This window comes from Mytilus trossulus, chromosome 11 (genome assembly GCF_036588685.1).
Source record: "Mytilus trossulus isolate FHL-02 chromosome 11, PNRI_Mtr1.1.1.hap1, whole genome shotgun sequence".
In the NCBI taxonomy this organism is placed as follows: Eukaryota; Metazoa; Mollusca; class Bivalvia; order Mytilida; family Mytilidae; genus Mytilus; species Mytilus trossulus.
In genome coordinates, this window is record NC_086383.1 from 55,791,716 (window position 1) to 56,080,073 (window position 288,358).

Sequence of the window (288,358 nt, forward strand, 5' to 3'; positions counted from 1 at the left end):
TACCGTGTTTTTTTGTTCATTTTTTGTTTTGCTTCATACTCATAGCAACAGTTTTATAAGTGTGCAAATCAGAGTTATCTAAAATTTGATACCAATCGTTTTTTATGCGTATTGTTATTTGATTTTGCCGTGTTATTATGGACTTTCCGAATTGATTTTCCTCTAAGTTCAGTATTTTTGTGTTTTACTTTTTTGTTCGTCTAAATAAGTCTCATCAGTGACGCTCATTTCAAAATATTTATAAAGCCAAGGAAATACAAAGTTGAAGAGCATTTAACCTGATCTGTTATCAAATATATATAAACATGGAGAATATGGATTATGTTCAATTTCACTGGTTATACAACGAATTTAGACGTACCAGGTGTTTGAATTGCTTTGTTAATGGTTTTTTAATAAATACATGTTGGTTATTTTTATACGTAAAGCTGTGCATTTTAGGTAAAAATTTTGAACTAAACACACCAGGTTTCTATGTTTGACTTTTAACTGGGACATTTTGTAAGATTTTGTCGATAGGGAAATGACTTGTCCCATGAAGCAGGATCTGCCTACCGTTCCGGAGATTACCCTCAGTTTTTGTTGGGGTTCGTCTTGCAAAGTCTTTATTTTCTTATTAGTTTTTTGTATACTATTGTTTGTGTTTGTCTTTTTCATTTTAAGCCATGGCATTGTCATTTTATTTGTTTTTTTGTTGATATCTTTCGCCTCTCATTTCTTGTCAAATATACATTAGAATATAATCAGAGTAGACAAATTACAAAAGAAATTGTTCCTTCAACTTCCAATGATTTTTAATAATTTGTTAGGCCGTGAATATTAACGTACATTTAGATTGCCTTATGATGAATTTAAAAATGGAAAAAAAATATATAAATATGCTTCATTTTTAATTCAATCAAATTCAGTCTAATGGAAATAATAATATATTATCTTACGATACATTAAGTGTTAAAATCAACTTATATTCTTTTATGAAACACACTTCCTGAAAGAATCCAGCTTGAAAATTTGCGTGAAAGGTGCATAGTTTGTCTTCTAAAAACATATCAGTCAAGATCGAATTTAAAAACCTAAGATAAAAAGCTGCAAAGCATTGATCACCTGCCCTACCTCCGTGACAAATATATTGTTGTCCCGCTGATGTACCCTATATTAAACTGCTTACCCTTCCGGAGCACCTGAGATCACCCCTAGTTTTTGGTGGGGTTTGTGTTGTTTATTCTTTGGTTTACTATTGTTTGTCTGTTTGTCTTTTTCATTTTTAGCCATGGTGTTCTCAGTTTGTTTTAGATTTATGAGTTTGACTGCCCCTTTGGTATCTTTCGTCCCTCTTTTATATCGTTTATGTGAATACCATATTACATACATCGTTTGATTGCGACATTAGGTATTGCAAACTCGAATGGAAACTCAACATATGAAACTTACAAAACAGTAGATCCTGAAGAATCATAGATTTATCATATGTTCCTACGATTTCTACCAAAGACATGTTAATATTACTTTAATGTTTTTATCGTAAGATTCTAGCGAGATTTATGTAGATTTTTATGTATATCCGGTACACCAGACGTCGACTCTACACGATTATAATCATTCAAAGTTTCGATTGACCATCTTATATGTTAATACTGTTTGCATTTTATAATCTTTTATAATTACACAAAAAGGCAAAAATATTCTCAATATTTTATTTATAAGCCTTTTCTTTCTAGTATTGAGATCGATAATAATGTTTAGAGCAATTGGTTTTAAATTTCAGCCTTCGTTTTGTCCTGAAACCCATGATTCTTGCAGGACTTCCGCTCCCGTCCAATATCTTCAGAAGGTTTACGAATAGCAAAGCACCGTTTGGTGGCAATGCATCTAAGTTGGCCACATTTTCTACGCCGACAATATTGTTTTTAGCCATCAAAACGTGGACAGGAAAATCTGTTGAAGGTCCGTAGTCATTGGAGGGTGTATCCACGCCAATTACATTAACTCGACGATTCCTTATCAACCAACTTACAGTGGCTTGGTGCCAGCTTGGAAAATGGAAAGTAGATCCGTCATTTGGTGTTTGCGTATTGAAAACCTGTCTAAAATCCGGATATCTGATGTCCCAACCGGAATTCATTAGAACTACTGATCCATCTGGTATTCTGCCGTTTTTCCGCTCCCATTCATAAACATCGGATAATGTCACGCGATAATCGGGGTTATTTTGTACTTTATTTTTTACGTTGATTATAACTCCATTCCCTACAAGGTGGTCAACAGGTATCTGGTGTGCTCGCCATGAACCGTCAGCGAAATGGGCTGGTGCATCAACATGTGTTCCAATGTGTTCCGTCGTACGAAACGAATTGATTTCAAACCTACAATAACAAGACATCCATTATCATAATTGTGTGTGTTTTTCTTTTATGTTCCTATAAAAACAGTGTATTGTATATATAAACTCATGACAAAAATAACTACATGCACCTGCAACCTTGTATTGCTGTAATCAATATTAAAAATGTATTGATGCATTCAACATGAAGTAAACGCTGAATATATTACCTTGCTAATTGTGCCATGCAAGATTTATTTTTCGTATGGAAAGCAAAAGCTTGTTTAACTCCATCGTTGCAATTCTTTACAATGCAATTCGACAATGGCATGTTTGGGAATTGCAATTCGAAATTTACAACTCTGTAATTATGTATTAAAATTAACAAATTTTAATGTTCCATACATGATACATAGTATAGTTTTGATATATTATTTTGTAAATAGTCGTTTGTATTTTTTAATTCGAATTTTTAATATTTCTGTTGCTTGAAAAATATACTATTCAGTTGTTTACTTGCAAATCGACATTTATCTATGTCGACGTATATAACATGTATTAACCTGGAACCTTTGTATATCGATCGTTATGTTACACACGATTATAACAAATTATGCATTTTATGTTGAAATTGGTACCTGCTTTTATGGAATTGTTGACAAAAATTCTCCAATTTTTCCATACTTGGTACATGTAACTTAGTGATTTTTCCTGACAAATTTTTCAAAAGATGGTAGCATTTTTAGTACAATCTAATTCTAACAGGTAACCTTAATTAACATTAATATAGTACTAAGATAGTGAAAAACTATCAAAATACTCAATTTAACGTATGGTTTGTTTGTTTCTTTATCTATATTATCATGATTATTGTCATGTTATTTTCGACTTATTTCTTTGAAATCCATTTGGCCATTTTAGAGTATCAAAAAGGAAAATCAACATTTTGTTTTTCAATGTAGATATGTCAATTCGTCCCATACTGAATAATACTGATTTCCCTTTATTATTCTTAACACAGTAATCTGTGTATTTTAGTTTCAAAAACACATTCTTATCTGAACTGGCTAGAATTGAATTTTTCGTCATATTGAATCGTTTCAACTGGATTTTTGCAGTTAGGTTACAAATAGTATCATGGCATAAAGATTTCCTTTTATATATGCTTCTACCACAAAATTTATCAGAAATAAGTATTCTGAATTAGGACATGTGCAAAAACACACAAACAAATATTCCTACTAGTGCTTTCGACCTTTTTGAAAAACAACCAAAAATGTGTAATATTAAATATACCATAAGCATAAAATGCAACGATGCATCAACACCACTTTGACGACGTTGCATGGACATATAACGTTAAATCCCCATGCAGAGTTATTGGTCCTTGAGCAGGGACCGACAAGTCTGCCTGAGAGATTGATAAAGTTCAAGTGTGTGAAGAAAAGAAAATTAATCAAGATTACATGTTTTAACCAAGACCTTACTCTTAATTTATCATAAAAATAAACAATTGAATATTTTCAATTTTTTGTAATTTCGAGAGCAAAATAACAAACTCTCTTCTTATAACCCAATTTAACCATGAAAAAGAAAGATGCGGTATCTCTCGGTACGTACCAATTGTCAGATCCGAAAGGTCCTCTGAAGTCAATCTGTAGTTCAAATGGGGTATTTCCCGGGTAACGGATAGACGCATTACTGAGAGTATGTGTTAAATCGACAACATCGTAACATAGACTAAGTGCTGTTGTAAAAGTCAAAAATACAATGTAGACTTTTAAGTTAATCATTTCCTGGTTTTACTCTTCTAAGAGAAATTTCAAATTGATCTTGTTCTTGATTCTGAAATCAAAATGTGTATATACATGGAACGTTTGAATTTGTATGTTCAACATCACTGGTTATACAACGAATTAGACGTACCAGGTGTTTGCATTGCTTCCTTAAAACAACTACGTGTTTGGATTTTTTTTTTTTTTTTGCAATCGTTAACGCTGAGCAAATAAGTATTTAAGGTAATCTATTTCAAACTAAATATACAAGATTTTTATGTTTATCGTTTACCTAGGACATTTTGTTACATTTAATCGATAGGGAATGACTTGTTCGTTTGTTTTTTTTAAACTACATGTTGGGTTTTTTTTCAAACGTAAAAGCAGTGCATATTAGTCATTTAAGATTAAAAAAAAAACTCAATATACAAGATTTTTATGTTTGGCTTTTAGTGAGATCATTTTAAAACCTTTTTTTTTCGACTGGAAAAAAATTATCCTTCAGTAGAAAAAATACATAAGTCACGTGACATTGTATATGGTCGCCTTAATTTCAGCTCATAGAAAATAAGTTTGTTTATACTGAAAAACGAAGCAAAGTAAACTAAATGTGTGTGAACTAGAACTTTAAAAGTATCGGTTAGATTTATACAGATACCAGTGTGGACAAAATTCTGAAATGCAAGATAATATGGCACAATATGTTCATTATTCAATGTGTGATGTAAATGGTGGAAGCCAATATGTAGGACATGCTAATGATCAGCTGTTGTGTGAACATCCTGTCAGTACTGAACACTTGAGACCCCAATCAATGAGAAAAAGACAAGCATCTGATGAAAACAATCACAGTTTAAGGGGAACACAATCACAAAACAACGAACATAAGAAATCTAAACAATGCGATAGTAACAACATGTCGAGTGCACCTTATGATAATGATAGAGGTAAAATCAGACATAGAAATAATGCAAGCTAGAATCGGGGATTTGGAGAAATCATTGGCAGAGGCAAACAGCTCAAAGGGTGAAAAGTCAATAATTAACCATAACTAGAGGCTCTAAAGAACCTGTGTCGCTCACCTTGGTCTATGTGAATATTAAACAAAGGACGCAAATGGATTCATGACAAAACTGTGTTTTGATGATGATGATGTGTTTGTACATCTTACTTTACTGAACATTCTTGCTGCTTACAATTATTTCTATCCATAATGAACTTGGACCAATAGTTTCAGTGGAAATGATAGTAAAAATTTACAAATTTTATGATTGACCATTTTGGTCATGTTGACTTATTTTCAGGTCTTACTTTGCTGTACATTATTGCTGTTTGCAGTTTATCTCTATCTATAATAATATTCAAGATAATAACCAAAAACAGCAAAATTTCCCTAAAATTACCAATTCAGGGACAGCTTTTTGTTTTTGTGTTATAAGCCAAAAACGTCATTTTACCACTGTGTTCTATTTTTAGCCTTGGTGGCCCTCTTGATCGGTGTGCCGGGTCACGCCTCACAATTTTTTAACAAGATACTCCAAAGATGATTGTGGCCAAGTTTGGATTAATTTGACCTAGTAGTTTCAGAGAAGATTTTTGTAAAAGATTACTAAGATTTACGAAAAATGGTTAAAAATTTACTTTAAAGGGCAATAACTCCTAAAGGGATCAACTGACCATTTTGGTCATGTTGACTTATTTGTAAATCTTACTTTGCTGAACATTATTGCTGTTTACAGTTTATCTCTATCTATAATAATATTCAAGATCATAACCAAAAACAGCAAAATTTCCCAAAAATTACCAATTCAGGGTCAGCAACCCAACAAAAGGTTGTCAGATTCATCTAAAAATTTCAGGGCAGATAGATCTTGACCTGATAAACAATTTAAGCCCATGGTTATAAGCCAAAAACTGCATTTTACCCCTATGTTCTATTTTTAGCCATGGCGGCCATCTTGGTTGGTTCAGCGGGTCACGCTACACATTTTTTAAACTAGATACCTCAAAGATGATTGTGGCCAAGTTTGGATTAATTTGGCCCAGTAGTTTCAGACGAGAAGATGTTTGTAAAAGATATACAAAATTTACGAAAAAATGGTTAAAAATTTACTTTAAAGGGCAATAAATCCTAAAGGGGTCAACTGACCATGTTGGTCATGTTGACCTATTTGTAAATCTTACTTTGCTGAACATTATTGCTGTTTACAGTTTATCTCTATCTATAATAATATTCAAGATAATACTGTGGATTCATTTATTTTCGTGGGTATCAATTTTCGTGGATAAAAAAAAAAGACGTTTCGTGGTATACGTAAATTCGTTGATCGCTGTTTACAAAAAAAAATAAAAAAAATCAGATACGTAATTCGTGAATTTCTTTTTGATTTAGGAGATCATATAACCTCCTTGGTTTGACCAATAATAAAACAAACAAAAAAGAAGGAATCCATTGAAAATGTTTTGAATTGTCAAAATCCTCGCTTGGTCATTTTAGGTTAAAGTGTTCATTGAAAACTTCGATAGCAATAATGAACAAAGACAACTAATTATTTGTTTGTTTTACAATTTATAAATGCTTGTCGGAATTATATAGGGCAATCAAAACTTTATGATTGAAAGCTCATTTCCCTAATCACGATATAATTAACAGTCCTATAAGTAAAAGGTGTGAAAATGAATGTTCCTGTCATAAACAATACTAGAACACACCCGCGAAATCGCGGGCATTCAGAGCGCAGTTTAAAGTATGTAAAGTGTTGTTGGATGAATTTTGTAATATATTGAATGACTGGAGAATTTCAGCAAAAGTATCATAAGTCATAGGTTATTGGGGACAGGAAAATGCTTTTTTTATCCCTCCTCCTTTATTTCCAATATTTCCATTTTTATACGCCCGTCAAAATTTTGACGGGACGTATTATGGTATACACATGTCCGGTGTCCGTCCGTCTGTCTGTCCGTCTGTCCGGCGTAAACATATCGCGACGTAACTTGAGAACGACTTATCCAAATTTCATGAAACTTTATATAGTTGTTTCTTATGATGGTAAAATGATCTGTTTACTTTTTGGTGAAAATTAGATTTAAACTTTATGATTTACGGCACTTTGTAACTAAAACAGGGGGGTGTTTTTTTCACATGTCGCACTGTATCTCAAAAACAATTCTTGATTATGGCTTAAAACTTTAAACACTTCTTAGTTATATTAATCTTAATATCTGTATACTTTTTGATGATGATTCAAAATTTCATTTTTGAGTTATTGAGTATTTTGTAAAAAAGGGGGAGGTTTTTTTTACATGTCGCGCCATATCTCAAAATCGATTTATGATTATTGCTTCAAATTTTACACATGTCTTTGTTATATTAATCTTAAGATCTGTATACTTTTTGATGATGATTCAAAATTTCATTTTTGAGTGATTGAGTATTTTGTAAAAAAGGGGGAGGGTTTTTTACATGTTGTGCCGTATCTATATAACAATTTTTGATTATTGCTTAAAACTTTACACACTTCTTTGTTATATTGATCTAAAGATCTGTATACTTTTTGGTGATGATTCAACATTTTATTTTTGAGTTATTGAGTATTTTGTTAAACAGGGGAGTCTTTTTTACATGTCGCGCCGTATCTCGAAAATAATTTATGATTATTGCTTAAAACTTTACACACTTCTTTGTTATATTAATCTAAAGATCTGTATACTTCTTGGTTTTGATTCAAAATTTTATTTTAGTGACATTTAGTTTTTTGTAATAAAAAAAAAACCAGGGTGGGGGGTTTCCCGTCGTGTCTCAAATACTATTTATGATTATTGCATATAACTTCCACATAAGATGTCGGGCGTATCATGCGCTCATGGCGCAGCTGTTTATTTGGTTTTCTATCAACTTCAAAATGAACATACATTTAGTATGTTATGAACATTCAAGTAAGGAGCCTGTAATTCAGTGGTTGTTGTTTGTTTATGTGTTACAAAATTGTTTTTTGTTCATTTTTTTGTACATAAATATGGCTCTAGTTTTATGGTTTGAATTGTTTACATTGTCAGTTCGGGGCCTTTTAAAGCTGAGTATGCGGTATGGGCTTTGCTCGTTGTTGAAGGTCGTACGGTAACCTATAGTTGTTAATATCTGCGTCAAATTGGTCTCTTGTGGAGAGTTGTCTCAACATGGCAATCATACCACATCTTCTTTTTTTTGTAATCAATGAATTTTGTAAAAGATTTAATGACTGGAGAATTTCAGAAAAGGTATCAAAAGTTCACATGAATATTTTTAGCGCTTATCTGTATATTATGAACATTCATTACTTTATAAATATAGTGTATTTACTTTCAATTCTAAGTTTTGATATAGTATACAGACCCTCTCTATTTAATAAACTCTGTGACTGGCCCGGATAGTAAACTTGAAAATGATAGCAGATAGAATTCTAAAAATACACTTTATTCTTTGTATATGTATGTTCAAAGTTTACAGAAAAACGCAAACCGGAAGTCTAATCTGACTTATAATTTCGTCCAATGACGGGACAATATCCGGATGCCTTTTTTCTCGTTTTTCTCCAAAAATAACTCAATCTGAATAATCATATGAATGGATGACAAATGGCACTGTACCTATAGGACACAGAGGCGTGTTGATCAATTTATTGTGGAAAGAAGAGAAGCGACACCCAAAATGAGGTCTTCTCGTTTAATAGTATAGATTACCTACGGGCAATATCCCCGTACTTAATCCTATTGATTTTCAATCACTAGTAAACCAAACTATGACACGGTAATTAACAACTTGCAGTTATTTTCCATGAACAGTTTTAATTAATTTTAAAAAGTAAAGTATCACTGATATTCGATATATTTATTATTGATTTAATTGAAATACTTGTATCTTCTTTCAATAAAAAACACGTGTTATGTTACAATGTTCATCGCTATTCAACACTATACTAGAACTGCATAACATGACCGGAAATAAACATCCGACTCCATACATATTTATCGGGATTATACTTTGTTGAAGTCTTAAATTCGTGGTTCGCTGTGACCCACGAAACCGACGAAAATTGGTATACCACGAATAAAAATGAATCCACAGTAACCAAAAACAGCAAAATTTCCCTAAAATTTCCAATTCAAGGGCAGCAACCCAACAGCGGGTTGTCCGATTCATCTGAAAATTTCAGGGCAGAGAGATCTTCACCTAATAAACAATTTTACCCCATGTCAGATTTGCTCTAAATGCTTTGGTTTTTGAGTAATAAGACAAAAACTGCATTTTACCCCTATGTTCTATTTTTAGCCATGGCGGTCATCTTGGTTGGTTTGGCGGATCACGCCACAAATTTTTTAAAGTAGATACCCCAATGATAATTGTGGCCAAGTTTGGTTTAGTTTAGCCCAGTAGTTTCAGAGGAGAAGATTTTTGTAAAAGTTAACGACGACGGACGACGACGACGACGGACGACGGACGACGGACGCCAAGTGATGAGAAAAGCTCACTTGGTCCTTTGGGCCAGGTGACCTAAAAATAGATTTGTAATAAAAAACTTACAATCATAAGAAAATGAAAACAAAGAAGGCACAACACACAAAGTCCAAGCCCTTTTGAAAGATGGTCTCGCCCTATCACATATCTCTCTTAAGTCAGTAGAAAGAAAAGAAGCTTATGGTAAATCGACAGGACTGGTCATAGTAGAGGTTGGAGACTTTGAACACAAAAAACACATTATGAAACATAAGAAAAACCTAAAAAAAAAGTGAAAAGTATAACAAGGTGTATGTAGAACATGATCTACCAATTGAAACACGTAACTTCCAAGCCACAGTTAGAACTGTTCTTAAAGAAATCGGAAGTCAAAATAATTATATGTTTGCCGGTAATCGCATAGTGAAAAAGCAATAAGACATGTTGCGGCTTGGTGTCTGAAATTGTAGGGGTGGTCTCTCAAGGATAATGACAATGCAAAATGTAGAAAGTGTCTGCTTGAATATTCTGAGTGTGATGTTTTGGCATTAACTCAAACTTGTTTACGTGGTGGTGACAGATTGAGTATTCCTGGCTACACCTTCTTTGGTCAAAATCGAAAACATTTACATAGAAATGCTACCGGGGGATCTGCGGGGGTTGGAGTTCTTGTGAAAAAAAGACGTCCTCCATTCATTTAATGTACTACTTTTAGATACGGAAATTGAGGGAATAATGTGGATAATTTAAATCAAAATTCTGTGATATATCGATTATTGTGGCTGTATGTTGCTTGCCGCCAGCAGAGTCAAGTAGGCCGCTAGATTTGGATATGTATTTTCAAAATCTGTTACAATAAGTTTATGAATACTAAAATTTAGGCCGAATAATAATCTGTGGAGATTTGAATTCAAGAGTTGGTCAAAACAGTGATTACGTTGAAGGCGTCGATATTATACGACCACGAAATGTAGTAGATTTTTGTGAAAACCATCTAGGTGATAAATTCATAAATTTTCTATGTGACATAAATTTCGTAATGTTGAATGGCCGCTTCAATGACCACGAATTCACATATATTGCGCCCGAGGGACGCTCTGTCGTTGATTATATGTGTGTACCAAACGAGGATTTAGAATGTGTACATAGTTTTAGTGTTTTAACGATGTCCAAAAGTATAAATGAAATTAATTACATGCCTGAAAAAATCCCAGATCATTCACTGTTACTTTGTGATTTAATCATCGGATGTAAATATGACTCTACGACAAATTACAATATTAACTCGGATGATCAAATTAAGAAATTTAAAGTGACAAATCTACCAAACGATTTTATGAATAGAGATGAAATAGTTACAAAAGTCAATGAAGTTATCATGAATATTGAAAATTTAATTCGAATTACTGAAAATGTTCAAACTGCGTATGATTAATTTTAAAGGTTGACACACGGGGAAATGGAAAAAAAATTACCCAAGAAAACTTTTAATAACGGAATAAGTAAACGTAAAAAAAAACAAAAACCTTATTGGAATGCTGATTTAACGAATCATTGGAACAAGGCTTGTGGAGCTGAAAAGAGATGGTTAAAATGTCAAGGTTCAAATAGTGTTAAAAAGAAGTACAAAACAGAATTTTGTGATGCTCGAAAAAATTTTGATAGAATAAATCGGAAATATAAACGGAAATATGCGAAAGACGAACAATACAAACTTGAACAGAAACTAGAATCGTTTAATAAAGATGAATTTTGGAAGTCCATCGACAAAACCGGAATAGTAAATGAACGGAAAACATGCGTGCCATGGGCAGTCGTTGATGAAAATGAAAACGTGAAAACGGACAAAGAAGGCGTTCTGAACAAATGAAAAAACGATTTTCATACATTATTTACAAGTGAATCTACAGAAAACCAACGAGCAAATGTCACTTTTGATTCAAATTTAGATGTTACAAAGTTAAATGAGGCAATTACACGAGAGGAAGTTTTACTCGCCGTTGCGCATGCGAAAAACAAGAAAGCTGCGGGGATTGATAGTATACCAGTCGAAGTTTTAAAGAATGATGCCGCTATTGAATTGCTGTACAAAATTATTTAGGGTTGTTTTGAACTCGGACAGGTACCAAATGAGTGGACAAGTGGGATTATAAATCCTATTTTAAAACCTTGAGCAAGCGATGACAGATGTTCTCTTAATTATCGTGGCATAACTTTAATATCCGTACCGTGCCAAATATACTGTACAGTACTTAATAATCGTCTAAGCAAATGGCTAGAAGAAAATGACTGTCTCTGTGATGAGCAGAATGGCTTTAAGCGTTGACGCAGTTGTGAAGAACACATTTTCGCATTATATTCAATTCTAAATGACAGAAACATCAGCCGTAAATCAACATACGTATGTTTCGTTGATATGAAAAAAAGCGTTCGATACTGTAAGGCGGGATTTGCTTTGGTACAAGCTTCAAGTTATGGGAATTCGTGGCCAATTTTTAAATGCAATAAAATCATTATATGAAGATGTTCAGTGCATGGTTCGAGTGAATAATATGCTAACACCGTGGTTTGATGTGTCATCTGGAGTTAAACAGGGATGTATTCTCTCGCCTACATTATTCTCTGTTTATATAAACGACTTAGCCGACCGTATCAACAGTCTTGACTGTGGAGTGTCTTTAAGTGAAAGAACATTAAGCATTTTGCTTTATGCTGATGACATTGCCTTTATCGCTACGGACAATCAAAGTTTACACCGCATGCTTAATGTCCTGACAGACTGGTGCTCATCTTGGAAGTTGTCTATAAACCCAGAAAAGACTAAAGTTGTTCACTTTAGACCGCAATCGTTTGATATTTCAGACTTTAATTTTACATGCAGTAATTATGATTTAACAATAACGGATTCTTATAAATACCTTGTGATCTGGCTTGACGAACACCTTACATTTACAAAAAATACCAAGGAACTAGCAAATTCAGCAAGCCGAGCTTTAGGTGCCGTTTTTGGACGTTTTATTTCATCCGGTGGTATGTCATATAAAGTTTATACAAAATTGTACAACTCAATGGGGGAGCCTATCTTAATGTACGGAAGTGGAATTTGGGGAACAAAATCGTTTAGCGTAATAAACTGTGTGCAAAATAAAGCCTGTAAGTAATTTTTATCATTTGGTAGAAATACGTCTTATATTTCTACTATGGGCGACTTAGGATGGACATCATGTTTGAATAAGCAGCGCGTTTCATGCTTTTGGGGCCCTTTATAGCTTGTTGTTCGGTGTGAGCCAAGGCTCCGTGTTGAAGGCCGTACTTTAACCTATAATGGTTTACTTTTTAAATTGTTATTTGGATGGAGAGTTGTCTCATTGGCACTCACACCACATCTTCCTATATCTATATATTCGGCTTCTGTGTAAACTAACACGAATGGATCAAAGTAGAATTGTATGATGTTATGATATTTGGAGTTGGATATCACGTCGACGGAAAGGCTGGAATACGGAGGTGAACAAGATGGTGAACTTATTGGAAATTAGGAACATTTAGTGATGTGTCATTAAGTACAAAAGTAGCCATGAAAAAAGTCACTGGACATGTTAACATCTTAAATAATACAGAATGACAAAGAGAAGTCTTTAACGGTCGCGGAAAGTATAATGGAAATAAACTTAGAAAATACAGGCAATACAAAAGCAACTGTTCCGTGGAACCGTATGCGTCAAAAATTACTCCCCGGTCGTACCGACGTGTAATGGCCTTGTTTTGTACAGGCTCGCTCCCGTTAGCCATCGAGACTGGAAGATACACAAAGCCGTCAATACCTGTTGAAGACCGTTTATGTGTTTATTGCTTTGACAATAGTGTTGAAACTGAGAAACATTTTTTATTGAACTGTTGTCTATATAATGACTTAAGATTTGACCTTTACTCAGAATGTTCAAAACATATATAATTTACTAGTTTCGAAAATTTGAATGACGATTTAAAATTTATACAAAATTAGTCATGAATTGCTCCGAGATTCAGCATTTTTTTATGTAAAAGTGTTCATAAGTTTTTTATGCGACGTAAATTATTTACATAATTTTTAACTATTTTCATACGGCATAAATTGTTTACTTAAATTTTTAACCGTGGAAAATTATTTTAATTTATTCAGTTTATTTAAATTATGCATATGAGTTGATTTTTTTTCCCTGCAATATATTAATGTAAATATTTTCACATATATGTGTGAAGTTTTAGATGTATGTAAAGTAAATATTTTTTACGGAACATTTTCAAATATTTTTTGAATCATGTTGAAAATACTCTTAAATCATAGTTATTTGTTTTAAAATTACAGTATTTCAAAGTATCATTGGATTTTTAAGAACATGTATATATATATGTATATATATAAGATCTAACATTGTTGGGTTGATGTTTAGACGAGTTGTATATACATTATGTACACAGCCATCATGATGTATCACCATCATTGATGGCGATCCGATGGATACATCTGTTGTAGGGTTGTCACTGACTCAGACGTACTTATGAATATAATTATTTTCTGTGACTGTATCTTACATTAATTTGTAGGATCCTTTAATATAGATAACTTAGCTGATCTGTAACAATAACATCTTCATGCCTTATATATCATGTACTGTAGTACGCCGCTAGATTAAAACTGACGTGGAAAGGTAACATATGGCCACCGAAAGCTCTTTTTTTGAGAGCCCAGGTGGTCGTGTGGTCTAGCGGGACGGCTGCAGTGCAGGCGATTTGGTGTCACGATATCACAGTAGCATGGGTTCGAATCCCGGCGAGGGAAGAAACAAAAATTTGCGAAAGCAAATTTACAGATCTAACATTGTTGGGTTGATGTTTAGACGAGTTGTATATATATATATATATAAGTACGTCTGAGTTAGTGACAACTCTACAACAGATGTATCCATCGGATCGCCATCAATGATGGTGATACATGGCTGTGTACATAATATATATACAACTGGTCTAAACATCAACCCAACAATGTTAGATCTGTAAATTTGCTTTAGCAAATTTTTGGTTCTTCCCTCGCCGGGATTCGAACTGCCCCAGGTGGTCGTGTGGTCTAGCGGGACGGCTGCAGTGCAGGCGATTTGGTGTCACGATAGCACAGTAGCATGCGTTCGAATCCCGGCGAGGGAAGAACCAAATATTTGCGAAAGCAAATTTTTACAGATCTAACATTGTTGGGTTGCTCAACCCAACAATGTTAGATCTGTAAATTTGCTATTTGTGCAGTGTGTTTCATAAGCCAAATGATATGGCTGGGTATTGATTGTTCTATATATGTTTTAATATTGTTGTATGATATGTATGTCAATCAATATGTGACACAATAATAAAATAGATTATAAAAAGGAAAACATGTCATCTTGTTAACAATTTGCTGGTTAAGAATCTAATTCATTTTAAGTAATACTTTCAAAATCGTTGTGATTGATTAAGATTTAAAACGTTCCAAACAATCAACTTAACAAATGAAGTAACGTTGTTTTAATTTTAGTACACGGATAATAAAATTACCCATAGTTTAAATCCTGAAAAGACGAATGTGTTCGTTTATTTATAATATTGCAGTAATCTTTAAAATATGAACATTGTAAGCAGCAAGAATAAAGAAACGAGCTGAAACATTACATATAAGATTGAGTTAATTCTGCCAATTGATATTTTATATTGTGTTTTTCTATCTTGTGATGTTATGCTATTGTTCAGAAAAAGGGAGCAGGTTTGGATCCATTAAAACGTTTGATCCCGCTGCAAATGTTTGCACCTGCCCTAAGTCAGGAATCTGATGTACAATAGTTATCGTTTGTTTATGTAATATATACGTTTTTCTCGTTTCTCGTTTTTTTATATAGATTAAACAGTTGGTTTTCCCGTTTAAATGGTTTTACACTAGTAGTTTTGGAGTCCGTTATAGCTTGTTGTTTGGTGTGAGCCAAGGCTCCGTGTTGAAGGCCGTACATTGACCTATAATGGTTTACTTTATTTTAAACTGTTAGTTGGATGAAGAGTTGTCTCATTGGCACTCACACCACATCTTACTTTATCTATTTGTACAAAAAAAGATTGATCAAAACAAGGGAATATCAATTTTGAAATAGTTAACCTTAAAAGACCTATATGCACAGCTCTTACGTTTGTTAAAAAACATGTATTTTTTTTAGAAACATGAACAAAGAAATTCAAACACCTGCTACATCTAAATTCGTTATACAACCAGTGAAATTGAACATATAAATCAATATTTAATATGGAAAGCCAACGGGGTCAAAATTCTTAATTCGTAACTTGTCAATTCGTACAAATTAACAATTTACGAATTAACAATTAAGAAATTACACGGTTACAAGTTACGAATTGACAAGTTACGAATTAAGAATTTTGACCCCGTTGGCTTTCCATAATTTCATGCATAAACAAATTTTGATTACTGAATAAAACTCTATTTAAAATGTCTTTCAGAAGAGAAAACCATGGCCAGAAAATGTTAAATATAAAATGTGTCATCGTATTCTTTTTACGTTTACAGCAGGTAAAGTCTTTGTTACGATATTTGTAGGATTAACGCATAATCATATGCGTCGATTCTTTCCTCGGAAATACCCTAGACTGTCATGATGATAATATTTGTATATAGAAAGAAGATGATATGGTATGATTGTCAATGAGACAACTCTCCATCCAAGTCACAATTTGTAAAAGTAAACCATTACGGGTAAATCGGCGCGAGACGTTTGCGCTTTTTATTTTGGACACTTGCGCTTCAAATCATAAGACATTTGCGCTTTTAAAAAAAGGACATTTGCGCTTTTGCAATATTTGGTTTTTATGACTTCCCTCCTCCTTTTTACGGGCTTGGGACCGACAGGTTTGACCTGGCAGAGTTAAAGTCATAATTTTTTAGTATATGGTTAAAAGTTTAAAATCTTTTCATACTATAGTAGTACATTTCATAGCACATTCAGGGCATATAGCACATTAATATGTTTAAAAAGTTAATATACAGCTAAACGGAAACATTCTAAAGACATAAAGCATGTAGTCATCACAGGTCAGTTTTCGCTTGATATCTGCTTGGTGCCTGTTTATCAATTTAACGAATCTTAATGTAATTCACATATTTTTGTTCAATGATACTCTCCAAAAAGATAAAAATAGCAGGATGAGTCATATAAAACTGTTCATTATAGTGGGCATGGAAGGATTCTGGACCATTTGTTGTATGCTTACTGTGTGATGGCTGGAAATCGTGATTCAATTGTCACATAATTTTCTGCCAGGTAGTCTGCAAATTTGGAATATCTAGGTTCACTTATATATAGGTAAAAAGCGCAAATGTCCGATCACTTTAATACAGGTGAATCGAAATCTAAAGCGCAAATGTCCATAGTATCGGAAGCGCAAATGTCCTATCGTTTTACAGGTAAAAAAGCGCAAACGTCCTGTGTAAATTTACGGTCTTCAACACGAAATCTTCGCTCACGTCGAACAGCAAGCTATAAAAGATTAGCATAGATAACTAGTGCAAACCAATGCAAACAATGACTCCAAAAGTTTATTCTATATAGTTAAGGGGCATGCATTAGCTGTCAAATACATGTTCACCGCTTTGACTGAAATTCTCATATTTATTCTATAAAAATGTCAAACGTTATTCTAAACTATCAACAGTCTAAACAATTTACAAGGTATGGTATCAATAACATGTACAGCTTCGTTTCGTGTGTATTTTATTCTAGACGCCATCTAATTCACTATGAATTTGACCTAATATGACCATATAAAGAAAGTAAGTAAGTAAGTAAATTGTTTATTATAGTGACATGTGTAAATCAGCATAAATATATAAATTTGTACAAAATATAATTACATATATAATACACCCGGCCCAATAAGTCACTTTTACTTTTAGAACAATATAAATGTTCTAATATCACGTGTCAATTGCCAATTTGAATTTAAATACAGATAATTATAGATTAAGAATTAACGATTGTAAAAGTTCATATATTATTCATCTTTAATTTGTGAAAAAGTTGAAGAATGTTAACTAGAGTAAACTGTTTTTTTTTCTGCGGAAAAGGGACGCTGCTAAGTATTTAGCTATTTTCCTTGGATGGTTCACCATTAGAAATGTTATATAAAAAAGAAGATGTGGTATGATTGCCAATGAGACAACTATCCACAAAAGACCAAAATGACACAGACATTAACAACTATAGGTCACCGTACGGCCTTCAACGATGAGCATCTCTCCATATATCACTGTAATAAGTTCGTATAATTTGTTCAAAATTTTTTTTATCCACCATTGTTCTACTTCCGTAATAATGTAACATATTAAGTTCAGTGAAAATATCTTTAGTGTCACTACACCAATTGTTTGTGCAACGATCATAATCCATATTGAACACCACTTTCGTTAATCGGTCGTCTTCAAACGATAATAGCCTATTCCAGTAGCGAATAATGTTTACCCAATGCCGAAACTGACTTGGTATCCATCCAGTATCCCCATACAGTGCTAGAATTGGTGCAAATCTGTGAACGCCTTAGTATTATCGAATTGATCTGTTCTGTACGTTGTCTATTGATTGAAACCTCCTATTTCCCAATATTCCAGATGCGTAGTCGAGGATTTGGAGTAACACACGAATTAAAAAGTTTTTCATAAGACTGAAAACCAAAATCCTTTAAACTATTGATTTTCGAGTAGTTTTACCTAACTAAAGGCTCTTCCTGCACCTTTAGCTACCTAAAGTTACCTTTACAGTTAAAAGTTACACCTAAGTATTTGTAATCGTCCACTGTTTTTAACGCATTATTGCCGATTGAAAAGTTAAATTCACTCTGCTTTTTACGTCCTTTACGAAAGTGCACGCACTTAGATTTGTCCGTGTTGATCAGAACCCTCCAACGTTTACACCAGCTATGAATCACATTTAACATTTGTTGAAGTTCATCCTTACTTTTTGCGAACATAACAAAAACATCAGCGTAAAGTAGAAGTGAAATCCGTCTTCCATTAATATCAAATCCTAAATTCAAATCATTAACTTCTTTAACCAGATCGTTGATGAAGATAGAGAAAAATGTCGGAGAAACGTTATCCCCTTGTTTTACGCCGGATTTACAGTCAACCCAATTCTTCAGCTTATTGTTGATACGCACACAGGAGCTTGTATGCTGATAAATGCTTTTATTTAAATTGTAAATTTTGCCGTCTATATTATGAGTGATGTAAACATAAATATCGAAAAATTAAGCAACTCGTGCAATAAGATTTTTATAGGTCTGTTTAATTTTATATTATAGATTAAAAATATTTGTCAATCATCATTTTCACCTGTGTAACAAAGATGTTTGTGGATCGAATCAGTCAATCAAAATGATTACAAAAATTGCTACAACAAGTTTTCCCTACAAAACCTTCTACCGTGTGTTTGTTCTTTTATTATTATTTGTGTGTTTAAGTGAAAATTGTATAGTCCCAACAATATCCAGACAACTGTAGTAACAAATCTAAAGGGAAATCAGTATTATTCAGCATGTGACGATTACCATAGGGACGAATAAACATATCTTAATTAAAAACGGAACGTTAGTCTACCTTTCGAATTTTTCTAAATGCCTCGGTCATCGGACGCTCAGTAGCTGAATTGAATGTTTTGACAGTCTGTCTTTATCTCGAGGTTCTATCTTTGTGTTGATGTGTGTTGTCTGTAAGCATTAGAAACCATCTTAAGAAATGTTTTGGCAGAAACAGTAAGTACCCAAGTCTGAAAAATTTGGTGAAAAAAATCAACAATGCCATAATAGCAGATACTCAACTATTTACAACATATAAGTCAAATAATGCACAATTTGCTATAAATATGATGTGTAACAGAACGATCGATATAACAAAGGTTGCCTTTTTATATACATGTTCGTCAACTCAGTGAAATATCGATTTACAAGTAAACTACTAAAATATACATTTTTTCAAGCAAAGCGAATTATAATAAAAATCGAATTACTAAAAACAGATTGCCTATTCACAATATATCACAAATATACTGTGCAGTAAGAACGGAAAATCAAATTGATTTTTTAATACACAGTTGCAAATTCGAACAGGAATTCTCAATCGTTCAATTGTTGTGTAGCATTGTTTTAAGAACTGAATTAAAGGGAAACTTCGCAAAAAAATCAAAAATTGATATTATGTCCATTCTGTATAAAAAGGCTCAAATTTATAGATCTTTAAGTTTTATTCCGCTAGATAAGAGATCAACATCGATTTTAAATTTTGAGTATCAATTTTCTACGCTCCGCCATTTTGTCACCTTCTACGATTATAATCACGATATGTCTATAAAACACAAAGGACCAAAACTACAGTAACCGATGTAGTCGTAATTGCGTGTCGATATCTTGTCAATCGAACTGCTAGCTAACTATAGACTGAGTTACGTACATACAATTTTAGAATTGCAACGTTGATATTATTACAGGTTTTAAAAGTCATGCGAAAGATGCTTCGTGCCACAAATAGAAAACTTTTCAAAAGTTCGCTATGTATATGGCCAATTAAAACGTTTAATCCCGCTGCAAATGTTTGCACCTGTCCTAAGTCAGGAATCTGATGTACAGTAGTTGTCGTTTGTTTATGTAATATTTACGTGTTTCTCGTTTCTCGTTTTGTTTATATAGATTAGACCGTTGGTTTTCCCGTTTGAATGGTTTTACACTAGTAATTTTGGGGCCCTTTATAGCTTGTTGTTCGGTGTGAGCCAAGGCTCCGTGTTGAAGGCCGTACTTTAACATATAATGGTTTAATTTTTAAATTGTTATTTGGATGGAGAGTTGTCTCATTGGCACTCACACCACATCTTCCTATATCTATCTACAAGTGTTATTTTGCGATTCAAAAAATGGAACTTAAGCCATTGTCTTGGCAATGCATTTAGGTATAGCACAATTAAAACAAAAATACTGAACTGAAAGGTAAATAAAAAAAAAAAAAAAAGTCCATAACCACTGACAAAATCGATTGTTATCAACCAACATAATGAATAAAACAACTGTCATATTCCTGACCTGACATAAAAATTGTCGGTTTATAGAAATAAGATGATGGTGTATGAATGCAAATGAGACAACTCTCCATCCAAGTGTACATACATATAACCAACAAAAAGTACGGACTTAAAGACGGAGCATTTGCTTATCCCTAACAGCAAGCTACAATAAACTAAAAAAAATGACAAGTATAAAAACAATTCAAACAGGAAAATCAACGATCTTTTCCATATAAAAAAATTAGAAACGTCGAGAAACACTGATAACTCACAACATCAAACAACAACCACTATTTTAAATCATTTATCTATACTCTGCTCACTATTCGAATGCCCATAGGAGAAGTCATTTCTCAATCGAAAAAAAAGGTTTCAAAGTGTTCTCGCTAAAAATAAAACACAAAAATCTAGTAGTATGTTTCAATCCCTTTTGACATTGGAGTAACAGTTACTTTCGTCACGTTCAACAAGTTAATACTAATGTCATTTACAAGACCACTTATATTATACTATTCGTATTGCCCTCGTTAGGGCAAATATCTACGTTTGAAATAAAATCAAATATAGTTTTCTAATAAATTTTGAACATGAACGTGTAGAAAGATTTGAGTTATCTCTCTTTTGTCATTCAAATCAAACGTCTGACACATCGAACGGATTTACCAAATTTCTTTTACCAAATATATATATATATATATATACACAGTGGGAAAGATCAGGATTTTAATGAAAAAACACATCACGAGTCATGTTCAGGGTGTATAAATACACATGCATTCACATATATAATATGACTCCAGTTATAACAGCATACTACTGTCGTATTTGTCGGTGGATGCTTTTTCGCACGCAGATAAAACTTTTATTTAATGACCGTTTTTTTATGGAACGCCAACACTGTCTTATTATGCCCATTTTTCATTATATGTGGTGCATTTACCTTTATATGATGTGCATTTACCTTTATATGATGTGCATTTACCTTTATATGATGTGCAATTGTCATCATATGATGTGCAAACACCTTTATATGATGTGCAAATATCCTTATATGATGTGCAAACATACTTATATGATGTGCAAACACCTTTATATGATGTGCAAATATCCTTATATGATGTGCAAACATACTTATATGATGCGCATATATACTTATATGATGTGCAAATATACTTATATGATGTGCAAATATACTTATATGATGTGCAAACATTCTTATATGATGTGAAAATATACTTATATTATGTTGAAAGATCCTTATATGATGTGCAAATATACTTATATGCTGTGCAAATATACTTATATGATATGTACATATCATTATATGATGTGCAGTTTCCATTATATTATGTGCAAACATCTGTATATGATGTGCAAACATCTGTATATGATGTGCAAACATCTGTATATGATGTGCTTGTGTCATTATATCATGTGGTTGTAATCTTATATTATGTGGTTTAATTTACTTTATTATATGATGTCGAAACGTCATTATATGGTGTGCTTTCATCGTCGTTATGGTCAATGAACATGATTACGATTAGAATGATTACTGTCTACGTCATAACTGATTCCGATCTGCCTCTGTGGAGTAACCGTTACTACTAATTAGGATTAAATCTGTAGCTACCGTTTAGAAAATTGTTGAGACTTGAGATAAATCTGCCATTTTAGTACCTCGTTTTAAGATGCAAAAAATCACATCTGATATTGTTGGAAAATTGTAAAAATATATATGAAGTTTTGTTTAAATCGACGGGTCTTTGATAATAAACATATTCATACGAAGTCTACAATACGGTTAAGGTTATTAAATTTAATAAATAATTCTTTTGTGTCATGCTCTATGAATGTTTTAACGAGGGAAGGCATTATATTTGTCAATATCAGTATACCTAACGTTAGCATTTTTTCTATATTTTTAGAAGATAATACACGAAGTTTAGTATTGTCATTTATGTAAATATTGCCTTTCTGATCATTTTAGCTGTTGGAGTGACTCTTTGTATATTCTCAAGATAGACACAAATAATTGGGAAAAAAACGGACTCTGTTAGAGTAGTGGTTTATATAAGGAACCGGTCATTTGAAACCAAAAAAAAAAAGAAGGGATAGGAAAAAATAAAGGGGGCCTTTCAGTTTATCATTTTTGGAATGGAAAAGTGACATTCAATTTTATATAGTTAAAAATTTGCCGCGGTATAATGTTATGGCGAATTCTTCGTCAACCGTTGGCATCAATCTTAACGCCTCGTTTCGCTCAGCTGAATTGTTAAAACCTGAAAATTTAGTTTCAACAATTTCTTCTAGCAGAGAATTTTTCATCTGTAGCTATTATTGAATGAAGGCGTGGTAAAAATTAATGAAACCACAAACGGCGAATCCAAACTCAGTTCCCTGAAGTCGCAAACAACTTTCATACTTCAATACCTTGATTATATATGTTCTTGTCTATACCTTGCAAGAAAAGGTTTCTCTATTATTAGTTATCAAGATAATAGCCAATAAGACAACAAAACTCTGAAAAGCTAAAATTGCCCAAAAAGAACCTTTACTATTGAGTATAATTCAGACGCAAAATCTATTATGTTTCCAGGATAAACGCAAAATATTAAAAGCCGCTGCCGTAAATCTTCACTTTGAAAAATTCAAAACACCACTCTCTATCTGTAAGAGAACAACAAGTCTCAGTAAAAAATAAATAAATGCAGTGTTTTAAGTTCATTTAGACACCAGATTAAAAACGCTCAATTCTCCGGTTTTGTTGGATTGATACACACCTTCAAAAATTTGAAGGCTGAAATTTCATTGGCTGATGTAGTATATACAAGGACAGAAAATAAAATGACGTGTTGTCAGATCTCTGTATCCAAAGCTTAAACAGACGATCTGTACATTATATATTAATAAATAAATGTGTTAGACACCGACTCTAGTTTGAGGGAAGGAGCACGTGTATTCCTTGTTCGGAATTAATATAAAAAAAACACAAAAAAAACATGGTTCATTTTTTTTTTTAAGTTTCATCATTATTTTATTTTTTCCTCATTTCAAATGGAAACAAACTATTTCGCCTCCCTTCTGAAATAGATAAAATCTCTTTCAAGAAATTTAGAATCAAACATTTACAAAACAACTTGCCCCCCCTTTCGTCGTAGCATGTTCGCCTTGAGTGAGAGGGGTCGTGGGTTCGAACCCCGGCCGGTCAAAACCAAAGACTTTAAAATTCATATTTACATGCTGCTTCCCAGCTTATTATATAAGCACGCGGGATTAAGTATTAAGAGCAAAAGCTGGTCGGCTCGGAATCAGAAAAATGTGTCCGGGTAAGGTGATATAATGTCTTCCTTCGGAATGCTACCTTTTGAACTAGCATGTTAAAAAATCCGGCTCAGTGTGTCGGTCTAGTACAAAACAGAGTTAATATTCATATCACATTTACATGTTCTTGTACGAATATGCATATATCAATTTGCCGCTGGACCTCAGAAATCCACCCATAATCTTCTATAGTTGAAACTGTGAAATATATGCACAAAAACATGATAAAAAGCTGCACGTAAATGTAATGCACCGAGTTCAGCTTCATTTCATATCTCCCTTTAATCCATTTCGGGTGAAAGTGATGGGCGCTCGGTGGTCGAGTGGTTACATTGTCATTTCGGGGCCTTTTAAAGCTGAATATGCGGTATAGGCTTTGATCATTGTTGAAGGCCGTACGGTGACCTATAATTGTTAATTTCTGTGTCCTTTTGACCTCTTGTGGAGAGTTGTCTCTTTAGCAGTCAAACCACATCTTCTTTTTTATAAGTAGTCGAACTGCTGTATCACTAGCATATCAACACTAAGGTGTGCGATTTCAAATTCCGCACGTGGCAGGTAAGCTCGATTCCAATCTTAATTGACCAGAACTGTGTGTTTTCCAAACGAAGGTCAGGGGGTCTCTCCGGGCACTTCGGCTTTCTCCACCAATATAAACTCACCGCCACGAAATAGCATGAAAGTGTTGAAAGTGACGCTAAATAACAGTCAATCAATAATCCATACCAGTATACTTATGGCCTCTAAATCTATATATTTGGTATCACAAAGTCAATGTATGACATCAGTATACAGAGATAAAAATAATAACTATGTACAGTATATACAAAACAAGAGAGAGAGGTTTCAAAATTACTAAGACAGTTGGAGGACAAACGCACGTGTTTATATATTTTTTTAATAAACGAACAAGCTGAAGTTGACATTTTACAGAAATCTTATACATCCTTCCTCTTTTCAAGTTTTCGTACATGGCTTAAAGCCTTATCGGATAAATGTTTTTGTCATATTAAAATTTCCCGTTTTAGTAACAACAATTCCCAAATAGTTATATTGTTTTCTCTAATTCTATGGAAATTTATCCCTTTTCGAACCCATTGTATAAAAAAATTTAATCAACGTGTGGTTGCTGGTGATCTCAGAAGATCATTGGATGATTTTAAGGGTCATGACCTTTTTGGCTGACTGGATGAACCAAAATATGATAACAGGTGTTAATGAAATTGACAACTTCGTGCAATGTGAAAGGCACTCGAAGGGGATTTTCGGTAAACAAAAAAAGAAAATGTCTTTTTAATCATTAGAGAAACAGATTCTTACATAGTTACTCGTGGATTATCGGATTTATCCAATCTCGATAGTTAAATTATTAATTTTAAAGTACTCGCCGAGGCGGCTCGAACTTTAAAATTGATAATTTAACTATCTCGATTGGATAAATCCGATAATCCACTGGTATCAATGTAAGAATCTATATTTATTATCTTAATGTTAGTATCATTGTTAGAAAATCGGAGATTTTTTGGCTTCCGTCCAAAAAAAACTTTCCTTTCAAGTTCCAAGTCTTACAATAATCATGGAAAGCATTGAGTTGAGTCTGCAGGTCCTGTGCTGTTTCAGCCAACAACACCGTGTCATCTGCAAACACTATAACAAAACACTCAAGATATATTTCTAATTCTCTTTCCAGATCTTCTGGTATAGTTCTGTTAGTCCTGTAATATTTGTATTCACTAAGAAATGAATTTAGTCAATCAAAAGTAAATAAAATAGGAAAGGTGGTAAGTTTTCTCCTTGTCGAACACCATTGTCACAAGCAAGCAAAGTATTCCGAATTATAATTACTATCGTGTATCGTCGGTACAGCGGATATAGCTTTATAGGTACTTCGAAGCGTGAAAAACTATATACCGTACATTCATTTAACTATGCACCGTACAGAAGTCAGCTATACACAACGCTTCTTGTCGGAATAAAATATCGAAAAATAACTTCTGTACAAAATATTTCAATGCCAATTATTGAAACAGCTATACTTATTACGCACAAACAGTGGCCTTCTATCAGAAAAAGAGTTGCAGTGAATATCGAATCATATCGGATGAGACGAGCGCCAACTTCTTTAACAAGTATTTGCACATGTTTTTAGTAAGGGTTCTTGTTTTGGGCAAATAGTGAGACTTCTCTAATCACCACCCTACGACCAAATCATTTATTTAAACAACAAATTGGTTTAGATTGAAGTACACATTGATATAATGTAAACAAAACAAAAAATTTCGTACTGTGTCAGACGAAAAATCGATCACGGCCCCTTAGTTAGTACCTATATCCGCTGTACCGATGATACACGGAGATGTCAGCGAGTGGGCAAGTGATGAAACAAAGAGTGATGACACAGTTATAAGGTAAACACAGTAATGACAAAGTTAATCCTTTTTATTCTTTTTTTTAAAGGAGACGATAAAGAGGAACAAAATGCAAAAGACGGGCGTCATCCCATTCATCTCGGTTGGAAAATAAAAATATTAAATACCCTAAATTGGAAAAAAGTGTAGCAAAGTGTGATTTTCAGTGGGTTTTTTTCCCTTTTAACTCAATGACTGTACGTCTACGTAAAATCCGTTGCCATTACCACAATGGGGAAAATCCAATGTAATCGGACGAAAAATTAAATCTAAAACACTTCATCAGGAATCAACCCCTTGTATCTCAGAAATCGTTGACGCTACTCCAAATCTTTTGACATACTAGTACTCATGTTTCAGAATTTTATTAGCAATTAAAAAAATCTCCATTAAAATAAGTTGAAAATAAACAATCTGTATATGCCAATATGTGCTCATTGTTGAAGACCGTATGGTGACCTATAGTTATTAATTTCTGTGTCATTTGGTCTGTTGTGGAGAGTTGTCTCATTAGCAAAGATACCACTTTTTCTTTTTTTATAATTACCCACATAGCCATTTCGCATTTCGCGGGCACTACGTCGACTAAGCTTGCAATCTTCGAAATTGGGTATTTTTCTTCCATAATTGGCGTTTTCTGTGGAAAAAAGATTGGTTCAAAGACAAATTAAAAGTAAAAAACACTACATTTAAACGTCATATGCACAAATATTTCCGACTTGGTATGGTTTAGAGGAGTTGCGGCTCAATGGAATCGGTCTCTTCCTTAAGTGGCATAGATTATATGATATCCTAGATTTAATATCATTGTACATATCAATACTACATTATACATCTTACCATTTACAGATTAATATTATTCAATAACATTTTATAAAACAAACCATCTCGCCATATTATGCATCAGTAGATAATTTTATAGCTATTGTTATGAAATATTTTTGAAACAAACTGTGATTTCAATGGTGTCTTTTGCAATGAATAGAAATAAGCAGATGTGGTATGATAGCCACTGAGACAACTCTCAATCCAAGTCATAATTTGTAAGAGGAAACAATTACATGTATATACCTGTACCAAGTTAGGAATATGACAGTTGTTATCCATTCGTTTGATGTGTTTGGACTTTTGATTTTGCCTTTTGATTTTGGACTTTCCTTTTTGAATTTTCCTCGGAGTTCAGTATTTTTGTGTTTTTACTTTTTATAGGTCATAGTACGACCTTCAACGCGGAGCCTATGCTTAAACCGAATAGCAAGGCTATAAAAGGCTCTTACATTTTTTATCATTTTCTCCACAGTCGGGAATTTCTTCAACTAGCTCCTATATTAACTGATCCTAATCTTCAACCGAAATGTTTGAAACGTTGATTTTGTTAAATTGCTTTGTCTCATTTTCCCTATAAATTGCGCTTTCGCTAACTTTTTTTAAAAATGTAAATATAGTGTTGCTGTGTTACGATTGTTAATTTATTCTTCGTGTATACATTATTTTTATTTTTTTGGTGGTGGAACTGTTCGACATACGAAATTATGGTTACCCTATAAAGGGTGTAAAGATCCAGAGCAGAAGAAGCTAGCGATAGATACATATTTGAACCGGGTTAATAGTTTACAGAAGCAGATCGGAATCTGTTATGACGTAGACAGTAGTCATTCTAATCGTAATCATGTTCATTGACCATAACGACGATGAAAGCACATCATATAATGACGTTTCGACATCATATAATGAAGTAAACCTAACCACATAATATAAGATTAAAAGCACATAATACAATGACACATGCAACCACATCATATAAAGATGTTTGCACGTAATATAAAGAAAACTGCACATCATATAAGGATATGTACACACCATATAATGATCTTTGCACATTATATAAGGATCTTTGCACATAATATAAGTACATTTGCACATCATATAATAATGTTTGCACATCATATAAGAATGTGTGCACATCATAGAAGTATACTTGCACATCATATAAGTATATATGCACATCATATGAGTATGTTTGCACATAATATAATGATATTTGCAGATCATATAAGGATATTTGCACATCATATAAGGATATTTGCACATCATATAAAGATATTTGCACATCATATAAAGGTGTTTGCACATCATATAATGACAAGTGCACATCATAGAAAGGTAAAAGCACAGCATATAAAGGTTAATGCACATCATATAAAGGTAAATGCACATCATATAATGAAAATGGTCATAACAAGACACTGTTGGCGTTCCATAGTTTTTGCTTTTTAAAAATGTCTGTTCAAAGTCAGAACTATGACCATGGTGCTACTATAAGGTTCGTTGTAAGCTATTGTCGTAAGGGGACAACAATTTGAAGGTGGAATATAACATGTATTAAGAAAATGAATATCCTGGCAGGGTTAGAACTCATACTAAATGACGAATAATAAGACAGAATGGAAATGAACAGGAAATAAAAAAATACAAAAAGTAATTGTGTACGAAAATGGAAAGAAATTATCGCGGAAAATAATACGAATTCGAAGAGCAACAGATGAAAATGGAGTCAATCCGCCCCCATTCCTTTCCCACCAACCACAAACGTTTATATACGATTCCCTCGATCAGCGATGTTTGAAGTAATGGTATCGTAGCAGTTAATTCGCCTCCTCCCCTTCAAGTTCCACCAACCACAAAAGTCTTGATATACGGTTCCCTCGATCAGCTATGTTGGAAGTAATGGTACCCTAGCCTTAATACTCCCCCTCCCCTTCCCGTCCCACCAATCACAAATGTCTTGATATACGGTTCCCTCGATCAGCTATGTTGGAAGTAATGGTACCCTAGCCTTAATACTCCCCCTCCCCTTCCCGTCCCACCAATCACAAATGTCTTGATATACGGTTCCCTCAATCAGCTATGTTGGAAGTAATGGTACCCTAGCCTTAATACTCTCCCTCCCCTTCCCGTCCCACCAATCACAAATGTCTTGATATACGGTTCCCTTGATCAGCTATGTTGGAAGTAATGGTACCCTAGCCTTAATACTCCCCCTCCCCTTCCCGTCCCACCAATCACAAATGTCTTTATATACGGTTCCCTCGATCAGCGATGTTGGAAGTAATGGTACCCTGGTAGTTGCCAATAGATCTTTGTATTTACTTGAACGTGAAGAGAACAGATGTTTTTGAACTTTTTCTAATTTGTTTGAAATTTATCTGCTCAGAAACCCCTTACAAAAAATAATCCGATGAAGTATAAAAACAGAATGAAATCATTGATTGTGTGAATTAACAAGAAAAGATATTAAAACAAACTATTACCTTGGCAATCAGTGTACTGGTCCTGATTTATACAGTGCATGTTTATAGGATTCAAACCTGACAAATTTTGCAAAAGAGAGGCGAGGGATACCATTGGGACATTTTTACTCATGAGTCAATAATAAACTGACAAAGCCATGGTTTAAAAAGACCAATAGACAAACAATTGTACGTAAAAAAAAACCATAGAAAAATAATGGTTGTGCAACACGAACTTGGCAATCATGTTGTACAGCAGTTTTTCCTTTTTAGGATGAGGGTCCTGGTTGGAGTCTACAAAATAAAAAATAGTGTGTAAGAAGTGCAGAAAAAAAGGGCAAAAACATCAAGAATAATGAATTATGGGGATCTAAAATATAAATAAAGAATAAGTGTAGACAACGGTTTCAAACGTTCGAGAGGAAAGAAATGAAGGATCCCCATCAAATATTTAAATATAAAAAGAGAAGATGTGGTATGTTGCCAATGAGACAACTCTACACAAGAGACCAAGTGACACCGATATTACCTTCAACGATGAGCAAAGCCCACACCGCAAAGACGTATATTATCAACTTTATATTATTAACCCTGAGTGTTAAAGTAACACATCGAAAAAAAATCCGACTTTTTAATGAATAAAAACTCATTCACAATCTTGACAAATCCATAACGGAAACGGAAGTAGTGTATTGACGTCTGCTCTTAAAGTACATCCACTTGTTATAAATAAAGGAAACACTTATTAACGAACTAGGGAGCGTTGCATTAAAAATGCTTAAATGTCCTTGCTTCTTTTTAAAAAAAAAGCTTTCCTTAAATTTAGTGTTTGTGGTTGATGCGATAAGCTGATTGGCAAACAGACCAACCCTTGTTCTACGCGTTGGTACGCACCGGCTTCCGTACATTGGCAATGTGGGGTGTACCAATACGAGATCGTATCAGAAGTATTAAATTAAAGTTGCGTGTGAAGGATCAATAAATGGATAAAAAATTCCGTATAGAGTTATAATTTAAAAATCTTTTGTTCTTGAATTCCCTAATAATTAATACACATATTTGTATCCGCATTTTCGTAAGGACATCTTATTCAGTATAACAAATACATAATATAGCCATTGACATGAAAATTTCAGCACTTTTATCTGACCAAGAATTGCACACGTGGGAATCAATAACTGACGGAAATTCAGAAATGTATCTCCTTCATACAAAGATGGGCCGAGTTCAATATCGTAGCTGCTACGAAGATTTTAACTATTGAACGTGTAGCTATAGACTAACTGCTACATAGATATTGATAGTAGCTACGTAGCCGCTACGTAGCTGCTACGATATTGAACTCAACCCTGATATATATCATCGAAACCAAAACAATCTTGAAAGCAGGACGTCGTGCTTATTGTTTGGCATGTGTGTCCGAATATATGTCCTTGTCCGATTAAAATATTGACTTTTTTGTCTTTTCTATCAAGTACATGTACTCTTTCGCTTAGCATAACACTATCTTTTAAATTATCTCTTTTATATTGTTCTTTTCCACCTTATGATATTGGTGATTATAATCAAGAACAAGTTTCTATCCACTTCGGACCAATTATTTAGTAAATTGTAAAAATGCTTTGTTTAATAACTAATTTCGTTTCAAACAATAAAAAAAAATGTGTACAAAGGTTTAAGGTCACGGTTTAAAGCAATTTTTTTTTATAATAAACGTAACAAGACAAGTGTGTCAAGGTGAACTAAACACGTTACAATAGCCTGAATCTAATGAAAGAAACAATACGAATAACTTAAATCCTTAAAATTCTAGATACGGTTTGTTACTCAGAATATTAGTGTTTCCATTTGACGTAATGATATTTATCTTAAAAATCCAGATTTATTTAAGTTCACCTTAATAAGGACCCCGGTAGAATATTTTTATTTTCACGTGTTTTGTAGATTTTTTTATTTTCAATACAAAAATGCAAAGAAAAAAGGGGGTCAACATGCTCGTTTCTCCCTCAAAATGAAGCGAAATGTGCGATTTTACCCAATTTAAACATTTCCACCCATTTAACAATAACAACTTAATCAAATTCAAAGATCTAAAGAACCAATTCAGTATGATTAGTATGTTAAAAAAAAACACATTTTTGAACGTTTCCCTTTGTTATTTTAGACTTTAACTTGTTTAGTAATTGGCAAATTGAAATTCTATGTATATGTGTAACTTTTAAGTTTTAGAATTTCATTGCCGAGTCCAAATTAAAACTACTAGACGAGTCATACTGACGTTTATTCTACAAATTAAATATTATATTTAATCAAAATAATTGTATTCTCTTTTCTTCTGTATTGTTGTTCTTTCAATCAGTGAAGGGGTTTCGGTGGTCAAGTGTTCTAAGAAGTTCATCTCCAAACCAATAGCTTGTGAGGGCTGAGGTTATGGGTTCCAAACCCGCTCGTCTATCTTTATCAGTTAGCCAGTTTTGCATACCGATGGTATGTGGTTTGATATTTCCGGTTTCAATCAATTAAAATTGATCCCTGCGATCTTAAGATCCCTAGATACCAGAGATATTTCTGATGGCCGTATTTGTTTCTTACTGAAGCACGTTAAATGCTACAAAGTGTCGGGGTAAATGTCGTATCTAATCCAAAATAGCGGTTATTTGCATTTGTACTTTTTTGTTTGCCACTTCAGTAAGGACAGTAAGGGCTTTCCGTTTAGAAATCTCCTTGAAGTTCTGTATTTTTGTTATTTTACATCTTTCACTTTGTGTTGGAGGATCCAGGGAGAGTGTGGTGGTGCCGGGAGTTGGAACCACTTTTTTTTTTTGGGGGGGGGGGGGACGATCAAAGCACTTGAATGGGAGCATATATTTGGAACACCCCATCCCTTTGCTCTGGGTAAGGAACCCCCACCCTCTTTTTAAAATGGCTGGATCCGACCCTGGTTGGGTTGTTGTTTCATTGATAGATTTTAATATACATTTTTCTAAGAGATCGATGGAAAAAAAGTCCTACATTGTACTAGCCATAATTTGGGGAAAGGGAACAGGAAACACACCTATAACATGCTTTGCCTTTTTTGAATAATTTTAACTTATATGATTCAATATGAAGTCACTTTTTTAATTTTAAGTAGATTTCAACGCATTTAATTAATTTTGAACATAACATAATGTTAATTGAACATATGTTGTCCATATGTTAACTTTGAAAAAACGAAGATTGTGCATTTTAGAAATCCCTCTGTACAACCAACAAATGTAATATTTTTACTTGGTGAAAAACAATTGTGTATTGTATCAAAATATCAATATCTTGGTCTATTGTTGACTGAATTTCTTGATTATAATGAAATGGCAAAATCTGTAGCCAGATCAGCAGGGAGAGCATTAAGTTTACTGATTGTAAAGAGTAAAGCACATGGAGGTTTCCACTTTAATACATATACAAAACTTTTTGATAGCTTAGTCTGGTCAGTCATAAGTTATGGTGCAGCCATTTGGGGCACCAGAGATTTTTCTTGTATAAATGCTGTTCAGCACAGAGCTATCCGGTTTTTTATGGGTCTTGGTAAATATACACCTAGTGGTGCCATTAATGGGGATATGGGTTGGAAACCTCCATGTGTGAAGCAGTGGAGTTGTGGTTTTAGACATTGGGCTAGATGTAATGTTATGTCAACAGATAGGGTGAATTATAAAGTATTTCAATGGGCAGTTAGAAATGCCATTGATAAAAAGAAAAATTGGTGTTATAGAATTATGTCAAAATTTAGAGAATATAATGTAGATTTATACACTAGTTTGGATAATGTGTTACATAAAAATGTTATTACACAGTTAGAATATTTTTTATTTGAAAACTATAAGATAAATTGGCATATTAGAATATTGTCTCAAAATGCTGGAAAAAAATTACGTACTTATAAATTATTTAAAGAAATTTTTGGAACAGAGATGTATTTGAAGGAAAACATTTCAATACGATATAGAAGTGCATTTGCTAAATTTAGGTGTGGCGTTGCCCCCTTGCGAATAGAAACAGGTCGTTATGAAAACAAAACTGTAAATGAAAGAGTTTGCTTTGTGTGCAATGATAAAGTTGAAGATGAGAAACATGTTATTTTAGATTGTCCTTTATATGCAGATTTACGAGAAAGTTTATTTTATGAAGTTAAAAGAAGTAATGGTGATTTTAATATTTTATCTAATGATGAGAAGTTTATATACCTTTTTAAAAGTTCTGATTGTTTTGATATGGTTGCCAAGACCTGCTTTAATATTTTATGTAGAAGAAATAGTTTTTTATATGCTTAATTGATAACTATGTTTTTACAGACCTGAAATATTTTATAGACATGATAAATGTTGTTTCATAGTTTTACATAATGAAAATGTTTTATAGACATGATAAATATATAGTTAATAATTTATATTGATTTCTATAGTCTCTCATAATTCTTTATAGAATGGCACTTGTATTTTAATTTATAAAATTACTGTTTTATTCAATGTATATATTATGATGATTGTATTATATGTATTGCAAGTGGTGAGACTCTAATAAAATATTGAATCTGTCCAAATTCTACAGTAATTTGTTTTGTTTAATTGACATAATTGGTTTCTGCTTTTCAGACGTCGCTGGGCTACCATGGTCATTACATTTTATCTATAATTAATTACGTTGATTACAATTTTGTTAACTATTTGAATAAGGTATGGTTAAATTTTAAAATTTAAATTAAATTTGAAATATTAATTGTACTTGATTTCTTATGAGAAAGGCGACAGACAGTACAAAATCTCATTCCAAACTTTTACACGAGAATATAAAAATAAATCTCAAAATGTTACTACGAAAAAGAATTGTGTGCGTTAAAAAGACTGTGCAGATACATGTATACTCATCCTAGATACCAGGATTGCAATTTTGTATTTGCACCAAACGCACGTTTCGTCTCCAAGACTCATCACTGACGCTCAAATCATAAGCATTAATTCAGAGAGTTGATAAAGTTAGTCCTTCTGGTTAAGGGACATTTCCTGCATTTCATTTTAAATTCGATTTTGTTTATGTATTGTATATTTTGTATAAATCAACTACATGTACATGTATCATTTAAGGCATTGTATGTGGAATGTGTTATGTTCCGTCCTGAATGTGCATGAACTATTTGTCACTGAACGTTAAGCAACAAAGCAATCAATAAATCATGTGTTATATTTCCTTCTGCTTACCTTTGTCAATTAGTTATAGAGATAAAATATATAGTATAATAAGTATAAAATTATAATCATATGGACTTTATTCATTTGTGTTTTTACATTTTTTATTGAGTTATGCCATTCCAAATGATATTTCATAGCGTGTCTTTCTATGTTGTGATGTAACACTGTTATTTCAGATAAGGGAGAAGGTTTGGTATACCATTTAAACGTTTAATCCCGCTGCAATTGATTGTACCTTTCCTATATCCGGAATATGATGTTCAGCAGTTATCGTTTTTGATGTGGTTCTTAAGTGTTCCTCGTTTTTTTATATAAATTAGACCGTTGGTTTTCCCGTTTGAATGGTTTTACATTAGTAATTGTTTGGGCCCTTTATAGCTTGTTGTTCGGTGTGAGCCAAGGCTCCATGTTGAAGACCGTACCTTGACCTATTACGGTTTCCTTGTATAAATTGTGACTTGAATGGAGATATGTCTTATTGGCACTTATACCACATCTCCCTATATATATTTATTCCTAGGTGACACTGTCATGGTAAAAATCAAAAAAATCAAACAGTATATGTTAATTATATTTTTAATATAAATATCAAAATAGACAAAGCTGCATAACACATATCTATCACAGAATGTTTGATCTTATAAAATACAAGATAATGTAATGGAAGACTGAACATGATTCAAAATGGTCAGATAGACGTAAGTAATAATCGGCAATAATCGGGTGAGTCCGCTGAAAGTACGGAATTTGCCGAGTTGCGACGAATGACACAAGTAAAAAAGGCACGAAAAATATACTGAATAGAACGAATTCAGCAACAAATACTTTTGATTTTTATCAGGGACATTTACACTGTAAATACATACACGTATAGGTTGATGATTTTATAATTTAAAAATAAAACTTTATTTTCTAACAACCATAACAAGTAAATAGTTATCATGGTTATTGTTGTAACGAACAAAATTAACCATCTGGTGTAATTTTTACTCGACAGAAAATATATTATAAAAATAATAATTTTTCATTATAAGATTTTGAATAAAAATATATGTTGCTAAACTTTGTTACTCAGTATAAGAAAAGTTTGTAGTTTGACATGATGTCGGTTTCTATTCAATGAAAATTAAATAGCAACACACTTTTTATAGCTATAAACCACGAATAAAGTGGGTTTTTTTCAAATTTGGTTTCATATTGTCTTGAAATATCATATAAACTCGCATAAAAAGCGATCACATAAATATTGAAAACGAACTTAGGGTTTTCCTTCGTACTTGAGATTATAACTAACTTTGATTAAATCGAAGCATCTCGCAGTTCTTCTGATCAAAAGGTCATGGATTTTTTTCTAGTCAGACACAGTTCAAAATGGCGAAACGAAATTTGAGAAGGTCAATAGTGCTATTTTCATTTCCGGTCATCTTATCTTGCACATTTTTACAAAACAATGAAAATATAAATGTTTATAAATAAGCGATTTCTGATCTTTTATCTCAGTCAGAAAGTGGATTTTCAACGGTGTATTCACACTGTTGTGAATATCATTTTATCACTTTGTGTTTGTTGGATTCAAAACATTAGAAAAATTGATTGACCAATTAGATTTAACTATTGGCAATACTGGTTCGTGTTTTCAAAAGTGGTTTAAGTCAATTGTATATTAAAGATTCAAATGACACTAAAAAAAATCTATAAATACAACATTGTCAAAATATTTTTAAATCTCCCTGAGAGCATATATGATTGTTAATTGATAAACACATGTAAAATCTCGACAGTTTACTCAAAAACAACAAGTTGACAAGGAAACGACATAGAAACTTAAACAAACATGACACAATTGGTTGATTAAAACACATTAAAGATCTAATTCTAAATCATTACATAAAAAATGGAACCTGAACACTTAAAAAAACATAGTTTTGTACGGAATGGCAATATTTGCTTTTTTAAATGTACATAGTTAGAGCCATTTAAATTGTTGGCACAGTTATACATTTCGGTTTAAAAGAATTGTGTATTTAAATTTAACGCCGACTGGGTCTTTTGTTGAAAAATGTTGAATAAGAGAAAAAATAAAGCCAGGAAAACTTCTCTTGGTTATGCACGAATGTTGACAAGCGATTACTTTGTATATAGGAAGCATAGTTTAAAAATTGATTAAATAGCATTGTTTGTCCAGTTGGTTACTATAAATGTATTGTTCGGCCTCAAACTGTTTGATATTTTATTAAATGTATTGCGTTTAAAGTTGTTTGAAATGGCATTGTAATTCCTATTACTATTATTCGGTCTCAACCTTTATAATTTAGTAAATTAAAATATTGTATCATCGTTTTGCAAGGAGAACAAAAACAGAACAGAAACGAGACAAAATAAGATAGCATACATCATTGAAAATAAAGACAAATTTTGGTTTATTTGGTTATGACGACACCATATTGGTATTTAGAAGATTGTAAATATAATTGCATGAATAATAAAGATCGTGTTTAACTGCATCTTCAAATAAAATAGTCACAATGATTGTCATAGTTGTACATACTTAAACAAGTTACATACGCTGCTTCAAATGTATTGTAAGTCGTATAAAAAGTTCAAAAACACATTCCATACGTATATATAGCACATAGCACATGTATATATATATATATTGAGATTCAGACACAACGCACACATACTGTCCACACTCATGATACATAACACTCACACATATTGTTAACTTTTGGAATTAAACATGACAATTTCCTGGATATAATTAGAAAGTTGTCAAAATATTTTACCCCTCCCTCCCCCCCAAAAAAAATCAGGAAGCTCTTCCTAAATATCAATTCTCCAAAAAAAAAATATCTTTACACCGCGTTTTAAAATATCATTGAAAATTATTTTCCTCGTTAGGTATGAGATAACTAACTTTTAAAGACATTTCTTAAAAAGATTGCACTTTGAGAAACATAAAATTATAACACTTAAGGTAAAAGGGTTGATTGCAGACGATAATCTTTGTTTGTAGATGTCTGTCTTTATTTACTTTCACACTATGTCGTACTTCTCCATTCAATAAACATGTTCACTTCACTTGAAAATAAATATACTATGCTATGTTTGCAATGCTAGCTAAAAGATAACCGCTTCCCTGAACATGTAAATGGTAATATAATACGTAAAGGATTAGCCGTTGATCTAGTCACGCGAGATTTTGAAAAGTCTTCCTCACATTGACTCATATCAGCGCCTGCTCGTTTCAGTGTTTTTACAGCAAGCGTATTGCTAGCACGTGATGCATAATAAACAGCTGTCCTGTCAGAAGAGTCTAGTTGATTAATATTGGCGCCATTTTGTATCAAAACGTCAATAATACTAACGTCACCACGATGGGCGGCTAAATGAAGAGCAGTGCAATTTCCCGGCACACCTTCTGGTGCTCCCATTTGTAAGTTAACGTCAACACCTGCCTTTAAAGCTAATTTAACAAGTTTACGACATCCTCTAAGAGCAAATGCATGGAATGGTGTCCAGTTTTCGACATTTATACTGAAAACTGATTTTGCATAATTTCTCCTACTTTTCACAAGAAATTTCGCATGCTCTTCTAATTTTTCTTCGTCTGACTTCAACAAGCCTATCATAGCCGTTGCGTCAGATGCTAAATCGTCTTCATCCATCAATTCTTGTATTTGCTTTTTCTGCTTCCGCTTCCGGCCGGTTGCTATGGAAATGAAACTGATCATATGTGAATCCGTATCCTAAAAGAAAAACAAGAGTATAATAAGAGTAAAATTTCAGTTGCACGCCATTGTTTGATGTCTTGTCATATGTTAAAAGGAAACTCCAACTATGCGTTATAGTGTTTGCTTATTATTGAAGGCCGTACGGTGACATATTGTTGTTAATTTCTTTGTTATTTGGAATCTTGTGAAGAATTGTGTCATTGGCAATCATACTGCATATTTTTATAAGAGATTGTGAACTAACATTTTACATGTTTGAAAGCATGTCTCAAAGATATATTCGTCCATATAGTTGTTGCATCATTTATTTCTTTTAAAGGGGCATTGACATGAAAGCCACGTACAACTGAAGTTCTTGTTGTAAGTTATCATAATTTTATTTTCGATGCATTTGTACTATATATTGATGTTTGAATATGCTGCAACATCCGATGACGTAGAAGACGCTCCAACCCTCAATCTCCCATGCAGAGTTATCAGTCCCTTCTCTCTCTAAAGGACCGATAACTCTTCATACAAGATTGTCCAACTCAAGGGACGGACGCGAATCAAGAACTTCAAAAGCTGAGTTCAAACGTTGCCGGTATAGATCTCAAGACATTTGTATAATATACAGTATACCTTATAAATGTAGTTATATAAACACTCGAATTTATAAAACATGTTTACTTATTATAAAAATAAAATGGATTTATAAATCACTTGTAATAACTGCTTAGTATATCAAACATGTGCAACAAATCTATAATGCCTACTTAAAATGAAATATGATCTTTGTCAAGTTTTACTTTACAGATTAAAGTGATATATAAATAAAATAAAACGCATTGGATACACGTAGATCACGATATCTCATAGATTTTTTTCTGTCGAATGTTCCATAATATATTAGAATTTTTTGTTTATGCAATATAGTTAAATTTACATTCGAAATAGATTTTATTGATTTAAAAACCGGTCTCAACTTAAATATTTGAAGTGCTTAAATTTTTCAACAATTGAAAACGGTTAAAATTTAGAACATGTGTCAATAAGCATGGCCTATTTGTGTGTGACGCTATACCTTTTGAATAGAATATATGTGAAAAAAATATTGGAAAATTGTATACGGCTTATTTCACCTGTATTCAGTCGATAGGCATAAAGGCAATTTATAAAAAAGGTATTAAATCTTGACTTATATCGTACTATCGTGAATATGCCTTAAAGATACTGGTAATATTGTGTCTAATGCATGAAGATTAAGCAAATAATAAATGCTCCAAGATGACAAACAGAGAATTCATGTAAAATAATGTTTATAAAAAAACTTTTGAAAACAATGGACGCTTTAAATTAAAACAACAAAAGTTTTTAATATGTGCTAATGTTTCGTTTTTCACACTCATTGATATAAACTCTCTTCAATAAAATTTTCTACTAAAAGATGCAGGGGCGATTCCAGTCATTTTAAAAAGGGGGGTTACAGTTACATGCCCCATTCAAATGCATTTATCGTCCAAACAAAGGGGGATCCAACCCGCGACACCCCCCTGGATCCGCCACTGAGATGCATATTTGCTAATTTTATCACCATTGCACGGAAATGACAGTTTTCCAAATTCGGTGGTTTTCTCTGGGAACTCCGGCTTCCTCAACAAACACACGTCACGTGACGTCACGAAATAACAAAGGTGTTACACAGTCCATTTTTCAAATAAATCAAGCAAATAGAATAATCCAGCTATTGGACCATACAAATATGGTAATTTTTTTCTTAATTTTTTTTTCTTTATTGTTGTTGAAATTCTTAGTTTTCCTGAGGCTGTTTTTATCACCATTCGTATTATTGCCACTAAAATGTTAATTGTTTGCATGGCAAAAAGAAATATTAGTTGTTTTTGGTTTGATAATGACCCAACACATTCCAGAGTGTCTAAAATATCTAAGCTAAACAAAAATGAAATGCTAATTTTTATCATACATGCAATATGAAGTTGCAAACACGTGTATCTTTAATCGTTTCAAGGTTAGTGAAAGTGATGTACAGTAAAGTACTGCAATATTTTCGAGTTTGAATTTTTCAAGGTTTTCCGGGTTAAAAAAAACGTGTATTTGAGTACATAAACCCCTTGCATTTTTAACAATTATTTGCCACCGAGTGTTTTTAAATATATAGCATTATTGCATTGACTTTGTGATTAAAATAAAATAGGAGAAGGTAACCTGATCCTATTGTCATGGCGTTTCTCAGTGATGTTTCAAGAGTTCGCTTCAGGTCCACAAAGGCGGATTAAGGGGGGCAAGGGGGGGGGGGGCGGATTCCCCCTTTTTGGGAAAAATTTTGGTTGCTTACATAGGGAATCACTGAAGCATGACTGGAGCGGGCCCCCTCTTAGGCAGTCAGTGGGCCCCCATTTGCCCACTTATGAAAATTTCTAGATCCGCGAGTGGTCCACACCCTCCAAAAACAACTGAAAACTTAAACTCAAATATAATGTTTAATTTTTTTAATATTATAATTGTATTCGGGTTTAAAATAGTGACGCTAATCTCAATGCAAGATATATGCATTTCTTGACATTTTTTTCTTTGAGACAGCAAATACATTAAATATTTTAATTAACATTTTTACAAAGCATTACTGAAAACGTAACAAGGCAAGTCGTTGTCGAGTGCGATACGCTGCCGGGTAACAGAAGGTGTTATAAATTATGTCGGTGGCGGTCACTAAAAGAGAGACCCGGGACAAAGCGTTTGTAACCAAACTACTTTAGCAGTAATAAAAACAAAAACTGAGCTCAAAATGGTAAATCCACAAAAAATATCAACATCTGATATACATGATATAGGAAAAAAACAAGGTCATGTTTGATAGGATCAAGGAAGAAGATTTGAACAACAAATCCTCTTGAGGAAAAGAAAAAGAAGAAAAACTTTACCTGCATGCGAATCAACTAGTAAACATTATAAGAATTAAAACTAAATTTAAGCAAGAATTTGTGACTTCAGATATGACAAGAAAATACCTAAAATTTTTTACTATCTCAAGATTTTACTTATTTAAACGTGTAACTAACTTTAAATGACAGGTGTGTATGAAAACGAAATCGTCCTAGATGTTGAACCTTACCTTTTCACTCTTTTGTTTAAAATCCCAGATATTATAATATTGCTAGAATCAAATACTTCCTCTTATATAAATCTCAGCTTTGCAACTTTTTTACAAGTCCTGAAAATAAAACTCCATGTTAACAAGTTGCTTGTCACTTTATAGGTAATTCCAAACGGATTTTGAAATATCTCTCTATTATGACGTTTTTCAGTCCATTGATCGTAATGTCACATGATCACTACAGTTATATTGCGGTTAATAAAGAAAAAAATCAATTTAAATCCCCGTGTAAAAATACAGGTATGCATATAGTTTTTAACCTTGACAATAATACACGGATTTAGGAGGGTTTAGAATTACGTTGCGTAATTAGGGTTAATTGTTTGTAATCTGATTTGAGTGTCCGTTGCAAACCAACGTAACATGTTGAAACGAAATAAAATATAAGTGTTACAAACAGGACTGAATTTTATACCGTTATATTAAAATCCTGTAGTTTACGATATAGGCCTCATTGATATAAATTAACGATTGAGTCACTATCCAAAAGACATAAAAAAAAAAGTTATTAAATTGTCAATGATAATGTACTTATCTCCAACAAAAACAACTTGCGCATATATTCTTATTTTGAACAAACCACAAATGCTTGACTAATTGAAAGCTTAGTGTAGGCCTCATGAAAAGTGCAATATTTATTTAAAATTATTGAGGTTTTATAATAAAAAAAAAAATCCGTCTATAATTCTTCAAGTTAGGGGAAAAAACATGGGTTACTAATTATGATATCTCAATCAAAAACAAATACAAAACAGATTGATGCTCATATTCAGAGGCGGATTTAGGGGGGGGGGGGGGGGGGGGCTTTTGGTTGCTTATATAGGGAATCAATGAAGCGTGACTGAAGCGGGCCCCCTGTTAGGCCAGTCAGTGGGCCCCTACTTATGACAATTCCTGGATCCGCCACTGATATTTTCATTTTAAACCAAACCCAATTCTTGACTTACGTATAGACATTATTATGCCTCGTTCACACGAACATTTAATTCGAATTGAATCCGAATCGAACGCGAATCGAATTCGATTACCGCGTACACACACTCTTCCTTTTTAATTCGAATTGATTCGAATTGGGTAATTCGAATTATCCATTTAGAAATACGCTAATGTTAATACGAATCAAAAGTTAACGTCGTTTGGACAGAAAGCGAATTTGACGCATATTGCAATTCGAATTAGAATTGACGTTGGGATGTGAAACGTTTCGAATGTGAATTAAACTAATTCGAATTAGTGAATGCGGATCGAATTCGAATTACATGTGAACTCAGCATTAACTAGAACGGTGTTTCTATGTGAAACATAAAGGTCATGAAATAGGCCTCATTGATAATTTAAAAGTATTTAATTAATGATAAAGTCATCATCCAAAAGATTTATAAATTATGAATGAGTTTTCATTGATAACAAATTATATGAATAAAGAATAATATGAAATAATATAATATAAAACAATTGTATGCAGTCTACTGTTTGCCCATGATAATTCAACTTTGAATGAATCCCATTGCTTCAAAATATAGGCTATAGACATTAAACGAGGGCGGTTGTGATATTGGAGCCTAGACGAGATCAGGATATGTAGGCCTCTTCGATAAAAAGGTATTTTATACAAATATTGAGTAATTATCCAAAAGTCTCATGTTTCTTGTAATCATTGTATGCATTATATCAATAAAAAACAAAAAAAAACCTGTTTGTATCTCAATGATTGTCTAAGGAACACCAATTATCAGAGTATGGTTCGAGTTCAAGACCCATGCTTGCTGCATACACAAATATTCAGTCATTTTACAACCCCTTTTTATTTGCTTATTTCATGAATAAAGGGGTTTTAAATAAAACTCTTTCCATATACGCTTGTCCTTATATTTGACATCAGTAAGTTTAAAATGCATAATATATTGTTGCCGTATCATAGACGTGTACGTCATTAATAATTTTAATTATGCATAAATAATATGCAGATTATCATGTATTTTAATCGAATTAGTTAAGTCAAGGAATTGTATACAAATCCTTGGTTAAGTAATTCGGATCAGACTTAGTCAAATAACAAGACGTTATAAAAAACAACGAAGGTCAATCATAAGGAGCATACCATTTATCTTTTTCTTTATATCCAAATGCACTTTTCGTTCAATGCATAGACGTAAAAAAAAATACATAAATCGTACTAGAAATTCCTGCCTTCAGTCTTAGTGATTTTCAAAACACCCTCATTTAGAAAATCCCCCCTTCAACGGAGCACTACGCACAATGTCGAATAAAACTGTTTATAAAACCTTTAAAGACATACAAGGTTCGCTTCGTGGGTTGAGTGTTGGTTATTATCAAAGACCCTTACATTTGCTTGGCCATAGTCCTTTGGTTATACTCAGTTCGTTGTCCGTGTAGAGCAAAGCAGAGCATCTTGTTTATTTCAGTATATAGAACCTGTTTTAGTTTATCGCGCATGTCTTGTATAATTGTATTTACTAAAAAATGTCGATCATTAGAAATATTTTCAATTAAAATGTTTCTCAATTGATTATTTACCGTATAATATTGCACTGTTTAAAATGTAATGAACTACCCATCCCCTCCCCTCCCCATTTCATTTCTTTTTGCTGCATTTCATAATTGTGTCGTGCCTATGGTTTTTTTTTAACCAACATCCGGTTTTCATGTTAGAGGCTGTATTTATCATGCGAATAATAATGAATGAAGTTATCAGAGTGTATAATTTATCATTGACAAGATGTAAATAAACAACAGGATATAAATAAAGTATAGGAACTCCATAATTTGCATAATGATACAAAACATACGAAGTCACGTAAATATTAGTTAAAGTAAACAATGCACGAAAAAGGACGAGAACGCGACCCATCCCTTATCATCCCCTTTATTCAAATCGTAAAATCATATATTACATAGAAAAACGTGATCCATCAAAGAAATATATATTACAAATTGCAATAAATGTGTGCTTTGTTTTCTCCTCTCTAACACGTCTCTTCAGTTATTGCGATATTTATGTGACTAACGAGGCATTATAATATATAGATTATATATACGTATATAAATATATTTTATAAAAATGAAATTGAATCACCTGCCAACGCTTTTAAAAATTCAAATGTAGGTTAAAAACATCGTTAAAAAGACAGCACCGTAACGTTCTGTGCTTTTTTAAACCGTAAATTCCACAAGTAATTAAGCCTCCTTTCTTCATTGTTCTTTGAATCCTGGGTTTGTCCTAAATTTAATAACTCGAACCTGTAGTTGAAGCCACTTATTACAAAGACAAGCTGAAACCGATTGATCATTGTCCATTTAAAAAGGAAGGAAAATATCAAGCATTGCCAGTTCAAGGAAAAAACTGTGGGTATGCTCACGTTCTCCGGAAGGATCGTGTAATTGTCAATAGAGCTAGCTATTAATATAATATCGTTCCGATTTCTTATTTTTAAAGCCGGAGAACAGTTTTTCACGACATTCGACACACATCGGCATGTATATATAGCTATAGCAATCTAGGTTAGCAGAATCTGTCGATTGGCGGACAAAAAGTTTACAAACATATTCGACTTTTGATGATTCTTTCGTCAGATAAATGTAAAGTATCTTCTGTCAAATGTATTTTTAAACGTGGTGTTGTACGTATATATATTACATTACGTATAAATTTTCATTAGATTTTCAAACTGTGCAATTTTATGCATATTTTTTCATACAATAATACTAAATGAGAGGGGAAAATCGATGGAAACTATGAATCTCTTTCTAAAAAAAAGTACAAAATACAATTAATAATGATTAATTATTTATACTGACCTTTCAATATATTAACCTTGTCAATTATGTTACAGCCACGTTTTGAACAAATATCATTAATAATTTTACATACTATACAAATCTAATGTTATATAAACAATTTTAATACTTTTCGTTGTTATCGGAAAATCATTGACGCAAGGGACATTAATTGTTGAGGAAATCTTTTTAAAGGAAAGTCTTTTTACGCAAATAAAATACAAAAATAATAGTAAAAATCTTATGTAAATCTTTTCTTGGAATATGTTTATAAGTTTGACGTACATTTTGTGTAGATGATACAGACATGGGCATGTATTTGTGGTCACTTGCTTTTAAAGCTATGAATCTATATCATGTATATTGTCATTCTCAATATAGATTTTCATGATTTCAATATAATTTTATTAGGTAACGCGGTTTTCTTTTTATTTATGAAACTTTTCCTTTTTAAAGGTTTTTAAAAGAGTACTTTGACAATTTTTGAAGAAACAAATTACGTATAAACATCCTTTTTTTTCCCTGTGGCAGTCAAATTTATCAAAAAAAACCTATATATTCACGTCAAGACATGCAAGGCGTTTGCAGCCTATATAATATCATGCATTCGTTGACTGAGGGCATGTATCTTTATTCTGTTATTATCTCCATACTTTATAGTCTTATAAATCATGTATATATATATATATATATATAGTGTTAAATATAAAAAAAAGAAATGTTTGATTAATACCGTTGTGAATTTAGATTAAAAAAAAATCTGATTCCGACAAAAAAATATATACCCCTCCCCCTTTTTGATCCATAAAAAAACTATTATATTGTATACACATGCAAATGAAGAATGGTTTTTAACCTTGAGAAAAAAACCCAGGCCACTTGATATCGTTTTCGACTGTAAATTTAATTTTTGAAAAAAAAACCTATTTATTTTTTTAAGAAATATTTAGCATTTAATAATATATTATTCAAAACTTACTGAGAAGTCTTCCTTCAAAATTTCTTTACGGGTTTATCCTTCAGAATATCTTTATATTACTATCATACAAACTTAACATGATTTCATTGTTTACATCGTGGTACGGTATTTAAATATCACACCATACTCTTACGATTCCCATTTGACCTAGTTGTTGCTAAACACGCTAGCTATTTATAGACATGACCCCGTTTGCCTCTACCTTGATAAGTTGATGCATACAGAAATCAAAATCCCGCCTTTCACCAAAAAATCTTTCATTATATATTACTCATAAGTCTTGAACATTTTAGTATAAAACTGCGTAATGCAATGGTATTTTTAAACGTAAGATTATCCGAGAAAAACGCCACTTTATCAATGCATCATGCTGATCGAGGCATCATGTGCCGTGGAGATGATCGTATATTTTGGAAACTTTAGCAGCGACTGGGTTACTCGCCTGATAGCGCCAGATAGCCGTCAAAATCGTGTGACGCTGTTAATTTTTTTAAATAGTTTTATTATTACGAATATTTATGTGTGCAAGAAAATGAGGTGAAATGGTATTTTTGGGGTTTTATTTTGCGGGGGAGGGACATAATTACAAAGTGAAATCATATTCATACGAATTCAACAGAATATGCACTGTTATTAAAGATTATAGACATTTTCCCCCGTATACTCTGTGTGTACAAATACGATAACAACCGATAACATTATTGATTTGTGGGTTGTTGTTTTTTTTTTTTTTTGGGGGGGGGGGGGGGGTACGACATTCATTTACGAAACCACAACCCACTAACTAAATCAACTAAGAGTCTTGGACGAGATGCTTAAAGTTTCCGGATATTTTTCGGAAAATGCTGGTATAACTATGACAGTATTTCACTCGTTCAGTTTTTTTTTAATAACGTACATGGTTTTGAAAGATTAAATGTATTTCTTATGTTTAAAGTTACCGAGGAGTTCAGTATTTTTTGTTATTACTTTTGTATCAATACGTATAGTTTATAAGTTGTATTATTGGTATAATTCTTTGTTTGTATATATATACACGGTAACACCTTCTTTGGTTACAAACAAATAGCCATTCCAATGAGTAACAATTTACAAACAATAACATACAAAATCATAGTGATAAAATAAATGTATTTATTTACCTGAATTCTAGGTCACGTGCTATTTTATAAAGGTAAGCGGTCAGTTATTTAAATCATTCGATGAATCACACCTTAGGGCAGACTGACCACCACATTTAAATTCTAATATTTATCAATAAAATACAAATGATTAATTTGTATCGACAACTGGACCACTTTTATCTGTTTAAAACTAAGAAATTTTGAGGAATTGTGTTCTTTCTATCTCTATTCCATATAAAAAAATTTCAGCCATTTTTATGCTGTTGGTTTTTTTGCCAATTATTAGCAATTTGTTGGGTTTTTTGTCTATCTTTCTTCATTTTTTACCTTTCGTCAATTCTTCTCTATTCTTTATACTTTTTCTCCCATTTTTTTCTATTCCCCTTTGTTTTTCGCCAATCATTTTACATTTATAAACCCATACCTCCGATACAATATGTTGAAATTCGTAGAAAAATAACAAAACTATAGATTGACATAAAAAAAAAACGTAACACATTAGGCCATGCGCGGATCCAGTCAGGTTTACTAATGGGGGTCTTAAGAATTATCATGAATATTGACGAAAAGGATTCAAGGCTGCATGGCGGTACGTAGACGCGGTGTGCTCCATTTCGAATCCGCATCTGTAATTTGGTGAAATATGTCCTAGTCTGTATTATTACATTTAATGATTTATTTATAAAATTCCGATTAAACATAAAAATGACAGGCTAGGCAATAAAAAATTGCATGAAACTTAAATATCCGGATAAACCAAAATAATGTCGTAGTCACCATGGCAAGATCCGGTTCTAATAACCACATCAAAGTAAATATACACAAGACAAACAAATAATAAATTTCGAAGTAAATTGTACCTTCAAAATATTATAAAAAATAAGGATAGGTTAAAAATGACGAAAATATATTTCGAAATTACTTAAGAATTAGTTATGACAGCTAACATATTATGGTCTCCTCTTTTTTAAATTTATTTTTAGTTTAAACAATATTTTATTCAAATGAAAAGGTTTACAATAACTTCATTCGGAAGCTGTCAAAAGATTTCAAGATCCCCTGAACATAATTTTGTCCATATTTTGAGTTAGAGCTGTATGATGAAGTTTTCTATATAATTTTGATATAATTTGTTCTAAAAGTAGTACACCACACTGTAAAAATATTATTGAGAAAGCGCAGATGTTTTTTTTTTTATTTCCATTTATTGTCTAAATCAATGCACTTCGAAATAACTACATGTATGTACTCGTACCATGTTGGCGTATATCAGAGGTTTCCAGATTTGCTACGTATCAGGTACGGTTGGTACGTAACACAACCGTTGGTGTTGTTTGGGAGGTTTCGTTGAATGCATGAGATTATTGTATGTATCATAATGAAAATAAAGAAACGAAATTGCTTATCAGTGATAAAAACCTTAATTTTTTTATTTCATTACGATTTCTCTGCTTCTAGAAAACCTTGCACGTGATTTTATACGATAGAATTTATTTTGTGCACAAGAGAATGAATCAAACAGTCCTTACTGGAACTGAGTTGCTTCGACCTTTATATTCTAAAAATAGATTTGCGTTTCTGTATTGCTATGTTTTTGTTTTCTGTATATATTAAGAAAAGGATAAGAATAAAGAATGTTTTCTAATACTCAAATATAAATTGGAATAATTAGAAATTACTTATTAATAATATCTTACTTGTACCTTAGTGGTGTCGTTAATGACTACATAGACGGCTCCAGGGGGAGGGGGCTTGGGCCAGCCCCCCCCCCCCCTTTTCGTGGCAAAAATGTGGTTGACTATATAGGGAATCACTGAAGCATGGTTGGAACCCCCCCCCCCCCCTTTTTATGAAAAGTTGTGGATGCGTCACTAAACTAGTACACGTACTTTAATGGCAAAATTGATTTCAAAATTGTGTTGATTTCTCATTAAAATATTTGTTTATTAATTAAGCTTTCCAATCTTTTCGATCATTGGAGCAACATTTTTTCATAAAACGCAACACACATTGTAAAACCATCGATCTATCTTTTTCCTTATATTTTGTCACTGAACTTTTAAAAAAAATTGTTGATTACATTAATGATCATTAATTACTTAGAGAATAAATATAAATTTTATGACACTAACGAAAACCATTTTTGGAGTCGAGATATTAATTTATCGTCACGATGTTACCTCATCGTGTTCGCTTATTATTATTATTTCACTAGATATTGTTATTACATTAATATTTGTAAACATTGTCGCGAGTAAAATTGTGTATTGCACGTGTCTGGGAGTAGTATAATATAATCTACGAGGGGTAATGTTAAACCAACATCCATCCATTAATCCTTTTGTCGTACAGCATTCATTTGCCAAAAAAACTTCATACAACACAGCGTATTTTGTTCACTGATAACGACAATAATTTGACGCTATATTTACACTTAGTCTAATGCAATATGAATATGTCTTTCTAACTCTTCGTAATGTTGCACGGAAAATACTATGTTGCTATATAATGTCTTTTGCACCATTTACAACTGATTTATGGACTAAAAATTAAGGATCATTTTCATCGGTTTGTAAATGTTTCAATGTAGTTTGTTCAGGGTTAATTGTACTAGTATCATGAATACGATACTACTTAAAATAGTTAACTCCAGTTTTTCTGAGTTTTCTCTCTCGGCTTACTGCGAAAAAGATATATGAGCAGTTGTGTTAATAAAAAGGGCATGTTTCTAAACTTTATAGAGCATATTGATTTTATGAGGGTTTTTTTATGAAGAAAAACTTTAAGCCCGACGGTGAAGATAATTGTCCGAAAAGGAAAGATGTCAAGTAAATACGATATCAGCCATATCTCTATGCATAATTGTTCAAATTGAAGATGTAAACAACCTTGTATTTTTTTCCTGACGTCTGATTTTTTTTTTAATCTTTATTTTAATTCTTCAACATATATATACAACAGATATAAGTACATATAACACAAAATTATCACAAGGCAATGTTGTTTAAAAGTATAATGACATACATAATCAGTACAATAATTAGAAATCAAACGTTTTGACACCTTCGGTTTTTTGTAACAGAGTATTAATTTTTATATAGTATGTCTCCCTGGACTTTTTTGTATTTTGATTGAATGCCCATCGACAAGGGTTTTAAATCACACGCGTACAGCCTGAACAACGATTTGGTTTTATATTAGTTTTGTCATTTTTCTTTTGTTATTAAGGTCAATTTATTTTGTTCAAATTCATTTTATTTGATCATGTTTTCTAAAAACTTACCAAAATAAATACAAAACTTTAACATTTTACAATGATACATAAAGTTATTACAACCCAAATTTATAAAATTTTAAATTTGTTTTGTAATTTAGCTTCTTTGTATCTATGTAGTTTCACGGGGAAATAACTCTTAATTATAAACCTTTCGTACCAACGGTTACTTGCAACGGTTGGTTGAAAGCATAATCGAGTGCACACACTATTGTTTCCTACGAATACAAGAAGAAACCACATGAAATTAGTCCCAACTTACAGCTAAAAATTCTCAAAACTGTTCTGCATATGATTCCTAAAACATGTGTTGATATCAAGCGTTTGCATCAATAATTTTCAAAAGTTAAATGACGGCTCCCACTTCGTACTACGGTTGGTACGGTAGCAAATCTGGAAACCTCTGATATCAGGCGTTTGTCTTACGTACATGTAGATGAAATGCACCCTGCGAAGGAAATACGTCCCTTGAACGTTTTTAAGACGCGTCCCGGGCGTACCCAAGACGAGTATTAGTACTTTCGGGGTGCTTGAGACATGCTATTATATGGGGTGTTTCACTGAACTAGTAAAAGTGCGGGATTTTCTCGCTGCAATGGAGACCCATTGGTGGCCTTCGGGCGTACTCTGCTCTTTGGTCGGGTTGTTGTCTCTTTGACATATTCCCCATTACATTTCTCAATGTTATTGTTTGTACAAATTCTTGAAACACATGGTTTTGTAAATTCACAAACATATGACACTATATAAATTTCAGTGCAAATTTCGTTTAATGTCATAATACGTTTTTTATACGCCACGTGTGCGTTTTGTACGTTCACGGAGCGCTGAAATACATCAGGTGTATGTAACAAACACGCATGTAGTTTATGGAAAGCCAACGGGTCAAAATTCTTACTTCGTAACTTGTCAATGTGTAACTTGTAACTGTGTGATTTGTCAATTTGTATATTGATGTTTTGTAACTTGTCGATTCGTAAATTGTCAATTTATATATTGATGTTTTGTTACTTGTCGATTCGTTAAATGTCGATTTGCAAATTGTCCGTTTGTATATTGATGTTTTGTAACTTGTCGATTCGTAAATTGTCAATTTGTATATTGATTTTTTGTTACTTGTCGATTCGTTAAATGTCGATTTGCAAATTGTCAATTTGCATATTGATGTTTGCCGATTTGTAAATTGCATATTGATGTTTTGTAACTTGTCGATTCGTAAATTGTCAATTTCTATATTGTTGTTTTTTAACTTGCCGATTTGTAACTTGTTAATGTGTATATTGATGATTTGTAAATTGTCGATTCGTGAAATGTCAATGTGTGAAATGTCATCTTTGTATTATGCTAACGATCAGTATGACGACAGATGGCGCTCGGTCAAGTTATTCTTCGGTGTATAAGCCTCCTGTAAGTAGGAGCACCTCCATATGAAATATAAACCTAAGTAATTTTAATTTATTAATTACAGCAAATGCCTCTAAAAGAAAACAATACAAAAATTGCATGTTTACAGGATCCCAGTTTTATTTTTGTTAACTGAGTCAGACGTGGACTTTCGTTCGAGAACGGATTAAACTTTATAAAAATGCATCCGGAATAGTTTAGTCCCTCGACGTTATCGATCTATCCAAATTGCGAGTTTAGTTGAAATAGTCGTTGGTCAGTGGAATACAACGACTGGATTTTTCAGGTAAATACATAAGGAGATGTGGTAATAAACCGTATGATTGCCAATGAGACGAATATTCACCAATGCGAAGTTCAGATAAAGACGATTTAAGCAAACATAGGCAATTTTCGGCCTTCAACAATGAGAATACCATATAGTCGGCTGTAAAAGGCAGTATCATTACTGGAAAAAAGGTACTAGTAATAAACGATTTCTATTAATCAAAAAATGCTTTTATCGGACCATTTTTATTCTGACTGGAGGGGAAAGGGCTAACATAGTATACATGCCTACTGAATAGTTCTGGTCAAAAAGCTTGAAAATTGCTGCTATATTTCCATTCTATAAAAATTTACAACCAAAAAGACCAAATTAACACATGGCATGAATCTGGGTAGGTGTGCATTAACTACCTCATATATACTGCACAGTTCAAATCTATTTTTACCTTTTAGGGGCGGTTCCTAGGTTTTGAAGGGGCGTTATTTTATCAAATTAAAAAAAGATATCGCCGAGTGTAGCGAGACTAGAACAATATTGACTACTTTAACTACAACACGATACTTTGTCCAATACTAGGGTGACGACATGTTAGCACCCCCCCCCCCCCCCCCCCCGAATCATCCATCTGCCTTGAAATTACGACTAAGTTGAACTTTGTACAAACATCGTAGTGATTTCAAAATAGGAAAAATGAAAGGTTTCTATTTTTTTTTCATTTTAGCTTGAAGTTGAACATAAAATGTATTATCATATTTTGTGTACAAGATAAATCTTAACTCAGTGTTTAAAAAGTGTTCAGAAAGATGGTTAAACTGTTTTTTTTTTGTAATTTCTGCCAAAAAAGAAATGTATCTAAGAATAAAAGAATTCTGATTTGGATTATTTTTAGACTTAATGGAAATTATAACGACTTTTTGAATATCTATTACCCATATTTTTGGATCGAATTTAACGGTTTCTTTTAAAACAGGGAGATTACCTGGAGATCAAACAGACTTCATTTAGATGGACGTGTTTTAAAAAAAAATACAGTAGATATAAAGCAATGTTGGGGAGGGGGAGTAAACGATTGGAAAGAGAAACGTATTAATCTTCCTCGGTTTATCTTTCTCTTTTAAAGCATATCATTGAGAGAAAGAAATTCAAAAGCTCAATAATCCTTTCAGTTATGTTTTTTTCATACAACAATTTGAAAGTACACAATTTGTCAAAGTCTAAATCGTCACTTATTAAATAAAAAATGGGAATAGATTTAACAGAAACATTTAAAAAAAAAATCAACCATTAAATCGCAATTTTACAGTAAGTCTAAACCAAAAAAAAATTATCAATTTAAAACTTACCCCAGTCGTATTTTTCCCCTTTCTTTACCCTACAAGCCTACAAGGAACTTTCATAGGATCCGTGGATTGCGGAACATCGTCAACATCGAAAACGTTCTCGTAAATTAATGACGTCATGTGTTAAAACAGTTATTGGCCAATCAAATCGGTATGTAGAGGTTAATCTGCACGCTCAGGGTGACCCTCTAACCCGAACTCCTTCGTCGTTCGGGTTAATAAGGGTCACCTGAGCTGTGCAGATTAACTTCTATATACCGACTTGCTTGGTCAATAACTATAACATATTCACTAGTCCCTCGATCTCAATAGCTGCTTAACGCCCAGTCCTCCCGATATGAACCCCACCCGGTGCCACACCTCCATATAGCCCGGCAACCTTACCAACTCTTATATTTTGTCGATCGGGATGGTTAAATAACCGAAATGATTCACGATGTTTATCAATAAAGCTATTTGTTATGAAATTTGTAAGAAATAAATCATTTGCAATGAATTTGTAACAATATAATCATAATATCTAATTCACAAACCATGTTGTATTCCGCTTGCCTCTTCTGTCGAGCAGTCATTCAGGATCCCTGGCTACCATTTTACTCTAAAAATTACTCAATATACCACAGGGCCAAACCCCAAATCATGTGCAAATATTTTCATGGATAAATAAAATTAGTGTAAGCATATTTGAGATAATTGCCTCTGTCATGCAAATGGCGAGATGGCGAGATCTTTTCTCTGACAAGTCAAATGGATAGGGCGCCACTTTGGTTAAAAGTGGGTGTACAAAAAGGGGGGGGGGCGGTTGAGATCTAAAAAAAATGTTTAACCCCTCAGCCGTATTTTTGCGTCTGTCCCAAGTCAGGAGCCACTGGCCTTTTTAAGTCTTGTATGATTTTTAATTGTAGTTTCTTGTGTATAATTCGGAGTTTAATATGACGTCCGTTATCACTGAACTACTAGTATTCAAGTTTGTTTAGGGGCCAGTTGAAGGACTCCTCCAGGTGCGGGAGTTTCTCGCTGCATTAAAGACCCATATTGGTGGCCTTCGGTTGTTGTCTGCTCTATGGTCGGGTTGTTGTCTCTTTGACACATTCTCAATTTTATGATAATTGTTAAATCGGGCCCTTGCCAGCAATAAGTGTTCTTTTTGAACTAGCTTTTTTTTTAATTGTCTGGTTCTATAACACTGAGAAACCAGCTCCTGGACCACCTCGTACAGAAATATTAGTTTCTGGTTTGAGCGTGTTGTCTGTTTGTCTTGTAGTTTCAGTTTGGTGAGCGTGTTTGAGACGCAACCAACTTCTGTGGATTTGTCTCTTGTTATTAATCTCGCAGGTTGTCGCTGTATTCTTTCAAGCTTATTTATGTTTGTGGTCCCATACTATTGACCATATGATATCCCATTATTGACCTGACCATTGAAATATATGCGGTTTTCTTGCATTCCGATAAACAATATCTCAAATTTCTTATCAGGAATCCTAGTGTTAATTTGCCTTCTTGGCTACGTTGGAAATATTGGTAGTCCATTTAAGGTCCTCGTTTAGTTTTCTGGTGCCTTCAGATTTTATTTCAAAATAGTGCATATTCATTACAGTTTTGATATATAGTATACATTAACTAAGTGATTCATTTAAAATAATTGTTCACTTCAGTTTGTACAAATATGATATGCGGATAAAACATTGTTTATCTTCATTACTCATGCAGGAGCCAAATATATAAAGATTGATCTTCCATTTACTTCTTGTATTAAAAGATCATTAGATAATTACATTCTTTTCTGAAATTTTCATATTGAGATTATAATATTAAGGAATAATGGGTGCCAAACCATTTCTCCCACTATACATTTAGTCCAAAATTTGCGGCCCAGGATAATATTAGTATAAATTTTGAATTTCAAGCCCCGTCTTATATTTCATGTATTTAGTCTTACTTTGACCCGGTTAAATATTAAGTAGAAATTTCCTACCAAGTGACAGTAATATATTTGCGAAGTTGATAAGGAAGCCCGTTCCAGCGACACATCTATGTATACCTTAATACAGGAAGTGACAAACCCCATGCCAGGTTTGGTGACCAGTACATTAGTAAACAAACATGCTTATTTGAGGTCACATCTATATAAAACCGAGTCCCTGGTATACATGCCATGTAAAACAAACAAATGCATTTATCTATTTGTTTCTTTTATATGTATGTGGTGGTGCACATAACTGATTTAAACTACTTTGGTATATATATTCCATATGTCGGTGCACATACTTACAGGAGGCTAAGATACACATAAGAAGAGACTGAGCGCCATCTGTCGTCATAATGATCGTTAGCTATAATACAACGATGACATTTCACACATTGACATTTCACGAATCGACAAGTTACAAATCATCAATATACCAATTAACAATTTACGAATCGACAAGTACAAAACATCAATACATATGGCACGCGGGAACCACATAAATGAGATAATCACAATTTATCGGGGATAATGATAGATTATCGGTCGACTATTATAGATGTACGGCGTAAAGTATACTTTACGGTTGTAAATGCATTTACGGAATTATCGTCGACAATCTATCATTATCGATCATAAATGCATTAACAGTCGACAATCTATAATAAAGGAACGCGGGAACCACATTATTGGATAGGAACAGTTTAACGGGCGATTCATAAATGCATTTACGCCCTGTTTTCGATAGCAATTCATATGTACCCAATCACAATAGGTTATCGACAATGCTAATTAATTTCTTCCAATCATATCCATCGATTCAAATGACAACACATTTAAGTCAAATTGATCGTCTAGCTAGATCTCAACAACCGAGAATTAATAGTATTTTAAAAGATTTGAATACTGTTAATCTGTAAAAATTGAGACGAAATTAATTACATGCAAGTTTGCAGTTATTATTTTTTTTACGTTTGCAACAGAGATCAACAGACAGGAATCCTGGGAATATAATTTATTATACTTATAATAATTTTACAAAGTTAATAAGTTATAACTGGCACTAGTTTCATATACATGGCAAGTCATTGTAGAATAATTTACTTTCTATTTAGCAATATAAATGCATCATTTATCACTTTAAATATAACAAAATATTTTTTTTTATATCAAATATTTAATACTAAAGAAGCAATTTTTTTTTATATTAACAGAGACATAAATATATATGTACCGTGACATATATTGTTTTTTCCGAATGGAATAACATAGTATTCCCCAGTGCTTCTGTTTAAATAAAGTAATTTGTTTAGCATTTGTTTAGTTGTAAAAACAATTACTAAGTGATAATCCATTTAGAACTTCACCTCCAGCTTAATTTCAGGCGGATTCAGGTGATTGGAGGGCAATAAATTGCGCAATCGCACACCTGTAAATCCAGTCACAACTCGGGCTACAGAACTAATTATTTGAAAATCGGACACATACAATTTCACTGTGAACTAACACCTGCACCTAAGTAGCAAACCTTAGCAAAAAAATACGGTACAGAAAAGTTTCTTGCAATATCAACTGATCATTACAAGGTTTTAATTTTTAAATTAAAAGAAATGCCGAGAAAGTAGCTTTTTATTTGTTTGGTGTATAAAAGGACCACAAATCCTCTTATTCATGGTATGGGATCAATATTTCTGACCTGACACTACGTACTTTTTATTGCTTTATTCTTTAGAAATTAATATGCAATGTTTCGGGTTCTTTCAGGAATTTCCCCAGGTAAACCCTCATCAGAGGCCGACAGGTACTGTCTAGTGAATATCTAATTGTACATAATTAAATCAAGAGAAAAAAATTAGATCAATTCATGTACACGATGAAACACTTTTAAAGAAAGTAAGTCTCACAACTTAAACTCGAAAGAATCAAACTATTTTGATTTGGCAGAATTATAACCAATGAATATCTGTAGACAGAATATATCCAAAAACAAATTTTGTACGTGTTGCTTTTGTTTCTAATAATTCTCGTAATGAGTAAAGGAATGAAATTCAAATAGTTGTACATTTTGTTCACCGTCTTCTTTGAATATATTAAATCCATCATTTCTCGTTCTTTTTTGCAATTTGATATTATTTTTGTAAGATATTGCTTTATTTCATTGTTTATTATTATGGTCATTGTCAAATATAGCAACATCAGATATTTGCAGGGAGGCAACTTCACCCATTAAAACGTCAACGATCTGTTGTATTATAAGAGCATTATTTCCATAGGTAGCTCATTGACAATCATATTATTTGTAATCAGGTTGCATGTTAGCTTCTAAGGTTTGATACGATTGGCGAAGAATTAAATATTGTTGGTTGCTTAAATCCCAGTGGCAAGTATCTCATTTATGTGTAGGATGATGATAAAGTAATGATCTAAGGTTGTTTGCTATTATAGTAGTATAACGTCTATAGTTCACTGACAATCATATTAGTTTCCATGTTACCTTCAATGGTTTAAAATAGTGATGAAATATTGATTGTTGGTTGCTTAACGTTCAGTGGAACATATTTCATGTATGTTTAGGACGATGATATAGCTATATATATAGTGATGACCTAAGGTTATTTGCTAGTATAATAGTATAACATCTATATTTCATCGACAATCATATTAGTTTGTATTTATTTTCCATGTTTCCAACTAAGGTTTGACTTAAAATAACGATGAATTATTGATTGTGATTGAAAAAATAACAAATTAACTAATTATAGCTTCAGACTTTGCAGCTCTCATGATGCGGTCAGCAGTCCTTTGCGCCAATTACTGTTTTTTAGGGCTATCATTTGCGCCAAATTTTGTTTTCCAAAATGTATCAATTGCGCCAATATTCGGAACTCATTTGCGCCAATTTACCCGTACAGATATCTACCATAAATATTAATGACTAATATTTATTTTTATTTTTGGCTTAAAAGTGTCATATGTTCGGAGATATGCAGATGAGCATCTGGAAATAATGAAATGACTTGAAATGAATTAGACAGTCCATGTACAGACAGCGAAAAAAACTTTTTGCTTTGCTGAATATTTATTACAAGATATGCCAAAAGAAAAGGAAAAAGAAGCTTTTGCTGATTATATTTTATCCACATATGTTGACACAGTGCTTTGTTCCCACCATCCGTATGGGCTGAAACTTTATCTACAGCAAGACGTAGCAGTAACGAAGCAGAAGCATAACACAGGGATTATTATGATCTGTTTTATGCATTTCATCCTTCAATGTTTGTACAAATGTATGTTTCAGAAAAAGGAGGAGGAAAGTCATTTTTCTTCTAATTGGCGAAAATGATACCATGCAATTTTGAAAACAGGTGGCGCAAAGGTAGCATTGGAGAAAAATATTGTGGCGCAAAAGGACGTATTTTTGGCGCAAACGGATCTCTCCCCATGATGCGTACATGCAATTTATCCTTGTAAATCATCCTATGCCCACAACTACCCATCTACCAACCTTTTTTTTTTTTTTTAAATCCAATTTCTATTTCATTAAAAAAAATGCAAATCTTTTTTTATTTTATGAATAAATTTCTTTCTGAAATACAACCCTATTCCTGCAAAATATAATCTGCTCCAAATCATGTACATGTAAGCACATTCAAATAAGAGAATTGATGAATATTCTGTAGTCAAAGCAGGTACTTGATGAATATCCTATAGTCAAAGCAGGTACTTGATGAATATCCTGTAGTCAAAGCAGTAACTTGATGAATATCCTATAGTCAAAGTTCGTACTTGATGAATATCCAATAGTCAAAGCAGGTACTTGGTGAATATCCTATAGTCAAAGCAGGTACTTGATGAATATCCTATAGTCAACGCAGGAACTTCATGAATATCCTGTAGTCAAAGCAGGTACTTGATGAATATCCTATAGTCAAAGCAGTGACTTGGTGAATATCCTATTGTCAAAGCAGGAACTTCATGAATATCCTATAGTCAAAGCAGGTACTTGATGAATATCCTAAAGTGAAAGCAGTAACTTGATTAATATCCTATTGTCAAAGCAGGTACTTGATGAATATCCTATAGTCAAAGCAGGTACTTCATGACTATCCTGTAGTCAAAGCAGGTACTTCATGAATATCTTATAGTCAAAGCAGGTACTTGATGAATATCATGTAGTCAAAGCAGTAACTTGAAGAATATCCTATAGTCAAAGCAGGTACTTGATGAATATCCAATAGTCAAAGCAGGTACTTGATGAATGTCCTATAGTCAAAGCAGATACTTGATGAATATCCTGTAGTCAAAGCAGGAACTTGATGAATATCCTGTAGTCAAAGCAGATACTTGATGAATGTCCTATAGTCAAAGCAGATACTTGATGAATATCCTGTAGTCAAAGCAGGTACTTTGTGAATAATCTGTAGTCAAAGCAGTAACTTGATGAATATCCTATAGTCAAAGCGGGAACTTCATGAATATCCTATAGTCAAAGCAGGGACTTGATGAATATCCTATAGTCAAAGCAGTAACTTGATAAATATCCTATAGTCAAAGCAGGTACTTGATGAATATCCTGTAGTCAAAGCAGTAACTTGAGAAATATCCTATAGTCAAAGCAGGTACTTGATGAATATCCTGTAGTCAAAGCAGTAACTTGAGAAATATCCTATAGTCAACGCAGGTACTTGATGAATATCCTATAGTCAAAGCAGTAACTTGATAAATATCATATAGTCAAAGCAGGTACTTGATGAATATCCTATAGTCAAAGCAGGAACTTGATGAATATCCTGTAGTCAAAGCAGGTACTTGATGAATATCCTATAGTCAAAGCAGTCACTTGATGAATATCCTATAGTCAAAGCAGTAACTTGATAAATATCCTATAGTCAAAGCAGGTACTTGATGAACATCCTATAGTCAAAGCAGGTACTTGATGAATATCCTGTAGTCAAAGCAGGTACTTGATGAATATCCTATAGTCAAAGCAGTAATTTGATGAATATCCTATAGTCAAAGCAGGTACTTGATGAATATCCTGTAGTCAAAGCAGTAACTTGAGAAATATCCTATAGTCAACGCAGGTACTTGATGAATATCCTATAGTCAAAGCAGTAACTTGATAAATATCATATAGTCAAAGCAGGTACTTGATGAATATCCTGTAGTCAAAGCAGGTACTTGATGAATATCCTATAGTCAAAGCAGTGACTTGGTGAATATCCTATTGTCAAAGCAGGAACTTCATGAATATCCTATAGTCAAAGCAGGTACTTGATGAATATCCTAAAGTGAAAGCAGTAACTTGATTAATATCCTATTGTCAAAGCAGGTACTTGATGAATATCCTATAGTCAAAGCAGGTACTTCATGACTATCCTGTAGTCAAAGCAGGTACTTCATGAATATCTTATAGTCAAAGCAGGTACTTGATGAATATCATGTAGTCAAAGCAGTAACTTGAAGAATATCCTATAGTCAAAACAGGTACTTGATGAATATCCAATAGTCAAAGCAGGTACTTGATGAATGTCCTATAGTCAAAGCAGATACTTGATGAATATCCTGTAGTCAAAGCAGGAACTTGATGAATATCCTGTAGTCAAAGCAGATACTTGATGAATGTCCTATAGTCAAAGCAGATACTTGATGAATATCCTGTAGTCAAAGCAGGTACTTTGTGAATAATCTGTAGTCAAAGCAGTAACTTGATGAATATCCTATAGTCAAAGCGGGAACTTCATGAATATCCTATAGTCAAAGCAGGGACTTGATGAATATCCTATAGTCAAAGCAGTAACTTGATAAATATCCTATAGTCAAAGCAGGTACTTGATGAATATCCTGTAGTCAAAGCAGTAACTTGAGAAATATCCTATAGTCAAAGCAGGTACTTGATGAATATCCTGTAGTCAAAGCAGTAACTTGAGAAATATCCTATAGTCAACGCAGGTACTTGATGAATATCCTATAGTCAAAGCAGTAACTTGATAAATATCATATAGTCAAAGCAGGTACTTGATGAATATCCTATAGTCAAAGCAGGAACTTGATGAATATCCTGTAGTCAAAGCAGGTACTTGATGAATATCCTATAGTCAAAGCAGTCACTTGATGAATATCCTATAGTCAAAGCAGTAACTTGATAAATATCCTATAGTCAAAGCAGGTACTTGATGAACATCCTATAGTCAAAGCAGGTACTTGATGAATATCCTGTAGTCAAAGCAGGTACTTGATGAATATCCTATAGTCAAAGCAGTAATTTGATGAATATCCTATAGTCAAAGCAGATACTTGATGAATATCCTATAGTCAACGCAGGTACTTGATGAATATCCTATAGTCAAAGCAGTAACTTGATGAAGGTCCTATAGTCAAAGCAGGAACTTGATGAATATCTTGAAGTCAAAGCAGGAACTTGATGAATATCCAATAGTCAAAGCAGTAACTTGATAAATAACCTATAGTCAAAGCAGGTACTTCATGACTATCCTGTAGTCAAAGCAGGTACTTGATGAATATCCTATAGTCAAAGCAGGTACCTGATAAATATCCTGTAGTCAAAGCAAGTACTTGATGAATATCCTATAGTCAAAGCAGGTACTTGATGAATATATTATAGTCAAAGCAGGTACTTGATGAATATCCTATAGTCAGAGCAGATACTTGATGAACTTGATGGATATCCTGTAATCAAAGCAGGTACTTGATGAATATCCTATAGTCAAAGCAGTAACTTGATGAATATTCTATAGTCAAAGCAGGTACTTCATGACTATCCTGTAGTCAAAGCAGGTACTTGATGAATATCCAATAGTCAAAGCAGTAACTTGATAAATAACCTATAGTCAAAGCAGGTACTTAATGGATATCCTATAGTCAAAGCAGATACTTGATGAATATCCTGTAGTCAAAGTTGGTACTTGATGAATATCTTATAGTCAAAGCAGTAACTTGATGAATGTCCTATAATCAAAGCAGGTACTTGATGAATATCCTATAGTCAAAGCAGTAACTTGATGAATATCCTATAGTCAAAGCAGGTACTTCATGACTATCCTGTAGTCAAAGCAGGTACTTGATGAATATCCTATAGTCAAAGCAGGTACTTGATAAATATCCTGTAGTCAAAGCAAGTACTTGATGAATATCCTATAGTCAAAGCAGGTACTTGATGAATATATTATAGTCAAAGCAGGTACTTGATGAATATCCTATAGTCAGAGCAGATACTTGATGAATATCTTATAGTCAAAGCAGGTACTTGATGAATATCCTATAGTCAAAGCAGGTACTTGATGAATATCCTATAGTCAAAGCAGGTACTTGATGAATATCCTTTAGTCAAAGCAGGTACTTGATGAATATCCTATAGTAAAAGCAGTTACTTGATGAATATCCTATAGTCAAAGCAGGTACTTGATGAATATCCTATAGTCAAAGCAGTAACTTGATGAATGTCCTATAGTCAAAGCAGGAACTTGATGAATATCATGTAGTCAAAGCAGGTACTTCATGACTATCCTGTAGTCAAAGCAGGTACTTGATGAATATCCTATAGTCAAAGCAGGTACTTGATGAATATCTTATAGTCAAAGCAGGTACTTGATGAATATCCTATAGTCAGAGCAGATACTTGATGAATATCTTATAGTCAAAGCAGGTACTTCATGACTATCATGTAGTCAAAGCAGGTACTTGATGAATATCCTATAGTCAAATCAGTAACTTGATGAATATCCTATAGTCAAAGCAGGTACTTGATGAATATCCTATAGTCAAAGCAGGTACTTGATTAATATCCTATAGTCAAAGCAGGTACTTGATGAATATCCTATAGTAAAAGCAGATACTTGATGAATATCCTATAGTCAAAGCAGGTACTTGATGAATATCCTATAGTCAAAGCAGTAACTTGATGAATGTCCTATAGTCAAAGCAGGAACTTGATGAATATCCTGTAGTCAAAGCAGGTACTTGATGAATATCCTATAGTCAAAGCAGTCACTTGATAAATATCCTATAGTCAAAGCAGGTACTTGATGAATATTTGCAAGAAAACAATTGAAAATCATGTTCAAAAAGGGGCAACGTATAACAAACATATGAGACGCGAATAAGAAACGAATAAGTAACAGGGTAACAGTCAAGCGCTGAACGGGTACATACGCGCATATAGGGTTAAATCACCCCTTAGAGCCAAAATTTAACACCAGTGACAAGAAAACAATTGAAAATCATTTTTTAAATGTGCAACGTACAATACACGTATTAGACGCGAATAAGGAACGAATAAGTAACAGGGTATCAGTCGAGTTGGTTATTGGGCAGGGTTATCGGTACCTTTTTAAAAACTAAATACTCTAAGGATGATTGTGGACGTATTTGCTTTAATTTTGCCATTAGTTTCAAATTTTCTGAAAATTAACGACGACGACGGATGCCGAGTGATGAGAAAAGCTCATTTAACCCTCTGGTCCAGGTGAGCTAAAAGGCGAAACGGACAAAAAGCAACGGACAAAAAGCAAAAGTTTCGGACAAAAAGCAAAATTATCGGACAAAAAGCAAAAGCGGACAAAAAGCGAATTGCGGACAAAAAGCACCGTATCAAACGTATAATACGAGTGTTTTAAACAAGGTATTAGTCAAGTTCCGAAACGATGTACACCCCGCTATTAACATGTTTTATAGCTGACCATGCGGTATGGGCTTTGCTAATTGTTGAAGGCCGTTTCGTTACCTATAGTTGTTAATGTGTCATTTTGGTCTATTGTGTCATTGACGATCATAACACATCTTCATTTTTATACAAGCGCTAAAATGTGATTTCACCTCTTCGAATCACGAACCAGATCTTCAAACATACCAATATAAAACATTTAAAAGGTAGAACGTATAAAAATAAAATAAGAAACAAAAAAGTATCTAACATAAAGCAACAGGGTCGGTTGAGCACAAACACATATAAATAGGTCATAAAAAGGTAATTTTACCTCAACAAATTTAGAACTATTACCAGATATAAGAATATAAACAATTAAAAAGGGGGAAGGATATCAAAATTCGAATAAGTAACGAATAAGAAACAAGTAATAAGTAACGAATAGATAACGAATAGGTGATAATGAATAAGTAACGAATAGGTGATAATGAATAAGTAACGAATAGGTAATAATGAATAAGTAACGAATAGGTGATAATGAATAAGTAACGAATAGGTAATAATGAATAAGTAACGAATAGGTAATAATGAATAAGTAACGAATAGGTAATAATGAATAAGTAACGAATAGGTAATGAATAGGGAATAAGTAACAAATAGGTAATGAATAGGGAATAGGGAATAAGTAACGAATAGGGAATAAGTCACGAATAGGTAACGAATAGGGAATAGGGAATAAGTAACGAATAGGTAAAGAATAGGGAATAGGGAATAAGTAACGAATACGTAACGAATAGGGAATAAGTAACGAATAGGTAACGAATAGGGAATAGGGAATAAGTAACGAATAGGGAATAGGGAATAAGTAACCAACTTGACGTCCATGATCAAAACCGTATGTGTTGATTTGGAGCAAAATATGTAATTCTGTCAGAAAAATATATGACGTATCAATTCTAATAGCTTAGAAAATATCCTTTTGCAAAATGATGAGAGCATTTTAATTTTGTTAAACCAAGGATTTGTATAGTATATTATACAAATCCTTGGTTAAACCTAATAATTTCTGAAACTACTTCTCGTCTAGAATATGCATGCAATGTTTGCCACTGGACGTAAAGCCACCAACAATCGATCAAATGTTGCTTTAACAATGAATTAAATAATAAAAGCCTGTTTGTATAGTAAACATTTACTGAATTCGTTTTTGTTCACTGAGAATATATTCCTAAGACGAGTTCAAGTATGTCAATTAATTTATAGAGTATCATGTGGTAGTTGAAATTATCCATTGCAATCACTTTGTGTCCAACGGTGTCTTTAAACATAGAAAATGTTGTATCCACTGTCTGCTGTTCCATAGTCTGTTAGGTCGCAGTTTTTTTTTAAACGTTAGCCTCCCACTTCGGCAATACCAAATCATAGAGGGGGGAAGGGGCGGTTACTCGGGACAAACTTTTTTTTTTGTCAATTCATAAAAATATCGTTATAAGTACATGTAACACCTTTCTGTATTCTCAGATCTGCTGTGACATCACAACATTGAATTCACCAAGGTTTCCTTAAGCTTTTATCTATTGATGTCTTATTAAATATAATAATCACGGAATCTCAAAGTATTTTCTATGGTAAACATATATAATGTCTGAGATATTTTCTTATTCAAATATTTAAAAAAAAAATTTTTTTTAAGAGAATAGAGTAATTAGATATGTTATTTGACCCATGTCTTGCGGTTCATCGATTTTCGGTAAAATCATAGAAAAACCGGCACGTTTAACATTGTTAAATACTTCATTTTAAATATTTTTATTCTGTTTATTTTATTATTTTGAGTTTATGCATTAAATATTAATCTCTTACATAACACGATATTTTTTTACATGTAATAGTACTCCTTCTTGTCAAGAGTGTCATAGTATAAGTCCTTAGTGCACTTAGGAGTCCTAATCAGTGTTAAGGCACACTAACTTCATAAAATATTATATGAAATAATACATAGATTTCGATAAATAAGAAAAACCCAAATAATTACACACACAAAAAAGAACCATAGAGCATCTTTAAAGATTTCTTGTTTATGAATGTTGAAAATTTGTTTCTTACTGTTGAACAGTCACGAATTAATTACTGATTATAACATTCTTAAAAAAAACCTTTTATTTCTTTTCCCCTGATATGTCAACGTTTATTGGGGCCAGTTGTTATAGAAATTTAACTTCTGACACGTTTTAGCAATATAACTGGTAAACCTGTGATAATCTAGACACCTGTAATATGCATTTACCTGTACAAATCAAACCTTTTAGAGAAAAAATACAAATATACATGTATATGATAATAAAAGGTATTTTACTTTGTAAACGATAGAGAAAACAAAACTTGTTTAAGTGTGGAACTTTTAAATTTTACAATTTATTCTTCAAAAAGCTTCAATATTCGTGGATTGAAAATTGGAAAATATGTTTCTCTTGTGTCCATTTTGTTGCACGAATAGTCCGATGCACTTTACCATCATAGTCAATACAAGGATGTCTCAATTTGTCCGAAATTTATTATTTTTAAACACCTGTTGAACATGTTTTAGAAAGGGTAACTTTTGCTTTCAGGAATTAACTTCAAGGAATAACTTCCAAAGAAAAAGGTGGACCGCCAATCAAAATCGATTTTACAATTGGCTAGCAATTCCGATTTTATCTAAAATTATCAAATTTACGACTTGTGTTTTAATTCACTTGGTCGAGGTTAACTATCATTGTCGAAACAATTCACCTTATCGACTGTTAATGCATTATCAAAGAAGTAACTATCATTGTCTGTGCGCGAGTCACATTAATTAGACCATCTATGATGTTCGACCGTAAAGTATACTTTACGCCGTACATCTATAATGGTCGACCGATAATCTATCATTGTCGCCGATAAACTGTGATTATCTATTAATGTGCTTCCCGCGTTCCATAAATACACAAATTGACAATTTACGAATCGACATGTTACAAAACATCAATATACAAATAGACAATTTACAAATCGACATTTAACGAATCGACAAGTAACAAAACAGCAATATATAAATTGACAAATTACACAGTTACAAAAACAAGTTCGGTGACACCATGTTTTCTTTTTATTTTCTTAAAACATATTATGAAACCTATCTTCTCACAATTAATTTCAGAATTCTATCTCATAGACTTTTTTGTATGCACTCTAATGTGTTTTTTTATGAAAAAACTAACCAAAATTTGGCAATTTTCAACGACTCATAGCTTGAAAAATAGCACGGTGACCCATTCGTTTTATTATATTTTTGAAAAAAACATAGTAAAATCTTCATTTTGGCAAATTTTAAGAAAAATCTGTCTCAAAAAACATTTACTTATGATCTACCTTAACTCAAGGAAATTTGGATCGTGTGTTTGCATGGTTTGTTGAAATTTACATTACGCATTCACATCATTCGATCTATATAAACGAGAGAATGTTGAAAGACTATTTAAAGGCTGGTTTGTTGCTGCAAGGAACTATGCCCGCTATACCTAACGTATACCATTTTTAACATTGACAGACTCGTCAACTTATTTGAAATGTCAGTAAGTAATCTGTTTAAAGGTCTGATGTCTCCCCATATATATTCCCTATCCCTTCACTTTTCTAATCACTAAACACTATACGTGTGCCAAAAGTGGTGCAGTATCTGCTTGCCATTACGGAACACCTGATATATATCATCCCCGGTTTTCATTTTTATTCGGAGTTTGTGTTGCGCAGTCTTTAATATTTTATTTTGTAATTTGTTGTTTTGTCATTCTTCTGTTTTTATTTTGTTTTGCATGGCAATGTTAGTTCGTATTCGAAATAATTCTTTGATTATCCCGTTTGTCTCTTGTGAAGCTTTAATAAAGTTCTTATATACGATACATAATGTTCGCTAAACAATGTAGCTATAGTTGTTAGTATACTCGGATTTTTAATTTCGCGATTTTCTGATTTACTTGATGAAGTTTAATAAAGAAAGCTCCAAGTTTTATATATTCGCGACGATTTATATTCGCGTTATTTTTCTACTCGCGAAAGTCGCGAAAATAAGTTGGTATACAGTTCTTTTTGCGTCAATATAATTTTATTTTTTGATTATTTTTATTTTAACTAACGTTCTTCGTCTTTACATGTCTAATTATAGTTATATCCAATAGCTGACTCGAATTTATATTAAAAGGTTGTATTTTTTCAACAACCTTACATAATTAAAATTTATTTATATAATTATTTTTGTTAATAAGAAAGTTACTGTTTTAATTGGGGGTTTTCCCTGTGATTACACGATTGAAAGACATCCCAGGGGAAAGGATCTGAAATTTATAATGAAAACGTGTAAAATGAATGAAAATCAATACATTATTGTTCTTTAAACTAAGGGGACGAACATTAATCTTCAAGGGGTTTGCGGTGGGGATGTGTTTTTTTCCTAAAAAAATATTCTGACCCCCATTTTTTTTCAGATTTTGGTCATGCTGATGAAGAAAAAAAATCTGAATCCAGATTTTTCCAATTCCTCATAGTGTTAAATTTTGAAAATAATAATTTGATTGTTGGCGCCTAAAACAAAATACAGCTTGAATCAGAAAAAAAACTTACCTCTCCACCCTTTTTGAAGTTAAACGGTTGCGCCATATATTTTGTAACTATATGAAAAACAACTCTGACTCGAACCTCAATCCTAATTTGATTTGCTGTTTTGTACATGTAGCATGTTGCTGCAGCTCTCTGATTTTATTTATTGGAAATTGAATTTAACATTTAAACAGTTATCAAATTTACTTAAAAGATTAACTATCTCAATAAAATCAAAAAGTAAATCCCATTCATCCCTTTTGTTTGCAAAATACACGTAGTAACCGTATCACCCCTTTTGTTTACCAACAAATACATGTAGGTTCCGTATTCACCCCTTTTGTTTACCAACAAATACATGTACATGTACATATAGCAACTGTACACTGTTTACAAACTCGTTCTAGTTATTACCTTAAAGCCAGATAACGCATATTTATTTGTTTTTATTTTTGTTGATTTAATCTGTCACAAATAGCAACATCCGTTACCGTGAAGGCCATTACAAATGTATTCCGATCAATCAATTTGATTTATTTGTTTCTTTAACAATATTATCAATATTAAGTTTTGTAGTTGTATTTGTAAGAAAATAAAGAGATGAAAAGCTGGGATGCGAGGCATTTGTAATTTGTTCATTTAAGGAAGGAAAAATATTTTATTTGTGAATGAATAGAGTACAAAATGTGTTACACGCTCAATAACCCGCGTATTAATTTCCGCCTATTATTTCCAATAGACTGAAAAATATTAAGTTATTCCTTATAATTTATTTCTTTTTCCAATTTTTAAAAGAGATAAATCGTGAAAAAAAACGTTGATGACGGCACCATGGTCACATGACATTTCTTAAATGATATTATCGATATTTAGTCTTGTGATTGTATGTGTAAGAGATGAAAATCTGGGATGAGAAACACGTGATATGTTTGTTTCAGAATCAATGGTAATGATTTTTTTCTGTGTATTAAGGGAGCTACCATTTGATTTTTTCTGTGTATTAAGGGAGCTACCATTTGATTTTTAGGGGGGGGGGGGGGGGGCTAGGATGAAAAATTAAGGAATAAATCTTGAAAACGTTCGTTGATGACGTCAAACAGTCACATGACAAAAAAATGTCTATAAGTTGTTAAGACAAAAAACTTTCAGCTAATCAATTGCAAAAGACCTGTTAGATCCAAAATACTAAATAGAGTTAACCTGCTATACATAAAATGATAGCATGAAAAATCGAACAGTGCAGCAGTGCATATCAATCAACAGCACCGACTGTAAATAAAAAAGATATACAAGAGGGTGTGTCTAGTCGTACAACTATTCAAGGAGATATAACTCTCAGGGTCGATTCCAGGTAGAACTGTCTAAATCCGTTCTAGGTAGAAAAAAGAGGGACGAAAGATACCAAAGGGACAGTCAAACTCATAAACAAAATAAAACTGAAAACGCCATGGCACTGTCAGGGTCAGTTCTAGGTAGAACTGTCTAAAAGGTGCCAGGATGATAGTTCTACATACTGTCCTAGAACAGTTCTCCTGACAGATTCTGACAGATTTGATGAGAGGTTAGATGCGATCTCCACTGTACGTGCTGGTTCCTAGTCAGGACCCTGTGATTCAGTGGTTGGTGTTTGTTGTTTGTTGTATATATTCTGTTTATTTTTCTTTAGTGTTTTGTACAGTAGTCAGGCCAATTGTTTTCTCGTTTGATTTTGTCATTTGGGGACCTTTACAGCTTACTATGGGGTGATGGTTTTGATCATTGTTGAATCTCGTAGGCTAGGAGTTTTACGCAATTTGGTCACTGGTTATCTGTCTCATCAGCAATCATACCACATCTTATTAATTTTGGTGGGATTTTGTCTGATGCTCGGTCCGTTTCTGTGTGTGTTACATTTTAGTGTTATGTCGTTGTTCTCCTCTTATATTTAATGCGTTTCCCTCGGTTTTAGTTTGTTACCCCGATTTTGCTTTTTATCCATGGATTTATGAGTTTTGAACAGCGGTATACTACTGTTGCCTTTATTTACCTCAATGTGAAGAAAAGCTAGCTCGATATCTTAAATTTCATAATCAAATTGAATACCTTAATGAATGTGGGTTTTTTAATTTGATACTAGTAGATGCTTTTAGGGCTTTTCTGATAAAATATTTGTTTGTTTTGAAATTGTGATACAGTGATGACTACTGTACCCATATTATGACAATGTTACCTATTATGTCTGTTTTGTACACTCATCGTTGTAAATATAATGTAATTTGATGCAACTGTCATACAAATGAGAGGTTTGACGCTATAAAACCAGGACTGGTTCAATCCAGCGTTTTCTACATAAGGAAATGCCTGTACCAAGTCAAGAATATGACAGTTGTTGTCATGCAATTCGTTTGATGTGTTTGAACTTTTGATTTTGCCATTTATTATGACTTATAAATAGAAATTGACTACTAGTATTAGGGTCGGTTGAAAACCAAAGTTTACGACGAAAGAGATGATTTCAGCTTCCCAATTGTGACCTTTTCATTTTTAAACCAAGAGTTCTAAATGGTGAAGTTGAAATCATCACTTCGTAAATTTTATGGACGCTATCATGAGTTGGTTGACCATTATGGAATATGCGTATATACATATAATATCGGGTATGTTCTTTATGTCGTATAAACTACAATACAAATGTATGTACCGTTCCCTTTACCGAATGTGACCTACCGAATTAGACTATTAACCGGCTTTGTACTAGCATGAGCAACACAACAGGTTCTAAATGTGGAGTAGAATCTTATTACCCTTCCGGAGCACATAAAATCATCCCAAGTTTTTAATGGGGTTGTGTTGAATTGTACCCTTATTTTTTACATTTTGTTCCCGCATCATTGTCAATATAATGAAATTTGATGCGACCGTCGTACAAGTGGGAGGTTAAGCGCTATAAAACCAATTCAATTTATTTGAATGGAATATTGTTTAAACTTAAACTTAACTTTCCGTTTTTGAATTTACCTCGGAGTATTTTTGTTATCTTACTTTCTATTCATTTAAATATTCTGGGACTAATTTTGCGTACTTGGTAATTAGACCGGTGGTAATTAGACCGAAATATTAAATCTCGACCGGAGAATACGTTAGAATTTTAGTAATCGTCATAATTTTAGGACGATCTATTCACTTATTAATCTTGGAATTTTTACATACATAGTTGAAAATATAGGATGAATTTTTAATTTATACTGTAAATGAAGAAACGGTTATTTGACCGAAATTGTTAATGTATTAATGTTGTTCCGTTGTTTTCCTCAGAATAGTCAGTGATGTGCTTTCTTTGTGTTTTTTTTTCTTTTTTTTTCTTTCGGATTTGTATGTGCCTGTTGCAAGCCAGGACCCTGTCATTCAGTGGTTGATGTGTGTTGTATATAATATATTGGTTTTTCTTTATTTAGTGTTTTGAAGTCAGGTCAATTGTTTATGAACATTTGTCAATTTGGGATCTTTAAAGCTTACAATGGAGTCAGAGCTCTGCTATGGGGTAAGGATATTGCTCATTGTTAAAGGTCGTACGAGCTCTTACGTCATTTGGTCTGTGGTCATCTGTCTCAATTAGCAATTATACCACATCTTCTTAATTTTACATTAATGCGAAGAAAAACACGCTCTATATCTTAAACTACATTCATCAAATCAAATATCTTAATCAATAATTATTCATTGAACTATTCTGGCACTATTTTTTTTGTACTTAGTAATTAGACACAGAAATAAATCTTGACCACAGTAGGCGTCATAATTTAGAATATTAGTAACCGTCATAAGCGCTTTAATAGAACGGTTTATTTAACTACATAACCATAATATATATATATGTTAATCTTGGAACTTTTACAGGAACATATATAGTTGAAAATATAGAACAGAACCATCCTGATACATATACAGCATGTGATTGACAGATGTCAGGGAATTCGTGGGGGTCGTCTGTTTCTTTCCTGCATGTTTTGTGTTTTGACGAACTTGACGTCAGAAATCATGTGACATTATAGAGATTGATGCTGATTGATTGGTCTTTGGTGTTTTACGTCATTTTTGGAGTTCGAACTAACAACCTCATTCTTGATATGCTACAACAGCTTAGATAATTTGGTCATCGATGTCCCTATTATTGGGAAGGCTATTCAAAACGGTTTTGGACGTACTAATCGGCCCAAATAAAACGTCAGATGCGAATCGAGGAAGCCGAGGCTGTACGGTATATGAAGAGGAAACTGTCATATTCCACTGTCATTCAGCTAATAAAATTAATACTTTATAAATTGATGCAAACGATGCGCTGTTTTTATTATTCATCGTTTTCAGAATCCTCTGGTTTTATTCATTTGAATGCCTTAATAATTTTGCCATTGACCCCTTTTTATAAATCTTTTACATGTTTAATTATAAGACATCTGTTAAAGTCTTATAAAATCTTTGTTATTTTTTAATAGTTTTTGAGAACTTAAGCTTGTCAATAATAAGCTATGAAAAGTTAGGAGAAAACATTTTCCCGCTAAAATTTCGATAGTTAACATCTCGAAAACAAGCACATTGGCCTATATTTTTTTTTGCTCTTTTTGCTTTTTTATTAATCCCCTATCAATACATTTGTATATACTATAGTGTTATGAAAAGCTTGTTAATTTGAAACCGTTTAGCGAATTTCCTTAATAACGATAGATAGATAGATACTATATTCTCTAAAAACTAGATACAAGTTTACAGAGAAACATACAATATAAATACAGACACAATAGTTAAGGTAAACAAATACAGTAATTATGATGACATACATGTTAAGGAACATGTAGAATTAATGATATAAACGATCAAAGCTCTAAATGTCAAAGACACATAAGAGTACCCGAGGAGCAAGAAAAATTGTGCATACGAAGCGCTTTTAACCTGGATTCATTTTTATCAGAAACGCTAAACTGTCTGAATATATCTTCATTAAGAACACTCAACCCCGTTATTTTGAAAGTCAAGGATTTTATTCAAAACTCTAACAGCTTTTTGATAAAAGTGTTTCATTTGCAATGATACCCGATTTCCTTTTTTATATATATATAGAAAGAATATCCACTGTCATTATAGGTTAGCTTTGTCTGTGATATGACCCTTATTTATAACTAATATATATCTAAGTACAAAAATTTAGAAAATTTGGGCTATAAATAATGTCAATGTAATAGCATTTGAGACTTGAGTAGCGATTCCTTTGAACTTTAAACTATCTATTGCGCCAGGACCCGTATCAAGCCTGTGACATGTCCAGTGTTAGATCATAAATTAAAACTAAATAAGTGTATTGCGTTCTAAAACCCTTTTCTTGATTTATTATCTACAAATAGTTATATTCTGTTAATAATATACACAAGTGATAAAGGGAATCTCTAGAAATACCAAACAATACAACAGACCTCTTCAAACACCAACACACGATAAAAGACAAATAAACAACGACAAACAATAACGAACGACAAAGTACAAGATTGCTAACAGTTTGCTCAACGTTTAGTGACAAATATTTCAGGATGATACCATGATTCGGTGCATGTTTGAAAGGAAAAAAAGAATAAAGAAAAGGAATTTCCTTGTATTCTTTTTTCCCTTTCAAACCTTTTAAATGGAAACGGGGTAGTCGTCAAACAACACAGGACGAAGTATGCACTGCTATCGACAAACCACTGCCTTGCATCTAACGAAAGATCTACCAAGGTGTACCGAATGTTTTACACTAGTTTGAAGTTGAATCGGGGACTCAATTATTTGCCTCATTACTTCCAAGCAGTTTTATCATAATTAAGTTCAGATATTTTATTCCATTTATTAGACTTCATCATTTCAATTACTTTATCATACTAGTACACCACTATTTGTTTTTTAGGGAATTTTTTATGGCCATGACCAACATTCAAGAAAGCAATACTGTTTTAAGTTTTAATAGGGTAATTTTGGTAACTTAATTCCTGGTGAAATCTGACATAAAATATTGACTATTTACTTACATTGCTAATAGATATAGGAAGATGTGGTGTGAGTGCCAATGAGACAACTCTCCATCCAAATAACAATTTAAAAAGTAAGCCATTATAGGTTAAAGTACGGCCTTCAACACGGAGCCTTGGCTCACACCGAACAACAAGCTATAAAGGGCTAAGACTATCTTCCACCCTATACATTTCAGAATCACGTAAAATTTAACAGAAGTTGACAGGTAAATATTAACCTGGACTTGTATTCTGTAGCTGGCATGGGATCCTGTTCCAGATTTGTTCTGCTTTAGAACCTTGAAAGTGATCATGGCATTTGTACGCATTGTTAGACCTTGACGTTTTACCATACTAAGTCTAAGAGAAACTGAATTTGATATCTTTAGTTTTGGAAATCTTTGTTCGAAATGCTAAAGATTGTATAACCCCATGAATATTGCAAATTGGCTGCATTTAGCAAAACCGTTCGGAAATGTTTCAGCTTCGTATTTGATTTGGTCGTATACCTTTGTTATTCGAGCGTTACTTGTGAGTTTTGATAGACGAAACATGCGACCAAAGAACAATATTATCAGAATTATCGGTATGATAAATTTAATTCCTTATTGAGGTTCGTGTTGCTTAAATTTGTTTCTATCAATACATTTTTTTTGTCTATTCGTCCTTCTTTCTGTTTTGTTTTGATTTGATTTGTTTTGTTTTGTTAGTTTTGTTTTGATTTTTTTTGTTTTGTTAGTTTTGTTATGGTTTTTTTTTCTGGGAAAAGGAGGTGCTTCTCTTTTTATTTTGTCATGGCGTCCATTTTCCTTTTTTTTTATTATTTTATTGCTCTTTTTGCGTCCTATAATAAAAAAAAAAGCGTTGTAACGATCAATATCCTATATTTTACACTGTTAACAATCAATTTAATTACATTGTTTTATTTAATCTTATTCGATCGTTCCGTTAAATCACCATTTTTGTTCCATATTTTAGCTGTATGATTTTTCAAATCGTCATTGTTTATATTAGCAAAGTGGACTAGTCAGCTATAAACAGTTCTGTAAATTCAAATATCGACTTACTCTCTCTAAAAACTATGCATGACACAAATCAACTCAATTAGCAATTGATTGAATGAATGTGTTCTAGCTGTAAATTCTGTAAACCAACTTATTAACTTAGTAACTAGCAGAGGCGGATTTAGGGGGCGGGAGCCGGGGGGCCCGCCCCCCCCCCTTTTTGGGAAAAAAATTGGTTGCTTATATAAAGAATCATTGAAGCGTGACTGAAGTGGGACCCCTCTTAGTTCAGTCAGTGGGCCCCCCACTTATGAAAATTCATGGATCCGCCACTGACTAGTGACAAAAACATGCTACTTTTGAGAAAAATTACTGTAGAGATTTTACCTATATCTGCCGTCGCCATATTGGGATGATCGTAATTGCAGTTACGATTATCTCTTTAATACAATTGATAAAATAAAGGGAAAGTGTCCAATCAAACTTGTGTGGTGATATAACGGAAGTATAATATATTTCTTCACTTACAAGATCAACACTTAAACATAGACCCAGCTTTAAGAAAGTGAAAATATAGGACGGAACTTTGACTTGTTTATAGCATTTCATTTAAAGCTGTTTATATAAACAAACAAATACCAATGTGAAACGCGCGATCTCTAATTGATACATTTATTGAATAAGACTTTAAATTTAAAATTTGATAAGACGTTCATGTATTTAATTAAAGTATATGTCTATGAATAAAGTGTGAAACACGAATGGCATTCAAACGTCAATAAGATCAGTAAATCTTTTCACAAAATATCTTTAGAGTGATTATACTCGTAAGTTTAACATTTCATTTCAGAAGAACTTACGATCATTTTTAATCGTAGATATTTCGTTGAAAAGAGTCGCAGTAGCGCAGTTTGAACTTTATTTCTAGTGAGGCATATGATTTAAATCATGACAGATAAGCTTCAACATTGTTTAAAGACCACAATATCGATAGGGACTGGACGATTCATAGAAAATTAGAATTACAAATGCCCCAAAAAAACGAATTTTAAAAAGTTTTTTGTATTGTACCCTTTCTACAATTGATTGAACGTTCCTCTTCCGACTGGACGCGGCAGTGTATTTTATACACCCTGGACAAACATACGGATGATTCTTGTAATAAAATTAACGGTACCAATTTTCTTGCACCAGATGCGCATTTCGACAATACATGTCTCTTCAGTGATGCTCGTGGCCAAAATATTTGTAAAGTATATCCCCGCTGTGCTGACCCAACCACCCTACCCCAAAGGAAAGAAAGTGGTAGGTGACCATACTCTTGATTTATAGAACATTACAATAATCATGTCCTTGAAAAAAAGAGATTGATGGAACTGTATCATGAAATTGTTGCACATCAGATCAATACATTTCAAAATATCTACTTCATAAAAGTTTAATTCTCAGTATTCAAAACATAACTAATTGACAGGATCATATGTATGTCATCCTCTAAATGTTTTTGTACAGAATTAATACTAGTAATCTTAAATTTTAAATACACTGTCTTGAACATTTTAAATGAAGGACGTAATGTAGAGAATTATGATAACTTGGTCACCTATGGCAGACACTTATTATGTCTAGTTGGAATGTGAACCGAATTATGTATCCCATTACGTAAATGCAATATTATCAAAATTGAGGGATAGATTTTTTTATTCCCTATATTAAACTTTCAAGTACTTTATGATACTAATAGCCCACTCCTGGTTTTTAGGGAATTCCGTAAGGTCATGACCGACTTTTAAGAGAGCAATACTGTTTTGCGCATTGATATGGTAATTTTGGTAACTTCCTTGTTAAAATAGTAAACACAATTTACACTATTTACTTAGACTAGCTTCCACTCTTTACATTTTAGAATCTTGTAAAATGTAACAGAAGTTGACAGGTCAATGATTACCTGGACTAGTATCCTTAAAATGGGATCTTATTTGGGGTTTGTTCTGTTTTTTTTCTTCTTGGAGAGGCTTCTTTTTTCCTTTTGTCATGGTGTCCGTTGTTCTTTTTATTATAATTTTATTGCTCTAATTGCGTCCTATAATTTTGAAAAAAAGCGTTGTAAACGAACAATATCCTATATTTTACACTGCAAACAATCTATTTAATTGCATTGTTTTATTTAATCTTTAATAACTATTCGATCGATTCGTTAAATCACCATTTTTGTTCCATATTTTAGCTGTATGACTTTTAAAATCGTCATTGTTTATATTAGCAAAGTGGACTAGTCAGCTATAAACAGTTCTGTAAATTCAAATATCGACTTAAATCTCTAAAAACTATGCATGATACAAATCAGCTCAATTAGCAATTGATTGAATGAATGTTTTCTAGCTGTAAATAATGTAAACTTATTTTCGCGGATACTTTATTTCGCATTTAGCCCAATCTAGTCCATTTCGCGGCTATTAAATTTCGCGATTTTCTAATTTACTAGAGGTATTTAAATAAGGTACAATCCAAGGTATGCAGATTTGCGACGATTTAAATCGCGTCATTTTTCTATTCACGAAAGTCGCGAAAATAAATCGCTCGCGAAATTAAGTTGGTTTACAGTAATCATTTTAAGTCATATTTACTACATATTGTGTAGCTGTCGCATACTCTCTAGACCAAACGCTTTGTGCTAAACAAATTTGAAGACCAAATGTAAAACAGATCAAAGTCAGGAACAGTTTTGCAGAGAACATCTCCAGTAAATGCGCTGACCATAACAGGTTTGATATAGCCAAAGATTTAAAAGCTTTGAAGAACTATCGTTAAAAGTGAATTTGGCACAAAAGGGGGCATGCGAAACAGTTTATTATATTCGAAATAAATCAAAATGAAGGATGTGTGTACACTCATGAGTAAAATTATAGACTTTTCTTACTCCAAAATAAACAGTTAAATTAACTACACATTCCTTTAGTATACATGAAAGAAGGGAGAAAGATACTAAAGGAACAGTCAAACTCACAGATTGAAAATAAACTGACAACGCCATTGCTAATACACAAAACACCACATAGAAAAAACTTAAGATTAAGCAACACGAACCCCACCAAAAACTAGGGGTAATATCAGGTGGTTCGGAAGGGTTTAAGCAGATTATATCTTAGTTATCTCTCCTTATGTTGCTAAGACCTCCAAAAAGTTCAATACGCGTTTTTACAGTTGACTTTTTAAGAAAAATCTTATAATTTTCCTATTTTTCAAATACATTTCATGACTTTCTAACAATTTGCATATTTTCTGCTTTTACAATCTTAAATTGCATAATTCCACTGTTCAACCGTAAGTGATATGAAAATATTTAGTTATGAGGAACTAACAAATTACATCTGGCTTAAAATCTAAATTGCGTTCCATCATTCAAGATACACATTGTAAGTGTGTTGGTTCGTATAGTGACCTATAGTTGTTTGGTAACAGTACCTAAATTACACTTTGGTGTATAAACTAGTTTTATATATACATTGCAAACATACAAAATCAATGTTCCTGAGAAAATAAAGGGAAAGTTTTCAATGAAACTTGTGTGATGATATAACGGAAGTATAAATATTCTTCTTAACTTTCAAGATCAACACTTAAACGTAGACCCAGCTTAACGAAAGTGAAAATATAGGACGGCACTTTAACTTGTTTATGGCATTTTTTTAAAGCTGTTTATAGAAACAAACAAATACCAAATGTGAAACGCGCGATCTTTAAATTGATACATTTATTGAATAAGACGTTCATGTATTTAATTAAAGTACATTTCTATGAATAAAAGGTGAAGCATGTACATGGTAAACGTCAATAATGATCAGTAAATCTTTTTACAAAATTCTCGTATAAGTCATACATATTTCAGTTGAACTGACGATCAATTTTAATCGAAAGACTTTTGTAGGTGAAAAAAGTCGCAGTAGTATAGGCTTGAATTTTATTTGTAAGGATTTGAATCTTGGTAGGAAAAGCCTCTACATGGGTTTCAGAACACAATGTAGATATATACACACAAATAATATACACATATCTGTTCTGCAATTAGCCAACAATCGTACAAATAACAGGTATACAAATATATTGTTTGGCTTTATTTGAAGTCCCCTGTTACCCCCCTTGAATGTTGAGCCATCGGTAATATGAATATTTCTGTTTCCTAACCATATAAAAAAGAAGATGTGGTATAATTGCCAATGAGACAACTATCCACAAAAGACCAAAATGACACAAACATTAACAACTATAGGTCACCGTACGGCCTTCTACAATGAGCAAAGCCCATACCGCATAGTCAGCTATAAAAGGCCCCGATAAGACAATGTAAAACAATTCAAACGAGAAAACTAACGGCCTTATTTATGTAAAATAATGAACGAAAAACAAAAATGTAACACATAAACAAACGACAACTACTGAATTGCAGGCTCCTGACTTGGGACAGGCACATACATAAATAATGTGGCGGGGTAAGACATGTTAGCGGGATCCGGACCCTCCCCTAACCTAAGACAGTGGTATAACAGTACAACATAAGAACGAACTATAAAAATCAGTTGAAAAAGGCTTAACTCATCAGATAGACAAAAAATACAATTGGACGTGGCCGGGTACTTATACATCCCGACACAAAAAGACACAATTAACAGATATGAGAATACTCGCAGTTATCTGACAGCTAGTTCAAAGCCTAGTTCAAAGCCACTAACAACTAATAAAAAAATCATGCCTCTAAGACTAAACAATCAATCCGTACACATCCAAAATACAATGGATTTAGTGTTAAGACGTCATAAACAGCCAGAGAAAAACATGACCTTGTGCATTTAACCCCAGTTAATTTTGGGGTCATCTTCGCAGTCCGCGTTTCAACTATTCCGATTTCTTTGTGAAATTATCTACACAATGATTTAGATTTTATTATCAAAAATTTCAAGTGTTGAGAGTAATTTCATGATATTTTACGCAATATATGTACATTGTTGGAAAATACACGAAACTCGCTACGAGTAGCCTCGATTTTCTGTCTGTTTATAAAACTCATACAAACATCAGTAATTTCATATGTTGATGTTTATTTGTTATTCTTTTATTCCTAATACCAAACTGATATACAGTGAATATTGTGGGTTTTTTATTATTTTTTCTTTATACAAACGAAACGAAGCCCCATTCTGTCAAATGCTAAAAGGCCATAGATCTATCAAACTGAACAATGCTTTAAAAGGTTTTGATCTTTTTTTCGTGATATCTAGTATTTACAGATTGTTATATATCTAACCCATTAGTATATGATATTGTTATTAAAATCCAATTTGATGGACTAGGGTATCAGTTTACATATTTAATTATATTGTTACCATTGACAACGACTATAAAAAGAACATAACCCAAGGTTAACAACTTGAACAAATATAACCGATTTTTAAAGATCTATCAATACAAAAATAAGACGATATAGTATACATGTCATTGACAATGAGACAACTTTCCACGAGAGACTAAATGACATAGAAGTGAAAAACTGTTGGTCATCGTACGGCCTTCGACAATGCACATAACCCATCAGCATACAAACATACATACTGTGTTGTATATTTAATTCATTCTTTTCTAATGATGTTTTTACATTCGTAATTTTGAATTAAGTGCAGCTCCTTTGACATGACAAAAGTACAACGACTACACATTAAACTAGGTTAATCATATTTAAACTATGCAAATACCGATTTTATTTGATATATAAAGTATATGATTTAACATACGGGATTATCATGAATTTATTTTCCAAAACTTCGGATTCGTTTATTTTCGTGGTTAATAATTTCGTGGATAGCTGAAAACTTGCATATTCCTGGATATTTACTGTCTATTAAAAATATGATATTCCGTGAACTTTTGAATTTTTGGTTCACCTGTACCCACGAAACCCAAAGAAAATTGGTAATAAACGAGTTTAATATAATGAATCCACAGTATTCAAATATTTAGCCTTTTTTAAAAGTTATTTTTACAAGTTTACGTCCGACGATTGTGTGGTACAGAGGTTGTTGGTGCCCGGATGTTGGTATCCAGTATCAGTCCATATCAAACGCAGCAGCATCAGTAATGCAAACATACATGAATGGACAAAATAGATAAAGAATAGAGAAACATGGTTTAAATAATTTAAGAATATGGACAAATGGAGATCCCCGATTCAGACCATTGTCAAGGAATGGGCAATACGGACTCTTCTTTCAGTATAAACCTTGCTTATGTCAGCAGCAACTTCTTGCCAGCATATCAATTTTAATTCATATACGAATCGTGTTTGCTGAATGCCACTCTCTTAACGTAAAATATCTAACGGGAATGAATCCCTGAGGGATCTGGCATTGTCCGGTTGCAAGCCAAACGCAACTAGACCCTTACTCTCATACTCACATTTCCAGTGGAAGTACAAATGTCACAATCCTCTGATATATTCGTAAAATTACAAACAATATATTGTTGCGATAGTCTTCGCCATTCACCTCAAAAACTAACTAAACCTAAACTTAAACAGAATTATTCAGAAGGGATATGTAATACTGTTGTCAGGTTATTAAAGATGCATACTTGAAACTAATATCGATTCAAACACAGGATCTTTTGCGTCCGAAAAAAAATCATTTATTCTAAAACCAGTTGTTTTATGATACGGATTATGTTCTTCTCGTATTTTTTAGTAGCAATAAACAAAAAAACTATGTTAATTGGACATGCTTTGATACTATATATGCCCTTGAATTTTTACTAGATAACATTTTTGTTCGCTTTGGGGGTTCCGTATATCGTCAGATTATCGTAATTCCAATGGGGACTAACTGTGCACCACTTATTGCGGACCTGTTTTTGTATTGTTATGAGTTACAATTTATGGCAAAAATAAGCAAAGCCCCATCGAAACAACATCTGATAAACAAATTTAATAATACTTTTAGATATTTGGATGATATTTTGGCACTCAATAATGACGACTTCAGTATGTATATTAATGAAATTTATCCTGTTGAACTTACTTTAAATAAAGCTAATACTAACAATGACCACTGTCATTTTCTCGATCTTGATATCTATATCACTAACGGAAAGCTGAATACTAAAATTTATGATAAAAGGGATGATTTTTCATTTCCTATCGTTAATTATCCGTTTTTAGATGGTGACGTTCCCTTGTCACCATCTTACGGTGTTTATATATCTCAACTTCTACGATTCGCTCGTGTATGTAACAATGTTTTAGATTTTAACGAGAGAAATTTATGTATTACTGAAAAATTATTACACCAGGGTTTTCGATATCACAAACTAGTCAAAACATTTACTAAATTTTATCATCGGTATAAAGACATCATTCGTAACTATAGCTCAACATGCAGACATCTAATACGTTCAGGTATTTCACATCTAATTTTGTATGGAAATATTCTTTATAAAGCACAAAGGTGTCAGTATTCACCTCAGAAACTTACAAAACCTTTGAATAGACTTATTTAGAAGGGATATAATTACGATACTGTTGTCAAGTCATTAAAGATTGCATATTTTGGCGCTAATATTGAGTCACTGATAAGGTCTTTGCATCGGAACTAAACACATTTATTCTAAAACAGTTGTTGGCATGACACGGGTTATGTTCTTCTCATATATGTTATGATGGTATGATACTAAACCCCTAACGGGAAGGATTGTGCATGATGTTCATATGATGCAATCATAATCTTTCAGTCAGTTTAATTGAAGTCTGGAGCTGGCATGTCAGTTAACTGCTAGTAGTCTGTTGTTATTTATGTATTATTGTCATTTTGTTTATTTTCTTTGGTTACATCTTCTGACATCAGACTCGGACTTCTCTTGAACTGAATTTTAATGTGCGTATTGTTATGTGTTTCCTTTTCTACGTTGGTTAGAGGTATAGGGGGAGGGTTGAGATCTCACAAACATGTTTAACCACGCCGCATTTTTGCGCCTGTCCCAAGTCAGGAGCCTCGGGCCTTTGTTAGTCTTGTATTATTTTAATTTTAGTTTGTTGTGTACAATTTGGAAATTAGTATGACGTTCATTATCACTGGACTAGTATATATTTGTTTATGGGCCAGTTGAAGGACGCCTCCGGGTGCGGGAATTTTTCGCTACATTGAAGACCTGTTGGTGACCTTCTTCTGTTGTTTTTTATTTGGTCGGGTTGTTGTCTCTTTGACACATTACCCATTTCCATTCTCAATTTTATGATATTAAACCCCTTACGAGATGGATTGTGTTTGGTTTTTATATGATGAAGACATAGTCTGTCAATCAGTTTGAGATTTCGAGCTGACATGTTAGTAACTGCCAGTAGTCCTTTGTTCATTCATGTTCATCATTGTCACTTTACTTAGTTTCTTCTATTACCTACAATGTTTTATAACATTTGACTCGAATTTCTTTTAAACTGTGCGTATTGCTGTATGTTTGTTTATTCCACAGTGGCTAGCAGTAATGGTGGGGGGTTTGAGATCTCACAATACATGTTTAACCCCACCGTATTTTGTCGACTGTCCCAACCCAAATCTGGAACTGTTACCTCTGGCTTTTATTGGTCTTATTTGTTGTTTTGTCTTTATTTTGGTGTATGTATATGTTTCGGAGTGACGTCCATTTTAAATGAACTTTTTTGCATTATTTTGTAGGGGGGCTTTCTGGAGCCGCCTTCGGAAGCGGAATGTTCTCGATGTTTTGAAGACCATTTGGTGGATTCAGATTGTTTGTTGCTCTTTACTGAGTTGTTGTCTATTTGACACATTCCCCGTTTCCATTGATTCTCAATTATATCTTTTAGGGTTTTGCTCTAGTGGTATATGCGTTTTTTCTCATCTATACTATGTATTGTAAAAGTAAAACGCACAAAAAAAAATCCTGCGTATTCCAAAAAAAAACAGGATAAACTCTTACAAGAATTTGTTTTAAGACACATATATATATTATATAAGGATTAAATATGAATTATACATACATTTTTTCCGTTTGACAATGAATTTTAATAAAAAAAAAAAAAGAGGAGATTTCTTTTAAAAGAATTTTAATTTGTTATCATAGAACTCCAAATATGTCAAATCCATTCGCCCACACTGCTAAAGAAACATTCATTCATTCATTATTAAAGAATTACAAAAGCACACAGATGTATTACACTCATTGACGATATTGGAATATAATAGACCAAAAGATCTGTGCTATTAACTTGCTATTGAAATGTAATGACACACACAATACAATATATACATATATAACATATCATTTGTTAAATGTTAGATATTAGAACTTCATACTGGCAATAATATGTGACAAATCTATTTTTATCAGAGTTAATTGTGGTTTGCTGTTTTACCGTGGGGATATATGAACCGTATGATACGGCATTTAGATTATCAGGTTTTATTCATATCAAGTTTCGTACATACTAACTGTTACGCTTGTGTACCAAACAAAGGCTCATGCATATGCCGACCGACTTACTAGGTTTATTTTTCGAAAATCTATATTCTGAAAAACTGATGACCTCATTTAAGTGCTACCATTGTCAAAAATCGATTTTTTCAAAGTGTCATATAGTCGAGTCAGCATTTAAAAAAAACAATTTTTTTTTTATTATCTTAGCTTTAAAAACTTGATTCTCAAGCCTACATAATAAACTAATTCGGTATGTACGAAAACATAAATCATCTTAGATTCAATGCTTAAAATGTGTACGTCAGGTGCGCGTTCTGTCTATTTATAAGACTCTAGCTTACGTTCGAATTAAAAAAAAAAAAGTATCATTTTTTTTCTATTAGTGCTCTATGATACCAGCTCGTGCAGATTTTTCAAAATATCGTAAAATATGAATTCGAAAACTTAAACGGTTAGAATTGTCAAAACATTTTAACTTATCCTGTTTGAAACCAGGCTTAAAACTTAAAACAAAAGGATATCGCCCATCCCAGGGTCTGTATGCATAAATCCACTTAAGTTTAGAAACCCATTTATAGTACTTATTTATCGTTGCACAAGTAGAAAAGTCTGTCAGTTCGGAAAAAATCTTAACTTAAGCAGTTTTATGCATACGGACCAAGGTCTCTCATCTTTTTTGCTTCCCATGGGTTTTGTTAGTTTCCTTGGTTTGTATCTTTGATTTTTGAGTTTGAACTTTACGGCTGACTTCCGTTGTCCAACTGTATGCGCACATGTACATGTAATACAAATACATGTTGTAGCAATTTTACCTGACCATATCGGGAAATAGGTATTTAGTCGGATCTTAACACGTACTTGTGATTTGTTTAAACCGGTTTTCGATAAAAAAAAAAATATACGAAGAAATGTCAAAATGTTTAGGACTTAATTAAATCCGTAATTCGGTAAGATTGTGCAAGCATACGATTTTTATTGCGTCTTACACTTTGAGAAGCGAATAATCTGTAACTACTTTATTCAAATATTCTGTAAAAACGTTAATTTTGAGCTATGAAAGTCAAGTGGCTCGATACTTTTTCTGAGGAAATTTTAAAAAAGTGCAAAGAAATATTTTTACAGTGGGTTAGCTTCATTAGTCTTCACTATCTATAGATTAACAACTTTTGGTTATATTTATAATTCAGAATCATCATTGAAGGTGGAGTACGATTGCACAGTTAATTAATTATATGGATGTGCCATTTGTATGATGAGTGACATTCCGTGGTATTATGTGCCAATTCGAAAAAGTTATACGATAATTGTCTCCCCTTAACAGGTTCATTTTTTTTTTATAATTATGTTTAGGTTTCTGATGTAATTTTGAATAATTACAAAATGAATCAATGCAATATATTTCAGTTTTTGTTATTGTTGTATCAAAACAATTGATGTACGAATATAATTTCATAAATTTGAAACGTTTAAAATTTGTACATACCAATATAAAGAACTTTTTATCCTTTTTGAAATAGACTATGAATGAAAATAGAATTTAATTACTTCCCTTCATGATAGAATGGTTGGGAAATGAGCCAGTGTTATCTATTTGTGATCACAGAGAGGGACTAGCAAGCATATTTTAATTGTAGCTAATTCATTCATTAAACAATTTTTCACTATAAATGAATGTTACTACATTTGTATATACAAATATAAGGACTTTGTTAGCTAAATCTACTAATTTTATTTGAAATTATGAATTTTTATTGCAATAGATTAATATGCTACATGTTGAATGTTTGTTAAACAGAGGATTTACAATTAACATTAACTTGAGTTTTCACAAGTGTTCAGAATTAACACACTCAAAGAGAGAGAGACACACCCAGCTTATTAAAAAACAATGAAGACATCAAATAACCTTAAAAAAGGAGACATTCATGGTAAGCCTCATCTGCTATGTCGGCACCAATCACCACGAAAATCCTTACTCAGTAAAACAAAACAACAAGCGGAAGTAGGACGTAATCGGTAAAATTGTACATCAGACAACTATTCTGGTACCTTAATATCTAAGATGTTCGACCGCGCACACATCTTTCCAAGGAGTTGAGTCATAGACGCATCATACAAGTCAACAAATTTGCACTAGCAATAGGAAAACTAATATGGTGTCCGCATGTAGGGTATACAAAATGTCATAGGCAAATGTTAAACAATGCAAACGAAAATATAACGCACTGACTATGTGTGAAACAAACAACCAGAAAAACAAAAATGATAAACAACAATATCGTCAACTGCATAGCACAGTAATCAAACACGGTTTTATTTATTTTATTACCGCACTAAAATAACTCATATACAGCGACTATTTTATATATATATATATATGATACAAACGAAAGGAAGTCCCATTCTCGCAAGTGCTATTGCGCCATAGATCTATCAAACTGAACAATTCTTTGAAAGGTTTTGATCTTTTTTTCGTGATATCTAGTATTTACAGATTGTTATATATCTAACCCATTAGTATATGATATTGTTATTAAAATCATATTTGATGGACTAGGGTATCAGTTTACATATTTTATGTTATTGTTACCATTGACAACGACTATAAAAAGAACATAACCCAAGGTTAACAGGTTGAACAAATATAACCGATTTTTAAAGATCTATCAATCCAAAAATAAGAAGATATGGTATACATGTCATTGACAATGAGACAACTTTCCACGAGAGACTAAATGACATAGAAGTGAAAAACTCTTGGTCATCGTCCGGCCTTCGACAATGCACATAACCCATACCGCATGCAGCTACAAAATGCCCTAAAGTATGATTATATATCAATATTGTGTTATTATTAATGAGTCTGTTGGTGTCCTGTTACATGACAAACGCAAACGGCCGCATAATAACTTTCATTTCCAGTCGCAGACCACTTATCATAATTATAAAAAAAAACTTTCGTACTGGTGTATTTACTTGGTACATACACACAATGTGAAAGGAAGTCATTTGATCTAAAACTGTCCTGTACCAAGTCAGGAATATGACAGCTGTTGTCAAATAGTTCTTTTGTTGGCGTTTTTTTCTGTTGAATTTTAAGTGTTCCTGTTGTTCATCTGTTTTTCTCTAATAGTTGAAGTGTTCCCCTCCGTTTTAGTTTGTAACACGAATTTGTTTTCTTTCAGTCGAGATATGACTTTTGAATAACAGTATACTACTGCTGTCTCTATTCCAACTAGTCCCAAGTATGCATGTGCGATTTTCCTCTCCGTCTGTATATTGTAAAAGGAAACAATAAGTAAAAAACCTGCATTTTCCAACTAAAAACAAGATTACCCCGTACAATAATTTATTTTATGACACATATATTACCATTTTACTATTATATTGGGATTCAAGTTGAACTCTAAATATTAGTATTAATTTTCTTTTGAACCATGACGTTTTAGAATGAAGAAGCCGATCTTTAAAAAAAACATTTTGGTATTTAAGAACTCCTAATATGTCAAATCCTTTCGCCCACGCTGCAAAAATACATTCATTCATTCATCATTAAAGAATTACAAAAGCACACAGATGTACTACACTTAATGTCGATCTTGGAATTTAATAGAACAAAAGATCTGTGCTTATAACTTACTATTGAAATGCGAAGACACATAATACAATATATACATACATATCATATCATTTTTTAAATGTTAGATATTAGAACTTGATATTGGCGATAATATGTGACAAATCTACTTTTATAAGTAAGAGCTAATTGTGTTTTGCTGTTTTCACCGTGGAGATATGGGAACCGTAGGGTACGGCATTTAGATTGTCAGGTTTTGTTCATATCTCGTATATACTAACTGTTAACTGTGTACCAAACAAAGGCTCATGCATGAATGGCGACCGACTTACTAGGTTTATTTTTCGAAAATCTATATTCTGAAAAACTGATGACCTGATTTAAGTGCTACCATTGTCAAAAATCGATCAAGGCAAGTCAGCATTTAAAAAAAAAAAATTTTTTTTTTATTATCTTAGCTTTAAAAACTTGATTCTCAAGCCTACATAATAAACTAATTCGGTATGTACGAAAACATAACTCATCTTAGATTCAATGCTTAAAATGTGTACGCCAGGTGCGCGTTCCGTCTATATATAAGACTCATAAGTTACGTTCGAATTAAAAACAAAAGTATATTTTTTGTTTCTATTAATGCTCTATGATACCAGCTCGTGCAGATTTTTCAAAATACCGTGAAATGTGAATTCGAAAACTTAAACGATTAGAATTGTTAATACATTTTAAGTTATTATCCTGTTTGCACCCAGGTTTTTCATCTTTTTTGCTTCATGTGATTCCCATGGGTTTTGTTAGTTTCCTTGGTTTGTATCTTTGATTTGTGAGTTTGAACTTTACGACTGACTACCGTTGCCCAACTATATGCGCACATGTACATGTAATACAAATACATGTTGAATGTTTGTTAAACAGAGGATTTACAATTAACATTAAAATATTGAAAACAACACGTTATTAATTTCTTGCGTCCGCAGCGCTTTTCTCGATTTACCTTCTTCAGGAACGCTCAAAGCCAAACATTTGAAATCCGAAGATGTATTAATACCGAAACCGTTGAAGAGCTGTATGTCAAAAATACCTAAAATAAATAGCCAAATTCATCTAAAGCCAACTTTGCCTTTGGGAGTTGAAACCTTAGTTTCTTAATAATTTATAAATTTATAAACGGACAAATTTTAGTAAAGTTTGTTAAATCATGCCAGTACCGAAATACTGACTACTGAGCTGATGATACCCTCGGGGACTGATAGTCCACCAGCAGAGGTATAAAATGAGTTTTCACAAGTGTTCAATATTGACACACTCAAAGAGAGAGAGAGACACACCCAGCTTATTAAAAAACAATGTAGACATCAAGTAAACTTTAAAAAGAAAACATGCATGGTAAGCCTCATCTGCTTTGTCGGCACCAATCACCACGAGAATCCTTACTCAGTAAAACAAAAACACAAGCGGGAATAGGACGCAATCGGTAGAATTGCAGATCAGACAACTATTCTAGTACCTTAATATCTAAGATGTTCGACCGCGGGGAATTGAGTCATAGACGCATCGTATAGGTCAACAAATTTGTAATAGCAATAGGAAAACTAATATAGTGTCCGTTTCAGTTTCTGAAACTCGTAAATACTCTGGACCAATTCCCTGTAAGGAACATATTACCTTTATGAAATCCTTTTAGTGATATAATGAACGACCGCAAATATAGAATCAAACATAAAAAGACTATAGACAATCGGCCTACTGGTGATAACAGCAAAAATGCCGCATTGGTCATAGTCTCGATCACCTAGACGCTTTATGAATATAGCGGGTCTGGATTGTTGTATCTTTGGATAGCGTCCCTAGATGGCGTCTCAAAATTTGGTAATGACCTTGACCACGTATGACCGGAAGATCAACACATCAGGAATATGGACATCACATGTGGCAGTGGTTAACCATAGTTTCAGTCTAAATTGAGACGTTTAAGACAAACATGGAAACTAGACAATTATCTAATCAGGATACAGAAGGCTCATGTTTACTAATGTCTCTATTAGGGATTGGAATAGGGAAAAGGGAGTTATTTTTACTTACAATTTAAGTCCATTTATTGACTATTGTAGCATGTAGGGTATACAAAAAGTCGTAGGCAAATGTGAAGCAATGCAAACGAAAATATGACGCACTGAGTATGTGTGAAAAAAAAACCCCCGAAAAAACGCATAGCACAGTAATCAAACACGGTTTTATTTCTTTTATTGCAATACTGAAATAACTCATATACAGCGACTATTGATTTTTTATATATATATATATAATACAAACGAAAGGAAGCCCCATTCTCGCAAGTGCTAATATATCACTATCAAACTGTATAATTCGTTAAAAGATTTTGATCTTTTGTAAGTGTCATGATATCTAGTATTTATATCTAACCTATTAGTATTTGATATTATTATCAAAATCCACATTAGATGGATAGGGTAACAGTTTACGTATTTGTGTTACTGTTACCATTGACAACGACTATAAATAGAACATAACCCAAGGTTAACAAGAAGAACACATATAACAGATTTTTAAAGATATGTGAATACAAAAATAAAAAGATTATACTATAAATAATTGCCAATGAGACAAATCTACACCAAGGACCAAATGACATAGAAGTTAACAACTCTAGGTCACCGTAAAGCTTTCAACAATGAGCAAAACCTATACCACACCGTCAGCTATAACAGACCCTGACGCATGATGGTCATTCCCGAAGCGCTTTTCTTGTAGTATAAATCGTGCTTAGGTCAGTAGCAATGTCTTGTCAGAATATTACAGTTAAGTCATCTTGAGTCAGATACGTCTTTCCTTGTCAGAATATTACAGTTAAGTCAGATACGTCTTGTCAGAATATTACAGTTAAGTCATCTTGAGTCAGATACGTCTTGTCAGAATATTACAGTTAAGTCAGATACGTCTTGTCAGAATATTACAGTTAAGTCATCTTGAGTCAGATACGTCTTGTCAGAATATTAAAGTTAAGTCATCTTGAGTCAGATGCGTCTTGTCAGAACATTAAAGTAAAGTCATCTTGAATCAGATACGTCTTGTCAGAATATTAAAGTTAAGTCATCTTGAGTCAGATATGTCTTGTCAGAATATTAAAGTTAAGTCATCTTGAGTCAGATACGTCTTGTCAGAATATTACGGTTAAGTAATCTTCAGTCAGATACGTCTTGTCAGAATATTACAGTTAAGTCATCATGAGTCAGATACGTCTTGTCAGAATATTAAAGTTAAGTCATCTTCAGTCAGATACGTTTTGTCAGAATATTAAAGTTAAGTCATCTTGAGTCAGATACGTCTTGTCAGAATATTAAAGTTAAGTCATCTTGAGTCCGATACGTCTTGTCATAATATTAAAGTTAAGTCATCTTGAGTCAGATAAGTCTTGTCATAATATTAAAGTTAAGTCATCTTGAGTCCGATACGTCTTGTCAGAATATTACAGTTACTTCATCATGAGTCAGATGTTTCTTGTCAGAATATTAAAGTTAAGTCATCTTGAGTCAGATACGTCTTGTCAGAATATTACAGTTAAGTCATCTTGAGTCAGATACGTCTTGTCAGAATATTACAGTTAAGTCATCTTGAATCAGATACGTCTTGTCAGAATATTAAAGTTAAGTCATCTTGAGTCAGATACGTCTTGTCATAATATTAAAGTTAAGTCATCTTGAGTCCGATACGTCTTGTCAGAATATTAAAGATAAGTCATCTTGAGTCCGATACGTCTTGTCAGAATATTAAAGTTAAGTCATCTTGAGTCAGATACGTCTTGTCAGAATATTACAGTTAATTCATCATGAGTTAGATGCTTCTTGTCAGAATATTAAAGTTAAGTCATCTTGAGTCAGATACGTCTTGTTAGAATATTAGAGTTAAGTCATCTTGAGTCAGATACGTCTTGTTAGAATATTACAGTTAAGACATCTTGAGTCAGATACGTCTTGTTAGAATATTAAAGTTAAGTCATCTTGAGTCAGATAAGTCTTGTCATAATATTAAAGTTAAGTCATCTTGAGTCCGATACGTCTTGTCAGAATATTAAAGTTAAGTCATCTTGAGTCAGATACGTCTTGTCAGAATATTACAGTTACTTCATCATGAGTCAGATGTTTCTTGTCAGAATATTAAAGTTAAGTCATCTTGAGTCAGATACGTCTTGTCAGAATATTACAGTTAAGTCATCTTGAGTCAGATATGTCTTGTCAGAATATTACAGTTAATTCATCATGAGTTAGATGCTTCTTGTCAGAATATTAAAGTTAAGTCATCTTCAGTCAGATACGTCTTGTTAGAATATTAGAGTTAAGTCATCTTGAGTCCGATACGTCTTGTCAGAATATTACAGTTAAGTCATCTTGAGTCAGATACGTCTTGTCAGAATATTACAGTTAATTCATCATGAGTTAGATGCTTCTTGTCAGAATATTAAAGTTAAGTCATCTTGAGTCAGATACGTCTTGTTAGAATATTAGAGTTAAGTCATCTTGAGTCAGATACGTCTTGTTAGAATATTACAGTTAAGACATCTTGAGTCAGATACGTCTTGTTAGAATATTAAAGTTAAGTCATCTTGAGTCAGATAAGTCTTGTCATAATATTAAAGTTAAGTCATCTTGAGTCCGATACGTCTTGTCAGAATATTAAAGTTAAGTCATCTTGAGTCAGATACGTCTTGTCAGAATATTACAGTTACTTCATCATGAGTCAGATGTTTCTTGTCATAATATTAAAGTTAAGTCATCTTGAGTCCGATACGTCTTGTCAGAATATTACAGTTAAGTCATCTTGAGTCAGATACGTCTTGTCAGAATATTACAGTTACTTCATCATGAGTCAGATGTTTCTTGTCAGAATATTAAAGTTAAGTCATCTTGAGTCAGATACGTCTTGTCAGAATATTACAGTTAAGTCATCTTGAGTCAGATATGTCTTGTCAGAATATTACAGTTAAGTCATCTTGAATCAGATACGTCTTGTCAGAATATTAAAGTTAAGTCATCTTGAGTCAGATACGTCTTGTCATAATATTAAAGTTAAGTCATCTTGAGTCCGATACGTCTTGTCAGAATATTAAAGATAAGTCATCTTGAGTCCGATACGTCTTGTCAGAATATTAAAGTTAAGTCATCTTGAGTCAGATACGTCTTGTCAGAATATTACAGTTAATTCATCATGAGTTAGATGCTTCTTGTCAGAATATTAAAGTTAAGTCATCTTGAGTCAGATACGTCTTGTTAGAATATTAGAGTTAAGTCATCTTGAGTCAGATACGTCTTGTTAGAATATTACAGTTAAGACATCTTGAGTCAGATACGTCTTGTTAGAATATTATAGTTAAGTCATCTTGAGTCAGATACGTCTTGTCAGAATATTAAAGTTAAGTCATCTTGAGTCCGATACGTCTTGTCATAATATTAAAGTTAAGTCATCTTGAGTCAGATAAGTCTTGTCATAATATTAAAGTTAAGTCATCTTGAGTCCGATACGTCTTGTCAGAATATTAAAGTTAAGTCATCTTGAGTCAGATACGTCTTGTCAGAATATTACAGTTACTTCATCATGAGTCAGATGTTTCTTGTCAGAATATTAAAGTTAAGTCATCTTGAGTCAGATACGTCTTGTCAGAATATTACAGTTAAGTCATCTTGAGTCAGATACGTCTTGTCAGAATATTACAATTAAGTCATCTTGAATCAGATACGTCTTGTCAGAATATTAAAGTTAAGTCATCTTGAGTCAGATACGTCTTGTCATAATATTAAAGTTAAGTCATCTTGAGTCCGATACGTCTTGTCAGAATATTAAAGATAAGTCATCTTGAGTCCGATACGTCTTGTCAGAATATTAAAGTTAAGTCATCTTGAGTCAGATACGTCTTGTCAGAATATTACAGTTAATTCATCATGAGTTAGATGCTTCTTGTCAGAATATTAAAGTTAAGTCATCTTGAGTCAGATACGTCTTGTTAGAATATTAGAGTTAAGTCATCTTGAGTCAGATACGTCTTGTTAGAATATTACAGTTAAGACATCTTGAGTCAGATACGTCTTGTTAGAATATTAAAGTTAAGTCATCTTGAGTCAGATAAGTCTTGTCATAATATTAAAGTTAAGTCATCTTGAGTCCGATACGTCTTGTCAGAATATTAAAGTTAAGTCATCTTGAGTCAGATACGTCTTGTCAGAATATTACAGTTACTTCATCATGAGTCAGATGTTTCTTGTCAGAATATTAAAGTTAAGTCATCTTGAGTCAGATACGTCTTGTCAGAATATTACAGTTAAGTCATCTTGAGTCAGATACGTCTTGTCAGAATAGTACAGTTAAGTCATCTTGAATCAGATACGTCTTGTCAGAATATTAAAGTTAAGTCATCTTGAGTCAGATACGTCTTGTCATAATATTAAAGTTAAGTCATCTTGAGTCCGATACGTCTTGTCAGAATATTAAAGATAAGTCATCTTGAGTCCGATACGTCTTGTCAGAATATTAAAGTTAAGTCATCTTGAGTCAGATACGTCTTGTCAGAATATTACAGTTAATTCATCATGAGTTAGATGCTTCTTGTCAGAATATTAAAGTTAAGTCATCTTGAGTCAGATACGTCTTGTTAGAATATTAGAGTTAAGTCATCTTGAGTCAGATACGTCTTGTTAGAATATTACAGTTAAGACATCTTGAGTCAGATACGTCTTGTTAGAATATTATAGTTAAGTCATCTTGAGTCAGATACGTCTTGTCAGAATATTAAAGTTAAGTCATCTTGAGTCAGATACGTCTTGTCAGAATATTAAAGTTAAGTTATCTTGAGTCAGATACGTCTTTTCAGAATATTAAAGTTAAGTCATCTTGCGTCAGATACGTCTTGTTTGGTGTATACCTCTCTTTTACGTTAAATAACAACCGGAACTACTTTCTGGAGGGTCCGGTATTATCTTGTTGCAAGACAAACGCAAACTGTCACTATCTTACATACCCTTATTTCCTGTGGCAACCAACTATCTCAATCTTTCGACAAATTCGAAAAAATGGAAACAACTAACAACATATCGTTCTGATGGTCTTATTTGGTAGCGACACACATTGTGAAGGGAACTACTTAAGAAAATAATTGATTCAAGCTATACTTTTTGTAGTTTCAACATGGGTGGGCATTATATTCGTGATTATTTGTGCCTGAGCGATAGTGATAGCGATAGCAATGTGATTTTTTTAGAAGGAGGAGTTTTGAACAGCCAGCATGAACGGTTGTCGTATCTTGGTGAAATATGTCAATTTCGAATTGCAACAAATAATACATGAATTATTAATAACATGTGCATCATTTAAGAGTTTGGAGGTGTTATATGTTAATGAATTTTATAAATTGAATGCCAATTTTATTAAATTCACTATTCTGCAGTAGTCAATATACGCATGTGCAAACAAATTTTATAGGTTTTATAGCATGGGTTTATTCACAAATCGAAAGAAGCACGTCATATTAGAATCCAGTTTTATGCGCGCTTTTGCCTATCTATACTTATATATACTAATATTAAATACTACAAATAAAACAGCCCTAATACTACAAAAACAGCATGTGTTATACTGGGGACGTCGTCTTGGTCATATAAATCACGTGATCTATATTGCTTTTCGGCCCGGTCCAATATTTCCAAATCGGACTGATAAATCATTCTGAATTACATGTTAACATATATTGTGCATGTAATTCAGGATTCATTGCCAGTCCGTATTGGAAATATTGGCCCTATATTCACATTTAATGTATTTTATACAGCATTCAGAACAAGTCTGTATGGAAAAAACTGGATTATTTAATAAAAGTGTTATGAACTGGCTGTTTCTGTATTGAGACTGGTACAGATTCTCGGTCAGCTGTATTGGCCCTCGACCCTATGGGTCTCGAGAACAATACAGCAAACGTTGAATATATACCAGTGCCAATACAGAAACACTCAGGTAATAACACTGTAACATTAACTTTCCGTTTAACAAAAACCTTTTAGTATGAAGAAGAGCTTTTAAAACTTAGATAAATTAAAAAATCCAAATAAGTTATATTCATTTGCCTATGCTGCAAAAAAAATTTTTTTTTTATAATCTAAGAATTCCAACGCACACATATGAATTACACCTAATGACGCTATTGGAATTGAATAGACTAAAATGATCTGTGTCATCGATATTGACTTGTGTTTAAAACAAAAGGCTATAAGCCGACCAACTTACTTAGTTAATTTTTCGAAAATCTATATTCTGAAAAAACCAAGATAACCTGATTTAACTGCTTCTATAGTCAAAAGTATATTTGTTTCAAAGTGTCATAACGTCGGGTTTGCATTGTTTAAACCAGATACAATATTTCTGTTTAAACCCATTGTGTTCATAATACACAATGGGTTTGTTTTATTTATTTATTTATTTATTTACAAGTTTGATCGTTTATATCAATATACAATGTTATTTCCATTGTTTTATGCAATGAAGGTCTACATATAATAGTAATCCTGCAGTTGTTTTTATAAGTTTATGTAAATAAATTGAAAAAAAAACTTCGGTTTCTTTATAGTACAATCTGAATAAAATTTGGATCTATCATAATTTTCATTCGTATAGTTCTTGACAAAATATTCAATTTCATGATGTTTGATGTATAGGGAAAACGGTAGTATTACATTTTCCCAGCATTAGGTTGGCTTTTTGTGTACCCAAGACAGGGCGTAGGAAGTCAACTTAAGAACGCTGTGATTGGATGTATTAAAGGGTACAAGTTATTTTTTTTATTTATCTATTAATAACTGCAGTGTGTATATTTACAATATAAATTTTAGAACCTATTGAAATATTTTCTAGAGAATTATTCGAAAATGTTGCATAATTAGTAAAGGTTGAATCAAGTGCATTTGGTTACTATGCAATTATTCTAAAAATAGTAAAATCACGTGAAGGCCGCGTGGAGTCTGCATGCACAAAGCGTGATAGATATTGTTCGGAACCAAATTGCGTTCTGAAATTCTCTTGACTTTTTATTACTTTAGCGTATTCTCAATCATTTATTTATTTAGTATATTGATATATAATTTACAAGTTTGATCGTTTATATCAATATACAATGTTATTTCCATTGTTTTATGCAATGAAGGTCTACATATAATAGTAATGCTGCAGCTGATTTAATAAGTTTATGTAAATAAATCGAAAAAAAAAACTTCGGTTTCTTTATAGTACAATCTGAATAAAATTTGGATCTATTATAATTGTCATTCGTATAGTTCTGGACATAATATTCAATTTCATGATGCTTGATGTATAGGGAAAACGGAAGTATTACATTTTCCCAGCATTAGGTTGGCCTTTTGTGTACCCAAGACAGGGCGAAGGAGGTCAACTTAAGAACGCTGTGATTGGATGTATTAAAGGGTACAAGTTATTTTTTTATTTATCTATTAATAACTGCAGTGTGTATATTTACAATATAAATTTTAGAATCTATTGAAATATTTTCTAGTGAATTATTCGAAAATGTTGCATAATTAGTAAAGGTTGAATCAAGTGCATTTGGTTACTATGCAATTATTCTAAAAATAGTAAAATCACGTGAAGGCCGCGTGGAGTCTGCATGCACAAAACGTGATAGATATTGTTCGGAACCAAATTGCGTTCTGAAATTCTCTTGACTTTTTATTACTTTAACATATTCCCAATCATTTATTTATTTAGTATATTGATATATAATAAAGCCTGACGAAAGTTCATTCTGTTGTTTCGGGATTGTTCTTAAATACTCGGATACATCGGGATTTTTCAATCTCTAAATTCTGAAAATCAAGTGAAGGCTGCTTGGAGTTTGCATGCAGCAAAAAAAGTGAAACCTTTGGGGGAACAACGTAAAAGTAGCATGTTCTGACAGAATATTAGACTTAAGTGAAATGTTTTTGACATCTCTTTTGAAAAAGGTCAAAATGGCTGCCGTTGATATGGACACAGCAAAATTTGAAAAGTGAACCATTTACGGCCTTCAACAATGAGAAAATCAAATGCATTATATTTAGTTAGAATTTGTTGAAAAAATATGAAAAGTGAAGCATTTACGGGCTTCAACAATGAGCGAAACCAAATGCATTATATTTAGAAGTTGCTTTAAAAAATATGTAAAATGAAGCATTTTCGACCTTCACCAATGAGCTAATAGCAACTGTTGCCTAAAGAGTGTTTCAATGGAAGTCGCGAATTTCTGTATTCTTCCCATTATGATGTCATTGGTCTATATTCTTTATTTTTGTTTAATTATTTTGTTAAAGTTTCTTTATACTTTACCACCCTATTAGCCTTTATTTTTTATATTGGGGTATAAAAGCGTATAGTATGCATTTACAGTTTAAGATGCCATAAATAAATTAATATAATTTCTGACACTATAAATTCTGTTAATAAGATATTTACTTAGGCACTCCATATAAATAACATGATAAGAATCAATCAAGTTCATATGGACAGGTTACTCGGACATTTTTCTATAAATAGAGAATCAGGTGAAAGCTGCATGGGATCTTATTATAGGACATTAATCACGACCAGGTCAAAAATGTTGCATAATTAGTAAAGGTTGAATCAAGTGCATTTGGTTACTATGCAATTATTCTAAAAATAGTAAAATCACGTGAAGGCCGCGTGGAGTCTGCATGCACAAAACGTGATAGATATTGTTCGGAACCAAATTGCGTTCTGAAATTCTCTTGACTTTTTATTACTTTAACATATTCCCAATCATTTATTTATTTAGTATATTGATATATAATTTATTTATTTATTTCTTTATTTATTTTATTTTTTTTTGGGGGGGGGGGGGGTTCTCTCAATTATTTGTTAGTTGAGCTATTCACACTTGTTTCTCAAGCTACTAAATAAACTTATCTTTTACATCGTAGATTCCAGGCTTCAAATATGTACGCCAGGTTCGCGTTTCGTCTACATAAATCATCAGTGACACTCGGAAAAAAACGGTATTATACCTTTTGTTAATTAATATGGGATCAGTATTGATTCCTTTCTTATTTTTGACTTATTGAAATGACTTGTCTCTTTTCCAGTTCGTTAATCTTAGTCTGTTCTTAAAGTGAAATGGCAAATCCTTTGGGAGATGTAAATCTTAAAAACCTCTGTTAGTGCTGTAAGATACCAATTTGAGCAGATTTTTCAAAATAGCGTGAACTTGACTCGAAGCCTTAGATGGTAAAAATTGTCAAAACATTTTAGATTATCCTGTCTCGCTTTTTTAAGGGTTCATACAATTTCATCGCTTTTTGTTTGTTTCCTTGGTTGTTCGTATCTTTGATTTGTGAGTTTGTCCGGCTGACTACCGTTACGTACATTTAAAAACAAATGTTGAGTGCTTGTTAAACAGACGATTTACAATTAACATGAAAAGGAGATTTCACAATCGTTCAGAGAAAACGCACTAAAAAAAGAGAGATCATTCAAACTGCATGTAGACGTTAAATTAACTCCCAAAGGAGACATATCGAATGCGTAGCCATTGTAATCGTCTCTTGCTATGTCTTACTAGAATCAGTATTATTAATCGGCTCAACTCGGCCGATTCCTTACTATCATCTAATGAGAGTAACGGATTCTACCGAGGATTGCCGAATGTCCTTACGTAATAAAAAAAACACAAGCGGAAATAGGTCGTAATCGGTAAATTTGCAGATCAGACAAATATTCTAGTACCTAAATATCTAAGATGTTAGACCGCGCACATATCTTTCGAGGGAGTTGAGTCATAGACTCAGTGTATCGGTCAATAAATTTGTAATAGCAATCGGAAAAACTATATGGTGTCGGCTTCAGTTGCTCGTTCTCGTAATATGTTGGAGCAATTCTTTTTAAGGATCATACCCTTGTTTCTAAAGTCCTTGCAGTGAAATCATGATCGACTGCATTTATGCAGAGTCATACATTAAAATACTATAATAGACAAATGGCCAATTTGCGATAACAGTTGAAAGGCCGCATTGTTCCATTAGATAACTATGCTTAATTAATTCCGGTTGCAAATGTTTTACACCTCATCCAACTGTGGACGTTTTTCAATTCGTGCTATACATTTCAATCAATTTTGTTTTCACTTAAAATAACAGGATAAAGATAAAATATGTTCCGTGTTGAAAGATTTAAAGAGAAAGTTCCAAGGCCGTTTCGTGTTACTTTTTCTTTTATCATCAATTCTCATTCCAAGAACGCAGACTTAAAGAACAAAAGTGATAAAAGATGATCAATGATCTGATAAGAGTTATTATCATTTCCTCATGAAAGAGTTGCATAAAGCAATATGACAAGCACAATTTAGTCAATATTTAAGCAAAGCTGCCACGTTACTTCGAATAGATACATTCACAAATGAATTCCTATATTTGAATAACGGTAAGTGATTTTTGTTATCTTGGAAATTTTATTGATATGTTATGAATTTGCTGTTTATGTTTTGACCCTGCTGTGAATATTATGAATCTGGTCTAATACAATCAACTACTTCAGAAACTCAGGTTTCAACTTCTCCAGTCAAGTTTGAGTTGCACTTCAGGTTTTGCTCATTGTTGAAGACCGTACGGTGATCTATAGTTGTTTATTTCTGTGTTATTTGAGCTCTTTTGGACGGTTGTCTTATTGACATTTATGCAATTTCCCTTTTTATATGTACCACTTTAACTATGGACCTTCTGCTGTTGGTTTTTCTATGGTCGGGTTGTTGCCCTTTGACACATTCCCAATTTCCATTCTCCATTTTATGAAGTTTTGAAAAAAAAAAATCCTAGAATGGAAAGTTCGTATGAACTACTATTTTTTCAAAGGTCAAAGTATAGATCTGTGCGGCATATTTTCAAAATGTTAATGCCACGAACTTCTACGAGTTTGAACTTACACTAAAATCCTTTACTACCCCTTTTAAACTTGACTTTAGGGTTCCTACAGATTTCAATTTAACCAAAATGCATATGCATATTTACTGATTATATTATGTCTCTACGACATGACCCATAGAGATCATATCTTGGAACCATTAGGTAAACATAATTAATTATCTATGAATATTATATATCCTCCCCAAAAGAGGCTTGGTTTGAGAAACAGCTGTATTTACAAAGTGCAACATATAAGACAACAATTCCACGACTATAGATCGAGTTTACAGGTAATCAAATATTTTCAAAACAATGTTGACCCCAAAACGTCATACAAAAAAGAGCTTATATACATCTTTATATGCAATATACATTTATCTGTTCTGTTTTATTCATTTTATTGTTTTAATTATCTTGAATTTAAACAATTGTTGTATATAGCCTTGATGACATGTACAAGGTGTTCGATTGCACAAATTAAATGCATGGTTTTATTACTTCAAAAGATTCAAATTGTTTGCATTTGTCTTAAAACAGATATATTTCAGATTAAAAACAATAAAATTGTATATTCTATTCAATTATTAGGAAAGATAACCAAAGCATTTGAAGTGGTTGTTTTATAGCCGTCAGATATTTGCAAAACGTTGGATTTAGACAGATAAAAGGTATATTAAAGTTACAATAACGTTTTTATTTTGTAAACTCTGAATACTAACCATTAGTTTTTTTGGGTGGTTTTGTAATGTTTACATTTTTAATGAAGAAATAGTGATCAACACAAAGTAATGAAAAGAAAATTGAAAATGATTTAAGCGTTCGAATAGCTATTCTGGAGTTATCTATATTATGAACGAAAAGCCGAAAACTTGATAGGTCAAATATTATAGGAACCGAAACAGTCGAACAGATCGATTTTAGTTTGTTACCCGAATTTGTTTTCTCTAAATTGATTTATGACTGTTGATCAGCGGTATAATACTGTTGCCTTTATTTGACATTATGGACCAAAGATAATAGCTATATCCATCTAAGGTTAATTCGCCGTTTCAGAATCTAATGGATGAAGAGGGATATTTTCAAAAGTGTACACTAAATGTCCTGATTGGTTAAAAATGTCATAACCAATGGAAATTTAACCAATGACGTGACTTTATTTTCATTTTGGGGGTACGAAAAATGAAATTACCCGTCATTCTTTAGAAACGGCCAATTTAACCTAATTGTCAGGAGTTGAAATCTAAGTTTATAAATTTATAAACGGACAATTTTAAAAAGGTTTGTAATAAATTATACCAACTGAGGACTGGTAGTTTACCAGCAACGGTATCGACTTAGTACTGTAAACAAATGCAAAGAACATTGTATATAAATTGCATGCGTCAACAGATCTTTGACGAATTTTCAAAAGCCAAGAATGCAATATAATCATTAACAAACTAGTTTACAATTATACATCATTATAATGAACCACTGCTCTCTAGAATACATTCGTTCTATAAAACCAGGTTCAATCCATCATTTTCTATATTTGAAAATGTCTATACCAAGTTAGGAAAATGTCAGTTGTTGTCCATTCGTTTTTTTATTTGTTTTGTCATTTGATTTTGTCATGTGATTAGGGACTTTCCGATTGAATTTTTTCTCGGAGTTCAGTATTTTTGTGATTTTACCTTTTTTCACTTTTCTGGTTCGTTGTCTTTCTGTCATTCTGTTATTCACAGTCTTTGAATTATATTTTTTATTCACAGGGAACACTATTTAGATTTATATTGTCAATATAAATACACTAAACACGATGCAAGAAGAACAAATATCACAAGTTAATCTGTCAGGTGAGTAAATTTAAATTACATTTACTAAAATAACCAAATTCTTAGAGATTATTGCCAATTTTGAAGTATGATTGGTTTAAGCCTTATTCCAAATATAAAAAAGAAGATGTGGTATGATTGCCAATGAGACAACTATCCACAAAAGACCAAAATGACACAAACATTAACAACTATAGGTCACCGTACGGCCTTCAACAATGAGCAAAGCCCATACCGCATAGTCAGCTATAAAAGGCCCCGATAAGACAAAGTAAAACCATTCAAACGAGAAAACTAACGGCCTCATTTATGTAAAAAAATGCTTGTACTTATTTGTCAAGTCAATTCCTACCGCAATATTTTCTACAATTTTCGGACAGAATGATACCGCTATATTTTGTCCTGGAATATTTTGTTAAGAAAGAAATAGTTTTTCCGCTTTAGAAGTGACGGTAAAATGAATCACTCACCAGTATACAAAATATACGTATTCAAAGAGTCGAATGCTAAATACCTCTATAAAGACAAAAGGGATTTTTGCCAGGTCAAGACATTTGTCAGTTTTGCACTAGTTCTAAAATTGACATATAAATCATTTGGCGCGTTCGAAGCGCTTATCTTGATTTCGTCCATCAGTAACGCTTCAAGCACACAGAACACAATTAACTGATCAATGCACAAGAACCCTATCAAATGAATAAGGGGTAACTCAAATACCCTGAAAGAGTTATAACTTCCTACAATGCCAATCAATTATGATGAATTTCTAAAACAAATAGTTGATCTTGGAGTTCATACCTTGTAAACCTACATGTTCTATGTTGGCAATCTAAAAAAATAAAAATGATTATTATATACTCCAAAGGTGAAATCACATTGGATAACTTTGCAAATTGACTACATAATTTAAATATGTTATCGCTGAGGGTAAACCAAAAACATCTATAAATCCTTTATTTCATATGCCTTATTACTACATAAAGGCAACAGTAGTTTAAAATTGGTGAAAATTCACAATTTGATCAAGAGAAAACAAATACTCACCTGTTGGGTATCGTTAGTTGAGCATAAATAGCGATCTTTTCTGTAGCACACGTGTTAATTTTCAGTTTTCAAATGGGTTTAATTGCTCAATATTTATTTTTTTCATCCGTAGAATTTTTGTGAATTGCTGCATATGGTGCCTGTTTACTCCTGTACTTTTAGCTTTACTGATCACTTGAAGCCTAAACTATATTCCAATATTATGACAAAGAAAATTCTGTCTTGAGTGTACTTCATAAAGTTTAATCACCTAGAAAATACATTATTAAGAAGGTCGAATCGGGAGGAAATTCCTGTCACTAAATATTGAAATTGGAAACTCGTATTCATTTTGGTACTCGTCAAAACGTTTTTGTTATGCGTAAATCATCTAATTTAAAAATTCGACCAGAAACCCTTTTTTATATTCAAAACTTCATACCTTTCAGAGATTAGGAGAACATTTCAACATCTGGATAAAAATGAGGACAATAAACTGTCGGCTGCAGAGTTTGTTAGAGGCGGAAAAATAATTCGAGTTCAAATGACGAAGGAGGAAGCACAACAAATGATAAACGGAGTAGACACTGATGGTAATATAAAAAGAGGGAAGGGATGGACAAATATAATGTAAAAACATAAAAAAAAATAAGACAATAGAACAATTATAATAGCATTAAATGTAGATACTATTTAAGAATTATGAGCTATTTGCAAGGCATGTTTATTTTTATTAAGACAGAGATAGCCTTGATCGAAAAGACCTGCTGTGTTTGTCGTGGTTCTCTGTGCAGATCAAAATATGATGAAAGGTAGAAATAAGTAATGATAAAGCCGTTTTGAGTAAGAAACAGTGTTATTTAATATTAATATTAATGTTAATAAAATATATATAATTGAGATAACTCCCTGTGGTTCGTTTGAGTAAATGTTGCTTAGTCTTTTGATTACTATGATTTTTGACTGCTGTTCATTTTATCGTCGTAGTTTGACTTTTGCTGTTGCGTTTAAGTGTTTCTAACATTTATGATTTTATTATCTTCGTTTTTATTGTTTCATCGACAGGAAGTGGTTATATAGAATATGAAGAATACGAAAAACTAATGAATATACAATTGAATAAAATGGACAAGCAGACAGCAATGCATCGGAAAAACTTTAAGAAGTATGATAAAGATGGTAGTGGTTTTATTAACCTAGAAGAATTGAAATTAGTTCTCAGTCAGCCAGGGTATGATATGACGGAAACGACAATCTTACAACATTTCAATAAAGCTGACAAAAATAGTGATGGAAAGATTTCTTTTAATGGTAAGTGTTTAAGATTGTTCTACTAATCTTGGCTAAATTGAAATGATTTTCATATTGTTTCATTATAATGAAGTCTTCGTAACAATTGTATTGGCGAATGAATCAAAGTTTTAAAAAAAAAATAGTCTAGCGTTCAAATTTTTATCTAGGATTCAAGATCAGAACAAATCCCTGAATCGTGTTTTGCTTCTATGACAAAAACATATGTCTTGTCTCCTTTCCTACATGTAAATTATAACGAATGGAAGTGCTGGTTTATTTCCATCCGTCAATCTGAATTTGTAAAGGCTGCCGCACCAGCAGTTTTGTCGTATTTCACGTTAAAATAACATGATTTGTAATAAAGTTTATTTGAACATGTTTTATTTCAGCATTGATCGATATTTTAGAGTGTTAAGATCAAACAAATATAGATATCCCGGACATCAACATTGGAAACCCTCGTTTCAAAAGAGAGTAGTTGAATGTATGTCGAAAGTTTACATCAGCTTAAAATCAATGATCAAACATTGGTAACAAATTAATTCCCTAAAGAAATGAAATAATATTGAACATCAGCATTAACATGGGTCGCATGCATATATTTCTTCATCCCTTCAAAATATGTATCCAAACTCGACAAAATGACTTCTGTATATAGTTTACATTTCTCATCTGATATTGATTAAATATACTAGTACATGAAAAATAAATAACAAACTCCGAGGAAAATTCTAAACGAAAAGTCCATTGGTCAATGAAATATCAAAAGCTCAAACACATCAAACGAAAGGATAACAACTTTCATATTCCAGACTTTGTACAGGCATTTTTTTGTGTAGAATAGATTGTGTATTAAACTTGGTTTATAGCTAGCTTAACATTAAGCGTACATCAGCATATGAGTTACCTTTGAAAGCGATTTATTAATCTTGTGATTCGTATATCTCAACATAGTTCATTAGATTTGATTTTCCTCTGAGTTCAGTATTTTTGTGATTTTACTTTTCATCCTTTTTTTGGTACGGAAACATGCACTGATTCGGGTGATGGTATTGATATGTTTGTATGAAATAATTAATATTATTTGCAATAACTGTAAATGGTATTTAAAGATAGTTAATGGTTGTTGTTGAAAACACTGTCTTCTATTTCAGAATTTGTGAAGTATTTTTGCGAAATGTGACCATTGTTACCACATCATTAAATAACGAACGAAATGGTACAAAAACAACACGCTCATAGAGAAGACAATATAGATTATATGTATATATAATGATTCAAATGGGACTATGTAAGATTTTTTCTGGAAAAAAACCCAGATGTTTATTCAATTGATATTATATTATGTTGGTCTGATACTAATAGATACTGTGTATGAACCTTGTTTTTAATAATGTTAATTTTAAAACAAATAGATGCTAGCTTTTGTACTGTTGTGTGACATTGTGTCATACATTAGATTAAATTGGATGTGAATAAACTCATCCAATATAAACACGATTAAAATTGTTATCGTGAGGGGCAATTTTCACAAAATTCTTACGAAAAGAATTAATCTTAGGTTATACTGGAATGTTTATAACTTACGGGTATGTTTCACAGTTAGATTATATATAAGTCGTAGGTGCACTCTTCAATTACAAATGACTCATCATTGATTGCTCTAATCCAAACCGTTAAAATTGCCAAAAGTAGGGTACGAAGTGGAAGAGTTTTTGGGATCAAAAATCGGAAAAGTTTTGTCAAATACTGTTAAGTTAATTCATTACTGGTATAGAACATCAAGAGTATTTCGATAAATTAAAAGATTTGTAAACAACTGATTTGTTAATTTGCTCTAATGATAATTCATGTCAACACAGACTACTGGGTTGGTGATAGGCTCGATAAGGTAACCTCTACCAGCCAGTGGTATCGACCCTATGGTTTTAAATACCATCATATATTTCCAGGATTGAACATATTTTTGCGAGACACGTGCATTTTGAACAACTCATCCGTTACGCTCCAATAGAAAAGGGCTAAACAATTTACAAAGTTTAAATCATTGAGAATCGAAACTTTCGAAAACGTTTTGTTAAATACAGATAAGGTAATCAATGTCTGTGGTATTCAAAGTTTTATAAACAGCTGATTTATGACTATGAGCATATCAATGCAAATTAATGTCCATACAAAAGCGCTACTACACGGCTGGTGGTACCCTTTTTTTCAAATTAAAGATAAGAATATTCAAGAGTCAGAGATGAATTGCGTTTGAAGTTCCGGACAGTATAATATAGATTAGAATATCATAAACGTACACTACGATACATGGCGAGCGTTTAGACAACATAAAATTCTTCATTGGGGCTCGAATCAAAACCACTTGTTGATGATGACAAATTCTCAAATTAAGTCACTGAAATTCACGTAATAAAAACTATATGAAAATAAATGTTAAATTGATTATTAACATGTGCATGAATCGCTTTTCCGGGTTACCTTCATCAGACCGTCATAAACCAAAACATTTGATAATCGAAATATTTCGCTAAACCGGTTACGGAATTCAATGCCAGGGGTAGAACAACAACAATTTCTTAATAAAAATTTTTACAGAAAATGATCATATCAAAAAGATTTCCCGTCAATAAAAATATGCTGACTACTGGCATGGGCTTGAGAAAAAAACATCCAGTCACATTTACATTATGTCAGTAGTTGTAACATCTCGTCAACGATATCAGGCTTACAGTTTAGTTCACCAGAAATGCGTTATACGTCTACATAATTAAGAGAAATAATAGTATACCACTGTTCATAAGTCATTAATTGATTGAGAGAAAACAAATCCGGGTTACAAACTAAACCCGAGGGAAACACATCAAATATAAGAGGATAATAACTGAACAACAGAAACACTGAAGTGCAACAAAAACAAACCCTTATGCAACATACATAGAATCAAAGTATTTGATTACAACTGCCATGATCCTGACTTGGTACAGGACATTTTAAGGTGAAATGGTGGGTTGAACGTGGTTTTAAAGCTAGACAAACCTCGCGCTAATTGGTGATGTTACAAATACCGCTAAAATGACAACATTTTAAGCAAGGAATACAGTACAAATAAATGCATTCAGGACAGAGAAATACAGAGATAAATAATATGATACTACATTTCGACATGTTAACAACAGAATAACAAAGAATACCTTACATAATGTATGATAGTACACAAAAACAGCATACTGGAATTTCGAACTGAGCGTCACACAAATAAGACTTATCCTTGAGTTCAAAGCAAATTGTTGAAAAGCATACTCACATGAACCTGTCGGGCAATTAGAAAAGATTGTTCCGAAAAGGTTATGTCAAATACGACTCAAGTATCATATGCAACAGGATAGAAAAATCCTGCTTTTATTGTTTTGAATACTTTTTTTTTTACAAATAAATGAACTTGTTATTTTGTGTTGAAAAGAACAGCAACAACAGTGCTTTTCCTTTGCTTTATGTGTGTTTGTGTCATTGTCGGATAACAAATAGCTATATCATTTGGATCATATTTTATTATATTATCAATTCGTATATTTTAACAAATTTGATTCGTTTATAGATAGTCACATGTTAAACTATATTTTCGAAGGTAGAGAAAAAACGGCGGATAGCAAAAAGCATATTGACCGGCAAAAAGCATATCGCACGGTTATTTTTAGAATATCTAAAAACCGATATACTTTGTGACGTCATGTACTGAATTTCAAGATATTGTTTTACGTTTTATAACACTGTCATCGATTATTTGACAAAAATTCTTTAAATACATAAGATGTAAAAAAAAAAAAAAAAAAGGAAATGAAATAACAACTAATATGTTGTTACTGTCAAGGAGACAATGTAATATCTATAAAATTCCAATAATCCTAAATGACGATTTTGATACAAATATGGTCGGAAATTAATAATATAACAAATATAGCCTTTGTATGAGGTCAATACAGGATATATCGACCCAAAGAAGTATATCGACCTCGGACTTCGTCCTCAGTCAATATACTTCTTTCAGGTCAATATATCCTTGTATCGACCTCATACAAAGGCTGTATTTGTATAATATTATAACATAACACCGTTATTGAAACATAACTACTCCACGACGAACAAAGTGTGTCGAACAAGCGGACGATCTTTCTGTCCTATATAGAAGAAGAATCGTATTTTCATATCTTGTATAGTTAAACAAACCTATAGACCTATACGCGTGTACTTCCAGACTAAACTATAAATTGTCTTTTTCTTGATCAACTGTTAAGGATCCGTGTGATTCTACTTAAATAAATTTGATAATAATAAATCGGTGATCAAGATGGAATCATTATGTTTGTCGAAATTTCGGTACTTGGTAAATGTTTTTTGGCAGATGTCCATGTGCAGTTTGCTATTTACAACATCTTAACAACAATAAATTTGATGTAAATGATTATGCATTAATTGTCCTTTGTTTTAAATGTGCACAGTTAGACTGATTTTTGACATAGATTTATAGATATCAGATTATAATTGTTTATTTCTATACAACTAAATAAATAAGGAATAATCAATACTAAAATATATCAAACAAACAATAAAATATTGCGTAATCCTGATATACTTTAACCAAAAAAATGATATTTAAAACAAACGAGATAGACTTCCTAGATGCATCCTTCCCGGAATCGGCAATATGGTTTTTACAGAAAAGGTCTTATAAAATAATTATCTTGAGAATTTTCATGCATTTGACCATTTAACCATTTGGAACAATGCAAGCAGGTGATATATCGAAAGCCAAGTTATCAGGTAAGAATAATTACTGTTAGACTTTTACGGCATATAGTCAATGGATTGAAAAGGGTGTAGGGGGTCGCGTCTGAATCTTATTTAATCTATCACATATCGATCAAGCTGATTCTAAAACAAAGTTTACGATAGCTTTTGGTGACAAATTACTAACACCTTTATTCTTTAACATGCTTAATATATACATGATATAGTAGTAATTTTGCATGACAGTAAATAGGATACAAGAATATAGTGATGTGTGTTAGATGCTGAATATTTGTTGCTAGAATCCTAATTGCCATTTATTGTTATTAAAATGCACTATTGCTGCTGTTGAATTGGTTCCGTTAATACCATTGTAAATTTCGGGAGATCGCTTAAGTTTGAAAAATATAGATACACAAGCTTGCGATTATTAACATTTTGCTATTTACAAAATTTAATGTAAACAAAACCACCTCTCATATCCTTTTTATTAAGTAATTGAACACTTAATGTAGAAAATGTGAACGAAATGAAAGCAAGTTAAACTTACAGTTTTCTTGAAACGCAGAATCCTTTACTTGCCATACACAAATTTAAAAACAGCATTAAATTTTATAATTACAGATCATGAAAAAAGTATGTATCATTAGTGTTGAGTCCCTGAAAGTCTGAAAGTAAATCTTTTCAAACACAACACCTTAGGAGAAATTTTACAGCATCATCATACGTTAATTTAACTGAACGTCATAAAAGATGTAAGTCAAGATATGAGGCAGAATTAAACGTATCTGTTAGATCCTTCGTTTCCAGTACGTTGGGATAGATGCGTTTCATTTCACATAGTCACCACACTTTGAATTATTTTGTAAATGTAATAACTGTTGTCTATAGATCTTGAAATTTAAAATAATATTTGTGTTTGTCACGGGGCTTCACAATTTCTATATTATTTTGAGTTTCCGCAAGTTTTGTAAGATATACAGTTTTAAAATACTTCATTGTTTTAATGTTTAAATGTCTTATATTTCAGAGATTCAAACTTCTTTTGAATGTCTGCAAAAGAATGTGGATAACAAAGTATCAGTCGAGGAGTGTGTTAGAGGCGGGAAACTTATTGGAATTCAAATGACAGTCAAAGAAGCACTAAAAATGATATCACAAATAAACACTGATGGTAAGATAATATAAAGAAAGGACATATGTATAGTTTTAAGGATGAAAGAAAAACGATGGAAGTTTCATAAATGTTCTAAAAGTTCACAGCTGTGAAAATTAATAAATCAATATCTGAAATAATGTTGATGCACCACTATCTACCGTTGGGGGGAGGCATCTAACATGCTTACTACTGCCACATTCTGTATGTGCCTGTCCAAAGTAAAGAGCCTGTAGTTTAATGTTTGTCATTGGTTCATGTCATTCGTATATGTTTTGCGTAAACTGTTTTGATATAAATTAGGCAGATACTTTCTCAATTTAATCGTTTCACATTTTTCAATTCGGAGCCTATTATAGCTAACTGTACATTATCATTTTTTTTGTGGACGGCCGCACGGTTGCCTATATTCGCTCATATTCACTTTGGTAGATAGTTGTCTCGTTTGTTATTATACCATATCTCCTTATTTTCATAATGCTGACAGGATACGGTAATCAAAGGTTATTTATAATAATATCATAATTCAATGACTGTCCTCTCCCTGGTTTGTATTCAAAAACCAAAAAATTTGGGAAGATATAAATAGTTTAGTTAGTCACTGTGAACCAGCTACTTTTCGCGACTTTCGCGGGTAAAAAAATTACCCAAATATAAATCGTCGCGAATATGTAAAACTTTGATCTTTCCTCCTGAAAATACATCATATAAATTTGAAAATCGCGGAACTTAGTAGCCGCGAATTGTAATAGTTAGGGTAAAACGTGAAATAAAGTGCTCGCGAAAATAAGTTGGTTTACAGTAATTAAGGTTTAATCACTGAACCAAAGCTGTCTTTATTTTACTAGCACATTGCCTCCTAATGGTAAAAGTGGGTTACCCTTTCAAAACAGTAAATAAAATCTACAAAAATCGTTGAATTTCTCTGAGATTGTTATTTCTCTAAAACAATCTGAATTATGGAAAAGGAAAATAGCTCATTATAACTTTCTGGCGTCCGAAGCGATTTTATTGATTAAACTTAATGAATGCCCAATCATAAACATTTGATAGCCAGGAATGTATAAATACGTAAAAATAATATATGCATTATACAATACTTTGTTCTTTATTTTGTATTTGTTGGCCCTTCATCGAGCGCGATTGGAGAGCGCTTCAGGCGTACGCAACATTAATCCTGTCTCTGACTATGATGTGTTTATTTTCATTTTCAGGTAAAGGTTTAATTACATATGAACAGTACGGACAATTAATGCATTCAAAGTTGAAGAAAACAGAAAAAGAAAAAGCAATGCAACTGGCCAACTTTAGGAAATACGATAAAGATGGCAATGGTTCTATAAGTTTCGACGAATTAAAACTGGTTCTTGGTCAGCAAGGATATGGTATGACAGAAAAAGCAATTTTAGAGCATTTCAATAATGCAGACACAGATGGTGACGGAGAAATCTCGTTCAATGGTATGTTTTATTCTCACTTACGGGCATTATGTTTTCTGGTCTGTGCGTACCCTCATCCGTTCGTTCGTCCGTTTGTTCGTCCGTCTGTCCCGCTTTAGGTTAAAGTTTTTGTTCCACGTAGTTTTTGATGAAGTAGAAGTCCAATCAATTTGAAACTTTGAACATATGTTTCCTATGATACGATCTTTCCTATTGTACTGCCAAATTAGAGTTTTTATCCCATATTCACAGTCCACTGAATATAGAAAATGATAGTGCGGATGGGGCGTCCGTGTACTGTGAACACCTTCTTGTTTAACTTAACTTAGATGAATAAAATGTATTTCTCCCTCTAGAGATTATTTTTATACAATGGTCAGCAAAGTGGTAAAGGTGTGAGGTAAATTGTCTCGCGAATAAAACTGGTAGTTTAGGATTCTGTGATTACACTAGTGTCGAATAACTGTTCCATGTTTACCGTTAAGATTACATGTAAACAGGAATGTTGTTGGACATAAAAAATAATAAATACTCCTCGACAGTTTTTTTCCTGAATAACGCATTAACTAGAAATAAAAAATATGCGGTATGTGTGCCAAGGAGCGATTTATCCATCCAAGTCTCCATTCCAGCAAAACGTTTATTTGTCCTCAAATGTGTTCTGTATCTCAGAAGTCTACTTGCAAGAATTTCAAAGACGTTAAACATGAAACTGAGATATTCAAACCTTGCTATTTTATAAAGTGAAACCAAATGTTATTAAACTATGTTATCATCTTGGTTTTACTAACTACATAATTCACACAACCTTGATTTGCACGTACAATTACAAAATACAACTAATGACTAGTCAGGGTAATAATCTCACATCATTACCTACTGACTCAAACAAGACATTTATCAAATATTAGTGACTTAAATATAGGCAACTTATACATAACTCCATGATAATAATTTGCAAAAACGAACTAAAAAATGTTTGAAATCAATAGCCATCATGTGTTGCCCGGGAAAAGATGACATATATATCATATTCATATATGGTAATGTTGTTGTTAAAATCTTATATTTTATTTTTCAGAATTTGTTAAATACTTTTGCGAAATATGATGTATTTGTATCCATTGGTTATTAAGACATATTGAGAAGAACCTGTAAATATAACAACTTTCATCAGCAAAAGGACAATATAGAGACAGCTTATTCTTTACATATATTCATTAAAATGGGATATGGTCAATTATTACCAATGTAATTTCAACTGATCGGGCGGAGCCTACGTTTTATTTTCCATAAGGACAGTCTATTTGAAGATGTGTGTGATAAGGATGATTGTCGTTATAATAATTACTGATTTCTAATCATCTATCAGTTTTGGCAAAAGAATTTACAAAAGAATGACTGGCCACTTTATTGATGAGTTTATCCTAAAACACCTATCTATATATGGATTGGTTTATTATGAGCGAACCGGTTCAACTCCGCCCAGTCAAGTGAAATACATCGACTAATACCCGTGTGTCAGTGTGACATCCAATGAAAAGATTAAAATTACTTTTCCGCTGTTATGTTTTGATTAACTTTCCTTAGCACATATAACAAATGTATAAATGTATGCATAGTCTGATATGAATAGATGGAAGAGAGGATAATGATTTTAAAAATGTTGATCTATCTTCACAAGTGTGTTATTTTCTGCCATGTTAATATATGTATCGTTTGTGACATCTTCATGCAATGTTATATATTTTGTCAATTTGTTTATAATGATTTCTTTAAAAGCATATAATATTTAATCGATTTAATCTGTATTACAAATAAAGCATGCCTTTTACGAATTAACGTATTTAATTAACAAAAAACGTAGCTTTGAATGGATTAGATATGTTAATGAGTAAGGCGTGTCTATATATGATTTGTAACATTAATGGGCTATGACGCATGTTAAAGGTTGAACCATAACCAATAAAACTTTTCTGCACATTTAGATACATCAATCGAATAGTGGCGTGAAGCTATATCTGATTTCAGAAAATTAATGAATTTGGATTTGATTGTCCGATAATGATACGTTTAAAACTCAAAGAATTGTTGCCGTTTAAATCATATTTGAAAGTCATTTATTTTTCTTCATAAAAATCTTGAAAACTTGAAAAACGGTGTGTGGTTGGGAGAGAAGGGGGGGCATCGGTTAATTAATTGCGTATTAAATGCATATAATGTACAGTAGTTGTCGTTTGTTTATGTAATATATACGTGTTTCTCGTTTCTCGTTTTGTTTATATAGATTAGACCGTTGGTTTTCCCGTTTGAATGGTTTTACACTAGTAATTTTGGGGCCCTTTATAGCTTGTTGTTCGGTGTGAGCCAAGGCTCCGTGTTGAAGGCCGTACTTTAACCTATAGTGGTTTAATTTTTAAATTGTTATTTGGATGGAGAGTTGTCTCATTGGCACTCACACCACATCTTCCTATATCTATATAAGGTCCATGGACAAATGTTTGAAATTTGTTCACTACAAGAAAATAATTGAACTTTATGTGTGGGGGTATGTTTTCTATTCTTCTAAAAAGATATTCTGATCCCCAATTTGATGAAAAGTTTTTCTTTTTCTGGTCAAGCAGATGACCAAAAAAAAAATTCTGAATAAAAATTTCCCCCATACCTTATATTGTTAAAGATTGAATAGCGTTGAAAAACAAAATAAGATTGATCGCGCTTTGTGCGAAAACAATTCCAGAATGAGACAGAAAAACAACAGCTCCCTTTAAGTTCAAATGGTTGCTCCCCAGTTACTACCCTAGTAGGCGGAGCTAGACGGTGCATTAACAACTTTTGAGATGGAAGTAAATGCACTGGTTTAAGCTCCTCCCATTCTTTGATTTTCAAACGAGAAGTTCTCTACAGCGGGATTGGAGAGTGAAATAACTAAAAAAATCTTCAGTTAACGCACTCTACTAAAAAAACGAGTTAACTCACCAGAAGATCAAAGGAAAATTTACCATTTATGTCACAATATCTAATATCGAATTTTGGTGATACAATAACATATCTTATCGATATAAATATTTTATTTACATTTTAAAGGGTTAGTTAATATAAGGCGACAATTGTTCAACGCTGTTCGAACCTGTAAATCGATTCGGAACAGGCAAACCAAACGGACACACATAAATTGAGAATCGCGCAAATTCGAGTTTCGATAATTAAAATGTAGTATTCATGTCAGATATGTCATTTTCTGACATTTCTTTTGGTCTAACAAGTAGTCGCAATATTGTTGTGTATTTGAATGTTTGGAAATGAGATTTTAAAATAGAGAATTATAAATACCCCGAAATAAGGTATTTTCACTTCAACTTCGTTGTACTGGTATATGCAGACTTTTGACACAAATACTTCAATGTATTGATTATTTGTTTGATTGATGGTTTAGAATTGATAGATTGGTTGATTGGTTTTTAATACCAATTTCAGTATTTTCCTACTAAGTTGCGTTTTAATTGGTGAAGGTAGCCACAATACTCACAGAGAACAACCAACCTTCTGTTGTTGACTTCGAACCCCACTTTTTTACTCTATTTGGTTATTTTGTTGCACGCAGACTTCATGTTAATATTTTCACCTGTATATAAAATATTTGCCAAATCCAACATTTCATGTCACTGTGTAAATAATAGAATGGCGAATATTTCGTCATCTTTATTTGAGTCATTCGTCATCGTTTTATACTCGTTCTAATCTTTATCCAGTGAAACTACTATATCAAGCTCTGATATATTTCCACCACAATACACAGTATAAAGAAAATTTCATAAAATGGTAACGAGGGTGTATTGGAAGCTGTACGAGATATCGTCATCAGCGTAGTACTGTAATTACAATGTGACACGGAATCATCTTATGTAAATGTAGCTTCACCTGACTGTAAATCTATTATAGTAAATGTAGGATGTCTCTATATATTCTTTATTGAAAGTAATGCAATAGCAACCCAACAAAAACAAAGAAAAAGAAAAATTAACGAATAGCAGAGAGCATACATAGAAAAAATTAATCAGATACACATTGACTATCTGAAATGATACATAGTTAATACAATGCCCTAGCTCAATATCAGAGATGTAGGTGTTCATATAATCAGGGCTCAGGAATATCCAAGACAAAAGCGTACCATTAAAAATGTCTTCAAGAAGATTTTACCATCCTTAGATAAATGGTACAATAAAACGTATCACACGAAGGAAAAAGAAAAAACACAAATAATCAAAACTCCAAAAGACTTCACAAGAAGAATGTATTCTACATACATCCATGACATCATAAACCCAGAGCAGAAATCTAATCATAAGAAATTTTGAAGCTTAAAAAAGAATAAAAGAAGCAAAAATGGAAGAGTTGTGCCTCTTAGAAACACAAATATTCAAGAAAAGGAATCGTAGCCAAGCATCAAACCACCGAACTGTCTGGATTACTACAATATTATGACAGTATTGGTGCATATCATCTATACTTATATCATCAAACACATAGAAAGTCACTCCATCTTGACTGATGCTCAACATGGTTGTAGAAAAATAACGGTCCAGTTCATAAATGTTCACGCTACCACCCACCCCCTTTTGCCACTTTTACGACCCTCGCGTAGTCTTAGGTTAACATTATATTGTAAAGATGCAACCTTAGTTCTAGGAAGACCTTTTTATGTACCTTGCTGCTCATAGTCAAAACTATTCAGAGGTTATACATGGTATGAGAATCGATTATAATTCAAGATTTAAATCTAAATAAAGATAATTTTAAATCTTATTTATTAAATACACGTTTAATTTTATTGTTTTATTATTTATCTGATCATTTGATTTATAACCGTCCGATTTTTGTGATGAAAGAAACAAAACAAAGGGAATATTAAATGGCGTTGGTTCAGTATTAAGTGATAAAATGAGAAGATTAAGAAATATAGTGTGTTAAATTACCACACGAGAGGATTTTAAATAAATAAAGTTCAAAAATAGGTCTGACAATTTAACAAGTTTGGTGCGTGATGATGTTTTAGACACACGTAGGTAGGTTATAATATTTTCTTCCCTTAAACAATAGAAAGATGGTTGTGTTTTTCAATATTTCAAGTTTAAAATTGTGTCTTAATATTTCTTTTTTAAAAATAAATAAATAACATTAGCAGTACCAAAAGTTACAGATTTCGACGATTAATGTCTCTTCAGTGATTCTCGAGAAGAACATATTTAAAATTCATAACCTAATAAAAAGTAAACCGTAAAGGGCTGACATAACGTAAATGGGCAGAAAATTGCAAGAATCCAGACAGTGATTCGGTTAAATGTTCTTCTAGTGTTTATCTAAAAGCCGAAAACAAGCATGAAAACGTCAAATAAACAAGAAATTAGAATTACAGAGAGTGCATATTGAATCAACAAGAAAGAGATGATCACAAAAACAGAGAAGCCAGGTAATATATTTCATTCAGAATATTAAAAATCAAAATAGAATAAAACAGCAAGCGGGAACATACCGATGACTCAGAAAAATAACCAAAAAACAAACCAATACAGAAAAAAAAAAAAAATTAAATCGATTGATATAATATCAAAATGCAGTCAATATATAATTAACCGATGTAAACAAAAAGCAAAAAATATAACAATGACGTACGGAATATATTGAATAATTATTTTTTAAAGAGGGTTTGGGAAAGTACATTCAAACTAATTCTTTAATAAAAGTAACTTGGAATTCAAACTAATCAAGCTAAAAACTAAAATTTTAAGAAGAAAACAAGCTGAAGCAAATTACCATTGCGGCTTGATAAACATTCTTACGAAGTAAAAAAAGGTCACAGAAATTAGAGAGAAAATAAACTTTATATTTTTATCAAATATTTAATCTTATCGAGATTAAATTTCAATTTTAGATAGACAAAAGATACCATGACAGATCAAGGAGAAATAAGTAAAGAACATCTCTCAGGTATTAATGTTTATACAACCGACCTTTATATATAAAAGGAGATTTGAAGATTACGCCAAGCAGACTAGCAAATGAACTTCGAGGTCAAAACATTTTTCTTTAAATATCCTGTACTAAGTCAGAAATAAGGCAGTTGCTATCCAATAGTTCGTCTCTATATTCTCTGGCGTATGTTGTTGTTGCTTTCTGGTGTTCCTGTTGTTCTTTTGTCTTCCTCTTATAATTAATGTATTTCCCTCCGCTTTGGTTTGTTATCAGGATTTGTTTTCTCTCAATCGATTTATGACTTGTGAACAGCGGTCTATCATTGTTGTCTGTATTTCTGAACATGACAAACATGTTTAAGCATTAGAAAAGCAAGCAAGTGCGTTGACGGTGTGTCTTAAAATATGATAATGTTCAAACTGTTACCTACAATTCAGATGATATCTGACAATACCTACACATTTTTATAGATAAAAATACTATCAAATTATAGTTTGAATTAAATGGTTTACATTAATCTGGTCAAAAAATCTTACTACTATTTTAGTATAACCTTTTTATCTTATATATCAACATATTAAATCATATGTACTTAGTTATTATCTTCCTTTGTGTATCAAGGTCGGGGTCGAAAGATTCCGACAAGACGGTTATTTTCTTATAATCTTAAAAAATTAACAAAATATTAAGACTAGAAATGTCTAGATATGGGGTTCGTGTTGCTGAGTAATTGGTTTTCTATGATGTGTTTTGAGTAATGTTTGTCTTTTTGTCGTTTTCATGTTTTGCACCATCAGTTTAATTTCAACAGTATGAATATTCCTTTAGTATCGTTCGTCTCTCTTATAGAAACCAAATGTGTAACCTTTCAATTTCTGTTAGATTATAAATGTAAACAGAAGATTCGTGTTAAGAACACAATCAAAATCTCTACCGACGATTTTCTCTTCGGAGATACAAAGATGACTTAATTCGGCAAAATGCTTCACTCATATCTAGTTGAAAGCTCATGTTATTATATTTGATAACTCTATATAAATATAGACCACTTAAAACTGATAATAATTATACTGCTCCACATATGGCTACAATCGTGTAGTTAAGGGACAAACCTCGAAATTAAAATAATAACATGTAATCGCAATTGATCTTCGTAATACTTGCAGGGTATAATTGTTTTTTTCCATTTTTCAGAAATCAAACGAACATTTGAATTATTAGATTTGAACAAAGATAATAAATTGTCTGCAAAAGAATTTGTAAAAGGTGGCCATTTTATAGGAGTTAATATGACACTACAACAGGCAGAGCAAATGATAAATGAAATTGATACAGATGGTAAGATATGTCGTATAATACTGCAAAATCCGTATATTGATCATGTCCGTTCCGTAACCATTATCTTTACTCCATCATTCATGAGGCACAGTAGCATAGGTGGCACGGTAGTATTTCCTGGTCCATAGGGGATAATGATAGCCTTTTTAGAATTTTCACCCATTTCTAACAGTGCGAAAAATTCTACATTCACAGTTAACTAATAAAAGTACTTTAATTCTACTATTAAGAAATTAATTTGAAAGTGAACCATAACCGTTTACTTTTTTTGCTATTTTTAAAAACCTACGGCAATTAGTGCTTTTGGGTCTTTTATCGTGCAGTGAATACAAAATTTAAAAAACAAATCCCCAAAAAATCCTTTTTATCTGTATGTAAAATTATTTCATGTTTTTCTTCACCAGATTCATCCCTCAGTTTGGGAAAGTATTTCAGTTGATACTGTATTTTTGTCCAATCACACTGTTCAGTTACATTGACTCAGGTCCAATCACACTGTTCAGTTACATTGACTTAGGTCCAATCACACTGTTCAGTTACATGGACTTAGGTCCAATCTAACTGTTCAGTTACATTGACTTAGGTCCAATCACACTGTTAAATTTAATGTATGCCTTTTTGTGATTCTTCGTTACATTTGTTGTTTTATAGTGATATTAAGATGATAACACAATAATGACTGCTGTACCCCTATTTTTGACATTTTTACTCTTTGAGTATGTTTGTTATGTTCATACATCGTTGACAATGTAATGGAATTTGATGCGACTGTCATACAAGTGAGAGGTTTAGCTAGCTATAAAACCAGGTTCAATCCACCATTTTCTATATTAGAAAATGCCTGTACCAAGTCAGGAATATGACAGTTGTTATCCATTCGTTTGATGTGTTTGGACTTTTGATTTTGCCTTTTGATTTTGGATTTTCCTTTTTGAATTTTCCTCGGAGTTTGGTATTTTTGTGTTTTTACTTTTACATTGACTTAAGTCCAATCACACTGTTCAGTTACATTGACTTAGGTCCAATCACACTGTTCAGTTACATTGACTCAGGTCCAATCACACTGTTCAGTTACATTGACTCAGGTCCAATCACACTGTTCAGTTACATTGACTCAGGTCCAATCACACTGTGCAGTTACATTGACTTAGGTCCAATCACACTGTTCAGTTGCATTGACTCAGGTCCAATCACACTGTTCAGTTACATTGACTTAGGTCCAATCACACTGTTCAGTTACATTGACTTAGGTCCAATCACACTGTTCAGTTACATTGACTCAGGTCCAATCACACTGTTCAGTTACATTGACTCAGGTCCAATCACACTGTTCAGTTACATTGACTCAGGTCCAATCACACTGTTCAGTTACAATGACTCAGGTCCAATCACACTGTTCAGTTACATTGACTCAGGTCCAATCACACTGTTCAGTTACATTGACTCAGGTCCAATCACACTGTTCAGTTACATTGACTTAGGTCCAATCACACTGTTCAGTTACATTGACTTAGGTCCAATCACACTGTTCAGTTACATTGACTTAGGTAGGGTACACAAAAGAGCAACCTAAATTCTGGAATGCAAATACTACCGTGCCACCTATAAGCTGGTTCTCGGCTGACTTCTACACTTGTTCATTTGAGTGTAGCGTAATACAATCGGATACCCGTTTAACAGTAGTATTAACATTACATAATGCATGTTGCTTTTTTGTTTATTATTACGTCAATGTTTCTGAGCACTGTTATTTGGGGAAAAAAATACAGTATCTACTGAAGCTGAGTGATGATGAATCCGGTTTAGAAAATATCTTCAATAATTTTACATAAAGGTGAAAAATCCTTTTTGAGAACTTTTTAAATTGTGTATTCAATGCATGATAAAGGACATAACAGCACTAGCGGCTTTGGGTTAATAAAGATAACAGAAAAGGCTGTTTCTGTCAGAAGGTGTGATTTTACTTGTCATTTTTGTATTTACATATCAGTGGTAAACGTGTAATGATGGTTTTCATGGCCTATAAAATAAGAGGTTTTGATACCAAACACACAAGAGAATCGCACGGACTTAAGATTGTGTCACAGTAAGCCCTGTAAACGGTGTGTCACTCAAATTCATTCTGCGCAAGTGTCTCTGGTTTTATCAGAGTCACCTGCTATTCTGAATCAAAACCAAAAAGTAATCTATTTTTTTTAGTATTTTTAATCCAATTTAAAGGAACACGTTGTTGTATTTTAAATATATTCTTATAATTTTTAGGAAATGGTTATATCGAATATGATGAATATAAAAGCATTATGTCTGAACAATTAAAAGAAATGGACAGACGTATTGATAAAAAGAAGGCAATTTATATGAAAAATTTCAAAAAGTATGACACAGACAACAATGGGGAGGTAGATTTAGGTGAATTGAAGAAAGTTATGTCTGGGTGTAAAATGACAGAAGAAGAAATAGAAAAACAATTCAATGAGGCAGATGTTAATGGTGATGGCAAAATATCATATAGTGGTAAGTTGTTTTATTGGGTTATAGTGTCCTGGTAAATGTTTCTTAATATAAATGTTTGTTTTTATACATTGCAGTTATTAATATACCAACACAACGGTAACTGATGTTCCCTTATTTTGACATTTTACCTATTATGTCTTGTTTTGTTCACACAACGTTGGCAAAATAATGGAATTTTATACGACTGTCATACACGTGACAGGTTTAGCTAGCTACATAATGTATAAAACCAGGTTAAATCCACCATTTTCTACATAATAAAAGTCAGGAATATGACAGTTGTTGTTGATTTAAATTTTGTATTTGCGTCAGACGCGCGTTTTGTCTACAAAAGACTCATCAGAGACGCTCGAATTTGAACGATCACTGTCATTCAACACAACTTTTCAAACGAAATATTTTTGTAAAAGGAAAGATAACTCATTCTTTATTGTTTATTTGTATGTACAAATGTATATCAAATATCCGCTTGAGTATCAGTAAAGGACTAAATATGCTATGGTCCAGCAAATTATCAGTGAAGATATTTCATCAACCAAACCCTTCGATATTTTATGAGACGGTAGTTCTGACTGAATAGAAGCACACAGCCTTCATTGAAAACGCCCAAATCAACAAGCATCAGAAATTCTGCGACCCTCTGCCAACGTTTCGTGTCCTGAATGTGGCGACGCTACCATGAAACATGTTACTGTTAAAAACAGTTTGAAACAAAATTAACGTTTCATTACTTACATTTGATTAACTAAACAGTCGATTTATTTGCAGTATTTTCAATCAATTTATTTTAGATTTGTTCTTGTCCTAAATATGCATGAAATATTTGCAACTGAATGTAAGGTAATAAGCCACACTCAATCAACCAAAATACCTATAGTTATGTGTATATTGCGATTTTGTTAATTCGCTCTTCCTTTTTTTTCAGAATTTGTTAAATATTTCTGCGAGGTTTAAGCGATTGTAGAGCAATTGGTTATGATGATGATTGTGTTACAAAGTATTGTATTTTTAATGAACTTCATTGACAAAGACCATTTGACTTGCATAGCATTTTGTGGACTACGTGTATATATTAGAAAATCTTAAAATCAATATAAACATTTCATATACATATACATATATTATAATCAATGATGTCAATGTATATTCATATACATATACATATATTATAATCAATAATGTCAATAAAACTTTCTATTTAATTGTAACTTTTATCTGGTTATTCCGTTCTTAATTAAAATACAATTGAAAGTTTTGCATGATAAAAATCTATCTGATAAAACATCTAAATCTAATTATTGTTTACATTAACGTATTTGTATAGTATGATGATAAAAGAGTGGAGCAGGAATTTATCCCCCTTTAATGTGCCATCTCGGATTTTGATGTTCAATCTTTTACCTTTTATATATATATATATTGTTAAGTGGACATTCTATATGTTGGTTGATTAGATTATTAAAAATCTCCCATGCTAAATAATCAAATAAATAAAGGTTTATAACATAAACGGTGCTAACAATGAAATCCACCATATTCATACATACATTTTTAATATATTTATTACACATTGTAAAACAAATAGAAATATGTGCTTCTAGCCGTAGCAATAATGTTCCTAATTTTTAAAAGTACTATGCTCCTCAGGAAGTAAATTACTGATCACAGAAAGTTTTCACAAATTCTGAAAAATAACAAAACAAAATAAAAAGAAAGTTCTTACACATCTAAGCTTAGTCAGTTCATTTTGATATTCAACATCACGCGACAAATATTACAATGTAACATGTTTATGAGACACGAATATGCACCATATTTTGAACTAGACCGAGGCACCGAGTCGCATTTTTAACATGCTATTTCACACTACAATTTAACAGTCTATCAGAAGTCACCCTGCCTAAAAGCATTAGTCTGTTAACGACCAAATCAGTTCGTAATCCTTAACGTTGCGTATTAAGGATAGACGCAGAAAATACCAAATCATAAGGCTATGGTTTGAACTACCCGAGGATCGACCTCGCGACCTTTAAAATTTTAAGTGAGCACGCCATCGAGACCATATAAATACATGTACATAGTCGACGGTCTTCTTAAATATATAAGAAAGAGCAGGCTGTGTGATAATGCAGGCGTTTGATGAAACAAGAATCGGACAAAAAATGATCACCTTCAACCATCACATGTTCTTGTTTCAATTCAAAATTGTTTTTATCGTATACAATCTTTTTTTTACAGGATTAAGTATTGTTCACCACTTTTTTTACATGTCTCGATTTCTTGTTTACTGTGGATTCATTTATTTTCATGGGTACCAATTTTCGTGGTTTGAGAAAAACTTACATATTCGTGGATATTTAATTTCGTGGTTTTGGCAAAGTCTACACTCATTCCTTTACAATATTTGTATTTCGTTGAACATTTGAATTCGTGGTTCTCCTGTACCCACGAAATCCACAAAAATTGGTATCCAACGAATATTAATGAATCCACAGTAATTGTGTCGTTTGGTTGCTGTCTTATTGGTGTATATCCCTGATCTCTTGTTATTGATATAACAAGTCAATAAATCACTGTATATAAGTATAATTGATTTTTGTTTGTTCTAACACACAACTTGAATGTATTAGCTAAGTGGTAACTATTTAAAAAGTTATAAATCTCCTCGTATGTAATTTGTGTGTTATATAAAGAAGCCCAGTCAAACATAAACCGATAATAGTCTAAGTTGTCAAAGAAGGTTTGATCTCCAACCGGGTCAATTTAAAGACTTAAAATAGATCTATTTGATTTTCACCGCCCAACACGCAGCACTATGAAGTTAGACCATGATGATATACATCTCGGTTTAATACAAGCAGTAATATATTAAAATACACTGTATCATGTATTCTTGTTGTCATTCTGAATATGAATGTAATATTTGCAGCTGGACCTTTACTCACAAATTAATCAAATAACCAGATATAATATTTTGAAGCAAGGTTCAACTGATAAAGTCTCATATATTCCTTACCATGGCATTTTATAGCCGACTGTATGGCATCTATTTTTTCATTGTTGAAGGCTGTATGTTTGCCTATATAACTTTGATGGATAGTTGACTCATTGGCAATTGGACCACATTTCTTCTGTTTTTATATCAGGTAATGTTTACATTTTTTAGTGATGATTTTAATAAATCATTTCAATGGTTTCATTTACTTTGCTTCTTACAATTTTATCGTAGTGGTTGGAGCTGGTAGAAAAATGACACTGGCGGAAGTGTTTTCATATAAATTCTAACGATTTTTCAGATAGTGTTACTTCAAAACAAGGCAAAACCATCCTAGAACTTTGAAAAATGATCTCATCCATAATGTAGATAAAACTGGTGCATTTTCAAGAAATGTAATTATATTAAAAGTTATATTTAATATAAAAAAGAAGATGTGGTATGATTGCCAGTGAGACAACTGTCCACAAGAGACCAAAATGAGACAGACATTAACAACGATAGTTCATCGTGATCTGCTTCAGATTTCGCCTGTAAAGGCCGTATATACATGTACGAAGTCGTCTAGCTACATGAGTTCTCGATTTGAGATGTCTGATCACCGAAACTTTGCGAAGGACCAACACAATTTGATAAAAATTAGCAACAGAAATAATAGTGAATTTCTTCAAGGAATATCAGTGGAAACGTTTTCAAGAACTCTTCTGTGTTTGTTAATATAAAGTTATCTCAAGGACTCCACAGCCCCTGTTATTTGTTTAAGAATTTATGTGTTAAAATATTTAATAACTCAGACACAACCTTGAAAATGCTTTGAACCCTTGCATCAAATATAAATAAACGATGTCACTTCAAAAGCATAGAACATATTTATTATTTATGGCAAAGGGTTGAAATAAACATTCATTTTTTTACACAAATAAGGCCGTTAGTTTTCTCGTTTGGATTGTTTTACATTGTCTTATCGGGGCCTACTATAGCTGACTATGCGGTATAGGCTTTGCTCATTGTTGAAGGCCGTACGGTGACCTGTAGTTGTTAATGTCTGTGCCATTTCTGTCTTTTGTGGATAGTTGTCTCATTGGCAATCACAGCACATCTTCTTTTTTATATTATAGATTTTACCTTATCAGTAATGTGATCCTGTATTTGAAAAGACACGCATGGTTGCCCTTGGAAAGATATATTTGACTCAAAGAGGCTGAGTCTAATTCTAGTGCCAATCTGACCTCCAATGAATTTACCTAGGTACAGATGAAATATAATTTTCTTTTTTTAAAACGATCAAGCAGAGCCTACCAAAAATGTAACCTGAGTGTATATTTGTATTTTTGGGGGAAATATACCAAACTACACAATGAATGTAGCAATACCTTTGTATTCAACTCGTCCATTTCCGTCTTCATCCGCTTCAAGAAATAGGTCGTCTAAGTATGCTAAATCTTCATCATTCCATTTTGCTCCTTTCCGTTTCAAGACAGCTTTAAGTTCTTCTTTGTCTATAAATCCACTATTGTCTTTATCAAACTTTTTAAAAGCTTGTGTGAATAATTGTTCTTCGTATGTTTGTTTCTTGATTTGAACTGATAAGGCTTTTAGATACTCCTCCCAAGAAACCAGTCCATCTCCTATTAAAAAAAATAAGTGTTAATATGTAGACAAAATTCGAAACGGTATCTAGAAGTACAACTGTTACAGTATTTTATTAAAAACGAAGTGTTATGCATTCTAATAGGGTGCATTTATTTTTGAAAGAAAAAATGTCAGATTTATTTGTTTATTTTGCCGCGCGAATGATTCAATTTGTTTAAAATACCACTGTTGCCAAGAATACTTTTAGTGTGAACTGGATTTCGCTTGTATTCTATGCTTCGTTCAAAGTGAATAGTCAGCTTACTTTGGATATGGAATTTATATTATAGTCAATTATATGAGGGTGGTAAAGGGTTATTTTCGTGCAACATGTTTTGTCATTTTTAAATTAAGTCAATTAAATAAAAAAAATATGATTACTAAAATATTGTGTGTACATTATATGGTCATCAGATTTTTTTTGCATGGAAATAACTATCCTTGGACGTATTCCTGTGGGTAACGCCCGTGTCCTGTCAACTCGGGGACATTACTTTTAAACATCACTGGTATGTTTGTGTCAACCAGATCAAAAACATGCGTTGCTTGTATACATGTATATATATTTAGATCGCATAACAGAATATAAATAATGTTGTATAAGAATGCTGAAAAGGTTCTTTTTGTAAAACTCTTACAAAGTTGACGCATTAATAATTTGAAGATCATGTAGACTAAGTGTGGGATGTATAATTGATAAAGATGTCTAGTCGGAAAGAGCTTACCATCTAGGTCCAGCTCGCTCATTATATCCTCTGCCTCGACTTCGGTTGGATTGACTTTTAACAAATGTATGCCTTTTATGATTTCTGTTTTCGATAATCGTCCATCGTGATTTATGTCGAGCAGATTAAAAGTTCTACGAATTTCTGAAAGCAGATAACACAGTAAGATTCAACAAGTTACTACTCTATGATGAATATTATTCACATTTTAAGCTTTTATTAATAATTTTTTGCAACTCCACAAACTGTTTCCTAGCGATACACATTTTTGACAATTGACCATATATATCAACTTGCACCTCTGAGTTCAAATAGCTTTTGGAAAATCTTAAAAATTGAATTTAAATTTTGAATAGTGATGTCCCAATTGTTAAACACTTTATTAAACAAGAGGCTCTCAAGAGCCTGAATCGCTCACCTTAATTGTTTTGGTTAAATCTCTCATCAATGATTATTTTGACTTTTCAATTTATTTAAATGTTCTTTGAATCGTCCTATTTTCTTCAAAAGCAAAAAAAAAATCGTTTTCTCATATGTTCTATTTTAGCCATAGGAGCTATGTTTCTTGGCATACAAGGAAATGAAATATAAAATGTATACTAGATACTCTGAAACTCATTTAGCCCAAGTTTGGCTGAAATTGATACAGCAGTTTCAAAGGAGAAGATTTTTTAAAGTAAGTCAACATGATGAACAAATTGTGAAAAAAGTCCTTAAAGGGCAATTACTCCTTAAGGGGTCAATTGACAATTTTGGTCAAATTGACTTATTTGTAGATCTTACTTTTTTAAAATTTTTGCTATTAACAGTTTATCTGTATCTATAATAATATTCAAGATTATAACCAAAAACTGCAAAATTTCTTTAAAATCATCAATTCAGGGGCATTATACCTGAAAAACCAGTTACCCAATTCGGCTGAAAATTTCAGGACAGGTAGACCTAATAAATACTTTAACTTCTGTTCTTATTTGCTCTAAATGCTGGATTTTTTGAGATATAAGCTAAAAAATGCGTTTTACCCTGTGTTCTATTTTTAGCAAATTAGCAAATATGATGAACAAATGTGAACTAGAGGCTCTAAAGAGCCTGTGTCGCTCACCTTGGTATATGTGAATCAAACAAAGGAAGCAGACAGTTCATGACAAAATTGTGTTTAGGTGATTGTGATGTGTTTGTACATCTTACTTTACTGAACATTCTTGCTGCTTACATTTATCTCTATCTATAATGAACTTGTCCGTGTAGTTTCAGTGGAAAATGTTAGTAAAAATTTATAAATTTTATGAAAATTGTTAAAATTTGATTATATCGGACAATAACTTCTTAGGGGATCAATTCACCATTTTGGTCATTTGACTTATTTTTGAGTCTTGAATTGCTGTACATTATTGCTGTTTACAGTTTATCTCTATCTATAATAATATTCAAGATAATAACCCAAAACAGCAAAATCTCCTTAAAATTACCAATTTAGGGGCAGCAACCTAACAACGAGTTGTCCGATCCATCTAAAAATTTCAGGGCAGATAGATCTTGACCAGATGAAAAATTTTACCCCCTGTCAGATTTGCTCTAAATGCTTTGGTTTTTGAGTTATAAGCCAAAAACTGCATTTTACCCCTATGTTCTATTTTTAGCTATGGCGGCAATCTTGGTTGGTTGGCCGGATAGAAAAACAAAAATTTTAATCTAGATACATCAATGATGATTGTGGCCGAGATTGGATTAATTTGGCCCAGTAGTTTCAGAGGAGAAGATTTTTGTAAAAGTTAACTAAGATTTACGAAAAATTGTTAAAAATTGACTATAAAGGGCAATAACTCCTAAAGGGGTCAACTGACCATTTTGGTCATGTTGACTTATTTGTAAATCTTACTTTGCTGAACATTATTGCTGTTTACAGTTTATCTCCATCTATAATAATACTCAAGATAATAACCAAAAACAGTAAAATTTCCTTAAAATTACCAATTTAGGGGCAGCAACCCAACAATGGGTTGTCTGATTCATCTGAAAATTTCAGGGCAGATAGATCTTGACCTTATAAACAATTTTACCCCATGTCAGATTTGCTCTAAATGCTTTTGTTTTTGAGTTATAAGCCAAAAACTGCATTTTACCCCTATGTTCTATTTTTAGCCATGGCGACCATCTTGCTTGGTTGGCCGGATAAAAAAACACAAATTTTAAACTAGATACATCAATGATGATTGTGGCCAAGTTTGGTTTAATTTGGCCCAGTAGTTTCAGAGGAGAAGATTTTTGTAAAAGTTAACGCCGGACGACGGACGACGACGGACGACGACGGACGACGGACGCCAAGTGATGAGAAAAGCTCACTTGGCCCTTCTGGCCCGGTAAGCTAAAAACACAAAGTCATTTTACAAAAATGCGGATGTAGCTTGCCTGAGCTGTGGTAAACATTTTGCCGGACATGCTCTAGTTGGTTTCTGTGATTAAGATGCTACCGAGGGGGACAAATTGTTGAATATAACCTACGCTGATTCAGTGAGTAAGAAGTTCCAGATGTGAACAATTTGGTGGAGATGACCGTTGCTGCTTCTGTTAGTAAGCGCGATCTTTCGAGGTGAACAATTCGGCGAAGATGATTTGAGCTTCTTTTGTGAGTAAGATGTTGCCGAGGTGACAATTTGACGGAGATAACATTTATAGCGTCATCAGAGAATAAAGAGATGTCGAGATGAATATTTTGGCAGAGACAACCTTTTTTTAGCGGCTTCTGTATGTTAGAAATGGCCGCGTTAAACGATTTGACGGAGATAACATTGGAGGCTTCTGTGAATGAAAAATGAAGAAGATGCCGAGGTGAACCTTTTGGCAGAGATAACTTCAGTTGCTTCTACGAGTAAGAAATGACTAAGGGGAACAATTAAGCGCAGATGGCCAAGCTTTTATTATTAGCAAATGTTGTTAACATCATTTTCCTCCACTAATCTTATGGAGAATCTGTTCATTGCTATATTTAGTACGGTAAGACATACCTTCCATTTCCTCTTTACTCATATCATCCGCCATCTTTCTTTGTTATATCAGGTATATGTTTCTCGTTTGTAAGCTAATAAAAATAACAAGTTTCATAGTCTTTTTAGTTGGACTTACAATCTTAGATAATATTTGAATTTGTATTTCAATGCTGTGACTGTGTCGTAATATTGAATTTTTCACATTGTCTCTGAAACCAATTTACGTAAACAAAAATGTTATAACACATACATTGTATTAAGTTTTTTTAAACTTAAATTTCTGCCTGAGGTTTTCTCCTTTGTGTCCTTTTTTTCTTGGGACTTTACAATATCATTGGCACATGTACATGTATACATGAATCAAGTCAAATAATGTAATCAAGCGCCAACTTGAATATATTTGACTTAAATGGATATTTTTTCTTTATTCCATATGGTATATTCTGGAGAAAATATATTATAGGTTTTGTAAACAGAAGGGAAAAAACGGTTAAATGACAATAAATCGGAATGGATATGTTGGTAACATAGATTTTACATATTTATGTGACAAATGTTTTTGATCATATGGGAATACTTTCCGAACCTTAATGCAGGAACATGCATGATCTGCGAGTACTCTCAGATCTGTTCCTAGTGTCTTTTTTGTTGTCGGTATGTACAGTCAAGCACCTGGCCAAGTCCACTTGTATTTTTGTCCATCTGATGAGTTAAGCCTTTTTCAACTGATTTATAGTTCGTTCTTATGTTGTTCTATTATACCACTGTCCCAGGTTAGGGGAAGGTTGTGATCCCGCTAACATGTTTAACCCCGCCACATTATTTATGTATGTGCCGGTCCCAAGTCAGGAGCCTGTAATTCGATCAGTGGTTGTCGTTTGTTTATGTGTTACATATTTGTTTTTCGTTCATTTTTTTACATAAATAAGGCCGTTAGTTTTCTCGTTTGAATTGTTTTACATTGTCTTATCGGGGCCTTTTATAGCTGACTATGCTGTATGGGCTTTGTTCATTGTTGAAGGCCGTACGGTGACCTATAGTTGTTAATGTCTGTGTCATTTTGGTCTTTTGTTGATAGTTGTCTCATTGGCAATCATACCACATCTTCTTTTTTATATATTTGCACCCTGGTCAAACGTCTTTTTCGAGTCCGAATAATTTCACAGCAAGCAAAAAGCCAGAACCCCAGTCTATCGCACCGAGTTGAACATTAATTTGCTTGTTTGAATATGTTTATCAACTATACAACTATATTGTCTTGTTTATTTTCTTACGATACACTATAATGATAATACTAATTATACCAATATTAAATACAGTACCTTACCTTTCAATCCATCTTTGTAATGGGAACTACCATGGCAAATAATTCAATTTGTTTATGTATCACACTTGACTTTGATATATACATTGGAATTTATAAAACAAAATCTCGATACTTACATTACAAATATTTCAGTCTGTCGAGATTAAGCAAATAATCTTATTCAATAGAGTGTGAAGTTTAGTGTAAGGACTTTGAATCAATAATTCACTTTAAATTTTTCATAATCCCGATGATATACTTTGACTTGTGACAAACGAAGGCTAAGAATTGCTAATGATATTGCGCTACTTACGGTCGTTTTAGTAAAGCAGACTAAAACAGTGAAAAATAAAATTACCTTCAACATACGCTGCAAAGTATTTTCCAAATTTCTTTTAAATGTTGTATTCGTCACGTGTTGTTAGCAGCCTTTGTCGTTCAATTCGAATATATTACTGATGTATAATTAGAAAAAAAATGGGAAAAATCACTGCTATCCTGCCAGGTATTAATTGAGATCCTATTAAAGCTTCTAGGATGATAATATATCATTGACTTCACGGACAAAAAAGGGGGAGGGGTCTTATACAAAATTATACACAGACGTGCAGCAGGTAATAGGCCTTTTTTCGAATTTCAGATATATTTTTATATGGGGTGCAAGTTCGGGGAGGTTATACAATAATGGGCAGAAATTTATATGCCAATGGGTAATCCTTGTTTTCTTTTACATGTACTTGTTATTTAGTCTGCATAAATAAACCTACTTCTTAATCTTATACTGTGACACGACTGAGAGGCACTTAAACCTTTAATCGCCAATTAAATGAAGATTATCATATAATCTGAAAATTAGTAGTATAACATAGCATTACAAACTGGTATGCAGAGACGAGAAAAATAAGTACAAAATTGTGAAAGATTCTTTCAATATATCTCTCAAAAAATGACATTTGGATGGACCAAATATATCAAAGAATAATTTAGAAAAATGTAGAATATGTCGTATATAAGTATTCAATACAATAAGTAAACATGATATACTTTTATTTATGTACATATATACATTTTATAGAGCAATCAAGTGACCAGTGTCAATAAAAGCAAGAAAACTGTTACACATTAATTGACAATATAGTTGTGAACGATGATGATATAGAGAATAGTCGAATGAATTCAAATATACAATCGGCAATCCGCTACTCCTATTTCTATCCGTTAGAAGGTACGGAATTAGTCGAGTTGTGACGAATTTTCAATTATAGTGCGTGGTCTTCGTACTCGGGTGTTCTCTCTTGTCAAAGTTCTTCTCCACAAAAGGCTTTAACAAATTCTGTAAAATAAGTTTAATATTTATCACCAAAGCGGGATAACTCAATTATATTAATAGATCTTGTAGGTATATGTACAATGTTTATGTAAAAAAAGTTTTGAAAAAATACCAAACTCAAAATTAAATTTTAAAGTTCATAGAAACGGACAAAATCAAACTTCAGACTTTATCAACGAAACGAATGACAACAACTGCCATATTCCTGAGTTTGAAATATAGACAATAGGCCGTTATTTTTCTCGTTCGAATTGTTTTATATTTGTGATTTCGGGGCCTTTTAAAGCTTGCTATGCGGTATGGGCTTTGTGCATTGTTGAAGTCCGTACCTATAGCAGTGTCATTTAGTTTCTTGTAGAGAGTTGTCACATTGGCAATCGTTCCAAGATAAAAAAAAATTTTACTTTTAATAATAACCAAAGCACCCGAGTCAGTCCTTATTGTATATGTGGTTTGAATTGTCCAATCGTTTATCAGTTCTATGAGAAGTGTTTTATGAACTACTGTTTCTGTTTTAGTGAAATTATATGTTTGGCCATGGTATTGTCTGTGTTAATTGGACTCAATATGATCTGTTAACATTGACATCTTCTGCGCATATCAACATGTAATGTAACACGTTTCCCAACTCATGGAAATTCGGAATACTCGATATAAATTTTGCCGAAAACAATCAGTTCCTTCAATGAATCTTTTATGATTTAACCCGAAATTTGAAAGTCTTATATTGTTTTTCATGATTGCCAAATAAGCGAAAGGTTTGGCTACACATACAATCACGATCTTATCACCAGTTTTGCTTAAAATGTCCTGTACCAAGTTAGGAATATGGCAGAGTTATCAAATAGTCTGGTTTTTTATGTTTGTTGTCGTTTGTGAACTTCAGTGTTTCTAATGTTCCGTTGTTTTCGTCTTAAAGTTGATTTGTTTCCCTCTGTTTTAGTTTGTAACCCAGATTTGTTTTCTTTCAATCGATTTGTGCCTTTTAAACAGCGGTATACTACGGTTGCCTTTATTCAGCAATAGATTCCGACGGTTCATACGACTTCCAAGTTGGAAAAATATGGGCTATGTTTGACATAGAACACTAAATGTCAACCCCTTTTTCACGTAAATTTAAATCCTTGATCAGCCATGAATTTCTTACCGTTGTATTCTACTTTTCCATTGTGGTTTACATCAGCATCGTTGAAAAGATCGCATAAGTCCTCTTCATCTTTTGCAGTCCATTCTTTGTCTTTTCTTTTTAACCATGTTCTTAGTTCATCTTTATCTATATATCCACTATTATCTTTGTCCACTTTACTAAATGCTTCCATAAACAATTGGCTTTCATAAGATACTCCCTTTATCCAAGAAGAAATAACACTTTCAAACTCTTCATATGTCACAAGTCCATCTTCTTTTTAGCAGATTTAAGAAAATAAATACAATATGAAGAAAGATACAATACCAAGATAAGTACAATATAGAGATAAATGCAATATAAAGATAAACACAATTTAAAGATAAAACAATACAATTTCAAGATAAAATGAAAATACAATATAAAGACAAATTTACGGTTAACAGTTTGTCAAATGTGTCAGATATTTGAAAGTATGGTACAATATCATAATTTTGTAAGATGATATGAGCGTACGCATGCAAAAGTTTGTTTTCAAAAACATATGTTTGCGCACGAAAATAATAGTTTACGGTTTTTCATCCACAACTTGATCTATTGACTGTCGTAATGATTCATTGATTGTAATATTGATTGATTGATTGATTGATTGATTGATTGATTGATTGATTGATTGATTGATTGATTGATTGATTGATTGATTGATTGATACATGTACTAGAATACTAAATGAATAATATCGAAGTTTACCCTTGTTTTTGCTTTCTGTGTAGTGTTTTTTTGTTGGTTTTTTTTTTTGTTTTTTTTTGCAAAGTGATTGATGATAAGACTAATGACATGTATTATCTCACCTGTCATACTGAGATTTTGTTTTATATCTTCCTCTTCATCATCTGTCGGATGGTATCGCAGTAGATATAGGCCTTTAATAACATCATTCGGTGTTATGCCTCCAGATTTATTTTGATCCAAACGATCAAACGTGTCACGAATATCTGAAATATAAGAAGTCACTAAGATTTTACAATATGACATGTAATGACAATTGACGTCAATTCATATTTTCTTCTTTGTTGTCCTTAATTTTCTACACATTTAGAAAAATGTTTATGAATTCATGTATATACTATAAAGGTATTAATTTACGTTTTTTGATTAAGTTAAGTCTGCCAATTGATATATTATCGTGTGTTGTTTTATGTTGTGATGTTATGCTATTGTTTCAGAAAAAGGGAGAAGGTTTGAATCCATTAAAACGTTTATTCCCGCTGCAAATGTTTGCACCTGTCCAAAGTCAGGAATTTGATGTACAGTAGTTGTCGTTTGTTTATGTAATATATACGTGTTTCTCGTTTCTCGTTTTTATATAGATTAGACCGTTGGTTTTCCCGTTTGAATGGTTTTACACTAGTAATTTTGGGGCCCTTTATAGCTTGTTGTTCGGTGTGAGCCAAGGCTCCGTGTTGACGGCCGTACTTTGACCTATAATGGTTTATTAATTTTTTTAATTGTTATTTGGATGGAGAGTTGTCTCATTGGCACTCACACCACATCTTCCTATATCTACAAACTGAAGAAATCGTTTGAATGTATAGACATATGTCATTTGAATGTATAGACATGTCTAATCTAACTGTATAGACATGTCTAATCTAACTGTATAGACACTTGTAAAGTGACTGTATAGACCCTTGTAAAGTGACTGTATAGACCCTTGTTAAGTGACTGAATAGATCCTTGTCAAAAGACTATATAGACATCTGTCATTTGACTGTATAGACATCTGTCATTTGACTGTATAGACAATTGCCATTTAACTATATAGGCATCTGTCATATGAATGTATAGACATCTGTCATTTAACTATATATACAATTGTCATTTAACTATATATAGACATATGTCATTTAACTATATAGACATATGTCATGAATGTATAGAAGTCTGTCGTGTGACTGTGTAGACATCTGTCATTTGACAGTTTAGAAATATGTCATTTGACGGTTAAGACATCTGTCATTTGACTGTTTTAGGCATTTGTCATTTGCCTTTATAGATATGTGTCATTTGACTGTAAAGACATCTGCCATTTGACTGTTTTAGACATCTGCCATTTGACTGTATAGACATCTGTCATTAGACTGTAAGGACATCCGTCATTTGATTGTATAAACATCTGTCATTTGACTGTATCTATAGACATTTGTCGTTTGACTGTAAAGACATTTGTCATTTGACGGTTTAGACATCTGTCATTTGACTGTTTTAGGCATTTGTCATTTGCCTTTATAGATATGTGCCATTTGACTGTTTTAAACTTCTGCCATTTGACTGTATAGACATCTGTCATTAGACTGTAAAGACATCCGTCATTTGACTGTATAGACATCTGTCATTTGACTGTATAGACATCTGTCATTTGACTGTATAGACATCTGTCATTTGACTGTATAGACATCTGTCATTTGACTGTATAGACACCTTTCATTTGACTTGTTTTTTTGTATAGACATATGACATTTGACTGTATAGACATTTGCAGTATACAATGTAGCTACGAAGAAATCCGTCTTTGATTATAAAAAGGAATATGTGGTATGATTGCCAATGAGACAACTGTCCACAAGAGACCAAAATGACACAGACATTAATAATTATAGGTCACCGTACGGCCTTCAACAATGAACAAAGCCCATATAGCATAGTCAGCTATAAAAGGCTGCGATATGACAATGTAAAACAATTCAAACGAGAAAACCAATGGCCTTATTTATATACGCGTCTGTGGACGTGGCCGGGTACTTGTACATCCGGACACATAAAGACACAAGAAACAGATCTGAGAGTACTCACAGTTACCCGACAGCTAGTTCACAGCCACTAACAACTAATACAAAAATGACAATTTGGTATAGTCATTTTTTTTTACATTTTATTAAATACTATGAAACCCAAACAAAGTAAAATATGTTACTTGCCAAAAATGTGTGTTCAAGAAAGAATAAAAGTTTCCATAATTTCATACTTGTTTGGTCAATGTGACAATTAAAAAAGTACTACTCACCCTTTTCCGACATGCTACCAACGATTCATTAGTAAAGTATTGAAACTAAATCTTCCTGTCAAACTATGTGAAATTCTAGAATGATATGAATCTCTCTATATATATATTTACTCCTAATTCACAACCACCTTGTTCCTGGTAGCGAAAAGAAGACGTTTGAAGTTTTTTAAACGAATCAATTCTAAATCAGGAACGACAACTCAACAAGCAAAAGTTTTGAATAGAAAGAGCGTAGATAGACCACAACATTATGCAATGTTAATTAAGATCCCACTTAAAAGAGAGATTTTTCACACATTTTTAATTTTTTGAAACCCCTGTACGAGTTAAAAAGTGGTAAATTCTTGTTTATTTTGTGTAATTTTATTCATGTTTTCGTATATATCTTAAAGAAGGGAATTATCCATAAACTGGTCTCTTTTATTTCTTCTTACAATTACGAAGTTCAATTTGAATATAAATCTGTTCCTATCTATAAGACTTAAAATACACAAACATGTAATTTAAAAGTTTAGTTTAAAGAAGATTTTAAATGTATATAATAGAGAGATATGTACCAAATGTATTTATAATTGTCTTTTGAACAATTTAAATACTTAAAGCTGAAAAATAAATATTAAATGTATTATAGTTCCCTAATATTTCGATTATTCAAGGTCTCACTTGAAATTTAATCGTTACGATTTTAACCAACTTGAAATGATTTATTTTTTGTAACAATAACATTGAACAGCTTGAAACATATTAAAAAATATCTGTTCGTGTGCACATTCACATTATTGTAGTAGCACTCTATTGTTTTTTAACAATACATTTAACGGACTCAATTGTTTAAAAATGTAGTTATTTTCCTGATTGTATTCATGCAAAGGTATGAATGTATAGCTATAACTATACATACAATTCAGTTTGCAGAATAGAGAACAATGGACCAAAATATGAAGAATAAAATAAACATATATAATGGATTGATGTGCAAAGTCTATAGGGAGATAAGATATGCATTGATATAGGAAGATGTGGTGTGAGTGCCAATGAGACAACTCTCCATCCGAGTAACAATTTAAAAAGTAAACCATTATAGGTTAAAGTACGGCCTTCAACACGGAGCCTTCGCTCACACCGGACAACAAGCTATAAAGGGCCCCAAAATTACTAGTGTAAAACCATTCAAACGGGAAAACCAACGGTCTAATCTATATAGACAAAACGAACGAGAAACACGTATATATTACATAAACAAACGACATAACATACATATCAGGACGAGAGAAAGATGGGAACAAAAAATATTGCTTTGCTTTCCCCTTTTTTCAAAGTCATATTTTGTTTCTTTTGATTTTTTTGTTTGGTTGGAGAGGGGGTTCTGTCACTGGTTGTTTGGTCCAAACGTAGATCCGTAGGGCGAAAACGTGTTGATCAGACACAATGTATTGGTCTGTAATATTTCAGTGTGGAAAATTACATATTTAGCAGGGGGAAAATATGTTGATTTTATACCATACATGTATGACCACTAAGGCGTACTGGTATGTAATGTCCAGTGGCGTTTATAACATGGGAAGCAGGACACAAACATGTTGATTATATACCATATGATCACTAAAGTGTTTTGGTATGTAATGTTCCGTGCTGAAAATTGAATGAATAGAAGGACAAAACATGGTGATTGGATGACAATGACCACTTAGACATATTGGTCTGTAATGTCCAGTGGTGTATATAGCATGGGTAGCAGGACGAATCATGTGGCTAATATTCCATGTGACCATGCACTAAGGCGTATTGCTGGGTAATGTCCAGTGGTATAAACATTACATGAATATCAGGACAACGCAGGGGTGTTAAGGCATTATTTTTTTTTAAAATACCTTGCATTTTATACTTAATCGACCAAATTTTTCCCAGTTTAAAAAACAACATAAGGACTTGAACAATATTTCTTAAACGTATTTTTTGCGGTTGAACATATGTTGAAAATATCATAGATTTGCCGTTTTTAATTTTCTAAAGTGAAAGTAGTCACGTGACACCCGGATCTATAAATATCTCCAACAATTACTAAAACCTCAAAGTGCAGGTGCAAGAGAACACTTTCTGTAAACAAACATACAACCGATGCAAAGAGAATGAACTATAATCTAAGAAAAATACTGCCACTTACTTTGTTTTATACCATCAGCCTTTATTTCTAATTTTAACTAGAAAATGTATCGTTTCGTACGTTACAGCGACAGTTTGGGTGATTTTAATCACATTGTTTTATTTTTTGAAATTAGGTGGCAGAACTTTTATTAATCCTTATCCTATTCTGAATCGGTAAACTTTTTAAATTAATAGATACTATGAGGTTAAGCACCTGCACTTTTCAATATTTGTATGCTCGATTTATTTATCTTTTCAGATGATTAAAAAAAAGCACAGAGATGACGAAGAAGATAATTACGGGTTTTGTGTACATTCCATTTCCGATGTTGTGAAAATAAACTTTAATGGGCGGCAAAATTCAATGTTTTATAATTATTTTTTTTATTTAATTTGACAATGTTAATCTTATTAAAAGTGTGAAGAAATAACGAGGCAACATTTTAAACAATTTAAATATTTTAAAAAATTACACTAGAATTATAAATGGAACATGCAACAATCCAAAGAGGGTAGACAGGATGAAATAAAAAAGAAAAAGTGTTCCGTTTTTGTTTTTTTTTTTATACTTACTTTAATAGTGATGTCTGCTTTTCTGCTATTAATATATATGGCCATTTACACTGCTTTAAGCACATACATCCATCAAGCTTGGCGACTATTTTCTCAAGTCACCCCTGGTTGGAAATGAGCCATTACCAGAAGAATAAAATGAAGATGATGAAGTTTATATTTCAACTCTATTGGGAAAAAAATCCATCATCATCAAATGCCCTGAATCTCTTAATATGAATTGAATCAATGTGTATACTGGAGATATTTTTTCCAAAATTTATTGTATGATTTAACCATGGTATGACATCTTACTACAAGGGAAACTCCTTCTTTCAAACTATTTTCCAGCAAAAAAAAACCCAAGGCTTTCATTCCTTGTCATCCTGATATCAAGCCAACATATAAGTGCAAATTTTTACAATCAGCAACTCCAATCTAAGCCATCTGTCATCACAATTACCCCCCCCCCCCCCCCCCCCCAATGTCAAGTCTTGTTATAATCTAATGATTATGAAGTAATGAATACATTTGTAAAGGTAGGACTACCAACAGGAAAATCAAATTTATTCCACTATTTTTATTTTTGTCAAATTCACATCACTGTCAACAGTGAACCTGACCAACTAGGTTCCAGTGATTTCATAATCAAAATCTCGGGAAGTTAAAAGGCGGAGAGAATGTCATATTGTGTAAACTGGCAGCCAACAATTTGAATCCACACCCACATTGAAAATCTGTAGGTTGTTTGTTTTGGGGATTAATACTGAGAAATATTTAATAAATGTGCATATGATAAAAAACAATAAAATTGAATTATTTATTTGATTCATCCAAAACTTTTCTGGGCTTTATCTTCAGCAGGAAAACTCTAGCCAAAAAATCAAATGTCCAAATGTAACAAGGATGCCCAAGTACTAATAAGAACAATAAGTACACTAGACTAGATTTCTAGAAAACAGTTCAATTACAGCATTTTCTTCTCACCAAAATATGATTTTTTAGAAAACCATCAACATATAAGAATTGATCATACTGGTAGTTCCTTTTGATCTTTAGGTATAAACACAGAACAGACATTTTTTGTTTGTTTCATGCATATATTTTTTTCGTCAATGTTGATTTTATTCAATGTATTGCTCATTTGCTGTCCATATTTATTGCAACCCGATACAAAGTATACAACAATAAATCTAAAAATACCATAGGTAAAAAATTTGAATTTTATTAAATAAAATCAAGAAAATTAATAAATGAAACCAATAAAAGAACATTTACAGGCAAAAACTCAATGGTAGAAGTAGATTATATAAATTCAATACCAAGTAAAATAAAAGTGTAAACACAGCTTTAAGGATCCACACAAACAGTTATTTATGTATTGTTATTTTTATATGCATCAATGACAAGAAGTTCTACAAACTATTCTTAACAGTATATAAAATAAAATATATTAAGGAATGCAAGTCACCAAGTGGATTATTAATAGTATGAATTTATAAACACAATATACAACAAATATACCATATAAAGCAATTAAGTTGTTTGGCTGTCAGTTTTAAGAATATACCATAGTTATTTAATTCTTCAGGAACCCTCAGGAATTTTTCCATTTGTAAAGAGGAATAACTCAAGAAAGGTATGAGAAATTTCCAAATATTGAACCTGATTTGTGTTAATAAGCCCAACATCATATATTTCTATCTTTAAAATTGTTAAAATAACTGTCAACAAAGAACACAAGAGTGACTCATATTGTGTACCAATCTTAAAATCAATTCAATGAATAATTTGAACAGTATATATATATGTTAGCGGCAATAAGTAAAATTAGGCATTAAGCTTAAATCCTAGCCAATAAGCTAACGCCTAGGCATTAAGTTATTGCCTGAAATTTTCAGGCATTAAGCTTATTGCCTGAAATCTGATGATGATTATTCATCCTATTGTCGAACATAATTTTAGGCAATAAGTAAACTCTGGAATTTATGTATATTGGGTGAATTATTCTTGATATAGTTTCGTTTTTTAATTATAATTTTACATTTATAAATATACATTCATTTGACAGGTCTTCAAATTTAGTAATTTAGCAGTTGAAAAACAGAATTAACTCACAATTTTTTCATATTGGTGGGGTATTACTAAGTATCAAAAAGACTTTAAAAAAAGTAAGGGTATCCAATTGAAAAAAGGGGGAGATTCTATCGAACAATTATAATTTTATTTATTTGAATTTTTTTACACTTCATTAGTCGAGCTGGTTTGAACTGGTCAAAAGTAGACCAAATTAAGATATGATATTTTTAATTACAACATTTTCCATTTTTTTTATTCCATAAATAAATTGTATTTGTTAATAATTCCACAATTTAGAATATCAAAATGATTTTTAACACAAATTTCTCTCAAAATTTTATATTTCTAAATTAATATTTGATGCATTTTAATATAAATATTTTATTAGTGAATTTATTTCTGGTCTCTCGTGTAGATTTGTCATAATATTGGCAATCATGTCACATCTTCTTTTTTATATTTAGGATGACACTGGGCCCTGTACTTTTGCATTGTTAAAATCGGTGAAATTCGATGTTTTTCTTATGGTCATTTTCAAACGTATGTTATTTGCAGAAATAAAATACAAAAGTTGAAATATTCAGTATTTATATGAAAAATGCACAAGATTTTCCTATGAACTTTTAAGTATGAAACCGTGACAGTTCGAATTCAGGTCCCTCAAAGCATAAAATGATTTTACCGATTATATATTCAATTTTAACTATTTACAATTATTTTGTTCAATTCTAATATAAAACGTAGTTATATTTTTTTACTTATATTATGTTTCAAAGAGTTTAGATCTACAATTATAATATAAAAATTATTTATAACCATTCATTTAAAACTAATTATTATTTTCTAATAATTAATCGGTTTATGAATTACAGTTTTTGGTTGAATTTGATACAATATTGCATTTTTTTCATTTGCTATTTTCTTTTACGCCAATACTTAGAACATCCCAACTAATATAATCCTCAGATAGCTTCGATGTGCAGCATGCTGAGAAATGTCGTAAGTCGATCCTAACTATATCATATTTTCTGTCCTAAGAATATCTTATAGGACTAATCTTAGGACAGTGTCGATAAACAGGTCATAGTTATTATAATGTAACAAATGTATTTTTATTTTAATGAATAAATGTCTTTTATTTACTCGCATTTACACTTTAGGCATTAAGCTTAATGCCTGCACACATTTTTCAGGATTTAAGCTTAAATCCTAGGATTTAAGACTAATGCCTAACATCATTTAGGCAATAGACTTACTGCGTAGGCGTTAGCTTATTGCCTAGGATTTAAGCTTAATGCCTAATTTTACTTATTGCCGCTAACATATACATATTAATACATAATTATGGTGGGAAAAAAACAAGTTCTCTAGTCTTTGCAACATGAGATACATTTGTCCAAAGTATCATGCATGTACAGTTAAAAAATGCTCCAAGATTTCTATTTCTTGTAAACAGTTAAGTATCATTTTAAAACTATACAATCATTTTCTAAGAAAGGAACATGCCCATACCAAAGAAAATTCATGTTATCAGAAGGGTTGCACAAATATTTTCAATAGACACATCATCAAATTTATAATGAAAGATTTCCTTTGTTCATTTCCCTGAAAAATTTCTTTGAAATTTCAGTAAGTATTGTATTCTTTACTGAAATTTGGTATACCAAATTCTAATGCAATTTAAATTCAATATATAGCACTCAGTTCAAATTATGTATCATAAGAAAAATTGAAAAAGCTGCCTTGTTAAAAAGGCAAAATCTTATTTAATTAATATATATGTATATGCATACAAAAAAAGGAATAAAAATTAAATTTCTAAGGGTTCCGAGGAACCCAGTGTCTCGCCTACTTTTGATGTAAATCACAGGCTCAACAAAAATGAGGAAAAAAATCAATAAAATTATTCCTGTCCATACCATCTTTTGATTGTAAAAAGCTTCTGTCCAAGTATAGTAAAAATCTAAGATAGTTTATGAATCTAATAAATGTTTTAAAAACTTTAACTACAGACTGTATGTAATGTTAACTGGAAGAAAAACTAGACTTTAACCACAGAGTGAATGTGTTGTTTCCTGGCAGAAAATCTAAGTCCATTTAATAAAAAAGTAGAATACTGAAAACATTTAAATTTATTTTTACAAAATTTACCTCTAGATACTATCTTAAGATCATAAACAAGCTTCTGTCTAAATTTGGTACATACCCAGGATAGTTTAAGAAAGTTATTCAAATTTTAAAAACGTTAACCACAGAGTGAATGTAATGTTTCCCTGTCAGAAAAAATATGTCTATTTATAAGTAAAATACTGAAAAAAATAAATTTTATTTTTACAAAATTTACTTCTGGATACTATCTTATGATCATAAACAAGCTTCTGTCCAAGTTTGGTAGAAATCCAGTAGAGTTTAGTTAAATTATTAAAATTTTAAAAACTTTAACCACAGAGTGAATATTTGTGCACGCCGCCAACAGAATGTAGGATCGCTATGTCTCGCTTTTTCGACCAAAGTCGAAGGCTCGACAAAAATGCTCAACTTGAACAGGATTTTTTAAAAGCCTAAATGGAAGAATTCACATTCTTTTTACAATAGTTTAAGTAGTTTTTAATCATATATATTAAGCTTATAAAGTAATTGCATTGGAATTGAGATAACTTAATTGAATTTTAGGTTTTTTCAAATGTTGGTTTCACAAATACCTAATCCTTTCATCCAGCCCTCTTTCGAGCTTAACAAAACAACTTGTAACAGCAACACAAGCAATTCTTATGCACAATCATTTCTAACGTTAATTTTGATTGGATGAAGTCACCAATTTTCATGTCAGACATTGATTTGCAATATGTGCTATTAAAACATACAAAAATTTTTAAATGTATGATTTGATGTTGTTTTCTATCAGTTTCATTGTAAGGCGATTGTGTTGTAAGCTCTGACGGCATCAGTTGGTGATTGGTAACCTTAATTTGCAACCATCACATCACAATTGGTGCCATTGTAGAATACAATACAGCCTAATTGACATAAGAAAATAATCTAAATGCAAAACAGTTATCTCATTTGGAAACATATCTCTAGTATACACATATTACAATTATTTCAGTGAATTAATATTGGACCATAAAACGTAATAACAACATGACAAAATGAATTTCTGCAATTTCGGAAAAATCATAATCTCAAGAGACACAAAAGACTTGTCATCCATCGAGGCATGGAGAAAAAATGTTGAATGCAAAAAGCCTCCAAAAATTAGCAGCAATTTAAGTCTTCGGGAGAGATATGAAAACTATCATCATTATATGGAAAATTATCCAAAAATGCAAATTAACTTTGAATCTTTTCAAATGAAAGTACCTAGACTACAGGATTACATAACCAACAAAAAATACTGGGTTGAAAAAAAACAAAACAGGAGAACAAAAGAAATTTGTAGAGAACTTCTTTCAAAAAGTGGAATAAATTACCAGGAAAAGAAAAGAAAGAACACACACTGGAGGTTTGCAATCCATGCAATACCGTTCATGGACACTTATCCGAACTTCACAAATCTGCTCCACTCAAAACCATTGAATTGAGTGCATTATGTACCAATGCTTCCAAAACTCTGATTGACATTACTTCACCAAAGGCTGTCAATGAGAATGAAACAAAAGGGCTTAATTTAATTAAAAAAATTGTCAACATCGTCAAGCCAGTAGTAGAAAAAGAAATGAATATTTCATTTAAAAAATCAATCTCTGTTACAATGTCCGACATTCTAACACCACAAGACAGAAAAAAAAGGGATTATTTAGTAATAAAAACATTGTGGAGTCTAGAAATAAATTTGCTGAATCAATTACAGATGGTGGTAATGATGTCTATAGTTTTTTGGCTTCGGGAAAATCCTACAAACAGTATAATAGAGACAGAATGACAAGTTGTTTTGAATCTAAACAAATGGCGAGCCAGCGTATTCACAAGAAACACAAAGAAAAAACTCAACGAAAACCCAAAAAACATCATGGCAAATTTGAAAACTACATTTTTGACAAACATGGATTTCTACAGCTCCTTAACTCCAAGCCTAAGTGGTCTTATATTAACTGGACCAAGTTAGCCCGTCAGTATAACATCAACATTAATAACAAATTCCCATCAAATACAGGTCAAATTCTGCGAGAGTTCGCAAAGGTCAACAACATTGACACTTCTTTATACACTGGACATTTAAACATGTACCACAGACGAGTCCGTAGAGCCAAGAAAATTATTAACATGAAAACAACAAAAATCACAATACCAACTGACCAGCAAAACAACTGAAAGACGATATTAAAAAAAAGTTACAATCTAGAGATATTTACATTGGAGAGGAAGTTGCTCCAAAACATATACAGTGGAGATCACTTCTAACCTCTCATTAAATCTGTCAGAATCTGTCAGGAGAACTGTTCTAGGACAGTACGTAGAACTGTCAGCCTGACACCTTTTAGTCAGTTCTAGGTTAGAACTGTTCTAGCTAGAACTGATTTGGTCAGTTCTACCTAGAACTGATTTGGACAGTTCTACCTAGAACTGATCCTGACAGTTCTACCCTAGAACTGATTTGGACAGTTCTACCTAGAACTGATCCTGACAGTTCTACTCTAGAACAGTTTTAGTCAGTTCTACTTCTAGAACAGTTCTGATTACAAATTCTACGGCTAGAATTGATTTATAAATTCTACGGCTAGCATTGATTTATAAATTCTACGGCTAGAATTGATTTATAAATTCTACGTCTAGAATTGATTTATAAGTTTTAAGAACTCTTTGTCTAAATATAAAGGCTTCGGCAAAATAGCGATTAAAATTATGAAGAGTTTTGCTATTTTGCCGGTTTTATTTCAAATTTTTCGTCGACAAGAGAACATGTTTAACCCCATCATATTCTGCATGTATGTGGCTGTTCCAAGTCTGGAGCCTGTTATTCAGTGATTTTCTTTTGTTGATGTGTTACATAAATTATTTTTTTTGTCTTTCATTTTTTAACATAGATTAAGCCGTTAATATTGGGAAAAAAGGGGGGGGGGGCATTTTTATTTCAATTGTTTAACATTTGTCATTTGGGGAGTCAGAATGGCTCATTTTACATAAAAAAAATTATCTGACCTTAATCTTTGTGTAATATGTTATTCTGGCCCAAACCACCAGGGACGGATCCAGCCGTTTTAAAAGGGGGGGGGGTGTCCAACTAAATGGCCTCATTCAAATGCATTGATCGTAAAAAAAGGGGGTCCCCCCCACCGCTCTGGATCTGCCATTGAGCCACTATTAACTTAAACTGATCATATTTGATTTCATCATATAAATCTAAATACATTTAGCTGCAAACTGCAGGAATCCAGTTTATCTTTAGGCAAGGATACCAATTATATTGGAAAACATTAATGATTTCAAAATTTTATTTGCACTCAATTTATAGTACTAGCATGTCCTCTTTTTATTTAAAATTTGAATTGTAAACAAATGTGATATCTTTTTACAAGTAGTTTTCATACCTTGGACGGACCTGTTATACAAAAATCTTTTGACCGCATCAATCTAAACTGACCTTATTTGCTCTTTCTTCCTGCAAATCTATATAGCTGCACAGTAATTCAGTTATAAATTTAGGTCAAGAGGGACTGTAATATACAAGTTACAGCAATATTGGAAAACAATGACCTCAAAATTTTGTTCACATGAATTTAAAGTGCTAGCTTGACCTCTTTTTATTCAAAGTATTGAATCGTAAACAAATATCAGTAGTTTTCATACTTCAGACTGAGTCGTGTACTAAAATATTTTGACCGCACCAATCTAAACTGACCTTATTTGCTCTTTCTTTCTACAAATCTGCTTAGTATATAGCTGCACAGTAATTCAGTTATAATTTTAGGTCAAGAGGGACTATAATATACAAGTTACAGCAATATTGGAAAACAATGACTTCAAAATTTTGTTTGCATGAATTTATAGTGCCAGCATATCCTCTTTTTATTCAAAGTATTGAATCGTAAACAAATATCAGTAGTTTTCATACTTCAGACTGAGTTGTGTAATACATTCGTTTGACCGCATCAACCAAAAATGACCATATTTTCTTTTTGTTTATGCAAGTCTATATAGTTGGACAGTACATCAGTTATAATTTTAGGTCAAGAGGGACTGTAGTTTATAAATAACTGCAATATTGGAAATCAACAACCACAAAAAGAAATTTGCATTGATTGAGAGTGCCATCATTTCCTACTTTTATTCAAAATATCGCATCAGAAACAAACATCAGCTAGTTTTCATACCTCAGACTGACTCATGGAACAAAAATATGTGTCTGGGCAACAACAACCCAACCATAGAGCAGACAACAACCGATCACGATGGATTGTATAATTCAAATGACAGCGTGTCCTCTTTTTATTCAAAATATTGAATTGTTAACAAATTTCAGAAGTTTCGATATACATGTATCAGACTGAGTCGTTTTAATAACAAAATTATTTAACCGCATCAACCAAAACTGAACATATGGGACCTTTTATAGCTTGTTGTTCGGTGTGAGTCAAGGCTCAGTGTTGAAGGGCGTACATTGACCTAAAATGGTTTACTTATTTTTAAATTGTTATTTGGATGGAGAGTTGTCTCATTGGCACTAACACCACATCTTCATGATCTTCCTATATCTATATATTCTTTATTATGTAAATATATATGGCTTCATTGTAAACCAATAATATTTCTAAGTCAGGACAGATATTGTATGATAAAGAGGACACCAAATTTTATCCACATCAGAGCGCCATTATTTCCTCTCTGTATCGATATTATTACTATTTAAGGAATGACTGTAATATTTTTTCTGTCTATGAAGAAAAAACATAAAAAATTTGGTGCACACTGATAAATGCGCGTAGAGGGTTTTTTAACAGTGTGCACCACATTTTTTACGTTATATACATACATGTATAATATAATAGACAGAAAAAATATTACAGTCATTTCTTATAATTTAATTCTAAATTTCATTTTAACAAAATGTTTAAACCTTGGCAAACCATAAAAAAACGTTGATGATGTTACGTTCACATGACTAACTTATGTCTATGGGTGTTGATAACAAAATAACGTCAGAAGACCCGTTACATCCAAACTTAAATTATTAAATATTGAACCGTCACAAAAGTGACTTTTAAGTCAGTAGTTCATGATGTTTTTTTTAAACAAAACTATTTAACGGCATAATCCAACACTCACATGACTGATTCATATACTTTATTTTAAAATGAAAAGAACATGTATGAGAAGTTCTCTCCTTGGACTTGGAATAGTATACTGACTATAGATCACTATACTGTTAATATATAATTTGAAGAAGGACAATGATTGGTTTTGTTTGTAGCCGAACGTCCAGTGGCAAATATTTCATTTATGTTCAGATCGAGTATATTTTTCAGACTTTCAGGACTCCCAGATATTATTCATAATCGTTATGGATAAGTTTGGCAACGAGCTAATGCAAATGTACATAGTTTTTTTTACGTTTAACAACACTGATTTCATTAATCCCTTAATCCATCCACTGGCACTGTACAATTTTCGTTTGAACATTTGTCAAAACAGAATCCTAAGTCATGAATGTAAATCCAAGGCAAACAAGGTAAATTAAGATTAAATTTCCATGAATTAAATGCAGATTTATATTTATGAAGAGACTGTTAAACACGGGGAACGAAGAAACGTAAACAATGATGTTTCATTTGCAATCTTATAAAAATATTTCTCCGATGAGTTGGATAACCTCCTATCCACTTCGATATTTGTACATGTAAATTTTGATCAGTAAAAATATAGAAAAATCCGCTATTATAAATAGTAAAGTAATTGGAACTGATTTTTTCTTCTAAATTCTAAAGTGCCCTTTCTGCAGTGACGTCATTTAGAACTGTTCTTCAGTCCTGACTGATTTGGTCAGTTCTGCTGACAGTTCTACAGTTAGAACTGATTTGGTCAGTTCTACCTAGAACAGTTTTAGACAGTTCTACCCTAGAACTGATCCTGACAGTTCTACCTAGAACTGATTTAGTCAGTTCTACCTAGAACTGATCCTGACAGTTCTACCTAGAACAGTTCTAGAGTAGAACTGTTCTAGCTAGAACTGTTCTAGGACAGGTTAGAACAGTTCTATGACAGATTATTCTGACAGTTCTAATGAGAGGTTAGAACTGATCTCCACTGTAACAACAACAAAAATCAGCAGTAGTGGCTCTTTAATTGAGGTTAAACAGGATGTCTATGGTCGGAAAATTCCACTGGCTCACATCAGAAAGTCCGCTCTTCATGATCATCTTCAATTGGGAATTTTAAACCATTATACTGACCAGGAATACAACAATCTGTCCATAGAAGACTTGAAACATCGTCATGAAAGAATAGAAGAATCTCAACCTGAAATGAAAGAAGATGCAATACATAAATTAAGAAGTATTGAGAGAACGAGATATGTTAAAATTTGGCACGACCATAGTGATATCTTAAATCACTCCTATATTTGTTTTATGGTCACATGGCTATACGATCCAGCCAATTTTCTAACGGACAAAGAATATATGGAAAAGTATCCATACAAGAAAAACATCAATATCCAATCAGCAGTTGAGAGACCAAAATTATATCTATTTTGTCGATCAGGTAATTTTAAGATAAAAATGTTAATTTCCGATAATTAACTTCTAGTAAATATTTTTTATTAAGAATTTTAAATTACAGTATTAAATTAGAGAATTGATTAATTATTTAATTTCTGTCTACACCATGCACACTACGTACTAGATTCAACTTTTAGTCGTGATACTTGTGCATTATCATAATTCATTAAGGTGGATGTGGTGTCTATAAATTATAACCCATACAAATATTGATTTTTATAATAATTTGCCAAAATGAATTTGCGTTTTAAAAAATAATAATAAAAAGAATGGGTCACAGGGCTTATTTTCAAACTACACAGTGTTCAAAATTGACATATTTTGTATAGCTTACAGATAAAGGAAGATGTGGTGTGAGTGCCAATAAGACAACTCTCCATCCAAATGACAATTTAAAAAGTAAACCATTATAGATCAATGCACGGTCTTCAACACGGAGCCTATGCATGGATAAACCAATTTTCTGCAATAAAGCGTTAACTAACCCATAGAATTTTGAGATAACATATGAGAAGATAGCTTTAATCGTATGCTTTCAGTTAAGAAAAAGGAAAAAATGGGGTCACCACACCCATTTTCTTGCTAAATTACAAAATACAATGTATGCAAGTTCCTAACACATTCTGATGTAAAAGTACCTTAATCTGAATTATCTGCCCTTGCATTTGAGTTGCCTCCCCTTGTGTGGCAAATTTGGAAAAAATATGATAAAAACATGTAATTTTCTATATTGAAATGAAAGTTCTTACACATAAATTACCTACTACTCTATAAATTTGCACATTTAATTAAAGATCTAGACCTTGTTTTCTGGTACATTTTTGTATTTCAAAATCTTAAGATGGAGGAAGACACCCTATATATCTTAAGTACAATTTAGGATCATTTCTGCTTAGTAAGTTTTGAAGAAGTCTCACAATTCTTTTATATTAAGGTGTGTCAAAGGAAGAGAGGTCTGCTGTCTTTCAGTTCCAGTAACATGCAAAATTATCTTAATACTTAAATTAAATCAACAAATTAAATGACAATAGTATCAAGGTTAATTTTAGTAAATCTAGCTGACAGAAATTGATAAATGAAACACAACATTTCACAAACCTGGAGTAATTCTCAATCTGTAATGTGTTCAATTGACATCTGGTTTGTACTTTCAACTGAAAGAAATACATAAAAAAAAATATAGAAATTAGGAAACAATGCGGTAACAAGTGTGAAGTCCCACACATATATATTTATAAAGTAGCATTTACCTAATTAAAATGCAGCAATTTATATTTCAGTTAAATAATACAACTATAAACCAAAACCTTCATTTTATGAGAAACCAATAAGGCATATATTATTAACATCATATTTTGGTATCGACTTGAATTCTGCATCTCAATACGTCATGAAATTATCTGAAATCCTTTGCAATTTAATGCTGTTGACAAAGCTTACCTACGTTTTATTTAATTTCTTCTTCTCGTGTTAATTCTCTTTTGGTTTCTTTGGTTTCTACTAAAAGTCTGAAAAAGTAATATAGTATTTGACTTATTGTTACTTATTCCATTCTTATCCGATATTTAACAACAATTTTGGAAATACAAATTTGCTTGAAGACTGTAATACAAAGTTATTGCACTAGTATTAAATAGTACTGTCAAAGTAATATGATAAAATTTAACTTGTGATGTGATCTCTCTATTATGTATTTGATGTAAAGAAAAGACTGTAATGATGGTCAATATTGAATATTTTTCAAATAGTCTCTTGAAACATTCTGCTTAAACTAAGTAACACTAGCATTAAATTGTGAAAGTATCTATAAATTTCACAAGGTAAAAATATGTTAAAATTATAACATGTATAATATAAACTATAAGAATTGGTACTCCAGTATCCCCGAATCAAGGTAATTTTTAAATTTAAAAATAAAAAAAATAATAGATCAAAGACATTATTGATCACTGGACACCTTCATCAATGAGCAAAACACAACCAGTGTACATGCATGCATGTGGTCCGCCTAACAAGCAGTTGACATGACAAATTTTGAATTATGTCAGATTTCGGGACATGTACACAAAATAAGGCAGGATTAAATATGCGAGCTTTCCACCAAGCCCTTACCTAGGGCAGTGGTGTAACAGCTCTTTATTACTGCATTTTAGGCAGCAGCGATGCTGAGAAAGTTATGTACTTGGAAACCAGGCTAAAAGATTTAGAAGCCATCAATTTGCCAATAACAGAAGGTACAGTCAAAGTCTTTGATGTGGTACGAGTCTTTAGTGGGGATGGTCCAGCACGGCAGTTTGAAGCAGGTCAGCAACGTGGAGGAAACTATCCCTGCATTTGTGGTGTAAAAGCAGCACAACATGGCAATCTCGTTAACTGCTACCACCAAGAGATCTTGGACTTGGATGGTCGAAACAGAATTGCCTTGTCAATAAACAGCCTGGAAAAACTCCAAAATGGAAACATGAATCCTTTCCAAAATCTGAAAAAAACAAGAGATTATAGATGAACTGGACAGCAGACGTGTAGACTTTTCTGCATCCAACAAAGCAGACCTTCAAGAAGAACTCACCTTAATCCTACATGGAATTGTCCGGCCTCCAGCACTGATGCTACAAAATCCAAATAAAACAGCAAAAGAATTGAACATTGGTCAGTATGAAGTTCTTGGTTGCGAACCTCTCCACGATATTACAAACCTAGTCCAAAATGTAATTACTGAATTGCCCCACCAAATTAAAGATGCAGCTGTCCAAAAACAATTTCAACATTTCACGGCGACCACAATAGGCAACAAAAACCAAATTAAAGGATCGGATGCTAGAATGTTTGCAGTCAAACTCAATAAATTTGCCAACAGCCTGTATTCCAATCAGCAACTAGATAGCAACATTATCTGAGACAACATGGGGCCAAATGACATACAAATATAAAGTAAGAAATATTTTATTTGGCAAAAGTACAAAATTGTACGGCCACGGCTTGACAAAGAATGGGACTGCCGAGAAACATAATTGGCAAGTCCCTAGTATATATAATTAAACCTTATAGTCTAATCCTTATTCCTTATTTCCACATTATTGTCCATTCCTTATTCCTTATTTCCACATTATTGCCCATTCCTTATTCCTTATTTCCACATTATTGTTCATTCCTTATTCCTTATTTCCACATAATTCTTATTCCTTATTTCCACCTTATTGTTATTCCTTATAATGTCATTTCCTTATATATCAATATAATATCCTTATTAACTTTATTGCTTCCAAAATATATCGGATGCTGGCCCTGGGAAACAGAAGCTCAGCGGATACATAATTCCATTATAAGAAGCATAATATATTTGTAGATGTTGTGTCGCTATTTTCGCCATTAAATGGTCTGAGTCTTTGTCTGAAGCCGTGACGAAGGATTGGGATTACAATGGTCGGAGTCTTTGTCTGAAGCCGTGACGAAGGATTGGGATGACAATCGGAATAAGCTACCAGTCATTTCAACCTGAAAAATAGAACAAAAACAGCAGAAAAACGAACAACATGATATAACATATTATTATATGACTATAAATTTTCTGTTTTCTCATTGGCTAAAAGCATAGGAAATCCTCTTTGATAAAACATTATATTCACCGCGGCAAAAATCACGAGAGGTTAATATAAGATTTGGAACAGCGTCCGTGTACCTAAATATAGAAACGGGGAATTCTTGTTAGCTATTTAAGGGATGTATAAATAAAATGGTTTTTAATTGAACGACTGAATAAATATCAACCAATCAGCGCTCTCGACATAAAATCGTTTCGATCTGACAGACAACAGTTACATGTTTCCGGCAACAAAGTATGGCTGGAGCAGCAGAAGTAGCTACTGGAAAACGCTTTTCATCGTTAAATAATGAGGAAATTAAGAAAATTTTGATAGAAAAGGATTCTAAAAATAAAAATCAAATCCCAAGCATAAAATAAAAACAGTCTAGGCAAAATACCATCTAACCAAGGATATATTTCACAATTTAAAAATATTAAAATGAGAACTAAAGAGTCATATAATAAAGCAATTGTTGACTTTTGATATCAGTTGATACAATGATTTATCAACCCCAGAGATGTGATATTCACCTCGACCGTTGGCCTTGGTGAATATGACATCTCTGGGGTTGATAAATCATTGTATCAACCTCATCAAAAGTCAATAATTGTATAATATAGTATTTTTAAAACACGTGTATATTAAATACATTTTAGGAGTATGTCTTTAATCTAAGTGGTGGGTGGGTGGGTTACTTTTGAAACAAACATTAGTTCATTCATACGGAACCCATTTTTTTGCGTCTTCCCTCTGGCTCTGCTGTATCGTACGAAAGAATGATGACGTCACAGTTATCAAGGTTAAAATAATTATCGTGACTCATAATACATAACAAGTTCCACCACATATGCAAAGCGAGACAACTCCCAAAACGTAAGCCCGCTTTCCTCCGATAACCGGATTTATTCTTCATAGGAATAAATCTTATTATCTTAGACAACGTGGGGCCAAATGACATACAAATATAAAGTAAGAAATATTTTATTTGGCAAAAGTACAAAATTGTACGGCCACGGCTTGACAAAGAATGGGACTGCCGAGAAACATAATTGGCAAGTCCCTAGTATATATAATTAAACCTTATAGTCCAATCCTTATTCCTTATTTCCACATTATTGTCCATTCCTTATTCCTTATTTCCACATTATTGTCCATTCCTTATTCCTTATTTCCACATTATTCTTATTCCTTATTTCCACCTTATTGTTATTCCTTATAATGTCATTTCCTTATATATCAATATAATATCCTTATTAACATTATTGCTTCCAAAATATATCGGATGCTGGCCCTGGGAAACAGAAGCTCAGCGGATACATAATTCCATTATAAGAAGTATAATATATTTGTAGATGTTGTGTCGCTATTTTCGCCACATGGTCGAATTCAGTGGCTATGCCAAAAGTTGTTGGACACTTAGTTCGACCACCGCCACAAATGCGGTAGCGACACAACACACCCGCCGTGACCGTACTTTTAAATGACCACAGATATATTTATATTTAAATTACCCTGTAATGAAATAAGAAAAAACAATTGCCCACATGAGAAGTAACGCCGTCAGATGTGAATATACCGGGCGTATTATATATTTCAGGCTATTTTATGTAACAACCTCCCATTTGCATACATAGCTAAGCGGCAAAGGTGTACATTCTTGTAGCTGCTTTATTCACGCTTATTGGTTTTTACCATATCTCCGATTCAAAATGAAACTGAATCCATTATTTCTACATGTATTCAAACCTTTAAAACACATGAACACTGGTACTTGTCACCAAAGTAAGAGAATAAGGGGACTTTAACCTTTGGTCTTTTCATATTTTTAACCAATAAATAAGACAATATTTTAGTTTAGTTTCTGTTATTTCTATACATGTACCGTGACAGCATTGAACCGTTTGGGAGAATGGGATAACAATATTAGCAGAATTTTGCAACGTGATCTTTCTTTACTGATAACAGTTAGCTGTCCTATAAACCCTTTTAATTTGTTTCAAGTGATATATAAGCAATAAATATAATTACATGCAATAAAAGTGCCTTAAGTGATTCTAAAAGTGGTGGCCAAATGATATCATAATTATACAATTTACGAAACGCTTCGAAAGCCACTAGACCTGTACACTATGTTTCTGATGTATCTACTTGATACAAATCAAAAATACTAAAAAGGAACAATTTACAGACACTGTGTCCTATCGATGTATCTACTTGATACAAATCAAAATATGCTTAATTAAAAAAACACAATTTACAGACACTATGTCCTATCAATGTATCTACTTGATACAAACTAAATTAACTTTAAAAGACACAATTTACAGACACTGTGTCCTAACAATGTATCTACTTGAAACACACTAAATTATCCTTAAAAGACACAATTTACAGACACTGTGTCCTATCAATGTATCTACTTGATACAAACTAAATTATCCTTAAAAAACTTGTCCTAACAAGGTATCTACTTGAAACACACTAAATTATCCTTAAAAGACACAATTTACAGACACTGTGTCCTATCAATGTATCTACTTGATACAAACTAAATTATTCTTAAAATACACAATTTACAGACACTGTGTTCTATCAATGTATCTACTTGATACAAACTAAATTATCATTAAAAGACACAATTTACAGACACTGTGTCCTATCAATGTATCTACTTGACACAAACTAAATTATCCTTAAAATACACAATTTACAGACACTGTGTCCTATCAATGTATCTAATTGATACAAACTAAATTATCCGTAAAAGACACAATTCACAGATACTGTGTCCTATCAATGTATCTACTTGATACAAACTAAATTATCCTTAAAAGACACAATTGACAGACACTGTGTCCTATCAATGTATCTACTTGATACAAACTAAATTATCCTTAAGAGACACAATTTACAGACACTGTGTCTTATCAATGTTTCTACTTGATACAAACTAAATTATCCTTAAAAGACATAAATTACAGACACTGTGTCCTATCAATGTATCTACTTGATACAAACTAAATTATCCTTAAAAGACACAATTTACAGACACTGTTTCCCATCAATGTATCTACTTGATATAAACTAAATTATCCTTAAAAGACACAATTTACAGACAATGTGTCCTATCGATGTATCTACTTGATATTAACTAAATTATCCTTAAAAGACACAATGTACAGACAATGTGTCCTAAACTGAATTATCCTTTAGACACAATTTACAGACACTGTGTCCTAACAATGTATCTACTTTATACAAATAAAAATATACTAATACGACACAATTTACAGACACCGTGTCCTTTCAAAATATTCTCTTGATACAAACTAAATTATCCTAAAAAGACACAATTTACAGACACTATGTCCTAACAATGGATCTACTTGATACAACCTAGATTATCCTGAAAAGACACAATTTACAGACACTGTGTCCTACCAAAATATCTACTGGATACAAACTAAGACATAATTTACAGACACTGTGTCATAACAATGTATCCGCTTGATACAAACTAAATTATCCAAAAAAAGCACAATTTACAGACACTGTGTAAATATTCGTCCTGATAGATATGCCTGAAATATTTGCCACTGGACGTTAATCAACCAACAATCAATCAATCCTATTTAAATATCTACTTGGCACAGATAAAATTTATGGTCTAATAAATTATCTAAATTAATAAAATATATTGGAATATCCGTTAACAAGCATTGTAATAGTAATTTCAAACAGAAACTAGAAGATTTCTACAAAAATAAAATTTGAACCATCTAAGATAAAAGATGGAAGCTGTGGTTAACTTTTTATTTATCACTAAATTAAGAATAAGTGCACACTCATTAGCAATAGAAACTGGTAGGTATGCAAGACCACAAATACCCTCTAATGAGAGATTTTGTAAATTTTGCACAGGAAAAAATTAAAATGAGATTCATTTCTTGATTGAATGTCCGCAATATAACAAAATCGGGTCTAAATATAAAATCAATGATATTAATTCAAATAATTTGGATGAAAATTTTTCCAAAATGTTAAATCCTATGTCTAAAAAAGGATAAAGATCTATTTGTTTGTATATTGAAGAAGCTTTTCATTTGAGAGACCACCGTACCGTTTCATCAGATAATAATCTTTTATAGTTGTTCGTGCATATACACATAATTTTTATATCTTATATAGGTGATTGTGTGTTTTAAGTAAATTTATGAAAATTTAAAATAACAAATTAATGTTGTATAAGTTTATTGTATCAATATCAGTTTATAATGTAATGTCTTTCCTACTGTTATGAAAGATTGTATCAGAGTTGAGCCGTCCTTCGATAATGCATGCTGTTAAATTGTATAGTATACACCATTGTTTGCCATACAACTTTACGAGCAGTCAAGCCAACTGCATAACTTGTGTCAAGTTTGACGACTGTTTATTTTAAATAGCAACCAAAGAAAAGTTATCTAGTATGTGAAACATAACTTGTTTGTCCCTCAATTTGAACTTAAATAATATAACTATGGCCAGTATTGGAACAAGTTCTAAAGACAAACAAAAATATCATATCTTTCATAAATTATCCATTCGTGAACCAGTCTCATATTTAGGGACCCTACAATTTATGGCAGGATGAGGACCATTGCATCTCAAACATTTGAATGTATCGACATTGTGGTAACATACATGCACCTATGTTATTGAACTCGTAAAACATTTCCTGTTAGTGTTAACCATATTAACCCCATAACTAGGTGCATTTGGCTGCACTGTATGAATATATAACAGCCAAAGTTATTGGTCAACAGTAGCCCATGACTTAGCTGGATTTCTATCTCTCTTTAGACGAAACTGTTGATTATAGTCCTTCGAACCTGGCCTAATATTGAACGACTTGCACCCAACTTAACCGAATACATACATGTTAAAATATTTTGTGTATCTTCTAAATGTACACCAACATAAATACTTATGTAAATAAGGAAAGCATCGATCCATGTGTTAATATCAGTAATCTTTTTACATGGTTTAGTTTGGATAATCAGCTGTCCATTTGTATCTACAGTTAGAGACTTGATTGCTCTGTGCCTGAATTTGTATTAAAGCAATATACCTAAATCTACATATTCACCATTAATTATTTTGTTCTGACTTTTTGAAACATTTACACATAGATTATCATGTACACTAGTTATTGGCAAACTATTAGAACTTTGTGTTATACCTTATTCGATTGTTGCCTTTCATTGACTGAGTCAGGATATGTATAATAAACAGTAGCTGGAGAGTGAATAAGGGCATTGACAATCTGAACAACTTCATTTCTAAGTTCTGGAGTCATACATGTAGCTAAAACTTGCATAGAAGTATGCTGTCCAACGACAGTGCTAGATCTGTTTCCCACGGTGTTGGTACGTCCATCTGCTGTCCCCTTTGGCTGCATAAGGAATTTAAGAGGACCTTTGTGACATACGTACTGTTTTCCCCATTTCCATAAGATGTTTGGTTTTTAAAACTGAAAAATTACTACAATAATATTAGTGAAACGATCGTTGAAAAGTTATAATAGATACACAACTCGTCTAAACATCAACCCAACAATGTTAGATCTGTAAATTTGCTTTCGCAAATTATTTATTTTAATTTTTATAAACTTCATACATTCATCATTATTGGTTTCTCTTTAAACTGCTTGCTGTGTAGCAGATGAAACATTTCATATAACGATAGTTTTAAAATCGCAGACGTCCATGCAACACGTGTCTTTAAAACCATGTGCGCAATTTTTAACTGAAAATGAAATTACGGGTCTGTTAAAATTTCTATTTTGTGAAATATAATTCATGATTTTCACTGAATTAAACCAACAATTAAAATTTACAATGAAATATTTAGAAACTCTTTACAGAAGAAACAACAAAATACATAAAATCGTTAACACTATTTTATACTGGATCAAAACCATATGCTTTTTCTATCTTTCAAACTTTCCGAACCTTTTCAGTAAAATAAGATTTTTGAAAGACATCCATTTCATATATCAAATCAAAGAAATAAAATTAACTTTTGAAACAAACATTAGTTCATTCATACGGAACTCATTTTTTTGCGTCTTCCCTCTGGCTCTGCTGTATCGTACGTGGTAAAGAAAGAATGATGACGTCACAGTTATCAAGGTTATTAATAAAATAATTATCGTGACTCATAATACATAACAAGTTCCACCACATATGCAAAGCGGGACAACTCCCAAAACGTAAGCCCACTTTCCTCCGATAACCGGATTTATTCTTCATAGGAATAAATCTTATTATGCAACTTATTAATTCCATTACTGATATTGTCCATATCTGCTACAGTCCTTATGAATCAAGATCACCTAAAACCATCCTGAGGCTTTACAATTTGCCATCATGAGTAGGACTGTATTTGGTATACCTTCTAAAATGACAGCTAGAAAATTCTTTGGTAGCCACTTCCATAGTTTAACCATCCATGCACCGGAATGTTTCAGAATCTTCAATTTAAAATATATTGTGACAGAGCAAGAGGAGAGATGTTTTGGTGACTTACGGAGAGTGTCAGAAACAACATCTAACAGACAAGCAGGCCAGGACAAATTGTGTACAATGCAATTATGCGTGTGACAACACAACAACAAACAGGATTCTAGTATTAGCAAACAGGCCAGACTTCTTCCACCACGACCAAGAACAACATTTTCTGCAGACCTGATTAAAAACCGGTCTGTCTTAGTATCTGCTCATCTCAAAAGGATTTCAGATTTTATGATCTGTGGCAAGGATGTGTGGTGGATGTGGGAAGGTGGCAATGTCGTCTTTATGTCAAGATGTAATGGGTTTGAAACCCTTATATACTACCCATTTTGTAAAGTTTCCTCAGAGAAGGTATTGTCAAAAATCTGGTTGGTTATATACGTATAGTATACGTTTGCGGCTTGTGGCGTTTTTCTTGTTTTTTGAAGTTGTGCTCTGCATAGATTAAAATCTAATAATCTCTAAAAATCTAAAACACCGACTCAATCATAGAATGAGTCTTTGTCAGGGCTTTATCGTAATAACAAACAAAAATTTTGCAAAAATTCGATATAGTACACCCTTTTAATTGAATTATCTATACATTTAAGTTTGCACTGCATGCTATGATTTCAAACCACAGTCTACATCTGTTGGGAACGTTGCCCTGAACGGGACGGAATGAAACCCGTACGTTCGATGAGGCGAAAGACCTTAATCTTAGCTACCTGAGTAGTCCTTTTTCTGTCCTCTTCAGGGATGAATGACAAAAGGGGGGTGTTAGTAATAACATTTAAAAAAAAGAGCTTTATAATCATCCCATTTACATTTTATTAAACGTGTGTGGGTCCCACGTCAGGTACGTTGTCGTGAAAGGTCGTTTATCATATTTAAACGTCTAGCCCCCCCCCCCCCCTCCCCCCTTTTTTTTCTCATTGTCAAGACCCTCTCATCTCCTTATATTCACGCAGTACTTAATTTTCCATGTGCACTAATTGCTGACAAAAATGTCATATAAATTGGATAGACTAAGCACTGCGAGTGTTTCTTTGCCTCAAGTGTAGTGGATTGATTTGATTGTTTTTGCTTAACGTCCAGTGGCAAATATTCCATGCAAATTAAAGCCATTGTGTTAGAAATTCACATCAAGTCTAGTTAAACATTACCTTTTATTTGTATTTTTGTGAGAGAAGAAGAGAAAAAAAACCACGAATGATATAGAATTGCACACACGCACTTGCTTCAAATGTGTTTTCTAAAATAAAACCACTATGCAATCTTAAGCATTGATGACTATTTCGACTTAAGTTACAACAAAGTGGCATTTATTTGATAGCCAAATTATCTGATCCCGACTTGACTGTGATGAGAAAAAGCAACATATTACATGGTAGAGCACACTGGTTCCCGAAAAGTGGATCATAGTATAAGAACAGGTACTTCCGATTTGGGCAACAAGGCAAACACATCATACTTTCAAATATTTATTTCATTATTCACGTGAAACTTCCGTCACGGGTTCTACCGTCACCCTGTAACGTGGAGCCTTTCAATTTGTATCAATTCATTGCCCATTGTCTTTTACTTTTGCACAAAGTAACAGCTACTCGTAGGAACTACATTTTGTCTACAATGTGTACTACTAGTTTTCTGCAGACACATACGGGGGTAAATTCAGTAAATAAACATACGTCATCAGGGACCGCCCATTTAGGGGAGAGCTTTCTGTATAACACTGAAGTTATATGCTCTTCTGATTGGCAGATAATGTTTGTAATAAATATTTTTTTGAACTAGAGTTGAAAAAAAAAAAAATATATATGCTGAATGTACTAATTTGTTTCCCTTCAGGGTTGAAAAGTAATGGGGGTCAGTATAGGAATTCAGTGCGAATGTACATTGTTTGTAAACAAGGCCATGTGAATGCCCAAAAATGCCGCATGACCCTATGTTTTTATTGTTGCAAAAGATAGGGCTACATTTGTACTTGCATGAATGATATATGAAAGATTTTAATTTCTAAAGGTAAAATCAGGTATAAATTTATTCCCACACATAGATTAGCATTAAAGTCAATGGGAGATTTTTTTTACTGAATTTACCCCTACAAGTAAGCAAAAACTAAACGAAGAGACAAATGATCAAACGGATAGAAAAAAAACACTCCGCCACGGCTTTCTGGATTAATTCTTTTTTCATATCAACAATAGTCAGACAATTTTTTTGAAACTCCACCACTTGCACGTGGACAGAAGTGAATATTTTCACACTGAGATTCTCCTAAAACAATACAACAAACAAAACACAGCGAATTTCATACTGTTCAGTTTTGAGTTGTTGGTTTGATTGATGTATACACTGCATCTCCTATGATTCATATGACTGTTTTATGCGTCAACAACGTTGTTGCTCATTTACTAAACAGTGAAGGTATTTCGCCTTTTATAGCTGATGTTTATCATTTGAAAATCTATTTCAAGGTATCCCCCTTTTCTTCATAAAATAATTTAAACCAAAACAAATGCAAAAAGCAAAAAACACTAAAAAATTGTTTTCCAAACGTTACTCGTAACAAAACAAACTTCGTCTTTCAGAGGTAAGCATACGATGTAATGGGTTTGAAACCCTTATATACTACCCATTTTGTAAAGTTTCCTCAGAGAAGGTATTGGCAAAAATCTGGTTGGTTATATACGTATAGTATACGTTTGCGGCTTGTGGCGTTTTTCTTGTTTTTTGAAGTTGTGCTCTGCATAGATTAAAATCTAATAATCTCTAAAAATCTAAAACACCGACTCAATCATAGAATGAGTCTTTGTCAGGGCTTTATCGTAATAACAAACAAAAATTTTGCAAAAATTCGATATAGTACACCCTTTTAATTGAATTATCTATACATTTAAGTTTGCACTGCATGCTATGATTTCAAACCACAGTCTACATCTGTTGGGAACGTTGCCCTGAACGGGACGGAATGAAACCCGTACGTTCGATGAGGCGAAAGACCTTAATCTTAGCTACCTGAGTAGTCCTTTTTCTGTCCTCTTCAGGGATGAATGACAAAAGGGGGGTGTTAGTAATAACATTTAAAAAAAAAGAGCTTTATAATCATCCCATTTACATTTTATTAAACGTGTGTGGGTCCCACGTCAGGTACGTTGTCGTGAAAGGTCGTTTATCATATTTAAACGTCTAGCCCCCCCCCCCCCTCCCCCCTTTTTTTTCTCATTGTCAAGACCCTCTCATCTCCTTATATTCACGCAGTACTTAATTTTCCATGTGCACTAATTGCTGACAAAAATGTCATATAAATTGGATAGACTAAGCACTGCGAGTGTTTCTTTGCCTCAAGTGTAGTGGATTGATTTGATTGTTTTTGCTTAACGTCCAGTGGCAAATATTCCATGCAAATTAAAGCCATTGTGTTAGAAATTCACCTCAAGTCTAGTTAAACATTACCTTTTATTTGTATTTTTGTGAGAGAAGAAGAGAAAAAAAAAACACGAATGATATAGAATTGCACACACGCACTTGCTTCAAATGTGTTTTCTAAAATAAAACCACTATGCAATCTTAAGCATTGATGACTATTTCGACTTAAGTTACAACAAAGTGGCATTTATTTGATAGCCAAATTATCTGATCCCGACTTGACTGTGATGAGAAAAAGCAACATATTACATGGTAGAGCACACTGGTTCCCGAAAAGTGGATCATAGTATAAGAACAGGTACTTCCGATTTGGGCAACAAGGCAAACACATCATACTTTCAAATATTTATTTCATTATTCACGTGAAACTTCCGTCACGGGTTCTACCGTCACCCTGTAACGTGGAGCCTTTCAATTTGTATCAATTCATTGCCCATTGTCTTTTACTTTTGCACAAAGTAACAGCTACTCGTAGGAACTACATTTTGTCTACAATGTGTACTACTAGTTTTCTGCAGACACATACGGGGGTAAATTCAGTAAATAAACATACGTCATCAGGGACCGCCCATTTAGGGGAGAGCTTTCTGTATAACACTGAAGTTATATGCTCTTCTGATTGGCAGATAATGTTTGTAATAAATATTTTTTTGAACTAGAGTTGAAAAAAAAATAAATATATATGCTGAATGTACTAATTTGTTTCCCTTCAGGGTTGAAAAGTAATGGGGGTCAGTATAGGAATTCAGTGCGAATGTACATTGTTTGTAAACAAGGCCATGTGAATGCCCAAAAATGCCGCATGACCCTATGTTTTTATTGTTGCAAAAGATAGGGCTACATTTGTACTTGCATGAATGATATATGAAAGATTTTAATTTCTAAAGGTAAAATCAGGTATAAATTTATTCCCACACATAGATTAGCATTAAAGTCAATGGGAGATTTTTTTTACTGAATTTACCCCTACAAGTAAGCAAAAACTAAACGAAGAGACAAATGATCAAACGGATAGAAAAAAAACACTCCGCCACGGCTTTCTGGATTAATTCTTTTTTCATATCAACAATAGTCAGACAATTTTTTTGAAACTCCACCACTTGCACGTGGACAGAAGTGAATATTTTCACACTGAGATTCTCCTAAAACAATACAACAAACAAAACACAGCGAATTTCATACCGTTCAGTTTTGAGTTGTTGGTTTGATTGATGTATACACTGCATCTCCTATGATTCATATGACTGTTTTATGCGTCAACAACGTTGTTGCTCATTTACTAAACAGTGAAGGTATTTCGCCTTTTATAGCTGATGTTTATCATTTGAAAATCTATTTCAAGGTATCCCCCTTTTCTTCATAAAATAATTTAAACCAAAACAAATGCAAAAAGCAAAAAACACTAAAAAATTGTTTTCCAAACGTTACTCGTAACAAAACAAACTTCGTCTTTCAGAGGTAAGCATACGATGTAATGGGTTTGAAACCCTTATATACTACCCATTTTGTAAAGTTTCCTCAGAGAAGGTATTGGCAAAAATCTGGTTGGTTATATACGTATAGTATACGTTTGCGGCTTGTGGCGTTTTTCTTGTTTTTTGAAGTTGTGCTCTGCATAGATTAAAATCTAATAATCTCTAAAAATCTAAAACACCGACTCAATCATAGAATGAGTCTTTGTCAGGGCTTTATCGTAATAACAAACAAAAATTTTGCAAAAATTCGATATAGTACACCCTTTTAATTGAATTATCTATACATTTAAGTTTGCACTGCATGCTATGATTTCAAACCACAGTCTACATCTGTTGGGAACGTTGCCCTGAACGGGACGGAATGAAACCCGTACGTTCGATGAGGCGAAAGACCTTAATCTTAGCTACCTGAGTAGTCCTTTTTCTGTCCTCTTCAGGGATGAATGACAAAAGGGGGGTGTTAGTAATAACATTTAAAAAAAAGAGCTTTATAATCATCCCATTTACATTTTATTAAACGTGTGTGGGTCCCACGTCAGGTACGTTGTCGTGAAAGGTCGTTTATCATATTTAAACGTCTAGCCCCCCCCTCCCCCCTTTTTTTTCTCATTGTCAAGACCCTCTCATCTCCTTATATTCACGCAGTACTTAATTTTCCATGTGCACTAATTGCTGACAAAAATGTCATATAAATTGGATAGACTAAGCACTGTGAGTGTTTCTTTGCCTCAAGTGTAGTGGATTGATTTGATTGTTTTTGCTTAACGTCCAGTGGCAAATATTCCATGCAAATTAAAGCCATTGTGTTAGAAATTCACCTCAAGTCTAGTTAAACATTACCTTTTATTTGTATTTTTGTGAGAGAAGAAGAGAAAAAAAAACACGAATGATATAGAATTGCACACACGCACTTGCTTCAAATGTGTTTTCTAAAATAAAACCACTATGCAATCTTAAGCATTGATGACTATTTCGACTTAAGTTACAACAAAGTGGCATTTATTTGATAGCCAAATTATCTGATCCCGACTTGACTGTGATGAGAAAAAGCAACATATTACATGGTAGAGCACACTGGTTCCCGAAAAGTGGATCATAGTATAAGAACAGGTACTTCCGATTTGGGCAACAAGGCAAACACATCATACTTTCAAATATTTATTTCATTATTCAAGTGAAACTTCCGTCACGGGTTCTACCGTCACCCTGTAACGTGGAGCCTTTCAATTTGTATCAATTCATTGCCCATTGTCTTTTACTTTTGCACAAAGTAACAGCTACTCGTAGGAACTACATTTTGTCTACAATGTGTACTACTAGTTTTCTGCAGACACATACGGGGGTAAATTCAGTAAATAAACATACGTCATCAGGGACCGCCCATTTAGGGGAGAGCTTTCTGTATAACACTGAAGTTATATGCTCTTCTGATTGGCAGATAATGTTTGTAATAAATATTTTTTTGGTAGATGGATCAAAACTAGAGTTGAAAAAAAAAAAAAATATATATGCTGAATGTACTAATTTGTTTCCCTTCAGGGTTGAAAAGTAATGGGGGTCAGTATAGGAATTCAGTGCGAATGTACATTGTTTGTAAACAAGGCCATGTGAATGCCCAAAAATGCCGCATGACCCTATGTTTTTATTGTTGCAAAAGATAGGGCTACATTTGTACTTGCATGAATGATATATGAAAGATTTTAATTTCTAAAGGTAAAATCAGGTATAAATTTATTCCCACACATAGATTAGCATTAAAGTCAATGGGAGATTTTTTTTACTGAATTTACCCCTACAAGTAAGCAAAAACTAAACGAAGAGACAAATGATCAAACGGATAGAAAAAAAACACTCCGCCACGGCTTTCTGGATTAATTCTTTTTTCATATCAACAATAGTCAGACAATTTTTTTGAAACTCCACCACTTGCACGTGGACAGAAGTGAATATTTTCACACTGAGATTCTCCTAAAACAATACAACAAACAAAACACAGCGAATTTCATACTGTTCAGTTTTGAGTTGTTGGTTTGATTGATGTATACACTGCATCTCCTATGATTCATATGACTGTTTTATGCGTCAACAACGTTGTTGCTCATTTACTAAACAGTGAAGGTATTTCGCCTTTTATAGCTGATGTTTATCATTTGAAAATCTATTTCAAGGTATCCCCCTTTTCTTCATAAAATAATTTAAACCAAAACAAATGCAAAAAGCAAAAAACACTAAAAAATTGTTTTCCAAACGTTACTCGTAACAAAACAAACTTCGTCTTTCAGAGGTAAGCATACGATGTAATGGGTTTGAAACCCTTATATACTACCCATTTTGTAAAGTTTCCTCAGAGAAGGTATTGGCAAAAATCTGGTTGGTTATATACGTATAGTATACGTTTGCGGCTTGTGGCGTTTTTCTTGTTTTTTGAAGTTGTGCTCTGCATAGATTAAAATCTAATAATCTCTAAAAATCTAAAACACCGACTCAATCATAGAATGAGTCTTTGTCAGAGCTTTATCGTAATAACAAACAAAAATTTTGCAAAAATTCGATATAGTACACCCTTTTAATTGAATTATCTATACATTTAAGTTTGCACTGCATGCTATGATTTCAAACCACAGTCTACATCTGTTGGGAACGTTGCCCTGAACGGGACGGAATGAAACCCGTACGTTCGATGAGGCGAAAGACCTTAATCTTAGCTACCTGAGTAGTCCTTTTTCTGTCCTCTTCAGGGATGAATGACAAAAGGGGGGTGTTAGTAATAACATTTAAAAAAAAGAGCTTTATAATCATCCCATTTACATTTTATTAAACGTGTGTGGGTCCCACGTCAGGTACGTTGTCGTGAAAGGTCGTTTATCATATTTAAACGTCTAGCCCCCCCCCCTCCCCCCTTTTTTTCTCATTGTCAAGACCCTCTCATCTCCTTATATTCACGCAGTACTTAATTTTCCATGTGCACTAATTGCTGACAAAAATGTCATATAAATTGGATAGACTAAGCACTGCGAGTGTTTCTTTGCCTCAAGTGTAGTGGATTGATTTGATTGTTTTTGCTTAACGTCCAGTGGCAAATATTCCATGCAAATTAAAGCCATTGTGTTAGAAATTCACCTCAAGTCTAGTTAAACATTACCTTTTATTTGTATTTTTGTGAGAGAAGAAGAGAAAAAAAAACACGAATGATATAGAATTGCACACACGCACTTGCTTCAAATGTGTTTTCTAAAATAAAACCACTATGCAATCTTAAGCATTGATGACTATTTCGACTTAAGTTACAACAAAGTGGCATTTATTTGATAGCCAAATTATCTGATCCCGACTTGACTGTGATGAGAAAAAGCAACATATTACATGGTAGAGCACACTGGTTCCCGAAAAGTGGATCATAGTATAAGAACAGGTACTTCCGATTTGGGCAACAAGGCAAACACATCATACTTTCAAATATTTATTTCATTATTCACGTGAAACTTCCGTCACGGGTTCTACCGTCACCCTGTAACGTGGAGCCTTTCAATTTGTATCAATTCATTGCCCATTGTCTTTTACTTTTGCACAAAGTAACAGCTACTCGTAGGAACTACATTTTGTCTACAATGTGTACTACTAGTTTTCTGCAGACACATACGGGGGTAAATTCAGTAAATAAACATACGTCATCAGGGACCGCCCATTTAGGGGAGAGCTTTCTGTATAACACTGAAGTTATATGCTCTTCTGATTGGCAGATAATGTTTGTAATAAATATTTTTTTGGTAGATGGATCAAAACTAGAGTTGAAAAAAATAAAAAATATATATGCTGAATGTACTAATTTGTTTCCCTTCAGGGTTGAAAAGTAATGGGGGTCAGTATAGGAATTCAGTGCGAATGTACATTGTTTGTAAACAAGGCCATGTGAATGCCCAAAAATGCCGCATGACCCTATGTTTTTATTGTTGCAAAAGATAGGGCTACATTTGTACTTGCATGAATGATATATGAAAGATTTTAATTTCTAAAGGTAAAATCAGGTATAAATTTATTCCCACACATAGATTAGCATTAAAGTCAATGGGAGATTTTTTTTACTGAATTTACCCCTACAAGTAAGCAAAAACTAAACGAAGAGACAAATGATCAAACGGATAGAAAAAAAACACTCCGCCACGGCTTTCTGGATTAATTCTTTTTTCATATCAACAATAGTCAGACAATTTTTTTGAAACTCCACCACTTGCACGTGGACAGAAGTGAATATTTTCACACTGAGATTCTCCTAAAACAATACAACAAACAAAACACAGCGAATTTCATACTGTTCAGTTTTGAGTTGTTGGTTTGATTGATGTATACACTGCATCTCCTATGATTCATATGACTGTTTTATGCGTCAACAACGTTGTTGCTCATTTACTAAACAGTGAAGGTATTTCGCCTTTTATAGCTGATGTTTATCATTTGAAAATCTATTTCAAGGTATCCCCCTTTTCTTCATAAAATAATTTAAACCAAAACAAATGCAAAAAGCAAAAAACACTAAAAAATTGTTTTCCAAACGTTACTCGTAACAAAACAAACTTCGTCTTTCAGAGGTAAGCATACGATGTAATGGGTTTGAAACCCTTATATACTACCCATTTTGTAAAGTTTCCTCAGAGAAGGTATTGGCAAAAATCTGGTTGGTTATATACGTATAGTATACGTTTGCGGCTTGTGGCGTTTTTCTTGTTTTTTGAAGTTGTGCTCTGCATAGATTAAAATCTAATAATCTCTAAAAATCTAAAACACCGACTCAATCATAGAATGAGTCTTTGTCAGGGCTTTATCGTAATAACAAACAAAAATTTTGCAAAAATTCGATATAGTACACCCTTTTAATTGAATTATCTATACATTTAAGTTTGCACTGCATGCTATGATTTCAAACCACAGTCTACATCTGTTGGGAACGTTGCCCTGAACGGGACGGAATGAAACCCGTACGTTCGATGAGGCGAAAGACCTTAATCTTAGCTACCTGAGTAGTCCTTTTTCTGTCCTCTTCAGGGATGAATGACAAAAGGGGGGTGTTAGTAATAACATTTAAAAAAAAGAGCTTTATAATCATCCCATTTACATTTTATTAAACGTGTGTGGGTCCCACGTCAGGTACGTTGTCGTGAAAGGTCGTTTATCATATTTAAACGTCTAGCCCCCCCCCCCCCCCTCCCCCCTTTTTTTCTCATTGTCAAGACCCTCTCATCTCCTTATATTCACGCAATACTTAATTTTCCATGTGCACTAATTGCTGACAAAAATGTCATATAAATTGGATAGACTAAGCACTGCGAGTGTTTCTTTGCCTCAAGTGTAGTGGATTGATTTGATTGTTTTTGCTTAACGTCCAGTGGCAAATATTCCATGCAAATTAAAGCCATTGTGTTAGAAATTCACCTCAAGTCTAGTTAAACATTACCTTTTATTTGTATTTTTGTGAGAGAAGAAGAGAAAAAAAAACACGAATGATATAGAATTGCACACACGCACTTGCTTCAAATGTGTTTTCTAAAATAAAACCACTATGCAATCTTAAGCATTGATGACTATTTCGACTTAAGTTACAACAAAGTGGCATTTATTTGATAGCCAAATTATCTGATCCCGACTTGACTGTGATGAGAAAAAGCAACATATTACATGGTAGAGCACACTGGTTCCCGAAAAGTGGATCATAGTATAAGAACAGGTACTTCCGATTTGGGCAACAAGGCAAACACATCATACTTTCAAATATTTATTTCATTATTCACGTGAAACTTCCGTCACGGGTTCTACCGTCACCCTGTAACGTGGAGCCTTTCAATTTGTATCAATTCATTGCCCATTGTCTTTTACTTTTGCACAAAGTAACAGCTACTCGTAGGAACTACATTTTGTCTACAATGTGTACTACTAGTTTTCTGCAGACACATACGGGGGTAAATTCAGTAAATAAACATACGTCATCAGGGACCGCCCATTTAGGGGAGAGCTTTCTGTATAACACTGAAGTTATATGCTCTTCTGATTGGCAGATAATGTTTGTAATAAATATTTTTTTGGTAGATGGATCAAAACTAGAGTTGAAAAAAAAAAAATATATATGCTGAATGTACTAATTTGTTTCCCTTCAGGGTTGAAAAGTAATGGGGGTCAGTATAGGAATTCAGTGCGAATGTACATTGTTTGTAAACAAGGCCATGTGAATGCCCAAAAATGCCGCATGACCCTATGTTTTTATTGTTGCAAAAGATAGGGCTACATTTGTACTTGCATGAATGATATATGAAAGATTTTAATTTCTAAAGGTAAAATCAGGTATAAATTTATTCCCACACATAGATTAGCATTAAAGTCAATGGGAGATTTTTTTTACTGAATTTACCCCTACAAGTAAGCAAAAACTAAACGAAGAGACAAATGATCAAACGGATAGAAAAAAAACACTCCGCCACGGCTTTCTGGATTAATTCTTTTTTCATATCAACAATAGTCAGACAATTTTTTTGAAACTCCACCACTTGCACGTGGACAGAAGTGAATATTTTCACACTGAGATTCTCCTAAAACAATACAACAAACAAAACACAGCGAATTTCATACTGTTCAGTTTTGAGTTGTTGGTTTGATTGATGTATACACTGCATCTCCTATGATTCATATGACTGTTTTATGCGTCAACAACGTTGTTGCTCATTTACTAAACAGTGAAGGTATTTCGCCTTTTATAGCTGATGTTTATCATTTGAAAATCTATTTCAAGGTATCCCCCTTTTCTTCATAAAATAATTTAAACCAAAACAAATGCAAAAAGCAAAAAACACTAAAAAATTGTTTTCCAAACGTTACTCGTAACAAAACAAACTTCGTCTTTCAGAGGTAAGCATACGATGTAATGGGTTTGAAACCCTTATATACTACCCATTTTGTAAAGTTTCCTCAGAGAAGGTATTGGCAAAAATCTGGTTGGTTATATACGTATAGTATACGTTTGCGGCTTGTGGCGTTTTTCTTGTTTTTTGAAGTTGTGCTCTGCATAGATTAAAATCTAATAATCTCTAAAAATCTAAAACACCGACTCAATCATAGAATGAGTCTTTGTCAGGGCTTTATCGTAATAACAAACAAAAATTTTGCAAAAATTCGATATAGTACACCCTTTTAATTGAATTATCTATACATTTAAGTTTGCACTGCATGCTATGATTTCAAACCACAGTCTACATCTGTTGGGAACGTTGCCCTGAACGGGACGGAATGAAACCCGTACGTTCGATGAGGCGAAAGACCTTAATCTTAGCTACCTGAGTAGTCCTTTTTCTGTCCTCTTCAGGGATGAATGACAAAAGGGGGGTGTTAGTAATAACATTTAAAAAAAAGAGCTTTATAATCATCCCATTTACATTTTATTAAACGTGTGTGGGTCCCACGTCAGGTACGTTGTCGTGAAAGGTCGTTTATCATATTTAAACGTCTAGCCCCCCCCCCCCCCCCCTCCCCCCTTTTTTTCTCATTGTCAAGACCCTCTCATCTCCTTATATTCACGCAGTACTTAATTTTCCATGTGCACTAATTGCTGACAAAAATGTCATATAAATTGGATAGACTAAGCACTGCGAGTGTTTCTTTGCCTCAAGTGTAGTGGATTGATTTGATTGTTTTTGCTTAACGTCCAGTGGCAAATATTCCATGCAAATTAAAGCCATTGTGTTAGAAATTCACCTCAAGTCTAGTTAAACATTACCTTTTATTTGTATTTTTGTGAGAGAAGAAGAAAAAAAAAAACACGAATGATATAGAATTGCACACACGCACTTGCTTCAAATGTGTTTTCTAAAATAAAACCACTATGCAATCTTAAGCATTGATGACTATTTCGACTTAAGTTACAACAAAGTGGCATTTATTTGATAGCCAAATTATCTGATCCCGACTTGACTGTGATGAGAAAAAGCAACATATTACATGGTAGAGCACACTGGTTCCCGAAAAGTGGATCATAGTATAAGAACAGGTACTTCCGATTTGGGCAACAAGGCAAACACATCATACTTTCAAATATTTATTTCATTATTCACGTGAAACTTCCGTCACGGGTTCTACCGTCACCCTGTAACGTGGAGCCTTTCAATTTGTATCAATTCATTGCCCATTGTCTTTTACTTTTGCACAAAGTAACAGCTACTCGTAGGAACTACATTTTGTCTACAATGTGTACTACTAGTTTTCTGCAGACACATACGGGGGTAAATTCAGTAAATAAACATACGTCATCAGGGACCGCCCATTTAGGGGAGAGCTTTCTGTATAACACTGAAGTTATATGCTCTTCTGATTGGCAGATAATGTTTGTAATAAATATTTTTTTGAACTAGAGTTGAAAAAAAAAAAAATATATATGCTGAATGTACTAATTTGTTTCCCTTCAGGGTTGAAAAGTAATGGGGGTCAGTATAGGAATTCAGTGCGAATGTACATTGTTTGTAAACAAGGCCATGTGAATGCCCAAAAATGCCGCATGACCCTATGTTTTTATTGTTGCAAAAGATAGGGCTACATTTGTACTTGCATGAATGATATATGAAAAATTTTAATTTCTAAAGGTAAAATCAGGTATAAATTTATTCCCACACATAGATTAGCATTAAAGTCAATGGGAGATTTTTTTTACTGAATTTACCCCTACAAGTAAGCAAAAACTAAACGAAGAGACAAATGATCAAACGGATAGAAAAAAAACACTCCGCCACGGCTTTCTGGATTAATTCTTTTTTCATATCAACAATAGTCAGACAATTTTTTTGAAACTCCACCACTTGCACGTGGACAGAAGTGAATATTTTCACACTGAGATTCTCCTAAAACAATACAACAAACAAAACACAGCGAATTTCATACCGTTCAGTTTTGAGTTGTTGGTTTGATTGATGTATACACTGCATCTCCTATGATTCATATGACTGTTTTATGCGTCAACAACGTTGTTGCTCATTTACTAAACAGTGAAGGTATTTCGCCTTTTATAGCTGATGTTTATCATTTGAAAATCTATTTCAAGGTATCCCCCTTTTCTTCATAAAATAATTTAAACCAAAACAAATGCAAAAAGCAAAAAACACTAAAAAATTGTTTTCCAAACGTTACTCGTAACAAAACAAACTTCGTCTTTCAGAGGTAAGCATACGATGTAATGGGTTTGAAACCCTTATATACTACCCATTTTGTAAAGTTTCCTCAGAGAAGGTATTGGCAAAAATCTGGTTGGTTATATACGTATAGTATACGTTTGCGGCTTGTGGCGTTTTTCTTGTTTTTTGAAGTTGTGCTCTGCATAGATTAAAATCTAATAATCTCTAAAAATCTAAAACACCGACTCAATCATAGAATGAGTCTTTGTCAGGGCTTTATCGTAATAACAAACAAAAATTTTGCAAAAATTCGATATAGTACACCCTTTTAATTGAATTATCTATACATTTAAGTTTGCACTGCATGCTATGATTTCAAACCACAGTCTACATCTGTTGGGAACGTTGCCCTGAACGGGACGGAATGAAACCCGTACGTTCGATGAGGCGAAAGACCTTAATCTTAGCTACCTGAGTAGTCCTTTTTCTGTCCTCTTCAGGGATGAATGACAAAAGGGGGGTGTTAGTAATAACATTTAAAAAAAAGAGCTTTATAATCATCCCATTTACATTTTATTAAACGTGTGTGGGTCCCACGTCAGGTACGTTGTCGTGAAAGGTCGTTTATCATATTTAAACGTCTAGCCCCCCCTCCCCCCTTTTTTTTCTCATTGTCAAGACCCTCTCATCTCCTTATATTCACGCAGTACTTAATTTTCCATGTGCACTAATTGCTGACAAAAATGTCATATAAATTGGATAGACTAAGCACTGTGAGTGTTTCTTTGCCTCAAGTGTAGTGGATTGATTTGATTGTTTTTGCTTAACGTCCAGTGGCAAATATTCCATGCAAATTAAAGCCATTGTGTTAGAAATTCACCTCAAGTCTAGTTAAACATTACCTTTTATTTGTATTTTTGTGAGAGAAGAAGAGAAAAAAAAACACGAATGATATAGAATTGCACACACGCACTTGCTTCAAATGTGTTTTCTAAAATAAAACCACTATGCAATCTTAAGCATTGATGACTATTTCGACTTAAGTTACAACAAAGTGGCATTTATTTGATAGCCAAATTAGCTGATCCCGACTTGACTGTGATGAGAAAAAGCAACATATTACATGGTAGAGCACACTGGTTCCCGAAAAGTGGATCATAGTATAAGAACAGGTACTTCCGATTTGGGCAACAAAGCAAACACATCATACTTTCAAATATTTATTTCATTATTCACGTGAAACTTCCGTCACGGGTTCTACCGTCACCCTGTAACGTGGAGCCTTTCAATTTGTATCAATTCATTGCCCATTGTCTTTTACTTTTGCACAAAGTAACAGCTACTCGTAGGAACTACATTTTGTCTACAATGTGTACTACTAGTTTTCTGCAGACACATACGGGGGTAAATTCAGTAAATAAACATACGTCATCAGGGACCGCCCATTTAGGGGAGAGCTTTCTGTATAACACTGAAGTTATATGCTCTTCTGATTGGCAGATAATGTTTGTAATAAATATTTTTTTGGTAGATGGATCAAAACTAGAGTTGAAAAAAAAAAAAATATATATGCTGAATGTACTAATTTGTTTCCCTTCAGGGTTGAAAAGTAATGGGGGTCAGTATAGGAATTCAGTGCGAATGTACATTGTTTGTAAACAAGGCCATGTGAATGCCCAAAAATGCCGCATGACCCTATGTTTTTATTGTTGCAAAAGATAGGGCTACATTTGTACTTGCATGAATGATATATGAAAGATTTTAATTTCTAAAGGTAAAATCAGGTATAAATTTATTCCCACACATAGATTAGCATTAAAGTCAATGGGAGATTTTTTTTACTGAATTTACCCCTACAAGTAAGCAAAAACTAAACGAAGAGACAAATGATCAAACGGATAGAAAAAAAACACTCCGCCACGGCTTTCTGGATTAATTCTTTTTTCATATCAACAATAGTCAGACAATTTTTTTGAAACTCCACCACTTGCACGTGGACAGAAGTGAATATTTTCACACTGAGATTCTCCTAAAACAATACAACAAACAAAACACAGCGAATTTCATACTGTTCAGTTTTGAGTTGTTGGTTTGATTGATGTATACACTGCATCTCCTATGATTCATATGACTGTTTTATGCGTCAACAACGTTGTTGCTCATTTACTAAACAGTGAAGGTATTTCGCCTTTTATAGCTGATGTTTATCATTTGAAAATCTATTTCAAGGTATCCCCCTTTTCTTCATAAAATAATTTAAACCAAAACAAATGCAAAAAGCAAAAAACACTAAAAAATTGTTTTCCAAACGTTACTCGTAACAAAACAAACTTCGTCTTTCAGAGGTAAGCATACGATGTAATGGGTTTGAAACCCTTATATACTACCCATTTTGTAAAGTTTCCTCAGAGAAGGTATTGGCAAAAATCTGGTTGGTTATATACGTATAGTATACGTTTGCGGCTTGTGGCGTTTTTCTTGTTTTTTGAAGTTGTGCTCTGCATAGATTAAAATCTAATAATCTCTAAAAATCTAAAACACCGACTCAATCATAGAATGAGTCTTTGTCAGGGCTTTATCGTAATAACAAACAAAAATTTTGCAAAAATTCGATATAGTACACCCTTTTAATTGAATTATCTATACATTTAAGTTTGCACTGCATGCTATGATTTCAAACCACAGTCTACATCTGTTGGGAACGTTGCCCTGAACGGGACGGAATGAAACCCGTACGTTCGATGAGGCGAAAGACCTTAATCTTAGCTACCTGAGTAGTCCTTTTTCTGTCCTCTTCAGGGATGAATGACAAAAGGGGGGTGTTAGTAATAACATTTAAAAAAAAGAGCTTTATAATCATCCCATTTACATTTTATTAAACGTGTGTGGGTCCCACGTCAGGTACGTTGTCGTGAAAGGTCGTTTATCATATTTAAACGTCTAGCCCCCCCCCCCCCCCTCCCCCCTTTTTTTCTCATTGTCAAGACCCTCTCATCTCCTTATATTCACGCAGTACTTAATTTTCCATGTGCACTAATTGCTGACAAAAATGTCATATAAATTGGATAGACTAAGCACTGCGAGTGTTTCTTTGCCTCAAGTGTAGTGGATTGATTTGATTGTTTTTGCTTAACGTCCAGTGGCAAATATTCCATGCAAATTAAAGCCATTGTGTTAGAAATTCACCTCAAGTCTAGTTAAACATTACCTTTTATTTGTATTTTTGTGAGAGAAGAAGAGAAAAAAAAACACGAATGATATAGAATTGCACACACGCACTTGCTTCAAATGTGTTTTCTAAAATAAAACCACTATGCAATCTTAAGCATTGATGACTATTTCGACTTAAGTTACAACAAAGTGGCATTTATTTGATAGCCAAATTATCTGATCCCGACTTGACTGTGATGAGAAAAAGCAACATATTACATGGTAGAGCACACTGGTTCCCGAAAAGTGGATCATAGTATAAGAACAGGTACTTCCGATTTGGGCAACAAGGCAAACACATCATACTTTCAAATATTTATTTCATTATTCACGTGAAACTTCCGTCACGGGTTCTACCGTCACCCTGTAACGTGGAGCCTTTCAATTTGTATCAATTCATTGCCCATTGTCTTTTACTTTTGCACAAAGTAACAGCTACTCGTAGGAACTACATTTTGTCTACAATGTGTACTACTAGTTTTCTGCAGACACATACGGGGGTAAATTCAGTAAATAAACATACGTCATCAGGGACCGCCCATTTAGGGGAGAGCTTTCTGTATAACACTGAAGTTATATGCTCTTCTGATTGGCAGATAATGTTTGTAATAAATATTTTTTTGAACTAGAGTTGAAAAAAAAATAAATATATATGCTGAATGTACTAACTTGTTTCCCTTCAGGGTTGAAAAGTAATGGGGGTCAGTATAGGAATTCAGTGCGAATGTACATTGTTTGTAAACAAGGCCATGTGAATGCCCAAAAATGCCGCATGACCCTATGTTTTTATTGTTGCAAAAGATAGGGCTACATTTGTACTTGCATGAATGATATATGAAAGATTTTAATTTCTAAAGGTAAAATCAGGTATAAATTTATTCCCACACATAGATTAGCATTAAAGTCAATGGGAGATTTTTTTTACTGAATTTACCCCTACAAGTAAGCAAAAACTAAACGAAGAGACAAATGATCAAACGGATAGAAAAAAAACACTCCGCCACGGCTTTCTGGATTAATTCTTTTTTCATATCAACAATAGTCAGACAATTTTTTTGAAACTCCACCACTTGCACGTGGACAGAAGTGAATATTTTCACACTGAGATTCTCCTAAAACAATACAACAAACAAAACACAGCGAATTTCATACTGTTCAGTTTTGAGTTGTTGGTTTGATTGATGTATACACTGCATCTCCTATGATTCATATGACTGTTTTATGCGTCAACAACGTTGTTGCTCATTTACTAAACAGTGAAGGTATTTCGCCTTTTATAGCTGATGTTTATCATTTGAAAATCTATTTCAAGGTATCCCCCTTTTCTTCATAAAATAATTTAAACCAAAACAAATGCAAAAAGCAAAAAACACTAAAAAATTGTTTTCCAAACGTTACTCGTAACAAAACAAACTTCGTCTTTCAGAGGTAAGCATACGATGTAATGGGTTTGAAACCCTTATATACTACCCATTTTGTAAAGTTTCCTCAGAGAAGGTATTGGCAAAAATCTGGTTGGTTATATACGTATAGTATACGTTTGCGGCTTGTGGCGTTTTTCTTGTTTTTTGAAGTTGTGCTCTGCATAGATTAAAATCTAATAATCTCTAAAAATCTAAAACACCGACTCAATCATAGAATGAGTCTTTGTCAGGGCTTTATCGTAATAACAAACAAAAATTTTGCAAAAATTCGATATAGTACACCCTTTTAATTGAATTATCTATACATTTAAGTTTGCACTGCATGCTATGATTTCAAACCACAGTCTACATCTGTTGGGAACGTTGCCCTGAACGGGACGGAATGAAACCCGTACGTTCGATGAGGCGAAAGACCTTAATCTTAGCTACCTGAGTAGTCCTTTTTCTGTCCTCTTCAGGGATGAATGACAAAAGGGGGGTGTTAGTAATAACATTTAAAAAAAAAGAGCTTTATAATCATCCCATTTACATTTTATTAAACGTGTGTGGGTCCCACGTCAGGTACGTTGTCGTGAAAGGTCGTTTATCATATTTAAACGTCTAGCCCCCCCCCCCCCCCCTCCCCCCTTTTTTTTCTCATTGTCAAGACCCTCTCATCTCCTTATATTCACGCAGTACTTAATTTTCCATGTGCACTAATTGCTGACAAAAATGTCATATAAATTGGATAGACTAAGCACTGCGAGTGTTTCTTTGCCTCAAGTGTAGTGGATTGATTTGATTGTTTTTGCTTAACGTCCAGTGGCAAATATTCCATGCAAATTAAAGCCATTGTGTTAGAAATTCACCTCAAGTCTAGTTAAACATTACCTTTTATTTGTATTTTTGTGAGAGAAGAAGAGAAAAAAAAAACACGAATGATATAGAATTGCACACACGCACTTGCTTCAAATGTGTTTTCTAAAATAAAACCACTATGCAATCTTAAGCATTGATGACTATTTCGACTTAAGTTACAACAAAGTGGCATTTATTTGATAGCCAAATTATCTGATCCCGACTTGACTGTGATGAGAAAAAGCAACATATTACATGGTAGAGCACACTGGTTCCCGAAAAGTGGATCATAGTATAAGAACAGGTACTTCCGATTTGGGCAACAAGGCAAACACATCATACTTTCAAATATTTATTTCATTATTCACGTGAAACTTCCGTCACGGGTTCTACCGTCACCCTGTAACGTGGAGCCTTTCAATTTGTATCAATTCATTGCCCATTGTCTTTTACTTTTGCACAAAGTAACAGCTACTCGTAGGAACTACATTTTGTCTACAATGTGTACTACTAGTTTTCTGCAGACACATACGGGGGTAAATTCAGTAAATAAACATACGTCATCAGGGACCGCCCATTTAGGGGAGAGCTTTCTGTATAACACTGAAGTTATATGCTCTTCTGATTGGCAGATAATGTTTGTAATAAATATTTTTTTGAACTAGAGTTGAAAAAAAAATAAATATATATGCTGAATGTACTAATTTGTTTCCCTTCAGGGTTGAAAAGTAATGGGGGTCAGTATAGGAATTCAGTGCGAATGTACATTGTTTGTAAACAAGGCCATGTGAATGCCCAAAAATGCCGCATGACCCTATGTTTTTATTGTTGCAAAAGATAGGGCTACATTTGTACTTGCATGAATGATATATGAAAGATTTTAATTTCTAAAGGTAAAATCAGGTATAAATTTATTCCCACACATAGATTAGCATTAAAGTCAATGGGAGATTTTTTTTACTGAATTTACCCCTACAAGTAAGCAAAAACTAAACGAAGAGACAAATGATCAAACGGATAGAAAAAAAACACTCCGCCACGGCTTTCTGGATTAATTCTTTTTTCATATCAACAATAGTCAGACAATTTTTTTGAAACTCCACCACTTGCACGTGGACAGAAGTGAATATTTTCACACTGAGATTCTCCTAAAACAATACAACAAACAAAACACAGCGAATTTCATACTGTTCAGTTTTGAGTTGTTGGTTTGATTGATGTATACACTGCATCTCCTATGATTCATATGACTGTTTTATGCGTCAACAACGTTGTTGCTCATTTACTAAACAGTGAAGGTATTTCGCCTTTTATAGCTGATGTTTATCATTTGAAAATCTATTTCAAGGTATCCCCCTTTTCTTCATAAAATAATTTAAACCAAAACAAATGCAAAAAGCAAAAAACACTAAAAAATTGTTTTCCAAACGTTACTCGTAACAAAACAAACTTCGTCTTTCAGAGGTAAGCATACGATGTAATGGGTTTGAAACCCTTATATACTACCCATTTTGTAAAGTTTCCTCAGAGAAGGTATTGGCAAAAATCTGGTTGGTTATATACGTATAGTATACGTTTGCGGCTTGTGGCGTTTTTCTTGTTTTTTGAAGTTGTGCTCTGCATAGATTAAAATCTAATAATCTCTAAAAATCTAAAACACCGACTCAATCATAGAATGAGTCTTTGTCAGAGCTTTATCGTAATAACAAACAAAAATTTTGCAAAAATTCGATATAGTACACCCTTTTAATTGAATTATCTATACATTTAAGTTTGCACTGCATGCTATGATTTCAAACCACAGTCTACATCTGTTGGGAACGTTGCCCTGAACGGGACGGAATGAAACCCGTACGTTCGATGAGGCGAAAGACCTTAATCTTAGCTACCTGAGTAGTCCTTTTTCTGTCCTCTTCAGGGATGAATGACAAAAGGGGGGTGTTAGTAATAACATTTAAAAAAAAGAGCTTTATAATCATCCCATTTACATTTTATTAAACGTGTGTGGGTCCCACGTCAGGTACGTTGTCGTGAAAGGTCGTTTATCATATTTAAACGTCTAGCCCCCCCCCCCCCCCCTCCCCCCTTTTTTTCTCATTGTCAAGACCCTCTCATCTCCTTATATTCACGCAGTACTTAATTTTCCATGTGCACTAATTGCTGACAAAAATGTCATATAAATTGGATAGACTAAGCACTGCGAGTGTTTCTTTGCCTCAAGTGTAGTGGATTGATTTGATTGTTTTTGCTTAACGTCCAGTGGCAAATATTCCATGCAAATTAAAGCCATTGTGTTAGAAATTCACCTCAAGTCTAGTTAAACATTACCTTTTATTTGTATTTTTGTGAGAGAAGAAGAGAAAAAAAAACACGAATGATATAGAATTGCACACACGCACTTGCTTCAAATGTGTTTTCTAAAATAAAACCACTATGCAATCTTAAGCATTGATGACTATTTCGACTTAAGTTACAACAAAGTGGCATTTATTTGATAGCCAAATTATCTGATCCCGACTTGACTGTGATGAGAAAAAGCAACATATTACATGGTAGAGCACACTGGTTCCCGAAAAGTGGATCATAGTATAAGAACAGGTACTTCCGATTTGGGCAACAAGGCAAACACATCATACTTTCAAATATTTATTTCATTATTCACGTGAAACTTCCGTCACGGGTTCTACCGTCACCCTGTAACGTGGAGCCTTTCAATTTGTATCAATTCATTGCCCATTGTCTTTTACTTTTGCACAAAGTAACAGCTACTCGTAGGAACTACATTTTGTCTACAATGTGTACTACTAGTTTTCTGCAGACACATACGGGGGTAAATTCAGTAAATAAACATACGTCATCAGGGACCGCCCATTTAGGGGAGAGCTTTCTGTATAACACTGAAGTTATATGCTCTTCTGATTGGCAGATAATGTTTGTAATAAATATTTTTTTGAACTAGAGTTGAAAAAAAAATAAATATATATGCTGAATGTACTAATTTGTTTCCCTTCAGGGTTGAAAAGTAATGGGGGTCAGTATAGGAATTCAGTGCGAATGTACATTGTTTGTAAACAAGGCCATGTGAATGCCCAAAAATGCCGCATGACCCTATGTTTTTATTGTTGCAAAAGATAGGGCTACATTTGTACTTGCATGAATGATATATGAAAAATTTTAATTTCTAAAGGTAAAATCAGGTATAAATTTATTCCCACACATAGATTAGCATTAAAGTCAATGGGAGATTTTTTTTACTGAATTTACCCCTACAAGTAAGCAAAAACTAAACGAAGAGACAAATGATCAAACGGATAGAAAAAAAACACTCCGCCACGGCTTTCTGGATTAATTCTTTTTTCATATCAACAATAGTCAGACAATTTTTTTGAAACTCCACCACTTGCACGTGGACAGAAGTGAATATTTTCACACTGAGATTCTCCTAAAACAATACAACAAACAAAACACAGCGAATTTCATACCGTTCAGTTTTGAGTTGTTGGTTTGATTGATGTATACACTGCATCTCCTATGATTCATATGACTGTTTTATGCGTCAACAACGTTGTTGCTCATTTACTAAACAGTGAAGGTATTTCGCCTTTTATAGCTGATGTTTATCATTTGAAAATCTATTTCAAGGTATCCCCCTTTTCTTCATAAAATAATTTAAACCAAAACAAATGCAAAAAGCAAAAAACACTAAAAAATTGTTTTCCAAACGTTACTCGTAACAAAACAAACTTCGTCTTTCAGAGGTAAGCATACGATGTAATGGGTTTGAAACCCTTATATACTACCCATTTTGTAAAGTTTCCTCAGAGAAGGTATTGGCAAAAATCTGGTTGGTTATATACGTATAGTATACGTTTGCGGCTTGTGGCGTTTTTCTTGTTTTTTGAAGTTGTGCTCTGCATAGATTAAAATCTAATAATCTCTAAAAATCTAAAACACCGACTCAATCATAGAATGAGTCTTTGTCAGGGCTTTATCGTAATAACAAACAAAAATTTTGCAAAAATTCGATATAGTACACCCTTTTAATTGAATTATCTATACATTTAAGTTTGCACTGCATGCTATGATTTCAAACCACAGTCTACATCTGTTGGGAACGTTGCCCTGAACGGGACGGAATGAAACCCGTACGTTCGATGAGGCGAAAGACCTTAATCTTAGCTACCTGAGTAGTCCTTTTTCTGTCCTCTTCAGGGATGAATGACAAAAGGGGGGTGTTAGTAATAACATTTAAAAAAAAGAGCTTTATAATCATCCCATTTACATTTTATTAAACGTGTGTGGGTCCCACGTCAGGTACGTTGTCGTGAAAGGTCGTTTATCATATTTAAACGTCTAGCCCCCCCCTCCCCCCTTTTTTTTCTCATTGTCAAGACCCTCTCATCTCCTTATATTCACGCAGTACTTAATTTTCCATGTGCACTAATTGCTGACAAAAATGTCATATAAATTGGATAGACTAAGCACTGTGAGTGTTTCTTTGCCTCAAGTGTAGTGGATTGATTTGATTGTTTTTGCTTAACGTCCAGTGGCAAATATTCCATGCAAATTAAAGCCATTGTGTTAGAAATTCACCTCAAGTCTAGTTAAACATTACCTTTTATTTGTATTTTTGTGAGAGAAGAAGAGAAAAAAAAACCACGAATGATATAGAATTGCACACACGCACTTGCTTCAAATGTGTTTTCTAAAATAAAACCACTATGCAATCTTAAGCATTGATGACTATTTCGACTTAAGTTACAACAAAGTGGCATTTATTTGATAGCCAAATTATCTGATCCCGACTTGACTGTGATGAGAAAAAGCAACATATTACATGGTAGAGCACACTGGTTCCCGAAAAGTGGATCATAGTATAAGAACAGGTACTTCCGATTTGGGCAACAAGGCAAACACATCATACTTTCAAATATTTATTTCATTATTCACGTGAAACTTCCGTCACGGGTTCTACCGTCACCCTGTAACGTGGAGCCTTTCAATTTGTATCAATTCATTGCCTATTGTCTTTTACTTTTGCACAAAGTAACAGCTACTCGTAGGAACTACATTTTGTCTACAATGTGTACTACTAGTTTTCTGCAGACACATACGGGGGTAAATTCAGTAAATAAACATACGTCATCAGGGACCGCCCATTTAGGGGAGAGCTTTCTGTATAACACTGAAGTTATATGCTCTTCTGATTGGCAGATAATGTTTGTAATAAATATTTTTTTGGTAGATGGATCAAAACTAGAGTTGAAAAAAAAAAAAATATATATGCTGAATGTACTAATTTGTTTCCCTTCAGGGTTGAAAAGTAATGGGGGTCAGTATAGGAATTCAGTGCGAATGTACATTGTTTGTAAACAAGGCCATGTGAATGCCCAAAAATGCCGCATGACCCTATGTTTTTATTGTTGCAAAAGATAGGGCTACATTTGTACTTGCATGAATGATATATGAAAAATTTTAATTTCTAAAGGTAAAATCAGGTATAAATTTATTCCCACACATAGATTAGCATTAAAGTCAATGGGAGATTTTTTTTACTGAATTTACCCCTACAAGTAAGCAAAAACTAAACGAAGAGACAAATGATCAAACGGATAGAAAAAAAACACTCCGCCACGGCTTTCTGGATTAATTCTTTTTTCATATCAACAATAGTCAGACAATTTTTTTGAAACTCCACCACTTGCACGTGGACAGAAGTGAATATTTTCACACTGAGATTCTCCTAAAACAATACAACAAACAAAACACAGCGAATTTCATACCGTTCAGTTTTGAGTTGTTGGTTTGATTGATGTATACACTGCATCTCCTATGATTCATATGACTGTTTTATGCGTCAACAACGTTGTTGCTCATTTACTAAACAGTGAAGGTATTTCGCCTTTTATAGCTGATGTTTATCATTTGAAAATCTATTTCAAGGTATCCCCCTTTTCTTCATAAAATAATTTAAACCAAAACAAATGCAAAAAGCAAAAAACACTAAAAAATTGTTTTCCAAACGTTACTCGTAACAAAACAAACTTCGTCTTTCAGAGGTAAGCATACGATGTAATGGGTTTGAAACCCTTATATACTACCCATTTTGTAAAGTTTCCTCAGAGAAGGTATTGGCAAAAATCTGGTTGGTTATATACGTATAGTATACGTTTGCGGCTTGTGGCGTTTTTCTTGTTTTTTGAAGTTGTGCTCTGCATAGATTAAAATCTAATAATCTCTAAAAATCTAAAACACCGACTCAATCATAGAATGAGTCTTTGTCAGGGCTTTATCGTAATAACAAACAAAAATTTTGCAAAAATTCGATATAGTACACCCTTTTAATTGAATTATCTATACATTTAAGTTTGCACTGCATGCTATGATTTCAAACCACAGTCTACATCTGTTGGGAACGTTGCCCTGAACGGGACGGAATGAAACCCGTACGTTCGATGAGGCGAAAGACCTTAATCTTAGCTACCTGAGTAGTCCTTTTTCTGTCCTCTTCAGGGATGAATGACAAAAGGGGGGTGTTAGTAATAACATTTAAAAAAAAGAGCTTTATAATCATCCCATTTACATTTTATTAAACGTGTGTGGGTCCCACGTCAGGTACGTTGTCGTGAAAGGTCGTTTATCATATTTAAACGTCTAGCCCCCCCCTCCCCCCTTTTTTTTCTCATTGTCAAGACCCTCTCATCTCCTTATATTCACGCAGTACTTAATTTTCCATGTGCACTAATTGCTGACAAAAATGTCATATAAATTGGATAGACTAAGCACTGTGAGTGTTTCTTTGCCTCAAGTGTAGTGGATTGATTTGATTGTTTTTGCTTAACGTCCAGTGGCAAATATTCCATGCAAATTAAAGCCATTGTGTTAGAAATTCACCTCAAGTCTAGTTAAACATTACCTTTTATTTGTATTTTTGTGAGAGAAGAAGAGAAAAAAAACCACGAATGATATAGAATTGCACACACGCACTTGCTTCAAATGTGTTTTCTAAAATAAAACCACTATGCAATCTTAAGCATTGATGACTATTTCGACTTAAGTTACAACAAAGTGGCATTTATTTGATAGCCAAATTATCTGATCCCGACTTGACTGTGATGAGAAAAAGCCACATATTACATGGTAGAGCACACTGGTTCCCGAAAAGTGGATCATAGTATAAGAACAGGTACTTCCGATTTGGGCAACAAGGCAAACACATCATACTTTCAAATATTTATTTCATTATTCACGTGAAACTTCCGTCACGGGTTCTACCGTCACCCTGTAACGTGGAGCCTTTCAATTTGTATCAATTCATTGCCTATTGTCTTTTACTTTTGCACAAAGTAACAGCTACTCGTAGGAACTACATTTTGTCTACAATGTGTACTACTAGTTTTCTGCAGACACATACGGGGGTAAATTCAGTAAATAAACATACGTCATCAGGGACCGCCCATTTAGGGGAGAGCTTTCTGTATAACACTGAAGTTATATGCTCTTCTGATTGGCAGATAATGTTTGTAATAAATATTTTTTTGGTAGATGGATCAAAACTAGAGTTGAAAAAAAAAAAAATATATATGCTGAATGTACTAATTTGTTTCCCTTCAGGGTTGAAAAGTAATGGGGGTCAGTATAGGAATTCAGTGCGAATGTACATTGTTTGTAAACAAGGCCATGTGAATGCCCAAAAATGCCGCATGACCCTATGTTTTTATTGTTGCAAAAGATAGGGCTACATTTGTACTTGCATGAATGATATATGAAAGATTTTAATTTCTAAAGGTAAAATCAGGTATAAATTTATTCCCACACATAGATTAGCATTAAAGTCAATGGGAGATTTTTTTTACTGAATTTACCCCTACAAGTAAGCAAAAACTAAACGAAGAGACAAATGATCAAACGGATAGAAAAAAAACACTCCGCCACGGCTTTCTGGATTAATTCTTTTTTCATATCAACAATAGTCAGACAATTTTTTTGAAACTCCACCACTTGCACGTGGACAGAAGTGAATATTTTCACACTGAGATTCTCCTAAAACAATACAACAAACAAAACACAGCGAATTTCATACTGTTCAGTTTTGAGTTGTTGGTTTGATTGATGTATACACTGCATCTCCTATGATTCATATGACTGTTTTATGCGTCAACAACGTTGTTGCTCATTTACTAAACAGTGAAGGTATTTCGCCTTTTATAGCTGATGTTTATCATTTGAAAATCTATTTCAAGGTATCCCCCTTTTCTTCATAAAATAATTTAAACCAAAACAAATGCAAAAAGCAAAAAACACTAAAAAATTGTTTTCCAAACGTTACTCGTAACAAAACAAACTTCGTCTTTCAGAGGTAAGCATACGATGTAATGGGTTTGAAACCCTTATATACTACCCATTTTGTAAAGTTTCCTCAGAGAAGGTATTGGCAAAAATCTGGTTGGTTATATACGTATAGTATACGTTTGCGGCTTGTGGCGTTTTTCTTGTTTTTTGAAGTTGTGCTCTGCATAGATTAAAATCTAATAATCTCTAAAAATCTAAAACACCGACTCAATCATAGAATGAGTCTTTGTCAGGGCTTTATCGTAATAACAAACAAAAATTTTGCAAAAATTCGATATAGTACACCCTTTTAATTGAATTATCTATACATTTAAGTTTGCACTGCATGCTATGATTTCAAACCACAGTCTACATCTGTTGGGAACGTTGCCCTGAACGGGACGGAATGAAACCCGTACGTTCGATGAGGCGAAAGACCTTAATCTTAGCTACCTGAGTAGTCCTTTTTCTGTCCTCTTCAGGGATGAATGACAAAAGGGGGGTGTTAGTAATAACATTTAAAAAAAAGAGCTTTATAATCATCCCATTTACATTTTATTAAACGTGTGTGGGTCCCACGTCAGGTACGTTGTCGTGAAAGGTCGTTTATCATATTTAAACGTCTAGCCCCCCCCCCCCCTCCCCCCTTTTTTTCTCATTGTCAAGACCCTCTCATCTCCTTATATTCACGCAGTACTTAATTTTCCATGTGCACTAATTGCTGACAAAAATGTCATATAAATTGGATAGACTAAGCACTGCGAGTGTTTCTTTGCCTCAAGTGTAGTGGATTGATTTGATTGTTTTTGCTTAACGTCCAGTGGCAAATATTCCATGCAAATTAAAGCCATTGTGTTAGAAATTCACCTCAAGTCTAGTTAAACATTACCTTTTATTTGTATTTTTGTGAGAGAAGAAGAGAAAAAAAACCACGAATGATATAGAATTGCACACACGCACTTGCTTCAAATGTGTTTTCTAAAATAAAACCACTATGCAATCTTAAGCATTGATGACTATTTCGACTTAAGTTACAACAAAGTGGCATTTATTTGATAGCCAAATTATCTGATCCCGACTTGACTGTGATGAGAAAAAGCAACATATTACATGGTAGAGCACACTGGTTCCCGAAAAGTGGATCATAGTATAAGAACAGGTACTTCCGATTTGGGCAACAAGGCAAACACATCATACTTTCAAATATTTATTTCATTATTCACGTGAAACTTCCGTCACGGGTTCTACCGTCACCCTGTAACGTGGAGCCTTTCAATTTGTATCAATTCATTGCCCATTGTCTTTTACTTTTGCACAAAGTAACAGCTACTCGTAGGAACTACATTTTGTCTACAATGTGTACTACTAGTTTTCTGCAGACACATACGGGGGTAAATTCAGTAAATAAACATACGTCATCAGGGACCGCCCATTTAGGGGAGAGCTTTCTGTATAACACTGAAGTTATATGCTCTTCTGATTGGCAGATAATGTTTGTAATAAATATTTTTTTGGTAGATGGATCAAAACTAGAGTTGAAAAAAAAAAAAATATATATGCTGAATGTACTAATTTGTTTCCCTTCAGGGTTGAAAAGTAATGGGGGTCAGTATAGGAATTCAGTGCGAATGTACATTGTTTGTAAACAAGGCCATGTGAATGCCCAAAAATGCCGCATGACCCTATGTTTTTATTGTTGCAAAAGATAGGGCTACATTTGTACTTGCATGAATGATATATGAAAAATTTTAATTTCTAAAGGTAAAATCAGGTATAAATTTATTCCCACACATAGATTAGCATTAAAGTCAATGGGAGATTTTTTTTACTGAATTTACCCCTACAAGTAAGCAAAAACTAAACGAAGAGACAAATGATCAAACGGATAGAAAAAAAACACTCCGCCACGGCTTTCTGGATTAATTCTTTTTTCATATCAACAATAGTCAGACAATTTTTTTGAAACTCCACCACAGAAGTGAATATTTTCACACTGAGATTCTCCTAAAACAATACAACAAACAAAACACAGCGAATTTCATACCGTTCAGTTTTGAGTTGTTGGTTTGATTGATGTATACACTGCATCTCCTATGATTCATATGACTGTTTTATGCGTCAACAACGTTGTTGCTCATTTACTAAACAGTGAAGGTATTTCGCCTTTTATAGCTGATGTTTATCATTTGAAAATCTATTTCAAGATATCCCCCTTTTCTTCATAAAATAATTTAAACCAAAACAAATGCAAAAAGCAAAAAACACTAAAAAATTGTTTTCCAAACGTTACTCGTAACAAAACAAGCTTCGTCTTTCAGAGGTAAGCATACGATGTAATGGGTTTGAAACCCTTATATACTACCCATTTTGTAAAGTTTCCTCAGAGAAGGTATTGGCAAAAATCTGGTTGGTTATATACGTATAGTATACGTTTGCGGCTTGTGGCGTTTTTCTTGTTTTTTGAAGTTGTGCTCTGCATAGATTAAAATCTAATAATCTCTAAAAATCTAAAACACCGACTCAATCATAGAATGAGTCTTTGTCAGGGCTTTATCGTAATAACAAACAAAAATTTTGCAAAAATTCGATATAGTACACCCTTTTAATTGAATTATCTATACATTTAAGTTTGCACTGCATGCTATGATTTTAAACCACAGTCTACATCTGTTGGGAACGTTGCCCTGAACGGGACGGAATGAAACCCGTACGTTCGATGAGGCGAAAGACCTTAATCTTAGCTACCTGAGTAGTCCTTTTTCTGTCCTCTTCAGGGATGAATGACAAAAGGGGGGTGTTAGTAATAACATTTAAAAAAAAAAGAGCTTTATAATCATCCCATTTACATTTTATTAAACGTGTGTGGGTCCCACGTCAGGTACGTTGTCGTGAAAGGTCGTTTATCATATTTAAACGTCTAGCCCCCCCCCCTTTTTTCTCATTGTCAAGACCCTCTCATCTCCTTATATTCACGCAGTACTTAATTTTCCATGTGCACTAATTGCTGACAAAAATGTCATATAAATTGGATAGACTAAGCACTGCGAGTGTTTCTTTGCCTCAAGTGTAGTGGATTGATTTGATTGTTTTTGCTTAACGTCCAGTGGCAAATATTCCATGCAAATTAAAGCCATTGTGTTAGAAATTCACCTCAAGTCTAGTTAAACATTACCTTTTATTTGTATTTTTGTGAGAGAAGAAGAGAAAAAAAACACGAATGATATAGAATTGCACACACGCACTTGCTTCAAATGTGTTTTCTAAAATAAAACCACTATGCAATCTTAAGCATTGATGACTATTTCGACTTAAGTTACAACAAAGTGGCATTTATTTGATAGCCAAATTATCTGATCCCGACTTGACTGTGATGAGAAAAAGCAACATATTACATGGTAGAGCACACTGGTTCCCGAAAAGTGGATCATAGTATAAGAACAGGTACTTCCGATTTGGGCAACAAGGCAAACACATCATACTTTCAAATATTTATTTCATTATTCACGTGAAACTTCCGTCACGGGTTCTACCGTCACCCTGTAACGTGGAGCCTTTCAATTTGTATCAATTCATTGCTCATTGTCTTTTACTTTTGCACAAAGTAACAGCTACTCGTAGGAACTACATTTTGTCTACAATGTGTACTACTAGTTTTCTGCAGACACATACGGGGGTAAATTCAGTAAATAAACATACGTCATCAGGGACCGCCCATTTAGGGGAGAGCTTTCTGTATAACACTGAAGTTATATGCTCTTCTGATTGGCAGATACTGTTTGTAATAAATATTTTTTTGGTAGATGGATCAAAACTAGAGTTGAAAAAAAAAAAAATATATATATATGCTGAATGTACTAATTTGTTTCCCTTCAGGGTTGAAAAGTAATGGGGGTCAGTATAGGAATTCAGTGCGAATGTACATTGTTTGTAAACAAGGCCATGTGAATGCCCAAAAAATGCCGCATGACCCTATGTTTTTATTGTTGCAAAAGATAGGGCTACATTTGTACTTGCATGAATGATATATGAAAGATTTTAATTTCTAAAGGTAAAATCAGGTATAAATTTATTCCCACACATAGATTAGCATTAAAGTCAATGGGAGATTTTTTTTACTGAATTTACCCCTACAAGTAAGCAAAAACTAAACGAAAAGACAAATGATCAAACAGATAGAAAAAAACACTCCGCCACGGCTTTCTGGATTAATTCTTTTTTCATATCAACAATAGTCAGACAATTTTTTTGAAACTCCACCACTTGCACGTGGACAGAAGTGAATATTTTCACACTGAGATTCTCCTAAAACAATACAACAAACAAAACACAGCGAATTTCATACCGTTCAGTTTTGAGTTGTTGGTTTGATTGATGTATACACTGCATCTCCTATGATTCATATGACTGTTTTATGCGTCAACAACGTTGTTGCTCATTTACTAAACAGTGAAGGTATTTCGCCTTTTATAGCTGATGTTTATCATTTGAAAATCTATTTCAAGGTATCCCCCTTTTCTTCATAAAATAATTTAAACCAAAACAAATGCAAAAAGCAAAAAACACTAAAAAATTGTTTTCCAAACGTTACTCGTAACAAAACAAGCTTCGTCTTTCAGAGGTAAGCATACGATGTAATGGGTTTGAAACCCTTATATACTACCCATTTTGTAAAGTTTCCTCAGAGAAGGTATTGGCAAAAATCTGGTTGGTTATATACGTATAGTATACGTTTGCGGCTTGTGGCGTTTTTCTTGTTTTTTGAAGTTGTGCTCTGCATAGATTAAAATCTAATAATCTCTAAAAATCTAAAACACCGACTCAATCATAGAATGAGTCTTTGTCAGGGCTTTATCGTAATAACAAACAAAAATTTTGCAAAAATTCGATATAGTACACCCTTTTAATTGAATTATCTATACATTTAAGTTTGCACTGCATGCTATGATTTCAAACCACAGTCTACATCTGTTGGGAACGTTGCCCTGAACGGGACGGAATGAAACCCGTACGTTCGATGAGGCGAAAGACCTTAATCTTAGCTACCTGAGTAGTCCTTTTTCTGTCCTCTTCAGGGATGAATGACAAAAGGGGGGTGTTAGTAATAACATTTAAAAAAAAAAGAGCTTTATAATCATCCCATTTACATTTTATTAAACGTGTGTGGGTCCCACGTCAGGTACGTTGTCGTGAAAGGTCGTTTATCATATTTAAACGTCTAGCCCCCCCCCCTTTTTTCTCATTGTCAAGACCCTCTCATCTCCTTATATTCACGCAGTACTTAATTTTCCATGTGCACTAATTGCTGACAAAAATGTCATATAAATTGGATAGACTAAGCACTGCGAGTGTTTCTTTGCCTCAAGTGTAGTGGATTGATTTGATTGTTTTTGCTTAACGTCCAGTGGCAAATATTCCATGCAAATTAAAGCCATTGTGTTAGAAATTCACCTCAAGTCTAGTTAAACATTACCTTTTATTTGTATTTTTGTGAGAGAAGAAGAGAAAAAAAACACGAATGATATAGAATTGCACACACGCACTTGCTTCAAATGTGTTTTCTAAAATAAAACCACTATGCAATCTTAAGCATTGATGACTATTTCGACTTAAGTTACAACAAAGTGGCATTTATTTGATAGCCAAATTATCTGATCCCGACTTGACTGTGATGAGAAAAAGCAACATATTACATGGTAGAGCACACTGGTTCCCGAAAAGTGGATCATAGTATAAGAACAGGTACTTCCGATTTGGGCAACAAGGCAAACACATCATACTTTCAAATATTTATTTCATTATTCACGTGAAACTTCCGTCACGGGTTCTACCGTCACCCTGTAACGTGGAGCCTTTCAATTTGTATCAATTCATTGCTCATTGTCTTTTACTTTTGCACAAAGTAACAGCTACTCGTAGGAACTACATTTTGTCTACAATGTGTACTACTAGTTTTCTGCAGACACATACGGGGGTAAATTCAGTAAATAAACATACGTCATCAGGGACCGCCCATTTAGGGGAGAGCTTTCTGTATAACACTGAAGTTATATGCTCTTCTGATTGGCAGATACTGTTTGTAATAAATATTTTTTTGGTAGATGGATCAAAACTAGAGTTGAAAAAAAAAAAAATATATATATATGCTGAATGTACTAATTTGTTTCCCTTCAGGGTTGAAAAGTAATGGGGGTCAGTATAGGAATTCAGTGCGAATGTACATTGTTTGTAAACAAGGCCATGTGAATGCCCAAAAATGCCGCATGACCCTATGTTTTTATTGTTGCAAAAGATAGGGCTACATTTGTACTTGCATGAATGATATATGAAAGATTTTAATTTCTAAAGGTAAAATCAGGTATAAATTTATTCCCACACATAGATTAGCATTAAAGTCAATGGGAGATTTTTTTTACTGAATTTACCCCTACAAGTAAGCAAAAACTAAACGAAAAGACAAATGATCAAACAGATAGAAAAAAAACACTCCGCCACGGCTTTCTGGATTAATTCTTTTTTCATATCAACAATAGTCAGACAATTTTTTTGAAACTCCACCACTTGCACGTGGACAGAAGTGAATATTTTCACACTGAGATTCTCCTAAAACAATACAACAAACAAAACACAGCGAATTTCATACCGTTCAGTTTTGAGTTGTTGGTTTGATTGATGTATACACTGCATCTCCTATGATTCATATGACTGTTTTATGCGTCAACAACGTTGTTGCTCATTTACTAAACAGTGAAGGTATTTCGCCTTTTATAGCTGATGTTTATCATTTGAAAATCTATTTCAAGGTATCCCTCTTTTCTTCATAAAATAATTTAAACCAAAACAAATGCAAAAAGCAAAAAACACTAAAAAATTGTTTTCCAAACGTTACTCGTAACAAAACAAGCTTCGTCTTTCAGAGGTAAGCATACGATGTAATGGGTTTGAAACCCTTATATACTACCCATTTTGTAAAGTTTCCTCAGAGAAGGTATTGGCAAAAATCTGGTTGGTTATATACGTATAGTATACGTTTGCGGCTTGTGGCGTTTTTCTTGTTTTTTGAAGTTGTGCTCTGCATAGATTAAAATCTAATAATCTCTAAAAATCTAAAACACCGACTCAATCATAGAATGAGTCTTTGTCAGGGCTTTATCGTAATAACAAACAAAAATTTTGCAAAAATTCGATATAGTACACCCTTTTAATTGAATTATCTATACATTTAAGTTTGCACTGCATGCTATGATTTCAAACCACAGTCTACATCTGTTGGGAACGTTGCCCTGAACGGGACGGAATGAAACCCGTACGTTCGATGAGGCGAAAGACCTTAATCTTAGCTACCTGAGTAGTCCTTTTTCTGTCCTCTTCAGGGATGAATGACAAAAGGGGGGTGTTAGTAATAACATTTAAAAAAAAAAGAGCTTTATAATCATCCCATTTACATTTTATTAAACGTGTGTGGGTCCCACGTCAGGTACGTTGTCGTGAAAGGTCGTTTATCATATTTAAACGTCTAGCCCCCCCCCCTTTTTTCTCATTGTCAAGACCCTCTCATCTCCTTATATTCACGCAGTACTTAATTTTCCATGTGCACTAATTGCTGACAAAAATGTCATATAAATTGGATAGACTAAGCACTGCGAGTGTTTCTTTGCCTCAAGTGTAGTGGATTGATTTGATTGTTTTTGCTTAACGTCCAGTGGCAAATATTCCATGCAAATTAAAGCCATTGTGTTAGAAATTCACCTCAAGTCTAGTTAAACATTACCTTTTATTTGTATTTTTGTGAGAGAAGAAGAGAAAAAAAACACGAATGATATAGAATTGCACACACGCACTTGCTTCAAATGTGTTTTCTAAAATAAAACCACTATGCAATCTTAAGCATTGATGACTATTTCGACTTAAGTTACAACAAAGTGGCATTTATTTGATAGCCAAATTATCTGATCCCGACTTGACTGTGATGAGAAAAAGCAACATATTACATGGTAGAGCACACTGGTTCCCGAAAAGTGGATCATAGTATAAGAACAGGTACTTCCGATTTGGGCAACAAGGCAAACACATCATACTTTCAAATATTTATTTCATTATTCACGTGAAACTTCCGTCACGGGTTCTACCGTCACCCTGTAACGTGGAGCCTTTCAATTTGTATCAATTCATTGCTCATTGTCTTTTACTTTTGCACAAAGTAACAGCTACTCGTAGGAACTACATTTTGTCTACAATGTGTACTACTAGTTTTCTGCAGACACATACGGGGGTAAATTCAGTAAATAAACATACGTCATCAGGGACCGCCCATTTAGGGGAGAGCTTTCTGTATAACACTGAAGTTATATGCTCTTCTGATTGGCAGATACTGTTTGTAATAAATATTTTTTTGGTAGATGGATCAAAACTAGAGTTGAAAAAAAAAAAAATATATATATATGCTGAATGTACTAATTTGTTTCCCTTCAGGGTTGAAAAGTAATGGGGGTCAGTATAGGAATTCAGTGCGAATGTACATTGTTTGTAAACAAGGCCATGTGAATGCCCAAAAATGCCGCATGACCCTATGTTTTTATTGTTGCAAAAGATAGGGCTACATTTGTACTTGCATGAATGATATATGAAAGATTTTAATTTCTAAAGGTAAAATCAGGTATAAATTTATTCCCACACATAGATTAGCATTAAAGTCAATGGGAGATTTTTTTTACTGAATTTACCCCTACAAGTAAGCAAAAACTAAACGAAAAGACAAATGATCAAACAGATAGAAAAAAAACACTCCGCCACGGCTTTCTGGATTAATTCTTTTTTCATATCAACAATAGTCAGACAATTTTTTTGAAACTCCACCACTTGCACGTGGACAGAAGTGAATATTTTCACACTGAGATTCTCCTAAAACAATACAACAAACAAAACACAGCGAATTTCATACCGTTCAGTTTTGAGTTGTTGGTTTGATTGATGTATACACTGCATCTCCTATGATTCATATGACTGTTTTATGCGTCAACAACGTTGTTGCTCATTTACTAAACAGTGAAGGTATTTCGCCTTTTATAGCTGATGTTTATCATTTGAAAATCTATTTCAAGGTATCCCTCTTTTCTTCATAAAATAATTTAAACCAAAACAAATGCAAAAAGCAAAAAACACTAAAAAATTGTTTTCCAAACGTTACTCGTAACAAAACAAGCTTCGTCTTTCAGAGGTAAGCATACGATGTAATGGGTTTGAAACCCTTATATACTACCCATTTTGTAAAGTTTCCTCAGAGAAGGTATTGGCAAAAATCTGGTTGGTTATATACGTATAGTATACGTTTGCGGCTTGTGGCGTTTTTCTTGTTTTTTGAAGTTGTGCTCTGCATAGATTAAAATCTAATAATCTCTAAAAATCTAAAACACCGACTCAATCATAGAATGAGTCTTTGTCAGGGCTTTATCGTAATAACAAACAAAAATTTTGCAAAAATTCGATATAGTACACCCTTTTAATTGAATTATCTATACATTTAAGTTTGCACTGCATGCTATGATTTCAAACCACAGTCTACATCTGTTGGGAACGTTGCCCTGAACGGGACGGAATGAAACCCGTACGTTCGATGAGGCGAAAGACCTTAATCTTAGCTACCTGAGTAGTCCTTTTTCTGTCCTCTTCAGGGATGAATGACAAAAGGGGGGTGTTAGTAATAACATTTAAAAAAAAAAGAGCTTTATAATCATCCCATTTACATTTTATTAAACGTGTGTGGGTCCCACGTCAGGTACGTTGTCGTGAAAGGTCGTTTATCATATTTAAACGTCTAGCCCCCCCCCCCCCCTTTTTTCTCATTGTCAAGACCCTCTCATCTCCTTATATTCACGCAGTACTTAATTTTCCATGTGCACTAATTGCTGACAAAAATGTCATATAAATTGGATAGACTAAGCACTGCGAGTGTTTCTTTGCCTCAAGTGTAGTGGATTGATTTGATTGTTTTTGCTTAACGTCCAGTGGCAAATATTCCATGCAAATTAAAGCCATTGTGTTAGAAATTCACCTCAAGTCTAGTTAAACATTACCTTTTATTTGTATTTTTGTGAGAGAAGAAGAGAAAAAAAACACGAATGATATAGAATTGCACACACGCACTTGCTTCAAATGTGTTTTCTAAAATAAAACCACTATGCAATCTTAAGCATTGATGACTATTTCGACTTAAGTTACAACAAAGTGGCATTTATTTGATAGCCAAATTATCTGATCCCGACTTGACTGTGATGAGAAAAAGCAACATATTACATGGTAGAGCACACTGGTTCCCGAAAAGTGGATCATAGTATAAGAACAGGTACTTCCGATTTGGGCAACAAGGCAAACACATCATACTTTCAAATATTTATTTCATTATTCACGTGAAACTTCCGTCACGGGTTCTACCGTCACCCTGTAACGTGGAGCCTTTCAATTTGTATCAATTCATTGCTCATTGTCTTTTACTTTTGCACAAAGTAACAGCTACTCGTAGGAACTACATTTTGTCTACAATGTGTACTACTAGTTTTCTGCAGACACATACGGGGGTAAATTCAGTAAATAAACATACGTCATCAGGGACCGCCCATTTAGGGGAGAGCTTTCTGTATAACACTGAAGTTATATGCTCTTCTGATTGGCAGATACTGTTTGTAATAAATATTTTTTTGGTAGATGGATCAAAACTAGAGTTGAAAAAAAAAAAATATATATATATGCTGAATGTACTAATTTGTTTCCCTTCAGGGTTGAAAAGTAATGGGGGTCAGTATAGGAATTCAGTGCGAATGTACATTGTTTGTAAACAAGGCCATGTGAATGCCCAAAAATGCCGCATGACCCTATGTTTTTATTGTTGCAAAAGATAGGGCTACATTTGTACTTGCATGAATGATATATGAAAGATTTTAATTTCTAAAGGTAAAATCAGGTATAAATTTATTCCCACACATAGATTAGCATTAAAGTCAATGGGAGATTTTTTTTACTGAATTTACCCCTACAAGTAAGCAAAAACTAAACGAAAAGACAAATGATCAAACAGATAGAAAAAAAACACTCCGCCACGGCTTTCTGGATTAATTCTTTTTTCATATCAACAATAGTCAGACAATTTTTTTGAAACTCCACCACTTGCACGTGGACAGAAGTGAATATTTTCACACTGAGATTCTCCTAAAACAATACAACAAACAAAACACAGCGAATTTCATACCGTTCAGTTTTGAGTTGTTGGTTTGATTGATGTATACACTGCATCTCCTATGATTCATATGACTGTTTTATGCGTCAACAACGTTGTTGCTCATTTACTAAACAGTGAAGGTATTTCGCCTTTTATAGCTGATGTTTATCATTTGAAAATCTATTTCAAGGTATCCCCCTTTTCTTCATAAAATAATTTAAACCAAAACAAATGCAAAAAGCAAAAAACACTAAAAAATTGTTTTCCAAACGTTACTCGTAACAAAACAAGCTTCGTCTTTCAGAGGTAAGCATACGATGTAATGGGTTTGAAACCGTTATATACTACCCATTTTGTAAAGTTTCCTCAGAGAAGGTATTGGCAAAAATCTGGTTGGTTATATACGTATAGTATACGTTTGCGGCTTGTGGCGTTTTTCTTGTTTTTTGAAGTTGTGCTCTGCATAGATTAAAATCTAATAATCTCTAAAAATCTAAAACACCGACTCAATCATAGAATGAGTCTTTGTCAGGGCTTTATCGTAATAACAAACAAAAATTTTGCAAAAATTCGATATAGTACACCCTTTTAATTGAATTATCTATACATTTAAGTTTGCACTGCATGCTATGATTTCAAACCACAGTCTACATCTGTTGGGAACGTTGCCCTGAACGGGACGGAATGAAACCCGTACGTTCGATGAGGCGAAAGACCTTAATCTTAGCTACCTGAGTAGTCCTTTTTCTGTCCTCTTCAGGGATGAATGACAAAAGGGGGGTGTTAGTAATAACATTTAAAAAAAAAAGAGCTTTATAATCATCCCATTTACATTTTATTAAACGTGTGTGGGTCCCACGTCAGGTACGTTGTCGTGAAAGGTCGTTTATCATATTTAAACGTCTAGCCCCCCCCCCCCTTTTTTCTCATTGTCAAGACCCTCTCATCTCCTTATATTCACGCAGTACTTAATTTTCCATGTGCACTAATTGCTGACAAAAATGTCATATAAATTGGATAGACTAAGCACTGCGAGTGTTTCTTTGCCTCAAGTGTAGTGGATTGATTTGATTGTTTTTGCTTAACGTCCAGTGGCAAATATTCCATGCAAATTAAAGCCATTGTGTTAGAAATTCACCTCAAGTCTAGTTAAACATTACCTTTTATTTGTATTTTTGTGAGAGAAGAAGAGAAAAAAAACACGAATGATATAGAATTGCACACACGCACTTGCTTCAAATGTGTTTTCTAAAATAAAACCACTATGCAATCTTAAGCATTGATGACTATTTCGACTTAAGTTACAACAAAGTGGCATTTATTTGATAGCCAAATTATCTGATCCCGACTTGACTGTGATGAGAAAAAGCAACATATTACATGGTAGAGCACACTGGTTCCCGAAAAGTGGATCATAGTATAAGAACAGGTACTTCCGATTTGGGCAACAAGGCAAACACATCATACTTTCAAATATTTATTTCATTATTCACGTGAAACTTCCGTCACGGGTTCTACCGTCACCCTGTAACGTGGAGCCTTTCAATTTGTATCAATTCATTGCTCATTGTCTTTTACTTTTGCACAAAGTAACAGCTACTCGTAGGAACTACATTTTGTCTACAATGTGTACTACTAGTTTTCTGCAGACACATACGGGGGTAAATTCAGTAAATAAACATACGTCATCAGGGACCGCCCATTTAGGGGAGAGCTTTCTGTATAACACTGAAGTTATATGCTCTTCTGATTGGCAGATACTGTTTGTAATAAATATTTTTTTGGTAGATGGATCAAAACTAGAGTTGAAAAAAAAAAAATATATATATATGCTGAATGTACTAATTTGTTTCCCTTCAGGGTTGAAAAGTAATGGGGGTCAGTATAGGAATTCAGTGCGAATGTACATTGTTTGTAAACAAGGCCATGTGAATGCCCAAAAATGCCGCATGACCCTATGTTTTTATTGTTGCAAAAGATAGGGCTACATTTGTACTTGCATGAATGATATATGAAAGATTTTAATTTCTAAAGGTAAAATCAGGTATAAATTTATTCCCACACATAGATTAGCATTAAAGTCAATGGGAGATTTTTTTTACTGAATTTACCCCTACAAGTAAGCAAAAACTAAACGAAAAGACAAATGATCAAACAGATAGAAAAAAAAACACTCCGCCACGGCTTTCTGGATTAATTCTTTTTTCATATCAACAATAGTCAGACAATTTTTTTGAAACTCCACCACTTGCACGTGGACAGAAGTGAATATTTTCACACTGAGATTCTCCTAAAACAATACAACAAACAAAACACAGCGAATTTCATACCGTTCAGTTTTGAGTTGTTGGTTTGATTGATGTATACACTGCATCTCCTATGATTCATATGACTGTTTTATGCGTCAACAACGTTGTTGCTCATTTACTAAACAGTGAAGGTATTTCGCCTTTTATAGCTGATGTTTATCATTTGAAAATCTATTTCAAGGTATCCCCCTTTTCTTCATAAAATAATTTAAACCAAAACAAATGCAAAAAGCAAAAAACACTAAAAAATTGTTTTCCAAACGTTACTCGTAACAAAACAAGCTTCGTCTTTCAGAGGTAAGCATACGATGTAATGGGTTTGAAACCGTTATATACTACCCATTTTGTAAAGTTTCCTCAGAGAAGGTATTGGCAAAAATCTGGTTGGTTATATACGTATAGTATACGTTTGCGGCTTGTGGCGTTTTTCTTGTTTTTTGAAGTTGTGCTCTGCATAGATTAAAATCTAATAATCTCTAAAAATCTAAAACACCGACTCAATCATAGAATGAGTCTTTGTCAGGGCTTTATCGTAATAACAAACAAAAATTTTGCAAAAATTCGATATAGTACACCCTTTTAATTGAATTATCTATACATTTAAGTTTGCACTGCATGCTATGATTTCAAACCACAGTCTACATCTGTTGGGAACGTTGCCCTGAACGGGACGGAATGAAACCCGTACGTTCGATGAGGCGAAAGACCTTAATCTTAGCTACCTGAGTAGTCCTTTTTCTGTCCTCTTCAGGGATGAATGACAAAAGGGGGGTGTTAGTAATAACATTTAAAAAAAAAAGAGCTTTATAATCATCCCATTTACATTTTATTAAACGTGTGTGGGTCCCACGTCAGGTACGTTGTCGTGAAAGGTCGTTTATCATATTTAAACGTCTAGCCCCCCCCCCTTTTTTCTCATTGTCAAGACCCTCTCATCTCCTTATATTCACGCAGTACTTAATTTTCCATGTGCACTAATTGCTGACAAAAATGTCATATAAATTGGATAGACTAAGCACTGCGAGTATTTCTTTGCCTCAAGTGTAGTGGATTGATTTGATTGTTTTTGCTTAACGTCCAGTGGCAAATATTCCATGCAAATTAAAGCCATTGTGTTAGAAATTCACCTCAAGTCTAGTTAAACATTACCTTTTATTTGTATTTTTGTGAGAGAAGAAGAGAAAAAAAACACGAATGATATAGAATTGCACACACGCACTTGCTTCAAATGTGTTTTCTAAAATAAAACCACTATGCAATCTTAAGCATTGATGACTATTTCGACTTAAGTTACAACAAAGTGGCATTTATTTGATAGCCAAATTATCTGATCCCGACTTGACTGTGATGAGAAAAAGCAACATATTACATGGTAGAGCACACTGGTTCCCGAAAAGTGGATCATAGTATAAGAACAGGTACTTCCGATTTGGGCAACAAGGCAAACACATCATACTTTCAAATATTTATTTCATTATTCACGTGAAACTTCCGTCACGGGTTCTACCGTCACCCTGTAACGTGGAGCCTTTCAATTTGTATCAATTCATTGCTCATTGTCTTTTACTTTTGCACAAAGTAACAGCTACTCGTAGGAACTACATTTTGTCTACAATGTGTACTACTAGTTTTCTGCAGACACATACGGGGGTAAATTCAGTAAATAAACATACGTCATCAGGGACCGCCCATTTAGGGGAGAGCTTTCTGTATAACACTGAAGTTATATGCTCTTCTGATTGGCAGATACTGTTTGTAATAAATATTTTTTTGGTAGATGGATCAAAACTAGAGTTGAAAAAAAAAAAATATATATATATGCTGAATGTACTAATTTGTTTCCCTTCAGGGTTGAAAAGTAATGGGGGTCAGTATAGGAATTCAGTGCGAATGTACATTGTTTGTAAACAAGGCCATGTGAATGCCCAAAAATGCCGCATGACCCTATGTTTTTATTGTTGCAAAAGATAGGGCTACATTTGTACTTGCATGAATGATATATGAAAGATTTTAATTTCTAAAGGTAAAATCAGGTATAAATTTATTCCCACACATAGATTAGCATTAAAGTCAATGGGAGATTTTTTTTACTGAATTTACCCCTACAAGTAAGCAAAAACTAAACGAAAAGACAAATGATCAAACAGATAGAAAAAAAACACTCCGCCACGGCTTTCTGGATTAATTCTTTTTTCATATCAACAATAGTCAGACAATTTTTTTGAAACTCCACCACTTGCACGTGGACAGAAGTGAATATTTTCACACTGAGATTCTCCTAAAACAATACAACAAACAAAACACAGCGAATTTCATACCGTTCAGTTTTGAGTTGTTGGTTTGATTGATGTATACACTGCATCTCCTATGATTCATATGACTGTTTTATGCGTCAACAACGTTGTTGCTCATTTACTAAACAGTGAAGGTATTTCGCCTTTTATAGCTGATGTTTATCATTTGAAAATCTATTTCAAGGTATCCCCCTTTTCTTCATAAAATAATTTAAACCAAAACAAATGCAAAAAGCAAAAAACACTAAAAAATTGTTTTCCAAACGTTACTCGTAACAAAACAAGCTTCGTCTTTCAGAGGTAAGCATACGATGTAATGGGTTTGAAACCGTTATATACTACCCATTTTGTAAAGTTTCCTCAGAGAAGGTATTGGCAAAAATCTGGTTGGTTATATACGTATAGTATACGTTTGCGGCTTGTGGCGTTTTTCTTGTTTTTTGAAGTTGTGCTCTGCATAGATTAAAATCTAATAATCTCTAAAAATCTAAAACACCGACTCAATCATAGAATGAGTCTTTGTCAGGGCTTTATCGTAATAACAAACAAAAATTTTGCAAAAATTCGATATAGTACACCCTTTTAATTGAATTATCTATACATTTAAGTTTGCACTGCATGCTATGATTTCAAACCACAGTCTACATCTGTTGGGAACGTTGCCCTGAACGGGACGGAATGAAACCCGTACGTTCGATGAGGCGAAAGACCTTAATCTTAGCTACCTGAGTAGTCCTTTTTCTGTCCTCTTCAGGGATGAATGACAAAAGGGGGGTGTTAGTAATAACATTTAAAAAAAAAAGAGCTTTATAATCATCCCATTTACATTTTATTAAACGTGTGTGGGTCCCACGTCAGGTACGTTGTCGTGAAAGGTCGTTTATCATATTTAAACGTCTAGCCCCCCCCCCTTTTTTCTCATTGTCAAGACCCTCTCATCTCCTTATATTCACGCAGTACTTAATTTTCCATGTGCACTAATTGCTGACAAAAATGTCATATAAATTGGATAGACTAAGCACTGCGAGTGTTTCTTTGCCTCAAGTGTAGTGGATTGATTTGATTGTTTTTGCTTAACGTCCAGTGGCAAATATTCCATGCAAATTAAAGCCATTGTGTTAGAAATTCACCTCAAGTCTAGTTAAACATTACCTTTTATTTGTATTTTTGTGAGAGAAGAAGAGAAAAAAAACACGAATGATATAGAATTGCACACACGCACTTGCTTCAAATGTGTTTTCTAAAATAAAACCACTATGCAATCTTAAGCATTGATGACTATTTCGACTTAAGTTACAACAAAGTGGCATTTATTTGATAGCCAAATTATCTGATCCCGACTTGACTGTGATGAGAAAAAGCAACATATTACATGGTAGAGCACACTGGTTCCCGAAAAGTGGATCATAGTATAAGAACAGGTACTTCCGATTTGGGCAACAAGGCAAACACATCATACTTTCAAATATTTATTTCATTATTCACGTGAAACTTCCGTCACGGGTTCTACCGTCACCCTGTAACGTGGAGCCTTTCAATTTGTATCAATTCATTGCTCATTGTCTTTTACTTTTGCACAAAGTAACAGCTACTCGTAGGAACTACATTTTGTCTACAATGTGTACTACTAGTTTTCTGCAGACACATACGGGGGTAAATTCAGTAAATAAACATACGTCATCAGGGACCGCCCATTTAGGGGAGAGCTTTCTGTATAACACTGAAGTTATATGCTCTTCTGATTGGCAGATACTGTTTGTAATAAATATTTTTTTGGTAGATGGATCAAAACTAGAGTTGAAAAAAAAAAAAATATATATATATGCTGAATGTACTAATTTGTTTCCCTTCAGGGTTGAAAAGTAATGGGGGTCAGTATAGGAATTCAGTGCGAATGTACATTGTTTGTAAACAAGGCCATGTGAATGCCCAAAAATGCCGCATGACCCTATGTTTTTATTGTTGCAAAAGATAGGGCTACATTTGTACTTGCATGAATGATATATGAAAGATTTTAATTTCTAAAGGTAAAATCAGGTATAAATTTATTCCCACACATAGATTAGCATTAAAGTCAATGGGAGATTTTTTTTACTGAATTTACCCCTACAAGTAAGCAAAAACTAAACGAAGAGACAAATGATCAAACAGATAGAAAAAAAACACTCCGCCACGGCTTTCTGGATTAATTCTTTTTTCATATCAACAATAGTCAGACAATTTTTTTGAAACTCCACCACTTGCACGTGGACAGAAGTGAATATTTTCACACTGAGATTCTCCTAAAACAATACAACAAACAAAACACAGCGAATTTCATACCGTTCAGTTTTGAGTTGTTGGTTTGATTGATGTATACACTGCATCTCCTATGATTCATATGACTGTTTTATGCGTCAACAACGTTGTTGCTCATTTACTAAACAGTGAAGGTATTTCGCCTTTTATAGCTGATGTTTATCATTTGAAAATCTATTTCAAGATATCCCCCTTTTCTTCATAAAATAATTTAAACCAAAACAAATGCAAAAAGCAAAAAACACTAAAAAATTGTTTTCCAAACGTTACTCGTAACAAAACAAGCTTCGTCTTTCAGAGGTAAGCATACGATGTAATGGGTTTGAAACCCTTATATACTACCCATTTTGTAAAGTTTCCTCAGAGAAGGTATTGGCAAAAATCTGGTTGGTTATATACGTATAGTATACGTTTGCGGCTTGTGGCGTTTTTCTTGTTTTTTGAAGTTGTGCTCTGCATAGATTAAAATCTAATAATCTCTAAAAATCTAAAACACCGACTCAATCATAGAATGAGTCTTTGTCAGGGCTTTATCGTAATAACAAACAAAAATTTAGCAAAAATTCGATATAGTACACCCTTTTAATTGAATTATCTATACATTTAAGTTTGCACTGCATGCTATGATTTCAAACCACAGTCTACATCTGTTGGGAACGTTGCCCTGAACGGGACGGAATGAAACCCGTACGTTCGATGAGGCGAAAGACCTTAATCTTAGCTACCTGAGTAGTCCTTTTTCTGTCCTCTTCAGGGATGAATGACAAAAGGGGGGTGTTAGTAATAACATTTAAAAAAAAAAGAGCTTTATAATCATCCCATTTACATTTTATTAAACGTGTGTGGGTCCCACGTCAGGTACGTTGTCGTGAAAGGTCGTTTATCATATTTAAACGTCTAGCCCCCCCCCCCCCTTTTTTCTCATTGTCAAGACCCTCTCATCTCCTTATATTCACGCAGTACTTAATTTTCCATGTGCACTAATTGCTGACAAAAATGTCATATAAATTGGATAGACTAAGCACTGCGAGTGTTTCTTTGCCTCAAGTGTAGTGGATTGATTTGATTGTTTTTGCTTAACGTCCAGTGGCAAATATTCCATGCAAATTAAAGCCATTGTGTTAGAAATTCACCTCAAGTCTAGTTAAACATTACCTTTTATTTGTATTTTTGTGAGAGAAGAAGAGAAAAAAAACACGAATGATATAGAATTGCACACACGCACTTGCTTCAAATGTGTTTTCTAAAATAAAACCACTATGCAATCTTAAGCATTGATGACTATTTCGACTTAAGTTACAACAAAGTGGCATTTATTTGATAGCCAAATTATCTGATCCCGACTTGACTGTGATGAGAAAAAGCAACATATTACATGGTAGAGCACACTGGTTCCCGAAAAGTGGATCATAGTATAAGAACAGGTACTTCCGATTTGGGCAACAAGGCAAACACATCATACTTTCAAATATTTATTTCATTATTCACGTGAAACTTCCGTCACGGGTTCTACCGTCACCCTGTAACGTGGAGCCTTTCAATTTGTATCAATTCATTGCTCATTGTCTTTTACTTTTGCACAAAGTAACAGCTACTCGTAGGAACTACATTTTGTCTACAATGTGTACTACTAGTTTTCTGCAGACACATACGGGGGTAAATTCAGTAAATAAACATACGTCATCAGGGACCGCCCATTTAGGGGAGAGCTTTCTGTATAACACTGAAGTTATATGCTCTTCTGATTGGCAGATACTGTTTGTAATAAATATTTTTTTGGTAGATGGATCAAAACTAGAGTTGAAAAAAAAAAAATATATATATATGCTGAATGTACTAATTTGTTTCCCTTCAGGGTTGAAAAGTAATGGGGGTCAGTATAGGAATTCAGTGCGAATGTACATTGTTTGTAAACAAGGCCATGTGAATGCCCAAAAATGCCGCATGACCCTATGTTTTTATTGTTGCAAAAGATAGGGCTACATTTGTACTTGCATGAATGATATATGAAAGATTTTAATTTCTAAAGGTAAAATCAGGTATAAATTTATTCCCACACATAGATTAGCATTAAAGTCAATGGGAGATTTTTTTTACTGAATTTACCCCTACAAGTAAGCAAAAACTAAACGAAGAGACAAATGATCAAACAGATAGAAAAAAAACACTCCGCCACGGCTTTCTGGATTAATTCTTTTTTCATATCAACAATAGTCAGACAATTTTTTTGAAACTCCACCACTTGCACGTGGACAGAAGTGAATATTTTCACACTGAGATTCTCCTAAAACAATACAACAAACAAAACACAGCGAATTTCATACCGTTCAGTTTTGAGTTGTTGGTTTGATTGATGTATACACTGCATCTCCTATGATTCATATGACTGTTTTATGCGTCAACAACGTTGTTGCTCATTTACTAAACAGTGAAGGTATTTCGCCTTTTATAGCTGATGTTTATCATTTGAAAATCTATTTCAAGATATCCCCCTTTTCTTCATAAAATAATTTAAACCAAAACAAATGCAAAAAGCAAAAAAACACTAAAAAATTGTTTTCCAAACGTTACTCGTAACAAAACAAGCTTCGTCTTTCAGAGGTAAGCATACGATGTAATGGGTTTGAAACCCTTATATACTACCCATTTTGTAAAGTTTCCTCAGAGAAGGTATTGGCAAAAATCTGGTTGGTTATATACGTATAGTATACGTTTGCGGCTTGTGGCGTTTTTCTTGTTTTTTGAAGTTGTGCTCTGCATAGATTAAAATCTAATAATCTCTAAAAATCTAAAACACCGACTCAATCATAGAATGAGTCTTTGTCAGGGCTTTATCGTAATAACAAACAAAAATTTAGCAAAAATTCGATATAGTACACCCTTTTAATTGAATTATCTATACATTTAAGTTTGCACTGCATGCTATGATTTCAAACCACAGTCTACATCTGTTGGGAACGTTGCCCTGAACGGGACGGAATGAAACCCGTACGTTCGATGAGGCGAAAGACCTTAATCTTAGCTACCTGAGTAGTCCTTTTTCTGTCCTCTTCAGGGATGAATGACAAAAGGGGGGTGTTAGTAATAACATTTAAAAAAAAAAGAGCTTTATAATCATCCCATTTACATTTTATTAAACGTGTGTGGGTCCCACGTCAGGTACGTTGTCGTGAAAGGTCGTTTATCATATTTAAACGTCTAGCCCCCCCCCTTTTTTCTCATTGTCAAGACCCTCTCATCTCCTTATATTCACGCAGTACTTAATTTTCCATGTGCACTAATTGCTGACAAAAATGTCATATAAATTGGATAGACTAAGCACTGCGAGTGTTTCTTTGCCTCAAGTGTAGTGGATTGATTTGATTGTTTTTGCTTAACGTCCAGTGGCAAATATTCCATGCAAATTAAAGCCATTGTGTTAGAAATTCACCTCAAGTCTAGTTAAACATTACCTTTTATTTGTATTTTTGTGAGAGAAGAAGAGAAAAAAAACACGAATGATATAGAATTGCACACACGCACTTGCTTCAAATGTGTTTTCTAAAATAAAACCACTATGCAATCTTAAGCATTGATGACTATTTCGACTTAAGTTACAACAAAGTGGCATTTATTTGATAGCCAAATTATCTGATCCCGACTTGACTGTGATGAGAAAAAGCAACATATTACATGGTAGAGCACACTGGTTCCCGAAAAGTGGATCATAGTATAAGAACAGGTACTTCCGATTTGGGCAACAAGGCAAACACATCATACTTTCAAATATTTATTTCATTATTCACGTGAAACTTCCGTCACGGGTTCTACCGTCACCCTGTAACGTGGAGCCTTTCAATTTGTATCAATTCATTGCTCATTGTCTTTTACTTTTGCACAAAGTAACAGCTACTCGTAGGAACTACATTTTGTCTACAATGTGTACTACTAGTTTTCTGCAGACACATACGGGGGTAAATTCAGTAAATAAACATACGTCATCAGGGACCGCCCATTTAGGGGAGAGCTTTCTGTATAACACTGAAGTTATATGCTCTTCTGATTGGCAGATACTGTTTGTAATAAATATTTTTTTGGTAGATGGATCAAAACTAGAGTTGAAAAAAAAAAAATATATATATATGCTGAATGTACTAATTTGTTTCCCTTCAGGGTTGAAAAGTAATGGGGGTCAGTATAGGAATTCAGTGCGAATGTACATTGTTTGTAAACAAGGCCATGTGAATGCCCAAAAATGCCGCATGACCCTATGTTTTTATTGTTGCAAAAGATAGGGCTACATTTGTACTTGCATGAATGATATATGAAAGATTTTAATTTCTAAAGGTAAAATCAGGTATAAATTTATTCCCACACATAGATTAGCATTAAAGTCAATGGGAGATTTTTTTTACTGAATTTACCCCTACAAGTAAGCAAAAACTAAACGAAGAGACAAATGATCAAACAGATAGAAAAAAAACACTCCGCCACGGCTTTCTGGATTAATTCTTTTTTCATATCAACAATAGTCAGACAATTTTTTTGAAACTCCACCACTTGCACGTGGACAGAAGTGAATATTTTCACACTGAGATTCTCCTAAAACAATACAACAAACAAAACACAGCGAATTTCATACCGTTCAGTTTTGAGTTGTTGGTTTGATTGATGTATACACTGCATCTCCTATGATTCATATGACTGTTTTATGCGTCAACAACGTTGTTGCTCATTTACTAAACAGTGAAGGTATTTCGCCTTTTATAGCTGATGTTTATCATTTGAAAATCTATTTCAAGATATCCCCCTTTTCTTCATAAAATAATTTAAACCAAAACAAATGCAAAAAGCAAAAAACACTAAAAAATTGTTTTCCAAACGTTACTCGTAACAAAACAAGCTTCGTCTTTCAGAGGTAAGCATACGATGTAATGGGTTTGAAACCCTTATATACTACCCATTTTGTAAAGTTTCCTCAGAGAAGGTATTGGCAAAAATCTGGTTGGTTATATACGTATAGTATACGTTTGCGGCTTGTGGCGTTTTTCTTGTTTTTTGAAGTTGTGCTCTGCATAGATTAAAATCTAATAATCTCTAAAAATCTAAAACACCGACTCAATCATAGAATGAGTCTTTGTCAGGGCTTTATCGTAATAACAAACAAAAATTTTGCAAAAATTCGATATAGTACACCCTTTTAATTGAATTATCTATACATTTAAGTTTGCACTGCATGCTATGATTTCAAACCACAGTCTACATCTGTTGGGAACGTTGCCCTGAACGGGACGGAATGAAACCCGTACGTTCGATGAGGCGAAAGACCTTAATCTTAGCTACCTGAGTAGTCCTTTTTCTGTCCTCTTCAGGGATGAATGACAAAAGGGGGGTGTTAGTAATAACATTTAAAAAAAAAAGAGCTTTATAATCATCCCATTTACATTTTATTAAACGTGTGTGGGTCCCACGTCAGGTACGTTGTCGTGAAAGGTCGTTTATCATATTTAAACGTCTAGCCCCCCCCCCCCCTTTTTTCTCATTGTCAAGACCCTCTCATCTCCTTATATTCACGCAGTACTTAATTTTCCATGTGCACTAATTGCTGACAAAAATGTCATATAAATTGGATAGACTAAGCACTGCGAGTGTTTCTTTGCCTCAAGTGTAGTGGATTGATTTGATTGTTTTTGCTTAACGTCCAGTGGCAAATATTCCATGCAAATTAAAGCCATTGTGTTAGAAATTCACCTCAAGTCTAGTTAAACATTACCTTTTATTTGTATTTTTGTGAGAGAAGAAGAGAAAAAAAACACGAATGATATAGAATTGCACACACGCACTTGCTTCAAATGTGTTTTCTAAAATAAAACCACTATGCAATCTTAAGCATTGATGACTATTTCGACTTAAGTTACAACAAAGTGGCATTTATTTGATAGCCAAATTATCTGATCCCGACTTGACTGTGATGAGAAAAAGCAACATATTACATGGTAGAGCACACTGGTTCCCGAAAAGTGGATCATAGTATAAGAACAGGTACTTCCGATTTGGGCAACAAGGCAAACACATCATACTTTCAAATATTTATTTCATTATTCACGTGAAACTTCCGTCACGGGTTCTACCGTCACCCTGTAACGTGGAGCCTTTCAATTTGTATCAATTCATTGCTCATTGTCTTTTACTTTTGCACAAAGTAACAGCTACTCGTAGGAACTACATTTTGTCTACAATGTGTACTACTAGTTTTCTGCAGACACATACGGGGGTAAATTCAGTAAATAAACATACGTCATCAGGGACCGCCCATTTAGGGGAGAGCTTTCTGTATAACACTGAAGTTATATGCTCTTCTGATTGGCAGATACTGTTTGTAATAAATATTTTTTTGGTAGATGGATCAAAACTAGAGTTGAAAAAAAAAAAAATATATATATATGCTGAATGTACTAATTTGTTTCCCTTCAGGGTTGAAAAGTAATGGGGGTCAGTATAGGAATTCAGTGCGAATGTACATTGTTTGTAAACAAGGCCATGTGAATGCCCAAAAATGCCGCATGACCCTATGTTTTTATTGTTGCAAAAGATAGGGCTACATTTGTACTTGCATGAATGATATATGAAAGATTTTAATTTCTAAAGGTAAAATCAGGTATAAATTTATTCCCACACATAGATTAGCATTAAAGTCAATGGGAGATTTTTTTTACTGAATTTACCCCTACAAGTAAGCAAAAACTAAACGAAGAGACAAATGATCAAACAGATAGAAAAAAAACACTCCGCCACGGCTTTCTGGATTAATTCTTTTTTCATATCAACAATAGTCAGACAATTTTTTTGAAACTCCACCACTTGCACGTGGACAGAAGTGAATATTTTCACACTGAGATTCTCCTAAAACAATACAACAAACAAAACACAGCGAATTTCATACCGTTCAGTTTTGAGTTGTTGGTTTGATTGATGTATACACTGCATCTCCTATGATTCATATGACTGTTTTATGCGTCAACAACGTTGTTGCTCATTTACTAAACAGTGAAGGTATTTCGCCTTTTATAGCTGATGTTTATCATTTGAAAATCTATTTCAAGGTATCCCCCTTTTCTTCATAAAATAATTTAAACCAAAACAAATGCAAAAAGCAAAAAACACTAAAAAATTGTTTTCCAAACGTTACTCGTAACAAAACAAGCTTCGTCTTTCAGAGGTAAGCATACGATGTAATGGGTTTGAAACCCTTATATACTACCCATTTTGTAAAGTTTCCTCAGAGAAGGTATTGGCAAAAATCTGGTTGGTTATATACGTATAGTATACGTTTGCGGCTTGTGGCGTTTTTCTTGTTTTTTGAAGTTGTGCTCTGCATAGATTAAAATCTAATAATCTCTAAAAATCTAAAACACCGACTCAATCATAGAATGAGTCTTTGTCAGGGCTTTATCGTAATAACAAACAAAAATTTTGCAAAAATTCGATATAGTACACCCTTTTAATTGAATTATCTATACATTTAAGTTTGCACTGCATGCTATGATTTCAAACCACAGTCTACATCTGTTGGGAACGTTGCCCTGAACGGGACGGAATGAAACCCGTACGTCCGATGAGGCGAAAGACCTTAATCTTAGCTACCTGAGTAGTCCTTTTTCTGTCCTCTTCAGGGATGAATGACAAAAGGGGGGTGTTAGTAATAACATTTAAAAAAAAAAGAGCTTTATAATCATCCCATTTACATTTTATTAAACGTGTGTGGGTCCCACGTCAGGTACGTTGTCGTGAAAGGTCGTTTATCATATTTAAACGTCTAGCCCCCCCCTCTTTTTTCTCATTGTCAAGACCCTCTCATCTCCTTATATTCACGCAGTACTTAATTTTCCATGTGCACTAATTGCTGACAAAAATGTCATATAAATTGGATAGACTAAGCACTGCGAGTGTTTCTTTGCCTCAAGTGTAGTGGATTGATTTGATTGTTTTTGCTTAACGTCCAGTGGCAAATATTCCATGCAAATTAAAGCCATTGTGTTAGAAATTCACCTCAAGTCTAGTTAAACATTACCTTTTATTTGTATTTTTGTGAGAGAAGAAGAGAAAAAAAACACGAATGATATAGAATTGCACACACGCACTTGCTTCAAATGTGTTTTCTAAAATAAAACCACTATGCAATCTTAAGCATTGATGACTATTTCGACTTAAGTTACAACAAAGTGGCATTTATTTGATAGCCAAATTATCTGATCCCGACTTGACTGTGATGAGAAAAAGCAACATATTACATGGTAGAGCACACTGGTTCCCGAAAAGTGGATCATAGTATAAGAACAGGTACTTCCGATTTGGGCAACAAGGCAAACACATCATACTTTCAAATATTTATTTCATTATTCACGTGAAACTTCCGTCACGGGTTCTACCGTCACCCTGTAACGTGGAGCCTTTCAATTTGTATCAATTCATTGCTCATTGTCTTTTACTTTTGCACAAAGTAACAGCTACTCGTAGGAACTACATTTTGTCTACAATGTGTACTACTAGTTTTCTGCAGACACATACGGGGGTAAATTCAGTAAATAAACATACGTCATCAGGGACCGCCCATTTAGGGGAGAGCTTTCTGTATAACACTGAAGTTATATGCTCTTCTGATTGGCAGATACTGTTTGTAATAAATATTTTTTTGGTAGATGGATCAAAACTAGAGTTGAAAAAAAAAAAATATATATATATGCTGAATGTACTAATTTGTTTCCCTTCAGGGTTGAAAAGTAATGGGGGTCAGTATAGGAATTCAGTGCGAATGTACATTGTTTGTAAACAAGGCCATGTGAATGCCCAAAAATGCCGCATGACCCTATGTTTTTATTGTTGCAAAAGATAGGGCTACATTTGTACTTGCATGAATGATATATGAAAGATTTTAATTTCTAAAGGTAAAATCAGGTATAAATTTATTCCCACACATAGATTAGCATTAAAGTCAATGGGAGATTTTTTTTACTGAATTTACCCCTACAAGTAAGCAAAAACTAAACGAAAAGACAAATGATCAAACAGATAGAAAAAAAACACTCCGCCACGGCTTTCTGGATTAATTCTTTTTTCATATCAACAATAGTCAGACAATTTTTTTGAAACTCCACCACTTGCACGTGGACAGAAGTGAATATTTTCACACTGAGATTCTCCTAAAACAATACAACAAACAAAACACAGCGAATTTCATACCGTTCAGTTTTGAGTTGTTGGTTTGATTGATGTATACACTGCATCTCCTATGATTCATATGACTGTTTTATGCGTCAACAACGTTGTTGCTCATTTACTAAACAGTGAAGGTATTTCGCCTTTTATAGCTGATGTTTATCATTTGAAAATCTATTTCAAGGTATCCCCCTTTTCTTCATAAAATAATTTAAACCAAAACAAATGCAAAAAGCAAAAAACACTAAAAAATTGTTTTCCAAACGTTACTCGTAACAAAACAAGCTTCGTCTTTCAGAGGTAAGCATACGATGTAATGGGTTTGAAATCCTTATATACTACCCATTTTGTAAAGTTTCCTCAGAGAAGGTATTGGCAAAAATCTGGTTGGTTATATACGTATAGTATACGTTTGCGGCTTGTGGCGTTTTTCTTGTTTTTTGAAGTTGTGCTCTGCATAGATTAAAATCTAATAATCTCTAAAAATCTAAAACACCGACTCAATCATAGAATGAGTCTTTGTCAGGGCTTTATCGTAATAACAAACAAAAATTTTGCAAAAATTCGATATAGTACACCCTTTTAATTGAATTATCTATACATTTAAGTTTGCACTGCATGCTATGATTTCAAACCACAGTCTACATCTGTTGGGAACGTTGCCCTGAACGGGACGGAATGAAACCCGTACGTTCGATGAGGCGAAAGACCTTAATCTTAGCTACCTGAGTAGTCCTTTTTCTGTCCTCTTCAGGGATGAATGACAAAAGGGGGGTGTTAGTAATAACATTTAAAAAAAAAAGAGCTTTATAATCATCCCATTTACATTTTATTAAACGTGTGTGGGTCCCACGTCAGGTACGTTGTCGTGAAAGGTCGTTTATCATATTTAAACGTCTAGCCCCCCCCCCCCTTTTTTCTCATTGTCAAGACCCTCTCATCTCCTTATATTCACGCAGTACTTAATTTTCCATGTGCACTAATTGCTGACAAAAATGTCATATAAATTGGATAGACTAAGCACTGCGAGTGTTTCTTTGCCTCAAGTGTAGTGGATTGATTTGATTGTTTTTGCTTAACGTCCAGTGGCAAATATTCCATGCAAATTAAAGCCATTGTGTTAGAAATTCACCTCAAGTCTAGTTAAACATTACCTTTTATTTGTATTTTTGTGAGAGAAGAAGAGAAAAAAAACACGAATGATATAGAATTGCACACACGCACTTGCTTCAAATGTGTTTTCTAAAATAAAACCACTATGCAATCTTAAGCATTGATGACTATTTCGACTTAAGTTACAACAAAGTGGCATTTATTTGATAGCCAAATTATCTGATCCCGACTTGACTGTGATGAGAAAAAGCAACATATTACATGGTAGAGCACACTGGTTCCCGAAAAGTGGATCATAGTATAAGAACAGGTACTTCCGATTTGGGCAACAAGGCAAACACATCATACTTTCAAATATTTATTTCATTATTCACGTGAAACTTCCGTCACGGGTTCTACCGTCACCCTGTAACGTGGAGCCTTTCAATGTGTATCAATTCATTGCTCATTGTCTTTTACTTTTGCACAAAGTAACAGCTACTCGTAGGAACTACATTTTGTCTACAATGTGTACTACTAGTTTTCTGCAGACACATACGGGGGTAAATTCAGTAAATAAACATACGTCATCAGGGACCGCCCATTTAGGGGAGAGCTTTCTGTATAACACTGAAGTTATATGCTCTTCTGATTGGCAGATACTGTTTGTAATAAATATTTTTTTGGTAGATGGATCAAAACTAGAGTTGAAAAAAAAAAAAATATATATATATGCTGAATGTACTAATTTGTTTCCCTTCAGGGTTGAAAAGTAATGGGGGTCAGTATAGGAATTCAGTGCGAATGTACATTGTTTGTAAACAAGGCCATGTGAATGCCCAAAAATGCCGCATGACCCTATGTTTTTATTGTTGCAAAAGATAGGGCTACATTTGTACTTGCATGAATGATATATGAAAGATTTTAATTTCTAAAGGTAAAATCAGGTATAAATTTATTCCCACACATAGATTAGCATTAAAGTCAATGGGAGATTTTTTTTACTGAATTTACCCCTACAAGTAAGCAAAAACTAAACGAAAAGACAAATGATCAAACAGATAGAAAAAAAACACTCCGCCACGGCTTTCTGGATTAATTCTTTTTTCATATCAACAATAGTCAGACAATTTTTTTGAAACTCCACCACTTGCACGTGGACAGAAGTGAATATTTTCATACTGAGATTCTCCTAAAACAATACAACAAACAAAACACAGCGAATTTCATACCGTTCAGTTTTGAGTTGTTGGTTTGATTGATGTATACACTGCATCTCCTATGATTCATATGACTGTTTTATGCGTCAACAACGTTGTTGCTCATTTACTAAACAGTGAAGGTATTTCGCCTTTTATAGCTGATGTTTATCATTTGAAAATCTATTTCAAGGTATCCCCCTTTTCTTCATAAAATAATTTAAACCAAAACAAATGCAAAAAGCAAAAAACACTAAAAAATTGTTTTCCAAACGTTACTCGTAACAAAACAAGCTTCGTCTTTCAGAGGTAAGCATACGATGTAATGGGTTTGAAACCCTTATATACTACCCATTTTGTAAAGTTTCCTCAGAGAAGGTATTGGCAAAAATCTGGTTGGTTATATACGTATAGTATACGTTTGCGGCTTGTGGCGTTTTTCTTGTTTTTTGAAGTTGTGCTCTGCATAGATTAAAATCTAATAATCTCTAAAAATCTAAAACACCGACTCAATCATAGAATGAGTCTTTGTCAGGGCTTTATCGTAATAACAAACAAAAATTTTGCAAAAATTCGATATAGTACACCCTTTTAATTGAATTATCTATACATTTAAGTTTGCACTGCATGCTATGATTTCAAACCACAGTCTACATCTGTTGGGAACGTTGCCCTGAACGGGACGGAATGAAACCCGTACGTCCGATGAGGCGAAAGACCTTAATCTTAGCTACCTGAGTAGTCCTTTTTCTGTCCTCTTCAGGGATGAATGACAAAAGGGGGGTGTTAGTAATAACATTTAAAAAAAAAAAGAGCTTTATAATCATCCCATTTACATTTTATTAAACGTGTGTGGGTCCCACGTCAGGTACGTTGTCGTGAAAGGTCGTTTATCATATTTAAACGTCTAGCCCCCCCCCCTCTTTTTTCTCATTGTCAAGACCCTCTCATCTCCTTATATTCACGCAGTACTTAATTTTCCATGTGCACTAATTGCTGACAAAAATGTCATATAAATTGGATAGACTAAGCACTGCGAGTGTTTCTTTGCCTCAAGTGTAGTGGATTGATTTGATTGTTTTTGCTTAACGTCCAGTGGCAAATATTCCATGCAAATTAAAGCCATTGTGTTAGAAATTCACCTCAAGTCTAGTTAAACATTACCTTTTATTTGTATTTTTGTGAGAGAAGAAGAGAAAAAAAACACGAATGATATAGAATTGCACACACGCACTTGCTTCAAATGTGTTTTCTAAAATAAAACCACTATGCAATCTTAAGCATTGATGACTATTTCGACTTAAGTTACAACAAAGTGGCATTTATTTGATAGCCAAATTATCTGATCCCGACTTGACTGTGATGAGAAAAAGCAACATATTACATGGTAGAGCACACTGGTTCCCGAAAAGTGGATCATAGTATAAGAACAGGTACTTCCGATTTGGGCAACAAGGCAAACACATCATACTTTCAAATATTTATTTCATTATTCACGTGAAACTTCCGTCACGGGTTCTACCGTCACCCTGTAACGTGGAGCCTTTCAATTTGTATCAATTCATTGCTCATTGTCTTTTACTTTTGCACAAAGTAACAGCTACTCGTAGGAACTACATTTTGTCTACAATGTGTACTACTAGTTTTCTGCAGACACATACGGGGGTAAATTCAGTAAATAAACATACGTCATCAGGGACCGCCCATTTAGGGGAGAGCTTTCTGTATAACACTGAAGTTATATGCTCTTCTGATTGGCAGATACTGTTTGTAATAAATATTTTTTTGGTAGATGGATCAAAACTAGAGTTGAAAAAAAAAAAAATATATATATATGCTGAATGTACTAATTTGTTTCCCTTCAGGGTTGAAAAGTAATGGGGGTCAGTATAGGAATTCAGTGCGAATGTACATTGTTTGTAAACAAGGCCATGTGAATGCCCAAAAATGCCGCATGACCCTATGTTTTTATTGTTGCAAAAGATAGGGCTACATTTGTACTTGCATGAATGATATATGAAAGATTTTAATTTCTAAAGGTAAAATCAGGTATAAATTTATTCCCACACATAGATTAGCATTAAAGTCAATGGGAGATTTTTTTTACTGAATTTACCCCTACAAGTAAGCAAAAACTAAACGAAAAGACAAATGATCAAACAGATAGAAAAAAAACACTCCGCCACGGCTTTCTGGATTAATTCTTTTTTCATATCAACAATAGTCAGACAATTTTTTTGAAACTCCACCACTTGCACGTGGACAGAAGTGAATATTTTCACACTGAGATTCTCCTAAAACAATACAACAAACAAAACACAGCGAATTTCATACCGTTCAGTTTTGAGTTGTTGGTTTGATTGATGTATACACTGCATCTCCTATGATTCATATGACTGTTTTATGCGTCAACAACGTTGTTGCTCATTTACTAAACAGTGAAGGTATTTCGCCTTTTATAGCTGATGTTTATCATTTGAAAATCTATTTCAAGGTATCCCCCTTTTCTTCATAAAATAATTTAAACCAAAACAAATGCAAAAAGCAAAAAACACTAAAAAATTGTTTTCCAAACGTTACTCGTAACAAAACAAGCTTCGTCTTTCAGAGGTAAGCATACGATGTAATGGGTTTGAAACCCTTATATACTACCCATTTTGTAAAGTTTCCTCAGAGAAGGTATTGGCAAAAATCTGGTTGGTTATATACGTATAGTATACGTTTGCGGCTTGTGGCGTTTTTCTTGTTTTTTGAAGTTGTGCTCTGCATAGATTAAAATCTAATAATCTCTAAAAATCTAAAACACCGACTCAATCATAGAATGAGTCTTTGTCAGGGCTTTATCGTAATAACAAACAAAAATTTTGCAAAAATTCGATATAGTACACCCTTTTAATTGAATTATCTATACATTTAAGTTTGCACTGCATGCTATGATTTCAAACCACAGTCTACATCTGTTGGGAACGTTGCCCTGAACGGGACGGAATGAAACCCGTACGTTCGATGAGGCGAAAGATCTTAATCTTAGCTACCTGAGTAGTCCTTTTTCTGTCCTCTTCAGGGATGAATGACAAAAGGGGGGTGTTAGTAATAACATTTAAAAAAAAAAGAGCTTTATAATCATTCCATTTATATTTTATTAAACGTGTGTGGGTCCCACGTCAGGTACGTTGTCGTGAAAGGTCGTTTATCATATTTAAACGTCTAGCCCCCCCCCCCCCCCTTTTTTCTCATTGTCAAGACCCTCTCATCTCCTTATATTCACGCAGTACTTAATTTTCCATGTGCACTAATTGCTGACAAAAATGTCATATAAATTGGATAGACTAAGCACTGCGAGTGTTTCTTTGCCTCAAGTGTAGTGGATTGATTTGATTGTTTTTGCTTAACGTCCAGTGGCAAATATTCCATGCAAATTAAAGCCATTGTGTTAGAAATTCACCTCAAGTCTAGTTAAACATTACCTTTTATTTGTATTTTTGTGAGAGAAGAAGAGAAAAAAAACACGAATGATATAGAATTGCACACACGCACTTGCTTCAAATGTGTTTTCTAAAATAAAACCACTATGCAATCTTAAGCATTGATGACTATTTCGACTTAAGTTACAACAAAGTGGCATTTATTTGATAGCCAAATTATCTGATCCCGACTTGACTGTGATGAGAAAAAGCAACATATTACATGGTAGAGCACACTGGTTCCCGAAAAGTGGATCATAGTATAAGAACAGGTACTTCCGATTTGGGCAACAAGGCAAACACATCATACTTTCAAATATTTATTTCATTATTCACGTGAAACTTCCGTCACGGGTTCTACCGTCACCCTGTAACGTGGAGCCTTTCAATTTGTATCAATTCATTGCTCATTGTCTTTTACTTTTGCACAAAGTAACAGCTACTCGTAGGAACTACATTTTGTCTACAATGTGTACTACTAGTTTTCTGCAGACACATACGGGGGTAAATTCAGTAAATAAACATACGTCATCAGGGACCGCCCATTTAGGGGAGAGCTTTCTGTATAACACTGAAGTTATATGCTCTTCTGATTGGCAGATACTGTTTGTAATAAATATTTTTTTGGTAGATGGATCAAAACTAGAGTTGAAAAAAAAAAAAATATATATATATGCTGAATGTACTAATTTGTTTCCCTTCAGGGTTGAAAAGTAATGGGGGTCAGTATAGGAATTCAGTGCGAATGTACATTGTTTGTAAACAAGGCCATGTGAATGCCCAAAAATGCCGCATGACCCTATGTTTTTATTGTTGCAAAAGATAGGGCTACATTTGTACTTGCATGAATGATATATGAAAGATTTTAATTTCTAAAGGTAAAATCAGGTATAAATTTATTCCCACACATAGATTAGCATTAAAGTCAATGGGAGATTTTTTTTACTGAATTTACCCCTACAAGTAAGCAAAAACTAAACGAAAAGACAAATGATCAAACAGATAGAAAAAAAACACTCCGCCACGGCTTTCTGGATTAATTCTTTTTTCATATCAACAATAGTCAGACAATTTTTTTGAAACTCCACCACTTGCACGTGGACAGAAGTGAATATTTTCACACTGAGATTCTCCTAAAACAATACAACAAACAAAACACAGCGAATTTCATACCGTTCAGTTTTGAGTTGTTGGTTTGATTGATGTATACACTGCATCTCCTATGATTCATATGACTGTTTTATGCGTCAACAACGTTGTTGCTCATTTACTAAACAGTGAAGGTATTTCGCCTTTTATAGCTGATGTTTATCATTTGAAAATCTATTTCAAGGTATCCCCCTTTTCTTCATAAAATAATTTAAACCAAAACAAATGCAAAAAGCAAAAAACACTAAAAAATTGTTTTCCAAACGTTACTCGTAACAAAACAAGCTTCGTCTTTCAGAGGTAAGCATACGATGTAATGGGTTTGAAACCCTTATATACTACCCATTTTGTAAAGTTTCCTCAGAGAAGGTATTGGCAAAAATCTGGTTGGTTATATACGTATAGTATACGTTTGCGGCTTGTGGCGTTTTTCTTGTTTTTTGAAGTTGTGCTCTGCATAGATTAAAATCTAATAATCTCTAAAAATCTAAAACACCGACTCAATCATAGAATGAGTCTTTGTCAGGGCTTTATCGTAATAACAAACAAAAATTTTGCAAAAATTCGATATAGTACACCCTTTTAATTGAATTATCTATACATTTAAGTTTGCACTGCATGCTATGATTTCAAACCACAGTCTACATCTGTTGGGAACGTTGCCCTGAACGGGACGGAATGAAACCCGTACGTTCGATGAGGCGAAAGATCTTAATCTTAGCTACCTGAGTAGTCCTTTTTCTGTCCTCTTCAGGGATGAATGACAAAAGGGGGGTGTTAGTAATAACATTTAAAAAAAAAAGAGCTTTATAATCATTCCATTTATATTTTATTAAACGTGTGTGGGTCCCACGTCAGGTACGTTGTCGTGAAAGGTCGTTTATCATATTTAAACGTCTAGCCCCCCCCCCCTTTTTTCTCATTGTCAAGACCCTCTCATCTCCTTATATTCACGCAGTACTTAATTTTCCATGTGCACTAATTGCTGACAAAAATGTCATATAAATTGGATAGACTAAGCACTGCGAGTGTTTCTTTGCCTCAAGTGTAGTGGATTGATTTGATTGTTTTTGCTTAACGTCCAGTGGCAAATATTCCATGCAAATTAAAGCCATTGTGTTAGAAATTCACCTCAAGTCTAGTTAAACATTACCTTTTATTTGTATTTTTGTGAGAGAAGAAGAGAAAAAAAACACGAATGATATAGAATTGCACACACGCACTTGCTTCAAATGTGTTTTCTAAAATAAAACCACTATGCAATCTTAAGCATTGATGACTATTTCGACTTAAGTTACAACAAAGTGGCATTTATTTGATAGCCAAATTATCTGATCCCGACTTGACTGTGATGAGAAAAAGCAACATATTACATGGTAGAGCACACTGGTTCCCGAAAAGTGGATCATAGTATAAGAACAGGTACTTCCGATTTGGGCAACAAGGCAAACACATCATACTTTCAAATATTTATTTCATTATTCACGTGAAACTTCCGTCACGGGTTCTACCGTCACCCTGTAACGTGGAGCCTTTCAATTTGTATCAATTCATTGCTCATTGTCTTTTACTTTTGCACAAAGTAACAGCTACTCGTAGGAACTACATTTTGTCTACAATGTGTACTACTAGTTTTCTGCAGACACATACGGGGGTAAATTCAGTAAATAAACATACGTCATCAGGGACCGCCCATTTAGGGGAGAGCTTTCTGTATAACACTGAAGTTATATGCTCTTCTGATTGGCAGATACTGTTTGTAATAAATATTTTTTTGGTAGATGGATCAAAACTAGAGTTGAAAAAAAAAAAAATATATATATATGCTGAATGTACTAATTTGTTTCCCTTCAGGGTTGAAAAGTAATGGGGGTCAGTATAGGAATTCAGTGCGAATGTACATTGTTTGTAAACAAGGCCATGTGAATGCCCAAAAATGCCGCATGACCCTATGTTTTTATTGTTGCAAAAGATAGGGCTACATTTGTACTTGCATGAATGATATATGAAAGATTTTAATTTCTAAAGGTAAAATCAGGTATAAATTTATTCCCACACATAGATTAGCATTAAAGTCAATGGGAGATTTTTTTTACTGAATTTACCCCTACAAGTAAGCAAAAACTAAACGAAAAGACAAATGATCAAACAGATAGAAAAAAAACACTCCGCCACGGCTTTCTGGATTAATTCTTTTTTCATATCAACAATAGTCAGACAATTTTTTTGAAACTCCACCACTTGCACGTGGACAGAAGTGAATATTTTCACACTGAGATTCTCCTAAAACAATACAACAAACAAAACACAGCGAATTTCATACCGTTCAGTTTTGAGTTGTTGGTTTGATTGATGTATACACTGCATCTCCTATGATTCATATGACTGTTTTATGCGTCAACAACGTTGTTGCTCATTTACTAAACAGTGAAGGTATTTCGCCTTTTATAGCTGATGTTTATCATTTGAAAATCTATTTCAAGGTATCCCCCTTTTCTTCATAAAATAATTTAAACCAAAACAAATGCAAAAAGCAAAAAACACTAAAAAATTGTTTTCCAAACGTTACTCGTAACAAAACAAGCTTCGTCTTTCAGAGGTAAGCATACGATGTAATGGGTTTGAAACCCTTATATACTACCCATTTTGTAAAGTTTCCTCAGAGAAGGTATTGGCAAAAATCTGGTTGGTTATATACGTATAGTATACGTTTGCGGCTTGTGGCGTTTTTCTTGTTTTTTGAAGTTGTGCTCTGCATAGATTAAAATCTAATAATCTCTAAAAATCTAAAACACCGACTCAATCATAGAATGAGTCTTTGTCAGGGCTTTATCGTAATAACAAACAAAAATTTTGCAAAAATTCGATATAGTACACCCTTTTAATTGAATTATCTATACATTTAAGTTTGCACTGCATGCTATGATTTCAAACCACAGTCTACATCTGTTGGGAACGTTGCCCTGAACGGGACGGAATGAAACCCGTACGTTCGATGAGGCGAAAGATCTTAATCTTAGCTACCTGAGTAGTCCTTTTTCTGTCCTCTTCAGGGATGAATGACAAAAGGGGGGTGTTAGTAATAACATTTAAAAAAAAAAGAGCTTTATAATCATTCCATTTATATTTTATTAAACGTGTGTGGGTCCCACGTCAGGTACGTTGTCGTGAAAGGTCGTTTATCATATTTAAACGTCTAGCCCCCCCCCCCCTTTTTTCTCATTGTCAAGACCCTCTCATCTCCTTATATTCACGCAGTACTTAATTTTCCATGTGCACTAATTGCTGACAAAAATGTCATATAAATTGGATAGACTAAGCACTGCGAGTGTTTCTTTGCCTCAAGTGTAGTGGATTGATTTGATTGTTTTTGCTTAACGTCCAGTGGCAAATATTCCATGCAAATTAAAGCCATTGTGTTAGAAATTCACCTCAAGTCTAGTTAAACATTACCTTTTATTTGTATTTTTGTGAGAGAAGAAGAGAAAAAAAACACGAATGATATAGAATTGCACACACGCACTTGCTTCAAATGTGTTTTCTAAAATAAAACCACTATGCAATCTTAAGCATTGATGACTATTTCGACTTAAGTTACAACAAAGTGGCATTTATTTGATAGCCAAATTATCTGATCCCGACTTGACTGTGATGAGAAAAAGCAACATATTACATGGTAGAGCACACTGGTTCCCGAAAAGTGGATCATAGTATAAGAACAGGTACTTCCGATTTGGGCAACAAGGCAAACACATCATACTTTCAAATATTTATTTCATTATTCACGTGAAACTTCCGTCACGGGTTCTACCGTCACCCTGTAACGTGGAGCCTTTCAATTTGTATCAATTCATTGCTCATTGTCTTTTACTTTTGCACAAAGTAACAGCTACTCGTAGGAACTACATTTTGTCTACAATGTGTACTACTAGTTTTCTGCAGACACATACGGGGGTAAATTCAGTAAATAAACATACGTCATCAGGGACCGCCCATTTAGGGGAGAGCTTTCTGTATAACACTGAAGTTATATGCTCTTCTGATTGGCAGATACTGTTTGTAATAAATATTTTTTTGGTAGATGGATCAAAACTAGAGTTGAAAAAAAAAAATATATATATATATGCTGAATGTACTAATTTGTTTCCCTTCAGGGTTGAAAAGTAATGGGGGTCAGTATAGGAATTCAGTGCGAATGTACATTGTTTGTAAACAAGGCCATGTGAATGCCCAAAAATGCCGCATGACCCTATGTTTTTATTGTTGCAAAAGATAGGGCTACATTTGTACTTGCATGAATGATATATGAAAGATTTTAATTTCTAAAGGTAAAATCAGGTATAAATTTATTCCCACACATAGATTAGCATTAAAGTCAATGGGAGATTTTTTTTACTGAATTTACCCCTACAAGTAAGCAAAAACTAAACGAAAAGACAAATGATCAAACAGATAGAAAAAAAACACTCCGCCACGGCTTTCTGGATTAATTCTTTTTTCATATCAACAATAGTCAGACAATTTTTTTGAAACTCCACCACTTGCACGTGGACAGAAGTGAATATTTTCACACTGAGATTCTCCTAAAACAATACAACAAACAAAACACAGCGAATTTCATACCGTTCAGTTTTGAGTTGTTGGTTTGATTGATGTATACACTGCATCTCCTATGATTCATATGACTGTTTTATGCGTCAACAACGTTGTTGCTCATTTACTAAACAGTGAAGGTATTTCGCCTTTTATAGCTGATGTTTATCATTTGAAAATCTATTTCAAGGTATCCCCCTTTTCTTCATAAAATAATTTAAACCAAAACAAATGCAAAAAGCAAAAAACACTAAAAAGTTGTTTTCCAAACGTTACTCGTAACAAAACAAGCTTCGTCTTTCAGAGGTAAGCATACGATGTAATGGGTTTGAAACCCTTATATACTACCCATTTTGTAAAGTTTCCTCAGAGAAGGTATACAGGCAAAAATCTGGTTGGTTATATACGTATAGTATACGTTTGCGGCTTGTGGCGTTTTTCTTGTTTTTTGAAGTTGTGCTCTGCATAGATTAAAATCTAATAATCTCTAAAAATCTAAAACACCGACTCAATCATAGAATGAGTCTTTGTCAGGGCTTTATCGTAATAACAAACAAAAATTTTGCAAAAATTCGATATAGTACACCCTTTTAATTGAATTATCTATACATTTAAGTTTGCACTGCATGCTATGATTTCAAACCACAGTCTACATCTGTTGGGAACGTTGCCCTGAACGGGACGGAATGAAACCCGTACGTTCGATGAGGCGAAAGATCTTAATCTTAGCTACCTGAGTAGTCCTTTTTCTGTCCTCTTCAGGGATGAATGACAAAAGGGGGGTGTTAGTAATAACATTTAAAAAAAAAAGAGCTTTATAATCATCCCATTTACATTTTATTAAACGTGTGTGGGTCCCACGTCAGGTACGTTGTCGTGAAAGGTCGTTTATCATATTTAAACGTCTAGCCCCCCCCCTTTTTTCTCATTGTCAAGACCCTCTCATCTCCTTATATTCACGCAGTACTTAATTTTCCATGTGCACTAATTGCTGACAAAAATGTCATATAAATTGGATAGACTAAGCACTGCGAGTGTTTCTTTGCCTCAAGTGTAGTGGATTGATTTGATTGTTTTTGCTTAACGTCCAGTGGCAAATATTCCATGCAAATTAAAGCCATTGTGTTAGAAATTCACCTCAAGTCTAGTTAAACATTACCTTTTATTTGTATTTTTGTGAGAGAAGAAGAGAAAAAAAACACGAATGATATAGAATTGCACACACGCACTTGCTTCAAATGTGTTTTCTAAAATAAAACCACTATGCAATCTTAAGCATTGATGACTATTTCGACTTAAGTTACAACAAAGTGGCATTTATTTGATAGCCAAATTATCTGATCCCGACTTGACTGTGATGAGAAAAAGCAACATATTACATGGTAGAGCACACTGGTTCCCGAAAAGTGGATCATAGTATAAGAACAGGTACTTCCGATTTGGGCAACAAGGCAAACACATCATACTTTCAAATATTTATTTCATTATTCACGTGAAACTTCCGTCACGGGTTCTACCGTCACCCTGTAACGTGGAGCCTTTCAATTTGTATCAATTCATTGCTCATTGTCTTTTACTTTTGCACAAAGTAACAGCTACTCGTAGGAACTACATTTTGTCTACAATGTGTACTACTAGTTTTCTGCAGACACATACGGGGGTAAATTCAGTAAATAAACATACGTCATCAGGGACCGCCCATTTAGGGGAGAGCTTTCTGTATAACACTGAAGTTATATGCTCTTCTGATTGGCAGATACTGTTTGTAATAAATATTTTTTTGGTAGATGGATCAAAACTAGAGTTGAAAAAAAAAAAAATATATATATGCTAAATGTACTAATTTGTTTCCCTTCAGGGTTGAAAAGTAATGGGGGTCAGTATAGGAATTCAGTGCGAATGTACATTGTTTGTAAACAAGGCCATGTGAATGCCCAAAAATGCCGCATGACCCTATGTTTTTATTGTTGCAAAAGATAGGGCTACATTTGTACTTGCATGAATGATATATGAAAGATTTTAATTTCTAAAGGTAAAATCAGGTATAAATTTATTCCCACACATAGATTAGCATTAAAGTCAATGGGAGATTTTTTTTACTGAATTTACCCCTACAAGTAAGCAAAAACTAAACGAAAAGACAAATGATCAAACAGATAGAAAAAAAACACTCCGCCACGGCTTTCTGGATTAATTCTTTTTTCATATCAACAATAGTCAGACAATTTTTTTGAAACTCCACCACTTGCACGTGGACAGAAGTGAATATTTTCACACTGAGATTCTCCTAAAACAATACAACAAACAAAACACAGCGAATTTCATACCGTTCAGTTTTGAGTTGTTGGTTTGATTGATGTATACACTGCATCTCCTATGATTCATATGACTGTTTTATGCGTCAACAACGTTGTTGCTCATTTACTAAACAGTGAAGGTATTTCGCCTTTTATAGCTGATGTTTATCATTTGAAAATCTATTTCAAGGTATCCCCCTTTTCTTCATAAAATAATTTAAACCAAAACAAATGCAAAAAGCAAAAAACACTAAAAAATTGTTTTCCAAACGTTACTCGTAACAAAACAAGCTTCGTCTTTCAGAGGTAAGCATACGATGTAATGGGTTTGAAACCCTTATATACTACCCATTTTGTAAAGTTTCCTCAGAGAAGGTATTGGCAAAAATCTGGTTGGTTATATACGTATAGTATACGTTTGCGGCTTGTGGCGTTTTTCTTGTTTTTTGAAGTTGTGCTCTGCATAGATTAAAATCTAATAATCTCTAAAAATCTAAAACACCGACTCAATCATAGAATGAGTCTTTGTCAGGGCTTTATCGTAATAACAAACAAAAATTTTGCAAAAATTCGATATAGTACACCCTTTTAATTGAATTATCTATACATTTAAGTTTGCACTGCATGCTATGATTTCAAACCACAGTCTACATCTGTTGGGAACGTTGCCCTGAACGGGACGGAATGAAACCCGTACGTTCGATGAGGCGAAAGATCTTAATCTTAGCTACCTGAGTAGTCCTTTTTCTGTCCTCTTCAGGGATGAATGACAAAAGGGGGGTGTTAGTAATAACATTTAAAAAAAAAGAGCTTTATAATCATCCCATTTACATTTTATTAAACGTGTGTGGGTCCCACGTCAGGTACGTTGTCGTGAAAGGTCGTTTATCATATTTAAACGTCTAGCCCCCCCCCCCCCTTTTTTCTCATTGTCAAGACCCTCTCATCTCCTTATATTCACGCAGTACTTAATTTTCCATGTGCACTAATTGCTGACAAAAATGTCATATAAATTGGATAGACTAAGCACTGCGAGTGTTTCTTTGCCTCAAGTGTAGTGGATTGATTTGATTGTTTTTGCTTAACGTCCAGTGGCAAATATTCCATGCAAATTAAAGCCATTGTGTTAGAAATTCACCTCAAGTCTAGTTAAACATTACCTTTTATTTGTATTTTTGTGAGAGAAGAAGAGAAAAAAAACACGAATGATATAGAATTGCACACACGCACTTGCTTCAAATGTGTTTTCTAAAATAAAACCACTATGCAATCTTAAGCATTGATGACTATTTCGACTTAAGTTACAACAAAGTGGCATTTATTTGATAGCCAAATTATCTGATCCCGACTTGACTGTGATGAGAAAAAGCAACATATTACATGGTAGAGCACACTGGTTCCCGAAAAGTGGATCATAGTATAAGAACAGGTACTTCCGATTTGGGCAACAAGGCAAACACATCATACTTTCAAATATTTATTTCATTATTCACGTGAAACTTCCGTCACGGGTTCTACCGTCACCCTGTAACGTGGAGCCTTTCAATTTGTATCAATTCATTGCTCATTGTCTTTTACTTTTGCACAAAGTAACAGCTACTCGTAGGAACTACATTTTGTCTACAATGTGTACTACTAGTTTTCTGCAGACACATACGGGGGTAAATTCAGTAAATAAACATACGTCATCAGGGACCGCCCATTTAGGGGAGAGCTTTCTGTATAACACTGAAGTTATATGCTCTTCTGATTGGCAGATACTGTTTGTAATAAATATTTTTTTGGTAGATGGATCAAAACTAGAGTTGAAAAAAAAAAAAATATATATATGCTGAATGTACTAATTTGTTTCCCTTCAGGGTTGAAAAGTAATGGGGGTCAGTATAGGAATTCAGTGCGAATGTACATTGTTTGTAAACAAGGCCATGTGAATGCCCAAAAATGCCGCATGACCCTATGTTTTTATTGTTGCAAAAGATAGGGCTACATTTGTACTTGCATGAATGATATATGAAAGATTTTAATTTCTAAAGGTAAAATCAGGTATAAATTTATTCCCACACATAGATTAGCATTAAAGTCAATGGGAGATTTTTTTTACTGAATTTACCCCTACAAGTAAGCAAAAACTAAACGAAAAGACAAATGATCAAACAGATAGAAAAAAAACACTCCGCCACGGCTTTCTGGATTAATTCTTTTTTCATATCAACAATAGTCAGACAATTTTTTTGAAACTCCACCACTTGCACGTGGACAGAAGTGAATATTTTCACACTGAGATTCTCCTAAAACAATACAACAAACAAAACACAGCGAATTTCATACCGTTCAGTTTTGAGTTGTTGGTTTGATTGATGTATACACTGCATCTCCTATGATTCATATGACTGTTTTATGCGTCAACAACGTTGTTGCTCATTTACTAAACAGTGAAGGTATTTCGCCTTTTATAGCTGATGTTTATCATTTGAAAATCTATTTCAAGGTATCCCCCTTTTCTTCATAAAATAATTTAAACCAAAACAAATGCAAAAAGCAAAAAACACTAAAAAATTGTTTTCCAAACGTTACTCGTAACAAAACAAGCTTCGTCTTTCAGAGGTAAGCATACGATGTAATGGGTTTGAAACCCTTATATACTACCCATTTTGTAAAGTTTCCTCAGAGAAGGTATTGGCAAAAATCTGGTTGGTTATATACGTATAGTATACGTTTGCGGCTTGTGGCGTTTTTCTTGTTTTTTGAAGTTGTGCTCTGCATAGATTAAAATCTAATAATCTCTAAAAATCTAAAACACCGACTCAATCATAGAATGAGTCTTTGTCAGGGCTTTATCGTAATAACAAACAAAAATTTTGCAAAAATTCGATATAGTACACCCTTTTAATTGAATTATCTATACATTTAAGTTTGCACTGCATGCTATGATTTCAAACCACAGTCTACATCTGTTGGGAACGTTGCCCTGAACGGGACGGAATGAAACCCGTACGTTCGATGAGGCGAAAGATCTTAATCTTAGCTACCTGAGTAGTCCTTTTTCTGTCCTCTTCAGGGATGAATGACAAAAGGGGGGTGTTAGTAATAACATTTAAAAAAAAAAGAGCTTTATAATCATCCCATTTACATTTTATTAAACGTGTGTGGGTCCCACGTCAGGTACGTTGTCGTGAAAGGTCGTTTATCATATTTAAACGTCTAGCCCCCCCCCCCTTTTTTCTCATTGTCAAGACCCTCTCATCTCCTTATATTCACGCAGTACTTAATTTTCCATGTGCACTAATTGCTGACAAAAATGTCATATAAATTGGATAGACTAAGCACTGCGAGTGTTTCTTTGCCTCAAGTGTAGTGGATTGATTTGATTGTTTTTGCTTAACGTCCAGTGGCAAATATTCCATGCAAATTAAAGCCATTGTGTTAGAAATTCACCTCAAGTCTAGTTAAACATTACCTTTTATTTGTATTTTTGTGAGAGAAGAAGAGAAAAAAAACACGAATGATATAGAATTGCACACACGCACTTGCTTCAAATGTGTTTTCTAAAATAAAACCACTATGCAATCTTAAGCATTGATGACTATTTCGACTTAAGTTACAACAAAGTGGCATTTATTTGATAGCCAAATTATCTGATCCCGACTTGACTGTGATGAGAAAAAGCAACATATTACATGGTAGAGCACACTGGTTCCCGAAAAGTGGATCATAGTATAAGAACAGGTACTTCCGATTTGGGCAACAAGGCAAACACATCATACTTTCAAATATTTATTTCATTATTCACGTGAAACTTCCGTCACGGGTTCTACCGTCACCCTGTAACGTGGAGCCTTTCAATTTGTATCAATTCATTGCTCATTGTCTTTTACTTTTGCACAAAGTAACAGCTACTCGTAGGAACTACATTTTGTCTACAATGTGTACTACTAGTTTTCTGCAGACACATACGGGGGTAAATTCAGTAAATAAACATACGTCATCAGGGACCGCCCATTTAGGGGAGAGCTTTCTGTATAACACTGAAGTTATATGCTCTTCTGATTGGCAGATACTGTTTGTAATAAATATTTTTTTGGTAGATGGATCAAAACTAGAGTTGAAAAAAAAAAAAAATATATATATGCTGAATGTACTAATTTGTTTCCCTTCAGGGTTGAAAAGTAATGGGGGTCAGTATAGGAATTCAGTGCGAATGTACATTGTTTGTAAACAAGGCCATGTGAATGCCCAAAAATGCCGCATGACCCTATGTTTTTATTGTTGCAAAAGATAGGGCTACATTTGTACTTGCATGAATGATATATGAAAGATTTTAATTTCTAAAGGTAAAATCAGGTATAAATTTATTCCCACACATAGATTAGCATTAAAGTCAATGGGAGATTTTTTTTACTGAATTTACCCCTACAAGTAAGCAAAAACTAAACGAAAAGACAAATGATCAAACAGATAGAAAAAAAACACTCCGCCACGGCTTTCTGGATTAATTCTTTTTTCATATCAACAATAGTCAGACAATTTTTTTGAAACTCCACCACTTGCACGTGGACAGAAGTGAATATTTTCACACTGAGATTCTCCTAAAACAATACAACAAACAAAACACAGCGAATTTCATACCGTTCAGTTTTGAGTTGTTGGTTTGATTGATGTATACACTGCATCTCCTATGATTCATATGACTGTTTTATGCGTCAACAACGTTGTTGCTCATTTACTAAACAGTGAAGGTATTTCGCCTTTTATAGCTGATGTTTATCATTTGAAAATCTATTTCAAGGTATCCCCCTTTTCTTCATAAAATAATTTAAACCAAAACAAATGCAAAAAGCAAAAAACACTAAAAAATTGTTTTCCAAACGTTACTCGTAACAAAACAAGCTTCGTCTTTCAGAGGTAAGCATACGATGTAATGGGTTTGAAACCCTTATATACTACCCATTTTGTAAAGTTTCCTCAGAGAAGGTATTGGCAAAAATCTGGTTGGTTATATACGTATAGTATACGTTTGCGGCTTGTGGCGTTTTTCTTGTTTTTTGAAGTTGTGCTCTGCATAGATTAAAATCTAATAATCTCTAAAAATCTAAAACACCGACTCAATCATAGAATGAGTCTTTGTCAGGGCTTTATCGTAATAACAAACAAAAATTTTGCAAAAATTCGATATAGTACACCCTTTTAATTGAATTATCTATACATTTAAGTTTGCACTGCATGCTATGATTTCAAACCACAGTCTACATCTGTTGGGAACGTTGCCCTGAACGGGACGGAATGAAACCCGTACGTTCGATGAGGCGAAAGATCTTAATCTTAGCTACCTGAGTAGTCCTTTTTCTGTCCTCTTCAGGGATGAATGACAAAAGGGGGGTGTTAGTAATAACATTTAAAAAAAAAAGAGCTTTATAATCATCCCATTTACATTTTATTAAACGTGTGTGGGTCCCACGTCAGGTACGTTGTCGTGAAAGGTCGTTTATCATATTTAAACGTCTAGCCCCCCCCCCCTTTTTTCTCATTGTCAAGACCCTCTCATCTCCTTATATTCACGCAGTACTTAATTTTCCATGTGCACTAATTGCTGACAAAAATGTCATATAAATTGGATAGACTAAGCACTGCGAGTGTTTCTTTGCCTCAAGTGTAGTGGATTGATTTGATTGTTTTTGCTTAACGTCCAGTGGCAAATATTCCATGCAAATTAAAGCCATTGTGTTAGAAATTCACCTCAAGTCTAGTTAAACATTACCTTTTATTTGTATTTTTGTGAGAGAAGAAGAGAAAAAAAACACGAATGATATAGAATTGCACACACGCACTTGCTTCAAATGTGTTTTCTAAAATAAAACCACTATGCAATCTTAAGCATTGATGACTATTTCGACTTAAGTTACAACAAAGTGGCATTTATTTGATAGCCAAATTATCTGATCCCGACTTGACTGTGATGAGAAAAAGCAACATATTACATGGTAGAGCACACTGGTTCCCGAAAAGTGGATCATAGTATAAGAACAGGTACTTCCGATTTGGGCAACAAGGCAAACACATCATACTTTCAAATATTTATTTCATTATTCACGTGAAACTTCCGTCACGGGTTCTACCGTCACCCTGTAACGTGGAGCCTTTCAATTTGTATCAATTCATTGCTCATTGTCTTTTACTTTTGCACAAAGTAACAGCTACTCGTAGGAACTACATTTTGTCTACAATGTGTACTACTAGTTTTCTGCAGACACATACGGGGGTAAATTCAGTAAATAAACATACGTCATCAGGGACCGCCCATTTAGGGGAGAGCTTTCTGTATAACACTGAAGTTATATGCTCTTCTGATTGGCAGATACTGTTTGTAATAAATATTTTTTTGGTAGATGGATCAAAACTAGAGTTGAAAAAAAAAAAAAATATATATATGCTGAATGTACTAATTTGTTTCCCTTCAGGGTTGAAAAGTAATGGGGGTCAGTATAGGAATTCAGTGCGAATGTACATTGTTTGTAAACAAGGCCATGTGAATGCCCAAAAATGCCGCATGACCCTATGTTTTTATTGTTGCAAAAGATAGGGCTACATTTGTACTTGCATGAATGATATATTAATGTCATGTTGATTTGAAGCCTCGTGATGTCAAGTGGGGAATATTACATATAGAGACCAGGACGAAAACATGTTGATTTGATACCATAATGATGACTTCTAAGGCGTGTTGATGTGTTATGTCCAGTGGCGAATATTGTATGGATACCAGAACGAAAAAAATATTGACTTTATTCCATGTGAATACTAAGGCGTATTGATGTTTACTGTCCAGTGGTGTATATTACATGGACACCAGGACCAAAACGTGTTGATTTGATAAAACGTAACCACGAAGATGCATTTAGTTGATGTGTAATGTCCAGTGGTTCATTTAAAATTGAGATTGGAAACCGGGTATGTGTCAAACAGCAGAATATAACCCTAGTGTATTGTCCAGTTACGAATGTTACATGGATACCAGGACGGAAACATGTTGGTCCTGGTATCTATGATTATTTCCCAAGCCCAGTAGTCAGCACTTTTGTGCTGACATGAATTGTCATTGATATGGTTATAGTTGTAAATTTACTGTTTACAAAATTTAGAATTTTTTGAAATACTAAGGCTTTTCTACCTCAGGCATAGATGACCTTAGCTGTATTTGGCAACACTTTGAGGAATTTTGGTCCTCAAAGCTCTTCAACTTCGTACTTTTTTAGCCTTTTTAACTTTTTGGATTCGAGCGTCACTGATGAGTCTTTAGTAGACGAAACGCGCGTCTGGCGTATATACAAATTTTAGTCCTGGTATCTATGGTGAGTTTATTTCATACCGAGAGATAACGGACTTAAATATGACGTCCATTTTCACTGAACATTTGTATTGAGGAGCCCACCACCGGTTGCGGGATTTTTTCGCTGCGTTGAAGACGTTAAAGGGTTGTTGTCTTATTGACATATATTGTGTATTCCCCATTCCCATTTTCAATTTTATAAAACATCAAAAATATTGAAAAAGAACAGATAAGTTTTAGCTTGAACTAGCTCGCTGTTCTCTCCCTGGTATGCTCCGACAGAAATAAATTAAAAAAACACCAGTATGAATCATATGTTACTTGGAAAGGAATTTTTAGATACAAGCATTTGAAAGAAAATATTATATACATTTTTGCAATAATAGTTGTGTGTTGTACTTTTTTTATTCGTGTGTATAGTTTGTAAGCGATCTTTTTTTTAAGGAAGCTGGCTTGGCATGTTTTGAAATTTTGGTCAGATTTTCGGAATCCTCTGGTTTTATCCATTTTAATGCCTTAACAAATTTGCCCGGTGACCCCCATTTTCTTTTTATAATTCTTTTAAATATATAATGATAAGCTGTCTCATAAAGTCTGACCGTTATAGAATTTTTATTATTTTTGACGATGTACTGTGTTGCTACCAAGAAAAACGTTAAACACTGAGAAAATGTAATGTTTATTTCAATCACTCAATTCGGTGCTTAGATACATCTGCATGCTCCATCAAAGCAATGCCATGAGGCGTGGTGTCCGTGACCATGTTCATGGCATGGCCCATGGTGGTCACAGTCTTTCGCTGTATGGCAGGCTGAAAGAAAAGAAATGAATGAAAGTTATAGAACGGATATTGATTATTCGCCATTCCCAGTCCGAATATGAAGCATTCTTGGTAATATTGTCAAAAGAAAACACCAAAACCGTTGCGATTGGCTGATCATCTCTTTAAAAATGATATTAAACAGATGGCATGAGTCGACCCTAGTTTTACCAACATTGAATTTACCACAGTCCTTTGAATTCAAAAACTAAAACCGTTGCGATTAGCTGGTAATCTCTTATAAATTGATATTCGACCAATGACATGACGTTAATTCCACAAACATTGAATCTATTACAGTCCTTTCAATTCTGAAGCGGTTAATTTGTTCGTAGTAGAAAACATTTATTTTTTACTCGTTTTTACATTGGCGGATACTATTATAGCTTTTGTAAAAGGATGAACCAACTCTTATAACCGCCTCTCCCAATACATACAAACACAAATTATATCTGTAGAGGATTCAAAAGGAAAATGATTGTGTTGAAGAAAAGCATACTGAACTATGATGAACTACATGTATATATACAACAAGAATGTGTCTTAAGTACACGGATGTCCCATCCGCAATATAATTTTCTATGTTCAAGGGATACAATTTCTAATTTGGCATGAACATTAGAAAGATTATATCATAGGGAACATGCTTACTAAGTTTCAAGTTGATTGGACCTCAATTTCATCAAAAACTACCTCGACCAAAAATTTTAACCTGAAGCAGGACGAACGGACGGACGGACGGATGCACAGACCAGAAAACATAATGCCCATAAATGGGGCATAAAAAACATGTTCTAACAGTGTGTGATGGACTGGGTGAGGTTTAAAGAATGAAGAGTAATGCAGTGGCGGATCCAGGGAGAGGGTTCAGGGGGTTGGAACCCCCCTTTTTTTGGACGATCAATGCATTTGAATGGAGACATATAGATACAACCCCCCCCCCCCTCCTTTTTAAAATGGCTGGATCCGCCCCTGTAATGGGCCGATATTAGAAAAAAAAATGCCAAACAGATATAGAATATATAAGAATGGGCCACAAAAAAATTAAGGTATTATACATAATAATGGAGACTCAATGTTAAATTAAATTAAGCAAAGAAAATAATGAGCAAAAATATAAACTAAAGAGAAAATATGCAAGCTTTGAAATTCTAGATTGTAAATATAGTTTTTACGTCATAGGTATAGTGAACTTAAAGCAAGAACTGAAATATTTTTTATTTGTAAATCGTACCCAGAAAAATCGACACACGCCATAACAGGAAACGATGGAAATTATGATAATGAGCCGCTTCATGAAGGTGAAACCTGTATTGTATATGGTAAATTAATGCAGTTTTGGTACACAATAATGTTTTACGATCAGATTTGTTCTTAAGTACCAATATATTGTATTTGAAGTTTCAATTTGTCAATACAATTGATAAAAAAAACCATTACATATTTTTAAGGCTTTGCATAATTGTGATGTTTACCCTTGAAATGAATATTATTATTTTAAAATGTTACGAAACAATTTATTGTTACCATTGTGTACCAATAGTTTTATTCAGAACACATACATATATGCAGTTTATATTCTTTTTTAAATAGTATTTTCATAAAACAAAGACGTGTTTGAAAGGATTTTTTAGGTTAAAGTTAAATACATATTGTGATTTACTGGGATTTATGTCCTGTGTAATTAATATAAATTATAAATGATCTTCATCAACATTGTGGCCAATTACTACAGAAAACAAGAGAGAACCTTCAGTTTACAAAACCGAATGTAAAAATATAAAAAACAAACATACTGGTTGCTGTTGCGTCGCGACAGGTACACAAGTTTTCGTCGTTGCATTCCACCATTGCACCGTTTCCGCATGATTCCAATGTACAGTCACTTGCTATTTGACATCTCTCTCCATACACCACTAGACAAACAAATACAAAAATATAAATATTTCATTGTACAGTCACTTGCTACTTGACATCTCTCTCCATACACCACTAGACAAACAAATACAAAAATATAAAGATTTCATTGTACAATCACTTGCTACTTGACATCTCTCTCCGTACACGACTATACAAACAAATATAAAAATATAAATATTTCATTGTACAGTCACTTGCTACTTGACATCTATCTCCATACACCACTATACAAACAAATATAAAATGGTAGGTAAAGACAAATGTTAAAATCTCAGTATAACTTTACAGGAAAATGTTATTTTAAAGTTTTCTGGTCCTTTGTCGTTGAATAGTCGGAATTGTTTTCAATTGCAATTTGTGTTCTGTCTTGAAAAAAACATTACATAAATTGATTAGTATTAGTTTAGTTTACAGGGGCGTAGCTAGGCAATTTTGATGTGTACGCAATGCAGGAGAAGGAAGTCAAACGGCCGGGGGTCTGGGGAAAACGGTGCAAAATCCTGCATTCTCGCAATTTCCGAGGACTTAAAATTACCTCACAGAAATCTTACTTTCAGGAGAAACAAGTCAACTTTGGAAATAAATACTAGTAATCAGAGAAAAATAATGAAACCTGTACTGTTGTCTCAACATTTTTTTTTTTTTTTTCTTATGTGTAGTTGGTTAAAATGACTTGATAAGGTATATTTTATTTTTTTCCAAGTCATGCTGAACCACTTTAAATTAGAAAACAAACTAATTTTTAAGCCAACACTTTGCAAATTAAATGGTATTTCTTTTATTGAAAAAATACATGATAAAAATTCGAATCACATATCTTTATCTTTTATTTTATGAGTGAACAAGCAGTGTGTTTCAGCTTTTTTTCTCCCCAAGATAATTCTGAAAAATCAATGCCCTTTTTCTGTTGCTTTTTTCTACTAAAGATGTCCAAAACCTTGTCTGCTTTAATTTTTTTCTCGGTATATGTTCAAAAGACCGAGTCCAGATAAAAGATTCGTTTTCATTGTATTTCTCAAGTTGGTCTTCACTCTTCTCATGGTACTAAAAGACCGTTCTGCCGTTGCCGCCTAGACCGGCATACATGGAAATACATAAAAGTATCTGAAAGGTTCCCGGGTATACATTTTATTTCATCAGTTATTTTGGAATCTTCAAAAAAGATGTCAGGGTAAGGAGGTATAAAGACGTGAGTGACAATTGTGTATTGACACCTGGAGGACTCATCCATTTTAAATTGTTTGCATCAACAACAGAATCACGATGCTGGTTTCGTAAATGAAAAGGGAAGACTAGTTTTCGGAATGGAATATAGCTACAAAGTGACCATTAACATATTTGTATATATTTTTTTATTAATTTCATTACTTTAGTTTTATTCTTACTAAATTTACCATATTTTTATTTTTGTGAAATTTTCTATGTGTACGCAACTGCGTTTTTGCGTACGGGTTGCTACGCGCCTGGTTTATTGGGAGACATTTCAATGGATAATCAGGATGGTCGGTACAGTCATACTGTAGTGAGGGGGGTCTGTAGTGCTTCGTTAAAATTAAATAAATAAGCAATCAAACGTTTCCCACAAAAGTACGTGGGACACGGTCACCCTGCCCCCTTTAAATACGCCTCTGAGATTGGAAGTCGTTTGTTCCTGTCTTGTCATATTTGTTTTTTCGTTAATTATATTGTTATAGATAATTCCGCTAGTTTTTCTCATTTTAATTCTTTCACCGTGATGACTTTTCATGTCGGCGCCTTTTATAGCTTACTATACAGTTATCTTATCGTTGAGATGTCCTAGAGTAACCTCTATACTTGCTAAAATCCACGTCATGTGAACTCTGAATGATAGTTGTCTCGACAGGAATCATACAACATCACCAATTTGGCAGCAATGGTGCAAAATAGATTATTACATGTGATTGAAAGAATTCGTTGATGATGATTTATGAAACGGAAAATGTTGCAAGTTCAGTAATTATTAAAAGAACTTGATAAATTAGATCCATTAACAGTAGCATATTAAGGGGTGCAAAAGGCGTACTTCATCCCCCCTTTTAATCGCAAAAAATAGATTCCACATCTTTTACGATATGTATACATATTTTATGTATTATAAAATCATACAAAAAATTGTATATATTTAATGGGGGACAATATCGGAAATTAATCCCCCCCTTTTCAAAAATCCTGGATGCTCCTCTGAAGCCGGATATTCAACAACTTACATAACATACAAAAAAAATGCACCCCAGCAAAAGACTACTTATAAATACTGTCACATTACCTGAAAGAACAACAACGAAAACAAAAGCTAATACACACTTCATGATTGTAATCAAGATCAAAAGTGGGATCTTTTCACTACAGTTATACGTATATACATGTATGGTCTTATCTTAAATATCGTGACAAGAAATACAGTGAAACCTAGCTGAACTATTGGAGACTCCACATAAGCAGATCGAGTTAGGCGAATTATAAATGAAACAAACTTAGTGTTCCATAAATTTTTTTAAGTTGTTATTTGGATGGAGAGTTGTCTCATTGGCACTCACATCACATCTTCCTATATCTATTAAGTGTTCAGAAACATACTACAAGACAATTAATTCGTATTTCATTTATCAATAGATATAGGAAGATGAGGTATAAATGCCAATGAAATAAATCTTCATTTTAAGTTGTTATTTGGATGGAGAGTTGTCTCATTGGCACTCACACCATATCTCCCTAGATCTTTTTAGTGTTCCGAAACATACTACAGGAAAATTAATTCGTATTTTCATTTATTATTAGATATAGGAAGATGTGGTATGAGTCCCAATGAGACAAATCTCCATCAAAGTTATAATTTATAAAAGTAAACCATTATTGGTCAAAGTACGGTCTTCAACACGGAGCCTTAGCTCATACCGAACAGCAAGCTATTTCATTTAATAAACCTGTATTCAAAGACAACCTTTATTGAAATAAAAAATCGAATAGTTTTGTCTTGAGTGATCTTTTTAAAAAGGTGATACCTAACACTACAGGGAGATAACTCTGTAAAATCAGCTAAACGTTTTAATTACGTTGTCTTATATAAGGAATATTTAGCTTCTCAATGATCAAAATTGATGGTTGTCAAATTGCTATATAACAGTGTAATTTTGCTGACAAAACGGTTGGTTCAAAAAAAAAAAATTGTATACATTTATTTTAGTTATAGTATTTACTTTGACAAAATTTTATGAAAATTAAACGAGCCAAATTAATTTTAGTGAAAGTGTTGTTAATACAGGTTTGACTGTATATAGAGGGTTATAATACCTATGTAAATAAGACTTATATTTATAACTATGGACCCATTGGTGCTCTTTCATTTTGTCATTTCGGGGCAATTTATAGCTGCCCATGGGCTTTGTTCATTATTGAAGACCATACGGTGACCTATAGTTGTTATTTTTTTCTGTGTCATTTTGGTCTCTTGTGGAGTGTTGTCTCATCATATTATCTTATCTTCATAAATATCAACGCTTACTATATGTTTTGTGTTTCATTGTAAAGGTGATTGCTTGCATAGACATGCATGTTGCCTAATCCAATTCAATTTATTTGAATGCAATACAGTTTAAACTTAAAATAAATCGTGGTCATTGTTCAACTTTAAAGACTTTAATGAATAAATAGACATTGGTTTTCTTTAGGGGTGGTATACACTTTTGACATGTCGAAAATGACAGAGAAGAGGAGTAATTTCAAAATTGAGCTGAGGCTAAATCAGGCGGAGGTGTGCCCCCCCCCCCCCTTAAATATGCAAAGCATACGTTTGCACCTTAATAAAGATTATTCCTCCCCTAAACCTAAATACGGGAACCGCCCCTACTTCAACAAGTAATTGAAACAAAAATAATAAACCAAGGTAAGCGAGAATTATTATGATATAAATTATCCTAATAATTATAATTTTATTGGGTCACGACCTGTCACATAGTTGTGACAGGTCGTGACCCAATATTCCGTTATCTCGCTTATCCGTTGATCCTAAAATTAAGACAAGGGCTTGAAAAAAAGATTACAGAAGTAGAGAGCCATTTCCGATATGCCATAAAGGTTGAGCTTAATATATTTCCATGACAACCATTTTTTGAGTTTATGAGACGACCAAGTGTCTTTATGAGGGGAGGTGTGATTTTGAAAATAAAGTTCATGGCCTAGTAAGAATTTAAAATCTTACTAAAAACAGGATGTAAATGAATATATGTTCATAGCCATAAATAAACAGATTTATTACCAGTATCACATAAAATTAACATGATCCAAGAAAATGAGGTGAAGGTCAGATGAACCAAGTCACAAATAAAGTTCACCTTACAAACATTCCATACACCAAATAAAGTTCACCTTACAAACATTCCATACACCAAATAAAGTTCACCTTACAAACATTCCTTACACCAAATAAAGTTCACCTTACAAACATTCCTTACACCAAATAAAGTTCACCTTACAAACATTCCATACACCAAATAAAGTTCACCTTACAAACATTTCTTACACCAAATAAAGTTCACCTTACAAACATTCCTTACACCAAATAAAGTTCACCTTACAAACATTCCTTACACCAAATAAAGTTCACCTTACAAACATTCCTTACACCAAATAAAGTTCACCTTACAAACATTCCATACACCAAATAAAGTTCACCTTACAAACATTTCTTACACCAAATAAAGTTCACCTTACAAACATTCCTTACACCAAATAAAGTTCACCTTACAAACATTCCTTACACCAAATAAAGTTTACGACTCAAAGTATGCACGATACTTACCAAACCACGAAAACGCAATATTGACAAGGAACTATGAAATTGCGGACAATATCTGAGGATACATGCCTTACAATCATTCCATAAATGATGACACACCAAATATAATTATATACATATTGCTTATCAAAATCCACACACAACTAGGAATTCAACTCTGAAAATAAGGTCAAGGTAAAAAAAAAAACACTGCCAGACTGACATCGTAAAATACTGAAACATACTGTATTAACAAATCTGATAAAATCGTCACGTAACAGTGAACTTTTTCTACAGTCTGCATGTGAAGCTGTCAAGTTGAATTTGACGGATTTATATGCTTTAAGGAATGTGTGCACTTAGATCTCCAACATATTCCTGTAATATTTTCTAAGATATTCACCCTAAAACATTTGCAATGTCAAATATAGCCTGTAAGTATTTGCAATGTTAAATTCAGCCTGTAAGTATTTGCAATGTTAAATTCAGCCTGTAAGTATTTGTAATGTTAGATTCAGCTTGTAAGAATTTGTAATGTTAGATTCAGCCTTTAAGTGTTTGAAATGTATGATTCAATTGAAAGTATAAACAAACAAGAGTCCTTTGAAATTCAACTGGCTAATTTAATAAGTTCCGTATATTTTGGTCATGCCAATACTGTAATATATAAAATGTATATTATGTACATGTAATATGATTGCCCATTAGACAGATTTCCACCCAGGACCGAAGGATGTGGATGTAAACAAGTATATAATTGTTTAGGGGCCAGCTGAAGAACGCCTTTAGGTGCGGGAATTCCTGGTTAACTTATGCTGTTGTTTTTTCTATTGTAGGGCTGTTGTCTCTTTGATACATTCCCCATTTCCATTCTCAATTTTATTATAGTTCACTGTATGACTTTCAACAATGAGCAACACACATTCCCTGTTGTTAACTTTCTTATAAACACATTTTTTCTGTATTATTTTTCGCCAATTCTATGGAAACTTACAAAATGAAAACGGCTTTGAAAGACGTTTTCATTTTGTTGGTTTTTTTTCAGCCAGATTTTAATCTGATAATTCACTTGTTTGACTGAGGCTATTAGTTTATTTCACTTGTTTGACTGAGGCCATTAGTTAATTTCACTTGATTGACTGAAGCTATTAGTTTATTTCACTTGTTTGACTGAGACTATTAGTTTATTTCACTTGTTTGACTGAGGCTATTAGTTTATTTCACTTGTTTGACTGAAGCTACTAGTTTATTTCACTTGTTTGACTGAAGCTATTAGTTTATTTCACTTGTTTGACTGAGGCTACTAATTTATTTCACTTGTTCGACTGAGGCTACTAGTTTATTTCACTTGTTTGACTGAAGCTACTAGTTTATTTCACTGTTTGACTGAAGCTACTACTTTATTTCACTTGTTTGACTGAAGCTTTAAGCTTATTTCACTTGTTTGACTGAGGCTACTAGTTTATTTCACTTGTTTGACTGAAGCTATTAGTTTATTTCACTTGTTTGATTGAGGCTATAAGTTTATTTCACTTGTTTGACTGAGGCTACTAGTTTATTTTACTTGTTTGACTGAAGCTATTAGTTTATTTCACTTGTTTGACTGAAGCTATTAGTTTATTTCACTTGTTTGATTGAGGCTATTAGTTTATTTCACTTGTTTGGCTGAAACTATTAGTTAATTTCACTTGTTTGACTGAAGCTATTAGTTTATTTCACTTGTTTGACTGAGGCTACTAGCTTATTTCACTTGTTTGACTGAAGCTATCAGTTTATTTCACTTGTTTGACTGAGGCTATTAGTTTATTTCACTTGTTTGACTGCAGCTATTAGTTTATTTTACTTGTTTGACTGAGGCTATTAGTTAATTTCACTTGTTTGACTGAGGCTATTAGTTTATTTCACTTGTTTGACTGAGGCTATTAGTTTACTTCACTTGTTTGACTGAAGCTATTAGTTTATTTCACTTGTTTGACTGAGGCTATTAGTTTATTTCACTTGTTTGACTGCAGCTATTAGTTTATTTCACTTGTTTGACTGAGGACTGAGGCTATTAGTTTATTTCACTTGTTTGACTGAGGCTATTAGTTTAATTCACTTGTTTGACTGAAGCTTTTAATTTATTTCACTTGTTTGACTGAGGCTATAAGTTTATTTCACTTGTTTGACTGAGGCTATTAGTTTAATTCACTTGTTTGACTGAAGCTTTTAGTTTATTTCACTTGTTTGACTGAGGCTATTAGTTTATTTCACTTGTTTGACTGAGGCTATTAGTTTATTTCATTTGTTTGACTGAGGCTATTAGTTTATTTCACTTGTTTGACTGAGGCTATTAGTTTATTTCATTTGTTTGACTGAGGCTATTAGTCTATTTCATTTGTTTGACTGAGGCTATTAGTCTATTTCACTTGTTTGATTGAGGCTATTAGTTTATTTCACTTGTTTGACTGAAGCTATTAGTTTATTTCACTTGTTTGACTGAGGCTATTAGTTTATTTCACTTGTTTGACTGAGGCTATTAGTTTATTTCATTTGTTTGACTGAGGCTATTAGTTTATTTCACTTGTTTGACTGAGGCTACTAGTTTATTTCACTTGTTTGACTGAAGCTATTAGTTTAATTCACTTGTTTGACTGAAGCTTTTAATTTATTTCACTTGTTTGACTGAGGCTATTAGTTTATTTCACTTGTTTGACTGAGGCTATTAGTTTATTTCATTTGTTTGACTGAGGCTATTAGTTTATTTCACTTGTTTGACTGAGGCTATTAGTTTATTTCATTTGTTTGACTGAGGTTATTAGTCTATTTCACTTGTTTGATTGAGGCTATTAGTTCATTTCACTTGTTTGACTGAGGCTATTAGTTTATTTCACTTGTTTGACTGAGGCTATTAGTTTAATTCACTTGTTTGACTGAAGCTTTTAGTTTATTTCACTTGTTTGACTGAGGCTATTTGTTTATTTCACTTGTTTGACTGAGGCTATTAGTTTATTTCATTTGTTTGACTGAGGCTATTAGTTTATTTCACTTGTTTGACTGAGGCTATTAGTTTATTTCATTTGTTTGACTGAGGCTATTAGTTTATTTCATTTGTTTGACTGAGGCTATTAGTCTATTTCACTTGTTTGATTGAGGCTATTAGTTTATTTCACTTGTTTGACTGAGGCTATTAGTTTATTTCACTTGTTTGACTGAGGCTATTAGTTTATTTCACTTGTTTGACTGAGGCTATTAGTTTATTTCATTTGTTTGACTGAGGCTATTAGTTTATTTCACTTGTTTGACTGAGGCTACTAGTTTAATTCACTTGTTTGACTGAGGCTATTAGTTTAATTCACTTGTTTGACTGAAGCTTTTAATTTATTTCACTTGTTTGACTGAGGCTATTAGTTTATTTCACTTGTTTGACTGAGGCTATTAGTTTATTTCATTTGTTTGACTGAGGCTATTAGTTTATTTCACTTGTTTGACTGAGGCTATTAGTTTATTTCATTTGTTTGACTGAGGCTATTAGTTTATTTCATTTGTTTGACTGAGGCTATTAGTCTATTTCACTTGTTTGATTGAGGCTATGAGTTTATTTCACTTGTTTGACTGAGGCTATTAGTTTATTTCACTTGTTTGACTGAGGCTATTAGTTTATTTCACTTGTTTGACTGAGGCTATTAGTTTATTTCATTTGTTTGACTGAGGCTATTAGTTTATTTCACTTGTTTGACTGAGGCTACTAGTCTATTTCACTTGTTTGACTGAGGCTATTAGTTTATTTCACTTGTTTGACTGAGGCTATTAGTTTATTTCATTTGTTTGACTGAGGCTATTAGTTTATTTCACTTGTTTGATTGAGGCTATTAGTTTATTTCATTTGTTTGACTGAAGCTATTAGTTTATTTCACTTGTTTGACTGAGGCTATTAGTTTATTTCACTTGTTTGACTGAGGCTATTAGTTTATTTCATTTGTTTGACTGAGGCAATTAGTTTATTTCACTTGTTTGACTGAGGCAATTAGTTTATTTCCCTTGTTTGACTGAAGCTATTAGTTTATTTCACTTGTTTGACTGTGGCTATTAGTTTATTTCACTTGTTTGGCTGAGACTATTAGTTAATTTCACTTGTTTGACTGAAGCTATTAGTGTATTTCACTTGTTTGACTGAGGCTACTATCTTATTTCACTTGTTTGACTGAAGCTATCAGTTTATTTCACTTTTTTGACTGTGGCAATTAGTTTATTTCCCTTGTTTGACTGTGGCTATTAGTTTATTTCCCTTGTTTGACTGAGGCAATTAGTTTATTTTACTTGTTTGACTGAAGCTATTAGTTTATTTCACTTGTTTGACTGAGGCTACTAGTCTTATTTCACTTGTTTGACTGAGGCTATTTGTTTATTTCACTTGTTTGACTGTAGCTATTAGTTTATTTCCCTTGTTTGACTGAAGCTATTAGTTTATTTCACTTGTTTGACTGTGGCTATTAGTTTATTTCACTTGTTTGACTGAGACTATTAGTTAATTTCACTTGTTTGACTGAAGCTATTAGTTTATTTCACTTGTTTGACTGAGGCTACTAGCTTATTTCACTTGTTTGACTGAAGCTATCAGTTTATTTCACTTTTTTGACTGTGGCTATTAGTTTATTTCCCTTGTTTGAATGTGGCTATTAGTTTATTTCCCTTGTTTGACTGAAGCTATTAGTTTATTTCACTTGTTTGACTGTGGCTATTAGTTTATTTCCCTTGTTTGACTGAGGCTATTTCACTCTATATATAGCTATGTGTTTAGTATAAATGGTATGTCGATGAAACCATCTGACATGGTTTTAAAGAGGTAAGGTAAATTAAGGTAAAGGTCAACAGAAAATGTTATTCTCTGAATTTTGAAAAATACTTAATATAATTAATGGGGAATCTCAAAAACCTTGTCATTAACATAAGTTTATTGTAAAATTTGAGTCTTTTGATTTGAGTTTCTTAACCTTTGACCATGTAAATTATGTCAAGGTCAAAGGTTAACTTAGTTTGATGTTCTATATTTTGACCTTTATTTATAAATGCTATTCAAATGAAATCCGAAAGTATGGAGCAAAATTTTGAAATATTCAGTTCAAAACAATTGGAAGATTAAGTGCCTTTTTGATACCTAAACTTAATGTTTATTGTTTATAGTTTGGTATATGATGAAGCTATAGGGTCAATTATGTTAATAGACATATGACCTTGAAAATAGATCAGGTGTAAACCTGGAGTAGTCATTTTTGTACATATCTAATGGAAAAGTAGCAATAAATATGAGGCTCCCAAAACGGTTGAATTGTCAGGATTTGAAGTGAATAAACCATATATTTCAAACAAAGTTAGTCTTGATTTATCAGCCATATGAAAGCAGAAGTAAACGTGTGTAAACTGAGAGTAGCAAATGATATCCCTTATTTGTTCCATGCAAATGTTCATAGAAACCTGATATTTTTTAGAACTGGTCGAATCAAAGTTATTATATTACACATGATGTTACTTCAGAAAAAGGGGAGAGCAAATTATCTCCCCTTTTCAAGTTAAAACACAGATACTAGCATTTTTGGAATCAGTATAAAGTATGCTATCATAGTAGATCATAGTATTTAATAGGAGGTAACTGAATATCTCTGGTACTTTATGAAAAGATTTAATAACTTAAAGTCATAAGTAATGAGTGACCGGTGAAAAATAATGTTCTTCCAATTTTTGAACCAATGCATACAAACATCATAAACTTAGTCTTCTGTGCAGGAATTTATCATTTTTTTCGTGTAAATTTTGTACAATCGTCAATTTTTTTTTCAATCGGTCAGTATTGTTGTGAAAATATGGCAGTTAATTAAAGTTTGTGTTTTGAAGCCGTAGTTTAACAATTGTCACCTGTTCAACAATCGACAAAAAATCAACATAAAGCACAGAAATTGAGTACATGTTTATCATGTAAATTAAGATAATAGTTTATCTTAAGGACATCCATGCGTATTATGATCACCAGATTTTTACGAGATGGGTCACACTGAGGTCACTTTGCATACGGAAAATATGTAGGGGGAATTGCTTCCTGGAAGGAATCAATGAAAATAAAGTAAACTTCTTCTAAATATGAAATACAAAAAAGAATTTTCTTCAGAAAAAAAGTATATGTACATAAGTTTTATAATGAAAACTATCCATTAGTTTTAAAAAAACATATGCATTATTTTTTTTTATTTGAGGTTTCTTAGGACTTTAAACAGTATTAAAATAGGTAAATGAATAATAAGCTTTCTTCTTATTCCAAAGGCGACTCAAACCTCATTTTACTATATTTCTAAAAAATATATTCAAACAAATATTTAAACAAATTTAATATCTTTATTCCAGTTTATTACAACTTAAATTATCACAAATACTATTTTCAAAAGGAAATACATGTATCTTCAGTTTTTCTCTAAATGATAACAAAACAATGAATTGAATAATGAAATATGAATAATACTTTGCACCAAAAACACCACTAAATATACAACTATATTGCATGTCTGAATGTACAAGTTAAAATAAGCTGTCTGAAAAACAAATAATAATCTATTCATAGCAATATGCCTATAGTTAAACTGTTATAAACAATATTTTAAATGACTGCATGAAAATTTAATCACAGATAAATCACAACCAAAAAGACATAGTGGCCTCTTTTCCTTAAGATAGAGGGTCAACAACTTTGACTACTGTGGAATAACTTAAATACAACTTGTATTCAGGACAAACCCAGTTTTTAATGCAACATTTAAAATGAAAGACATTGGTTGTGGGTTTTGCATATGAAAATGATAGAATGTTTATTAAAAAAAATACTCTCGTGTTTCTCTGTATGAAATTTGTTCTAGTACTCTCTGTCAAATACCCAAAAATACAAATTCCTTCACAATCCATGAAAATAAGTAAATTTAATGTATTCAATTTTAAGGATGTTTGCTGCTCAGTTGCATAATACAACTTTCCATAAAACTACTATATATTGATGATAGGGGATAAATTGCATAATCAAAAAAGCCAAAACAATATATGGGTCAATGTGCTTGTTTTTGAGATATTACATTGTAGCCATTAAACTTTTGGTGGGAAAATGTTCTCTCTTGAATTTTCATACTTTATCATTGACCAGTTAAAGTTCTCAAAAACTATTAAAAAATAAATAAAATTTTATAATACTTTTACAAATGGCTTATAATTATACATGGAAGAGATTTAATGGGGTTCATGGGCAATTTTTTTTAAGGCATTTCAATGGATAAAACCAGAGGATTTCGAAAATCTGACAAAAACTCCAGTCCAGAACATGACAAGCAAGAATAACAACAAATCATCTTGATATTCTAAATATTCAATTTAAGCATATTTGCATAATGTTATGAATTATCTCTACTTGGTTGCTTTTAAAGCCATATCCAATCTTAGTGATTTCAATAGACCCCTTCACAGTTAGTTCCGCCATTTTGGATAGGGGGCAGATTTTTATAATGATGCAGTTGCTTGGAAACATGCATAGGATTTCCCATACTATTTCCACATTTTCAAAAAAATCAGCCCCTATTCAATATGGCTGAACTAACCATGAAGTGGCCCTTTCAAATAATATTTTAACAAAACCTCTTTGCACAATGCCATGTTATGTAATTCGTTTATATCACATGAGGCTGCAGACCGAGATCAATACTGCTGTCAAATTATATAGATTTTCCCACAAACTCTTTGCATAATGATGATACCATGTACTGTAATGTTTCAATGCCACCAGACAGTGCAGGCCGCAAACTCTTTGCATAATGATTATACCATGTACTGTAATGTTTCAATGCCACCTGACAGTGCAGGCCGAGATCAATATGGTTGGTAAAACATATATAACATAATCTGTCTGCACAGGAGTGCACAATATCATTCTCAGCATGGTACTGTTATGTTTCAATGCCACCTGACAGTGCAGGCCGAGATCAATATGGTTGGTAAAACATATATAACATTATCTGTTTGCACAGGAGTGCACAATATTATTCTCAGCATGCAGCTGGTGTTGAGAACTTGATGCCATAGACACACTTTTCATCTTCTTGTAAAATGATAACACGATCGTTTAATCCACAAAGAAAAGTTACCTTAAATACAAAACAATAAATCAGGTGTAAAAAAAAAGTTTTAAAAATAGGATAATTACAAAAAGATTATACATGTGTAGAAAAAAACCAGTTGTTTCGATATTTTATAACATAAATTTTGAATTGATAACTTTTAAACACTAAAATACTTAAAGCCTAAATTAAAATATTGTTTGTTTCCCCAATCCCGACCCTACCTAGCCAAGTGTGGGTAGGGAAATAATTTTATTTTTCCAAAAAGCAAAAATATCAGACGATCCGGCAAGCCTGAAAATTCAAAATGAATAAAATAATATTTGACTTAGTTTTAACAATAAAATTTATGAGTAGCACCAATTTTGCAGGGTCGGTTGGGATTGGGGAAACAAACAATATTTTATTTTAGGCCTTAAAGCATGTAAAGCTATACACATTATATGTATTGTTATGCTAGTAGAAGTCATTACTAAATTGAATAGTTATGAAGTGATAGGGTAATAGAAATATAACTGAAGTAGATATAGGTGCCATGATATATGGATAGCTGTTTTATATGTAAATGTCTATAAAATAATAACAACAAACATTGCAATAACCAATTTTTGTTTCGGGGCCTTTTAATGCTGATTGCGGTATGGGCTTTGCTCATTGTTGAAGGCTGTACCGAGAACTATAGTTTTTAATTTTTGTGTCATTTTGGTCTCTTGTGGAGAGTTGTCTCATTGGCAATCATATCACATCTTCTCTTTTTATATTTGTTTACATTTTTGTACTTTGTACTTTTGGAGGATAAGTGTAGCTGTTTCATACCATATCTTCCTTTACATTTTTGTCTTTATACTCTGAGTTATACATAGGCTAGACCACTAGCAACTAATAAGCCAACACAAATCAGATGCACCATAGAGGACAGAATATTTTATTCCAGTTTTCTGATTTTTCTATATTTTTTGGACCACTCTGTATTTGTCAATTAAATGTGAAATCGTAAATATTTAAGGGTAGGGGAGGTTGCTTTTAATGGAGATACATATATAGTTCATGAATAATCTTATTACATTTCCCACCCCAAACTTTGCCAAGATTTTGGGGCTCCAGGTCCCTCCCTTTTTTAAATCCTGCGATATTCAACTTACCACAGACATTCTTCCGATTCCATCAGGGCAGAGATGAGTGTCTCCACCTTCCATACGTAACAGATATCGGCCATTTTTTCTACTTGTCCATGTAGATACTTTACCAAGGCTAAATGCTGTCCCTGGGAAGTGGTCCTGAGTAATTTTTTGGAAAGGACACACTTGGTATTCATACTCTTTGGTTTTATAAGTAAAGCAGGTTAAACTGAGTTTATAAAATATGCCCTCTGGTCCATAATCCTGAAATATATGAATGTAGCTGTTACCATGGTAATCATGCCCAATATTCAAGAAATAAATAGCAAGACTTTTCATCAAATAAAATGTAAATAGATGATTAGTGTGAAAACAGCTAAGATAGCCCAATATTTCAAATATTGTTTGATTTTTCTTTGAATCACTCACAACAGCTTTGTAAAATCAGGATAATTTCTTCTTTTCTTTTTCTCTTGTTGTATTTTGGTTGGTTTTTTTTGGGGGGGAGGGGGGATAGAACATTTGTTTTGAATACTGTGTATTGAGTTTTAATCAGCAGATACCAATTTTTATGTTTTTTGTGGGTCACTATATATTCCATGAATTTAAGAGAATGCATTGCAAATTTCTTAAAGTGTTGTAATTGTTGTGTTCTCACAGGTTCTTTTAGCATCGTGGTAATTAATGTGATGCTATATTTCTTAACAGGCTGATATCTAATTTGGTTATCATATACTGCATGTGGATTAATTATTATTTGTTTGATACCAATTTCCATGGGTTTCGTAGTTACAGGTTCACCAGGAATTCAAATGACAAGGAAATACAAATTTTCTATTGGTTTTGTATGCAGAGATTTGCAAAACCACAAAATCAAATATCTACAAAAGTTTATACCCACGAAAATAAATGAATCCACAGTAGATTATGTTATTGAGATGTGATGTTATAATTTTAAGAAACAAAAAATTACATAGATCCTGGACTCATCAAAATCTATTGTGACTCACCAATTCCAAAAGTGATGAGTCCAGGCTAGGCCTTGCGGTCATAAAACCTTTTAAGCACGATTTTTGGTACTCAGACTCAAGAACCAACCAATCAAAATACTGGATTTCATGTTTTGAGCATGATTTTTGTGCTCCAAACACTGAGCAAAGTTTAATGACTTCAACCTCAAATTCCTAGTGAGAACCCTGAAAATGCTTCATGTACATGTGTTTAAATTTCCTTGATTACCAGGATGTTAATTGAAATATCTGGGGAGAACACTCATTAAGGACTAACTAGTGTTTACATTTTTCTGAGGTAGATGCTTGGCAGCTATGATATAAGGTAATTGTAGACGTTTTCCCATCTTCTGTATTTTCTCATCCTCTTTATTTGTCTGGATCAACTTATCACATAAGTCTTCACATGGAGCATATTTTACTGATAACTTGGCTCTGTTAGCTGAAAATTGAAAATATATTCTATATAATCAGGGGCGGATCCAGCAATTTTAAAAGTGAGGGGGAGGGGGGCCAACCCAGGACAAAGGGGGGTTCCAACTATATGTCCTCATTCAAATGCATTGATTGTCCAAAAAAAGGGGGGGGTCCAACCCCGGAACCCTCCCCCTTGATCCGACTCTGATTATCAAAATGAAACTTTTAACCATTTATACAGAAATAAAAAAAATTACAACAGTAATAACATTAATAACATTCAAGCTAGTTATACATGTACATTAATGTGTATGTTTATCAAATAAACATGATAAGATTTTCACCATTCTGAATTACCATTGTCAAATACAAATAACAATATTGTGCAATTGAAGAATTCTTGCAATTGTGCAATGCTGTTGTTGCACAAAACTTAATATAATAATTTACACATCCTGTTTGGTGTACATCTCCTGCCAGAAATAATCAATGGAAAAATGGAAAACTTTAAGAAAAAAAAACCAAAAGATTATAAAAAAAAATCCCTCAATTTTTTTTTAACCCACCATAGTGAGAGATTACCCCCAAACTCAATCCCAGCCTTGGCTTCTCTTGAAACCAAATGTGTATTCAGACAACACAGCTCAGACAACATCATAGCATTGTATGATGCAAAAAAAGTTTTTTGGTGGTATGAAAAGAAACAGACATAAACTAACAAAAAACACTGAAATACAGGCTCTTGACTTGAGACAAGCACATAAAGAATGTGGCAGGTTAACCCTTTCCTCCATAGTGACGCCTTTTGAGGCCACCCCTTTACTCCATAATGATGCCTTTTGATGCCTGTGTAGTACCTCAGTTGAAACGCTTTGACTACAAAGTGTCTGCAGTAGACGTAATAAAATATGTATCCAATATGAAAAGGAATATCGCAGGAATATCCGACTTTAATTTATTTGATGAAATATTTGTTTTTCACAATGCATTAATACTTGAAAGCATATTTTAAGCATTTTTTGCGAATCAAGTATGCCAAAAAAAATCAATGGAGGAAAGGGTTAAACATGTTTGAGTGCCAACCCTCCCCCTTAATGTCTACTTTTATCAATCAATGCTATACATACCAGGTATAACACCATTTGGAGGTGGAGTTTTCTTCCATTCATCACTTCCATCACAACAATCACATATCCCATCATTCACTCTGTTGCTTGGCAACACAATCAGTGCTTGGTGAGGGATCTGTTTCTTACAGTAAAACCTACAATATAAAGTTGTATATATATCAAACCACTGAAATTTTTTTGTATGTATGAGTGTGATGGTTTTTCTCCAATAATTACATTTTGTTCAAGAGTTCTTTTTTTCATCTCATTCTGTATGTCGTATAATATGCTTATCCAAAATTATATTAAATTTTTTCATGTACATGTATGAGTGGGGTTTTTTTATTTAAAAAAAGCATGTAATCCGACTGATTTACACAATTGGTTCTAACTAAAATGTATTTCAAATTATAGTTTTGCAAATAAGCCTGAGCCTTCCTGTCCATTCCTTACGAACATGTTTATACATATATATATATATACAGTGTCTTACTTTCCATCACAGGCTGATGTCCCTGGTTCGTCCGTGTTGTCATCACAGTCACAATAGTCATCATTTACTTCAGTGAAAGGGATTTTTTTCTAAAAATAAAAATCATATTTATTTCCATTTATACATTTTAAAATGAAGTAAAATGACAAAGAACATGAAGTAAAAACAATGTTTTACTTAGAAATAAATAAACATGTACAGAAACTTGACCTGATAAGGTTTGACTTTGACAATATTTGAAAGAGTGATCTCTAGTGATTTGGGTTGAAAAGAATCTGATTTATTACCATGTTATATATACCAATTCAGGTTAATCCAAAATATTGAATGAGAGAGTCTAGAGTCAGAGTGATTAATCCAAAATTGCCCAAATGAGTAAATTATAATTGAAAACACTGATCATTGCTTGTATATTATGCTTTTTAAGAATTGTTTTACATTAATTATCTTATCGGGGCCTTTTATAGCTGACTATGCGGTATGGGCATTGCTCATTGTTGAAGGCCGTACAGTGACCTATAGATGTTAATGTCTGTGTCATTTTGGTCTTTTGTGGATAGTTTTCTCATTGGCAATCATACCACATCTTCTTTTTTATAAGAAACAACATATATATTGAGAAGCTTAAGATGCACTGTTTCTTATGTTTAAATTATCAATAGTTCAGAAACTATGGTAATCATACCTTTGACTGTAGACAGGTAAACAACTTGTTACTGTCAGGATGATATAGTTCAATGTCTTCTGGATTAACACCTCGTACATCAACAACTGGGTCCAAATTCAAATGTTCAGGTGCTTTTTGTTCTCTCTGCCTCTTTTTGTCGAATTGTGACGGTTTATCTAAATCACTATCATCATCAACTTCATCATCGCCATTATCCTCAAACTCATTGATGGCATTCTGTGCTCTCTTTTGAGCAGATGAGTTTAATACTTTGAATGACAATAATTGAAATGATATGAAAATAAGAGCTCCTATTCCAATTAGCAGGAAAATTCTGTTGTAACGGGAGTTCCTGAGGTATCGTGGCATATTGACCTCTGTGACATGGTCTCTCTCTATATATGTACAATATACATTAGTATTCCCTGGTCTTTTTCATTTTTGTCTTGAATACAGTCTGGAAATGAAACGAAAGAAATTTCTTGTATTCTAATGTACAAAAAATGTACAATTAATCGATCACTTTATTACCTTTTTAGTAATGTACTTCACAGAAAAAGTTTGTAAATATAGAATAATACACATGATACATGGCAAAATCTGTCTCGCATCACGCCATGAGTGATTATTAGTTGAGTGGTGATACAGCATATATATGTTACAGTGAATTTGTATAATCAGGGATTATCTAGAATTCCTGATTTTTCAGGGAATATGTAGAATCACTAAAATCATTAGTAAATATATATAATCCGTGAAAATGACCAGTGATTTTACATAATCACTGAACATTTTAATAATTATTCTACAAATTTCCTAATATGATTTCAGGGATTATGAATAATTAAATGGTCCTTTGTTTGATAAACAAAATGAATATAGACAAATAATAATTTAAAGTTTCTTTCATTTTCCTTTCCAGATGAAATAATATCGTCAAATTGATATTCATGCTCTATTTGTAAATCCACAAGCATGTTATTTGTTTTAATGAATGGCTATTATTTATTTTGAATGTATTGAACCATAAAACTAATTTTTGACTCTTCACATTCAATAATCCGCGAAGCGGATTATGTAAAATGTGAAGAGTCAAAAATTAGTTTTATGGTTCAATAAAATCAAAATAAATTATTGCCATTCATTATAAATAAATTTTTATCAAAAATAATACTCAAAGAACTTTTTTATATTATTTATCTTGACAATAACAACGTACACACATGTTGGCGTATGAATACACAAGGTCAGAGTGGGCGTGTCACCATCAAAATTAATAACATTGATAATAAAACTAATAATTTTAACCAATCAGAAGACAGTAAATACACAAAATTTATTTATATACATATATGTAAAGCAAATGGTGAAGTAGATTATGGAACAACTGTTTTGTGTGTATCTTTTTTGTTCAAAGAACAGTTTGCATGAAATTCAAACTGTGAGAATTGAGGCATCTAAATGTATAAAAAAACAGGCAGAACTTGGGATTGACAAATAGAACAAACTTTAAGAGGAAGCTTGCATATTCTCATAGCAATTCGACAGGATAAAAAGAAAAGGAAAACCCAAAAAACATAATGGCAATTCTTAAAAAAGGATATTGCCTGATCACAAAACAATTGGTATCTTTATCTTTCTTTTCGAACCAGTTCAAGGTTGCAAAATCCCATTTATTTATTTTTATTTTATTTTTTTTGGGGGGGGGGGGCCTTCGTATGATTTTACTGAACTTTTTATTTCTCTTAGGTGGTTGTTAAAATCTGATTCGATATGTGCAGGGAAAGGATTTTTAAAATGTGGATATTGTGGTTAAAATAGATGTGAAGCATTTTTTTTTAATATATATTATGTTGAACATTTTAATATAGTGTGCCTAACTTTAAAAAAAAATGAATTGATCATTTTGATATATTGTTACAACTTTTGTTATGATGTTTTTATGTGATTTTATAGAATAAATTATTTTAATTTTTATCAACTTTCTTTATAAATACAACTATTTCTTCATTTCAGTTATTATGTAGAATCCCCGACGTTTTTTCTAGTGATTATACATAATCTCTGAAAATTTCAGGGATTCTACATAATCACTAAACTAGCCAGTGATTCTACATAATCCCTGAAAATTTTAGGGATTCTACATAATCACTAATTATACAAATTCACTGTAACATATATACGATACAGATTGTACTATGTATTTATCTGTTTATCATATATTTTAACAAAATCAGCTTTGTGATATACATGATATACAATGTTTAAGAAGACAACCAATTGATTATGATGTTGGAGTCTGGCAGATTAAAGAAATAAATATTCTGACCCCCATTCAGGTGGAAAAAATAATCTGGTCTTATCACACATAAAAATAACTATTCTGACCCCAAATACTTAAATTCAATTAATCATTTACAAAGGTAATTTTTATATATACATGTATACATCAACAGAAAATCTGGAAAGAAGTATTGTCAGTGGTTGTTTTGAAGCATAACAACCACTGAGATAATAAAGTGGTCGATCATTATCAAAATATTTATATGGGGACGAAGATCGAAGTCCCCTATTACAGTAGAAAAAATCAATAAAAAAGAAAAAAAGAAAAAAAATCAGGAAAATTTCACGAATTTTTTAATATACTATAGGGAAATCTCATGAATATTGGGGAATATTGTCCTAAGTAGAATTTTATATTGCACGAGCTTGGGAGCTATTTTAAGAATTATTGCAATAGTGCAATATTGGAATTTATTGCACGCCAACTATTGGTTACTTGCTGTGGGAAATATCATATTGCTACACAATAAAGTTTTTAAATATATAGGATTGGAACTCAGAGTTTGCGAAATCTTTTTTTCCCTGGTGGTCCTTGAAGAAAATCTACTGGTCCTCACTATCAATTCTATTGAAAAATACTAAAATTGTGTCAGTCATATGCAAAAATTTTATGGAAAAATCCTGAGGACTGCCACTTTTCCCGATCTCTGGACTCCGAACTAATTTTTGATATTTGTTTTATTTGAAAAAAATGTTGCCTGATGAAAGTGTTTCTTTGATAAAATTGAATATATGCATTTAAACTTAAATAACATCATGATAACAACTAAATCCCTAACAACCATTTACAACAGGGGTCGAATTTAAGCTTTTTAGTGTACCGCCCAGCTGGACCAGTGGACTTAAAACCTACTGGGCCGGCTCATAATTTACTGGTCCTGCAAAAATGACATTCATTTGATAACCACTAAAAGACATGGCAGATGTTTAGTTTCATATCCTCAGCTGCTTAAAGTCATCTTCTTTATTCCTGTCGATTTTTTTGCTGTTCTGTTTGTTCATGAGCAAATACAAAAATCTTACTTAAAATTTGAAGATCCAAAAATACATTTATGATCTAGTTCTGTCACTGCAAATTGTTCTCATGTTTTACAATGCATTACATTTAATACATTTGTACGATCGTCTTTACAATTTAACCATTTGAGATCTTTTTCCCAGGATATTTTATATTTACGTATCCTTTTGTTAGTTTGAATAATCTTCCTTTTGAATGTCGCTTAATTTATTAATTTGTGTTGCCTGGCGTTTAAACTCCATCCAAAAAATTTCCACATTTTATGTTGTTGTGTAGTGCGCTCATAAATCTGAGATATCAATTAAATACTTTTAAAATACAATGTAGTACCCTCTGTACCCTAAAAATAAATAATTTCTCAGGTTTATTTTTTTTTGTGAACAAACCAAGATAGAGATGCAATCAGTGATTTTAACGAAAAATTTCTACTGGTCCGCTGAACCACCAGCTGACACAATCCACCGGTCCAGCGCCAATTGAGACCCCTGTTACAACAGAACCAAAATCAAAAACATTACAGTATTTCAGTTTCTTTTTTTTCAACAAATATGTAAGTTACAAAAAATTCATACAGACTTTGTCCCCATTCACAGGTAATGCCTGTGGCTGCCTCATATTATTTTCGTGGATACAAACTTTGATTTTGAATTGATTTTTTTGATTTTTTTTTTGTGAATAGAAGATTACTTTAAATATATATTGTTTTGAAGTTGCAGTAAATTGGTATTAACAACAATGTAATTTGTATATAAAGTCACTGGTATGCTGTGTTTACCGACTTTACTAAACTCTACATATATATATACAACTCATCTAAACATCAACCCAACAATGTTAGATCTGTAAATTTGCTTTCGCAAGTTTTTGGTTCTTCCCAATGCTACTGTGATATCGTGACACCAAATCGCCTGCACTGCAGCCGTCCCGCTAGACCACACGACCACTTAGGCTCTACAAAAAATAGAGCTTTCGCTGGCCGTACATGTATGTTACCTTTCCTCGTCAGTTTTAATCTAGCGGCGTACTACAGTACATGATATATAAGGCATGAAGATGTTTTTGTTACAGATCATCCGGAGGGAAAATATGATACAAGCCCAAACGAAAAAATATAAAACTACGTTCAAACCTAAAATAATTTGTGTTGGATAAAAACTGCAATTTTTATACGTGTGCATGTAAAACAAATTTCGTTGTAGAAGGTTCTAAAAACAGCACAAACAACATTTTCCAAAAGACCAAAAAAGTGAATTTGTATATAAAGTCACTGATATGCTGTGTTTACCGAATGCGGGTCCGTCCACCCTGATTCTGGTTCGCCCTAGTTTTTACGTGTATATTTATAAATATATGTAACACTCCCAAATGTGTCCTGTCCCCCAAACGTGTCCGATTCCCCAAACGTGTCTATTCTCCCTAAACGTGTCCGTAATATTCAATATTCCCCAAACGTGTCTGATTTTATAACCCCCAAACGTGTCCGATAATTGTTATTCGCCAAAATGTGTCCTCTATTTAACGCCAGGACGTCTCACGTCTTTTAGCGCTAATACATGAATAAAATCAATAACGTTTACGGCAATTCTATAATGAGGGACACAGTTGATAAAATGATCATTTATTAGTATTAGTTGGTTCAATGCCGGTTGTTATTACAACTTTAATCTGTAACATATAAATCGACTTTTGACTGAAATTTCTTATATTCCAGTTGCAAGTATTATGCTCGTTTAGAGCGCACATACATGTACAAACAATTCTAGTTCAGTTGTATTAAGCGTTTTCAATAGGATAACACCAAATTAAATTCAAATATAATATATTCAGGTTAAACTATGCCTATACATATTGTTTAAAGATGTCAGTCTTATTTACAAAGCTTGTATTAACAATAACACAAACAAAGCAAGCAAGCCAAACAAAGTTTTAATTTGCAAGCATTAGGAAATCAGCTGTAATCCGCGAATACTGCACGGTAGGATTTTAAAAGAATTGATTGACTTCCTTTTTTTCAACAGTTCTGATATTTTAAAAGATATTCAAATCATAAACTGGTTATCAGGTATTTTAATAAATTTTAGATTTCCAGCATCACTACTAAAGTGAAGACGTAACAAACAAGAGTCATAAGTCTAGTGCCAAATATTTCATGCATTATTTGAACGATATCATATAAACAAAAAATACTATACATAAGTTTTATTATCATACCGGGGATTTACATGATTTAGGATTGGGCCTAAATTTGTTTACGATTATTCGGGATAAACCTTAGTTAAACTTAAAAATCGAAAGAGCCAGTAAAGACCTATTTTGTTAAAAACTTCACTAAGAAACTATTTGATTCTCTCAAAAAATTGGAAAAAAGCTCTAAAAATTATAAACTGGTAGTAAGGTTTTTTATTATGAACTTTTAGTTTCGAGCATCACTTAAATACACGCAAACAAGAGACATTACTTCCAGTGGCAAATATTTCATGCATGGACAGGACGACAATATACTTTGGATAAGTTATATAATGAGATGCGGAAGAATATTTGCCGGAACTCTTGGATTGTACCTTAATTATTCCGGGAATTTGGGATTAGGCCTAAATGAATTGTGTACAGTTATAAGAATTTACACTTTACGGTTTTTAGGTATCTACACTAATCGTAACTTGTAAAAAAAAATTTGGAGCGGTAAAGCACAGTTTTATTTTTACGGAATATCAGTGTAACAATCTTTTAGTTCCCTTTGTATCATAGGACAAGTTTGGGGGATTGGGCACGTTTGACAGACTGGGCACGTTTGGGTGTTTATTAAAAAATGGACACGTTTAGGCGTTTAAATAAAACAAATGACACGCTTTGACGCCCTTTTTACAACTAGACATGTTTTGCAATACAGTGACATCGATGTGGACACGTTTGGGAGTATCGGACACGTTTGGGGGGAAGGACACGTTTCTGAGTGTTACATATATACTAGAACACACCTGTGATATCGCTGGTCCGTGACTGAATTAAAGTATATAACTATGCGCAAGACTTATTTTTGTATTAGTATTGTCATCTGATAAAGTCATGCCGATTATAAGATAGTTATCACAGTTTTCTCTGCTTTCAAATCTTTCTGTTTGAACCCGTCTAACTGAAACTTATTTGTAAATCTTACTTTGCTGAACATTATTGCTGTTTACAGTTTATCTCTATCTATAATAATTTTCAATATAATAACCAAAAACATCAAATTTTTTCAATTATTGGTAATATTAATTATTTGGAAAACAAAAGGTCCTGGGATGGAGTATTTTTTTAAACAACAGCATTGTCCTATATTAGTTATAAATAAAGTTGAATTCTTTGATTCGCTGTTTAACGTCATGCCCTCTAACAAATTGAAAACTGTACCTATACGCCTTATTTTTTGTATTCGTATTGTTATCTTATAAAGTCTTACTGATTAAAATACTACAATAGGTAACAATTTGACAATTTAGTAGTGTCAACCCTGTGATTATGACCCGTGTATATAGCATATCCTGAATACATGGTTTGGTGGTGCGCCTGTCAAATGCGGAACTTACAGATAAGGTAATAGAGGTATTTACACTTGTATGCAAATTTGTCCGCCATTACATAACATCACACAGGTTCCTGTAAACTTTCACTTCATAATTCAAAATATTTGACGTCACAACTAAAAAGTGATTGTTGCTTGACGTCAAAAGGTTATTCGGAGGTGATATAAGGTCATTCGGAGGCAAAATACAGCTAAATACCAAAAGTGTAAATACATTTATAGGTAACAGATGAATATACTATTGGTATCGGACTCGACCCGAACTTCTTAATTTTTGGCAATATTAATTACGTGGAAAACAAAAGTGCCTGGAGTGGTGTAATTTTTAATCTACACCTTTGTACTTTATTAGTTATATTTAAAGTTGAATTCTTTGATTCGTCGTTTTTACGTGATGACGGCTGACAAATTTGGACCTCGTAATTTTAGTATCCTATTATAGATACAAACTTTCTCCCCTTTCAGATGTTACGTCTGCCTCTTTAAAGTGCTTTAATGTTTTGGAAAACGTTACATGACATTACTTACTAATTAATCATTTGGGCTATGGTTAGGTAGGCCAGTTAAGATTTAGGATAGATATACAATGTATCGTAGCTAGTTCCACGAAACAGGAAGTTGTTCCTATGGGCGCAGACATTTTCGGATCACGTGACTAACCGGTGAGTTCGGCCTAAAACATGGAAGTAACGTAAAAATTACGTGTTCAAAATTTATATCTCCGAAAAGGCTATATAATAATTGAAAATTGAAGCGAATTTCAAGGGTTTATAGAAAAAAGTCTATATTTGAGATTAAAAGATTTTTTCTATTCAATGCATTTTCAACAACAACTTGAAAATTAGAGAACAAAAACAAATATATATCTATGTGAAAAAATAATTTTCTTTTGTCATACTATAGCAAGTATAAAAAGGCCCCCATATATTGATATATGTAAACTCAAAACTAACCGATCAGTTTTCAGTAAATTTAAACTAAGTGCCCATTCCGTAGCAATTGAAAGCCGGGGGGGGGGGGGGGGGGGGGGCGAGTTATACCAACTGAAAGAAGTAAACGCATTTGCCTATCCTGTAACAGGCAAGAATTTGAGGATGAATATCATTTCTTCTCAATCTGTCCATGCTATTCATCATTGAGGGATACCTATATACAAAATATTAATAAAAATCTTAATTTCAATTTTATTAAATTGCAGTCAGCAGCTCTATAACACGGTCTGAAGCATTGACTGCACTTTTAAATTATAATGGCAGTCTACCAGTCATTTTAAAATTCACCATAAAGTATATTAGTGATTGTTTTTTTATTGTTACATCCCAGCTCCCTTTTTCTAACAGGGGTGACCAGAGCCGGCTTGAGTTCAGTTCTTTGTTTTGAATGCTTTCTGTAACATTTTGGCGAGAAAGTCAAATCCACTATGATAAAACTTATAATTAATTATACGGAAAAGACAATCTATCAAAATTTACCGTAGAAAAAAATCAGTGACTATATTGGGATTCGAACTAAAGACCCTTAGCTTATCAACCCACCACACATACGACTGGTTACCAACTATCACTAACAAGGCAAGACTAACTGTCGATATTTATAGTCTTTTTTTTTACCCCTGATGTGAATAGTCAATACCACTGTCACTTTAATATAATTATAATCAATTTAACTATAATTGTCAGTTCATTCTCAATATTTTGTATGCCATATGTTCACTGTAGTTTGACTTTCATGTTTAATTCCAGTTAAGATTAAAGTGAGTGAAAACAAAAAAAAACAAAATGCAGTTGTTGAATAAAAACATTTTTAATAACATAGAGAGATAGTTTATCATAAATTACACAATTTTTTACTGTCCTTTAATACAACACAGTGACATGAAAAATGACCGAATTCTTGCTTTCATTGTTTTCTTCTCTTCTTCTTTCGGTTCATCGACTTCAACGTTGATATTAATTTGTGTTTGTGTTTCTTTCTTTTCTTCTTTCTCTTCTTCTTCTTTCTTTTCAATATCTATATCGTTTATCAATATTTTGATTTGTACTTTTTCCATTTCTTCTTCCTTTTCAATATCGATATTTTTTAGAAATATTTCGATTTCTCCATTTTGTTGCTTCTTATCCTCTTTATAAAAGTCTGGCTTTTTTTGTTCTTCCTTCTCTGACTCATTTTGTCTTTCCTTGGAATTGTTTGTGTTTTGGGTTTTTTTCTTCGTTTCGACTTTAACTTTTTCATTTTCATTTGTTTTCAATCCTGTAAAATATAAATGATCCAATTTATATGTTTTTTCAGCATACAGGAACTTTTATAATTACATGCTTGTATTGCATTTGATTAAGCAAAATGTAACTTGCTTGACAATTGCAGAGACACACTACGAATTGGGTTAAACAATCATCTAAAATTTTCTAGGATTTAAGTTTGAATTTAAGTAAAGGAGCACAAGAAGCTGCATATTTGTTCCATATACCACCAAGACAATATATTCCAGGAGGTCTTGGGCAAACAAACGGACAAAGGTGTAAAGATTGTTGCCAATCTTTAATTTAAAAACAATATCTTTGGTTTCTGGATATTAAATAATGACTAAACAACTTTTAAAAGTATAAGAGATTATTATTATCAATAATAATAAATACAGGTAAATGAAATACAATAGATTAAAATGTTTGAATTATTGGTAATATTAATTATTTGGAAAACAAAAGGTCCTGGGATGGAGTATTTTTTTAAACAACAGCATTGTCCTATATTAGTTATAAATAAAGTTGAATTCTTTGATTCGCTGTTTAACGTCATGCCCTCTAACAAATTGAAAACTGTACCTATACGCCTTATTTTTTGTATTCGTATTGTTATCTTATAAAGTCTTACTGATTAAAATACTACAATAGGTAACAATTTGACAATTTAGTAGTGTCAACCCTGTGATTATGACCCGTGTATATAGCATATCCTGAATACATGGTTTGGTGGTGCGCCTGTCAAATGCGGAACTTACAGATAAGGTAATAGAGGTATTTACACTTGTATGCAAATTTGTCCGCCATTACATAACATCACACAGGTTCCTGTAAACTTTCACTTCATAATTCAAAATATTTGACGTCACAACTAAAAAGTGATTGTTGCTTGACGTCAAAAGGTTATTCGGAGGTGATATAAGGTCATTCGGAGGCAAAATACAGCTAAATACCAAAAGTGTAAATACATTTATAGGTAACAGATGAATATACTATTGGTATCGGACTCGACCCGAACTTCTTAATTTTTGGCAATATTAATTACGTGGAAAACAAAAGTGCCTGGAGTGGTGTAATTTTTAATCTACACCTTTGTACTTTATTAGTTATATTTAAAGTTGAATTCTTTGATTCGTCGTTTTTACGTGATGACGGCTGACAAATTTGGACCTCGTAATTTTAGTATCCTATTATAGATACAAACTTTCTCCCCTTTCAGATGTTACGTCTGCCTCTTTAAAGTGCTTTAATGTTTTGGAAAACGTTACATGACATTACTTACTAATTAATCATTTGGGCTATGGTTAGGTAGGCCAGTTAAGATTTAGGATAGATATACAATGTATCGTAGCTAGTTCCACGAAACAGGAAGTTGTTCCTATGGGCGCAGACATTTTCGGATCACGTGACTAACCGGTGAGTTCGGCCTAAAACATGGAAGTAACGTAAAAATTACGTGTTCAAAATTTATATCTCCGAAAAGGCTATATAATAATTGAAAATTGAAGCGAATTTCAAGGGTTTATAGAAAAAAGTCTATATTTGAGATTAAAAGATTTTTTCTATTCAATGCATTTTCAACAACAACTTGAAAATTAGAGAACAAAAACAAATATATATCTATGTGAAAAAATAATTTTCTTTTGTCATACTATAGCAAGTATAAAAAGGCCCCCATATATTGATATATGTAAACTCAAAACTAACCGATCAGTTTTCAGTAAATTTAAACTAAGTGCCCATTCCGTAGCAATTGAAAGCCGGGGGGGGGGGGGGGGGGGGGGGGGGGCGAGTTATACCAACTGAAAGAAGTAAACGCATTTGCCTATCCTGTAACAGGCAAGAATTTGAGGATGAATATCATTTCTTCTCAATCTGTCCATGCTATTCATCATTGAGGGATACCTATATACAAAATATTAATAAAAATCTTAATTTCAATTTTATTAAATTGCAGTCAGCAGCTCTATAACACGGTCTGAAGCATTGACTGCACTTTTAAATTATAATGGCAGTCTACCAGTCATTTTAAAATTCACCATAAAGTATATTAGTGATTGTTTTTTTATTGTTACATCCCAGCTCCCTTTTTCTAACAGGGGTGACCAGAGCCGGCTTGAGTTCAGTTCTTTGTTTTGAATGCTTTCTGTAACATTTTGGCGAGAAAGTCAAATCCACTATGATAAAACTTATAATTAATTATACGGAAAAGACAATCTATCAAAATTTACCGTAGAAAAAAATCAGTGACTATATTGGGATTCGAACTAAAGACCCTTAGCTTATCAACCCACCACACATACGACTGGTTACCAACTATCACTAACAAGGCAAGACTAACTGTCGATATTTATAGTCTTTTTTTTTACCCCTGATGTGAATAGTCAATACCACTGTCACTTTAATATAATTATAATCAATTTAACTATAATTGTCAGTTCATTCTCAATATTTTGTATGCCATATGTTCACTGTAGTTTGACTTTCATGTTTAATTCCAGTTAAGATTAAAGTGAGTGAAAACAAAAAAAAACAAAATGCAGTTGTTGAATAAAAACATTTTTAATAACATAGAGAGATAGTTTATCATAAATTACACAATTTTTTACTGTCCTTTAATACAACACAGTGACATGAAAAATGACCGAATTCTTGCTTTCATTGTTTTCTTCTCTTCTTCTTTCGGTTCATCGACTTCAACGTTGATATTAATTTGTGTTTGTGTTTCTTTCTTTTCTTCTTTCTCTTCTTCTTCTTTCTTTTCAATATCTATATCGTTTATCAATATTTTGATTTGTACTTTTTCCATTTCTTCTTCCTTTTCAATATCGATATTTTTTAGAAATATTTCGATTTCTCCATTTTGTTGCTTCTTATCCTCTTTATAAAAGTCTGGCTTTTTTTGTTCTTCCTTCTCTGACTCATTTTGTCTTTCCTTGGAATTGTTTGTGTTTTGGGTTTTTTTCTTCGTTTCGACTTTAACTTTTTCATTTTCATTTGTTTTCAATCCTGTAAAATATAAATGATCCAATTTATATGTTTTTTCAGCATACAGGAACTTTTATAATTACATGCTTGTATTGCATTTGATTAAGCAAAATGTAACTTGCTTGACAATTGCAGAGACACACTACGAATTGGGTTAAACAATCATCTAAAATTTTCTAGGATTTAAGTTTGAATTTAAGTAAAGGAGCACAAGAAGCTGCATATTTGTTCCATATACCACCAAGACAATATATTCCAGGAGGTCTTGGGCAAACAAACGGACAAAGGTGTAAAGATTGTTGCCAATCTTTAATTTAAAAACAATATCTTTGGTTTCTGGATATTAAATAATGACTAAACAACTTTTAAAAGTATAAGAGATTATTATTATCAATAATAATAAATACAGGTAAATGAAATACAATAGATTAAAATGTTTGAATGAGTTTTTTGTGTATGCAAAATTACCTCTTTGAATCTTTGAAGATCTGTTTAAATTCGTTTCGTTATAAGAAAGATCCGGTTTTTATAGACCTTAGCACGCCTTATCCTTGCGTGTAAGAAAATAGTTCGCTACCGGTCAAGGTTTATCATGTAAACAACTGTCAGTGCGTAAATAAATATGAATTATAAAGAAAGCAAACACGATGTCATACAAGTCTCGACACCGATTCAACAATATAATGCATGTAAATACAAGTAACTAAAGAAATGTAGGATTCATAACAAGCTAGAAAACAAAGATGTTATCCGAACGCCACATGTTGGCGGAATTTCGTAACGTTAAATCGGCAACTGTCAAATTTGCCGGGAAGGACGTTACGTTTACTATAAGGTACTGCCGCGGTATTTAACGTTCACAACACTGCCCTCCGTCAAAATAGAATTTCGTCTCGAAATTTAAATAACTGTGAAATATGAATTCATTATGCAATCAAGCAAAATTTAGACAACCACCTGCTGTCTCAATAGAAATTAAAATTAAGAAAATTTCTTCCTGTCTAAATCACGAATATCGGAATAACCTACCACGATCTATGACACGTATAAATAATGATAAAATTATACCAACGGCATACAAAACAATATACAATCATATAAATGATATTAACAAATGTCTAGTTATGTGTCTTTTCAATATAAATAAATGTTATTAGAATTTTCGACGTCTTCTTTTTCCAACAACTTCACTGTATTATTGGTTCGTCTTTTTTTTTCTCTTCTGTTCTTTGTCCCTTCTGTGTTCTCTTCTGTTCTGTTCTCCTCCTGTGTACTCTTCTGCTCTTTCTTCCGTTTCCTCCAATCTTTTTGTGTATCTCGAGTCACATGTGTTTTATTCCCAAGTTCATTCCTAGTTTGGTCTAAATCAGTTTTATTGAAACTTACTTTCAGTTGACTTATCTTTTCCTCCTGACAGAAAATGTTTCCATCTTCTTCTGTAACTATAACATTTACAGTTTCTTCAGTAACTGGAACATTTTCATCATCTTGTGTACCTAGAACAATTACAATTTCCTTTGTAACGCTTACATTTTCTTCCGTAACCTTGATGTTTTCTTCTGTAACAGTTATATTTTCTACTGTTACATTTTCATTTTCTTCTGCAACATATTGCAACAGTTCAGGCAACATTTGAACATCGACCTTGTCCGTCTGTATACCCTTATAACTTGCACTAGTAATATTGTCCTTATATACATGTAGATGCATGTACTGCATACATGCTATCATGGGGTTTTCGGTATTTGCCAGTACTGGCTCTACCATTGAATTTCTAGTTGACAGGAACTCACTTCTGTCCGCTTCTTTGCAAATGATAAGTCCAGAATTATTGTCCTTTTCTCCGACTCTGGCTACTTTCATTTCATCAATTAGGTCACAGCCTAATAACTTGTTCTCTACAATGTCAATGGGCGCTACATCAACTGGCCATTTGAAGGTTTCACTCCCCAGATTAGCCTCTACCTCTTCAATCCCTCCTGTTGTCAAGCTCTTTCCGGCCTCAGCAACTTCCCAATTTCTTGCTGCTCTCCTTAGTTTTGGCCGTTTACTTTCATGAATCTGATCATACAACTTCTCACTTAGAACCGTCACCTCTGCTCCAGTGTCAATAACTGCGTTCTTCGCAATCTTGTTAATGACCACTGGAACTGCAATGCTAGCTGCTGTCACCCGATCAACGATACTCTCTTCTATCCTGTTGATCGTTTCTGCACTACCCATTACCTCCTCTGGTGTGTTCTCTGGTGTGTTCTGTCGTATCTCCTTAGACTCCTCAAACAACATCTCTAGGCTTAAATCTAGGTCTTGTATATCTAGGCTATCTTCTTCAAATGATCTTTTAATAGAAACTGTACCCACTGATGTTTTCGGTTCAACCAAATGCTCTTTCATTTGGCAAGGTTTCTCTTCATATCTCAAAATGTTCTCTTTAATTTTTTCTTCATCATGTTTAGGGGCTGACACTTGGTCGATAGTCTCAACCCTTAGCAGTTTAAAGACTTTTCAGTTTGGTTTTGACTCCTTTCATCATTCCTTATAAAACCACTTCTGTTTTCTTTATGATAGGGGCTTCTCTTTTCTTTTGGACAATCTCTTATGTAATGGCCATCCTCATTACAGTTGAAACATCTGAGATTCTTCATCTTGGTTGTACGGTCTGTATACACTTGCTTATTTGGCCATGAACTACTGTAATAATCTTGTTGTGCATAATACTTTGTCGTTTTCTTCTGAATTATTTCCTCTAATGACTGTGTGATCCCTCTTTCAAATTGTGTAAGCCTCTCCTCAGTTACATATCTTTTCCCACCAACTTTCCTTATTTCGATATCATCTTCAGCTTCATCAAAATCAACAGTTTCCTGCATACTCAGCTGACGGATGTTTCTATCTTTATTTCCTCTTTTATATGTTTCATATAAAGTCACCTGGTGGATAGCTTCAGTCATACTGGTAATTCTCTTTGTCAGTAACTCTATAGCAATGCTCTGGTCAGGTAATCCCCTTAACATGTACTCTACACTCAATGTACTGTGAGTGGCTACGTCAATAGTTGGAAATGACCGTCTGACTAGCATTTCTACTCTGGAAGCATATTCATGGATGTTTTCTTTGCCCTGTTTCCTTAATGTATGCAATTCTTGTCTATACGTCTCTGGATAACCATGGTCACCAAATCTATCAGACATAGCTGCACATAGCCCAAAGAAAGATCTTTTGGTCTCTGGTGAGAGGTAGGACGCATAAACCATTGCCTCATCTTTAAGTGCTGTTACTAATTCAATGGCTTTAGTATCAGTATCCCATCTGTTTATCTCTGCAATGAGCTCGAACTGCATAAAGTAGGCATTCCATGGATCTCTGCCGTTGTAAAATGGCACTCTGTTTCTTCTCCCATTGTCTATCTTGGAGTTTTCAATATTATGGTACTGTTGCTGTGGTCTGCCATATTGTTGCTGTGGTCTGCCATACTGTTGTCTAGGTAACCAGTTTGATACTGGGGAATTGTTTGGATACTGCTGGTAGTCTGGACGTTGCTGGATTTCAGGCATGATTGTACTGGTACCAGAATAGTTTGGACGATGCTGGATCTCAGGTATGATTGTACTGGTACCAGAATAGTTTGGACGATGCTGGATCTCAGGTGTTGTCATATCAGCATATGCATATGATGTTTGTTGCTGGGTCTCTGACAATGTTGTATCCATGTATGTATGTGTTGAACGTTGCTGGGTCTCTGGCAATGTAATATTGTTGCAGGAATTTATTGAACGTTGCTGGGTCTCTGCATAACTATCTTGACTACTGACAACAGGGTCAGATTTAATCTGAGTGAAATGTTGAGTATTCATGTTCTTCATCTGAAGCTTTTCATTTCTTAATGACTCTAACTCTTGTCTCATCTTTACCATTTCTTCACTCTCATATGATTTCTGAAGTTTTTCATTTCTTAATGCCTCTAACTCTTGTCTCATCTTTACCATTTCATCACTCTCATATGATTTCTGAAGGTTTTCATTTTTTAATGCCTCTAATTCTTGTCTCATCTTTATTATTTCATCACTCTCCCATGATTTTTCTCTTGTTATAGTCGCTATAGCACTATCACTCTTACTTTGAGTTGGGAAAAGAAATGGGTTTGTGCTTACTTCCCTTTGAATATTATTCACAGTACTACTAAATGGCCTGGGGCTTGTATTTATTTCCCCCTGGTTTAAACTAATAGCCTGGTTTGATGCTAAATAATTATGAGACGTGACATCCCCAAATGAGCAGGTATCAATATTTGTAGATGCAACAGACCAAGTGGGAATAATTGAACTAGCTAATGTGGTAATTCCCCTACTAAGTGAATTGGACCCCTGTGGTATACGAGATCTGTCTCTTAAATTATACATTTTACTTTTAATTGCTAACTGAAATCAAGAGTTTCAATTTTACTAATCAACTTGGATTAAACTTTATCCTTGTTAATCTTGTAGTTTTTCAGAATTATTCAACTTAGATTACTTTTTATCCTTGTTGAAGTAGAAAAACAATTTCCTATGTCTTACTTTTAAAACACCTTTTAAATTATGAATATATCCTTATTTTGTGAAATAGACTATATAAATAACAAATTTGAAATAGACTATAAATTTTTCAACTTTGACCTTTTCCAAATATTCTTATATTTACAACTTAGATTTATATTTATCCTTGTTGTAAAAGAAAACTTTTGAAATAGACTATTAAATATTAACTTTGAAATAGACTATAAATATAATTACTGGACGGTCTGGACCTATTTGAATTATTATGGTCTTAATATTTAACTTGGATTCAGATTTATCCTTGTTAAAATAGACTTCTAAATTTAAACTCAACTTGGATTAGAATTTATCCTGGTTGAATATGGTATTTACTTTTACTATATTTAAACTTTCAACTTAGATTAAAATTTATCTTTGTTGAATTGTACCCCTGAACTATTTAATTTCAACTTGGATTTATATTTATCCTTGTTGATATATATTAAATTTTAAATTATGACCTTTTCAACTTGGATTAGAATTTATCCTTGTTGATATAGATTCTGACTATCTATTATATTATATCCTTTTCAACTTGGATTAGTATTTATCCTTGTTGATATAGATTTTGACTAACTATTATTTTTTTTTTTTCTTTTTCAACTTGGATTAGAATTTATCCTTGTTGATATAGATTTTAACTAACTATGATATTATTACTTGGATTAGTATTTATCCTTGTTGATATATATTCTGACTTACTATTATATTTTATCTTTTTCAACTTGGATTAGAATTTATCCTTGTTGATATAGATTTTAACTAACTATAAAATTATTACTTTTCAACTTGGATTAGTATTTATCCTTGTTGAATTTAAAATAACTTAAATATATACTATAATTTAATTATATTCACCAACTGTACTATCTATTTCTCATCCTTCGTTGAAGTGTCTTTTTTTTTTTATGTTTAGGTTTTTTTTTATGTGTAACCAAATATCATAAAATATGGACAGAAACAATGTATGTACTTAACAATTGCGTGCCTAATAAATATTCACGTAGATTCTTAAAATTTTCTTAAGAAAGAAAACTAAATCCGCTGCCACCAGTGTAAAGATTGTTGCCAATCTTTAATTTAAAAACAATATCTTTGGTTTCTGGATATTAAATAATGACTAAACAACTTTTAAAAGTATAAGAGATTATTATTATCAATAATAATAAATACAGGTAAATGAAATACAATAGATTAAAATGTTTGAATGAGTTTTTTGTGTATGCAAAATTACCTCTTTGAATCTTTGAAGATCTGTTTAAATTCGTTTCGTTATAAGAAAGATCCGGTTTTTATAGACCTTAGCACGCCTTATCCTTGCGTGTAAGAAAATAGTTCGCTACCGGTCAAGGTTTATCATGTAAACAACTGTCAGTGCGTAAATAAATATGAATTATAAAGAAAGCAAACACGATGTCATACAAGTCTCGACACCGATTCAACAATATAATGCATGTAAATACAAGTAACTAAAGAAATGTAGGATTCATAACAAGCTAGAAAACAAAGATGTTATCCGAACGCCACATGTTGGCGGAATTTCGTAACGTTAAATCGGCAACTGTCAAATTTGCCGGGAAGGACGTTACGTTTACTATAAGGTACTGCCGCGGTATTTAACGTTCACAACAAAAGATATAAACACCTTCATTAAACTTAAATATTTTACCATTTTACAGATAGTAAATCAAAGAATTTCGCTTGATCAACTGTTGCTGAAATCTGATAGAATGTAGAGAACTTAAAGACGAAATCACTCAAGTAAATACCTTTCTCTGATTTTCTTCTCTCTCTCCAATCCATCTTTGTCATTTGTTCTCTCTTCAGTTCTTTTTTCCACTGAACTTTGACCTCCCTTGAATAGTTTTCCATCTTTGTATCTATCATTTCGAATTGTTTCTTTACCATCTTTTCTTCCTCTCTGGCTCTCTTCAGTCTTCTTTTTTCTTCCCTCCTTATTTCTCTTTTCTTCTTTGGTTTGTCTTTAGCGTTCTGCTCTTCTGGATTCTACGATTTAAAAGTTAAACGCCATTTAAATCTTTCTTTAAATCTCAAAGAAAATATAATTTTGATGTGAAATGACCATCCGTAAAACAGGTCAACATAATTTTACCAAAAAGGGACTTAATAAATGGCATACAATATGAGTTGGGATTATAGAATAGAGAATAACGGGTATAGAGCGCTTAACATGCACAAAGATAGAGAAGTATTGGGTTACAGAAAGAGTATAGAAAAGTGATGTTCTAAGATTAAAAAATAAATAACCAAAAAATAAAGAATATAGAATAATGTCTTTAATGAGATGCCTAAATATAAAGAGTAGAGAATATGGAAAAAAAAATAAAGGCAAGAGAAAAAATCGAGTGAGCAGACACATCTTGTAGTCTTATATCCAACCTCCTTTGCAGATTTCTTGTATTCTTTTCCGGGAGTATTTTTTTATTTCCTTTGATCGCGGAATTTTTAAAATCTTACAAAGTTCGCATATTTAGCATGTAAGTAGGTCTTACCTGATAAACATATCCTTCCGCATGCTTAAATGGGTTTTCAGCGATCTTCTGCTGGTATATCTTAGTTAAAACAAGTCCTTCAAAATCAAAATTTTAATAAAAACTAGGTAAAATGAGTAGTCAAAATTTTAAAAATGAATCTTTAACATATATTTACACTTAAACACAAAATACAAATACAAAAAGGTAATCGTCCTGAAAAAAATATGTTTCAAATGCAATTAAAACAAAGGTTTGATCAGTAAAATCGAAAAAAGTTAGTTCATATAATTTAAATTATAAGTTATTATTTGCTTTACGTACAGTGGCAAATATTTCATGCAAATTCAGGACAAACGATGGACTTGAGATTTTTGTTTTTAATCCGTTACCTGTATTTGTCTGCTGTTCTTCTGCTATCCTATCATTCTCTCTATATTTCCATTCTTGTAAGATCTTCATTTTGTTCTCTTCATTTTCACTATTTAAACTATCCTTGTCTTCTAAGGGAAAAAGAAAGAACACTTTACAATTATCATCCAGATTGGTTTTAAAAGACTACAATGACCTTTGTCAAATTAATAAAGAAGACAAGAATTTTCGTGAATTAAACATTTTTTTTTCATCGCAATATGCGCCATTTTTGTTCCTGCTTGACAGGATTATAACACAAACCAAGGAAATTTATGTTAACTGTAAGGTTTACCAAATGTAACTTTGTACAAAATCTAGATGAATTACAGCCGATTTCATTGAGTGTGAAGAGAAAGGTAGAATCATTGGTTAATTTGCTTGTTAGCTGAACCGTGAAGTCATTAGGAGGTTAGTTAAACCACCCACCTTTAAGAGTAACAGATAACCAACCTATTCGTCTGTAGGACTAGAATAATTAAAAAAGAAGGGTAGTTAGTATACCTTACCTAATAATGACTTCAACGTTGAGTTAACAAGCAAACTAACCACGTATTGTACCTTTCCCTACACACTCAATGAAATTGACTGTAGAGGATACGTGCTAGATGATTAAAATACATGCACAACAAGAGAAGAACTATACGATACCTATTATTAAAGAAGTTTTGGTTGTGTTAATTTCTATAGTGGTTGTTTTTTATTTTTCTATTTTTATCTTTTATCCTGTTTTGTATTTCACTTTCGCTTTGAGTCTCTTTTTATTCCCCTCCTCGTACTTTTACATACCCATTTCCTTCTTTAAAGCTTTCCCTTTGTCAGTCTCTATGCTAACTCTCTCTCTCTCTCTCTCTCTCTCTCTCTCTCTCTCTCTCTCTCTCTCTCTCTCTCTCTCTCTCTCTCTCTCTCTCTCTCTCTCTCTCCCCCCCCCACCAAACCTCGTACTTTTACATACCCAGTTCCTTCTTTAAAGCTTTCCCTTTGTCAGTCTCTATGTTTTTTCCCACCTCTAATTTTTACATACCCAGTTCCTTCTTTAAAGCTGTCCCTTTGTCAGTCTCTATGCTCTCTCTCTCTCTCTCTCTCTCTCTCTCTCTCTCTCTCTCTCTCTCTCTCTCTCTCTCTCTCTCTCTCTCTCTCTCTCTCTCTCTCTCTCTCCCCCCCCCACACCAAACCTCGTACTTTTACATACCCAGTTCCTTCTTTAAAGCTTTCCCTTTGTCAGTCTCTATGTTATGTTCCCCCCCCCCCCCACCTCGTACTTTTACATACCTAGTTCCTTCTTTAAAGCTTTCCCTTTGTCAGTCTCTATGTCCCCCCCCCCGCCCCCCACCTCGTACTTTTACATACCCAGTTCCTTCTTTAAAGCTTTCCCTTTGTCAGTCTTTAGTTTTCCCCACCTCGTACTTTTACATACCCAGTTCCTTCTTTAAAGCTTTCCCTTTGTCAGTCTCTATGTTTTCCCTCTCCCCCCCCCCCCCCCCCCCCCCACACCTCGTACTTTTACATACCCATTTCCTTCCTTGAAGCTTTCTCTTTGTCAGTCTCTATGTTTTCCCCACCTCGTACTTTTACATACCCAGTTCCTTCTTTAAAGCTTTCCCTTTGTCAGTCTCTATGTTTTCCCTCTCCCCCCCCCCCCCCCCCCACACCTCGTACTTTTACATACCCATTTCCTTCCTTGAAGCTTTCTCTTTGTCAGTCTCTATGTTTTCCCCACCTCGTATTTTTACATACCTAGTTCCTTCTTTAAAGCTGTCCCTTTGACAGTCTCTATGCTCTCTCTCTCCCCCACCCAACCTCGTACTTTTACATACCCAGTTCCTTCTTTAAAGCTTTCCCTTTGTCAGTCTCTATGTCCCCCCCCCCCCCCCCCACCTCGTACTTTTACATACCCAGTTCCTTCTTTAAAGCTTTCCCTTTGTCAGTCTCTATGTTTTCCCCACCTCGTACACTTTTACATACCCAGTTCCTTCTTTAAAGCTTTCCCTTTGTCAGTCTCTATGTTTTCCCTCCCGCCCCCCCCCCCCCCCCCCACCTCGTACTTTTACATACCCAGTTCCTTCTTTAAAGCTTTCCCTTTGTCAGTCTCTATGTTTTCCCTCTCCCCCCCCCCCCCCCACACCTCGTACTTTTACATACCCATTTCCTTCCTTGAAGCTTTCTCTTTGTCAGTCTCTATGTTTTCTCTCCCCCCCCCCCCCCCCTCTTACCTTTACATACCCAGTTCCTTCTTTAAAGCTTTCCCTTTGTCAGTCTCTATGTTTTCCCACTCCTCAAGTAAACACTCAAAAACTGCTTCGCTTAGAATCGCATCGTAAAAATACAAAGCATGTTGCTCTCTTTTGTCTTGCTCTGTCATTTTTATATTTTGTCTATAAAAAATAAAATAGAACAAACGATTAATATTTTTATTATTTTATATACACTCAAAAGTAAAAGCGGCTGTTGCTTGTAAATGTCACAAATTAAATACATGTGTATATAAAGTAACGGTACTCATAAGGAGATGTGGTATAATTTTTAATAGTAATAAGACAAAGTCAAATGTATCTTATTGACGAAAATGTACCCGTAAATATTCAGCAATGAGCAAAACCCATCCCGTATAGCCAGATACAAAGTTCCCAAAAAGAAAAATATAAAACTATTCTATGAAAGGATGCTGAATTTACAAATTTTGAAGTTGTAATTTGACACTGAATAAGTCTTTCACTATAGTCACTAAAACTGTCTTATGCGGCCGTAGGAAGAAATTTTTGATTGAGATTAACTTAGCATGGACAGTTTAACAAAAAGTGTCTTTCAGCTTCTAACTCATGTGTTTCATGCAATACACACATTCAGTCCGATGACTTTTCTTTAAAAAAAAAAACGACTTTTTTTGTATACAAACACTTAAAATAACTTACCTTATTAGAAGTCTAAGAATAAGTCCTGCAGACATCAGCGAAACTTCGACGTTGTCAGCGGTAATGATAATGACGTCGTCGACAATTATTCTTCTGCGCAGTCGTTAATTTCGACGAAAACGTTGCTCTCTCTTTGTCCGGTCGTTGGTTGGTTCGTCCGTCTATCTTACTTTATGTGATTTTTATTTGGTCAAAGTAGCTTTTGATGAAGTTGAAGTCCAATCAACTTGTAGCTTATGAAAAAAAAGTTGTGATATGATTACCAATGAAACAACTCTCCACAAGAGACCAAAAATGACACAGTACGGCCTTCAATAATAAGCAAAGCCCATACCGCATAAAAAAAAACGAAATAACAATGTAAAGCAATTCAAACGAGAAAACCAACGGCCTTATCTATATAAAAAATGAACAAAAATCAAATATGCAACAAAAAAACAAACAACAACCACTGAATCACAGGCTCCTGACTTAGGACAGGCACATACATAAACAAACAACAACCACTGAATCACAGGCTCCTGACTTAGGATAGGCAAATACATACATATAATGTGGCGGGGTTAAACATGTTAGTGGGATCCCAACACCCCCCTTACCTAGGAAAATTATATATTAGTACCACATTAGAACGAACCAAAAAAAATCAGTTGAAAACAGGCTTTTCTCATCAGATGGACAAAAATATACACTGGTTGACCATGGCTATTTATGTTCATCTGCCGCATAGTTCCCCGCATCAAGGAACAGTGATAATGACGTTTGTTATACTGTTCAATGTGATCACAGTTATTCATGTAGCCAGTGGCGAATACAGAACTTTTCAAGGCCGGGGCCCCGCTGACTGACCTGAAAAGGAGGGGGCCTCCAATCATGCCCCATATAATCATGAAAAAGGGGGGTGCCCCACCCTGGATCGCGGCCTATGGTAGCCCACAGACTAATTCAAAACAAAGTTTAAAACAAAAAAGAAATATTAAAACAAAAAGGCAGGACAGAGATTACAGCTAAAAATAATTTCAGGACAAAATTTTTCATCCTAGCCCCCCATAAAAATCAAATTGTAGCTCACTAAACAATCAACAAATCTTTTCATTGATTATGTCACATATCAGATATCTACCTTATACGTCCCAGGAGATAGACACTGTTTTGTTTTCTCTCTCTAAGCTTACTAAAAAAATGAGACTTTAGTCTGAGTAGAACATTTAGTACTGTATATATTTTATGCTCCCATATTGTCCAAAATTAGATTTTATGGGAAGATGGAGTTAATATAATAACCCATCAAAATACCATAACTTTGATATATATATACAGGACATGTTACTTGGAAGTATGTGGGCTACATCCTTTAAGATTCAGGCTGCAGCAGTGGCCTGTATATTTTATGCGTCAGTTTAAACCTAATCATAACATTTTCAATCTATCAAGCACTTTATCACTATATCACTATAAGATTCACATTTCAACGTATTTAGCAATACACACTTATGGTTATATAACATCACAGTACCAACATTGCATTCAGTAATCAAATTGCACCTACATATACATGTATTCAACAAAAACAGCTGCAGAAATCTTTCAAGCTTTCTTTTAGCATGTGAAGTTATATAAATTTCATATTTTTAAAAAGAGCAAATTAATTATAAAAAAAGAATTCGAAGATGTGGTATGATTGCCAATGAGACAACTATCCACAAGAGACCAAAATAACACAGAAATTAGCAACTATAGGTCACCATACGGCCTTTCAACAATGAGAAAAGTCCATACCGCATAGTCAGCTATAATAGGCCCTGATATGACAATGTTAAACACACGTTAACTTTGTTACCAGCATCCTTTTCTTCAAAAAAATAATATTTGAAGCATGGAATAATGTCAAATTGTTCAAATATTTAAAGAAATAAAACAAAACATATGTTTATATTCCAGTTTTAAGGATTTGAAATTAAACATGTAATGATGCACGGAATTTTGGTACTGACCTCATTACAGAATCATGGATTTTTTAGAGGACAGTTTAAACCCATTTCTCTATGGCTCTACATACATGGACTCAAAATTAACTTGGTGTAACTATATTGTAAACAAGGATAGTCTTCAAAATAAGGACAGAATTCAGGACCTCTCATGTTAGCAACTTCACAACTACAAATTTATTTTAGGACCAAAACAAAAAAAAGTTCAAGCCTAAAAGCAACAAGAGGGCACACTCTGAAATGTCTCGCCTTCTTTACTAATCATTGATATTATGTTGCTAGAGCTTAATACAAAGCTTTACTACAACTGTCACATAAAATCAACACTAACCAAAGAAAACGAAACATTGGTTAATGAACCATGAAAATGAGGTCAAGGTCAAATGAACCATGCCAGGCAGACATATACAAATGAACAGCTAACAATTCTTCAATACAACAAATATAGTTGACTTATTGCTGATTTATTAAGAAAAACAGACCAAAACACAAACACTTAACACTTAGAATGGACTGTGAAAATGAGGTCAAGGTCAAATAAAACCTGCGTAACAGACATATAGATCATAAAATATTTCCATACACCAAATATAGTTGACTAATGTATAATAATATAGTTGTATAAAATTTTCTGACGTCAGACACTCAAATCAATTAATGTGTTCGCAGATAGAAGATGTGTTTGTGTTCGGTTAAATTGTCCCCTTTTAAAATTGTTATACGATGATGACTGATATACCCATATTTTGACTATTTTATTAATTGTGACTGTTTATTTAACGCATCATGTAAATATAACGGAATTTGACGAGACTGTTATTAAAGTGAGAGGGTTAGCGCTATAGAACCAGGTTTAATCCACCATTTTCTACATTTGAAAATGCCTGTACCAGGTCAGGAACAGTTCTTGTCCATTCGTTTTTGATGCGTTTTGTTATTTGATTTTGCCATGTATTATGGACTTTCCTAATTGATTTTCCTCTGAGTTCAGTATTTTTGAGATTTTGCTTTTATATAATGCATAAAGAATTAGAAAAATAGACCAAAACTCAAAAACTTAACTTTGACAACTGAACTATGAAAATGAGGTCAAGGTCAGATGACACCTGTCAGTTAGACATGTACACCTTACAATCGTTCCATACACCAAATATAGTAGACCCTTTTGCATATAGTATAGAAAAAACAGATCAAAACACAAAAACTTAACTATAACCACTGAACCATGAAAACGAGGTCAAGGTCAGATGACACCTGCCAGTTGGACATGTACACCTTACAGTCCTTCCATACACCGAATATACTAGACCTATTGCTTATAGTATCTGAGATATGGACTTGACCACCAAAACTAAACCTTGTTCACTGATCCATTAAATGAGGTCGAGGTCAAGTGAAAACTGTCTGACGGGCATGAGGACCTTGCAAGGTACGCACATACCAAATATAGTTATCCAATTACTTATTATAAGAGAAAATTTAAAATTAGAAAAAAACTTAACTTTTTTCAAGTTGTCACTGAACCATGAAAATGAGGTCAAGATCATTGGACATGTGACTGACGGAAAGTTCGTAACATGAGGCATCTATTATACAAAGTATGAAGTATCCAGGTCTTCTACCTTCTAAAATAAAAAAAGCTTTTAAGAAGTTAGCTTACGCCGCCGGATCACTATCCCTATGCCGAGCTTTCTGCAACAAAAGTTGCAGGCTCGACAATAAAATGCTTCGCCATTCACAGCCTGATACGACCATGGTACAGATGTATATTTAGCATAAAAAACACCAAATTTTTGATGTCAGGTGAAATCAAGCATACTTTAATTGTGGACCCTTCAAATTTCAATATGGACTAATTTGAAAACAGGTATCAGGTGAACCCAAAAATTTCTATTCAGCAGCAGTCTCTAACTACATGTACATATCTCCTTAATTTTATATGATAGTCGGTAAGTCCTACAAAAATATTGAAAATGTGTAGATTTTTTTCTTTCTAGCTTCTCTCGTGTGAAAGCAATACCTTTTTGGTCACTATTTATGTGTTGCGTCTAATAAGAATTGTAACACTTTATAGTGACTGAACAGGTTAAACAAATACTTCTCAAGGAGCAGAAAAAGAAGGCAAGTCGGAACAGCACCAGCCATGCCAGTATATGTATGAATAAAAACTCAGATCAGAATAGCATATTCAAAAAGGCTTAAAACTAAATTTTGATTACTGTAAGTTTCAAACAATGACAAGTGTTTTATTTACCAAATAACTCATGTGTTTCTGTGAGAAAAAAAATCAAGTCAATTTTTGGAATTAAAGTGGAGAAATCCTTTTGACGCACACTGGCGCATGTCAATTGTGAATATACTTACCAAATATATTTTCTTTATCATGATACTATCAAGGAGTACAGTTAGTAGGAAAATATGCACAAATTACAGATAAAATAATTAAACCACCTTATTTTGCGTGCATCTCCTGCAAAATCAGTATTAGTTGAATCTATATATTCTAGATGAGTAATTATAATCAATGTAAATATGGTCCCTCGATTTTTTTCTAGATATGTCAACTTCTTTAAAGCTGTTCATGGTTCAAAATGGAGCCAATTGTTTGATTTTCACATTTGATTCCAATCTAGGCTAGATAAAGGCAAGCGTAGTATAATGCTATTCAAAGTTCATACATCGATTGAGAGAAAACAAATCCGGGTTACAACTAAAACTGAGGTAAACACATGAACTAGTAGAGGAAACCAATGAAACAACAGAAACAACAAAAAAACAAAACGACAAAGCAACTAACACAGAAACGAACTATAAGATATCAACTGCCATTTTCCCGACTTGGTACAGGACATGTGTCGACAAAATGGTGGGTTCAGCCTGGTTTTGCGGCTAGCCAATTTTGAAACCTTGCGCTTTTATGGAAATGTTAAATATAAAAATGAAATGATAACATTACATGACAGGAATAGATTATAAATTAATGCAAGAACATTCAGGACAGAGAAATACATAAATAAACATTACAATAGAACATTTCGACATGCTAATAATTATCAAAGAAACCAGGTTTTTAATTAAATATATCACGCGTGCGTTTCGTCTACATAAGACTCACCATTGACCAGTGACCCTCGGATCAAAATAGTAAAGAAAGCCAAACAAGACTTACTAGTACAAAGTTGAAGAGCATTAATGACCCAAAATTCAAAAAAAAGAAAAAAAAAACGAAATGCAGTTGTTGAACAAAAACATTTTAATAACTTAGTGAGGTATCTTTTTTTTTATAAATAATATATCTTTTTACTGTCCTTTAATACAACACAGTGACATGAAAAATGAGCGAATTCTTTCTGTAACTGTTTTCTTCTTTTCTTCTCTTTGATCATCGATTTTAACATTGATATTTGTTTGTGTTTCTTTACTTTCTTCTTTCTCTTCTTCTTTCTTTTCCATATCGATATCATCTGGGCACAGTATATCTAATATATATATGTTCCTGATATCATTTATCAACATTTTGATTTGTACTTTTTCCTTTTCTTCTTTTTTTGTTTTCATTTCTACAAGATATGATAACATTTAAATTATATTTCAACATGTGGGACATTTTTATGATAATTTGACATACATATATATACATGTACAATACCTTTTTATGATATTTTAACAAACACGATCTTTCCAAATTACAGTGAAGTCCATTATACCTGTATTGCACTTAATTGTTATTATTAACAAAAATGGAACTTGTTTGAAAATTGCAGAGACACACTACGAATTTGGTTAGAAATTGGAAAAATCAGGCTTTTGATTTAGTACACCAGGAATCGAATATGTTCAGAACAAAGCATGCAATTTAACTCAAGTAAATACCTTTTTCTAACTTTCTTCTACAAGTCATTTTTCTCATCTGTTCTCTCTTCAGTTCTTTTTTCCACTGAATTCTAACCTCCCTTGAATAGTTTTCCATTTTTGTGTCTATTACTTCGAATTGTTTCTTTATCATCTTTTCTTCCTCTCTGGCTCTTGTCAGCCTTCTTTTTTCTTCCCTCCTTATTTCTCTTTTCTTCTTGGGTTTGTCTTTAGCGTTCTGCTCTTCCAGATTCTACGATTTAAAGGTATAACGCCATTTAATTTTTACAATGATTTCACTGAAATTATTTTTTGTTATGAAATGAGCATCAGTAAAACAGGTCAACATAATTTTACCAAAAAGGAACTTAATGTATGGCCTACAATATGAGTTGGGATTATAGAATAGAGAACAGTGGGTACAATAAGCAGTATTAATGGACACACATGTACAGTGAAACCTGTTTAAACCGAACATCTTTGGGACTTAAGATTGTGTTCGGTTTTTGCATACCGTTGTTCGATTTTATCAGGTTCACAACGCATGCAACTTGATATGACGGTGCTTGTTTGGTTTAGACAGGTTTTTCGGTTTATGCAGGATTCGGTTTAGTCAGGTTTCACTGTATATTAAAGAATAGAGAAGTATGGGGTTAAAAAATAGTAGAGAATAATGTTGTTCTAAGATATAAAGAATAAATAACCAAAAAATAAAGAAGATAGAATAACGTCTTTAATGAGATGTCTAAATATAAAGAGTAAAGAATACGGATAAAAATAAATTAAGGCAAGAGAAAAATCGAGTGAGCAGACACATCTTGTAATCCTGTATCTCCAC

General features: G+C 33.2%; 10 protein-coding genes and 1 long non-coding RNA gene across 16 annotated transcripts in view; 3 read left to right on the forward strand and 8 right to left on the reverse strand.

Annotated features, from left to right (window-relative positions):
* Window positions 1–1,714: 1,714 nt before the first annotated feature.
* On the reverse strand, window positions 1,715–27,306 carry LOC134690181 (isatin hydrolase-like). The gene is made up of 4 exons (XM_063550158.1): window positions 27,296–27,306; window positions 25,573–25,718; window positions 3,941–4,067; window positions 1,715–2,363 (listed from the first exon to the last, which is right to left on the reverse strand). The coding sequence occupies exons 1-4, from the start codon at window positions 27,304–27,306 to the stop codon at window positions 1,715–1,717; spliced, it is 933 nt and encodes a 310-aa protein (XP_063406228.1).
* LOC134690481 (calmodulin-like) lies at window positions 19,263–107,875 on the forward strand. The gene is made up of 6 exons (XM_063550452.1): window positions 19,263–19,381; window positions 102,866–102,945; window positions 104,029–104,112; window positions 105,564–105,707; window positions 106,180–106,425; window positions 107,562–107,875. The coding sequence occupies exons 3-6, from the start codon at window positions 104,076–104,078 to the stop codon at window positions 107,588–107,590; spliced, it is 456 nt and encodes a 151-aa protein (XP_063406522.1). The 5' UTR covers window positions 19,263–19,381; window positions 102,866–102,945; window positions 104,029–104,075; the 3' UTR covers window positions 107,591–107,875.
* A 3,210-nt stretch (window positions 107,876–111,085) lies between these two features.
* On the forward strand, window positions 111,086–115,712 carry LOC134690482 (calmodulin-like). 2 transcript variants are annotated; one of them, XM_063550453.1, is made up of 4 exons: window positions 111,086–111,231; window positions 112,229–112,372; window positions 113,569–113,814; window positions 114,875–115,710. In XM_063550453.1, exons 1-4 carry the CDS (start codon window positions 111,195–111,197, stop codon window positions 114,901–114,903), a joined length of 456 nt encoding a protein of 151 aa, XP_063406523.1. In that variant the 5' UTR covers window positions 111,086–111,194; the 3' UTR covers window positions 114,904–115,710. The 2 variants fall into 2 exon arrangements, with proteins under 2 accessions (XP_063406523.1, XP_063406524.1); XM_063550454.1 differs by having other exon boundaries at window positions 111,099–111,204; window positions 114,875–115,712.
* Window positions 115,713–118,703: 2,991 nt separating this feature from the next.
* Window positions 118,704–124,699, forward strand: LOC134690483 (uncharacterized). 2 transcript variants are annotated; one of them, XM_063550455.1, is made up of 5 exons: window positions 118,704–118,862; window positions 119,729–119,784; window positions 120,964–121,107; window positions 123,370–123,621; window positions 124,547–124,698. In XM_063550455.1, exons 2-5 carry the CDS (start codon window positions 119,745–119,747, stop codon window positions 124,573–124,575), a joined length of 465 nt encoding a protein of 154 aa, XP_063406525.1. In that variant the 5' UTR covers window positions 118,704–118,862; window positions 119,729–119,744; the 3' UTR covers window positions 124,576–124,698. The 2 variants fall into 2 exon arrangements, with proteins under 2 accessions (XP_063406525.1, XP_063406526.1); XM_063550456.1 differs by having other exon boundaries at window positions 118,769–118,858; window positions 124,547–124,699.
* Window positions 124,700–124,847: 148 nt separating this feature from the next.
* Window positions 124,848–133,493, reverse strand: LOC134690486 (uncharacterized). Of its 2 annotated transcripts, none has more exons than XM_063550460.1 (5): window positions 133,404–133,493; window positions 131,979–132,052; window positions 128,974–129,117; window positions 127,990–128,244; window positions 124,848–125,305 (listed from the first exon to the last, which is right to left on the reverse strand). In XM_063550460.1, the coding sequence occupies exons 2-5, from the start codon at window positions 132,010–132,012 to the stop codon at window positions 125,277–125,279; spliced, it is 462 nt and encodes a 153-aa protein (XP_063406530.1). In that variant the 5' UTR covers window positions 132,013–132,052; window positions 133,404–133,493; the 3' UTR covers window positions 124,848–125,276. The 2 variants fall into 2 exon arrangements, with proteins under 2 accessions (XP_063406530.1, XP_063406529.1); XM_063550459.1 differs by having other exon boundaries at window positions 124,849–125,305; window positions 133,288–133,410.
* Window positions 133,494–134,296: 803 nt separating this feature from the next.
* Window positions 134,297–138,963, reverse strand: LOC134690484 (uncharacterized). 2 transcript variants are annotated; one of them, XM_063550458.1, is made up of 4 exons: window positions 138,787–138,963; window positions 136,574–136,717; window positions 135,744–135,995; window positions 134,297–134,599 (listed from the first exon to the last, which is right to left on the reverse strand). In XM_063550458.1, the coding sequence occupies exons 1-4, from the start codon at window positions 138,797–138,799 to the stop codon at window positions 134,565–134,567; spliced, it is 444 nt and encodes a 147-aa protein (XP_063406528.1). In that variant the 5' UTR covers window positions 138,800–138,963; the 3' UTR covers window positions 134,297–134,564. The 2 variants fall into 2 exon arrangements, with proteins under 2 accessions (XP_063406528.1, XP_063406527.1); XM_063550457.1 differs by having other exon boundaries at window positions 135,744–135,998.
* Window positions 138,964–239,327: 100,364 nt separating this feature from the next.
* On the reverse strand, window positions 239,328–243,790 carry LOC134690487 (serine protease inhibitor Cvsi-2-like). The gene is made up of 3 exons (XM_063550461.1): window positions 243,693–243,790; window positions 241,282–241,401; window positions 239,328–239,476 (listed from the first exon to the last, which is right to left on the reverse strand). Exons 1-3 carry the CDS (start codon window positions 243,733–243,735, stop codon window positions 239,370–239,372), a joined length of 270 nt encoding a protein of 89 aa, XP_063406531.1. The 5' UTR covers window positions 243,736–243,790; the 3' UTR covers window positions 239,328–239,369.
* Window positions 243,791–252,575: 8,785 nt separating this feature from the next.
* On the reverse strand, window positions 252,576–266,707 carry LOC134691327 (glucosidase 2 subunit beta-like). The gene is made up of 7 exons (XM_063551782.1): window positions 266,592–266,707; window positions 259,156–259,594; window positions 258,471–258,559; window positions 257,996–258,132; window positions 256,739–256,893; window positions 255,466–255,705; window positions 252,576–254,350 (listed from the first exon to the last, which is right to left on the reverse strand). Exons 2-7 carry the CDS (start codon window positions 259,504–259,506, stop codon window positions 254,252–254,254), a joined length of 1,071 nt encoding a protein of 356 aa, XP_063407852.1. The 5' UTR covers window positions 259,507–259,594; window positions 266,592–266,707; the 3' UTR covers window positions 252,576–254,251.
* Window positions 266,708–270,908: 4,201 nt separating this feature from the next.
* Window positions 270,909–279,561, reverse strand: LOC134690182 (uncharacterized). The gene is made up of 5 exons (XM_063550159.1): window positions 279,558–279,561; window positions 278,750–278,860; window positions 278,379–278,455; window positions 277,635–277,872; window positions 270,909–271,312 (listed from the first exon to the last, which is right to left on the reverse strand). The coding sequence occupies exons 1-5, from the start codon at window positions 279,559–279,561 to the stop codon at window positions 270,909–270,911; spliced, it is 834 nt and encodes a 277-aa protein (XP_063406229.1).
* Window positions 279,562–280,993: 1,432 nt separating this feature from the next.
* LOC134690488 (uncharacterized) lies at window positions 280,994–282,066 on the reverse strand. The gene is made up of 2 exons (XR_010101939.1): window positions 281,681–282,066; window positions 280,994–281,143 (listed from the first exon to the last, which is right to left on the reverse strand). It is a non-coding gene; the product is annotated as an uncharacterized LOC134690488 (long non-coding RNA).
* Window positions 282,067–286,948: 4,882 nt separating this feature from the next.
* LOC134690489 (trichohyalin-like) overlaps window positions 286,949–288,358 on the reverse strand; it is a 5,029-nt gene continuing 3,619 nt past the window's right edge. For both annotated transcript variants that reach the window (XM_063550464.1, XM_063550463.1), the window contains exons 5-6: window positions 287,542–287,773; window positions 286,949–287,228 (exon numbers count right to left, since the gene is read on the reverse strand). In XM_063550464.1, coding sequence (XP_063406534.1) covers window positions 286,969–287,228; window positions 287,542–287,773 — 492 coding nt within the window. In that variant the 3' untranslated portion in view covers window positions 286,949–286,968. The remainder of the gene's footprint in view (window positions 287,229–287,541; window positions 287,774–288,358) is intronic.

Bases quoted from the DNA above. Each gene is read 5' to 3' on its own strand.
- LOC134690181 (XM_063550158.1), bottom strand. The intron at 4,068-25,572 runs GTAAGACTTGGA...CTTTTACAACAG, and splicing joins CAATGCTTTCCATGATTATT to CACTTAGTCTATGTTACGAT. The intron at 2,364-3,940 runs GTACGTACCGAG...TTGTTATTGTAG, and splicing joins CCTTTCGGATCTGACAATTG to GTTTGAAATCAATTCGTTTC.
- LOC134690481 (XM_063550452.1), top strand. From the start codon at position 104,076: ATGCAAGAAGAACAAATATCACAAGTTAATCTGTCAG. The intron at 105,708-106,179 runs GTAATATAAAAA...TTTCATCGACAG, and splicing joins AAACGGAGTAGACACTGATG to GAAGTGGTTATATAGAATAT. The intron at 106,426-107,561 runs GTAAGTGTTTAA...CTTCTATTTCAG, and splicing joins TGGAAAGATTTCTTTTAATG to AATTTGTGAAGTATTTTTGC.
- LOC134690482 (XM_063550453.1), top strand. From the start codon at position 111,195: ATGCAAGCAGGTGATATATCGAAAGCCAAGTTATCAG. The intron at 112,373-113,568 runs GTAAGATAATAT...TTTCATTTTCAG, and splicing joins ATCACAAATAAACACTGATG to GTAAAGGTTTAATTACATAT. The intron at 113,815-114,874 runs GTATGTTTTATT...TTTATTTTTCAG, and splicing joins CGGAGAAATCTCGTTCAATG to AATTTGTTAAATACTTTTGC.
- LOC134690483 (XM_063550455.1), top strand. From the start codon at position 119,745: ATGACAGATCAAGGAGAAATAAGTAAAGAACATCTCTCAG. The intron at 119,785-120,963 runs GTATTAATGTTT...TCCATTTTTCAG, and splicing joins AAGTAAAGAACATCTCTCAG to AAATCAAACGAACATTTGAA. The intron at 121,108-123,369 runs GTAAGATATGTC...TATAATTTTTAG, and splicing joins AAATGAAATTGATACAGATG to GAAATGGTTATATCGAATAT.
- LOC134690486 (XM_063550460.1), bottom strand. From the start codon at position 132,012: ATGGCGGATGATATGAGTAAAGAGGAAATGGAAG. The intron at 129,118-131,978 runs GTATGTCTTACC...ATCTGCTTTCAG, and splicing joins GAGTAAAGAGGAAATGGAAG to AAATTCGTAGAACTTTTAAT. The intron at 128,245-128,973 runs GTAAGCTCTTTC...TTTTTTTAATAG, and splicing joins GAGCGAGCTGGACCTAGATG to GAGATGGACTGGTTTCTTGG.
- LOC134690484 (XM_063550457.1), bottom strand. The intron at 135,999-136,573 runs GTGAGATAATAC...TCTGCTAAAAAG, and splicing joins ACAAAATCTCAGTATGACAG to AAGATGGACTTGTGACATAT. The intron at 134,600-135,743 runs GTAAGAAATTCA...CTTATTTTACAG, and splicing joins TGGAAAAGTAGAATACAACG to AATTTGTTAAAGCCTTTTGT.
- LOC134690487 (XM_063550461.1), bottom strand. From the start codon at position 243,735: ATGAAGTGTGTATTAGCTTTTGTTTTCGTTGTTGTTCTTTCAG. The intron at 241,402-243,692 runs GTAATGTGACAG...TTGTTTGTCTAG, and splicing joins TTTCGTTGTTGTTCTTTCAG to TGGTGTATGGAGAGAGATGT. The intron at 239,477-241,281 runs GTATGTTTGTTT...CTTTTCTTTCAG, and splicing joins TCGCGACGCAACAGCAACCA to CCTGCCATACAGCGAAAGAC.
- LOC134691327 (XM_063551782.1), bottom strand. From the start codon at position 259,506: ATGCCACGATACCTCAGGAACTCCCGTTACAACAGAATTTTCCTGCTA. The intron at 258,133-258,470 runs GTAAGACACTGT...TTTATATTGTAG, and splicing joins ACATCAGCCTGTGATGGAAA to GTTTTACTGTAAGAAACAGA. The intron at 254,351-255,465 runs GTAAGTTGAATA...TTTGTATTTAAG, and splicing joins GAATCGGAAGAATGTCTGTG to GTAACTTTTCTTTGTGGATT.
- LOC134690182 (XM_063550159.1), bottom strand. The intron at 278,456-278,749 runs GTAACGGATTAA...TTGATTTTGAAG, and splicing joins AGAACAGCAGACAAATACAG to GACTTGTTTTAACTAAGATA. The intron at 271,313-277,634 runs GTATTTACTTGA...TATATTTTACAG, and splicing joins GAGAAGAAAATCAGAGAAAG to GATTGAAAACAAATGAAAAT.